At 38.7% G+C, this 288,358-nt stretch overlaps 1 protein-coding gene and 2 pseudogenes across 1 annotated transcript; 1 reads left to right on the plus strand and 2 right to left on the minus strand.

Moving 5' to 3' along the window:
• Nucleotides 1–663: 663 nt before the first annotated feature.
• On the minus strand, nt 664–176,243 carry ST8SIA6 (ST8 alpha-N-acetyl-neuraminide alpha-2,8-sialyltransferase 6). The gene is made up of 8 exons (XM_090268022.1): nt 176,146–176,243; nt 175,485–175,583; nt 74,368–74,457; nt 47,103–47,189; nt 16,402–16,546; nt 12,907–13,019; nt 2,327–2,419; nt 664–1,132 (listed from the first exon to the last, which is right to left on the minus strand). The coding sequence occupies exons 1-8, from the start codon at nt 176,241–176,243 to the stop codon at nt 664–666; spliced, it is 1,194 nt and encodes a 397-aa protein (XP_090124148.1).
• On the minus strand, nt 5,026–5,738 carry LOC150019654 (large ribosomal subunit protein uL22m pseudogene; annotated as a pseudogene).
• A 7,481-nt stretch (nt 176,244–183,724) lies between the features above and the next one.
• LOC150019655 (large ribosomal subunit protein eL8 pseudogene) lies at nt 183,725–184,148 on the plus strand (annotated as a pseudogene).
• The last annotated feature ends 104,210 nt before the right edge of the window (nt 184,149–288,358 follow it).

The following is a 288,358-nucleotide window of genomic DNA, read 5'->3' on the forward strand; positions in this document are numbered from 1 at the left end:
ATTCATATCCTTGAAGTAGATCCTGTCAGTGGGAGAGGAAAAGGCTTAAGAGTGAGGCAGAAAGTTAATATAAAAAGTGATTTTAAAATGTAAATAAAGGAGAAAAAGAATTGGCCTAAAATCCAACCAACACAACTCATCGCAGGGAATGACACAAGTGAATGTAATCAGAAGCAGGCACATTGCCATACAAAGAGAAGGATTTCGTTCCTGAATAATCAAGGGTTTTTTGTTTAAGTACATACTGTAATTTTCTTAAATGCACTCTGAGACGCCTGTCAGAAAAAGAACCCCAATGAGCACTGGCAATTCAGATGCTCTCTGAAGAAAGTTTCCAAGACAGAACACTTTTTGTTATCAGTCTGGTGAGGGTGGAAATTATTATGAACAAGGAGATAGACTTTGAGTCCACACCTCAGGCAAATATTTTGCCGAGAGTTTTCATTGATTTTCACATTTTCCTAATATGAGTTAAATATCCTGGTCCCCATTTTACAGGCAAAAAAATTGAAGATCAGAATGATCAAATGAGTTGCCAAGGTTGCACACTAAGTTTTGGGGCTCCTCCTATTACAATCTACAACTACCAATTTTTGTGTTTGAAAACCTTGTTACTCACCTATGATATTACATTAAAACTATTTTTATTTTAAGTCACTTGGCTTAAGCTATTTCACATTTGTTAAATTGTAACTTGAGGATTCCTTTCACGTGAAGTTGGAGAATCTGTCTGTATTCTTTGGGCATCTCATGGAAACCACGTTTAGGTAATTTGTTGTCATAGTAGTGATGGCTGACAGGTGTGTCCTGTACAGTTTTAGAGAAGGGCCAAAATCCATACAGTTTCACATTCTCACAGAGTTCCACAGCTACACTTGTGATCATCAAACCAGAGGACAGGCGATACTCTGTCACACCTTTAGTTCTCCAAAAGAGGGCAAGATTCCTCAGATACTTGGGGTGGAAATATATAACCTTTTGTCTTGCATTAGATTCCTTCAGTGTGTTGTACACTTTAAAGGAGGCACCAGTGTTGGCCCTGAAGGAAAATGCTGGTAGAAGAAGAAATGCGTCTCCATAGGTTGCAATGTCCTCCAGAAATACTGCTTTCTTTTCCTTTAAGTTCCCATATCTGCCAATTAAAAAAATAATAATAATAACAACAATAATCGAGCAGTGGTTTTGGAAACACAAGGCTAAATATACCACTGGCCAAAAAAACTGAATCATGCATATCACTGTATATAAAAAAAACAAGTCATAGACTCAGAGAAAACTCATAGTAAGATCTTCTAAATCTCAAGGGCTAGGCCTTCATTTCTCTTTCTTAGTATTTCTAGAACTTCATTTCTACTGTCTTGCCAGGTCATACTCTTACTGGATACACATTTCTTATATTTTTTGATCTTCAAACTCAGTAACTTTTTCCTAAGCTTGGTTTTTGATGCTGAAACACCTTCCAAGTTTATAGTGATGAAATGTTTTTTCAAATATAGGATATTCTTAAAATATCTGTACATTTAAAAAAAATCCATTCAGCTGTACAACTTGTGATTTGTGCACCTTTCATACATGTGATTATAAAATAAAAGTTTCCATTAGAAAACCTAAAATATATATACACATCCATACATGCACATGCTTTTAAATTTTCCTCCATATTATGATAGCTCTATATTTTTGATTTAAATAATAATTACACAATTATGTGAATTTTTCAAGTAAGCTTTTGAAAAGGCAGATACAATATCTTATATTCTCTTAACAAATACTAGGATTACTTGAGGTGTGTATTCTACTAATGACTTGATTAAAATAATACAGTAAAACTACGTAAGACTTTTCATTAACCAACAAACGTTTCATAGTGATTACATAATGTAATATGAAGCACGGGAATAACATACTATCCAATGTGAAAATCACATTTTGCTAGCTTCTTCTAAGGCTTGTCCTCTGAAGTTGCCAAATAGATTAAGGTTTATCAAGAAAACACTACCAAGAGAAAAGAATAACACTAAAATTCTGAAACAAAATTGAAAAAAGTAACTTCATTATTGCAAAAGGAGATAAAGAGGCAGTAAGTTCTCATTTGATGAGCAATACTCAGTTTATAAGATTAGAAGTACAACTGGTCATACCTCTTATGAGCCACAACCTTGACAGAAATTCAAAAATTACAGATATATTCTTATATATTTTCCCCAAAAGTCATTCCAACTGTGTTGTAAGTCAGTCTCAGCAATAAGATTGAGGGCTCAGACTAAGAAATATGATAAACAATGAACAAATGTTCTTGAACTGCTTGTAAGTTGGAGGTACTTACTTTAGTCTTATGATACTAGGATTTACAGTCACAAGATTGGTTTTACTGCCAACATCTTTACTAACATTTCCTGTTGTTGGGGGGAGGTTACACCTGAAATTTGGAAGGAAACTATTTTCAAAATACAACTTTAAAAAAAGAGTACATACACACAAATACATGCATACACATGTGATCAATGTCTCTTTTTTTTTTTGAGAAATCATTGCTGTTAAGAGTTCCTCAGAATTCATCTGATTTTCATTGAAACTATTAAGTACTGAACTCTTAGTTGGTTCAATACTGCATAAAGTGTACAAATTTGATAAGTGATTTCAACATTGATTAAGATTTTTATAAGTAACAAACTAGAAATGACAATTAAACTTTGCTTAGCTTTTGAAGAGTTCACATTCCTCTTATTAAAATTATTTATGCTAATTCTTATTTCCACAGTAGTGTGATCACCAATTTATAGATTCTAAAACATTGAGGCATTGTGATGAAGGTTATAGACTCTGCCAGAAACAGAGATTATATATAAAAAAAAATCTCCTGATTCCCATATGGATAGTTTTTTTTCACCAATTTATGTTATTAATAAATAAAATGCTTCTGTTCTTATAATGATGTTTTTATACTGATGTTTTCACCCTCTTTTGAGTACTGATTTGTTTTTAAATTGGAAAACAAGTTAACAATTGTTATATTGTAACAATATAATTGTAATTATATTCCTGTCACACACAAAAATGGAAAGTTGGTTATGACTCTGTAAGTTTCAATTACAGAATTTCAAGTAGACAAATTCTTTAAAACTATACACACAAAAGTAGTATCTGAGTATTTTCTTAAGGAAGGTTGCTTAACGTTCATGTGTTCTGAAGTACAAATGAAGTTGAAATGTTTTATTCCACACTCTACTAAACACACAAACAAATAAAACACACTTCCCACCTTGACAAAAAGGGTATATTTGAAAGTAATGAAATATAACACTTTGGGGAAAATACATATCATAGATAATAGACCAGAAATGACCTCATTAGTAGGCTTCCTACAAAAAATCTACATTCTGGGACAGTCCCATATTCTGTTGAAGAATAAAAGGTTATTTCCATGTACAGTAGCATCAAGGGAGAAGAAAATATTGGGTATTGTATACATACAGTACCATAGGAAAGCTGTTCATTGCCTATTTTTGCTCCCAACACTCATAACTGATAGCTCACAATCTTTTGAAATGAGAAAAAAAGCACTTTCCAGATTGTTTTATAAAATATGAACATGTACAGACAAAATAATAAGTACAGGCTTAAAAATTAAATAAAGTTTAATGATCCCAACCATGTCTAGTGCTCATTTTGCCTCTTACTTTGAAAGGCAAACTTCAAAGGGAACTCTATACGCAGAAAGATATCTGGCATCAGCAGATGCAGAATCTATAAATCTATGCATTTATTTTAAAGTTATAAATTAAGTAGCTAGTGATATTAAAAAAATTTTTTTAAACTAAACTTGTTGGCTTTTTTATATCTCATATTTGCATAAAGTAAAATGGCTGTTTAGGCATGATTCCAGTTGTTTGGGAATTTTAAGTTTATAAAAGGTCTATTACAAGAAAATTATTTATCTTAATGATGGCTTTTTAGTACTGAGTACTTCAATCAAATGGCTAAATCATTGAGGTATTGGCCACTCTAACATTCATCATGAGGAACACATTCAATAATTGTGGGTCTGTTGCTGTCATTACATTCAGCACAAACATTTTAAATGACATTAAAGTGAGGGGGAGACTACTGAGTCAAACAATATTTTTATTTTTTGATTTGTTTATTGTTTTTCAATTACAGTTGTCCCATTTTTCCCCCATTGCTCCTCCCACTTCCACCCCTCTCTCACAGTCAATCCCACCCCATTGTCCTTGTCCATAGGTCATTTATACTAGTCCTTGACTAGACCCTTCCCCTTCTTACCCTCCTTTTGCCCCTCCTCCCTCCCTTGGTCACTGTTAGTCTGCTCCTGTTTATGTGCCTGTGGTTCAATTTTATTCATTTGTTTGTGTTGTTCATTAGTTTCCTGTATTAAGTGAGATCATATAGTATTTGTCTTTTGTTGCCTGGCTTATTTCCCTAAGCATAATTCTCTCTAGTTCCATCCATGTTATCGCAAATGGTAGGAGTTCCTTCTTTCTTTCTGCTACATAGTATTCCATTGTGTAGATGTATCACGGTTTTTTGATCCATTCATCTACAGATGGGCATTTAGGCTGTTTGCAGCACTTAGCTATTGTAAATAGCGCTGCTGTAGACATAGGTGTGCATAGGTTCTTTTGAATTGGGGTTTCAGGATTTTTCGGGTATAAGCCTAGCAGTGGAATTGCTGGTTCAAAAGGTAGTTCCATTTTTAGTTTTTTGAGAAAATTCTATACTGTTCTGCATAGTGGTTGCACCAGTCTGCATTCCCACCAACAGTGCACTAGGGTTCCCGTTTCTCCACATCCTCGCCAGCACTTGTTGCTTGTTGATTTGTTGATGATGGCCATTCTGGTGTGTGAAGTGTTATCTCATTGTGGTTTTTATTTATATCTATCTGATGGCTAGTGATGTTGAGCATTCTTTCATATGTTTGTGGACCCTCTGTATGTCCTCCTTGGAGAAGTGTTTGTTCAGATCCTTTGCCCATTTTTATTTATTTATTTATTTTAAGCATTTGTCTTTAATTATTGTTTTTAGGAAATAAATGGCGAACTATATACACTGTGGAGTCTGAACTCCTCCATCACAGAGTGTGAATGATGGTCTGGTTCCGAAGCTCCTGAATATACTCTTTGGCGTGGGCGACTGCTGTCTTTGGTGCCTCTCGTGGAGGGGGAGGGCCTTCCACCAACTTCACAAAATAATGGCAATAAACCTTCTCCATGACCCCACAGCGACCTCTGCTGTGGTAGCGAATGCATTTCAGGTACTGGCTTCGCCCTGAGGTGGACTCAGCTATGTATAAATTGGATCTGAATTCCACATTGTGGTCTTTCACTGCCATCTCTTGTGCTTCTAAAGGAATCTCCTTAATTATTTGGGCTCCATTTTTGTCATTGAATTCCAGTTGAGCCAAAGCCTGGTCAATGGACATTCCTCGAATCAGCGTGGCCAAGTACCACATCTTGTCTCTGCTGTACTTTATGTGTCGTCGACAATGGTAGATTTCTGCTGGTCTCCGAGGTTCTCCAGACAGTTGTGGAGGATAAACAATTTTATTCTTCTTCTCCCATTTTCCAGAAATGGGAGCACTGGTGTGGAGGTGTGATTGCGGTAAAACATTCTGAGATGAAAGAAGCCCCAAGGCCAGCTTCCCCCTCAGATTCTGCGTCCATAACGCACCCAAACGAACTAGAATTGCCGCCGCCATCTTTCTCCCACCCTCTACGGAAGCCCCCTTTGCCCATTTTTAATTGGATTGTCTGTCTTCTTGGTATTGAGATATAGAAGTTCTTTATATATTCTGGAGATCAATCCCTTGTCTGAGGTATCATCGGCAAATATGTTTTCCCATATGGTTGGTTCCCTTTTCATCTTGCTGATGTTTTCTTTTGCTGAACAGAAACTCTTTAGTTTGATGTAGTCCCATTTGTTTATTCTTTCCTTTATTTCATTTGCCTTAATATATCAGTGAGCATATTGCTATGTGAAATGTCTGAAATTTTCCTGCCTACTTTTTCCTCTAGAACTTTTATGGTGTCATGGCTTACATTTAAGTCTTTTATCCATTTTGAGTTAATTCTGGTGTATGGAGTAAGTTGGTGGTCGTTTCATTTTTTGCATGTCCCTGTCTACTTCTCCCAGCATCATTTGTTGAAGAGGATCTTTTCATTCCATTTGATGTTTCTTCCCACTTCATCAAATATTAGTTGATCATATAAACCTGGGTTTATTTCTGGGCTCTCTATTCTGTTCTATTGGTCTATATGTCTGTTCTTATGCCAATACCAGACTGTTTTGATTACAGTGGCTTCATAACAAAGCTTGATACCAGGTATTGTGATTCTTCCTACTGTGTTCTTCTTCCTCAAGATTGCTGTGACTATTCAGGGTACTTTTGAGTTCCATATAAATTCTTGAAATATTTATTCTAGGTCTGTGAAATATGTCACTGGTATTTTATTAGGGATTGCGTTGAATCTATAAATTGCTTTGAGTAGTATGCACATTTTAATGAGGTTGATTCTTCCCATTCATGAACATGGTATATGTTTCCATTTATATGTATGTTACTTAATTTCTTTCTTCAGTGTTCTATAGTTTTCTGAGTACAGGTCTTTTACCTCCTTGGTTAATTTTATTCCTAGGTATTTTATTTTTCTTGTTACTATAGTAAATGAAATTTTTTTTTCTAGTTTCTATCTCTGATATATTATAGTTGGTGTACAGAAATGCCTTTGATTTCTGAATATTTATTTGTACTCTGCTATTTTGCCAAATCCACTTATTAGGTTGAGTAGTTTTTTCGTGGAGTCTATAGCATTTTCGATGTACACTATCATATCATTGCAAATAATGACAGTTTTACTTTCTCTTTTCCATTTTGGATCCCTTTTATTTCTTTTTCTCATCTGATTGCCATGACTGGAGCTTCTAAAACTATGTTGAATAGGAGTGGAGAGAGTGTGCATCATTGTCTTGTTCCTGACGTCAGGGGGAATGTTTTCAGTTTTTGCCCATTGTGTATAATGTTGGTTTCAGGTTTCTCACATATGGCCTTTATTATGTTGCAGTATGCTCCCTCTATTCCCATTTTGTTGAGTGTTTTCATCATAAATGGGCATTGTACTTCATCAAATGTTTTTCCAGCATCTATTGATATGATCATGTAATTTTTGTCTTTCATTTTGTTTATGTGGTGTCTTACATTTATTAATTTGAGAATATTAAACCATCATTGCATCCTTGGGATGAATCCCACTTGATCGTGGCATATGATATTTTTAATGTGTTGCTGGATCCAGTTTGCCAATATTTTGTTGAGGATTTTAGCATCTATGTTCATCAGCGATATTGGCCTATAGTTTTCCTTCTTTGTTGTGCCTTGACCTCATTCTGGAATTAGGGTAATAGGGGCTCATAGAAAGAGTTTAGGAGTCTTCCCTCTTCTTGAATTTTTTGGAATAGTTTGAGAGGATATGAGTTAGTTCTTCCCTAAATGTTTTATAAAACTTACCTGTGAAACCATCTGATCTAGGGCTTTTCTGTGTAAGGAGGTTTTTGATTATTGCTTCTATTTCACTAGTTGTTATTGATCTATTCAGGCTTTCTGCTTCTTCTAGATTCAGTTTGGGAAGATTATATGTTTCCAGAAATTTGTCCATTTCATCCAGGTTGTCAAATTTCTTCTCATACAGTCATTCGTAATAATTTCTTACAATCCTTTGCATTTCTGTGATATCAGTTGTGATTTCTCCTCTTTCATTTCTGATTTTGTTTATTTGGGTCCTCTCTCTTTTTTTCTTGATGAGGCTGGTTAAAGGCTCGTTGACTTTGTTTATCTTTTTGAAGAACCAACTCCTGGTTTTATTGAACTTTGAATTGTTTGTTTAGTCTCTATGTCATTTAATTCTGCTCTGATCTTAATGATTTCCTCCCTTCTACTCTCTCTGGGCTTTGTTTGTTGTTGTTACTCTAGTTCTTGAAGCGGTCATATTAGATTTTTTATTTGAGATTCTTCTATTTTTTTTTAGGTAGGCCTGTATTGTTATGAAGTTCCCTCTCAGGACTGCCTTCACTGTGTTCCATAGATTTTTGGCTGTTGTGTGTTCATTATCATTTGTTTCCAGAAAGGTTTTGATTTCTTCCTTAATGTCATTGTTAACTCATCCATTATTTAATTGTATGTTATTCATTCTCCACGAGTTTAAATGTTTTTGACTTTTTTTCTTGAAGTTGGTTTCTAGTTTCAAGTCATTGTGATCTGTCTGAGAAGATGCTTGATATAACTTCAATTTTTTTGAGTTTGTTGAGGCTTGTTTTGTGTCCTACCATGTGGTCTATCTTTGAACATATTCCATATGCACTTGAAAAGAATGTATATTTTACTTCTTTGGGTGAAAAGTTCTATATATATCAACTAAGTCCATTTGATCTAGAGTGTTGTTCAGTGCCTCAATATCTTTGGTGTTTCTTTACTTTGAAGAGCTATCCATTGTTGACAATGGGGTGTTAAAGTCCCCTACTATGATTGTGTTGCTGTCAATATCCTTCTTGTAGTCTCTCAAGATTTTCTTTATATATTTGGGTGCTTCTATGTTGGGTGCATATATGTTTACCAGGGTTATATCTTTTTGATAGATTGTTCCCTTAACTATTATGAAATGTCCTTCTTTGTTTTTTTATGGCCTTTGTTATGAAATCTATTTTGTATGATATAAATATTGCTAGTCCTGCTTTTTTCATGTCCATTAGCTTGAAATATTTTTTCATGCCTTCACTTTCAGTCTGTGTAGATGTTTTGTTTTGAGGTAGGTCCCCTGCAGACAACATATATGTGGATCATGTTTTCATATTCATTCCACTATCCTATGTCTTTTGATTGGTGCATTTAATCCATATACATTTCAGGTTATTATTGATAGGGACTTATTCATTGTGACTTTTTCACTTTGAACCTGTGTTCCTCTCCCTCTCTCTTTTTCTTCTTCTTAAAGCAGGCCCTTTAGCATCTCTTGCAATGCTGGTTTGATGGAGTTGTGAAATCTGTTTTGCCTGATATAAGTATTGCTACCCCAGCTTTTTTTTTTTCATGTCCATTTGCTTAGAATACTTTTTTCTATCCCTTCATTTTTAGTCTGTGTAGATCTTTTGTTTTGAGGTATGTCTCTTGTAGACAGCATATATGTGGGTCATGTTTTCATATCCATTTCACTACCCTATGTCTTTTGATTGGAGCATTTAATCCATTTACATTTAAGGTTATTATTGTTAGGCATTTATTCATTTCCCTTTGTATCTATGTTCCTCTCTCTCTCTTTTTTTCTTCTCTTAAAGCATTCCCTTTAGCATCTTTTGCAATGATGTTTGGTGGAGACTTATTCCTTTAGTCTTCCTTCATCTGAGAAACTTGTTATTTCACCTTCCATTTTGAAAGAGACCTTAATCAGTAGAGCTGTCTTGGTTGTAGGCCTTTGTTTTTCATTGCTTGAAATTATTTTTGCCATTCCCTTCTGGCTTGTAGTGTTTCTCTTGAGAAATCAGATGATAAGCTTATCAGAGCTCCTTTGTATGTCATTTGCTGTTTTTCTTTTGCAGCCTTTAGCTTCTCTCTTTGCCTTTAAATGTTGCCATTTTAATTATGGTTTGCCTTGGAGTGGGCCTCCTTGGGTTAATCTTCATTGGGACCCTCTGTGCTTCCTGTATTTGTGAGACTTTTTCTCTCCTCATGTTCAGGAAGTTTTCTGTCATTACTTTTTCAGTCACGTTTTCTATCCCATGCTCCTCTCTTCTCCTTCTTGTATCCCTATGATACAGATATTGTTTTGTTTCATGTTGTCCTGCAATTCTCTTAAGCCCTCTTCATTCTTCGTTAGTCTTTTTTTCATTTTGTTACACTGTCTGGGAATTTTTCTGTACATTGTCCTCTAACTCACTGATCTGATTCTCTGCTTCATTTAGCCTGTTTTTTATTCCTTCTACTGTGTTCTTCCATTCAGAAATTATATTCTTCATTTCTTACTCGCTCTTATTGATAGTTTTTATGTCTTTTTTAAAGCTGGTGTAGTGCTCAGTAAGTTCCTTGTAGCTTCCTGAAGTTTGTTGTAGTTTTCTCTGAGTTTGTTGAGTTCTTCGAGCTTCCTTATTACCATTGTTTTGAATTCCACTTCTGACAGTTTGCTTGCTTCTATTTCATATATCCCTCCTTCTTGAATTCCTCCTTTCCTTTCAATGGGGTGTTGTTTCTTCATCTTCCCATTTTATGTGACTGTTCTTGTTTGTTTCTGCTTCTTAGGTTGATCTGCTTTAACTTCCTGCTTTCATGTTGTGACTTTCTGTGATAGGAGTTCTCTGGGATTCAGTGGTGCAGACTTCTTGATCTCCTGAACTTGATGCTCTAGGGGTGCCCTTTATGCCTTTTATGCCTTTTATTTGGGCTGTCTGGTAGAATTTTGATTTTTTTTGCTGTTGTGTTGCTCTTCAGTGGGTCCTTCCCTCTAGCTAGATGACTGAGAGTCACTCTGCCCACTTCATTTTGTAAACAGTTATTTAGTTGCTGCTAAAACAAAGCCACCTGCCCAGGAAAGAATCCCACACCCACAAAGATATCTTCTACCCTCAATCACCATATAAATTGCTAATGATCCAGTATTAATAAAGATGTAATATATATGAGACTATTATAAGAAAAAAGGAATAAATAAGAGTTAACTAACTTAAAGAAAAATTATTTTTGAAAGGGAAGGGGAGGAGCAATAATAGTAAGTAGGAACAAGGCAATGAGAGAAAGAAAGTAAAATTTATATCATATATTAAAAAGGGAGAGATGAAGATGGAATGAATTAAGAGAGGAGAAATGTGTAGTATTAGGTTTAAACAGAAGTTGTAAAATATATATACATAATGTGTGAGATAACCAACATACACACACACATACACACACACACACACACACACACACACACACACAAAAGAAGAAAGATGAGTAAGAAAAAAGAAAAAAATAAGCCCCAAATTAGAGAAAACATTTCACCACAGCCCTAACAGTAACCTATGAGCTAAGATTAATGTAGGTGGGATGGGAGTAGGAGGTAAAAAAGAAGGAAAGAAAAGCTTAAGAGATGTCTGGAGGAAAGGGAAATGATTTTGAGATGATAGAGGGAGCAGGAATACTTAGAGTGAGGAATGAAAACCAGGCTAAGAAAGGGAAAATTTCAAATTTAAAGTGAAAGAAAGAAAGGCTAGAGGAAGGTACAGGTGGATTAGGAGAGGGGAATGATAAGATTTGAGATTTGAAATACCAGAAGAGTGAAGATCTTTGAATAAAGTTGCAGGAATGTCACAGATTGGTCAAGGTGGGGATAGAGGGAGTGTATTTTATGACTGAAAAAAGAAGAGGCTGGAGAGGTAAAAAATATATAAAAGAAGTGCCAATTGGAAATGAGTGATAGTAAGAGAAAATATAGAATTTAAAACAAAGGTAAGAGGAGGAAATCAAGTGGTAAAATTGATTGAGAAAAGGGAGGAGTGAAATGTGAGATTTAAAATAAACTATAACAAAGACTATTCACTTATAATTCATAGACTGGGAGGATAAAGAATAACTATTTAAAGGATATGTATGAGAAGGTCACTGGAATTATTGTTGCAGTTTTTGTATTTTTTTTTTCCACTTTCTTCTCTTTCTGGAACCACCCTGTTGACTTCAGCTTGTGTCCAAGTCTGGATCTAGGCATCCAAATATCAACTACCAGTGTTCTTCTGCCAGGATCTCTCTCTTTCAATGTTTTGTCACTCTGAATCCACAGTCAGGCTTAAGCACCATGGGTGGGGCCGAGTACTTTCTTCAGGTGGGGCTACTGCTTCCCCTCTGGCTAGTGCCAACAGGAGGGGAGCAATCTCCACAAAGTTTCTCCCAGAGCACTCAAGGTCTACAGTCCACCTCTCACCCCAGCTGGAGCCCGGGGCAAGTGGCGCACTAACTCCCCTTAAGAATCTCACTGCGCCTCAAGCTGTTCCACCCCAGTCGGAAAAAACAAACAAACAAACAAACAAACAAAAATTATTGCCTTATGCCCCTTAGAGCCAGACCCTTCTTTGCCTACTCTCAGCTCTGCTCAAAACAATATTTTTTATTTGCTAAAAAGTGCAACACTGAATCGATAAGGATCAAACGATCTCTTCTGATTTATAAAATCAATGTTCCTGAAATAGGGAGAGACAGATTTCAATTTACTTCTTTAAAAGGTGCATTTCAATTGAAATCCATCCTGCCAGGGATGAATCATCTTTCCTTCAAATTCTGAAAGTGGAGATGCTCTATAACATGTCTTAGGAGTACATGCACACATGGAAACCACTTTTGTTTCTATTTTCACAAGCTGGCTGGTATTGAGATAAACGTTTAAAAAGATCATAATTTAGAAGCTGCATAATTTTTCTTTTTAATTTCAATGATGCTGCATGGCTGTGCAGTAGCTCGTTCAGCGTTTTCCCAAATATTATCTGAAAACAAAACTTCCTGGAAATATTCTTTAAAAATAAAAAAAGGGTTTACAAGGACAGGTGAGCTGAGAAATGTTGGCTTGTAGAGCTCTCTCAGGGAACCATGCTATCCTTAGTGCACTGAAGGCTCTGACAAGTCTTGCATTGCACACCTTCTTTTGCCATGGTTTCACCCAAACTTCTGAAAAGTAAATGATCACAGCACATTTTTCTCCTTCTGGTGTCCACATTCAGAGGAACTGATGATCCTAAAACACTGCAGGGAAGCCTACCAAAATAATTTGTAGACTTACACAACACAGCTCAAAGGTCAAATTTTACTGAGTATCTTTCCACCAACCCTGTAAAATGCCCAACTGGTCTTTTGTTCAACGAAACCAGCTGAACAAGTCTTACCTAAAAACGAAGTCGGATTTGTCTATTTCAGCTCCGCAGAGAGACTTATTCAGAATCCCCCCATTTCCAACCACTGCACAATGATTGTAAGGGTGCTCCACAAAAGGTTGTGACTAGCAGGAAAAAGTGAAAAACTACCATGAACTATCTTTAGTTTTAGAACCATAAACATCATTAGCTTAATTCAAGTACCTTAATTTTTACACATGCTAAGGAAAGAAAAAGAGAAGTAGCAATATCATACAATGTTGGTCCATTTACAACTTATAATAAAAATATCTTTCAAACTTGTTATTCCCTGCAAATATACTACATATCATATACAATACAATATAATAATATAAAATATATTTGTGTATAAAATATAATGCAGTTTATATCACATAATTAAATAAAATGAGAATGGCAAAAATCGCACATTGTGCCTTACCCTCAGGAACATTTTCAGCAAAAAAAGAGGAAAAAATAAAGCAATTGGAAAGTAGGGTAAAATCCTCTATTCTGGGAACTAAAATTAATAGCTAATTTAGCAAAATTTCCCATGCTTCTGAAATAGTTAGACCTTCAGGCTCAATGACGATAGGAGATTTATGCCTGCCATCTCCACAAATGATCAGCCACGGCATTTCAGGGAGGCCTACTCGCTCATATTTCAAATTAATATCCCAGGCCTGAATCTTTTAAATTTTTTCCAAGGACCCAACTTGCCTAGCCTGAAAGATTCCCACTTCCCCCACTCCTCCCCGTTTGAAACATAACTCTTCAGTTCAAACCAACACTTTCCCTTTGCTGATGCCAGCTCATATTCTATAGTGACAGGGTCCTTGTTCACCCATTTTTTCCTTAGCAGTGGAGTGTAAGCCCTCAAGGCAGAGAGGTATTTATTATGTTTAATTGTTCCTCATCTTTCACTGCAGACTAGCACAGTGCCATGTATGCAGTGACTATTAAATAAGTGCTTGCTGGCTCAATGTCTCACCCTGGTGCAGTCCCGGCATTGTGCTGAAGCCCGCTTGCCAGGAGTTTGGGAAAGTCAGGAATTTTGTAAGGTGGTTGTTAAACCATTGGTAAATTAAAATCAGCTATGCTGGGGGGTATTTATACCACTAAACATGGCAAATGCTGGGGCACCCAACTCTCAAAGCCAGTTTGCCAGCACTACTAGCAACACCCAGGGCTAATGTGCTTGTGGGTAATCCAGCAGACCCCTGAATCACTATGATGCTAAATGCCCCTGATGGTGCACCTGGGAGATGTCTAACAAGCAAAGAGAACTCTATTTCAGCACTTCTAGATTTGTCTTTATAAATTAAAAATCATATAGTCCATATTATGCAAGGCAACCAAGTGCATACTAATTAAGGCATTTAGTCCACAGGAGAACCTTATAAGCATTTTACAGATGAGAAACTGGAGGCTAGAATGTGGCAGAGCTGGAACTCAAACCCAGGCAATCTGCACCAGAGTCCATGATCTTAATTTCTACACACTATGCAGCTCCTCACATTCAATACATAAAACGTTAAGTACATGCCTTATTTCTTTATATCTGCAATGCATAGGAGATTGCCGGCTCATAAAATGAATGGTTCCCAAATACCTTAGGGAATTTCTAGTCACTAAATGTCTAGTGTAAGATATCTTCAGACAGTGCTTACTAACTGGTACCACAATGAATTCTGAATTTTATAGATAGGGTAGAATGCAAATATAACCTTTATGGCATATTAGAAAAGATTACTGAGGGAAGCATATCTCCAATTAAGCAGTCAAAATAAGGTATATTTTTCTCTGGCTTTTGGTCAGCTAGGGGAAAACATCTGTATGCTCAGTGTTCAGTTAAGAGTTTCAATAAATTATAAACATCAAAATTCCCTAAAATAAACCTCCTAAGAAAATGTAAATTTGTGCAACTCAAATGTCTGTACATTGCCAGTCTGGTTGAAAACCAACTTTGTTGTTTTCCTTTCCAAGTTACTTAGCAAAGTTTTTGGAGAAAATGACTCCACCACATTTAATCAAAAACATCTACTGAGATGTCTTGCTGTGTTGCCCAGCCGTTCTGAGCTGAGTGCAGCTGAGTGGAACTGAGCAGGGTGGGCGTGTAGGAAGCAAGGTGGGAAAGAGGTCATCTCCCCCAGAAGCTGCACATCCATGGAACCAGGAATGATAAAGCAACACAGAAATGTTACCTAGCTTTGCATTGTTACTGTATTGACTTCATAATTTTCTCCCCCCAATTTAAAAAATCAGTATAAATTTGAGAGATGAATGCTGTTGCTTGCATACAGAATTACCCAGCCTCTGGTAAGTTATTCTTTTCAAGGTGCCAATTAGAAGAAAAAAAAAAAAAAACCCTGCTGCTCCTCTGTTCTGGTAAATCTGAAGCAAGAAAAACACTAGCAAAAATTGCATGAGTGAAAGGGTTGCTCATTGTGGAATGCTCCACAGCTGTCCTTGATCGGAAATATAAATATTCTTTAGTTATATTTCCAATTATTGGTATTTCAGTGCATCATAAGGATATTTTAGAATGCTTTGTGAGTTATTTTTGCCCTTCTTTTCTTCCAGAAAATGTGTAGTATTTTTTCTATTGTTTTCTTTTTATTTTAATTCCTTCCCAGCAAATTGTTCTTCCTTTGAATTGTAATTTCTTTTTAATTGGAGTAAACTTACATGACTAACAATAAACTGGTTGTAAAAAATGAAAGTTTAAAAAAAATTAATTGTAAGAATCTAATAGTCTACAGTTGGTAAATTACACATAGAAAGTGATCCTATTTGACCATATTGACTTGCCCTAATTGCTTTTAATCAAATCAATTACAAAATATTCCTGAGAGTGTGTGTTTCTATGCAATGAAATGTTCTTCATGACAAAAATTATTTTCCCTGACTTTGGACTTACGTTAAGGGACAAGTTTCCTCTAGTAATGATACTGTACCATTAGTAACCAGTTTATTTAACCAATCTGAGATGAGCACATATATGTACTAGGAAGTGTTCCAGGAGCTTGGGATATATCAGTAAACACATGAGGCAAAAATCCATCTATGGGGGTTATGTCTATTGACCAAAATTTCTTACATATTTACTTCCCAAAGATTAAGCACATAAACCTACAGTTCTTTGTGAAGGAATTGACTCAGTCACCCAAACTGATAATTAGAACAATTTTACTCCAGGTGAAAAATGATCATCTTCCCAAGCCCCAGTAATTACTATGCAGAAAGCCCAAGAACCTCATCTCATTCAAGAATGACTCATGGAGACTCAAGAAGAAAGCTTATCATTTAAGATATAAATACCATCCCCTGCAAAGCCACCATGCAATTCAAAATTAACTTTTAAAAATGGACTTCTCTACATATTTTATACAACAGAGTATGGTATTTTAATTAATTAACTCCACATTATTATAAGTTATAACTTGAAGTGAGAGAAAATTCACCTGGAAGGATGACACAAATAAACAACAATAAATCTTTACTCACCACTGGAAACATATTAAAAATGGTCTTTCTAATTAGGATTTCATTTTTACTTTCCACCTCATAACTCATGTTAGTTCCAACTGGAGTGTTATTTTGAGAAACAATGAAGTTTTGGACAGCATCACAACAGGAAGCAAGTTTTGCTCTGCAAAAAAGAAATAATAATAAAAATGAGTCATGAAATAAGATTAAGAGACAAAAAAATAGAGACTATATGGGAAATGCAAAAGAGGAGTTTGCCATATTGACTTTCAGAAGGAAGAGACATCATTCACAAAGATGACATTTTTATTTCATTTCATTCTAACTGACCCTGGATGGTGAAATGGTGACTTGGTAGGATAAAATAGCAAAGAAAGTCAAACAGACTTACACATGTGTAGGGACCCTCTCATCAATAGAAAATATTCATTAACATAATAATTTAAATATAAAAACTTCCTCCTGATGATGTTACAACATTAAAGAGAAAAATGACAAAACACATTATAATTATTTTATAACAATTATAAAGTATAGAAATAAATTAAGAACAGTGTTTCTAATAGTCACCAATATGCAATATGTAATCATTTACTCTGAGACAGATCCAATGAAAAGAATCATTGCAGTGACTTTTTTTTTAGCTCTAGAGGCCTAATTCACAAGTACAAATTATATTTAAAGCATATAACTTTATGTTTTGATATGTGCATACATTGTGAAATAAGCACCATAATAAAGCTTATTAATATATCCAGTACCTCACATAGTTATTCTTTATTTTTTTCATGAACACTTAAAATCTACCCTCTTAGCAAATTTTAAGTATACAACACAGTATTATTTATAGTCACATTGCTATACATTACTACAGTAAATTTATAAGTGATGCAAATTTGAAGTTGCCATTCCTTATATAAAGCTAAGAAAAAATGTCACTCATTACCAAGCTATCTCAAAATTATTACTGTGGAGTGAAACATTATCATTAGAATGAACAACAAGTGAACCTTGCAGGACTTGTCTGAGTTCACCCCTACCCTCTGGCAGGCGAAGTAGAACCACAGGGACTTTATATTATGTTTATATAATTCTGCAGGGATGTAGATACCATAGCATCTCTTGACAATTATTACAGACCCAAGATGGTAGAGGAGTAAGTGGAAGCTGCACTGATCTTCTCCCAGGGCCAACCTATAATTACAACTAAATTGCAGAGAAATCATCTAGAATAAGCAACTGAACACTAGCTGGAGAAAAGCCTTATAACCAAGAACTGACAGAAGAAACCATTTCACCACAACATGACTGGTAGGGAGTGTGGAGATGTGAAAGGGCTGGCTGCGCATCCATGGTGGCTGCTAAAGTGTTGGGGGGAAATTTCAGTCATCAGGGGTTTGTTCTTTCCAAGCAGAGCTCCCCAGCCTACAGCACCAGAGCTGAGAAGGAACCCTGATAACATCTGGCTATGAAAAACAGTGGGGGACTTCCGGCCAAGATGGAGGCTTAGACGGACACGCTCGGTCTCCCTCTACAACTAGAGAGGAATACAACTACTTCAAAACAAAAGATAACTAGAAATTCCAGAAAATAAAACTACACGGAAGCCCAACGTACAAAGTTATAAACCAGCGGCGCCCCTTGGGCAGGTAAGAGTGAAAGGGGGGCGGAGCTGTTTGCGGTGGCGCCAGGGACAGCGGCAGGGAGAGCAGTCTCAGCTGCAGTCGAACCCCGGCAGCTTGCGACCCCAACGCTGGGAAAAGCAGCCACCGCATCACCCCGAACAGTGAGGCTCAGAGGGCGGGAGGACGGATCCCAGTCTCCTAGCAGAATAACTACGGGAATCCATCTTGGACCCCCGCCCCCACACAAAGTGCCACAGCGCTGCAAAATAGGTTCCGGGTAGCCACTGGTTGCTGGGCAGTGACGACAAAGTGCGACAGCGCGGCGAGAAAGGTTGCTGGACCACCGCTGGTCGCTGGGTTGTGATGACAAAGGGCCACAGAGCAGCGAAAAAGGTTGCAGATCTGCACCGGTCGCTGGGTTGTGACGAGTACACAGGCACTGCCCCCTATAGCCGGCCCAAGAAAGCAAAACGCATCTGTCAAAATGAGGCAGACAACTGTAGAAATCCTGGTGGCGCAGCTCACCAGGCAACAGATGAAGAATCTGACAGATGAACAAATAAGAAACCTGTCAGAGGCTCAGTTCAGGGCCATTGTTATCAGGTGGCTTACAGAATTAACAAAAGATCTGGAAAAAGATGAGAAAGAATTGAAAAACACCCATACTGAAAGGAACAAAACCTCATACGAGACAGATGGTGAGGAAATAAAATCCAGAGTTCAAATCCACAAACCAGAACATAGAGAAGGAACAAACAGTCAATCAGTGCAGAGAGAGGAAACGGGAAGCAAGGATGAGAGGATCAGAAACCTCTGGGACAGCTATAAAAGGCCCAACATAAGAATAATTGGTGTGCCAGAAGGCGAAGAAGATGAACTAGAAATTGAAAAATTATGTGAAAATATTATAAAGCATAACTTCCCAAACTTGGGGAAGGAAATAGACTTACAGGTCCAGGAAGCACAGAGAGTTCCAAAACAACTGGACCCAGGGAGAACCACACCAAGACACATTATAATCAAAATGTCAAAAGTTAAAGATAAAGAGAGAATCTTAAAAGCAGCAAGAGAGAAGAAAAGAATCATGTACAAAGGGGTCCCAATTAGACTATCAGCTGACTTCTCAAGGGAGACCCTGCAGGCAAGAAGGGACTGGCAAGAAATATTCAAAGCAATGAAAATCCAAAACCTACAACCACGAATACTTTATCCAGCGAAGCTATCATTCAGAATAGAAGGGCAGAGAGAGTGTTTCCAGGACAAAATAAAACTGAAAGAGTTCATTAGATCCAAACCACTGTTATATGAGATGTTAAAAGGACTGGTTTAGAAAAAGGAGGATCAAAACTATGAACACTAAAATGAAAACTGCATCACAAGAAACAACAACAGAAGCTAGGGAATTGAAACAAAGGCAAACTAAATAGGCAATGAGAGTGGAAAAAGAACTATAGATATGGGAAACATATTGGGGGGGAGGTCAGCAGGGAAGGGGAAGGGGGAAAGGGAGGGAGATGGTATAGGAATTAAGAAACATCGTAGGAAGGAATGGAATAGACAGAGAGAGGTTGAGAAGAACTATATGTACAACCAATGGACATGGACTAAAAGGGGGGGACAAGGGGAGGGAGGGGGCCACCGGGTGGAGGGGAGCAGAGGGAAGGGAAATTGGAACAAATGTAACACTATAATCAATAAAACACATTAAAAAAGAAAAAAGAAAAAAGAAAAACAGTGGGGTTTCTGTCTGCCAGGGAGAGATGGTTGAGACTCAGAGAACCTGTTAAAGGGCCAATGCACGAAATTTCATTTGAAGCCACTTACTCTGGGCTCTGGCACTTACTCAGGGATGTCTGCTTTCACCTCTCTTATTCAACATAGTACCAAAGTCCTGGCCACAGCAATCAGGCAAAAGAAGAACTAAAAGCCATTCAAATTGGAAAGGCAGAAGTAAAACTGTCTTTTTTTGCAGACGACACGATAGTGTACATAAGGAACCCCAAAGATTCCACCAAGAAACTACTAGAACTGTTAAATGAATTCAACAAAGTAGCAAGATAAAAAATTAATACCCAGAAATCAGTTGCATTTTTATATGCCAACAGTGAACTAACAGAAAGGGAAATTAAGAAAACAATTCCAATCACATTTGCTTAAAAAGAATAAAATACTTAGGAATAAGCCTAACTAAGGATGTAAAAGACCTGTACTAGGAAAATTGTGAGACACTGAATTAAGAAATTGAAGGAGATACATACAAATAAGTGGAAGTACATACTATGTTCATGAATAGGAGGAATTAACATCATTAAAATGTCCATGATACCCAAAATAATCCATAGATTCAATGCAATTTCTATCAAGATTCTAATGACATATTTCACAGAACTAGAACAAATATTTCAAAATGTGTATGGAACTACAGAAGGCCATGCATAGCACAGTAACTCTGAGAAAGAAGAACAAAGTTAAAAGAATCATGTTACCTAATATCAAACTATACTAAAAAGCCATAGTAATCAAAACAACATGGAACTGGCTTAAAAACAGTCATAGATCAATGGAACAGAATAGAGAGCAGGATATAAGCCCAAACCTTTATAGTCAATATTTGAGAGAGGAAGCAAGCACATACAATGGGCTAAAGATCATTTATTTTATAAATGGTGTTGGGAAAATTGGATGGATATGTGCAAAAAAATGAAACTAGACCACCTTCTTTCACCACACACAAAAATAAATTCAAAATGGGCCAAAGACTTAAATGTTAGACCAGAATCCATAAAAACCCTAGAAGAAAACATAGGCAGCAAAATTTCAGAGATTGCTCATAGAAATTTTTTATTGGATATATATCCCCAGGCAAGGGAAACAAAAGAAAAAAATAGACAAATGGGACTACATAAAACTAAAATGTTTCTGCACAGCAAAGGAAATCATCAACAAAATAAAAAGCAACCCAAAGAATGGGAGAACATATTTGCTGATACATCTGATAAGGGGTTAATATCCAAAATTTATAAAAAATTTACAAAACTCAACACCAAATAAACAAACGACTCAATTTAAAAAATGAGCAAAGAACCTGAATAGACTCTTCTCCAAAGAAGATATACAAATGGCCAATAGACATATGAAAAGATGCTCGATGTCACTAATCATCAGAGAAGTGCAAATTAAAACCACAAAAAGATACCACCTCACAATGGTCAGAAAGGCCATCATCAACAAATCAACAAACAACAAGTGCTGGAAAGGATGTGAAAAAAAGGGAACCCTAGTGCACTGTTGGTGGGAATGCAGATTGATGCAGCCACTGTGGAAAACAGTATGAATGTACCTCAGAAAATTAAAAACTGGATCTGCCTTTTGACCCAGCAATCCCATTTCTGGGAGTATATCTGAAGGAACCCAAAACACTAATTTGAAAGAACCTAAGTAGCCCTGTGTTCATTGCAGCATTATTTAAAATGGAAGCAGCCCAAGTGTCTATCAGTAGATGAGAGGATAAAACAAAAAGGGGACATTTACACAATGGAATAGAACTCAGCTGCAAAAAAGAAGAAAAATTTATCCTTTATGACAGCATGGATGGCCCTGGAGAACATTATGCTAAGTGAAATAGGCTCAGTCAGAGAAAGATAAATAGCATATGGTTTCACACATATGTTGAATCTAATGAGCAAAATAAACAAACAAGCAAATTAGAGACAGACTCTTCGATAGAGTTGCAGGATGACAGCTAAGGTGGGGGGAGGTTTGGATATAGAGGGGTTTAGCAAAAAGGAAAAAGGACTCATAGACATGGGCAACAGTGAGATGACTGCAGGGGGGACAAGGGTATAAGGGGACTGTATGGTAATGGAAAAAGTACAATAAAAATTTTTACATAAATAACATCCACATGGCAAAAAAAAAAAAAGTAAATGGCATTATTCTTTCAGTATTTTGAAGGTCAATTTTGCAAATTTTATCAAAATTTTAGTAATATATTTTTGCAATATGATTTCATACCTATAAATTTATTATATTAAGATAGTTTTGATATGCCTAACTAGTTTATGTATAAACATAGATTTTACAAAATTTGTATAAAAATTTTTGTTTGGTATTACATATTTATGAGTATTTACTTATGTTTTGTATATGTTTTATAAAATAATGTATTTTTTAAAATTCTAAATATATATCAAACATGTATTGGTTAATTAACTATAATGCATAGTTTTAACACTATTAGCCATTTTAAAGTGTGTAGTAAATACTAATGTACTAACAAGGAAAGATGTATGATAATATATAGTTAAGAAAAAATTAGTGTAAACATTCCCTGGAAAATAAAAAGACTTAGAATAGTTCTATGCATTCACCCATAAATACTCTCTCTCCCTGTGTAGACAATTTTCCAAAATACATTTAACAGAGATTGCCTGTTGTAATGATGTGAAAAAAGAGAGATAATTTTTCCAGATTTTAATCCACCTTGAAGTTGAGATTCTTCCATTTGCACAACCAAACTAGTACTTAACTTAAATCTATTTCCTGTGTTAGCTTTTCAGAGAATCTCCTTGCAATTGAAAATGTAAGTAAGCAAAACTTGAACTTTTCAATCTTAAAGAGTTTTCAAGAAATTCCTCTTCCTTCATATTTTCCTCAAAGGAGCAGTTTTTCGTAATTTTAGTTATTTTGTTTCTCTTTAAAACTTTACTTATTTCTCCATATTATTTAAATATAAACCCTGGATCCAATCACAGCACAAGGGACAGTGACTATTCAGTAAGCTGAACTGACCACGGCAGTGCTTACACCTAGATTCATTCACTTTTTTATCACTTTTTGGTCCCAAAGGGTATACTTCTGTACATGTTCCTACTGAATTTTGTCCCTTTGAAAAAATACAATGCTCGAATCTGTCACAGTCATTTTGACTTATAATCCAGGCCTCCTGAATTCCATAATTCTCAAGGTAAGAAAGTCAGTGGTGCGTTATTACTTGTGCCTTAAAATCAGGATTTTCACAATACTTCTTATCAGTGAACTTAATAAAATAACACATTCTTCTTAATTGAATCCTATAACCTGCTTATTATCCTTCTTTGTATTTCAGAACCTAGAGATAAGCAAAAGAAAAACACTGAAAATAAAATGATACTAGGTAGTTTTTAATTATAAATTTAATTTCATAAGCATTCATGTGACATTGGTAAGCTCATAAGTCCTTACATGTTTTATGATTTCACTTACATGTGCAATCTCAAGAACAACACAAATGAACAAAATTAAGACAGGCTCAAAGATACAGAGAATGTTTTGACGGTTGCTAGAGGGGTAGGTGGTCCAGGGGACCGGGTGAAAAGAATGAAGGGATTAAGAAGTACAAACTGGAAGTCATAAAACAGTCATGGGAATGTAAAGCACAGCATAGAAAATATAGTCAATAATACTGTAATAACTATGTATGGTGCCAACTGGGTATTTGAAATATTGGGAGGTTCACCTTGTAAAGTATATGATTGTCTACCCACTATGCTGTACACCTGAAACTAATACAGAATAATATTAAATATAAACTGCAATTGAAAAAAAAGAAATCCTTATTTGTTTATAATTTTAAATGTCTCTTTTAGGCTGCATTCTGAGAAAAGGTAATGGAATAAATTCTCATTTAGCTTTGATAACTAATTTAATTTCTCTAAGGACAACAAGTGCTTAAAAGAATATATCACACACACACACACACAAAAAAAAACACTACCCAGAGTACCCTTTGCAGTTTTCAATATTAATAGGTTTTGCTCTGAAATTATATTTTTAACATTGCATTATAAAATTTTCAAATCTACAGGAAAGTTAAAAGGATTGGACAATGTGCACTTGAATAACCACCAGCTACCCTCTACAATTAACTTCTTACTCTATTTGTCTTATTGTGTATTTATCCATCAATCCATTGTTGTAGTTATTACAATTCAAAGTAAATTGCAGGTATCAGTACATTTTACTCCTAAACACTTCAGCATGAATATCATCATTTTGTTTATATTTTGGAGTAAAATTTACATACAATAAAATCATAAGTACATTCAATGAATTTTGAAAGATGAATATACCCCCGTTACCCAATTCCTTATATCAAGATATAGAATATTACTAACACCAGAAAATGCCCTCATACCTCTTCCCAGTCTATCTTCAGCCTTCCCTCATTTTGAGGCAACCACATTTGTGATTTTTTTTTTTTACCAAAGGTTAGTTTTGTCTGTTCTAGAATCTATAAAAACAGAATCATACAATATGCATGCTTTTGAGACACTTTTTTCTCTCACCATAAATGTGTTTGTAATTCATGTTGTTGTACGTATCAGCAGTTTGTTCCTGTTTATTGTTGTAGTAGTATTCTATTGCATGGGTGTGACAAAGTCTGGATTAGCCACCTCCCATGTACTTTTAAAGAAATCATTATCAAAAATCAAAGTTAAATGCCTAATCACTCATAATAACCTCCCAGAAAAAAAAGTAGCAGAGTAATTACCCAAAATGTTATTTCTGAAGCCTGCCTTGTTTCACTAACTAATGCGACTTTTTAAGCCTTTATATTCAGTGACAGAATTACAAATGTATGCTCTTTGTCACTTCCCAGTTCATCCATGTGGTAGAGACCCCTGTAAAAACCAGTGTTAGCATAACAAACAAAACAAAATGGAATTTTATCTGTTATCCCATTTCCCATCATCCCTGAAAACAGTCAATTCTGATCCATGGTGACTAGATCTGTTCACAATAATGGGCATGGAAATTGGCCCCCTCTTGTGTGAAAACAGCAAGAGACATTAAGAAATGAAAGACATACTATTAACTAGATGTAATAGTTAATTTTATGTCAACTTGACAGGGCCACGTTGATGCCCATATAGCTGATAAAACATTATTTGTGGGTGTGTTTGAGTGTGTTTCTGGGAGATTAGCATCTGAATGAGTAGACTGAGTAAAGAAGATTTCCCCTACCAATATGGGTGGGCATCATCTAATCCATTGAGGGAATGAATAGAACAAAGTGCAGAGAAGGGCAAACTTGTTCTTTGCTTGAGCTAGAACATGCATCTTCCTCTGTCCTTCTTGGTCATTGGTGCTCCTTGTTCTCAGGTCTTCAGACCCAGGCTGGGTCTTACACCATTGGCCCTCCAGTTCTCGGGCCTTCAAACTCAGACTGGAACTTACACCATCACCTTTGCTGCATCTCCAGCTTGCAGATGGGAGATAGTAGGACTTAGGATCCATAATTACATGAGCCAACCACTTATAATAAATCTCTTTCTGTATATCTATACATACTCAAGTAGTTCTGTTTCCCCATAAAACCCTAACTAAGAAATAATAGTACAGAGCAGTGTGGGTGCAGCTATAACAAATAACGAAAAATGTGGAAGTGGCTTAAGGACTGAGTAGTAAGTGGAAATTGGAAGTGTTTTATATGCATGCTAGAAAAGACCTAGATAATCATGAAAATAACTTTAAAGGTGATTCTGGTAACATCTCAGAAAGAAAAGAGGAGAGCTGTAGGCAAGGCTTCCATCTTCTTAGAGAAAACCTAAGTGATCCTGAGCAGAAGGAACATTGGTAGACATATGGATGGTGAAGGCCATTCTGATAAGTTCTCATACAAAAATGAGGAACACATTACTGAACGACAAAGAAAAGGTGATCCTTCTTATAAAGTGCTAAAGAAGTTGGCTGAATGGTGTTACAATTCTAGTGCTTTGTGGAAGCTGGACCTTGTGAGCAGTTAAATTGATTACTTAATTGAGGAGGATTCTAAGCAAAATGTTGAAGAAGAAGCTTGGTTCCTCCTGTCTGCTTGCAATAAAATGGAAGAAGAGCAAAATGACCTGAAGACAGACCTGTTAATAAAAAGAAAAGCAGTATTTAAAGATTTGGAAATCCTCAGCCTATCCATATGGCAAAAAGGAGAAAATATGCTCTGGAGAGAACACTAAAAGTGTGGCCAAGTTTACACTTGATAAGGAGATTCATATGGGTGTGAACCACAGATTTAATCAGCCACAGAAAAAAATGTCAATTTGAATTGAAGAGGAGTAAAATGGGAAGAAATGAAGAAAAGCTGTTTGACTTCTCGGATTTTATAAGGGTGGGATTCTAGAGCTATTTGACTACAAATATCCACTGCATTCTTCAAGACACGGGCAGAATACCACAAAGGTGATTCAGAGACCAACAGGGCTGCCTCCTCAATTACAAGAAGGGAGACCTACTTTCAACAGGCCACATAGCCTCTGCCCAAAGCCATGAGGGCAGGGCCACCCAAAACTATGGGGATGGGAATGCCCAGCAGAGCTGTAGAGGCAGGACCAACACCACAGTGGGCCAGGAGGGCAGAACTCACAGCCAAAGATTATCTTGAGTGTTTTGGACTTGCTTGGGACCTGTCACCACTTCCTTCTTTCCTATTTCTCCCTTTAAGTATAGGAATGTCTGTCCTGTGTCTGTCCCACCACCGTATTTTGCAAGCACATAAATTGTTTGCTTTCACAGGCTGATAGCTGGAGAGGACTTTGCCTCAGGATGAATGGTACCTGAAGTCTTACCCACATCTAATTTAGAAGATATTTAGGTGAGACTTTGGATTTTAGACTTTGGAATTGGTGCTGGAACAAACTTAAGACTTCTGGGGTTATTAAGATGGAATAAATGTATTTTTTTGTTTGAAAAGGAAATGAATTTGGGGGGGGGGGCAAAGGGCAGAATGTCATGAACTAAATATCTATGTCCTCCCCAAATTCATATGTTGACATTCTACAACCTATGTGATGGTATTTGAAAATGGGGCCTTTGGAAGGTGATCAGAATTAGATCAGGTCATGAAGTGGAGACCTCATGAATGGGATTAGTTCCCTTATAAGAGTCACAAGCGCTTGCTTCCTCTTTCTGCTGCTGCCACTGAGGACACAATGAGAAGACTGCCACTGTAACCAAGAAGAGAGCACTCACCAAAACCTAACCATGCTGCCACTCTGATCCCACACTTCCAGCCTCTAGAGCTATGAGAAATAAATTCTTATTGTTTATTAGCCATTCTGTCTATGGTACTTCACAACAGCTGCTAAAACTGATCCTAGAAGACATGCTGTGACCACAACACCTACATTGTCTGTAATGTGTAGTTTCACATTTCATAATAGTAAGTGTCCAACCAGACCAGCATGCACAAAGCTGACAATTGTGAAGCCCTGTGTACTTTCCAGAACATTTTCACACCAGTTACCTCATCTGGTTCCTACAACAACCAGGGAGATAGAAAATAGTATTATTCCCATTTTAGAGATGAGAAAACTGGTGTTGAGATGGGTGAAGTGACATGATCAAGGCACACAGGTTGTAAATGACTCAAACTTATGACTTTTGCCATATCATTCTCCGTAGTTTACACTAGAGTATGTTGTAGTTGGGGTGGAGAGTGTAATGCTCTTATTTGAACTTCTTCCTTGCAGGATGCTTTCCATAATGGCACCACAGCAACATAGCAGTTCCAAAGATAATGCAGGTAGGACCTTGCTGACAACTTGCCCAGACACAACTCAAAGGTTGAAAAAAAAAAACAAACTATATCTATATATGACATATAAATGCTTCAAACCCTACATATAACTGAGACACTCAAGGCTCTCATTCTACATGGAGGAGGTACAGGATTCCCCACAGGGTCAAGGATATCAAGTGGTCTGGCCAACGTGCCCCAGTATTAAACAGAAAAGAAGCACCTGGATTAGCGATGACCTAACCCTCCTGTGTCATACACTCATCAGCTTCCTCCACACAATCCAGTTTCAAAAGGTGAATACAGTATGCTCCCCTCTACCCCCAAGAAAGAACAGGAATCTTCTGTATTGTATGCATTGAATTCCAGAATTGAAAAGAGTTCACATATTTTCAAAAGTGCTTAACTCTCAGGAAGTAGGCTGGCCCTGGGAGAATCTGGCTTAATATGTTTAGCCTTGATCTATAAAGATGAAGTCTGAAAATGTGCAAAGTCATCTTTGCATCACAGTTGGTCTAATAAGTCTACTTTTGAAAAAGGGACTTTTGTTAATTGTGAAAGTTCCTTTTGCTTTTACCCTGTAGGTGCTATTTCCTTTGTTTTTAATTTTTGGTTTTGTTGTCTTGATTCATTTCAAGCCTCAGGTCAAAATCCTTCCTTAGTTCTAAATGGGATGCTTCCTGAAGTTCCATGAAATATTAATGACTGCATAAGGCTTACAGTGTGCAACACACTATAGGACATCTGAATATTAATAACCTAACTTCCCCAGTCTGGAGCTCAGACATCTCTCATATTTATCAAACTCTCTAAGACTCTCTGATGAGTTGTGGGGCAGTTAGCATGAGGCAGAGGTAACAGGCACTTTCCAAGTATTAAAGAGCTACATTTTCAGGGGAACCCACTCTCTAAGATTATAACAATGTTCCTAGGAAAAGGAGTTCTAAAACATAAGCACCTTCAGAAATTCAAGGGACTTATTTACCACCCAAATCATTTCCAAAACAGTCAAATTTCTTTTTCTTCAGCAAAACCACAATGCTTAGGCCAAGCAATATACCAACTATCTCTCTCCTATTGATTTCTCCCCTTTTTTCCCTTTCCTCTGCCTTATATATATAATTCATTGATTGACTAATAATAAAAATATCAAATATTTAGTGTGTTATCCCTATGTGCTAAATATTTTACATACATTATCTAAGTCCCACAACAACCCTACAAAATAGGCACAATTGACACTCATTTTATGGTTAAGAACTCAGACTTATAAAAGGTAAGTGGGTCTCATACATATCACATCATTCATCCATCCATTCACTCGTATTTATTTGGCACCTGGATAGATATTAAACACCGTGAGATGTGCTCTCTATACACTGGTGAATAAAATACAGTCTCTGCCTTTATGGTGCTTATGATCTAATAAAGAAGAAATTAGAAAGGTTTATAAGGATGAATTTTAAGGCTAGCAGAATATGCCACCCACACCCAAATATGCCACTTGGTATTGATTACTTGAAGCCTAAGCACTAAGAAAACAGCAAAAGCAAGAAAGAGCTTTTCTCTGACCTTGTACTGTCTGCCTAAATACTGGTCCTCCCAGAGGAACTCAGTTGTCATAAGTCCCCTGCCAAATAGTGTCATCAACCAGGGAAGACAGGCTCTGATCACAAGAGGGAGACCAGAAGTGGACACCACACTCAGGCAGACTTTGTCACAAACTATCGTACCTCCCATCTATCCCTCTAAGGACCCTGTGTTTGGGAAAGATCACTTGGATAATGGAGAATGGGTGGTAGCCAACGAGACCAGAGAGCAGTAGGATGACTGGTGGTGACCCAGCATCTATTGTAGAGTTCACCTAATTTAAGGTTGAAAGGGCCCATGCTAAGGAAGTGATTTTAGAGTAAAAAGGGCAGGAGAGTACTGGGGAGGGGAATATTTGAGATCTGTCTTGTAGGAAGTGAAAGAACAAGAATAAGGGCCAAAAAAAGCTGCCAAGACATAAGACAATGGCTCTGAGATGAGCTCTTCTTGGTTTCCTGCTAACCCTCAAGATTCCCAAGTAGGATTCATTAACTTCACCAGAGTCACCAAGCCATTCTGTGTTCCAGGCACTGTGCGAGAACCTACCCCAGACTACGTCAAGGGGTAAGGGACCCTGTCCCAGCTCTCACCATGTACCTGGGCAGCACAATTTAGAGAAGTAGAAAATGGAAAGAGGATTTTGAGTAAAGCAATAAAGGTGGTGAATGGTTTAACTGTGTTTGGAAAGGAAAGGTCAGCAACATAGAGGAAGCCTTTTTGTACAAGGGGTCACTGAACTGCATGTGAAGAAAATCAACACAAGGTTATATAAGCAAAGAACAATAGAATTTATTGTATTCACAAAGTTCTAAAATTTTGAAAAGAATAGAAACTGTTTAATGAATTTAGGCAATATTTTTAATTGTGAGTTTGCATATTATGAGTAACTGCAGATAAGAAGTGGAAAGGTGAAAGAGAAAGAACAAAATACTTGAAGAGAAACCCAGAAAAAAGAAAAAAACAGATGAATAACACAAAGAAGAAAAAGAAAAGAGATGGGCACAGAAAAGTAAAACCCAGAGGACAAAACCCTGAGAAAAGTGGAGAGAAAAACAGAAGGTAACAGATAGTCATGCACAAGCTACCAGGATGTAGAGACCCATGAAATATCCAGAGAGGAATGCAAACACTCCCACGATCACACAGAAACCCAAGTTTACAGAGACAGACATTTGACAGAAAGGGGCCAGAAAGACAGCCATGAAACAGAGGTCTGGACAGGAACATGAAAAGCAAAACATGACTTTGAAGTGCAAGTATATTAATGCATAAACAATAATGGCAAATATGCGCACAGCTCTCACAATATCCCAGACACTCTTCTGAGCACTTTGCACAGTAACTTACTTAATCTTCATCACAGCCCTATGAGTAAAATACTACTATCATCACTAATTTTTATTTGCATTTTGCAGATGTGGAAGCTGAGAAACAGAAAAGCTAAGTTACTTGTCCAAGGCCACACAGCTAGTAAATGACGTGACTGAGATTTGAACCTAAGTTTTAATGTCTGTGTGCTTTAATTACTGCCTATACTCCCTGTAAATGCCACCTTATTATAAATAAATAAACCATACAATAGCGATACAGAGAGGAACAAAGCCACTGATACAGTGCCCACAGTCACAGTCCCAAAACATGTAGATAAACTCCCTGACCTTCATGGAAAAATATCTACATCTGAGACATTTTATAAATTGTGATGAAATATTTTCAAACTGTGCTGAATTCTCACAACTATATGCATAAAAGAGCGGAAGAGTGTCCAAAACACTTCCTCGGGGAGTTGGGTGGGAGGCTAGGAACAAAGACAGCTCCTAAGAAAAAAGATGCTCTGTCACTAAGGAGAACAGACATGAACAGCAAACACCAAGAGGGTAGAATCAGAAATCAGGTTTCATGTTGAGGGTAAATTCATTCATGTGAACAATTATTCAGCAAGACAAGCTCTTACTACTTATTTTAAGTATTAGGGATATAACAACACAATGAGATACGTATTTTAAGATGTGCACCCTGGTTTCAGTAAAGAACACAGATTAGGAGGGATGATTAAAGATGGTGCAATCAATTAGAAGGTGAGAGCAGTGACCCAGTGCTGTAGATAGTCTCCAAAGATGACCACCATGAATTCCTTCTCTCCCTAGACACATATGTTACTCCTCATCAAAACAGAAACCAACTCATAGATACAGAGAACAAATGATGGCTGAGAGATGGGAGAAGGATTGGGAGGATGGGTGAAAAGGGGGAAGTGATTAAAAAGTACAAATTGGTAGTTACAAAAAAAAGGGGAAGGGATTAAAAAGTACAGATTGGTAGTCATGGGGATGTAAAGACAGCATAGGGAATATAGCAATAATGTTGTAATAACCATGTCTGGTGTCAGGTGGGCACTAAATTTATCAGTGGCATCATTTCATGAGTTATAGAAATGTCTAATCACTATGCTGTACACCTAAAACTAATATAATATTGCATGTCAACTGTAATTGAAAATAAAATTTCTTTTTTCAAAAAAAAAAGTTATTCCTCACATTAAGAAGTGAAATTTAAACTCCTCCCCTTGAATCTGTGCTGATCTTCATGACTACTGTAACTAACAGAATGGCACAGAAGTGGTGTTCTCAGACTTCCAAAGCTAGATCATAGATAGTCTTGTGGCTTCTGCCTGGGTCTCTTGAAATATTCACTCTTTAAACACTGCCTCGGGGAATCCAGTCACCATATTGTGTGAAGCTCAGGCCACATGCAGAGGCTTTTATGAGGGTTCTCTCTCAATGGTAGCCTTAGCTGAACTCCGACAAAAGTCAGTGTCAACTGCTAGCTACATGAGTGAGCCATCTTGGATGTCCAGCCCAGACCAAGCTCTTAGGTCACCTTTGAATTGCAACCATACGGAAGTCCCCAGTTAAGAGTTCCCCAGCTAAGCCCAGTCAGTCCACGAAACTGTGAGAGAATATTAAATCATTGCTTTAAGCCAAAAACTTTGGGGCAGTAGATAACCAGAACTCCAGTTAAGAGATATTTATAGACTCTGGCCAAGATGGAGGCCTAAACAGACATGCTGGGTCTCCCTCCACAGCTAAGAAGGAATACAACTACCTCAAAACTAGAGACAACCAGAAGTTCCAGAAAATCAAGCTGCATTGAAGTTCAACAAACAAAGATATAAAGAAGAAATACATCCAGACAGATAGGAGGGGCAGAGCCAGGGCAGAAAGGATGTGGTGTGCTGGCAGCAGCAGTGGTGGCAGGCAGCGGCAGGCCGGAATAAAGCACAGTCACACGTTTTAAAAAGTAAGGAGAGACATCTGGGGAGCATTCCCAGCTCCTCACCAGACCCTGCAGCTCACAGTCCCAATGCCAGGGAAAATCAAGCCTCATTGCTTCTGACTGTGCAAACCAGTGGGGGTTGGGGCAGAGGAAGAAATTGCTGGTCTCTAAGCAGAGTCTGTTTAAAGTGCCCCACAGTCCTAGAATGTCTGCGCAGACCCACGTACTCTGGGAACAACAGCCAGGGTAACAGCTAGAGAGGCACCAGTCCCATACAAAAGTGGGAGAAGTGCCTGGAAAAGGGGCAAGTGCTGAGCAAGTGGCATTTTTCCCTCTCAGACCCCTCCCCCCACATACAGTGCCACAATGTGGTGAAACGGGTCACCCTGTAGTGTTGAATTCCTAAGGCTCTGCCCCTTACAACATAACAGGAGCGACAGCTCTACCTAAGACACAGAGGCAAACAAATACAGGAGCCTGTCAAGATGAGGAGACAGAGAAGTATGGACCAAAGTGGGGAACGGATCAAGATTCCAGTGGGAGAACTAAGTGATGAAGAGATAGCCAACCTAACAAATGAGGAGATAGCCAACCTAACAGACACAGAATTCAAAACACTGGTGATAAAGATGCTCACAGGCTTGATAGATATGCTTGAGTATGGCAAACACATAAGGGCAGAAGTGAAGGCTATGCTAAATGATATGAAGGAAAATCCACACAAAACCAGTGGTGAAGAGAAGGAAACCAGGGTTCAAATCAATGATTTGGAACATAAGGAAGAAAACAATAGTCAAGCAGTATCGAATGAGAAAACAAGAATTGAAAAATATGAGGAGAGAGTTAGGAACCTCCAGGACAACTTTAAACGTGCCAACATCCAAATCATAGGGATGCCAGAAGGAGAAGAGGAAGAGCAACAAGTTGAAAGCTTATGTGAAAAAATAATGAAGGAAAACTTCCCAAATTTGGCAAAGGAAATAGAATACAAGTCCAGAAAGCACTGAGAGTTCCAAACAAGCAAGACCCCAAAAAACGATCACACCAAGACACATCATGATTAAAATGCCAAAGGTGAAAGATAAAGAGAGAATCTTAAAAGCAGCAAGAGTAAAGCAGAGTTGCCTACAAAAGGGTACCAATAAGACTCTCAGCTGATTCCTCAAAAGAAACTTTGCAGGCAAGAAGGGACTGGCAAGAAGTATTCAAGGTGATGAAAAGCAAGGACCTACAACCAAGACTACTCTATCCAGGAAAGCTATCATTTATAATGGAAGGGCAGATAAAGTGCTTCCCAGACAAGGTAAAGCTAAAGGAGTTCATCATTACCAAACTATTATATGAAATGTCAAAGAGATTTACTTAAGAAAAAGAAGATAAAAAATCATGAACATTAAAATGACAACAAACGCACATCTGTCAATAACTGAATTTAAAAAATAAGAACAAAATCCAACTAAGCAAACCAGAATAGGAACAGAATCATAGGTATGGGGATCATTCAGAGGATTATCTGCTGGGAGGAGGAAGAGGGTTAAATGGGCAAATGGTGCAGGGATTAAGAAGCATAATTGGTTGGTACAAAATAGTCAGGGGGAAGTTAAGAATAATATAGGAAAGGGTGAAGCCAAAGAACTTACATGCATGACCCGTGGATATGAACTAAGGAGGGTGGGATTGCTGGAGGGAATGGGCGTACTGGGCAGAGGGGAGCAAAGGGGAAGAAAATTGGGACAACTGTAACAATATAATAAAATATGCTTTAAAAAATAGAGAAATTTAGATAAGAGTTAAGAGATAATTAGAGCAGCTATATCATGTAGGGCTCTCCAGAGAAAAAGAACTAATAGTCTACCTACCTACCCATCTCTTATCTATCTTTCTATCAATATATCTATCTAATCTAAAGATACTTACTTTAAGTATCTTTAATTGGCCTACACACTTTTGGGGGCTGAAAAGTCTAAAATCTGTAGAACAGGCAGGAAGGCAGGCTGGACACTCAGGCAAAGTTGATGCTGCGGTCTTGAAGTATAATTTTTTCTCTTCTGGTAAACCTCAGTTTTGCTCCTAAAAAGATCTATCAGTTGATTGGATGAGGCTCACTCACATGATCAAGGGTAATCTCCTTTACTGAAAGTCAACTGTTAACCACATCTACAACAGGATCTTCACATCAACACCTAGATTAGCATTTGATTAAATAACAGAGTACTCCAGCCTAGTCAAGTAGACACATAAAATTAACCATCACAGAAACTTAGACTAGAATAGTGGTAGGAGATAGAGAAAGTAGATAGACTTGAAAGATGTTTAGAATGGAAAACTACTAAAGTTTGGTGACTGACTGGAATGGGCATTGAAGGGGAAAATGCCAAGGGTAATGCACAAATTTCTGATTCAGGACATGGGGAGAAGGTGGTGCCTTCCCTGTCACAGGAGGGTAATGGCCTTTTTGTAATGACATGGTGACCTATAATCATTTTAATTCATATGAAGACTCATAAAGGGAAAATGGGATCACATTGCAGCAGTAGAAATAATCTAGAAGTCAGATTGTGAAAAAACAGGGTTGTGAAGTCTCTGAAAACAGGAGAGTTATTCAACCACCTGGCTGGCTTAAGGTGCCATTTCAAATGAGCACAAAGCTATGATCAGGCTGACCTCTCAAGGTCCCTCCTAGTGTTCCAGTTGCATGATTTGGCCCTGCCTTTTTTACATTGTTAAGTTAGACTCAATTGTGCATTACATAAGTGTGGAAAACACATGTTCTAAAAATACAAAATCAACTGTTAAGATGACTGCTAAGATTTCTGAATATATTTTACTTTTCAGTCAAAAAAAAAAAAAAATCCAGGTCACTGCCATTATTGTTCAATGTGTGAAGAGAATGTAAAGAAATCATTTCTACCAAACTTTTGCTGACAAAGTTCAGTTAGATATTTTGAGGAGGGGAAAAAGAGGGGAATAAGAAATTTTCTTTTTCCAGATATTGTCTGGCAACATATTTAAGATCCTGAATTAACACTCTGAACTCCACAAAAACAAGAATTTTATCATCATAATGCTGAATCAATCTTACGTGTAATTGCACCAACATGACACTCTGTGAAGCATTTCCTAAGGAAAATGTTTCCAGTGTAGTTTGTGTTTACACCTCGTTCTTTTATAAAAGGCCTCAGCATTTCATGACCCTTAACTTACCAAACCAAAACTTAATTGTATTTTTCAGCAAACTGCAATGCATATGTATACAAAGGGCTCCTTCTGTCCTGCACAGATGGAAAGACAAATAGGAGGCCTGTTCTGCTCAAGGTCATTTAATGAGCCTGGTTCACCTGCACAAACAGGCCCTAAGTGTTCCTAGAAAGCCGCTCTGAGCAAGCTACATCTCAGGCACTTTTCCAGGACAGTTCTCACGGCTCATTGTGTAATTCATCTTCTGCTTTTTGGCTTCAGCCCCAAACTCAGCTTCTGTTTCTGCCTGGACTCTAGAAACTATGCAATTAGCTTTCTGCCTTTGACCTCTGGCTTCCCTCCACATCCTGACTTTTTATCTCTGGCCTCAGGCTTCACCCAACAGATCAGAATGATCCAGTTCTACCCTGAGCTGCCAGCCCTTAGTCACAATGTGGATACTAAATAATCTGGACAAAGGGTAGGATGTAAAACTCTTTGCTCTGTCTATAATCAAGCTGATTAATTTTCAGGCAACTCTGAGTCATTCCTCCTTGGACCTCAGAGCATGTTGCCAAACTCGATTTGATCAGCCATCTTGAAAAGGAGACAGGTAAGTCCTTTTCTACCGCAAATAATATACAGGAAAATTGCAACCTAGAAAGTTGAAGCTTAATATTTTTTGTTTTCTGCAACCTATTTTCCATCTTGAAAAGATCAATGAAAGTTCAAGTAGAACAAGCTCAATAGGAAGTACTGGTCCTTATCAAACACATGGGATAATCCACAGGAAATGCACCACAAAAGACAAACTGGGGCTTAGAGATGTTTACATGCCTCCTCAGGCACAGGATTAGAAACGAACTGATTACAGCTTCATTGCTACTCAGGAACTTGCTACGTTTATTGCACATGCCAAGAGTTTAAACTATTTTTGGTAACAAATTAATTGTAAGTCAGGAAAATGATATTGTACTGAACATAATAATAATAGCAATAGTTAATTGAGACTTTAAGATACAACAGACTCTGCACTGAATATTTTACATATTGAATATTCACTAAAAACTCACAAAGGAAATATCATCTCTATTCTACTGGTAAAGAGACTGGCTACGTGAAGCAGCTTAGCCTAATAATAGTGATGGCAATGCTACAAATAACCAACTTCCCAAATGCTTCCTGTCGAAGCTAAAATGGTGCCTTTAAGATGTTCTAGTGAGAACTCAGCCCCTCATGGGAAAGACTAAATTTAAAATCAAATCAAAGGCTATGAAAAGCAAACAAGAAAGTTCAATAAGATGCATGGAGCCAATCTGAGCTGAGCTTATGCTCCTGAGCCCAGAAACCTGACTATGCTTTCTACTCCTCATTCCTATACTGAGCCTTGACCCATTTTAGAACCATCTAGAAAGATTCTGAGTTCTTCCTGGTGAAAATATCTTCCCATCATTATTTTGCACTCTGTAAAATACATGGATCACAGATTATCTAGATCTATAAATTAATCACACATAAAAATGAAAATTCATCCTGTAATCGGTGTTATGAAGAAGAATCTCATTACAGAACAGCAACAATGACCTGACCAGGTTGTTCAGGGAAGTGCTTCCCGAAGAAGGGGTGACTGACTTGGGAACTGAAAGTTTAGTACCCATTAACTCGAGCAGATGGAGAGGCAGAAGCGACAGTGCTGTCAGTGCTCTGGGACCAAAGGTAGTATAATAGATTTGATGAAGTACAAGACCAACATAGGCAAAGTGAAAACAGCCAGAAGGAGTGTGGTGTCCCGTGAGGCCAGAGAATTAGGTAGTGGACAAGCAACACAAGGCCTTGAAGAAGTTTTGGTTTTGAATGCAATTAAAAAAATAGATTCTAAATTGGTTGGGGTAAGGGTTGCAACGGTGGAAATGAGTTGTGACTACACATCATAGTCCAATTTCCTTTAAAAGGAACCACTCTACCTGGCTGTTGTGTAGAGAATGGATGAAGATGATACCAATGCGGGGCATGATGACCAGGGTGCCAGCAACCACAACAGTCCAAAGGAGAGGTAATGATGAAGTAAATTCCAGCCATGGGGTGCCACCTATGTACCAGCAGAGAGTTCCGTGTTCTAGAGAGAGATTTCTACAATGCAAACAGGACTTAGGGGTGGAATGACATGGTCATAAGGAAAAAGGAGCTGAAAGGTCAAATGAAGTGATTCAGAAACCAAATACGAGAATCTTTCAAACAATGTGGAATGGCCAATACATTCAAAATACTGATAAGAGGTGAGAGGCTGAGAAAATTAGGAATGGAAAATGCCCTTTGGATTTAGTAATGTAGGGTCACTGCTCACCATAGGCGAAGTGTCAAAGTTAAAGAGGTGGGTGAGAGACAGAACAAATACAGACAACTCTTTCAGGGTTTGGCTTTGTAGTGGAGGAGGAAGAGTCATATAAGAAGTGAAATGAAAAATAAAATCAGACAGTATTATAAAATAATTAGATTTTATAATTAATTGGTTCACAAATGAATGTATGTTACAAACAAAAGGAATAGTTATTAAGACTACAATGATCAGCCCTGGCCGATGTGGCTCGGATGGTTGGAGCATCGTTTTGTACATTGAATGGTTGCTGATTTGATCCCTGGTCAGGGCACATGCTTAGGTTGAGGGTTCAATCCCCAGTCAGGGCACATGCTGGAGGAAGCCAATAAATGTTTCTCTCTCTTTCTCTCTCTCTCTCTCTCTCCCAATCAAATGAGAATAAAATAAACTTTTGTTGTTGTTGTTGTTTTAATAATGCAATGATCTGAGAATTTCAGTGATTTACAGGGATTCCAAAGGCACAAAAACATTGTGTCAGCCAAAAAAAGAACAGAAGAATTAAGGACTTCAAATGGACATTACATCTTTTTAGCAACATGTCTGTGACTAAATTAAAATACAGCCATCCAAATGATTGAACTAGCCACATAGAACAGTGGGAGAAATTCCAGCAACCCAGAGGGGATCTGTTACTTGTATGTGTGACTACTAGGATGGCATCAGAGTGAAATGTAGGATGGGATATTAATAGTTATCCCTGGTTTAGGTTAATTTATAATATTAATAATGCAGAAAACTTTTATCTTCAGCTTCCTGGCTCTCTCCCCAAATTAAGGAGGTAGGATGGCCTACATTCAGAATTTGGAAGTCAGACTTCAGTGATTGTCCTTAATGAATCCATTTAGAATGGAAGACATGACATTCAGAAAAGCCACAGATCATTCACATCTTAACATGAATTAGTACAATACATTACATGTCAATAGAAATCTGGCAAAAAGAAACTGGAGTTTTGAGAAAGGATGAGAGAGAAAACAATTGGGAACATAGAAACTTGACATGGTGCAGCATCCCTGGCCCCTGGAGGTATTGCATGGGAAAGAAAGAGAAGTGAAGAAGCTGGAACAATTTACAGAAAATCAAAAAAAAAGAAGCTCAGGGGAAACCCAGGTACCTGCATGTTGAAATATATGTAAAACATAAAATGAATGAATGTTCACATATGTTGCAAATTAGCTGAGGGCTTATCCTAGCTAAATCTCAACCCACTCAAAGTTCTGCTTCATAAGCTGGCAGCTATAGAAAAGTCTAGGAGTGTATGTGATTTGCTGCTCAATATGGAATCAGCACAAGTTTTAAGCTAAGGGAGAGAATGAATAAAGACCAAATTCATCCAGTAAGTCAGATGACTGAGTTTTCCCCTTGTTGGCCAATGTGTGCACTGATATTTTTAAGTTTATAAAAGATCAGCTCATGTATTTAAGTAGAATGTAATAGCTAAACCAAGGTAAAATAAAATACAAAAGAACACGATTGTCACGGCAAAGGGCAGGAAGGCAATTGAGAGTAAATTTAGAAGTAAAGGAGCAATGCTGAAACACTGGAGGGAGGCTCTGTGTGCTGAGACTTTGTACCAGTGTTTAAACCATGTAAGGTACCAATGAAGACATAGCCAGCAATGCAATAAGGAACAGAGGGCTTGAAAGGCATGGCTGTCTACAAAGATGCTTATCTGATGTGGGAACATAAAGCAATATAGCTTATATTGAGTACAACTCGGGAGATAAATTTTGAAATAAAATTTAGAAGATCAATGAATCCCATGTGGGTTTGATACATTTTTATGGCCAAGTTTACATTCTGAAAGCTATAAGGGAGGAACCAGTCCCTAAATGTGCAAGAGCCAGTTTCTATTATTAACCACGGCTGGCATAATGACATGGTGGGTTTCTGCTGCTTTTCTAAATGCATGCGCATGTTGTATGGCATGATAAATGTGTGATATGACGGGATATTAACAGTGAAAAATGGCCAGGATGCAGAGGAAACGAGGAAAAGAAGCTTTTTTAATCTGACAACTGACCCAAAACACCTATCATAAAGTGCACACATCTTCTTAAATTTTAAGAAAAATATATATTTCTTTGAGCCATCATCATAGTCACCCTGTATGAATCATAAACAACAAACGTTTAAAGGGCATGAGGAGGAGGGGAACTCTGCTCAGAAATATAAACATAGTCTTGTAAAAATCAAAAGAACCCCCTAATACAGATGATTTTTGCTTCTCTCCAAGAAACATGTGCTATATAAAATAAAATGCCTGAGATATAACAGTGTTCAATAAGTGTTGTATGAATGGAAAAAAAAGGTGTAATCTCACAAAATACTAACCAAAATCAAACCATAACTATTGCTTTTAGAGAAATAGATGAGAAAGTTGTTGGTTAAATGAAGTTTGGTTGCTCAGTCCTATATTTTCTCAAAAAGTATTTATTTGCAGAATTTATATCCTTTTCCATAGCTAAATCATTATATGTCACTTTTAATCATGCCAATGTCACGTAATAAAAATTAACATATGTGATAAAGTATGTAATATTTTGTTTATACTGTATTTTTCCAAGGACCTCAAATAAAAATGAAAGTAACACATTGGTTGTTACTTTAGAAATATCAGTGAATCTACTAATACAGCATTGGAATCTTTTCCAGTATATCCAACAGAAAGAAAAAAAAAAACATAGTCATAAGTTTCAATAAATTTTAATCTAATCTAACCTGAAGGGATAATTCAAGATTTAATAAAACCGCTGCCATAGGATAGTTATCTATTAAAAAGCAATCAGGCACAAAATACCTGTCTTACAAGTCATTTGAAAGGCATCTCATACATGAGTCTTAAAATACACAGGTGCATTTACATACTAGCATTGTTTTCTGCCACTAAGTTTTCAATAATTATGTGACTGGTAATATTCAGTCATTTTGGAGTTACACGCATGTGTATGAAACATGGGGACATCTAAAAAAAATCAGGTGGTATTGGAGGGTGCAAAATATAAAAATAAAAAACAAATTAATGGTGTATTTCTGAGAAAAGGTAAAAGTAAAATAAAAATTAAATTCTGTTGTTTGTGTACCTATTTGTTTTCAGTAATTAATTATACAAATAAACACGTTTCTTTTAATTTAGAAAAAAAAGTCATGAAAGCTAATGCATTAATTACTATGTAAGTTATCTAGGGAATCTAAGACTAATTATTGAAGCTCAAAGATATTCTGCTTGGATAAAACCTGCTTACAAAAAATTTCCAGAGCTTCACAAAGAGCTTTCAAGGTGAAATAGAAGTGAAGAAGAGGAATCAGGGACATTTTGTATTATATTTAATTTAAACTTAAGCATCTCTATGTAATTCCCCAAAATCTGAGTTCAAGTAAATGATTATCCATCAGTTTCTAAAAATGAGAGGAAGAGATTGTGAAGAGCAATAATTTCTTTAACTCATGGGGGTCAAGAGGTAAAAATTCATCATGTGATTCCCATGCTAGAAATATCTCTATTGGGTTCTGCATATCTTCAGAAAGCCTGTGGACTTCACTCTGATAATCAGAGCCCTGTGTTCCATCAGGAGCACCCCTACTGACCTACAAGTATCCCCTTTATCCCTAATACCCTCTAGTATAAATATGTTCATTGCTTTAGTGAAGCTGGTCCTGAAACCTATGCCTGTTCCTTTCTGGGCCTATCACTCCTGTATCACGCTCTCTCTTCCTTTCTACCCATCTTCAGAGGCACAGGGAAAGTCCTGCCCCTTTCCACAAAAGGTTTCAAGAAATTATATTTCACAGTGATCATGTACTGATAAATTGTGGTATTTTTACTTATTTTGACACTAAATTATATATATTCATAGTTTTATTTGTTCTCTCCAAACTGACTACTATTTCTTTGAGGTCAATTAGAAAACCTTGCATTTTTCTTGTTTACTTTTGTGCATTCATTCTTTTAATATATACTCACTGGGGTCTTATATTGTATCCTGCCCTGTACCAGGCTGAAGGGGTCTCCTGTGTTTTGACATGGTAAACTCTAAACAAATCTTCGTTGATAAGTAAAACTTATCCCTTCTATTAGCAAGTGAAATATTTATTTAAGAAAAATAATTTGTAAAAACTCTTATTTTTACATCATGTGACCACAGAAGTTGCATAATTTTCAAATAGCCCCTAAGAGTTTGAGCAATCAGATAACAGATGGATTTAGAAAATATTCACTTGCTCATACTCTTCAGAATTCAACAAAACTTTTGTAATCCACACTAAAAGAACATCACCCCCTTGTTTAAGGCTCACATTTTACTTTTATACAATTTGATATAAAATGCTGAACATAAATAAAATAGAAAATGATTTAGTTACTTCACATCTATAATAATAGGAGACACTTCTATAATACCAGCTTTATAAATAAGCCAGAACCTCCCTAGGTTTGGCCAGCTATATTAGTAAAACTTTAGGGAACTGGGCAGTTTATTAGGATTTACTTGCACAGGCTTCTGTTGAGGGTTTATATAATTTAGTTTACTAATATGCCCATAAAAATACATTACAATAAAATAAATATTCACATAAATAAATATCATCATGATCCTTTTCTTGAATAACAATAAGCAGTAAGTATTATAGTCCCAGATGTTTATTTTAATAGAGCCTGAAGGAATAGGAGGACCATTGGGTGATCATCTTGGTTACTGATGCACATTTTACATCAAAATTATGCTAAATGGAAAATGGCCATTCTGTCTACATGTCATCCATCATCTACATAGTTTCTAGCCATCATCATTTGTAGCAGTGACTCTTATGCAGTTCTGGATTTGAACAGACTCTTGACTTTTATTTTAAAGAAAAAGAAAGGAAGAAAAAAAAGAGAAAGCCTTTAAAGAGAATTTATTTTATTTTATTTTTTATTGAGCCAGACATTATGTGCACAAACCTGCAAAGGAAAAGCAGCTTCAGATGGTGGTCTCACCTTTCTCAGTTTCCCCTTCCGGATCTTCTGTAAATTCTCCTTGCTGTGGTAGTAGCTCACCAATGGCCACAAGAAGGCATTGAGTATATTTTGTTTTGTTTGTATGGTTCTCAGAAGCTTGGTCTGAATTAACTTTAGAGCCAGAAGTAGACACTCCTTTACCCTGACTTTGTTATGTCACTACTCATCTAGTCTTTCTGGCTAATCTTCTTGGATTGATTCTCGGTAGCTCAATACCTCAATATCTTCTTCCTTTTTGGCCTATTCTGCACATGTAGAATAGTCTCTCAGAAACAGACTCTTTTATCACTCTTTGACCCTGTAACCAACATTTAGGTTACAGTGCCTGTGCAACGTTCTATGTTGTCTCTCTGTTACTAAGATCTTTCAAATCTAGTCTCAAGTAGAACTGTCTTAGTCTATTTGACCTGCCATAATAGAATGCTATGACTGGGTGGCTTATAAACAACAGAAATTTATTTTCACAGTTCTGAAGGCTGGCAAGTCCAAGATCAAGGAGCTGGCAGATTTGGTATCTGGTGAATACCCACTTCCTGGTTCACAGGTGTCTATCTTCTTGCTGTGTCCTCACATGGTAGAAGGTTGGAGAGAGCAGTCAGGGGTCTCTTATAAAATCATTAATCTCATTCATGAGAGATCTATCCTAATAATCTAATCATCTCCGAAATGTCCCACCTCCAAATACTATTACATTAGGTATTGGGTATTCAACTTATGACATTTTTTTAAAGGATATTTTATTGATTATGTTGTTACAGTAGTTTCAATTTTTCCCCTTTGCTCTCCTCTGCCCAGTACCCCCATTCCCTCCAGCAATCGCACTCCCCTTAGTTCATGTCCATGGGTCATGCATATAAGTTCTTTGGCTTCACCCTTTCCTATATTATTCTTAACTTCCCCCTGTGTATTTTGTATTTACCAATTATGCTTTTTAATCCCTGCACCATTTGCCCATTTAACCCTCTTCCTCCTCCCAGCAGAGAACCCTCCGAATGATCCCCATACCTATGATTCTGTTCCTATTCTGGTTTGCTTAGTTGGATTTTGTTCTTATTTTTTAAATTCAGTTGTTGACAGTTGTGTGTTTGTTGTCATTTTAATGTTCATGATTTTTTATCTTCTTTTTCTTAAGTAAATCTCTTTGACATTTCATATAATAGTTTGGTAATGATGAACTCCTTTAGCTTTACCTTGTCTGGGAAGCACTTTATCTGCTCTTCCATTATAAATGATAGCTTTCCTGGATAGAGTAGTCTTGGTTGTAGGTCCTTGCTTTTCATCACCTTGAATACTTCTTGCCAGTCCCTTCTTGCCTGCAAAGTTTCTTTGAGAAGTTAGCTCATAGTCTTATAGGCACACCTTTGTAGGTAACTCTCTGCTTTTCTCTTGATGCTTTTAAGATTCTCTCGTTATCTTTCACCTTTCGCATTTTAATGATGATGTGTCTTGGTGTGGTCATCTTTAGGTATAGCTTGTTTGAGACTCTCTGTGCTTCCTGGATTTCTATGACTACTTCCTTCATCAAATATGGGGAGTTTTCCATCATTATTTTCTCACATAAATTTTCAATTTCTCCTCTTCCTCTTCTCCTTCCGGCAACCCTATGGTTTGGATGTTGGTATGTTTAAAGTTGTCCCAGAGGTTCCTAACTCTCTCCTAATTTTTTAAAATTTTTGTTTCCTCATTCAGTAATGGTTGACTGTTGTTTTCCTCCTTATGTTCCAAATCATTGATTTGAACCCCAGTTACCTTCCCTTCACCATTGGTTTTGTGTGGATTTTCCTTCATTTCATTTAGCATAGCCTTCACTTCTGCCCTTATGCATTTGCCACACTCAAGCATATCTGTCAAGCCTGTGAGCATCTTTATCACCAGTGTTTTGAACTCTGTATCTGTAAAGTTGGCTATCCCCTCATTTGTTAGGTTGGCTATCTCCTCATCAGTTAGTTCTCCCATGGGAACCTTGATCTGTTCCCCCTTTGGGGCCATACTTCTCTGTCTCCTCAACTTGACAGGCTCCTGTGTTTGTTTGCCTCTGTGTTTTAAGTAGAGCTATTGTTTCTGTTATACGTTGTAAGGGGAAAAGCCTTAGGTTTTCTCATCAGTAGAGGGTGACCTATTTCATCACATTGTGGTGCTGTATATGGGGGAGGGGCCTGAGCGGGAACAATGTCGCTTGCTCAGTACTCACTCTTTTTCCAGGCACTTCTCCTACTTTGTATGGTATTGGCGCCTCTCTAGTTGTTGCCCTGGCCATTGTTCCCAGAGTGGGTGAGTCTGTGGACATTCTAGGACTGTGGGAGCCCTTTAAACAAGTGGACTCTGCTGAGAGACCAGCTGTTTCTTCCTCCTCCCCAACTGGTCTGCACAGTCAGAAGAAATGAGGCTTTATTTTCCCTGGTGCTGGGACCATGAGCTGCATGGTCTGGTGCTGGGAGTGCTCTCTAGGTGTCACTCCCAACTTTTTAAAACGTGTGACTGCACTCTGGCCTGCTGCTGCCATCACTGCTGCTGCCACCACACCATGTCCTTTCCACCCCGGCTCCACCCCTCCTACCTTTCTGGATGAGTATTTCTTTTTTATATCTTTGTTTGTTGGACTTCCATGCAGCTTGATTTTCTGGAACTTCTGTTTGTCTCTAGTTTTCATGTAGTTGTGTTCCTTCTTAGTTGTGGAGGGAGATGCAGCATGTCTGTCTAGGCCTCCATCTTGGCTAGAAGTCCTCAATGGACACATCCAGAATACAGAGTGGGGCAAAAGTAGGTTTACAGTTGTGGGTATGTGAAACACAGAGTTTATTCTTCTATTATTATTTGTTATGAACAACTATAAACCTACCCCCCCCCACCCTGTATAACAGAATGTAGCATAAAGCATCCTGGAAATAAAATGGTTAAATAGTATTCTCCTTTCCTACCCCTCATCCTAACAGGAAAAAGGCTTACTGGTATCCAACAGGAAGTCACAATATTCACATGTCTACTCATTGGAGGGAAATATTCACTTTTAGCTTTGACCCAGTCAGGAATTTCCTTTTTCACCCAGTGAGAGCTGAGCAAAATCCCTCTCAATATGGCAGCAGAATCAAGGGCAGCTGGTCCAATGACTCCAGTGTGTACTGACTGAATGTGGGACAGGCAGATCCATGGCACTGTGCAAACAAGAAGAGATGCCTTACTACAGTAAAAAAAAGCCAAGCAGATACTTTTTGGAGACTCTTCAGGGAAAGAAAGATGTCCTTAATAAGATTTTTGAAAGACATGATGCTTAAAGTAAACTTTGAAAATACAAAGGACTAAAAATAAAAATATATTTCTGGATTGTAACAATAAAAAACTTGGCAGAAGACAAAAACCTGTGTTGGTGCACAGCAAAGAATCAGAATGTGGGCAAAGCCAAGCCAAAAAATGTGTACCAGGCAAGTACAGAGACTATAGTCTAGCTGTCTGATATGAGCAGAGATTGGTGAAATGAGCTCCACATATGTATCCATGGACACTCTGCAACATATTACTTTAACATAATTTATCTCTGTCTGTGTGGGCCCTAAGTTATCCAAGCACAGGATAGTTCTATGATTGACAACCTGGTCTTGTCAGATTGATGAGTCCTCCTCAAGTTATTACCTGGAGCAACTCACACTCCTGAATGTTCCTGGCATTAGAAAGGTAATGAAAAAAAAAAAAACTGTAAGATAATGTACAGAAAAAAAAAATTAGAGTTTTTATTCTAAAGTATGAGATTATAGATAAATTTTTCCCTTCAGTGTTTTACAAACTTTCCCAAGGTTTATTACATTTTATTTACAAAATAAATAAATAAATAAGCAAATGCCCAATACAAATAGTATGAAAAAGAAGCAATATTCTTTAAAACATAATGAAAAACATAACAGAAACCTTTTTAAACTTGGAAATTTTATAATTAACTCCAGTAACAAAATTACAAATGTCTACATATGTGATGGGGATGGGGTGTCATATGCCTGAGAGGGTCTTAGAATGAAATTATCATGATTGTCACTTGGTTCCTTCTAATTTTCTTTTTAACAACATGTTGCTTATTTTCCCTACAAAGCAGATGTACATTTTTTATTTCATATTATTTATGAAGAAAACTTTTACCTAAAATTCTCATATTCTTCTACTTGTCGTCTCCATGGACAGCTCTGTATATTTGTGATAATCTGAAGATAGTCATCCTCTGAATACCTAAGGGTCAAATGTTAATGTAGTTAGAAAATAAAGATCTCACACACTGGTAAACAAATACATACATGTTCTAAAGGATGCTTTTCAAATATATTTAAATCCTTTCTGAAATAAGGTAGAGTAAAAATAAGTAAAAATCTATCCACTTCAAAACTCTAGGAACATAAAATTCACAAAGAATTATGCTGATTTAAGAACGTGTAATTTGCACATAAGCCACATTTAGTATTACAAACAAACTATGACAGAAACTCAACTCTCATTCATATCTAATGGCCATTTCTTCTTAGCTTTAACTCACTGACAAATAAATATATTTTTATAGATGTTTACCATAAATATATAATTTATCACTTTTTCAGAATCTAAGTTGGTAAATTTGCCTTGTGATATATAGGTAAAATTTTCCTAAAATAATTATCTTAAATTTTAATTCTTAACAGTACATCAAAAACCAAGACTGAGCTCAATTAAGAGAGTAGTATATTGGCATAAAAATCTATAGGCACAGTGATACAGTTTCGCAGGATCTCAGTTCACAATAAATTTCATTCTACCTGAAATTCCATCATTAAATATTAATTCATTTAATCACAGAATAGCCTTTAGTCATTAAGGGTTATCATTTAAAACTCAAATATCCTTTTCAATAAAAAAAAACAAATTTTCTTTCAATTAATATCTTAGTTATTAGTTGTCAGCTACTCGAGAGCAAGGGTCTTCAAGAAGGAGATAGAGTATATGTTGGTGAGAGGATAGGGAAGGAAGAGGACAGTGAGGAAGCTTATCAGGAAAATCATTCACCCATCCCCATCCAGCAAAATGTAGATCCTCCAAAGTTATCTCAGAAAGGAGGTATTTATTATAGGTGGGGAAGGTAGTCAACTGAGCAACTCCATTGTTCCTGAAATTTACCTACCTTTGGGTTTTTCTCTTTCTTTATATTGCTACTAAGGTTAATCAAAAATATTTCCCTTGGTTCCCATTGGTCCATCTAAGAATAGCTAAAAAATATTTTTAAAATTATCTAAATGTTAAAGAAGAAGCAAGGCAAAGAGCTACCATAGGAAAGATTTACTTGCACACAAGTTCCCAACCTTAACAGATTTTGTTCACACCCATGGGCCATAAGACTGGTCCTAGTACACCAAGCATCTTGAAAGATATATACAGTAGCCCCAAAGCTTTGTCTAAGTATGAAACTTCCCAGCTGGAGCAAAGACTGCTGACATCCACAAGATGGTAGATGCTCATAAATCCTCTGAAATAATACTGAAAAATATATATACAGGAGATTGAAGACGGTGGAGAAGTAAGTGGAAGCTACACTAACTTCCTCCAAGAAACAATCTGAAATAACAACTTAATTATGGAGAAATCATTTGGAATAACCAACTGAACAAAAGCTGGAGAGAAGAAGTCTTATAACCATGGAGAGACAGAAAAGGACGCTTCATCACAGTATTACTGGTAGGAAGTGCGGAGACATGAAAGGGCTGGCTGGTTTCCCACAAGTGGCAGCTGAAGGGACTGATAAGAAGCTCAGAAGCTGGGTGTTCCCCCTGAGAAGGACAGGGCCTAAACCCCCAGCTGGGCTTCCCAGCCTAAAGCAACAAAGAAGACAGTAAAATAGCAACCAGCTGTGAAAAGCAAAAAGTCACAGGGTATTTCACTGGCCAGAAAGAAACAGCTGGAGACAAAGAGCTCTTAAATGGATCACATACGAAAATATTTTGGCAACCACTTACCTCTGGCTCAAGGAGAGGTAGGAGACAAAGAGGATTATAGATGCTTGGGGAGAACTTGGGGAGGTGGCTTTGAGGAGAGAACTGAAGCAGCAGCCAAATGGGTCCCAGTGCCGACTCATTCCCTATGCTACAGGCAGACAATTCCCCTCCAAGTAGCATCAGCCTGAGGGGAAGCAATAGCCCCACCTGCAGGAATTAATCTGCCCTATCCTCAGTGCTTAAGCCTGATGGCTGATCACAAATTGAATAGATTAACAACTAAAGGAGACAGGCAAAGGCAGAAGATCTCTGGTAGTCTCCAATAGGCTTCCTAGGCCCAGACTGGTACACGATCTGACGCTACCAGGGGCACATCCAGTAAGTGCAGATCAATCTAAGAAGCAGCAACAACAAGAAGAGACACAAAAATGGGGAGAGAGAGAAACGACCTCCCATCGAAAGGAAAGGAAGAATCCCCAGAAAGAGTGCTAAATGAAATAAAGAAAAGTAAACTATCAGACATGGAAATCAAAACATGGATTATAGGGAAGTTCAATGAGCTCAGCAAGCTCAAAAAAGACTACAAGAACTCTAGGGAAACTACAAGGAACTTACTGAGAATTACACCAGCATAAAAAAAAGACATAGAAGCTATCAATAAGAGCAAGGAGAAAATGAAGAATACAATTTCTAAACTGAATATCACAGCAGAAGAAATTAAACGCAGGCTAGAGGAGGCATAAAATCAGATCAGGGAGCTGGAGGACACCGTTAAAAAAAATTCCCAGATAGTGCAACAAAATGAAAAAAGACTGAAAAAGAATGAACAGGTTTTAAGAGTGCTGCAGGACAACATGAAACATAATAATATCTGTATCATAGAAATATCAGAAGGAGAAGAAGAGGAGCAAGGGATAGAAAACCTGTTTGAAAAAGTAATGACAGAAAACTTCCCTAACTTGATGAAAGAAAAAGTCACGCAGGTCCAGGAAGCACAGAGGGTCCCAATGAAGATGAACCCCAACAGGCCCATGTCAAGACACATCATAATTAAAATGGCAACATTCAAAGACAAAGAGAGAATCCTAAAAGCAGCAAGAGAGAAACAGCTAATAATATACAAGGGAGGTCCAAATAAGGCTATCATCAGATTTCTCAGCAGAAACACTACAAACTAGAAGGGAATGGCAAAAAAGATTCCAAGCAATGAAAAACAAAGGCCTAGAACCAAGACTACTTTACCCATCAAGGTTCTTATTCAAAATGGAAAGTGAAATAAGGAATTTCCCAGACAAAAAAAAAAGGCAAAAAGAATACATCTCCACCAAACCAGCAGTGCAAGAGATGCTAAAGGGTCTGCTTTAAGAAACAGAGAGAGAAAGACAGAGGGGAACACACATACAAAAGGGGAAAATGACAATGAATAAGTGCCTATCAATAATAACCTTAAATGTAAATGGATTAAATGCTTCAATCAAAAGACATAGGGTAGCTGAATAAATTAGAAAGCATGACCCATATATATGCTGTCTACAAGAGACCCACCTTTGAACAAACGATCTACACAGACTGAAAGTGAAGGGATGGAAAAAAGTATTTCAAGCAAATGGACATGTAAAAAAAGCTGGGGTAGCAGTACTTATATCAGACAAAACAGATTTCACAGCAAAGGCCATAAAAAGAGACAAAAAGGGGCATCTCATAATACTTAAGGAAAATATCCATCAAGAAGATATAACCCTTATAAACATATATGAACCCAACATAGGAGCACCCAAATATGTAAGGAAAATTTTAAAAGACTTCAGGAAGGATATAGACAGCAACACACTCATAATAGGGGACTTTAACACCCATTGTCAACAATGGACATATCTTCTAAGCAAAGAAACACAAAAGATATTGAGGCATTGAACACTTTAGATCAATGGATTTAATTGATATACATAGAACTTTTTACCCAAGAGGAGCAAAATATACATTCTTTTCAAGCGCACATAGAACATGCTCAAAGATAGACCACATGGTAGGACACAAAACAAGCCTCAAGAAATTCAAGAAAATTGAAATTATATCAAGCATCTTCTCAGATCACAATGGCTTGAAACTGGAAATCAACCTCAAGGAAAAAACTCAAAAACCTTCAAACTCATGGAGAATGAATAACATACTATTAAATAATAAATGGGTTAACAATGACATCAAGGAAGAAATCAAAAACTTTCTGGAAACAAATGATAATGAACACACAATAACTCAAAACCTATGGGATACAGCGAAAGTAGTCCTGAGAGGAAAGTTCATAGCAATACAGGCCTACCTGAAAAGGATAGAAGAATCTCTAATAAAAAAATCTAAACCTACAGCTACAAGAACTAGAGGAACAACAACAAACAAAGCAGAGTGAGTAGAAGAAAGGAAAGCATCAAGATCAGAGCAGACTTAAATGACATAGACACAGAACAAACAATTCAAAAGATCAATAAAACTACCAGCTGGTTCTTTGAAAAGATAAACAAAATTGATAAGCCTTTAACCAGGTTCATCAAGAAAAAAAGAGAGGACCCAAATAAACAAAATCAGAAATGAAAGAATAGAAGTCACAACTGATACTACAGAAATACAAAGGACTGTAAGGAATTACTACAAACAACTGTATCACAAGATATTTGACAACATAGATGAAATGGACAAATTTCTGGAAACATAAAATCTTCCAAAACTGGATCAAGAAGAATGAGAAAGCCTGAATGGACCAATAACAACTGGTGAAATTGAAACATTAATCAAAAAACTCCTGGCACACAAAAGCCTTGGACTGGATGGCATCACAGGTGAATTTTACAGAACATTTAGGAAAGAAGTACCCTTCTGAAACTATTCACAAACTCTTTTTATGAAGCCAGTATTAATCTAATTCCAAAACCCGGTCAAGACACAACAAAGAAAGAAAACTACAGGCCAATATTACTGATGAACATAGATGCTAAAATCCTCAACAAAATATTGGCAAGCTAAATCCAGCAACACATTAGAAAGATCATACACCATGATCAAGTGATATTCATCCCAGGAATGCAAGTATGGTTTAATATTGGCAAATCAATGAATGTAATACACCACAGAAACAAAATGAAAGACAAAAACCACATGATCATATCAATAGATGCTGGAAAAGCATATGATAAAGTACAACATCCATTTATGATGAAAACACTCAGCAGAATGGGAATAGAGGGACCATACCTCAATATAATAAAGGTCATATATGAGAAACCTGAAACCAACATCATACTCAATGGGCAAAAACTGAAAGCATTCCCCCTAAGACCAGGAACAAGCATGTCCACTCTCTCCACTCCTATTCAACTTAGTCTTAAAAGTTCTAGCCACAGCAATTAGACAAGAAAGAGAAATAAAAAGCATCCAAATTGGAAAAGAGGAAGTAAAATTTTTGCAGATGACATGATAGTGTACATAGAAAACCCTATTAACTCCATGAAGAAACTCAACCTAATAAGTAAACTTGGCAAATAACAGGGTACAAAGTCAATAGTCAGAAATTGAAAGCATTTCTGTATGCCAACAATAAAATATCAGAGATAGAAACTAAAAAATAATCCCATTTACTATAGCAACAAAAAAAAATAAAGTACCTAGGAAAAAACTTAACCACCTAGATAAAAGACCTGTACTCAGAAACTACAGAACATTGAAGAAAGAAATTATGGAAGATACAAATAAATGGAAACATATACCATGTTCATGAATGGGAAGAATCAACATCATTAAAATGTCCATACTACCCAAAGCAATTCATAGAGTTAATACAATCTCTATTAAAATACCAATGACATATTTTACAGACCTAGAACAAATACTTCAAAAATTTATATAGAACCATAAAAGACCCCAAATAGCCACAGCAATCTTGAGGAAGAAGAACACAGTAGGAGGAATCATAATACCTGATACCAAACTATACTTAAGGCCACAGTAATCAAAACAGTCTGGTACTGGCATAAGAACAGACATATAGATCAATGGAACAGAATAGAGATCCCAGAAATAAACCCAGGTCTATATGTTCAACTAATATTTGACAAAGGGGGAAGGAACATCAGATGGAGTGAAAATAGCCTCTTCAACAAATGGTGTTGGGAGAAGTAGACAGGGACATGCAAAAAAAACAAAACTAGACCTCCAACTTACACCATACACTAGAATAAACTCAAGACGGATCAAAGACTTTAATGTAAGCCATGATACCATAAAAGTTCTAGAGGAAAAGGTAGGCAGGAAAATGTCAGATATTCTACGTAGCAATGTTTTCACCGATATATCTCTTAATGCAAAGGAAATAAAGGAAAGAATAAACAAATGGGACTACATCAAACTAAAGAGTTTCCGCTCAGCAAAAGAAAACATCAGCGAGAGGAAAAGGGAATGAACCATATTTGAAAATATATTTGCTAATGATTATCTCAGACAAGAGATTAATTTCCAAAATATATAACTTACATGACTCAACACCAAGAAGAGAGACAACCCAATTAAAAAATGGGTAAAGGACCTGAATAAATACTTCTCCAAAGAGGAGAGACAGAGGGTCCATAGGCACATAAAAGAATGCTCAACAACACTAGCCATCAGAGATATGCAAATAAAAACCACATTGAGATACCACCTCACACCAGTCAGAATGGCCATCATCAACAAATCAACAAACAACATGTGCTGGTGAGGATACAGAGAAAAGGGAACTCTAGTGCACTGTTGGTGGGAATGCAGACTGCTGCAGCCACCATACAAAACAGTATGGAATTTCTTCAAAAAACTAAAAAGGGAACTGCCTTTTGAACAAACAATTCCATTGCTGGGATTATATCTGAAGAATCCTGAAACACCAATTCAAAAGAAGCTATGCACCCCTATGTTTATAGCAGCACTGTTTATAATAGCCAAGTGCTGGAAACAACCTAAGTGCCCATCTGTAGATGAGTGGACTAAAAAACTGTGGTACATTTACACAGTGGAGTACTATATAGCAGAAAGAAAGAAGGAACTTCTACCATTTACAACAACAAGGATGGAACTAGAGAGAATTATGCTTAGTGAAATAAGCCAGGTAATGAAAGAAAAATACCATATGCTATCACCTATTACAGGAGACTAATGAACAACAACAGCAACAACAACAAAAAAAAAAACAAGCAAAATTGAACCAGAGGCATGTAAACAAGGAGTAGACTAACAGTGACAAGGGGAGAGGGGGGGAGAGAACAGGGGCGCCTAGTTAAAGAACATGTATAAACGACCCATGGACATGGACAGCTGGGTAGCGATTTAGTGTAGGAGAATGGGTGGGCAGAGTGGGGGGAAGCAAAGGGAAAAAAGAGGGACAACTGTAATAGACAAAAAAACCAAAAAATTTTAGTGGAGGGGGGGGATGAAAGCAAAATAAATTAATAAGTGAGCCAGCAAACCGCTTGCCCCCTCAAAAGAATCCTCACATGTAGGAAAGTGAACAAAAGAAAATGTAAAGTATGGAAACGCAATTTTAGTGAATATTAGAAGGACAAGAATTTTCCTTCATACTGTATATTTTCTCCCTACCTGGTCCCTCCAAACTTTGGCATTCTGAAGAACTAAATAATGACATAAGGTTCTTTGCATAAAACTAATAAGGCCAGTTGTTAATAGAGGTTTTGTTGGACCATGACTTTGACTGGAATGTCGTGCCTAAAGGAGGCATGCTTGGGCTCTGGTTGTTACCAAAAAGCCCTGAAGATCTGGGATTGATTGACTCTCAAAGGTAATAAAAGCCGACGAGAAAAAAGGCTTGGTACCTTGGTTAGCTGTGCGATTCGTGGCAATCTTTCCAGGGAAGGAACAAAGGTTGCTTTCCTGAAAGATGGCTAGAAAGAACCTTAAGGCACAATGGAAAACCTGAAGGACTTGGAAAAGACAAGTGTTTACAGGCAAGGCTGAATGCCAGGTATGTGGTTCTGCTTCTGTGCCTTGAAGGGCAGACTGAAGGTCACCCTAAATGTTCCTTGTGTAAGTGCCAGCAAAGCAGAAATAAAGATCATAAGTGATCATTTTCTGCTCTTGTTGTGCTTATGCAAATGAACAGGATAAATTAAAAATGGACTTAATGCAGTCCCTTTAATGACAAGGAGGGTAATCTTAAGAAGAAAAATTGCAATTCAAGGAAAATCACAATGCTCAGTGGTAGACTATAAAGTAGTGCAGCAATGCTCTTTAAAGTTTATTTTCATTTAAAGTTTGTTTTTATTTAAAAGTTAAACTAAGCCTGTAACATCATCAAAAATGCTTAATTTACAGGCAAAAAGAATGTCAAATGCCTTGCGACTGGAGGTCTTTCCAATAAGATCATCTTGCAGATTTAGAGATTGGTTTGTGGGTTATGTGCATAAATTAACATGTGTTCTGTTTTCATAGGGCATAAGTCTAAGATATCATTACCTGAGTAATTGCCTGTACATATAGGCCTCACTTAATCCTGTCTGCATTGCTGCCTCCTAAGACTCAACAGTTTGGCTGAACTAAGTGGTTGGGTTGGTGAAGTATGTGGTGGTCTGTTGACTTCACTTTAAAGTCAGTTTCTCTTTCCTATCCTAATGGCTTGGACAGAAAGGGCCCAGAGGTCTGAGATGGCGAAAACCTAAAATTTCCTCTCAGCCCAAACTAAGTATGGTGGGCAAAAGGGTTTTGGACAGGTGTGACGTGCTTTGCACACCTTCCTCCAAAGAAGCCTTCTTTTTCCTAATGTGGGACATTGAAAAATTAATACCTGCCTTTTGTCATCTAGTGGTTATGGATTGAATGATGCCTTTTAATCCTGTTGTCAAATCTGTTGCCTCCAGAATACAACAAGGATGCCAGCCTGTTAAACCAAGCACGCCATTGTCCGGGGACAGCCAACTGACCTGGAGTCTGCAAGATCCTTCCCCATGTGGGAAGGCCACCCTCTCCTCCACACCCCTGACTCTTATTAGGGATTTCTGGACCCAAGGGTCGGTAGGACAAAAACCATGTCCAGCTTGAAGCAGCTAGAGGAGCGTGAGACCTTCTCCCATTGTCCTTTATAAGATTATAAAGGGTCTTAAGTCAGAGAGGGGGGAATTGTTACAAAGCGGGGGTCCCCCCCAAATAAATTATATATATATACACACACACACACACAGAGAGAGAATCATTCAGTTGTAAGACAGAGTAAATAAAAAATCACCTTAAGTGGCCTAATATATGTGAATTTACAGTTCTAGCAAAAAGAAGAAACAAAAAATATTTTTCTGAAAAAAATATGGTGGAAAATTTTCCAAATTTAATGGACTCTATTAACTCACAGATCCAAGAAGTTCAACACACTCAAAACACAAAAAACAGGTGTAAAAATACAGCAAGGCACGTAATAAAATCTGTTTTGTGATAAAGAGAAAATCTTAAAGATAATTAGAGGGAAAAAAAGGCACATTGTGGACATAGAAACAAACATAAAAACCAAGCCCTGACTGGTATGGCTGAGTGGGTTGGTCATTGTCCCACAAACCAAAAAGTCTTCAGTTCGATTCTCAGTCAGGGCACATGCCTGGGTTGTGGGCCATGTCCCCAGCTGGGGGCGAGTGAGGCAACCAATCAATGTTTCTTTCTCATATCAATGTTTCTCTTTCTCCCTCCCTTACCCTCTCTCTAAAAATAGATAAAATATTTTTTAAAATTACAGCAGACTTATGAGAAAGAATGCAAGTCAAAAGATAGTGAAACATATCATTAAAATACAGAACAAGATTTGAGGAAAATGTCGACCAAGAATTCTATATTAAGCAACCCTTCTAAAAAATGAATGTAATAAATATGAACTGTTTCAGACACGTGAAGCCTGAAAAACTGTCATGCCAACAAACCTTCAGTACAAGAAATGCTAAAAGAAGTCCTTCAGGCAAGAGAAAAATGAAACCAGATTGAAAACTGGATTGAAAAACAAAGTAGAGAAAATTGGATTGACATAAAGTAATGAACAGCACTGAGGATAGTGAATATGTAAATATATACAAAAGACTTTTTCTTATTTTTCTAGGTCTCTTTAATAGCTAATTGACTTTAAAGTAAATATCACAATAATATATTGGGGACTTTATAACACATATAGAAATAAATGCATAACAGCTATAAAGCAAAGGCCAGAAGTAGGTGGCAGGGGGTAGGAGGATAGAAGTGGTATAAATCACTTGAAAGTGAACTGTGATAAGAACGAAATGTATAGTGTTCACCTAAAGCAACCAGTATAAACAAACAAAACCAGAGGAAGTGTTAAAATGTAATTATAAAATTATTCTCTCCAAAAGAAAGCAGAAAAAGAGGAAAAGGGGACAAAGAGCAGGTAAATAGAAAACAAAGATGGTAGATTTAAACCCAACAATATAAATAATCACATTAAATGTAAATAATCTAAACACACCAATTAAAAGGTAGAGAATGTCAGACTGGATTTTTAAAAAACAGGAACCAATTATATATCATACACAAGAAATTCATTTCATATAAATAAATATTAAAAGTAAAATGATAGGAAAAGATGTACCACTTTAAAACTAATTAAAATAAAGCTGGAGTGGCTATACTCATATCAAAGTAGATTTCTGAGCAATGACTTTTACCATGAAAAAATAAGGTAGAAGTATAAATTCATAAAATAGAAAAATATCAATAAAATTAAAAGCTGATTTATTGAAAAATCAATAAAATTGATAAACTTCTTGCCACACCGATCAAGTAAAAGAGAATATACAAATGACCAATATGTGAGCAATGAGAGATTGCAGCACTAACAGTTCTACAGACATTAAAATATAACAACTTTATGCCAAAGCATACAACTTAGATGCAATAGACATATTCCTTGAAAAACAAAAACTACCAGAGTTCACTCAAGAAGAAATTGATAACCTGAATAGTCCTATAGTCATTAAAAAAATAGGAAATACATGTTTAAATATGAATATGAATTATAATGAGGTCATAAACTACACTGTATAAGTTCAAAGCAACATTTACTTATTCCATGAATTATGGCTTCTATCTAATAACTTTCCCCAGTGCTGACTCTTACTCAATCTTCCTATTCACAACTACAGTAAAGCCTCGCCTCCCTCCTTCAGTGAATTGGCTGAGAATGCTCAGATTAGAACTCTGTAGTTTAGTCAGTCACTTCAACCAGTCCACTACCCAATTCATCCTTCCTACTTTCCCAGTGTCTTAGCATAAAATAGAAGGTGTATGAACATGTTTGTATCCTGTTAAACTTTTACCCTTTTGTTAATGAGTAACCCATGTGCTAACTGCCCAATTTTGTCTTTGAGCTCCCTCAGTAGTGATCAATGTTGAATTTGCTGGAGACTTCACGCAGGAAAGGATTATGTTGCTAGGCAGTAGAGCTCTAACCTCTGCAACTTTTAGAAACAAAAAATATGATAATTCCTTATGTCATTTTGGCCAACTCATGAACTTGAGAGTAATCTCTTCTCTCAGCCCTCTTTGTTGACACAAGGAGAATATGGAATCCTCTCTTTCTCCCTCCATACATTCTGTCTCGTTATTGTGTTCAAGCTAGCTCATAGAAGCTGTGAGAGCTGCCTGTTAAAGTTTCAAGATGTTGTGAGCAGGTTGTGAAACTACCGGTAGCTTGAAATTGGCAAAGGTAAAAGTGTTTATGCTACAAGAATCAGCAAATGTGACAAATCAGGAATCCCTCTTCCCCGAGATAGTTGTTAGACACGAACCAAGGTGTTGCTGCTCTTACACTTCACCACAATTGGGCAACCTGTTGGCCTGGCTCAAATTTTTTCATTTTCCCCCTACTTTGAGACTTATGGAGGCCTGCCAAAAAGGCCACATGAGACTTCGCTGCCACCTTACTGATCAAGCAACACTGACCCAGACTAGCCCTGAGCTTCAAACAAAACTGCCATATTAGCTTCCAATAGCAACTACTGTCTCAGGAAATTAAGGGTGTCTTTCTTTCTACCAAGATTTCGAGAAAATGCTCTTGAGTATATTATACTTTTACTTTGGCTCCTCTGAAAAGCAGAGTTTGTGTCATTTTGAAATCACTCTTGCCTTTATATCAAGCTTAGTCTAGAACATTCAAACTACCATCCATTGCCAACTAGAATAAAAATGGACTCTAAAATATGGAGAGTCTTTAAAATATTTTTTTAGCAATATATATCCCCTTATAACTTATAGATGGTTCCAATTTTACTTAATATTGAAAGATGTCAATGATACTGTATCTAATTTTATTAGTAAGTTAGCTGCATAAAGGGGCTTATGACTTCACAGCCACTAATATTTAAAACCAACTCAATATGTCATAGTAAACATAGCTATTACAAAAGGAGAATTATTTCTGGCCAAACTACAATCAGAAGACAATACTCAAGCTACTTACTTCCTGGGGTTGCTGTGTTCAGAGAATCTTTTTAATGTCCAGTTAGAAATAAAGCATTATCCTCTGATATAATAAAAGGAACATCAAAGAAGAAGAAATAACAAAAATAATTTTTCTCTACATGCTTGCTTTTTTCTACTAAAAAATATAGATCACCAACCAGTTTTAGAAAATTGAGATTGCCACAATACCATCATGACTGGTAAGATGAGAGTATGGCTGGAGTGAAAACCTATCTGAGGGGGAAAAAAATCACACTTATGCTACAAGTGTGGGTTTATTTGTGGGACAAATGTGTCTCTATAATGCTCTAAATTACATCACACTTTCTGCAAATTTACACTTAGAGCTGAGTTTCAGTTATAAGGTATAGCACCCACCTCACAATCTTGAAGGGCAGCAATTCCTATATTAGCCCAGTTTTTATGGATGAAAAAAGTAGAGGTTCTGAGAAGGCAAACAGCTTCTCAATATTGTATTGTAAGTGGATAAGCTGAGAATTAAATTCATGTCTTTTGATCCAGAGTCTGGCTCTCTTGCCAGTATATCATGCTGCATCTCATCTATTTTCATAATGAAACTGAAAATTAATTCCATCACAAACATTTTCTGGTCCTAAGACATGCAATAAATCATACTAAATAATGCAGTTAGTTATCTCCAAAAGAATAAATAATCTCTATTTAAATCATTATTAATAATACTCAAAATGAGATACAAATTATAAATAATATACTAAATGACACTAAGTAAATATTATATTAAAATTTAAAACACTTTTCTAGAAAATTTCTTTGGAGATGAAGACTTACATGCTGTGACTAGTTTTATCTCAATTAAGATATAAACAGGAATTTTTAAAAACTATAATAGATAATTAAGTTAATCATTAATTATGTACTGAGTACTTTTTAGAAGCCTAGAAGTTATCTTGAGGATATTCATTCATTAGTCTCATTTAAGCAACTGACATACTGATTTAGTTTCCTATAACATCTCTTTATGGTAAAAGCCAACCTTTTTTGTCTACTGAATGGGTGGGGATACCCTAATATTCTTAAGTCAGCAGACTTCTAAGCGGTGTTCTGTGTAGATCAAATAATCCTTTTTAGCTAGTTTCTACAAAACCCCTGAAGAGCTTAGATCTACATGAAATTCTTCAAATTAATACAGTGCTATAAATTTTTCAATCAATATAGCCAATCATTTCCACTGGGCAATACTTTTTAAAGGAATGGTTCATGAATGTGTAAGAGCTAACAAAGAGAACTGTGTAGCAGATAGACTGTGTTGAACTACAAATAGTACTGAAATACTGACATTTCATCTACTAAAAGTAGAAGAATTCAATTTACATTGTTTTCAGCTCTGCATGATGGTAACTTCTAACTAGAATGCTGTGGTTACTGTTAATTGGCAAGGAGAAAGGAATCTCAAACTTTTACTCATTCCACATGTTTTAGTGTCCCTTTGACAAATTAGACATTCCAAAACTGCTTAAGGAATTAACTCCTACCTAAGATGCCAATGTTCTTCTTCGGAGCCCCAGTGAAATCTCTAAATTGCCATATTTGAAAAAGCCAGATAAAGATTTTTTTTAAAAGAACACTTTTTCTGTTTTACACTAACTTGTGGGGTTTTTATATTAATTATAGGTTTGAGACACGTGCTATGAAATACTGTAAGCGGAGACTAACCTCAGACCACGAGAGAATGGAGCGTCTATTTACAGAGGAGTGGGACATGGAAAAAGAAAGGCTACACATGCTGCTGAAGCACACTAGGACTAGCAACAGGGGCAGAGCAGGAAAGCTGTTACCACCCTAAGTCTGTAGGCTACCCCAAAGAAACTGTAGTTCTCAGGGTAGAAGAAGATGGCTGGAGAGGAGTGGTGTTCTTCTGAAAAGATGCAGTCTTCCCTAAACCAAGCCTGCAGAGACAGATTCAGGCATATAAATACCTTAAATTTTTTCCCTTCCTTTAGGCTGACCATAACCAGAAGCCAAAGGCTGGAAGAGACCAAATAATCAGCCCAAAAAGTCAGCCTACTGTAGCATGCAATAAAAACAAGAGAGTAGCAAGAAGATCTGAAACGTTAAAAAGGAATATATTGCACAAATGGATATCTATCTGGTCATGATTTATACTTGTCAGACTTATTCAGAGTAACTGAATTTACTTCACTGGACTAGTTTTGTAAAATCCAAAACCAAGCAGCGCCTCAGAGAAAAAAATATGATTTTAAGTATCTCCTTCACAAGAATCAACAACATGTAAATACATCACCATGACAGAAAGAATGACTAAACAAAGAATGAAGCTATTATTTAAGATTTTTATATTTCCTCTTCAACACAATCAAGATTTCTGAAGATAAAAAAATAATGACCCACTTTTCAAGATTATAGAAAGAAATCTCCAGACATAAGAGGATACCCAGAGATGACAATACTAATAATTTAGTAATCTTATACTACCAGTTTGGAGAAATAGGATCCTGTATATTAAAAGAAATCTGAAAGAAACAATAAATTTAGGGTTTCTCCATTTCTTTAAGAATAATATTTTATAGTTAAGATTAGTTACAATAGTAAAGGAGATGACTATAAAGAGTATACCTAGTAAGATTTCTAAGCCATATATGAGTGGCTATTAACTCTGCCTTTTAAATTCTTCTGACTCACATCATAAGCAGAGTTGTTCTCCCCCTCTTCTGTGTCCTTTGCATCCCCCTGTATCTACTACACATCTCTGGAGCACGTATCCTTTTGTTTTCATGTATTTGCTCGGTAACCACTTACTGGGCATCTGCTATGTGTGAGGTACCGTGCTAGTAAGCAATAATACAATAATGAACAAAATAGATTTTTTTAAACGTGTTCTCATAAAATTTGTATTGTACTAGGAAATGATGGACAATAAACAAAATGTATGGTCTTAACTGTGTTCTTCAAAATCCATATGTTGAGGACTCAGTACCTCAGAATGTGGCTGTATATGAAGACAGGGCTTTGAAAAGGGGATTAAGTTAAAATGAGGCCATTAAGGTGGCCTGAATTCAATCTGACTGATGTTCTTATAAAAAAAAGCAAATTTGTATGTACAGGAAGACAGGAGGAATGTGGCACACAAGAAGAGGACATGTGAGGACACAGTGAGAATGTCACTATCTACAAGTGAAGGAGAGAGGCCTTAGGAGAAAACAAACCTGCCATCACCTTGATCTTGGACTTTAGGCCTCCAGCACTGTGAAAAAGTTAATCTCTGTTGTTTAAGCCATCTAGTTTGTGGTAATTTGTTACAGAAGCCCTAGCAAATTAATATACCAAATAGTATGTAAATTAATAGCAGATGGAAATGCAATGTAGTTAGTCGTCGGCAGCCGTCCGTCTCGAGAGACGATGGTGTAGCTTCTTAAGAGTCTATCTGCACCGCCGAGAATGGCTGTGCAGTCCGACTCGGGAGTGACACGGTATCTGTCTCCTCCCGTGTTGAATCGACATCTTGCGATGACGCTGGAGTGTCCTCTCCAGTGGAGCTGAAGCTACAGAGCCTGGGCAGGGTGATATGGAGGGTCTGCTGTTGCCCATGCAGCAGACCCCCCCTCTCTTCGCAGCTGAAGGATCCAAGGGAAAGACGGAGTCAATACAGCTTGGCTTCAGGTGCACCGCAGGAGTTGCCGGTGTTGACTACAACGTCGAACCGCCTTAGGGACTCCGGCTCCGGATTTTCTGTCGGGGTTTACTCCCTTAGCCTTTCCCCTGAAGAGGTATGCCGCAAGGCAGCGGAGGTTTTTTGGAATCAGAGTTTTCCTTCTCTGATGTGCCCTGACTGGAAGATCGAACCAGCGACACTTAGCTCGCAGGCCGACGCTCAATCCACTGAGCCAAACCAGCCAGGGTAATGTAGTTAGTATTGTGAAGAAAATGCAAGAGAAGAGGGAAATAAGGTATGTGAAATAGAGTTAGGTAGGGTGATCCGGAAAGACCTCACTTGGAGTTAATAGTAAGACAAAGACTTGAACAAGGTGATCAACTAAGTTGTGCACACAAGGGTGAGGGAATGGGAAGAGCATTCTAAGCAAAGGGGATGACAAGCGCAAAGGTCTGAGGCAGAGGTAGGCATGGTATGTTTAAGGGAAAACTAGATGGTTAGGGTGGCTGGAAATCATTCACTATTACTAATGAACCCACTCATGAAGGTGACAGGAGATGAGGTCAGAAAGGTAATGAGATAGCTAATGGGATAGCCTTGCTATTTAAAATGTGGACCTCAGACTAGTAGTATTCGCATCATATGGTAAAGTAAGACTGTTAGCCTTGTCCCAGACCTATGGAATCAGAATCTGTATTAAAATAAAATCTCCAAGTGATCTGTAGGCACAATAAAGTATTTAACAGCTTTATTGAGGTGTAACTTGTATACCATACAATTCACCCATGTAAAGTGTATAAATCAGCTATTTTTAAGAGTATTCATAGGTGTGTACAACCATCACTACAGTCAATTTTGGAACATTTTTATCGTCTCAAAAAGAAAGCCTGTACACTGTAATCATTATAAAATCTCTTTCTTTATTCCTATAACATTTTTTTGTGGCTGCAGTTTGCATTATATACCTTTATCCATACTTTGACTTTCAATCTATTTTTATCTTTGAATATGAAGTATATCTTTTGCAAATAGTACATAGTTGGGTCATGTTTTTTAATCCATCTGACAATCTCTGACTTTTGATTGCATAATTTAATCCATTCATATTTAATTTTATTATTATATAGTTATTTACCTCTGACACTTTATGTTTTTACATGTACCACATATTTTTTGTTCCTCTAGTCTTTTGTTGCAACATTCTTTTACCTTAAGTGAATATTTTCTAATGTAGCATTTTAATACCTTTAATAATTTAACTACATTTTTAGTGGTTTGCTCTAAAATTTACCATATATGAGGTCTGTCCAGAAGGCATCCAGCCATGTAATATGAAAAATAGAGACATTTATTGAAGAAGAGTCAAAATACAAGAAACATTGTACATAGGACAATGATGTTTCAGTCCCCTTCAAAGTAGCACCTTGGGATCTCACTCAGTTCTCCCATTCACCATCAACTGCCCCATTGTATTTTCCTGAGTCTCATCAATAGTCTGAAATCCCTTCCCTTTCAAAGGTGATTTTAGTTATGGCAAAAGCCAGAAGTCACAGGGCACCAAATCTAGGCTGTATGGGTCTGAATCATCTGGGTGATTTGATGTTTTGCCAAAAAGCTCTGCACGAGATGTGATGCATGGAGAGGGCATGTTGTCGTGATGAGATACCAATCACCAGTTGCCCATAGCTGCGGCCTTCTGAATCATCCAAATAGTTTCCATGGAGGAATGTTCAAGCTTAACACAAAGTTTGATGCAGATTTGTTTTTCTACTCACTCAGTCACTTTGAATGCAATAGCCACACAGTACACATGCTCACTCAATGGCGTGAGTGACTCACTGACTAGTACAGTGAAGTCATCACTGTTCACACATCCTCCTTCCAGTCCACTCTCCTTGGCTGCCAGGCTACACTGATGGTGTGAAAACCATTCTCATTATATTAATAATGGCTGTACTTTTTCCAGACAGACTTCATATATAAACTCTTTAGAATCTGCTTCCAATGTATACAAGTTTAATTGTACTGTTATACAGAGATAATAATTTTATATAGCTCTATTCCCTTTTTTTCCTTTTTGTGAAATCTTTGTTACATAATGTTACATCTATTGTTATAAACTGAACTACACATTGTTACAATTATTACTTATCATCTGTAGTCAATTCCTTACCCCAATATAGCTTTGCTCCTCTGTTTTGTTACTGGCAAATATATTACATGTATGTTTGAGAAGTGCCTACAAGGACCTTGCAGGCTACTGAACAAATTTTGTCTTATATTTTGTGTGAACTAGGAAGACAAAAAGTGACCTGGTCTGACATATTTAAAAAGGCTCTCTGTGTACACTTTATTGAGAATAGTCTCTAAGAGAGTAGGGTTAGAAGCCAGGAGACCAAATAAGTGATGTTTGCCGCAATTCAGGCATGAAATAAAGATGGCTTGGACCAGGTTGGAAGTGGCAGAGTTAGTAAGAAACAATCAGCTTCTGGATATGATTTAATGACTGATATTGGGATGGATGAAGAAAGAAGCATCAAGGATAACTCGAATCATTTAGGCCTGAGCACTGGAAGAACAGGCTCACCATTAACTGATGTGGGAAAGACTACTGGAGCTTACAAGTTGAAGGGGAAGCCCAGGAGTTGCTGTGAGCTCTACTGGGTTTGAGATTCCTAATGGGTGTTGACTGGGCAGAGGTGCATACAGATCTAAAAAGTGCTTCAGGAGGGAACTATGAATTTTGGAGTCATCCATATGTAGGTGGTATTTAAATCCAGAATACTCAATGAGGTCCTTGAGGACAGAGAATGAAGAAAAGATTAAATGAGGCCTAACAGCTGAATTCTGGGACACTCTAGTGTCAAAAGTGAGGGGAGATGAAGAGAAATCTGCAAATAAGAATGAGAAGTGAATGTGTTGTAAATATTTGACTCTCTTTATACATTGTGAGCTGCTAAAAAGTAGAAATAATTTCTTTATTATTGTGTCCCTTACGCAAGAGTTGTCAATCTCCTGTTCTCAACCATGGGTACTTTGTTAAAGCTCCCAATGAGTCTGACGCACACCTCCAGGTTGAGAACAACTGTCCCTGTGTCTGTCATAGGGCTGCGCACATAGAAGTTGTGTGTTTCTGAAATTGTAATTTAATATGTGAATAGCACATAATTTGAAAATATATTACTTTTGAACTATAACAGTCATTAGCCATCAGCTATGATCTTACTAAAAGAAGCCACACTGACCCCCAAGTTGCAACTAGAGTAACTGCTATGCATGCTAATGCTACCTAAGTACATTACAGAAGCCTCAGTAAAATAAGTAAAAAAAGTAAGGAAAGTGGAGAGTGTTTTCAGAGATGGATCATTTTTAAGTAGCTTCACATTATAAAGTCAAATGCCTTCTCTTTGTATATTTGTGACATGTAATTCTGCTCCTGTTAAGAGTATTATCACTGAGTGAAAAGAGAGCAGTCAGAACCTCATCCAAATTCTGGTACTGCCATTTGTAACTGTTTGGTGTTCAGCAGGCCATTTAAACCCTCTGAGCTCATTTCTTTCACTTGTGGAATTAGAATAATGAAACCTATTCTGAAGAACTATTGAAAGATCATAGATGCATTTAAATTATCTGACATATAGTAGGCCCACACAAACAGTAGTTGTTACTATCACTGTAATATAATAATGTAAAGAATTATGAATTGAGTAGTCAATTAGTTATCCATAGATATGTACTAAATTTACTGCAAAACTTAATGGCTTAAACCAACAATAAACATTTACTATTTTGCACAGTTTCTGTAGGTCAGGAATTACCAGGCAGCTTAGCTGGTGGTTCTAGCCCAACAGCTCTCATTGGAATACAAAATCAAGATGGTGGTTGAGGCCAAAGGATCTACTGTCAAGGAGATTCATTCACATGGCTGAAGCTGGCACTGGCTGTTGGCAAGAGACCTTAGTTCCTGCCATGTAGACCTCTCCGTGTCCTCATGACATGGTAACTGACTTCTCTCTTAGCAAGCAATCCAAGAGACAACAGGCAGACTACTGAATTCTTTCATGACCTAGTATTAAAAGTCACACATCATTATTTCTGCAATGACATATTGGATACACAGAGCAATTCCCTTCAGTAAGGAAGGGGGAAAACATGTGAGTAACAAAAGAGAATTGTTGGGCACCATCTTGGAAGCTTGGCTACCACAAGTAGTAAATAAACTATACCTTTAACATTTACCTAGTCATATTATTTGAAAATATTGAACAAAAGTAAAGTTTGCTTTCTTTCTTTGTACCACTCATAAAATTGCAAATAATTCCAATTATTCCTTAATGATCTTAAATGTGTGATTATTTTTATTGTCATTTTCTTTGTATTAAAGGTTTCCTTCAAATGACTAGTTATTTGAACAAGCATGAGGAAAACTTCTGATGTGAATACATAATTGACATTTAGTATAACTAGACACTCAAGTGTTTCAATTTTCCTGAAGGAAAATGAAGCTTTATTTCCACTGACAAAGTTATAATAATATAATACACTATTTCAATCTTGCAGCATGGTAAAAAATAATACTAAGCAACTCATCTATTATTAAGAAATTCAGATTAGGATTATGCTGGTTATTTTCCAACATCAACAACCATAAAAAAGAATCATTTTCTACCCTCCCATTAATGAGTTGCCTGACATTGAGATTATGAGTCATAACCTCATTTTTTTATGTATAAATTGAGAAAAATGGAGTTTTTGGAAAAATTAAAGTTATACATTCTCATTTTAAAAACAAAAATATATGAATTAGAATAGTTTGAGAGACTATTACTTCAAGTTCTTAAATTGTATGATTGTTTGTTTCTTATGCATGCTTTGAAGTATAGAATGATGGTCCAACCACCTTTTAATAGATTTGGAATAATATTTATTTAGTATAATTGCAAAAAGTAGTTTCAGGGACTTATATCATAGCCCTGTTATTAGTTCATCTGCCCTTACTTAAAATTTTATATCAACAAACACAGCCACTGCTTTGGTTACCAAGAAAAAGTTCTCAAGATATTGTGAATATACCATGTTGGTATAAATGACTGTTTTATGTTAACATCTTTCTGACCTCTATACCAAGGAAGGAATGTTAGATTGTGAAGCTCTTAAAAGATGACCAGAAAAAGTAAGTGAAAGGGTCAGAGGGGAGAAGATAAAGTATTGATATTACTCTCAGAAGCAATAAAACTAACATAGGTTTAAAGCTGAATAGAAATAAGTCATATATCATTCCATGTCAAGAAAATCTTGTATATGACCAAACTTGTTTTTCCTAACAGACAAGCTGAAACTAGGAACACCTGTATTGTTAGCAGGCTGTCAAGTGATAAGCTCACATTTGGGATTTTTTAAGTTTTATCTGCCATAATTTATGCCTTTTCTCTTCAAGCTGCAATTCAGGTCATGTTTTACCCTCCAAGATAATAAATAGTGAAGAGCATTTAGGGCATGTATTCAATTCACTTTGCCATTCACCCTGCAAAAGGGTGACTTCTCACTAGCATCTTTATGGACCTCCTTTAAACATGTTAAGTGCCCAGCCTGTTTTGCCTTCCTTTCCAGAAAGTATAGTGATAGTCACCAGTAACTGATATGGCGCTTTATGTGTTAAGATGTTACTTTCAGAAAGTTCTATTGTTCTAGGTCATTTTAAATGATACTACATGAAATAGGTCATTAAGTATACACACACGCCAAGTAGTATACATTTTAAGACACACCTAGCCTATGCACGGGTGGTATTCCAAAATATGAGACTTTGAATCTTATCAAAAAACTATCTGAATGCAAGTCAATATTTCATGCCTTAGCAATTGCACAAGAAGCTATAGGACAGTGGCTTGCACTCAATTGCTGAGAAGATCTCAAAGTCTTTCCTTTTTCTACTCTAGTGTTTAAAATATGTAAGAGATTGCTGCCATTAAAAAAAAATGTTTTCTTCCACCTTGAAGAAATACCTTAGGTGCTGATAGTCAATAGAATGATGAGAATGGTGGAGATATTTAATATATACATGGAAGATGTACCAAGTTCACCACCACTGATTGGTGCTTCCTTTCATAGCATAGAGTTGTTGCTGCAAGCAGCTTCCCAGACAGGCACTACATTCCCCAATGCCAACCACACACCAACTCCACTCACATACTATTGGCCAAAACAGTCACATGACACCAAACATCTAGGTGGGCCAGTTGCAAACAATGGAAGTGATGTGTGTCTCTTCCAAGTTGTGTGTGCTCCTTCCATAGCATCTTCATCTTCAGCAGCAAGCCTGGGATCATCTGCTGAAGATGACTACACTCTACAATGGAAGGAGCCAGAATCCCTAAGACAATACTCACAGAGGAGTGGTTTACTCAAAAAAGAATATCTATATTAAATGCTTTATGAGAGAGAACAGAATTTTGCATTATAACATTGTGTTTAGGAGATTTTTCCAGAGCAGTTCATCTACCCTGACCAAATGGCAGACACTGAACAAATATAAATGTAAATTTTGTCAGGATCCAGGAAGCACAAGGAAGAAAAAGGCACAGATACAGCAGCAGAAACCCATAAAGGGAGCAATGAGTTTGTTTCCTGGGTCAACCCCTATGAAGTATCTGCTTTTAGAACAATCAGTTAATTGGTCTGAAGCAATGTGGACTGAGATGAACAGCTTAGTTATCCATGCAATTTTTTTTTTCTAAAAATATAGTCAGAAAAAAATTACAAATAATCTTGTCATGTTGAAAAAGAAGCAAACTACAAGTGCTAAGGTGGCTACGAAGCATTTTTAATACAGTATAATATTTTATTTGGGAGGTCACCTGGTGAAAGGATTGGGCTGAACAAACCCAGAGAAACATTCAAGAGGAAAGGATAAGGTAAGAAAACACTGAAAAAAACTGAAGATTCAAAGTAAGAGAAAGTTCAAATCAGAGAAGTTACAACGTAGTTTCAAAAAAGGAGTTGAAGTTTATGGATTTCAGGGTAATTTTTTAAGAGCTAGAAATTAGAGATGGTAGAGAATATTTAAGAAGTATACTTATTTATTCACTAGTCTATTCAACAAATTTACTGAGAAACTAGTGTGTGCTGAGTCTGTGATAGGCACCAGGGATAGAAGAACTGTGTGGAGTTTGGTCTTCTTAAATAGATAATTAAAAAATTGTGATACATAGTATTCCATCCCACTACTCCTCAGAATGGCAACTGTTTTTCTTTGACTCAAAAGCAGAGTAAAGGCCAGTGTAGAAAAAAGAGCACTGTTTCTCTCCCACTACAACTCCATCTTCCTAAATTCTATCTCAGCCACCTGAAAGGACAAATTGGCTGAAGAAAGAGAAAATTCTAAGACTTCAACAGACCATGACAAAAATAGAGCTAAATAATTATTTCTAAGAAAATAAAATTACTTTTTATCACTACACACTGAATAGCTTTACTGATTGTCCCCTGGAAACTTGTAATGGCACTGGTTACAGAACGCACAATTTCTGACAATAGACAATATGACTGAAAAAATTAGTCTCCTATGTGCAAAATAACACTTTCACCACAATGGGAAATTCATGCCTGCTCTCTCTGGACCTTTGCTGAACAGAATACCAGTGCAGGCTAATTACATGAGCTAGCTGAAAATTGCGTGCACATTGGAAAGTCATACCGCTAAAGAATAGCAGGAAAGGTCTCAGCACCAAATACAAAAGAACAGGGAAAAAAGCGAGAGAGCAAACATGAGAGCATATGCACAGGCATTCTCATTAGCGTGCTGCAGTTAACCATTTTTGTGGATGCACATAAAAGAGTTGTAAAATTCTCTGCCTTAAAAAAGAACGCTTTCAGCACAACTCACTGTGAGTCCACCCACATCCACTTGGACATGTGCTTTCACAGGGACTAGGAGAGAAGCAGGAGATGGCAACTTGTCCAGGACTCAAGCCCTTATCCCGTCTCCAGTGACCCGCATCCTAGCCTATTTTTCTCTACCTAAACAAAACTTTCTTTGGCTCTCAGAAAAAGAAAAAAAAGAAAAGGAAGGAAGGAAGGAAGGAAGGAAGGAAGGAAGGAAGGAAGGAAGGAAGGGAAAGGAAAGGAAGGAAGGAAGGAAGGAGGGAGGGAGGGAGGGAAGAAAGAAAGAAAGAAAGAAAGAAAGAAAGAAAGAAAGAAAGAAAGAAAGAAAGAAAGAAAGAAAGAAAGAAAGAAAGAAGAAAGAAAGAAAGAAAGAAAGAAAGAGAAAGAAAGAAAGAAAGAAAGAGAAAGAGAGAAAGAGAGAAAGAAAGGGGGAAAGAAAGAAAGAAAGAAAGAAAGAAAGAAAGAAAGAAAGAAAGAAAGAAAGAAAGAAAGAAAGAAAGAAAGAAAGAAAGAAAGAAAGAGAAAGAGAGAGAGAAAGAGAGAAAGAAAGGAAGAAAGAAAGAAAGAAAGAAAGAAAGAAAGAAAGAAAGAAAGAAAGAAAGAAAGAAAGAGAAAGAGAGAAAGAGAGAAAGAAAGGGGGAAAGAAAGAAAGAAAGAAAAAAAGAACACTTTCCAGGATGAAAGAATTTTCCCCCATGCTGACTTAAATGCTTTGCTCCGATGCACAGCTATGAATCAGCCTTAGGTTGAAGATTTTTGTAACTCTGTGGTATAAAAATAATTCATGTCAGAAGGAGAGTTGAAGAGTCAAAGGCAACCCTGGCTTGGTGCCTCAGTTGGAGCACTGTCCCATACACCAAAGGATTTTGGGTTCAATCCCTTCAAGGTACATAGTGGGGTTGTGAGGTTCAGGTTCGTGGTTGAGGCTCATATACACAGCAATCAATCAACATCTCAGTGTGTGTGTGTGTGTGTGTGTGTGCGCACGCACACGCGCACGCGCGCGCGCGTGCGTGTCCCTCTCCCCCACCCCCTTCCTCTCTTACTAAGTATATCCAGTGGTGAAGATTTTAAAAGAAAAAGAAAAAGATTCAAAGGCAACTTTCACACACTGCTTCACATCTTGGCAAGGAGTACAACTGGATGTTAGCATGGTAGAACAAGGACCAATTGTTTTGAGTCTGACTCTTCATGGGGCCTGATGCCATTGATCTGCAAGAGGTTTAGAATTTGAGTCTTTCAGAAAAAGTTTCAGAAAGAGCCCAAGAAACGACAAACAAATGGTTCCACGTGATCAAAACAAATTTGTTGGCATTATCTATAATGCATTAGCTACTTTAAGTCCACACCCAAATCCAGTGACTTTTATTGTTTGAGAAGAGAAGCATTGGCTAGTGTTCATTATAGCCAATCTACAGCAAGCAAGGGTTCTGGCAGGAATGATGACCCATTGTGTCATTTAAGGGACCTTTCCTAAAGGCCTAGGCTAAATGTAGGTACAATATTAGGGAATTATTTAGAGTTTACTCCTGAGCTGAAGATTCCAAGGGAGGGGGTGAAAGGGGAGGTGTGGAGGGGTGCTGATGGAAGTCAGGGCCTTCATTCAGGATGCAGCACTATCCTGTAGTCAAGGATGTAACTGACCTGGAACACCACCACCGTAAGAAAGCTTCTTTTCCTTCTTCCCTTTTTCTAATCAATTTCTAGTGCTACTGTCTGGGTCAAATCCAAAGAAAACCAGGTGACAAAGGAGGCTATGGATAAAGGCCTTGTAGGCTGGCCTCCCAGAGCAAAGAATGATCCAGAATAAACTGCAGTGAAGAGGGAAAAATGGGTCAGGTGTGGCACATGGAAGGTCCTCAGTCAATTTCTCTAGGAAACTTAGGGCCCATAAGTTGGCATTTAAGGAAAACAAAAGTTTTAGTAGGGCTATCCTTTTGTGATAAACTGAGCTAGCAATCATGATTGGACTGTCAAACCAGATCTCACCCATTATCAGGCTTTCCCGGTCATGTCAAGGATCCAGTCAGCCAAGGGTCTCAGGCAGACAAAGCACAGAGTTGCCTGGGACAGTAAGGGAGGCCTCCCTGGTCCTGTCTTCCTGTCCTGGACATGCACCTTGGCCCAGAATAGTAGGTGAAGCCTCGAGGTGCGGTCTGTGAGGTTCTTTGCACAGGAGGAATGCTTCAAGTATGAAACAGTTCCCTTTACACCCAGAGACTTGGATGACCCGGGCGCCACTCTCCAGGGAGACATGCTCATCAGTCCTGGGTTCCGTTCATGATAAGCAGTACTTTAGCCAGGAACAGTCCACTAGGAGCCTTCAAGAGGTAAGGTTTCTCTATCCTAGCAAATATCATTAGTCTATAACCAGAAGTGCCATTAAAAAGAAATTAGACAAAGTTGCCTACCTTGGTTTCTCCCCTGCCCTGCCTCCCACACACATACAACCTCCCACACCACCAGGGAAGGAAGTGAATGAATTTTAGGCAACCTTTTACATTCTCCTCCAACAAACACTATATAAGAGGAAGAAGTGGGGGTGGGGGGGAGAGACAGAGGAAAAAGGGAAAGGGAGAGAGAAGAAAAGAGAGGGGGAAGAGGCAAAGAGAGAGAGGGAGAGAAAGATTTTTAGGAAGAGAAAGAGAAAACATATTAAAGTATGGAGAAGGGAAGTTTACTGGAGTCTCTTGCATGAGACCGGCATGAGGAAATCTGCTATACCTCCTACCCTGAATAATTTTCCAACTTTGCAAGGCAAGCCCACAGCAAAATACAACTCCAGTTAGGTTTTTGTTGAGAGAGGTCCCAGGTGTGACCACATACCCCCACCCCACAGGCTCCTCCTGGCCAGCACTGGCAGCCCTGCTCCTTCCAGATATGGGCAAGGCAGTGCCTCCACCCTCTGGCTCTGAGGCCCCCAGCGCCTCCTCTGCGTCTGAAGCTTTATAGCTTTCAGATCTCCTTTTCCCAATTTGGAGAAGATGGTGTTGTGAACTCTTCAAATACAGGATTCTAAGTAAGTTTGGGAAAGTGGGGAGTGAGCCACAGCTGGGATGTGGGATAAACTGGTTAACCTTCTGGGATTGTAAGCAATTTAATACCAGTGTGTGCTTTTCTAGCATCAGGTCCAGAATGTTTATAGGACTCTCAGGAAGATTGAGGGCCTGTAAAAGTTTAGGCACTGAAACTACACAGAGTTTTTGTGAATGTGGACCCAGGGACAGATCAGCAGAGTCCCCCACCTCCAGGATCTGATCCTGGGCTGCACTGTTCAGCTGCTCCTCCATCCTTCATGGGAGCACCTCCAAGCTCAAGGTTAAGCCTGAGCAGGAACACAGTCTTAGGTTCCAGATGATTTCAAAGATGCTATAAAATATTCTGAATAAAAGAGAGTTATGTTTAAATTAAATCACATGGGAAAAATAGAACTCACCTTTTTGTTTTGTTAGATAGCGTCTCGAAGCCATTTTGCAGACTTGTGCATCTCTCTGCCAGCTGGAGTGACTTCTCATTCAGATAGGTGCTGTTCCATGAAAGAAATATTAAAGAAAGATTGATTGAAAATGAGAGCTTATAAGATATTGTTAACAAAAATCAGATTTAATTGCTAAAGTGTGCCCCAATAAAGTCTTGTTCTTATTCCATTATTAGATTTCTACATGGAAAAGGAAATTGATATTTTCACTTCTGACAGGCGTAAATTAAAAAAAAAAAAAAAAGCTCACACTATGAAGCCAAAAAGAAAAGAACTCCCTGTGGAAGACTATATTTTCATGTTTTTTCATGTTTTTATATTTTGAGGTTATTATGTATAATGAGCAAGTTATGGAATAGTTTTAATCATTGGGTGTGTAAGCAGACTTTATATTTAAAAGATATTGTCTCTTGTAGGAACATACAGACACAGGAGATCAATAGTTCTCTCCAAAAAGAACACAAGGTAAATCTGGCCTTAGATGATTATAGTAGCTGTGATACAGAACCTGTTTCTATTGCTTTATGAACTTGAAAAATTGGAGTTTGAACTAAACCAAATCAAAAAGCAAGAGCGTATGGAGTAGGGCTGCCTAAGGAGGCTTGTGGACGTATGCAAGCTAGTTAACAACTTCAGGCATCAGTTTCCACCTCTCTAGTCCTTCTCTCGCAGTGTTATTGTCATGATATATACAGTGACATAGAAAAGCATGTAAAATATTTGGTATTGTGCCTGATACATTACATACTCAAAAAGTTATACATATCAGTTCCCTTAGACTTCAAAATGGTGCATTCAACTCCGACTACTGTTAATACATTCAGTTAACCATCCTGAGGGTATTTGCTGAAGACAACCCAATATGGGCTGAGAGCCATGCACAGGATGCTTAGGGTATGGTGGTGGATAAAACAGACATGATCCCTTTCCCTAGAGGAGTTTGCCATCTGATTAGGGAGAAAGACATATCAAACCAAAAACCACAGAAATTAATATAGTGTAGGATTCTGAATGGTGATTAAGATCATTAAAGCAGCAGTGGGTGCCTTGGAGCAGTACAGGGGGAGATCCCTGCATACTGAGGGGCCTCTGAGCTAGTGTTATTTAGGTGGTGATCTCAAGGATAACCCAAATGAGCTAGATGAACTTTGGGGGTTTGGGGAAGAAGCATTCTGGTCAGAAGGAAAAGCATGTGCAAAGGCCCCAGAATGGGCAGTAACCCAGAATGTCTGAGGAACAGAAGGAAGGCAGGTGGGGCTCATGGTGAAGGCTAACAGGTGTCTGGAGCAGTAAGCAGGGGCCAGCACACACAGGACTGGTAAACCATGCTGTGAATTTATCCTAATAAGGAGAAGCAGTAGAAGGCTTGGGGCAGGAGAGTGATGTGACCTGGTGTATGTTTTAAGAGGTCCACTACACAGAGAAATGAAATGAGGGGAAATAGGACTACAGAAAATGTGGTAAAATTAGGAGGCTTTCGCAGGGCGTTAGGAGAGAGGTGATGGCAACTCAGATGGGACGTCATAAAAACAACACACAACTCAGTTGTTTCATCTGACAAAGTTCTGGGATTTGCTCATGAAATGCTCGCTTCATGACAGCGTGGCTTTCTAGGTCTGCCATGCTTTCTGAGGTTTAGGGATTCAGACTGGTGTTGGGGGCACCTTCACTACGGCAACCTGCTTCCATCATCACTGCTGCAGCAACAGAAGAACGTGCTGGGTGCACAATCTCACCCCGCACCCAAAAGCTCCAGCTCAGCCAGGAGGAGTCACATGCCCCACCTGACTGCAAAGTGGGAGTCAGAAAAGAGCACCCATCCCAAGGGCCCAGGAAGAGAGGAGACTCGAATACAGATTACATGATGGCACCACACTGTCCGTCAGCCTGATGAGAAGCTTAGAGATTTAAGGTCTGTTCTGGAGAGAAGTCTGACAGGACTTCAAAATAAGTTGGATATGGGAGGTGAGGGAACAGGAGGTGTACAGGTAAAGATACAAACAAGAAAGATTCCTAATTAATTCTCCAATATTTCTCAGAAATGCCTTCTAAAGACACTGTGCACAGAGTACACATGGGCTCATAAAATCCCTCCTTATCTTGATGATTTTTCTCCCCCTCCCCCACTGCCTTCCTCCTTTGCCCTCCTTCTATCTACATGCCTCGCCTTCTGTGCTTCCAGAATATATTATTATACTTTCCATGGATTTGTTTGTTTCTAATTGGCTGTGTATTTCATTCCAGCAGCACCATTAATGAAGTGAATTACCAAGCCAGCAGTGCTTTGAGTTATGATGGCTTTGCAATATTGAATTGGAAAACTGTGATGAGCAGGCACCCACAGGATTTGATGTCATATAACTTTCCTTAAATTGGAGAGTATATTTGTTAATAAAAAGTCAAAACAGTTTTTCCCAACTAAATCACAGAAGACCAATGGATGGCAAATGAGTGCCTGGGGTAAAGTTGCGATGAAAGCATGAAGTCATAGGAAAAAAAGGGTCTAAGGTGTCATCAGGACCAGGCTTTGAATCTGAACCCCTCTCTGACTGTGGTCTTTGAACAAAAGGGTTTCCTTTTTAAAATCCTTGCTTCATAAAGTAGTTATAGGGATGCTATAGATTGAATGTTTGTGTCCTGCTAAATTCATTTGTTGAAATTCCCCAAGATGATGGTATTAGGAGGTGGAGCCTTTGGGAGCTGAAAAGATCCTGAAGGGGGAGCTCTCATGAATGGGAATAGTGCTCTTACAATATCAGTCTGAGAGAGTCCTTAGCCGCCTTCTGCCTGTGAGGTTACAGTGAAAAGAAGGCTACCTATTGTAACAGTGGAAAATTGCATTGGTAGGAAAGTGTAACCCACCCAACCATTCTTTTGACATTGATTCTGTAAGTGCTGACTCTGTCTCATAGGTAATTGTAGATGAACAGCATATTTGTATAAGAATGCTAGGAACTCATTTCAAAAGATGCAGACTCCAGATTTCCAGTCAAGATGGAGTCATAGGTAAACATGGCTTGCCTACTCCCACAACCACATCAAAATTACAGTGAAAATATAGAACAACCATTACTCAGAACCATCAGAAATCAAGCTGAATAGAAATCTGACAATTACAAAACTAAGGAACCACATCCATCCAGACTGGTAGGAGAGGTGGAGACATGGAATGAGCTACTCCCACATCCACATGTAGTGGATAAAAATTTGGGAGGGATATCTTGGGAACAAGGAATCTAAGCCCAAGGTTGCAGTGCCAGGGATATAAGTCCCCACAACTTCTGGCTGCAAAAACCAGTGGTGATTGAGTTGGTGGAAGAAACTTCTGGAGTACCAAGCAATTCCTTTAAAAGAACACACACAGAGACTTACTCAGACTCACTCCCTTTGAGCTCCAGCACCAAGGTAGCAGCTTGAAAGGCACCAGTGGCATACAGGTAGACATTTAAGTGTCTGGCATCAAGGTGAGAGCTGGGTGACAGTTTTCTCCCAGACAGAAATGTGGGCAGAGACCATTGTCTCTTTTCTGAACCCTCTCCCCACAGATCCACAGTGCCAGCAGATGGGTGCCATATCAGAGACCCCATAAACCTGGCTAGCACTATTTGATCTGCCCTGGAGATCCCCAGAGACTCCAACCCACCCAACTTATGGGCCCACCCAAGCTGCTTTTCCATATGAATGGCTGGTCTTGAGTCCTCCTGACAACTTCCCAAATCCTCTCAAATAAGCAACAGCTGACCTCAGTGAGCCCCAGGCCATGCACTAGCTGCAGCCAGCCTAAATTCATAGCTTGGCTTCACCTGGGAATCTACAAGCCCAGCAAAAGTAGTGGTCATCTCAGATTGATTTATAGCTCAGGCAGGGAGGCTTCAGGCAAAACACAAATGGGGATTGATCTTACCCTGCACCACCCAGGTAACCCCAGAGCCTTCACACCCAGTGGGCAGTTACAGACCACATCAGAGTACCAGTACCTGGACCCTGTACAGCTGATCCTCCTTGGAGGGCAGAGGGTGGTGGTCAGTGGTCACAGCCAGTCCTTGCAGCTGACTGGCCTGGGTAAATCCCTCCTATTTACCTGCCAAAGGCAATCAAGGCTCAACTACAAAGGAGAGGATGTACTCAGCCCACATGAAGAGTGCACCTCAAGTATCCAGCTTGCATGATGGGAAGGTTGTGCCACTGGACCCTACAGGACACCTACTACATTCGGCCACAATATCAAGACATGGAGTCAAAGCAGCTCTACCTAATACATAGAAACAAACACAGGGAGGCTGCCAAAATGAGGAGACAAAGAAACATGGCCCAAATGAAAGAACGGATCAAAATTCCTGAAAAAGAACTAAACCAAATGGAAATAATAAGCAACCTACCAGATGCAGAATTCAAAACACTGGTTAAAAGGATGCTCAAGGAACTTAGTGAGGACCTCACCAGCATAAAATAGATCCAGTGAGAAATTAAGGATACACTAATTGAAATTAAGAACACTTTGCAGGGAAACAACAGCAGAGTGGGTGAAGCCAAGAATCAAACCACTGATTTAGAATATAGGGAAGCAAAAAATGACCAATCAAAACAACAAGAAGAAAAAAGAATCCAAAAAAATGAGAATAGTATAAACAGCCTTAAAGACAACTTCAAGGGTTCCAATATTTGTGTCATAGGGATGCCAGAAAGAGAAGAGAAAGAGCGAGAAATTGGAAATCTATTTGAAAATATAATGAAAGAAAACTTCCCTAATTTGGTGAAGGAAATAGACATGCAAGTCCAGGAAACACAGAGAGTCCCAAACAAGATGGATGCAAAGAGGCCCACTCCAAGACACATTATAATTAAAATGCCAAAGGTTAAAATTAAAGAAAGAATCTCAAAAGCAGCAAAAGAAAAGAAGTTAGTCACCTACAGGGGAGTTCCCATAAGAATGTCAGCTGATTTCTAAAAAGAAACCTTGCAAGCTAGAAGGGATTGGCTAGACATATTCAAAGCCATGAAAAGCAGAAACCTACAGCCAAGATTGCTCTAACCAGTAAAGCTATCATTTAGAATCAAAGGGCAGCCTCCCAGACAAAAAAAAAAAAAAAAAACTAAAGAAGTTCATCATCACAAAACCATTATTATATGAAATGTAAAGGGACTTATTTAAGAAAATTGATGGTTGCCAGGTGAAAGCGGGGGGCTTGAGAAGGGGTAAGGAGATTAAGAAGTACAAATAGGTAGTCACAGAATAGCCATGGAGAGGTAAAATACAGTATAGGAAATGAGGTAGCCAACGAACTTAAATGCATGACACGTGGACATGAACAATGTTGGGGGGACTGCCTAAGCATGTATGGGGTGCTGAGTGGAGCAGGGCAAAAGGGGAAAAATAAGGACAACTGTAATAGCATAATCAATAAAATATAATTAAAAATATATACAGACTCCAACCTTCTGGCATCCCAGTTCCAGATTTGCTGACCTTCAACCATGGATCCAGGATGATGTGAATCCAGGATGACATGAATCCATGATGACTAAACCAAGGTGATGCACACTGGACTATCACTGTCCTTCCTGGAATGGACTGTGCTTGTCTGCACATAAAGAACTTTTCAGCCCCCTCCCTTGATCTCTTTGCTCTGTTTGCCTCCCCCTTCTTATAAAACCCCTGCCTCCACTGAGATGTGGAGATGGGCTTTGAGACCAGAGTATCTCATCTTCCCAGGAGATGGTCTTTGATATGAGAGTCCCCCATCTTTCAAGTTGCTGGCGCCTGAAAATAAACCACTTTTCTTTATATCAGCACCTCCCTCTTGAGTACTGGCTTTTATAGCAGCAGGTAGCCAGCCCCACTTTCAGTTACACTTTTTGGTGATTCCAGATGAGACAACATGGACTCCACTAAGGCCCAGGGACCCAGGTTGGAGTCCCAGCTGCTTGTGGCAGGCTGACCCCATGGCAGGGGCTGCAGGAATTTCCCAGCAGCTGCAGAGATTTATTTATCTCTGGGTCTCTTCCTGCTCTCCCTCTCAAGGCATCAGCTGCCTTTAAACACTTCGCTGGTGAAAGGAAATAGGTTGTTGGTGGGCTGACAGGGGAAGTCCCTGGTGTGCACAGCCAGGAGCCCCTGCCCTGCCACTTGGCTGGTGAACCATTTGCGATTCTGTAGGAATCATTAGGATCCACGCAGCAGCAGCAGCACACAGTTCCCCAGTGTGGGATTTGATTGGAGCAATCTTGTGGTTTGGATTTGGTAATATTTGCTTTTCTTATTGCATACAACTTTTTAATTGTCTTTTAGTTTTGTTTCTTTGTTCCTCTGCCAGAGGAAGTCTGTTTCTGTTTGAGAGCTCTCGTCTGTCTCTCTCCTCTTTGCTTGCTTTCTTATCATTTGGGGAATTGGTTTGATCTTTGCTGTTTTCCATATACAGTAGTCCCTCTCTATATCATGGTTCACTTATCACAGGATTTTTTAAAATATTATATTTAATTATTTATCGCAGATTTTTCACTATATCGTGGAATTTTTTGTGGTACTGTATATGTATGTTGTTGAAGTTACGTAGGTTTGAGTTTAGAATATGTTTAAGAACATAGTGTTTATAAAAGTGTGAAAAAGGTTAATAAGGGAGTGGGAAAGGTTAATAAGGGACTGGGAACGGTTTATAAGTGTGTGGGAAGGGTTTATAAAGACTTAAAATATACATAAATCCTAAAATAAATGTAAGGTTCCTACTTCGCGGATTTTCACCTATCGTGGGGGGTGTCTAGAACGTAATACCCGCGATAAGTGAGGGAATACTTGTACCGGAAATCTGTCTCTGTTTGGGTTGTGCCATTTGGACCTTGTAAAGGTCATTTGCAGTACTGTTTGGTGTGAAATAATATCTCTGACGTTTGTGCTTTTGTGCCATTTGGACCTCATCAGGGTCTTTTGCAATAATGGTTGGTGTGAGATAAGATTCTAAGGCTAGTCTCAGCCCCTCCTTTTAGAGGATTTAGTTTGAGAATTATTTGTTTGGACTTTTTATTTGCTTTAGATTTTGTGTTTGATTCTCTTTTGAATGGAGTGGCCAGCAGCAAGTCCAGTAGACTGCATTTTAGACTAACTGGAATTGTTTGCTAAAGGTCTGGTAAATGAGATAAGATCTTTAATGTGCAAGGTTTCGTGTTGTTAATATCATGAGGATTCTACTCAGAAAGGATTAAAATTAATGGTTTAAAGAAGGGAAAAGATCTCACTCCCTTCTCAAACAGTAAAACTCGGAAAGAAAAAGAAAGGGGGGAAAAAAGCAGCATTTTTAAACTTAAGCGGCTCAAGTCGTGCCAAGCCTGATATCTTCCCTACCTCTTCTCCAGCCCTCTGAAGTTGTTAAGGTCACAAGATAATTAAACAGTTCACTCTTGAGCACACTAAAGGAATGCAATAATCACCAAGAATCCAAATAAACAATTTAAGTTAAATTGATGTCTTTTAAACTTATTAACATAAAATATATTTGTTTTTGCCTATACAGTATTTACAAAAAAGTTTATTATCTCTATTGTGCCTCTTAAAAAAACGTTTCTGAAAGTCATGATATGTATTTATAAATTTGTTAACTTAAGAGAATGTTAGTTACTTACTTTTAGTTGTCTAAAAATTGAGAATACTAATGAAATTGGGAAAAATATATGGTTTTGGTTTAAAAAAGGCAACCTATTTTGAAGAAAATAAAATAGAAAGTGGGTTTTTTTTAAGTTGGTTATTTCTGGATGAGTTTAAAAAGTAAACTAAAGGGACTAGGAAAGTTGCAGAAGGCTTGTGTAAGTTGTACAGGGTTTGTGTAAGTCAAAGGGGATCTCTGCAAGTTGAAGAAGGATTGTTGTGTAGGGGGAAGGAACAAAAAGAAGAAATTGAGGAAGTGAAAAACGGTGAGAAAGGATAAAGGAAAGAGACCTATAGGAAGGAAGGACATTGGAGAAGGAATTCTTAAGAAAGGAAATTGAAATGAGAAAAAAGAAATAAAGCATCAAAGATATTCAAGTTGCAGGCAAGTACAATGTCAAGTGCCTTGCAACTGGATGTCTCCCCAATAAGACAATCTTACAGATTTAGAGACTTGTTTGTGGGTTATATTACATAAATTAACATGTGTTTTCTGTTTTCAAAGGGCATAAGCCTATGACTGCATTGCCTGAGTGATTGTCTGTCCGCATAAGCCTCACTTAATCCTCTCTGCAGCGCTGCCTCCTGAGACTCAACGGTTTGGCTGAACTAAGTGGCTGGGTTGGTGAAGAATGGGATGGTCTGTGGGTTTCACTTTAAAACTGGTTTCTCTCTTCTATCCTAATGGCTTGGACAGAAAGGTCCCAGAGGTCTGAGAGGGGGGAAACATAAACTATTTCCCTCAGCCCAAACTAAGTATGGTGGGCAAAAGGGTTTTGGACAGGTGAGATGTGCTTGGCACACCTTCATCCAAAGAAGCCCTTCTCTTCCTTAATGTGGGACATTAAAAAATTAATCCCTGCCTTTTGTCACCTAGTGGTTATGGATTGAATGATGTCTTTTAACCCTTTTCGCCAAATCTGTTGCCCCCAGAACACAACAAGGATGCCAGCCTGTTAAACCAAGCACGCTGTTGTCTGGGGACAGCCAACTGACCTGGAGTCTGCACAATCCTTCCCCATGTGGGAAGGCCACCCTCCCCTCCACACCCCCACTATTATTAGGGTTTTCTGGACCCAAGGGTAGGTAGGACGACGACCATGTCCAGCTTGAAGCAGCTAGAGGAGCTTGAGACCTTCGCCCATTGTCCTTTACAAGATTACAAAGGGTCTTAATATCTGAGAGGGAGGGATACTTATTTTTTACGATCCAGGGGTATGGACTGGGGGGGGGGTTGCTGGGGCAGGGAGATGCTGGGTGGAGGGGAGTAAAGGGGAGAAAATTGGAACTATTGTAACAATATAATCAATAAAATACAAAAAAAGAGAAAAGAAATAAGAAAGCAAATGAAAGGCAGATATATAGACAATAAAGTAAAGTGATAATTTTAATGACAAATGAAAAAAACAAAAGCTTCCTTTGATTTTTCCAAAACCAAAATTGTTATTTCCCAACAGAAACACCAGGTAAAACTGAGAGTGGGGGGAAAATGAATTGATTTCTTAACCGGATGTACTTCTCTTTGTAGTTCTGATTGTTATCTTAAAATATTGTTACAAAAAAAGCAAATTCCTCTGTCAATTGCATTATAATCAGATCTATAACCATGTCATTTTAAGTATGTTTTTGTCATTTAGAGAACAGTCATTGTTTTACTCTGATGCACTTGCAAAAATGTTACATCTTCCAAAAGATCCATGGAAAGGACTTTGACTTATTATAAAATATAAGTTTCTCAGAATAAATGTTGAGATCATACCTCTGAAATAGATGGGAATTTGTGGGGCTCTGGGGAATGACTGAGTTATAAAGATGCTGGTGGGTAATCAGGATAAAAAGAGGATTGATTGTGGGACTGAATAAACTGAGGATAATTATTGTTCTTGTAACTTTGTTCAAACTCTTGTTGATTAAAAAAAAACTTGTTTGTTTTCATAAAGCAATTTGGTAAATTGCAGCAATATTGAAGTATTTATATTTTCCTCCCTACTTGATTCCTCCACAATTTGGAAACCCAATGAGTATTATTATTTTCATGGCAACATATTTATTTGCATGAATCCAATAGGCATCTGATTTCTTCCAGTTTCCAATTGTAGATTTATTAGTCTAAACTTTGACTGGAACATCATGTCTAAAAGAGACATGCCTAGACTCTGGATGTCACAAAAATCTTTATGGAACGAAGATTGATTTTGAAAGCCAATAAAAGCCCCTTGGAGAAAAGGCCTGGTATCTTGCTTATACATATGGTTCATGTCAGTCTTCCCAGGTAAGGAGCAAAAGTTGCTTTCCTGGGAGATGGCAAGGAAAGAACCTCAAGACATTCCCAGAACTTCGAGAACTCAAGGAGTTTACCCAAATCTGTAGGCATTGCATGCAAAACTGATGGCAACTAAATGGCTTGTCTTCTCCACCCTGCATGGCTAATTAAATTCCAATCTGAAAATTTCTTGTAACATTTCAACAAAGCAGATTTAAGAAAGCCTATATGAGTTCCTTCTTTCTGTTGTGTAGTACTCAGTTGTGTAAATGTACCATGGTTTTTTGATCCACTCGTTTACTGATGGGCACTTAGACTGTTTCCAGCACTTGGCTATTGTAAGTAATGCTGCTATGAACATAGGAGTGGATAGGTTCTTTTGAATTAATGATTTGGGATTCTTTTTTTAAAGTATATTTTATTGAATATGTTGTTACCATAGTCCCAATTTTTTCCCCTTTGCTCCCCTCTGCCCAGTACCCCCCTTAACCCAGCAATCCCACCCCTATTAGTTCATGTCCATGGGTCATGCAAATAAGTTCTTTGGCTTCACCCTTTCCTATATTATTCCTAACTTCCCGCTGTCTATTTTGTACCAACCAATTATGCTTAATCCCTGCACCATTTCCCCATTTCTACCCCCCCCAGCTGATAACCCTCCAAATGATCCCCATACCTATGATTCTGTTCTAATCTGATTTGCTTAGTTGGATTTTAATTCCATTTCTTAGATTTAGTTGTTGATAGTTGTGAGTTTGTTGTCATTTTAGTGTTCACAGTTTTGATCTTCTTTTTTTAAAGTAAGTCCCTTTAACATTTCTTATAATAATAGCCTGGTGATAATGAACTCCTTTAGCTTTATTTTGTCTGGGAAGCACTTTATCTGCCCTTCCATTCTAAATAATAGCTTTGCTGTATAGAGTAACCTTGGTTGTAGGTCCTTGCTTTTCATCACATTGAATACTTCTTGCCAATCCCTTCTTGCCTGCAAAGTTTCTTTTGAGAAATCAGCTGACAGTCTTATAGGCACCCTTTTGTAGGCAACTCTGCTTTTCTCTTGCTGCTTTTAAGATTCTCTCTTTATCTTTCACCTTTGGCATTTTAATCATGACGTGTCTTGGTGTGATCCTTTTTGGGTCTAGCTTGTTTGAGACTCTCTGTGCCTCCTGGACTTGTATGTCTATTTTCTTTGCCAATTTTGGGAAGTTTTCCTTCATTATTTTTTCACATAAGCTTTCAATGTCTTGCTCTTCCTCTTCTCCTTCTGGCACTCCTATGATTTGGATATTGGCATGTTTAAAGCCTCTCCTCATTTTTCTCAATTCTTGTTTTCTCATTCTGTACTGGTTAACTGATTTTTCTTCCTTATGTTCCAGATCATTGATTTGAACCCGTTTCCTTCCCTTCACCATTAGTTTTGTGTGGATTTCCCTTCATTTCATTTAGTATAGCCTTCACTTCTTCTCTTATGCGTTTGCCATACTCAAGCATATCTGTCAAGTCCATGAACATCTTTATCACCAGCGTTTTGAATTCTGTGTCTGTTAGGTTGGCTATCTCATCTATTAGGTTGGCTGTCTCCTCGCCACTTAGTTCTCCCACTGGAACCTTGATCTATTCCCCTTTTTGGGCCATTCTTCTCTGTCTCCTCATTTTGACAGGCTCCTGTGTTTGTTTGCCTCTGTGTCTTAGGTAGAGCTGTTGCTCCTGCTATGTTAAGGGGCAGAGCCTTAGGTATTCATCAGTATAGGGTGATCTGTTTCACCACTTTGTGGCACTATACATGGGGGAGGGGTCTGAGAGGGGATAATGCCACTTGATCAGCAGTTGCCCCTTTTCTAGGCACTTCTCTCACTTCCACATGAGACTGGTGCCTCTCTAGCTGTTGCTCTGGCCATCGTTCCCAGAGTGGGTGGGTCTGCAGATGTTCTAGGACTGTGGGGCCCTTTAAACAAGTGGATTCTGCTGAGAGACCAGCAGTTTCTTCCTCCACCCCAACCCCCATCTGTTTGCACAGTCAGAAGCAATGAGGTTTGATTTTCCCTCGCACTGGGACCTTGAGCTGTGCAGTCTGGTCAGGAGCTGGGAACACTCCCCAGGTGTTCCTCCCCACTTTTTAAGACCTGTGACTGTGCTTTCAACTGGCCTGCTGCTGTTGCTGCTGCTGCCACCACCACACTGTGTCCTCTCCACCCTTGTCCACCCTTCCTACCTTTCTGGATGAGTATTTCTTCTTTATATCTTTGTTTGTTGGACTTCCGTGCAGCTTGATTTTCTGGAACTTATGGTTGTCTCTAGTTTTGAGGTAGTTGTATTCCTTCTTAGTTGTGGAGGGAGACCCAGTGTGTCTGTATAGGCCTCCATCTTGGCCGGAAGTCCTGATTTGGGATTCTTAGGGTATGTTCCCATCAGTGGACTCACTGGGTCAAAAGACAGTTCCATTTTTAGTTTTTTGAGGAAATTCCATACTGTTTTCCACAGTGGCTGCACCAGTCTGCATTCTCACCAACAATGCAAAAGATTCCCTTTTCTCCACATCCTCACCAGCACTTGTTGTTTGTTGATTTATTAATGATGAGCATTCTGGCCAGTGTGAAGTGGTATCTCATTGTGGTTTTAATTTGCATCTCTCTGATGGCTGGTGGTGTTGAGCATCTTTTCATATGTCAATGGGCCATCTGTATGTCAACAGCATGGATGGAACTGTACAATATTATGCTAAGTGAAATAGGCCAGTTGGTGAAAGACAAATACCATATAATCTCACCTCTAAGAGGAATCTAATGAACAAAATAAACTAATGAGAAAAAAAAAAAAAAGACCAGAGGCATGGAAACATGGAACAGACTGAGAATGACCAGAGGGGAGAGGAGAGAGGGTAATGGTGGAAAGAAAGGGAAGGGACTAGACAAAGAACATGTATGAATGACCCATGGACATGGACAGCAGTGTGAGGTTTCACTGTGGGAGCAGAGGGTGGGCTGGGCAGAGGAGGGCAGAAGAGGGAAAAATTGGAACAATTGTAATGGAATAACAATTAAAATCTAAAACATATATATGTAAGTATTCATATTGAGTGTACATAGTAACAATAAAGCTTTACTATTGTTTTAAAAAGAAAGCCTGTATGCTCAATTGCTATTCCTGCTGTTTATGCAAATAATCAGGCCAAATTGAAACTGGACTTAATGCAGTAAATGAATTGGTCTTGATTTGGCTCTTTGATGAAAATAAGGGTGACTTTAGGAGAAAAATTATGTTTCAATAGAATCTATTATACACAGTTATGAACATTAAACTCTAACTCAGTAAATTATCTGTAATTTTTTTTTTTTTTTTTTGCCTATAAAGAAGACTGGGTCCTAAATTATTCTAGTTGTCTTAAGTATTTTGGCTAACATCTTGTAACTTCCATAGAAATGGAAGAACAATTGTCAGTGAGGATTCATAACAATGGAAAATTGTATCAGTGAAAAATTGTAACTCACCCTGCCATTCTTTTGACATTGTTTCTGTAAGTGCTGACTCTGACTAATATGTAGCTTGTAGATGAACAGCATGTTTGTATAAGAATGCTAGAAATTAATTTCAAAAGATACAGACTCTGACCTATAGGCATCCCAATTCTAGGAGATTTGTGGACCTTTCAACTGCGGAGCCAGAATGACCTGAATCCAGGATGACTAAACCAGGCGGATGCACACCAGACTTATCAGAATGGACTGCACTAGCCTGCACACAGAGAACTTTGCAACCCCCTCCCTTGGTCTCCTTGTTCTGTTCCCCTTTCCCTCATAAAAACCTCTGCCTCCACTGAGATGTGGAGATGGGCTTTGAGATAAGAGTAGTCTCCCATCTTCCAGGGGGCTGGCACCTGAATAGAAACCACTTTCCTTTACATCGCACCTGCCTCTCGACTGTTGGCTTTGGCAGGGAACCCGACCTGCATTTGGTCTCACTATGAGGAAATAGAACCTCACCAGACCCCAGATGTGCAGGTACCATGTTCTTGAATTTCTTAGCTTCCAGAACTGTGAGAAATAAATCTCTGTTGTTTATAATCCACCCAGTTTATGGCATTCTGTTACAGAACTCCTAAGACTAGGGATTATATGGGATGTGTTTAAAAATACCTGGCACAAAGAAGACACTTAATAAATGCTGTGTTCTTATTCTCCTAAAGACATCACTGTATTCTTTCTTCAAACCAGTCATTGTTGTTACCACAAGGCCAGAAACTCCTCCCATCCACAGAAAGTCACTTCCAGGTGAAAGGAATAGAAAGGGAAGCCCCTTGAGTTCCCTTTCCTTTCTGTTTCTCTCCTGTCCTCTTTTCAGTCAGAGTCTTCATAGTTTTCTTCCTTGTCACCAACTGTCATTAAAACATTCCTAGGAAAATGTTCAATTGCCTGCAGAATCCATAAACTTCAAACGTTTGTCTACATTAGGTGTCTGACCGATACAGCCCCTCTCACTGCCCCTGAGACAAACCTCCCAGTTCATGCTGTTTCAACGTTGTTTGTTATTTGGTGACATAAATACATATCAGTAGTATAACTGCCATGTTTTCAAATGCTTGAAGACCTGACATGGCAGAGATATCGGGAGTCTCTGGAGAAGGGAAAGCATTAGATCTCCCAGGGAGAGGACTAGATCACCCAGTGTGACTGGACAGTCACTGTTGTATGAATAAATGAGAACTAGATGTCTGAGTTGAGAATGGACATGACCTGTGGATAGATCCAATTTGAGAAGTTGGCATCCACCATGAATGAAGATATTAGATGGAATTCTCCTTCACTTCTAATTTGGGAACATCTCTCAGATAACTCAAAGAGGACAGAGAGAAAAGGATTGAGATGAAAATAGGAATTCCAAAGATATGGAGTTAGAGGCAACCTGGTTGAAGAAGAGATTGTATGAGAGGAGTGTGCGCTGACTTGTAACTTCAGGAAGGCTTGCTGGAAATCAGGTTGGAAAGGCCCATCCAAAAAGGCAGGGTGACAGGGAGAACTGGAAATGGTGAGGGAAGCTACAGAGATGAAGCTGTAGCCTGCTGTCGGGGGCTCACATCCAGGTAGAAGTAGTCCAGGATATAAGTGGAGAGGGACCCCCCGAAACTAACTAATGTTGGCAGTATGAGCAACTTGGGTCTTGGGAGAGAAAAAGCACAGGAGTCAGGATGGCAGCCAGAGAATTATGCTTAGTGAAATAAGCCAGGCAAAGAAAGCAAAATACCATATGATATCACCTAATACAGAAAACTAAAGAGCAACACAAACAAATGAACTAAATAGGCAAAGACTAGAATAGTGGTCAGTAGGGGGAAGTGGGGAGGGAGAGAAGGGGGATAAGTAAGGGAAGGGTCTAGTCAAGGAACGTGTATGAATGACTCATGGACATGGACAACGGGGAGGGATATAATTGTGGGAGAAGGGATGGGCTGGGAGGGGGGAGCAATGGGGGGAAAATGGGACAACTGTAATTGAATAACCAAAAAATAAAATTAAAAAAAAAAAAAAAAAAGAAAAGAACCAAAATCCCTGGGGCCAGACTTTTGTGGATTCCAAATAACAATTATGTTTCTATCAGCTCTGATGCTTTCTTAAAATTTCAGTCTTCTGATGAAAACCCCTTGTCACAACTTCTTACCAGAATTAGCTTAAAAGAGAAAGAATATCAGTCCATATGTGATCTGCCAAGCTACACAGTTGAAAGTGCTCCTGAAACAAGTCATGGAAGGGACAGTGGCCACCATCTCAGAGATATGCTAGAACTTGGTGGACCATTAGCACTGGGAAGCTCCCAGGCCAGGCTGCCAGTGAGAGACAGCTCTCACTGCCCTGCCAGTGTCTCTTTAATGGCTCCGTTATAAGATCACAATTCCTGCCCACTGGTTACTATGTAAGATTGCCTGTGTGCTGATTTGTAGCATTTGTAGCATGTTGCCAACACTCTCAATTCCCAGTTCCCTTGACATTTTATCACACTTACCTGGCAAATCTGTGGTAAGGGAGCAATAGAAGCACTGGAATATTACATTCCTATATCTAAGCCCTCAGGACTGCTGAGGTGGGTGTGGGGGAATCACATAGTAGGTGAGTTGGTGCCTTGAGAACTCAATTTGCCTGGCCTTGACAATTCCATTACATGGTACCAGCTACCTCGCTGCCATTTCCATTTCCTTCAATAGCTACTTTCCAAAACACTCACTGTCCTGCTATCTTCACTTCATGCTTCTTATTTCAAATAAAAACAACCCTGCCTGGAGTGAATTGACTTTTTGCTATAGGCCATCTTCACTTTCCGTTTCAGAGAAATGTGTCTCTCTTCTTACAAAAGGACTGGTCACCTGCCATCCCATCTCTCCATGTCTCTAGAGTCAGGATCATCCCTTCATTTTTCTCTTTTTGAATCTGCAACCTTTCCCTTCCACCTGCTCCTTCTCATGCTCAAATCTCTGTCCTCTCAAAGTCAAAAACAACTCATTCTGCTATTCTTTTCTACCTACTGCCTTGCTCCTCTTTAAGATTGCAACCCATTACGGTCCCTTTCCTTTACCTACACATCCACTAAACCATTCATGGAGAGCATCTCCAAATTCAGGCCATATTTCAGTCCTCTTCCTTCACTCCCCAAGAGTATTTGAACCACTCACTCTGCACCTGTTCCCCATCACAGTTCTCTCTGTTTTTCTACCTCTAGCTGCTGGTCAGGGTCCTTTTGCAGGGTCTTTCTTGGACCTATCCATAGCTGTTGGTGTCTCCATGGTTCTACTTTTTCTATCTGTTACTTTAAAGCAACTTGTTCATATTCAGTATTTCTAAGGACTCTCTTCACAGACTGCTTCTTTTCTCTAAACATCTCAAACAATCTATTCTCTCTTCTGCTCCATCCCCACTGCCCCAAAGCTAGGTGACTGTTGCATTTGATCATGTCATGTCCCTGCTCTGACCCCCATCAGCCTCAGGACATGCTCCATACTCCTTAGCTGGACATACAGAGACCCTAACCATGACTCATATTTTATTGACAGTTTGCTAAATATTAAACGGAGCGAATTTTTCTTTCTCCATTCCTTGCAAGTTATGTTACAGATTCTGACTGATTTCATTATTTAATTATAGAATTTATTTGTTTGGTACTGGCAACCAAGCCTTCAGGCACATTTTCATCACGTCAGCACACAAAACCAAGTATTTCTGCTATCATCATTATCTGCATGGCTGATCTGCTTTTTAGAAATTCTCTCTTTATAGGTCAATCTTGAGTCGAAAGTGGTCAGTTTAAAAAACCACCTGGCAAGATTTCACAGAATTGCAAGAAGTTAAGAGATTACAAGGCTTCTGAAAAACAATAAAAATCCAGACTGATAATGCAAAGAATATCTCAAAAAACAAAACAAAACAACAACAAAAAAAGACCAAGTGATTTGATCCCTACAAAACAATGTCATCAATACTTAGTGGGCAACCACAAGGATCTCTAAAACAGAGTTTACATCACCTTCTGAGCATGACTTGTAATTAGTGCAATCATGCAATCAGTCCCCTGAACAAGTAAAACATCCCCCCCAAATAATCAGCCTGCAGGTGACTAAGAAGTTTCAAGAACATCCAAATTCTATTTGTAGTAGCCATAAAGGGGGCAAAACTAGATTGTGAATCTCACTGAAAAGCTTAAAATCTAATCAATTATATCCTCTCTGAAGAAGGACTTTCTTAACAGGTCTGAGCTGCAGCCTAAAAATGGAAAGCCCAAAGAATAAGAATTCTTCCATACACTTCTCATGCTCCTTCCCCATGCTGACCCCCAGCAGAAATCCCCCTGTATACGGGTATAATGGGTTGGCCTGCCTCTAGCAGAGAACCATAGTGGCCACCTGTGCTCTGACTTCAAGCTCTTCAAGCAAATAGCTAACTATAATGTGCCCTTTCCCGTGTAGTTTTCCTGAGAGAGAAAGGCATGCATCCAGCTCACTGCAGTCTGATTGCACTCTTTAATGGACTTATATTTTGGTTTCTAAATCCCCTGCCTACGAGCTTAGTTAACACAAATCTGCCTTTGAAGGATCAATCGTACACAGGAACTAAGAAAACCAAGTCTTGGTGCCTATAGAGATGGGAAGACCCTGGCCTCTTTGTTCAGTCATTCACCAGGTCACAGTAGAGACCATACCATGTGCCACTGAGAATGGTAGCTGCTGGAAACTGGACACTGAACAAGACAAGGTCCCTGCTACCCTGGAATGAAGAGTCTAATGAGGAGGACAGACAGGTGAACACATGCTTACCATGCTGAGTTTGCAGAATAAATGCTGGCCATTTTCCATAGTCATATTAAAATTTTTTAAAAAGCATGAATCTGTGTTTTGGTAGATACCATTTTATTCAAAATATAGAAACTGTTCTTAAAATGACTACATAGGCCCTGGCCAGCATGGCTCAGTTGGTTACAGTATCACCCAGTAAGCCAAAAGGTTGCAGATATGATCCTGGTCAGGGCACATACCTAAGCTGTGGGTTCAGTCTGCGGTCAGGGCATGTGCAAGAGGGAACCAATCAATGTTTCTCTCTCCCCTCTCTCTGCCTCTCCCTCTTTTCCTCCCTCCATTCCCCTCTCTCTAAAATCATTAAGCATGTCCTTGGGTAAGGAATAAATAAATAAATAAATAAATAAAATGACTATATAAACTTCACCTTTTATACATGAACACTGCAGCCAACTGAACATGCCAAAAATCTGCAAATAACCTCTTAACTTGGCTTTCTCTTCATTTTTACCTGCTTTTCATTACCCTCGACAAAGGATAATTAGCTAGCTCTCTACTACTAAATTAGTTATCATAATGTATTTCAGCCCCCCTACCATTGTTGAATGATCATTTTCAAACATGTAAATTTATAAGCCTCCTACAGATATAAAATGAACACACATTAACTATTTTATTTTATTCATAGTGAGGGAACCAGGAGAAGCCAAACAAAGACACATTTATAGATCAGGAATACCGAGATGAATGTGCAAATGGAAGCAAAACTGGTTGTGAGGCAGGGAAGCCAATCAGACCTTTACTAGATAGAACGTAATTTGCATATTTGTAGACAAGAATTCTTTTGCATTACGCTGAGTTAACTATAACTTACAGAGTTTAAAATTGCTCCCAAAGGATTAGAACCAGATAACTCAAAGGTGTGTGATCTGAACAATGGAAACTTATCCCTTGAAGAACAAAATTTCCTTAAACCATTAATAGTATCACTGCTATCTGGATAATGTTAAAGGAAGAATCCGACACTGTGGACTTCTGGCCAAGATGGAGGCATCACTACACGCACTGCTTCTCTTCACAACTAAGAAGAAATTTACAACCAATCCAAAACTAAAACAAAACAAACAAACAAAAAAAAAAAACAGAAAATTCAAAAACTCAAAACTGCAGGGAAGTTCAGTAAGAAATAAAGAAGAATTAGTCAACCAGAAAAGTAGGAGGGGTGGAGCCGGGACCGAGAGAAAGTTGAGAGGAGCAACGGCTGCGGGGATGGTGCTTCTCTGCAGCAAGGCTAGAGGTGACATGTCCTCATGCGAGAGCGGCGGGCAGGCACAGCTAGCAGCAGCCCTGACAAAAAACACAGTCATACTGATTAAACCCAAGAAATGATTCAAGCCTCAAACTAGACCACATAGCTTGTAGTTCCAGAGCCTAGGAAAATAGAGCCACATTACTTCCGACTGTGAAAGCAAGTGGGGGCAGGGGCGCAGGAAGAAGCTGCCAGTCTTGAAAAGGAGGCAGCCTGCTTAGTACGGAAAGTTCAAGAAGTGCCTGGAAAAGTTGTGGCAACGGGCACTTTTCCCTCTCAGACCCCTCCCCTACATACAGCACCAAAACGTGGTGAACCGATTGTCAGCACTAATGATTACCTAAGGCTCTGCCCCCTATAATGTAAGAGGTGCCACAGCCCTCGCCCAAATAACAGAGGCAAACACAGAAAGACGAGGAGACAGAGAAGTACGACCCAGAAGCGGGGGGCAGATCAAGGTCCCAGTGGCACAACTAAGCACTGAGCAGATAGCACGCCTAAAGAATGAGGAGATAGATAACTTAACAAAAGCACAGTTTAAGGCATTGATAATTAGGATGCTCACAGCTCTGACAACAAAGATTAAACAGGTCGGGGCAAGAATGAAGGCTATCCTGGCTGAAATGAAGGAAAATCCATATGAAACAAGTGGTGAAGGAAAGGAAACCAGGGTTCAGATCAACAAATTGGAACATAATAAAGAAACGAATAGTCAACCAGTACAGAAGGAGGAAATGAGAATTTTAAAAAATGAGGAGAGGTTTAGAAACCTCTGGGACAGCAATAAATGTGCCAACATCTGAATCATAGGGTTGCCAGAAGGTGAAAAGGGAGAGCAAGAAATTGAAAAATTAAGTGAAAAAAAAAAATGAAGGAAAACTCCCCTAATTTGGGGAAGGAAATGGACATACGGGTCCAAGAAGCACAGAGAGTCCCAAACAAACTAGACCTAGGAAGGACTATACCAAGACACATCATAATCAAAATGGCAAAGGCTAAGGATAAAGAGAATCTTAAAAGCAGCAAGAGAGAAGAGGAGAATTACCTACAAAGGAGTACCTATAAGACTGTCAGCTGATTTCTCAAAAGAAACTTTGCAGGCAAGAAGGGGCTGGCAAGAAATATTCAAAGTGATGAAAAGCAAGGCCCTACAACCAAGATTACTCTTTCCAGACAAGATATCATTTAGAATGGAAGGACAGATAAAGTGCTTCTCAGACAAGGTAAAGCTGAAGGAATTAATCATCACCAAGCCATTATTATATGAAATGTTAAAGGGACTTATTTAAGAAAAAGCATAAAAAAACTATGAACATTAAAATGAAAACAGTATCACAACTACCAACAAGAGAAGATAGGGAATGGAACAAAGGTAAACTAAGCAGACAACTAGATTGGGAACAGAATCATAGGTATGGGGAGCATGTCGGGGGAGCACAGCTGGGAGAGGGAGGGTGGAGAGGGAGGGAAATGGTACAAGAATTAAGAAGCATGGTAGGAGGGTGGGGAATAGACAGGGGGATGTTGAGAAGAGCTTTATGCACAACCCATGAGCATGGACTAAGAGTAGGGGACTGCTGGAGGGAGGGGTGTTGCTGGGTGGAGGGGACCAAAGGGAAAAGAAATTGGAACAACTGTAAAAGCATAATCAGTAAAACTTGCAAAAAAAAAAAACTTACTATCTTCCTCCCTGGCCAGTGTGGCTTGGTTGGAGCATTGTCCCATAAACTGAAAGTTCAATTACCAGTCAGGGCACATGCCTGGGTTGCAGGTTTGGCCCCCTGTCAGCGTATGTGCAAGAGGCAACCAATCAATGTTTCTCTGTCACATAGATGTTAATCTCCCTCTCCTCTTCCCTCTCTAAAATCAGTAAGCATGTCCTCATATGAGGATTTTTTTAAAAATAGATAACTTATTATCTTCATAAATTGTTTAATTTCTAGCGATAACTCACTCCACAAAAGAAAAGAATAAAACTAAGAGTTTAAGCAAAAAGGAAAGCAATACAAAACCCAGTATTCTTCAATATGCCTCAAAATTATATATTCAATCACAAAAACAAGAGGTTCAGGATAATTAGGGTTATGAAAAGCAGCATGTAATCATGATGTTTATGTGTTAACTACCCAGAGCCCAAAGTAATTCAGAGGAAGCTTAGATTTTCAATGTGAATAATGCTGAGACCCCATCTTTTTAAAAAATTGATTTAAGAGACACAGAGAGATATACATTTTGAAGTTCCACATATTTATGCACTCATTGGTTGAGTCTTGTATGTGCCTTGACCGGGGATCAAACCCACAACCTTGGCTTATTAGGATGATGCTCTAACCAACTGAGCTACATGACCAGGGCCTGAGGCTCCATCTTTATTATGACTTAAAAAAAAGGAGGGGGGGGTGGTAGAACTAAATGAATAAATGTATGCTATTGAAAGTTAATAAAAAACGATGTTTATTTTCTTTCCCCTGAAAAATTGTTACTAAATAGATGGCTTGCTTTAGACTTAATGGCATCTCAGAATTGTGAAAATGCCAATTCAACTTCATCTTTTTAAATACCTATATATTAAATTACATCATGTGAATGTGCCATAATATATCTATTCCCTATTAATGGCCATTTAGGTTATTTCCAGTTTTTTGCTATTATAAATAATGTTTCAAACACTGATAACTTCAGTTGTATTGGTAACAGTCTAGTTCTGAGAATGGGTCGTGAATTCATGGATGTTCATTTTATTATGTTTCATAGCTTAATGGATATAATATATTCGTTGTACATATCAAAATTAGTTAATAAAAACTACTACACTTAAAAAAAGAAGAATAATCCATAGCTATGAACCTAATAGACTCACTGCCTCTGAATTCCAGTCCCCTCCACTCCACTACTTGCCCCAACAAGAACAGGTGGGCCTGGCTTCAGTGTGAGTCTTTGGAGCAGATAGGAAGCATTAACTCACGTGAGAAGGCTGAAGTGAGGGTTACCAAAAGGACAATTCTGATATAGAGATTTATTAAAATTTTAAATCCAGATTGGCAAGAATAGGATTCTAAATAGGAAAAGAGCCTTTAGCAAAAGAGAGATAAAATTTTAAAAGGAACTGACTGGGAAGAAAACAAGTAATAATCGTCGGGGCACTCATGCCTCATTTCACTGGTCCTTATGTGTGAGGCCCTTGGAGGCTAGAGCAAAGCTCAGTAGTGTAGAATCAGGGTAGAATTCCTCTACAGGGCAGTTTTCTAAGTGTTTTCTTTTTTTAACCCACCTCCAACAACACTTTCTTACTCTCCACAGCCAAGATTGTTTTGAATTTGAAAACCTTGGATAAACTGAGTATATTTTTAGTACTAAAATCCACATTCCTTAATGCAAAAATTCTGATATACCTCCTAGTTAAGGATGAAGATCACAATCACAGCATCTGTTGGATGGCCGTTAGATGTCTGGTACTATTTGAAACACCTTACGCAACTGTCATCTCATTTACACCCCATGATGAATAGACAAGGTAGGCATTGTGTCTGCTTTATAGATGAGGAAAATAAGACATTGTAAGATTAAAGAACATACCTAAAGTTACTCTGCTAGTTAGAACTGGAATGTAATTTTAAGCCCAGACACCCTGGTTCTCTGTTCTTCACCATTATGCTATTCTACCTCCCCTTAAAGGGAAAAATTCCTCCTTCAATGGAGAGCTATTCATTGTTTACAGCATTCCTCCCATGTCCCCCAATCAAGTTAACTGATTCTGAGTCTACATTTGCTAACAAAGATTCTCTCCTTGACCAAAGTCTAGTCAGAGTCCTCTGAACTCTTTTTCAACTAGGCCCAATCCTTGGGCATGGCCTTAAGAGCCCAATTTTAGCAAGAAACTTGCTAAGTCAGCTTAAGCATAATTCCTCATTCTCCACATGTGATCACCCTCAATATCTGATCAATTTCCTCATCTCTCACTATCCCCAGGTGATACATGATCACCCTGGCCTGCCTTCATTCAGCAAGAATCCTGTCAGTCCAGATCAGCTAGAATCTCTTCTTACCCTTGATGCTCTCTCTTAGTAATTTTCCATTGTTAAAAAGCAAGTAGCAGGCCCAAAATGGAGTCACTTGTGTTAAGCCCCACACCAGCAAACCAAGACTTAATACCTAACCTAACTGCAGTTTCAGCCTCTAACCTTTAACCAGTCAATCTGGAATTACCTGGTCAGCACTAGTAAGGTAATTGGCCTTAAGACCCCTTCCATCCCCCAGAGGAAAGTGACCTAAGCATAAAACAATCCACTTTTTGCACTCTTTACTAAAAAACTTCCTTGTCCCACTCTTTTTCTGCCTTTAAAAGGCTTTCCTTTTCCACAACTCTTTGAAGCATCTCTCTATGTGCTAGATAGGCTGCTGCCCAATTCCTGAGTCACTGAATAATTCAAAGCCAATAAGATCTTTAAAATTTACTCAGTTGAATCTTGATTAAGACCATCCACTGACCCCTGCCCTGCTTCTTCACTATACATTCCCACATTTCCTTGTTGTATTTAGAGTAGAGCTCAATCTCTGTGCCCCACTGCACCACTGTGATGATCCCTATACCTATCACAATAGAACAGAATAAAGTCTGCCTTACCATTTTAACGTGTCATGAATAATTTTTTTCTTTAACAGAGCTATTTTGCAATTCTATAAAGTGTAGCTAGCTACAGCAATGCAAAATAATTCTTGTCTATAGACATGCAAAAAAAATTATGTCCAGTGGGGAGACAACTCTCCCCCACAGTGGGAAAATTAATTTGCCTCCATTTGCACATTCATCCCAATATCCCTGATCTATAAATGTGTCTGTTCCTTTGATCTGGCTGTAACACCTTACCAGTTTTCTCACTGATGAGCTAAATAAAATCTTTAAAAAGTGTTCTTGTTCATATCAGTACGAGACACATGGTTTTCTTAAAATTATATTTTAACACTGAATGAGAGTGCTGAAAACATTTCCCAGTTGAATAAACAGATTACCCTGATCAAGAGGATGAACTTGGGTGGCAAACTGGCCAGAGTTCAGATCCCTGGTCTACTACACACTAGATGCTTCACTCCAAGGAAGTTATTTAAACTCTATGCATTTAGCTTTATTTGCAAAATAGAGATATGTAATACTATCTCTACAATAGATTTGGTGTGGTTTACGAGGAATAATGCATGAAAATGCTCAGCATAGGATTGGAATGGAAAGCCCACTTAAGCAGTTCTCAGCAGGAGTCCCCACAGTGTGGTCATTGTCTTGGTGGATCTCTTAGTCTCTGCTTCTCAAACTGCAATGTGCCCACCAATCACCTGGAAAATTTACCAGCATGCAGATTCTGGTTCAGCAGATCTGGATGGGGCCTGATACTCTGCATTTCTAACAAGCTTCCAGCTGATGCTGATCCTGCTGGATTAAGGATCACACTGAGTAAGAAAGTCTTAAAGACTTCATGGATCGAGTTCTGCTATGATCACTTTTCTATAACACTCTAGACTTTCAAGCAATGTGGGACTGTCTTATGGCCAGAAGCATCAGTGGGAAAAATAAAGAAAGTATTTGAAAAACTATAAGAGTAAAAAGAGCTAAGTTACCATGTTGCTAATAAGTGTTTGTTGTTCTTGTGTTTTTCTTAATTTTCAGTTGAAAAGCTCAACAAAGGAAATAATTTAAGAGACTTACGGGTATGAGGATGTTGAACATAATTGCTTTTCTGAGTCAGATGCAGGGGTCATCCTCCCTAGAGCTTCACTGCAGAAAACACACAAGGAGCCTCCATCATTGTTAATACCTCCGCTTGGCCTGCCAAACACAACCCTCCAGTGAGCATTGTTCAAGCAAACTGGATTAACAGGTGAAGGATGCCAGCCTTTTCTAGAAAAGGCCAATGGATATGAGTTGGAAATGTTTCTTAAATATCAGTTAAAATCCATGTTTAAGTATCCATATTAGCTATGTAATCCTAATCAAAAAGTTCCTCATTGCAATCAAAAACTGAATAAATTTCTCTGTCAAGTAAACAATATAAGAACTTTAATGAGAAAGTAACATACTTTTATTCCATGTTGACTCTATGGTAGTGCTTGAGATAGCCATATAGTCTGTGGATAGCATTTAAGAATTTTAAAATATTTAAATTTTTAACCATAACAATAGTTGTAAAATAAGTTTAGTTATCAAAGAGTGAAAAATCTTTTATAACCTGTAAGTCAATTATGTATTTTTCCACCTTCATATTTCACAATAATTTTCAAGAAAGCATTCATTTCAAAACTAGGAATGTCATATAGAAAATTTTATGACATATCCTCTTTAAAAAATAAACAAACAACATTTAATAGGGTAGTAAATCATTCTGATCACCAGAACAAGAAACAATTGAAGCGAAGAGAACCGGTGCCAATGCCTGGTGCCACATGGAGAAGCTCATTAATCGGAATGGAGGCTCTGAGGAAATTACATACTATGAAAACATAAACCCTGCAAAAGCTCGTCACTGACATATGTGGATAGTGAGCAAAATCCTCCTTTATCCCCTTAACATTCAAAACTGGTGGATGTCCTTATGTCTTATAAAGGCTATTTGGGTTTTCCTGTGGAGTTCAGATGAGTGGCATGAGAATGAAAATCAGTTCAAGAAAATCTGATAGAAATTATGTCCAAACATTTGGGGACAACTTAGGTATAAAATAACCAAAAAAAGTAATAATAGGATAAAAATAACAAGTGGACCATCTTATCTTACTGTGGCAATTTTATAAATTTGAAAAGAGGCAAAAGACCCTGTCACAGATAATGATGACTTTCCAAATTCATGGATAATAAGAATAAAATGACTTTATTCAGTTAACAGGAAGTACACCATAATCTCCTTATTAATCAAGATTTCCCCCTATGACAATGATGAAAAACTATGAAATAGAATTTGTTCAAAACCAACTTCTAGAACTTGCCCTTGACTCGCTGTCACATTGTATCCATGTTTGTCTTTGACATGACTGTATCTTTCTCATGTATTAGTAACCCCCTCACAAAAATTTTACAAGTGGATGAATGCATAATGATAAATGAACCTGAGGTACTTGAAGATTATACCTCATCCAGGGAAATATATAGATTCTGAAGCTGATCAGATTATAAAGAAATAAAATTCTAGAAAAAAAAATCAACAGGAAGAATTCAAACCAAAAGGGTCTTCCAATCAACCCCCAGCTAATTATAAGATTCAACTAACCAAAAGAACCAGTCTCTGTTCATTTTATTTAATTGATATTTTACCATATTTAAAATGCTGTTGTCCAAATGTTCTTACTGATATTGAATAAAAGTATAAGGAAATTGGCTAACCATAGCCATTCTGACCAGTGTGAAGTGGTATCTCATTGTGGTTTTAATTTGCATCTCCCTGACAGCTAGCAATGTTGAGCACCCTTACATATGTCTGTGGGCCCTCTGTATGTCCTCCTTGGAGAAGCATCTGTTCAGGATCCTTGCCAATTTTTTAATTGGATTGTTTGTCTTCCTTGTATTGAGTCAGATGAGTTCTTTATATATTTTGGAGATCAAACCCTTGTCTGAGATATCATTGGCAAATATGTTTTCCGATAGAGTTGGTTCCCTTTTCATTTTGCTGATGTTTTCTTCAGAAAACTAAAAATGGAACTGCCTTTTGATCCAATGATCCCACTGCTGGGATTATACCCAAAGTATCCTGAAACACCAATTTAAAAAAAACCCTGTGCACCCCAATGGTCATAGCAGCACTGTTTACAATAGCCAAGTGTTGGAAACAGCCCAAGTGCCCATCAGTAGATGAGTGGATCAAAAAACTATGGTACATTTACACAATGGAGTACTACACAGCAGAAAGAAAGAAGAAACTCCTACCCTTTGTGACAGGATGGATGGAAATGGAGAGTATTATGCTTACTGAAATAAGCCAAGTGGTGAAAGATAAAAACTATATGATCTCATCTAATACAGGAACCTAATGAACAAAACAAACAAGCAAAATAGAACCAGAGGCATGGAAACAAGGAACAGACTGACAGTGACCAGAGAGGAGGGGGGTAGCGAGAGAAGGGGGAAAGAAGGGAAGGGATTTAGTCAAGAAACAAGTATAAAGGACCCATGAACATGGACAACAGGTTGGGTATTGACTGTGGGAGAGGAGGTTGGGCAGGGCAGGGGAGAGCAACAGGGGAAAAGTTGAGACAACTGTAATTGAACAACCATATAAAAAAAAACAAACAAACAAAAAGAAATAAAATAAAAATAAAGAAAGTTGGCTAAGCAAATTTACTTTGTTTAGGTAAACTGTATATAGGAAGGGTTATGAGAGTGACCTAAGAGGCCTGTCCATCAAAAAATGGAACAACATAGTTACAGATGAAATTCAACAAGGAAACAGCATGACATAATAATCTTTGAAAATAAGAAATACAGTTACCTGCATGTGGTATTGGGTTCTGAACAGTGCAGCCACTCAATCAAGTCTCATTTCATGCAACTCAGGAGCAATAAACCTACTCAACAAAATTGAACTCTTGATTATGTTAAAGTGTATTAATCTCCTACCTAGATATCCACAATTTTCCAGCTGATAAAATTTCCTGCTGTTATTTCACTTAAAATTTTGAATAACCTGAAATTCATTAAATCAGAGCTACTTTGTCTGGTTATGAACTTTTTTTTGGGGGGGGGGGTGGATGTTTTCTTTTTGCTTTGCTGTCTTCCATTCATATTTGGCAAAGCCATTGTGCTCTGTCCATTTGCAACAGAACCTCTTTTCCAGGACATCCAGGTTCTTTAAAGCACCTTTCCCCTTGAAGGATATTCCTTTTTTCTCTTTAACTAATTCCTAGCCCATTTCCTATTCATCTGAAAAACTAATCTTTGTGAGTAGGATCACACATGGAAATGTGTTCTAATGAGTTTTTAATGTATCACAATTCACAATGAACATATTTCTATTTCAAAAATGCTTTTAAGGAATGTTTGTTCTGCCCTCACACCCAACCCTGTGGCCCTTAAGCAGAACCAAAGAGAGACTCCCCTCTGGTCTAGTGCAAGAATTGCAAACACTTTGAGCCTCTGGCCCTTTTGTCTCCCTAATCCATGCCTGTGCCTACCCAATTCTCAACTTCCAATCCCATCTCCACTGGATAGATTTGCCTTTGCTGGTTTTCACCGTGGGGATCTCTCCTGGCCGTGGTGATTATTGTGTCCATCCTCATATCCTCAATATTTGGCTCCTACTACCCTGGACAATACCTGCCTTGCCCCCACCCCTAGCTCTGGCCTTCCAGAGCCTCACCTGTCCCATCAACCCACCATTAGCCAAGCCATCCCCAGCACCTCTTGACTAGGACTCAGAAAAATTAGTAGTCTAATGAAAAGCTCTAAAGTAGAGATTCCAGCTCTGAAGTAGGCCCATATTTTGGATGGCCTCCTCAAGCTAACCCATGGGAGACATTATTCCTTCATTAAGTGACAGGCAACAGGCAGGGGCTAAAGTGTGACCTAACAATGCCAGCACAGGGAATAAGGACAACTTGCTGTGAATCCCTGATTTTAACCTAGGGGATCCAGCCACTGCTACATCAAATGGCTGAATCAGGGTGTCCCCCTTCAGTCTGAACCTACATTTTCCTGATAGACAGGCCTTTCAGGCACTTTGTTTACCCAAGTTTTATAGGAATTGGATCTGTCATCAATGGTAAGTACATATATATATGATGCAAGGAGAAGCTGAAATAAAGGCATACACAGTGCAAGCATTTTGTTATCTAACACACGTCTTTTTTCAAGTCTATCAAAAATTGAATGCATTTTTAATCCAAGAAATGTAATATTCAGAATGATTATTTTTTGTTACAGCTGTGCTTTTTCCTTAGGCGATAAATGCTTCCATCTAATTCAACTACTTATTATCTTTTTTCTTAACTCTTCTATTTCTTTCCCAGTAATAATATATATTATTCTCAGCTTTTTAAATTTCTTTATTAGATGCAATTTTATGTAATCTGGAATTTACAAGTATTATCTCATTCTCTTTCTGTCTGAGCAATTACAGATATAAAAAGTACAGACAATATATTTCTTCAAAGTTCCTCTAATGTTTTGTGTAATATTTCTGAAATAAAAATTATGGCCTTTGGACATCTTTTCCATCTAGTCATTACTGGCATCCAGAAAAAACAAACACACACACACAAACCTTATTTATCCAGTGTTACACTCTAAAACTTCCCACTTAAAGATTGTCTGACACAGAAGTACTGACCATTTTGCCAAGGGAGTTGGCACAGAGCTAAAAATAAGCAGAATCCACCATTTCTGATGCAATCATTCAGCCATTCATAAACCCAGTGTATGAGTGACAGCTATAGTGGAAGGAATGCTTTAAGGAAATCAAGATATATCTACTGCATGACTTTAGTTTACCAAACTGATAATTCACCTTATTGTTTATTAAGTATGTTCACGTGGTCCTTAGAATTATCCTGTGAAGTGAATATTCTTATAACCACTTTCATATAATAAATATAATTTATTAATTTTAATTTAATACATTCTATTTGTCCAGCTCACTTATTCTAGTATGCGCTCTGCAGAAATTCATTAATTTCATTGAGACTCCCCTCCAATACACATCTTGCATCTTTATTTCTCTTCTTCCCAATTCACTCCCTCAAAACCATTTTTAATTCTCTTGCTTCTCTCTCTGTTGCCCTTGCCTGGCAAATTCGGAGCCTCAAATACATCCAACTCTCTGCCATCTGGGCCTACCCATGAACAGCCAAATGCTGCTAGAGAAAAACCACATAACTCTGTTGAATATTTTCACTTTAAAAGTACCTCTACAAACTTCAGATGGGCATTTAATGATACCTGGAAATCCTGTGTTTCATTAAGGAAAACTATGTTTTGCTAATAAACTTCATTTTCTTCTCTCAAAATCATTACTTCATTTCTTCTCCTCTGCTCCAACCTTCCACCCTCCTCACCCGCTTGCTCACTTTCACCTCATACTTTATTGAGAAAACAGAGGCTCACAGAGGGGGACACTTTTATATGCCTCCTACTCTATTTAAAACCTGTCAGTTTCTGGGCCTCTTCTTTGCTCAGTCTTCCATGACAAAATACCACAGACAGGATGGCTTAAAGAATGAACATTCATCTTCTGGAGGCTAAAAGTCCATGATTGAAGTGCCATTGGGGTTAGTTTTAGATAAGATCTCTTGTCCTGGGTCTCTCACTGTGTCTTTACATGGCCTTTTTCCTGTGTGTGCGCACATGGAACAAGAGCTCTCTGGTGTCTCTTCCTTCTTTTTATATGGACCTTTTATATAAGGCAAATACTATTGGATTAGCCCCCAGCCCAAGATTTCATTTAACCTTAATTGTCTTCATAATGACCCTGTTCTTAAATACAGTCACATTGGGGTTAGGACTCCAGCATATGCATTTTGGTGAAGACATATATCAGTCCACAACAGTGCCCACCTTCTGCATCTTACCAAGTGTTACAACAGAAGAAATGTTCCTGCTCCCAACAGAAGACAATAGCCCCCAACATGCTCCAGATCCCAGCCCTTATTATCCTCTTCAGAACATCACTGACCGGCTTATTTCACTTAGCAAAACTCTCTCCACGCCCATCTATGCTCTTGTAAATGGTAAGATTTCATTCTTTTTTTACAGCCGAGTAGTATTTCATTGTGTAAATGTACCACCACTTTTTTTTTTATCCATTCATCTACTGATGGGCACTTGGGCTGCTTCCAAATTTTGGCTATTGTAAATAACACTGCAATGAACATAGGGCTGCATATATTCTTTCAAGTTAGTGTTTCATGTTTCTTTCTATAAATTCCCAGAAGTGGAATTGCTGGGTCATAAGACAGTTCTATTTTTAATATTTTGAGGAAACCCCATATTGTTTTCCACAGTGGCTGCACCAGTCTTCATTCCCACCAACAGTGCACTAGGGTTCTCTTTTCTCCACATCCTCACCAGTCCTTGTTGTTTGTTATTTATTGGTGATAGCCATTCTGACAGGTCTGAGGTGATATCTCCTTGTGACTTTAATTTGCATTTCTCTGATGATAGTAACATTGAGCATCTTTTCATATGTCTATTGGCCATCTGTATGTTCTTTTTGAAGAAGTATTTATTCATGTCTTTTGCCCATTTTTGAATTGAATTAGTTTTTTTTTTGGTGTTGAATTGTATAAATTCTTTATAAATCTTAGAGGTTAACCCCTTATCAGATATAACATTGGTGAATATGCTCTCCCATTCAGTGGATTGTCTTTTCATCTTGATGATGATTTCCTTTACTGTGCAAAAACTTTTTAGTTTGATGTAGTCCCACTTGATTATTTTTTGTTTATTTCCCTAGCCCAATGAGATATAGCAGAAAAAAAACATTGCTATGAGAAATGTCCAAGATTTTACTGCCTGTGTTTTCTTCTAGGATTTTTATGCTCTTGAGTCTCACATTTAAGTCTTTAGCCCATTTTGAGTTTATTTTTGTGTATGGTGTAAGTAGGTGGTCTAGTTTCATTTTCTTTTTTGCATGTACAGTATCTATCCAATTTGCCCAACACCATTTATTGAATAAACTGTCTTTACCTCATTGTATGTTCTCGACTCCTTTGTAAAATATTAATTAACCTTAAAGGTGTGGGTTTATTTCTGGGCTCTCTATTCTCTTCCATTGACCTATAGTCTGCTTTTTTTCCATCTTAGCTTCATTCTTTCTGCTTCTCAAACATGCCAAGCTCGGGGCCTATATAATCACTATTCCTTTTGCCTTAAACATTTTTTCTTTTCTCATCCTTCAGGTGTTAACTCAAGTGTCAAAGCAACATGTTTCTACTCTCTGTCTAACTAAAGCTGACCCACACCTGGCACCAACACTGACTTTCTATTTCTTTTCTACTACTTATCACCACTTAACCCACCCGAGAGGGCAGCGCTTTCATCTGTCATGCTCCAGCTGTATCTCCAGCACCAAACATATATCTGACACAAAATGAAAGCTCCCTGAAAGAATGAAATTGATCACAGACTCTATCCAACCTCCAGGCTAAGAAAAGAAGCCCATAATTGCCTTCCCCAAGTCTCCATTTGGGTCCACCCCATCTATCTCTTAAGGAGAGCTGTCTCAGCAACATATTGGTCCTGGGCTCCTCATACATCCATCAGAAAATTGACAGGGTAGTTATAGGAGAAGATAAAACCTAAAAAGCTTAGGAATGAAAATGCTTGGAGAAATCAGTTGTCAGTCAAAAATAATAAAGAGTAGAGGTCTGGGTGAGTAGAAGGGGGAAGGGAACACCAGGAAGAGAGAAAAATCCATCTGGTCTCAATGGAAGTGAGAGAGCTCTTTTAGCATTTGTCAAATCTGAGTCTCTTGAGTGGGTGGGAGAGAAAAAAACTGAGAGAGTAAGTGGGATACAAACAGCATAAGTGAAGATTTTGAATTGGCCTTTTTGTATGTATTTTAAGAGAAAGGAAAATAAGGATGCATATTGAGTTGTGCTGCCTTAAATCTCAGCCTGGAATTGAACTACATGGGTTCATAATTCCAACAGAGTTACATATATATGAAGAGATTGAAGTTCTGAGAGATCGTGTGACATGACCACAGTCATTCACTTACTAGTAGCAAAGTGAGTAGTCAATCCCCAGCCTTCTGCCTATAGTGCCTCAGTTTATATTCCTATACCACCTGCTTCCCTCCAGAACAAGATATGAGGTTAATTGGATGTGTCTTGTTTCTAATAAACAACATGGCCTCCTTACCATTTTCCCTTCTAATTGATCACAGCAATTTCAAACTCACCAATTTATGGTGTCCAGAATCTATCTTTATCCTTGCTCCAAATATCAAAATAACATGTGCTTCATTTTTAGTTTGCTATCACCTCTTCTTTTCTCTGTCATTCCCTTGAGATTACCATTAGTGAATACCCAATTACACCTGTAAAGAACACTTAGCTCCTGGTAGATAATTTATCTATATCTAGAGAAATGAATTCACTTCAAGTGACAAGGTGATCTCTGACTATCTCTTTGCCTGTCATAGGTTTCCATTCTCTCTCTACTGTGCAAGATGTTTTGTATTTAAAGACCATTCTTCTTAGAAGGGAAGTTGGAAACCAAAGAGGAATGGAGCAATTTTGATTTCTCCACTTAAGAAAGCAGTATCTGATCTTCCCCAAACAAAGAGCATATCCTTTTCCTGTTTTTTTTTCTTTAAAAAATCACTATTTAAAAACATCAGAAGTTCCTTGTATTCTTTAAGCCTTTTTCATAGCCTTCTTTTTTGCATACCTCTTTGTTATATGCTCTTACTTTACCTTTCCACATACCTTTTCTGAACCTGATATCATCCAGTTGTGTTTTTTTATAAAATGCTTGCCATTTTTTTAATTGTATTTATGTCATCACAATTTTATTTTTTAAGTGTTTTTCTGCCTAGTAAGGCTTAAATAGACACAGATATTTTCCAAGCAGATAAGAATGAGATTTTAAAATAAAAACTATGAGCCTTGACTGGTGTGGCTCAATTGGATAGAGCATTGTCCTGTGAACCAAAAGGTTGCAGGTTTGATTCCTGGTTAGGGCACAGGCTTGGGTTGTGGGTTCGGTCCAAGGTCGGGGAGCATGCAAGAGGCAACCAATTGATGTTTCTCTCTTACATCAATGTTTCTCTTCCTCTCTCTCTCTTTCCTTTCCCCTTTCTTTCTCTCTCTCTCTCCCAAAAAAAAAAAAAAAAAAAAAGATATAACTCTGATATAGAAAAAAATTATAATCTCAAAGACTGAGGACTTGGAAATGCCTTGTAGAAGAGATAGTACACTTTTCTATTATAGTGAAAGTCATGTGGACAGTCATGTGCACACTTGTATTACTTATGATCATCCCCCAAAATTTCTCCCTGAGGGTCATCCTGGGAACAGATACTGCTGAATATCTCTTGGAGTCAAATAAGGTCCTTAAATATTTAAAAGTTTATTTCCCCAGAAATCCAACTTCCAACAATCCTTAATTCAATAAAAGTTGTACAGTATGTAATTTAATTCATCTGCACTTTTGGTAAGAAAAATCATGTATATAAATTGTACAATTAACTAGAACTGAATGAATGAGACCTAAGAATCAAAAGAATGCATACAAAGTTAGAACAAGTATTAAATAAGTTTTATTTCCTTTTATGGGACATTCTCCATAGGTATATAGCTCCTAAAGTATAAAGAAAGCAAGTGGAAAAACATAAAGGCTCTGCAATGTTTTCTTTATATCTTCCTTTTCAGAATCTATCAGTATTATATATTATAGATTTATTACTCATAATATTATATAATTTATACTTTCATAAATATAGATCATTTCAATGTTAAATCTATTTATGTAAAGTAAGAACATCTAGGGGAGCAAAGTGTTCACCCCAAAATGTGTCTCTTTGGCAATGAGGATTATTTCAGGTTGGATATTTTTAAGAAACAGAAGACTCAGGAAGTTTTTAATTTTACTCCCCCACCCTTAACTGCCTAAAAAAATTTTAGTTAGGAAGCCTGTATCAGGAAGAGAGAGCTATGACCAATGATAACATCTTTTTACATCATAAAGATTTCTCTGTGTGGTATGGCCTATACTGCACCATGCGTACCAGACATTTGCTCTTCCCATCTCACTATGAATTGTCTTCCTTCCCTTTGAAATTCTAGACTCAGGATGGCATATAAACCTCAATAACCTGATTGTTCAGGAGCCACTCATATCCTTGTGCAGCTCCCTTATATACAAAATTAAATTTGGTTATCTCCTGTAATCTGTCTTATGTCAATTTAATTATTAGGCCAGACAAGAACATAGAAAGATAAGGAAAACTTTTCTTCTCCAACAAGCACCTAACAATAATATTAAATACCTTGTTCCACTTTTAATCAAGGGAACACAATCTTTAAACCAACAGGGACAGTCTCAAATCATGCCACAAGAAGAGAACCTTAGGATTTAAAAACAAAACTATTTTTCTCATGACCATTTATCCCGCTTATGTCCTCTTCCACCTTCAACACCCCCCCAAAAAAATTTAAAAACATGTAAAAATTTTAGGAGAAAGCTCATATCTGAAAGAACCATCTATTCTAAAACTTCCATGAAATATATATTTTTTATCTCCAATATATTAAATTTATGCTCTAAGTTTTCCCTAAATCAACTCCCCACAAGTAGAATTGTTTTATGGAACAGAATTTAACCAGTCAGAAGCAGTTACTGTGAATTAAAAAGACAAAATTTATATGTCTTTGTCTTCCCACACTACTGATTTTCTCTTTACCAAATGGTAGCCAGCAGCTACTTTCATCATTAACACTGGATAATGTACTACTCCAAGGCAAATGGAACCTTAAATAATTCTGCTCCTCTCTTCACGCATCTCAGTACTGAGCAAGGAAAATGCATTGACGTTGTTATGGCTCGCGACACATTGATTAATCAGGTAATACCCATTCTAAACATGAAATGGACTGTAGGAAAACTATTTCGCTGACTTGTAGGGAAACAATATATCTTTTCCTATTTTAATGACAGTGCTGTATCTAATCTTTATGGTCAAGAGTACTTAAAAATTAGCTGAAATGCCTGGGTTTGACAGATTCAACACCATTTAAAGTCCACTAAGTTTGGCTAAAATTTAAAAAACAAACAAACAATAAATAGTGAGCATGATAAGAGACAGAAAAGGAAATGACAGAAAATATAGAAGTTGTTTAACAATATGGACTAGACAGCATGATGGAGCATGGTAATTTCATTTTGAATAGAGCCGACTGGAAAATGATAAAATTCCCTTTCAACAGAGCAGGAAATAAATGTACATGGGAGCAATTCTTAATAGCATACTGTTGCCATTCATTTGGCAGTGCCAGAGACAACAGACTCAGAGAATGTTTGGTAACAGAATATGTGCCTCTGATATATCATGCAGCCAAATTATCAAGTAATTAGGTAGAAATATTGAAATTACCTCAGAAGCAGCAGCCATCCCACAAATTCCAGCCATGTAAAACAAAAAAGCAGAAGCCTGTGAAATTGCCTGTATTTACAACTGATCATTTCTGTTTTCCAAATCCTAATAATTTCTCAGGGTACCTTCTCAAATCCTCCAGGATGGACCCCCCATATGTTTTCTTAGAACCCTATTTTCTTTTCCTTCATAAGTGCATATTGCTGGGGTTCTGTGACTGTTTTCCTCCCACAACTGGACCATCAGCTCCACGAGGACAGAGACCCCATGACAGTGTGGTTTCCTACATGCCTAGTGCAGCATGCGATATATTACAGGTAAATAGACTTTTTAAATGAATGAATAATCTTCTCGGCACATTAAAGGTTTTCTCTCCATTTTCTGGTCTCTTTTTTGTTATTACTTGCATTGGTCTCTAAATACTCCTATTTTTTTTTTTTTCTGCTGAGAATATAACAGATAGCATCCCTAGAACAAACTGACACCTACCGGAAAGAGACACTTCCTCCCAGCCCTCTGTACTATGCATACCAAAATAGACTGCTTGTTCAAGAGTACTCAGGCCCCCATGATGGATCATGAAATATATAAGCAATAATCTTAAAAGGAATCTTACCTCTTCAGAATAACATGATATATATGCTACTAGGCCCTTCAGAAATAAGTAAAGTCATGCAGAAATCACAGGCATTAACTGAGCACCTACTCAGGGCCAGTTATTACAAGATTATCCAAAATCAATGAGAGATATAACAAACTTTCATTGGATGTTTTTGTCCAGTTATAGTCATTCTCACACCTCTCAACTTCCTGCTTTGAAGCAACAATCCCCCCCCCATCATCCCCACCTCAAGTTTTACACTGATATCTTACCCTTAACAACATTTACAGCATTATTTTCAAGTTCTGCTTTTGCTTGCCATTGTAACAGACACTGTATTTCAAGACTTCCTATACCCCCAAGTAATGTGTGTGTGTGATCTATTAAAGTATTCATTTTAAGATTTTGCCCTTACTGTCAATTATAAAAAAAGAAAAACTGGATTTTCATTATATAGACATTTTGACAGGTCTGACAGGAGATTTCTTTTAATTATATTTATTCACAATTATTTCAATTTCTCAATATTTTACTTGCAGCTTCTTTGTACTAAGTATTAATTTTCTTCTGTTTTTCTTTAAGAAAGATACAATCTATAACTCACCAGTGTTATCATAAATAAGTGGTGGCCTAAAGAACTACCTTATTTTGCCACCAGTTATTTAAGACTTAGAACTGGAGTAATAACTTAAGAATGTTTTATAAAATTAAATGACTTTCAGAAATTATGGAAATCACTGCCCTGACCGGTATGACTCACTTGGTTGAGTGTCATCCTGCAAAACAGAAGGTCTCTGATTCAATTCCTGGTCAGGACACATGCCTGAGTTGCAGGCTGGTACCTGGTTGGTGCACATGAGAGAGGCTACCAAGTGATATTTCTCTCTCACATCGATGTTTCTGTCTTTTTCTTTCTTTCTCCCTTCCCCTCTCTCTAAAAATAAATAAATAAAATCTTTAAAAGAAAAGAAATTAAGGAAATTACTGATCAGTATATAGGTGCTCTGGTGGCAGAATACACCTGATGTCTACCTATCATTGTCTTAGTTTGGGTTCAAGCAAAAATAGACCATGAGATGGGAATGAGATATAAATAGATTGTCTGGGAGATGAGCCCAGGTAAGATGGGAGGAGAGCGAGACTCTGCAGAATAAGGCCTTGTCGTATGTGAGCTGTGACATATAGGGAAAACTCAGGGGGGACCTCGAATGGCCTAACAGCAAGCTCCCCTCCTCATCCTGCTCCCAAAGGTGAGGTCCCCTCGCCAGAGCCTTCATTACAGGACCAGGCACATTTCTTGTCTATCTCTCAGTAGGAGCTTTAGTTCCCTGGCAGCCCACAAAATAATTCAAATAATTTTTTTTTTTTTGCATGTGAAGTCTTTAGTATATTTATTTGTATAAAGAGTAAACAAAGTGCATACAGGGTGGCCACAGGTTTGACACAGACAGACACATTGGTGATGTAGGGATACTGAACAAGTTTAAATGGCAAGTTTATTGTTGCCATTGAATCAATCCAGGACACTTTTTTAGGCTCCAAAGATGAAAAATAATAAAATCGAACAAATGCTAAAGAGCATTAACAATTTTTCAGACTCTTGGTCATAAAGATCTTATGGTTCACATTGAATCAGAGAGTAGACATTTTGATTACCCAGCTCCCTCCAAGCAAGCAGAAAACTGCCTAGTGGATCTGTAACTCCGTAGCGCTTCTAGCAGGACCTTTCAAATTTATACCATAGGCAGCGATTTTCAACCTGTGTGCTGCAAGAATTTTTAAAGCATGCTATTCCCTGACTAGTCAGGGGCACTCAGGGGCACTGACCTCTTTTCGTTAGATTGTCAAATACAAAAATGACAATAGCCAACACAGTAGAAGCTGTCTGGTGTGAATGAATCAAAATTACATATAATTTTTTTAGTCAGGCAAAAGTATATTTTTTGGTGTACCACAGGATTTTAATAATTAGTTTATGTGTGCCATGAGATGGAAATGTTTGAAAATCACTGCCATAGGGTGATGGTCGAAATAGTGATCAGCTCCGACTCTTGCAGGTGGATAGTGAGTATTGAAGCACTATGAACAGTGCAATGCGTATGGTATATATTCTGACTGATTGCATACTGCATCCAAAACCAATGCTGGAATAGCTTGCCCCAAAGTGGTAGAGTTATAAAAGGATATACATATTGACATTTCTTAAAAGCATGTATAATAGCCTCCAGGTTCTCGGGTCAAATCTGATTAAAGGTATACTGTTCAGGGAAGGCACAGAATTATTCAAATAAATTAATTGCATCCTCTTTGGAGAACCAGGGGCACCCCACCCTTTTGGCAGTATGAAGCATGCCCCCCAGAGCCCCTGCTCATTCACACTCTTCCCAAGTGCAATCTGTGCAGCCCAATGGGATACACAGCAGGCTGTCAGGATATGTGACAAATAAACTGCTGTCCATCTCATCTATACCATGTCAGGTATCATGTGTCTGCTCATCTCTATAGCCCCAGGGCAGAAATCTTCCCCTCACAGATGGGGTGAAGCAGAGAAAATTAAAACAGATACAGAGAACAAACTGATGGTTGCCAGATAGAGGGATGTAAAGTACAGCTTAGGGAATATAGTCAATAATAGTGTATAGTACTCCCTCTCTATATTATGGTTCACCTAGCACAGCCTCACTGTATCATGGGATTTTTTAAATATTATATTTAATTATTTATCGCTGGTTTTTTGCTATATTGTTGGATTTTGTGGTACTGTATACGTATTTATATGCACAGTATTTATGATTTTAATGATTTTTGCCTAAAGATTTTCAAAAAATATTTAAAAATATAAATGATTCTAACATTAAAAGAATATTAAATCGAAATGAAATTCTGTACACTGTTTACAGTATGTATTTTTTTGTGGATGAACACATACATTACACTAAAAACAAGATGTACGCTAGAGCTCGTTTGCCTACGTGAGATTGTACACGGCACACGATTGGCTGACTAATGGAAGGCGACCAACCAGAGCATTGTCTTATGTATCCTGGGCACTCATTGGCTCAGTAACCGTAGCATTGGTCTGTCTGCTATCCCACACTGTGCGCATACATTCAGCATCTCGCCTTGTCTACTTCACTCCTACCTCCGATCGCTGTGCGTAGTTTTGCTCTGCAGTGTTGTGTTTTGTGAAATTTTCCTCAAAGACTGAATTTATTGTAAGCCCTATGATGCCACCCAAATGTTCTGCATCTTCTAAAGATTCTGGCAGTGAACCCAAGCACCAGGGGAAGATGCCATAAAAGAGAAGGTGGAACTTCTCGACATGTTGAAGGAAGGGAGAAGCTATGAGTCTGTTGGCCACCATTACGGGATCAACGAGTCTATAGTTCGCTATATAAAGAAGGATGAGAAGAATATCAGGTCTACGGCATCAGTGACTTTCAACAAAACAGCAAAGAGGGTGGTTACTTCCTGCAATAAGATCATTGTGAAGATGGAGTCTGCATTAGCTGTGTGGATAAACGATTGCAGAAAAAAGAATATCTCGCTGGATACAAACACCATCCAAATGAAGGCCAAGCAATTGTATGATCGTTTAGTGGCAAAAAAGGATGATCATAATGGTGATGAGAATGAAGAAGAGGACAACAATGATGATGCTGAAGCAGGACCTTCAAGTGCTTCTCCAACCAGACCAACCCCATTCAGTGCCAGCAAGGGCTGGTCTGACAAATTTCAGAAACACTTTGGACTCAAGAGCATTTCTCTGCATGGAGAGGCTGCCTCTGCAGATAAAGCCAGAGCCGAGGAGTACATGAACAACATTTTCAAAGACATCAGCGAGGAAGGAGGCTATAAGCCTGAACAAATTTTCAACATGGACGAAACGGGTTTATTCTGGAAACGATGCTGTCTCGCACTTTCATTATGAAAGAAGAAGCAAAAGCCCCTGGTTTCAAGGCCCAAAAAGATAGGGTAACTTTAATCATGTGTGGGAATGCTGTGGGCTTTATGATAAAGCCAGGGCTTATTTATAAGTCCAAGAACCCAAGGGCCCTAGAAAACAAAAATAGAAATGTGTTGCCTATGTACTAGATGCACAACCATAAGTCTTGGATCATAAAACGCCTCATGACTGATTGGTTTCATCAATGTTTTATCCTAGAGGTTAAGGTTTATCTGGCAGAGAAAGGCCTTGATTTCAAAGTGCTTCTGATAGTGGACAATGCTGGAGGCCATGCTGTCGACATGACATATGATGGCATCTGGATAGACTTCTTCCTGCTGAACACCACATCGCTCATTCAGCCAATGGATCAAGGCATTATTCACACTTTTAAGGCACTCTACACCTGAAATGCCCTGCAAAACCTCATTGAAGCTATGGACTTGGATGAAGACTTCTCGGTTAAGAAGTACTGGCCTGAGTACACAATTGTACCATGTCTCCAAAATATTCAAAAGACCATAAAGGAGATGAAGAGTGAGACTTTGAATACCAGCTGGAAAATATTGTGGCCAGAAGTGGTCCATGATTACAAGGGATTCTCTCCTGATGAAATCCATCACTCTGTGGTGGATAAGGCTGTGAAGCTGGCAAAAATACTGGGAGGAGAGGGCTTCAGTGACATGACTACTGAATGTGTAAATACCCTGATCAATGTGCACTCTCAATTGTTGATGGACGAAAATCTGGAGGAGCTGACTAAGTCAGCAAGTGAAGAAGAGGATGAAGAACAAGATGAACAATGGGTTGAAGAAGAGGAGGAGGTTGGCCTAACACTTTATAGTCTTCCAACCATGGTCAGAATGGCCAAAGAACTTCAACAAATGGCTGAAGAATGGGACCCCTACATGGTTTGTTCGTTGCAGTTTGCAAATTCAATCAATAGTGCCATGTCAGTTTACAAAAACATTCTCAATCAGAAGAAGAAGCAGCACCAGCAACTCCCCATAACTATGTTCATCATTCGAATGAAGAGGTCAGTTACACCTATGCCTTTAGCAGAAGTAGAAGTTACAGACGAGGCTGAAGATACTACTGCACCACCTGAAGAAGCGCCTGATGAAGTGGTGCCTTTAGAAGAGCTGTAATGCACTTCTTTGTTGTGCAGTACATTCATCTCATCTTCATAATCTTCATTGGCATCAGTACTGCACAGCTAATTCATCATCTTCATCATTCAGGTTGTAGTATACGTCACTGGTGAGTACCCATATAAAACTTTACAGTACTGTATATGTATGTTGTTAAAGTTACATAGGTTTAAAAGTGTAGAATATGTTTAAGAACATAAGTAGTGTTTATAAAAGTGTGAAAAGGGTTAATAAGGGACTAGGAATGGTTTATAAGTGTATGGGAAGGGCTTATAAAGCCTTAAAATATATATAAATACTAAAATAAATGTAAGGTTCCTACTTCACGGATTTTCACCTATTGCAGGGGTTCTAGAAGGTAATACCCACGATAAGTGAGGGAATACTGTAATAACTATGTATGGTGCCAGGTGGATACTTGAAATATTAGGGGGGTCACTTTGTAAAGTATATAAATGTCTAATCACCAAGTTGCATACCTGGAGCTAATATAAAATAATATTGAATGTCAACTACATTGAAAATTTTTTTAAATAGATACAGAAGGAGAGGCAGCTAATAAAATGCACAGTAGCAGGCAAGTTACTACCATGGCTACTGGGTAACTGGAGCTAAAACCCTCTGGAGAGTCCTGGAAATCAGTGAAGCAGCCTCAGAGATCCCTTCCCTGTTTGGTAACAGAGCTGTGGTTTTTAAAGCCAACTCTTTTGTCAGTCACTGCTGATGCCTCCCCTAGGGCCATTCACTCTCCCACACCCTCCAGGCATGCTCTAAGTGGGCAAAGTGACTCAGCCAGCCAGAGAAGGCCTTCAGGCAAACTGCTGTGAAGCCTGGGGGTGGAAGCAAGACTGCAGCACTGCAGTTGTAAGGCCTGAGGGGCAATGCGCCAGCCCAGCTACCCTGAAAAAGACATGGCTGTTACACCAAAATTCTGTCAGTTCCCAATTTTTTCCACAGATTCACTAATCCTCACACAAAAGACTTCATCTTTTAAAACAGATAAAGTTCTACGTGTGAAAAGAGGATTTTTATTTTATTTTTTTAGTGATTGATTTTTAGAGAGAGAGGAAGGAAGAGAAAAGGAGAGGAAGAAAAAGAAACATCGATCTGTTGTACCACTTATTTATGCATTCATTGGTTGATTCTTATATGTGCCCTGACTGGGGATCAAACCTGCAACTTTGGCATATTGGGATGATGCTCTAACCAACTGAGCAAAAGGAAGATTTTTAAATGAGAAAAAAAGAAATGTTGAATGTGGTTTGATAAAGTGACCATTCATTTCTCTTTCTTCTAGAACTTAGAATGAGGTGCTCTAGCTGTCTGTTCTCAGATGTCAGCACATATCAGAATCATATGGAGGGTGTGGGTCTCAACTCCAGAGTTTCTCACTTAGTAGTCTGAGGTGAGGCCTGAGATCTGTATTTCTAACAAGCTCCCTGGTGATGCTGATGCTGCTACGCCAGATACCACGCCTGGCTCTAGGTCAATATTCTGCCACCAAGGTCTTCAAATGTGGAGCTATTGAGACCTGTGTTGGGGGATAAGGATGTGATACAGTTAAATGATGTCAGAACAGGCCTTTTCAACAGTGGGATGGCCCATCACAGCATGGGGTTAAATCATAGAAGGAAAACCAGTAGCTTTGTTTTGCTGTGTTATAATTAGAGGTGGTCATGAGATTTCCTTTATATAAATCAAGGTCAAGGAGATGGTCTGGGTAAAAGCATGTAAGGATGGCAGCTGAATCTGCATTCACACAAGGTCCTCTTTGTACATGGGCCTCTTCTCCATGGACAGAGTGACAAGGGGTTTCCAAAGGAGACGGTACTGAGAACTGAAGTCAGGTCACTCTTTCCAGGTAACATATGGACACCTATCTGTTGATAAGGAGATGTATTGCACTTGCCTTTATTCCTTTACCTCTTTAGTCCAACAAAATTCTCTTTTGCCTTTGGAAATATCTTGGTGTCTTGGTCCCATGGAAGTCCACTTCCTCACGAAAAGAAGACAACCCTAACTACTACTTTATCTTTCTGCTTCTGAATTCAAGTGCTCAAGAAGCTATTACCAGATCCATATTGCTTGAAAAAGAAAGAAGAAAAGCTGGAATCTCACCATGAGGGGACTTATCAAAGTCCATCATAGTGATCTCACTGGGGCATGAGAGAACATACTGATGCAAGACAGAAAGAAGGAAGTCATTCCTCCCCAAAATCTCTACTGAAACTCAGAATTCAATTCCCAAAGAAGTTTGACTTCAGAAGCTCCATCTTCCATACCGTTTATCAAAATCTCCAGCCTCATCATTCATACTGTTTTCATTTTTACAAATGCTTGTGCATGCCTCTTATGTGATAAGCAATGTGCCTTCTACAAGACAGTATTCAGCACACAGTCTAATAATATTCAGAGGCTCTTGCAAGGGCCTGTATATTCTAATAGGTCCATCCACACCATTTGAAACTATTATTTCAGATTCATTGCTTCCCAGGGAGGGACAGGATCCTGAAGGGATTCTTGATGAGCTGTAATACAGCTGGCAAGGACCCCAACACTGAGCTAGAATCCTGCAGAAACATCTCAGTGGAAATAGATATCTGATATTATTTGCCAAGAGATAGATAGCTCAGCACAGAACCATACAGGTATGTTATGGAAAAGGAAGTGTTGATGGGGAAGAACATAGGGCACAAAATACAAGGAAAGCAGTGAGAAATCAGGAAAAGGTGAGGTGTTTTAATGCTGAAGCTGGAAAACTAGTGAGAAACAATAACATGTCACAGTGGTGGGTGGCCCAAGGAGCACAGGGTGCTTGCGGTGAGCAAGGAAGGCTCTGGATGATCTATTTCACAATTTTGCCTACAAATCAAAGGTGAGGGTGAAGTTGCACATGTGTGGGGGCCTCTTCCTCTGCTGCCCCCATGGAGACAAAGCCAGACACTTGTAGGAGGTCAGTCTGAAGGCAGGCCAAGGAGAAATGGGATCAGTAGGAAGAATTTCTCTATGCCTGTGAAACAGTCTTTCCTTGTACAAAGGAAAGAAACAAATTCATTTTACTTATGATCAACATGTTATTTTATTGTTGTTCGATTAGTTTTCCAAATTTTTCCCCTGTTGCTCTCCACTGCCTCACCACTCCATTCCCACAGTCAATCCCCACCCTGTTGTCCATGCCCATGGGTCATTTATACTAGTTCCTTGACTAGATACTTCCCCTTCTTCCCCTCCTTCTCCCTCTCCCCACTCCCCTCTGGTCACTGTCAGTCTGTTCCTTGTTTCCATGCCTCTGGTTCTGTTTTTCCCATTTGTTTGTTTTGTTCATTAGGTTCCTATATTAGGTGAAATCATATGGTATTAGTCTTTCACTGGCTGGCTTATTTCACTTAGCATAATACTCTCCATTTCCATCCATGCTGACGTGAAGTGTAGAGGTTCCTTCTCTCTTTCTGCTGCATAGTATTCCATTGTGTAACTGTACCACAATTTTTTTATCCACTCATTTACTGATGGGCATTTAGGCTGTTTCCAGCACTCGGCTATTGTAAATAATGCTGTTGTGAACATAGGGGTGCATGGATTCTTTTGATTTAATGTTTCAGGATTCTTTGGGTATAATCCCAGCAGTGGAATTATTGGATCAAAAGGCAGTTCCATTTTTAGTTTTTTGAGGAAATTCCATGCTGTTTCCACAGTGGCTGCACCAGTCTGCATTCCCACCAACAGTGCACTAGGGTTCCCTTTTCTCCACATCCTCGCCAGCACTTGTTTGTTGATTTATTAATGATGGTCATTCTGACCCGTGTGAGGTGGTATCTCATTGTGATTTTAATTTGCATCTCTCTGATGGCTAGTGACATTGAGCATTCTTTCATATGCCTATGGGCCCTCTGTATGTCCTCCTTGGAGAAGTGTCTACTCATGTCCTTTGCCCATTTTTTAATTGGATTGTTTGTCTTCCTAGTGTTGAGTCATATGAGTTCTTCATATATTTTAGAAATCAATCTCTTATCCGAGGTATCATTGGTAAATATGTTTTCCCATACAGTTGGTTCCTTTTACATTTTGCTAATGTTTTCTTTAGCTGAGCAGAAACTCTTTAGTTTGATGTAGTCCCATTTGTTTATTCTTTTCTTTATTTCCCTTACCCTAGGAGATATATTGGTAAAAATATTGCTGTGTGGGATATCTGAAATTTTCCTATGTTTTCCTCTAGGACTTTTATGGTGTCAGAGCTTACATTTAGGTCTTCTATCCATCTTGAGTTTATTCTGGTGTATGGTGTAAGTTGGTGGTCTAGTTTCATTTTTTTGCACGTCCCTGTCCAGTTCTCCCAGCACCATTTGTTGAAGAGACTGTTTTTACTCGATTTTATGCTTCTGCATAATTGACCATAGAGACCTGGCAGTATCAAAGTGTTTCACAGTATTGTTTTGACTTCCTTTTAAGATCTACTAACTTTACAATTACCCCTACAAGTTCTCACAGTGACTAAATCTCTCTGAATGCCCATTTCTTGAAGTTCTATAACACAGATACTCTGACATGCATTCCATAGGCTGTTGTGAGAATAAAGCAAATGATGCGTGTGAAGGGTCTAGCTGGGCCTATCTCACTGTAGCTGAGTGTGAGCTTCCATCACTCCTGCCCCTCCCCTCCCACACCCTGTCCCTCACACCAGTTGACTTGATGGTTGTTTTCTCTCTGTAGAGCTGGAGTGCATTATAAATCCTGATTCACTCACTCATTCATTCAATGAATATTTGTTCTTATTTGTAATGTGACATACAGTAAATGCTGGTGATACAAAAATGATGGGCAACCACTGCTGTGCATAGATCTCAGTCTCCCCAGGAGATGGGTAAATAAAAAAGTCAATTTACTTGATTACCATAATGAACCATGACAGAGAAACATGGTGTGGGGGGTGGTTAGAAAGAAGGAGCAAAGACAGTTGGGAGGGTTTCCCAAGGGAAAGGGCAGCTATGGTAGGTCTCCAGGGAAGGAAGAGCTGAGGAATCAGCCATGGAGACAAGAAGCAGAAAGAACATCAAGTATGAAGGTACCGAAGACAGAAAGCAAGACACATCTGACCGCTAGGAAAGTAACAGTGCAGAATGGGGTGGGGGACAGCAGTGAATGAGAGAAGCAGGACAGCCACAGTGCTGGCACCATGGGAGTTAAGGGAAGAAACCATTGGGAGGAGAAAGGAGTGGTCAGCTCTGAGGAAGCAAGCAATAAATGATTAAAGTAGTGTTCCCTGTGTTGCTGATGATCTCAGCAAAAAGAGCGTCAGCGAGTGGCCTGGGCAGAAGTCTGTCTGCCAGAACTTGGGAAGTCAACTGAGTTGCCCTTGCAACTTATGATCGCTTACACATTTATGCAGCTAGTTTTTCCTTTTAGAGACACAGGACCACCATTAACCCCACTACTGATACCCCGCATACTCCTGTGGGCTTGTTACACATTGACCTAGATTTCACTTTTCACAGTCTGGGTCTTTATCTAGCATCTTGTACTTGGTTCTACAGCACCCCACCTCCCTGGGTGTCTGTATTCTTACAAATAAGGTTATGCAAAATACTTGCTCCATGTAACCAGGGGCTCCTCCTTGTGACAGACAGTGGATCAACAACCTCAAAGCCCTCTCCATGGCCTTCCTCTAACATGTAGGCAGGAAAGCTAGAACATTTATCTTTCTAGACATCCTTGCAGCCCAGCTGGACATGTGACAATTGTGGCCCAATAGATTTCAGGAGAAATCTTTAGGTAGAGATTTCCTTTCCAACTATAAAGGCAAATCCTCATTCAGAAAAAGCCCTTTGCCCTCAGCCTCTTCTCCCAACTGCAGTGCCGGAAGTCCAGGGGGCAGCCACTATTTGCAGATGTGAGAATGAGGAGCACACGCTGAGGTTGGTGGAGATGAGGGATGAAGGAACCAGGGATTCTGACAACACTGGGGAGCTGCTGCATCAGTCTGGACAGCTACTTAAGGACTCCTTGCTAAGAGAGAAGCATAAACCCTGTTGGTACTTGCTCTGTCACTTATTGCTGAAGATGATCTACCCCTAGAAGCATCCAAAGCAGACACTTGGTTGGTGCTCATTGTTCTGTGAGGCCCCTTGAGCCCTTAAAGCTCTCCTGCCACCACTATACTCTCGAATGATCCATCACTTGGCAGCTCCAAGTACATACAAATGAGATGGCCCCCTGCTGCATTGCTGCCTCTAGTGCACCCATGGCTCCTGCTGAGAAGACCTACCATCAGAAAACCCTGAAGTCTGATTCACACGTTTCTGGATGTTCCTGAGTCCTGGACAAAAACCACAGAAGAACCCAGAAACTTGTCTTGGTAAGAAAGTATACAGATGCATGAGTCACACCTACAACAGTGGGGGCATCCCCTGCCTAGAGTTGCTGAAGGCAGGGAGAAGTGGAGGAGGAGGAGGGGAAGAGGAAGGGGAAAGGAAGGAAAAGAAGGGCCAAAAGTGGCCAGTGAAGAGCAGGCAGGGTCCTGAGGCTCTGCTAATGAGGAAGCAGCCTGTGAGTGTGGTGAGGGGAGTATATGTTGAAAGAAAGTGCCAGGACATAAAAGGGTAGATGAAGTGCTACATAATTCATTTAGAAATGCAGGTTCCTGGGACCCAGCCCAGAGACTCTGATGCCATAGATTTGAAGTGGGGTCCAGGAATTTTTATTTCTAATGAGCACTGGGTTTGTAATGATGCATGTCTTAAAGCTTTGCTAAAGGCTATAAAAACCATGAATTAGTGAAGGGAAGACTGGACTAAGAGTTACAGAAACTTGAATAAGCAGCTCCCTGGGCCTCAGCTATAAAATGATTCAACAAATGACTCCCAAACTCTTTTGTTGTGAAACCCTTTTTTTTTTTTCTTTACTAATAAGGTTTAATCCAAATATTTAATCTATCATATTGATGCAAAAGATGCATCTCTGACTGAAGCAGGGAGGGAAACTGGAAGGGTCACCTGATTCCCACCCTCCCCTCCTCACATCACCTTCCTCTGAAGAACCCCGAAGCTCCTGGCACCTGGCACCAGCAGGCTAAGTGGCCTCCTGAGTCCATTCCAGGCAAGACACGTGACTTTAACAGAATGACATGTAAATTAGAGGACATCTTTGTCCTTCTTGTTCTATGGCCAGTAGATTCCCTCCTGAGGTGGAGGATAAAGAAAAGAAAGTCAACTTCCGGCCAAGATGGAGGCTTAGACGGACGTGCTAGGTCTCCCTCTACAACTAGAGAGGAATACAACTACTTCAAAACAAAGGATAACTAGAAATTCCAGAAAATAAAACTACACGGAAGCCCAACATATGAAGTTATAAACCAGCGGCGCTCTTTGGGCAGGTAGGACGAGAGAAAGGGGGCGGAGCTGTTTGCGGTCGCACCTGGGACAGCGGCGGGGAGAACAACCCCAGCTGCAGTTGAACCCCCGGCAGTTCGCGACCCCAACGCTGGGGAAAGCAGCCACCACATCGCCTTGAACAGTGAGGCCCAGGGGGGCGGGAGGACGGATCCCGGTCTCCTAGCGGAATAACTGTGTGAATCCATCTTGGACCCCCGCCCCCAAAGAAAGCGCCACAGGGCTGCGAAATAGGTCGCGGACAGGCGCCGGTCGCTGGATTGTGACGCGTACACAGGCACTGCCCCCGACAGCCGGCCCAAGAAAACAAAACGCATCTGTCAAAATGAGGCAGACAACTATAGAAATCCCGGTGGCACAGCTCACCAGGCAACAGATGAGGAATCTGACAGATGAACAAATAAGAAACCTGTCAGATGATCAGTTCTGGGCCATTGTTATCAGGTGGCTTACAGAATTCACAAAAGATTTGGAAAAAGATGAGAAAGAAGCGAAAAACACTCATAACAAAAGGAACAAAACCACATACGAGACAGATGGTGAGGAAATAAAATCCAGAGTTCATTTCAACAAACCGGAATATGGAGAAGGAACAAGCAGTCAACCAATGCAGCGAGAGGAAATGGGAAGCAACGATGAGAGGATCAGAAACCTCTGGGACAGCTATAAAAGGCCCAACATAAGAATCATTGGTTTGCCAGAGAGCGAGGAAGATGAACTAGAACTTGAAAAATTGAGTGAAAATATAATAAAGGAGAACTTCCCAGACTTGGGGAGGGAAATGGACTTGCAGGTCCAGGGGGCACAGAGAGTTCCAAAGAAGCTGGACCCAGGGAGAACCACTCCAAGACACATTATAATCAAAATGTCGAGGATTAAAGATAAGGAGAGAATCTTAAAAGCAGCAAGAGAGAAGAAAAGAATTACGTACAAAGGGGTCCCAATTAGACTATCAGCTGACTTCTCAAGGGAGACCCTGCAGGCAAGAAGGGACTGGCAAGAAATATTCAAAGTAATGAAAATCCAAAACCTACAACCACGAATACTCTATCCAGCGAAATTGTCATTCAGAGTAGAGGGACAGAGAAAGTGTTTCCAGGACAAAATAAAACTGAAAGAGTTCGTTAGATCCAAACCACTGTTGTATGAGATGTTAAAGGGACTGGTTTAGAAAAAGGAGGATCAAGACAATGAAATCTAAAATGAAAACTGCATCACAAGAAACAACAGAAACTAGGGAATTGAAACAAAGGCAAACTAAACAGGCAACGAGACTGGAAAGAGAGCTATGGGTATGGGGAACATGTTGGGGGGAGGTCAATGGGGAGGGGGAATGGGGAGAGGGAGGGAGATGATATAGGCATTAAGGATCATGGTAGGAGGGAATGGAATAGAGAGAGGTTGAGAAGAACTGTATGCACAACTAATGGACATGATCTAAAAGGGGGGGACAACTGGAGGGAGGGGGGCCACCGGGTGGAGGGGAGCAGAGGGAAGGGAAATTGACACAAATGTAATATTATAATCAATAAAACACATTTAAAAAAAAAAAGAAAAGAAAAGAAAGTCAAGGAATATATGTTAAATATTATTTGTAACCTTCATATAAAAGACATTTCTTCACAGTGATGTTTTAAAGGTATTTTAAGCACATCACTTCAAGGTGTGACCAGAATAATCACACACTGATTTGAAAGTGACATTTTAGTAAACAAACATTTAGTTTAATAGGTGGATGGGGGGTTGTAGCTTAGATTATTTGGATTTTTGAAATATATAGGCTATCCTGCTACGATGAAGAAAGTACAAACTATAATAACAGCAGAGACCACTGTAAAAACAATGGAGAAATTCAGAAAACAAGTGTTGAGATCCTTGCTGTCATAAAAATGTCCCTAGAAAAAGGAGTCCTGGCCCAGGTCCTAAATATTACACCTGCTACCTGTGTGATATTGGGAAAATACTTTCAACTCTTTCTGCCACTTTTTCTTCACTTGTAAGACAGGAATTTGCTCAAAGAATATTTATTCAGGTTCTTTGCTGTGCCAGGAATTATTCCAGGCAGCTATAAATGCAGCAGGCAGAGATCTTGGCCCTCATGGTGCTTACTTCCTAGCAAGAGGAGACAGACAAAATGACTGAAGTCAAACCAGCTTAGGTCATACGGTGGGAAGTGGTGTAAGAGGATTAAGGTAGGGAAAGTGGGGCTGCAGGGCCAGTGAGTGAAGAGGGACATCTCAGTGAGCTGACAGCTTGGAAAAAGGCCTAAATGAGGGGAAGGGACAGGCTAGGCGGACATTAAGGGATGAGGGTCGGGGAACAGACATCCAGGCAGAGGATACTGTCTGCGAAAAGGCACCAGAGAAGGACATGCTCTAGAAATAGCTAAGTGCTCTGTGTAGCTGGAGCACAGCTAGTGAGAAGGAAACTTGAAAGAGATGAAGTCAGAGAGGCCAGATTTTATCATGACTCAAAACCACTGAAAAGACTTTTGCTCTTGCTCTGAGAGAGATGAGGAGTTATTAAGACAGCAATACAATGGGGTTTACATTTAAAAGGACTGCTCAGCTTGTTGTTTTAAGAATCTGAGAATCCACTCTGGGAAGCCTCTAGTTAGTTCAGAGGCAATTACAACCATTCACTCAGGCAGGTGCACAAGTGCCTTTTTCTGCCCAGCAATTCTTTATGACATAATGCATATGAATTTAAGTTTCAAAACAATGCTTGCATTTAAGGCTTATTATTATTGTCACATTTTGACCTTTATATTAAAAACATGCTAGCAGGAAAAAATATAGCCAACAACTACAGTTTTGTATTATGAGCTCAAAGTTGATGATAAGTTGCACTTTTCTGCTTGTCAAAGAATTGACACCAAATTGATGTCTATTTCAAGCCCGCTGAAGGTCCAAGAGAACAGGTATCTGAGACTATGGACAGGTCACATCACTTTCTAGCTTCTTCTTATGACTGAAGAAATGAACAAACAATCCATATCTGGAAAAACAAATAGTAACTTCTTCTACCTTTCCTCAACAGGACAACAATACATTTCTGCAACAACAAAAAATCTTGCTTTATTAATTGTGAAAACACCAACAGCAAAAAAGTCACAGAGCATCATTAATTTATTTGTAAGGTCAAAGCACTAAAATATAGCTTTATGCTTCAACTATTAATAATCAAAGAAATTTAAGTTAAAACAAAGAGATGCCATTTTCACCCATCAAACTATCAAAAACAAAACAATAATAATACCTAATGTGTGAAGAGGTATGATGGAAAACAAGAATTCTTAGGTTATAGTAGTAGGAGTCTAAATTGACATAATCTTTCCAGAGTTGACAAAATATCAATATATACCAAGCTTTAAAATTGTTAATATCTGTCAATAGGGATTATCCTTCTAAAATCAACCCTTAAAAAAAGGATCTGTAAAATAAAAAAGGTATGGGAGCAAATATGTTCATTTATTCATTCATTTATTTATTCAACAAACATTTACTGAGTATCTACCACGTAGCAGTACAGTTCTGGGAGCTGATTACAGAACAGCCCCTTTGGAGCTCATATGTAGAGTAAAATAGACAACCAATTATCCAATCAACAAATTATAATGTATCTTATGTTAATAAGTGTTATGGAAGTGGAGTGGGGAAGGTAGAGGTCTATGTATATTATAATAATGAAAAACAGAAATTGAAGAGAATGAATCAGTTATGGAAGTCTCAGACAAAAGAAGAATAGTAATTTAGAACAAATTTATGAAAATGTTCAAATTCCTAATATTAAATGAAAAAGGAAGATAGAAAATTGTGTTTATATATGTATATATATAAAATATACATATATGTTTTATATATGTATATATAAAATATACATATATGTATTATATATGTATATATAATATACATATATGTATTATATATGTATATAATAATATATAATCTCACCTATATTAAGTGTATGTACACACACTTTCTTGAAAATACACTCACATAACATAAATAATTATCTTTCAATGGTGGGAAATAGGTAACTTTAATTTCTTGTTAGTTTTTATTATCTAAGTTTTTACAATAAATTCATAAGATACTATAATCAGAAAAACACAGAATTTTTTTAAAAATACAACTTTAAAAATCACTTTAGAGTGGCTTATAGTAGCATGTTAAAGAGAAAATAATGCCACGGAAATTTTGACCAGAGAATATAGTACCCTTTTTGACATTACCTGAGGCAAGAGATTAGCAGTATATGTCATCAATGTGGTAAAAATGTGATTTTAATCTTAGGTGTTAAATTAATATAAAAGCATCCATTGTACTGCAGCAAGAATGTTAACTTGAATAAGAAATTTTGAGAGTATTTTTGTGTGTAAAAATATTTTTTAAAATTAATATAAAAACATGTAATGAGATAAAAGAGAAGACTTTACCTTGAGCACAAGTTCTAAAATAATACATATTTCTCTGTATTTTGGACTGTCCCTTTAGAATGGGTAAAGTAAGCCTTAGGCTGAAACTATATACCTTATCTTATCCCCATTAGGAAAACTATAATAATGAAATGAGAGGCACTGTTTTGAGACACTGTTTTGTTATTTAATATATAAAGTGCTACCCTTTTTTAAAAACTTGAAATGGCCTAACAATCTGTTTTGAAATTAAAATTGTGTATATGTTTACATAAAAAGTGCATATCCATTTAGTTTAAAATTTTGAAAAGATATGGTACAATTTCTCACTAAACATGGTAGAATAAATGCAAATAATGATCTCTGTTTCCTTCTAAATTCCCATAAAAATGATTTTTTAATGAATAACAATGATACAAATCCATAAGAGCAAAGAGTTAAAGAGGAATAACAGAAAATGAGAGATTTAAATAATTTTTTAGAAGATGAAGAGTAGATGGATGAATCACAACTGACTTCACAAAACAAAGAAAACTCAAACCTATGTGCTTACAGCAGGGAGTGCCAATAAAAAACATGCTGGCTTTCTGAATCTCAGAAAGGCACAGGAACTGGTAAGCATGAGGAACCCCAGAAAACAAGGGGCTGGATACCAGAGGGTCACTTAACACAGACAGACTCCAGCTCCTCTCCAGTTTCCCCTTCAGCACACCAGCAAAAGACACATCATCTCTAGAGAAACTGAACAAGAGAAACCATAAACTTAAAGACATCAGTGACAAAGGAAGGAGGAATGAGGTATTCTAGTAAAAATAGGGATGATTAAGTGAAAGTGTATATATATATATATACCTTTTGGGACACCCTAAGCTCTCCTCCCACTGGACTCTCAGAATGCCGACATCCAGGATTGTACCCCCAGGTGGGGGGTTGGAGTATCATCTAAAGATTTTTTTTAAAAATAGGTAGCATACAAAAGATCAAAAGATAAGCTCTATGAATGAAGTCAGAACTTTTATCTCTTTTGTTCTGGATACCCATAACCTATATGAGCACCTAGCACATAGCAGGTGAAGAAAATACTTCCATAGATATTTGTTCAGTGAGAAAATAAATGTGTGAATCAATGTATAAATCAGCAATCAGAATGGCACCAGACTTTCCAACAACATTGGAAGCTGGAAGATGTTGAGCAATGCCTTTAAAATTCTAAGTGGAAGTTATTTCTAACCTAGAATTCTAGTCTTAGATTAACTTTCATGAAGTAGGAAGGTAGAATTAAAATGTTTTCACACATGCAAAGTCTCGAAGAGTTTATCTTTCTTGAACTCTTTCTGGGGAAGCTACTGGAGGATGTGTCCACCAAAACAAGGGGAGTATACAAAAAAAAAAATGGTTTGAGATTCAAGAAACAGGGCCCACAGTTTAAGGGAGAGACTAGAATTCCCAGGATGATCCTGAAATGAAATTCTAGGATGACATTGAGGCAGCATGCTGAGAGAGGGGTCGGTCCTGACTGCAGGCTCTGAGAAGGGTATTTCCTAGAAAAATAAATTGAACTGAGAGATTAACTAACTGTTGGACTCTATTGAGAGGGATTTTATAGCTCCTTTGGAAAACTTGGAGTAAAATGTATGAAAGTTATCCATAAAACTAAGCTAATGATAATGATGATAATATAATAATAATAATAATAATAATAATAATAGCAGGAAAAAGACCAATGAGACCACACAAAAACTTTCACATGATGTTGACAGCAGCTTTTATTTATAATTGCCAAAACCTGGAAGTAACCAAGATGATTTTTAATAGGTGAATGGATTAATAAACTGTGGTACACTCAACATTAGAATATTATTCAGTGCTGAAAAAATGAGCTATCAAGCCATGAAAAGGCATGAGAAACCTTAAATGCATGTTACTAAGTGAAAGAAGACAATCTGAAAAGGCTACATACTGTGATTCCAACTATATGACATACAGGAAAAGGTGAACTATGGAGACAGTCCAAGGATTAGTGGTTACCAGGGGTTGGGGAGAGGGAAGTACAAACAGCCAGAGTAAGGAGAATTCTCAGGGCAGTGAAAATACTCTGTATGAAACCATAATGACAAATACATGTCATTTTACATTTGTCCAGATCCATGGAATGTACACCACCACAAGTGAACCCTGATGTAACCTATGGATTTGGGTTATTACGATGTGTCAATGTCGGTTCATCTATTGTAACCAATGTACCACTCAGGTGTGGGATGTTAACAGCGGGAGAGCTGCATGTCTGGGCTGGGGTAGGAAGTACTGTATATAGAAAATCTCTGTACGTTCCTATCGATTTTGCTGAGAATCTAAAACTGCTGTTAAAAAATAATAACAAAGACAGAAAAAAACACAAGAACAAAAAAAGAAGATGTAATCACAGTCCAGTATAAAGCTTGGCTGTGAACAATACATACAAGCTCAAATTAAATATAGAATTAGTTTAAAAATTAATGAAAAACTATATTAGAAAAGTGAAAGAAATGAGGTGAGAAGAGATGTGTTTGTCATTTGGTGAGGGGGATAGAGATTAAGAGGACTAGATCTATTTCTGCCATAAATAGACTTCAATATATAATTAAATTTAAAAATTCAAAAAAAATTCAATTACAAAATAAAATTAAATAAACTTCATCAATTATTAAATTAAAAAATCAAGAAACAGACATAGAAGTACATAGTTAAGAAACATGAAGGTAAATAACAGAAAAATAGCTAATGGGGTTGGAATTTATTGCCACAGAAGTGGAGAAAAAGAGCAGAGAATTGCTATGTTTTGTATGTGTTTTAGTACTGAGAAGTGACACATGGAAGTTACTAGGTGACAGGTACTAACACTAATCTAAGACACATAAAGATGTTTTAGAAAAAATTATTTAATACAGACATGCTGCATTTGATTGAGCTTCACTTTATTGCGCTTCACAGATACTGCATTTTTACAGATTGAAGGCTTGTGGCAACCATGTGTTGAGCAAGTCTACTAGGGCCATCTTTCCCACCATTTTGCCCACTTCATGTCTCTATGTCATATTTTGGTAATTCTTATAATATTTCACGTTGTTGTGGTGATCTGTGATCAGTCATCTTTGATGTTACTTTGTAATTATTTAGGTCACTACAAACTGCGCTCATACAAGGCAATAAACTTAATCTATAAAGATCAAGTCTTCTGACTGCTCCACCACCTAGTCATTCCCCCAATCGCTCTCCCTGTCCTCAGGTCTCCCTATTCCCTGAGACACAACAACATTGAAATTAGGTCAGTTGATAACTATAATGGTCTCTAAGTGTTCAAGTGACAGGAAGAGTCACACATCTCTTATTTTAAAGCCAAAGCTAGACAGAATTAAGCTCAGTGAAGAAAGCATGTTGAAAACTCATAAAGGCCAAAAGCTGTGTTTCTTGTGCCAAACTGTTAGCCAACTTGTGAATGCAAAGGAAAAATTCTTGAGGAAAATCAGAAGTGCTACTTCAGTGAACACATGAATGATAAGAAAGCAAAACAGCCTATTGCCGATATACAGAAAGTTTCAGTGGTCTGGATAGAAAATCAAACCAGCCACAACATTCCATTAAGCCAAAGCCTAATCCAGAGAAAAGCCCTAATGCTCTTCAGTTCAATGAAGGCCAAGAGATATGAGGAAGCTGCAAAAGAAGAGTTTGAAGCTAGCAGATGTTGGTTCATGAAGTTTAAGGAAATAAGCCATTTCTGTACACAAAAGTACAATGTGAAGCAGCAAATGCTGATGTAGAAGCTTCAGCAAGCTATCCGAAGATCTAGCTAAGATAAAAAATGAAGGTGGCTAGGCGATCCAAGATGGCGGAGGAGTAAATGGAAGCTACACTAACCTCTTCCCAGGACCAGTCTGGATTTACAACTTAATTTTGGAGAAATCATCTGGAATAACCAACGGAACACTAGCTGGAAAGAAGTCTTATAACCACGGAGAGACAGAAAAGGCCGCTATGTTACAGAAACAGGGGAGTCCAAAAATCCCCAGAGTTTGCTGCTGGGGGATGGCGAGAAGTAAGCAGCTTTTCAAATGCTTCCACATGCCTGAGGCTGGTGGCTACTGTCTTTCTTATGCAAATGGCTTTAATGCATCCAAAGCCTCAGGCAGATGGGAGGAGTCTTGAACCAGGGGACAGTATGGAAAGCACACAGAGCCTACGTAAGGTTCTGTGAATGGTCAGAACTGTTTGCAATGCCCACTGCGTCAGATGACGCAGTCAGGGATATATAAGCAGCTGCAGACATTTTAGCTCAGACTCTCTCAAGCTCTCGTTCGGGCTCTGGCGCTCTGGCTCTCGCTCTGGCACTCTGGGACTCTCTCTGGCATGCTCGTGCTCTCACTCTGACACTCTCGCTCTCTGACTCGGGTTCTCACTCACGCTCTGGCGCTCTGACTCTCTCTCTGGCGCGCTCGCTCTCGCTCTCTCGTGTGCTCCCTCCACATGGCTTGGAGAAGGGGTCTCCAGGCTGCTTTAAGAGGCTCTCGCCATGCAGCTTTGAGAAGGAGAGAAGATCCACGCGGTTTTGCAGGAAGAAGGCAGTTTGCAAGGAGGCTGAGAATCCAGGTGGTTCTGCATTGAGAGCTGGAGGGCACCACAGCACAGAAAGGACCTCCCCAATCAGATTGAATGATTGGCAGCTGGTGGTAAAGCTGAACTGTGTTTGGAAAGTAGGGAAACGGTTTCTGTGACTTTCCTAAAACTAGCCTGGTTTGGAAGGGGAGGAGGCAAGGATATGTGTTTGTGGGTATTTTAAAGAGCATAAGACTTAACAACAGAAATCTGCAAATAACTAAATCTATATAACTGTTAAATAAACAATTCTTTTTCTTTTCACCAAACTCTGGTATTGAGAGTTATAATTTTGGCGGCGGGCAATCAGGCCCCTAACTAACGAGCCCGTGGTTTTGTTTTCAACTGGAGCAGACCAGGGGTTCTGTAACAATTTGGCACCCCAGGTGGGACGTTAATAATTGCCCGTGGCAGGTCGACCCCCTTGGGAAACACCTTCTGAGGGCGCCGACCGCCTAAGTACGCCTGTGTGGTGAAAAGAAAACAGAACTGGGAAGAGATTAGAGAAGTAAGATTGTTTGCTAAAACTCATTTCTGAAATAATGGCATCGTGGATACTATATTTGTTTGTCCGGTTAGGAGAATTCCTGGACGTAAAAGAATTATGGATGCCGGAGTGGTATATATGTTTTCTAGTCCTTGGGATTGTTTTGGTTATAGCCATTAGCGTGTATGTCTGGGTTAATAAAAGCAGTTCTGGGCAAGTCCCTGATGGCAGCCCACTGGAGAGAATTTTGGAAAATTGGGATATGTACTGTCGTTATCCTATGACTAAGAAAATATTAATTTATTATTGTAATACTGTTTGGCCTGAGTATGTTCTGGGTGGTAAGAAAAGGTGGCCTGTGAATGGTACCCTGAATTATCATGTCATTAAGCAATTGAAAAGGTACTGCCTGCAATCAGGAAATTGGGAAGATGTTTATTATCTAAATGCATTTGCAGAGTTGCATAATAAGACCTTAGCAGAAATGGAGGCCCAAATAATGGTGCAGAGGAAAAAAGAGGTCTCAAAGCCTTTTCCTGAGAGTCAAACGCGGGAAGAAAGGGAGAATGAGGAAGTAGCCCTCTTTAATTCTCTAAATCCGGGAGACAAAGGCCCTAATTTGGCACCAAGCCAGGCACAGGTGGGGGAGGTTCAGGAGGCCATAGCTTCCGCAGCAGTGGCTCCACCTCCTCTGCAGGAGGCCCAGCCTTCCGAGGTGGCGGTTCCTGTGGCGCAGCGCCCTCTGCAGGCGGCCGCAGCTCCTGCAACGCCAGTGGCAACGACACAGCACCCTCTGCAGGTCGAGGTTGCTTCCACCATGCCACCTCCAGAGATGGAAGTGGCTTCCGTGGTGCCCGCCCTTTTGCAAACTCAAGGGACTTCTCTCGCGCCACCCTTTTTGGAGCCAGCCTCTGAAGTGACTACAAAGTCAATGACTCCACCCTTACAGGAGGAGGAGAGGGTCTCCCCCGCCAGAACCCGCCAAGGAACTCAGTATAGTCAGGGGGCCTCCCAATTCGGAGCAAGCCAATTCCCTCTACGGCAGTACCCAATAGGTGGAATAAATCAGCAAGGCCAGCCCTCTGGCTACTATTGGGCCCATACTCCGTTTTCCACTTCAGATTTGCTAAATTGGAAAAATTCTAACCCCTCATATAGGGAAGATCCTCAGAAAATGGCAGAGCTTGTTGCCTCCATTTTTGCCACTCATAACCCAAACTGGGCAGATGTACAGGCTCTCCTAAATATTCTTCTAACTGGGGATGAGAGGCGACTGGTTACAAGTAAGGCTAATGAAGAGGCTCAGCGTCTCCATGGAGAGGATCCCCATGGGACCCCTGACCCAACTGTGGCAATTCCTTGGACAGAGCCTAACTGGGACCCAAATGGTGGAGGCCTAGTTCCTTTGAAACACTACAGGAAGTGTATATTGGAAGGACTTAGAAAAGGGGTACCCAAGCCAAAAACCCTGAATATGGTACAGACTATTCAGCAAAAACCAGATGAGGATCCTTCTGAGTTCTTAGAGAGGATCTATCAAGCCTATAGAAAGTACACTGATGTTGATCCACAGGCACCAGAGAACATAAGAATGGTGAACATGACATTTATTGGGCAGAGCGCCCCAGATATTAGACGGAAACTCCAGCGTATAGATGGGGTATTAGGAATGAGCCCCTCTCAGTTAGTGGACATCGCATTTAAAGTTTACCATGCAAGGGGAGTAGAAAAGAGAAGACAGGACTTGATGTTCTTTAAAACAGGCTGGAGAGGCCAAAGGAAGAAACAGGACCCTAAAGAGAGGAGGAAAGAGCCATTGGGCAAGGACCAGTGTGCCTATTGCAGAAAGAAGGGCCATTGGAAAAATGAGTGTCCAAATCGTAAGACGGGAAGTAGAAATGAAAACCCTTGCACCCATTCGGACCTGGGGACAGAGTCTTACTGAAGACCTGGAAGATGCAAGGTCCTGAACAGCAGCTGGCTGAACAATGGACTGGTCCCTATGATGTTTTGCTAACAACACATGCTTCGCTGAAGCTGGTAGGAATCAAGTCCTGGATACACCACACACGGGTAAAACGAGCACCGCCTGAGGAGGACACAGACCCTGCTGCTGTGACTGACACCGAAAGGGAAAGTTGAACCTGCACTCCGGAAGAAGATTTGAAATTACTCTTTCGAAAAAAAGGACAGTGAACTGAAACACAGATTAAAAGTGTTTCTTTTGCTTTAGGCATGTGCTTGCAAATCTAGGGAATTTTAGCTGCCAAATACTGAGTTTGGGTAGAGTCCTTTACAGTGTGGAAAAGAATTGGAAATGGGTTATGGTTAAATCTGAATGGGTAAACATATAGAAAGGTTGTGAAAGTTTTTAAACCTGGGAAAAGGGAAACCTCAACTACTTGTGGTCTAATTGTATGGTTACTGTACCTCTGTATTGGCATTTAGCCATTGGGGACCTATGAAAGGTCATTTGGAATTCTCTGTGTTGGCATTCAGCCTTGGGACCTATGAAAGGTCATTTGGAATTCCCTGTATTGGTTTGGCATTAGCCACTGGAGACCTATGTAAGGCCTAGAATTCTCTTAGACCTTGGAAGTGTCTGGAATTCTTTGGTTTGGCATTAGCCATTGGTGACCTAGGAAAGGTCATCTGGAATTCCCTGGATTGGCATTTAGCCTTGGGACCTAGGAAAGGTCATTTGGATTTCCCTGTATTGGCATTAGCCATTAGAGACCTATGTAAGGTCTAGAATTCCCTGAGGCCTAGGAAGGGTCTGGAATTCTCTGTATTGGTACTGGCCATATAATCTGAAAGGAAAATTGAGGTTTCCCAGAGAAAGTTAAAAAAAACTTCACATGTAGGAAAGTGAACAAAAGAAAGTATAAGGCATGGAAATGCAATTTTGGGAATATTAGAAGGACAAGGATTTTCCTTCACACTGTGTATTTTTCTCCTTACCTGATCCCTCCAGAATTTGGCAATTTAAAGGAGTAAGTAATTACATTAGGTTTCTTTGCATAAAACTAAAAAGACCAGTTGTTAATAAAGGTATTGTTAACCAAGACTTTGACTGGAATGACATGCCTGAAGGAGGCATGCTTAGGCTCTGGCTGTTACCAGAAAGCCCTGAGGAACTGGACTTGACTTTTGAAGCTAAGGAAAGCCCAGAAGGAAAAAGGCCTGACACCTTGGTTGGTTGTGAGGTTCATGGCAGTCTTTCCAGGGAAGGAACGAAGGTTGCTTTCCTGAAGGATGGCTAAAAGGAACCTCAAGGCACAATGGAAAACCCAAAGGTTTTGGGAAAGCAGGTGTTTGCAGGCAAGGCTGAATGGCAGGTATGTGGCCCAGCTTCTGTGCCCTAATGGGCAAACTAAAAGTCAACATGAAGGTTCCTTGCGTAAGTTCCAGCAAAGTAGACTTAAAGATCATATGTGATCAATCACTGCTCTTGTTGTGTTTATGCAAATGAACAGGCTAAATTTAAAAACTGGACTTAATGCAGTCCCTTTACTGGCAAGGAGGGTAATCTTAAGGAGAAAAATCGTGACTCAAGGAAAATTGCAATGCTCAGTGCAGCTAACTGTCTATAAAGTTTGTTTTCCATTTGAAAGTTAAACCAAGTCTGTGACATTATAAAGGATGCTTTATTTACAGGCAAGAAGAATGTCAAATGCCTTGCAACTGGAGGTCTTCCCAATAAGACAGTCTCTCAGATTAAGAGACTGGTTTGTGAACTGTGTTGTGTAAATTAACATGCATGTTCTTTCTGTTTTCATAGGGCATAAGCCTATGATCTCTACCTGAGTAATTATCTGTACATATAGGCCTCACTTAAGAAGCCCATCTGCATTGCCACCTCCTGAGACTCAACGGTTTGGCTGAACTAAGTGGCTGAGTTGGTGAAGTATGGGGTGGTCTGCAGGCTTCACTTTAAAACTGGTTTCTTTTCTGTCCTAATGGCTTGGACAGGAAGGGCCCAGAGGTCTGAGAGGGGGGAAAATCCAAAATTTATACCCCTCAGCCCAAGCTAAGTATAGTGGGCAAAAGGGCTTTGAACAGGTGTGACGTGCCCTGCACACCTTCCTCCAAAGAAGCCATTTCTTTTCCTAACGTGGGACATTGAAAAATTAATCCCTGCCTTTTGTATATAGTGGTTATAGGTTGAATTGTGTTTTTTTAACCCTGTTGCCAAATCTGTTGCCCTCAGAATACGACAAGGATGCCAACTTGTCCAGCAGTACCAGCCCTTGGAAACCAAGCATGCTGCTACCCAGGAATAGCCAACTGACCTGGACTCTGCAAGATTCTTCCCCATGTGGGAAGGGCACCCTCCCCTACATCCCCACTCTTATTAGGGATTTCTAGACCCAAGGGTAGGTAGGACGACGACCACGTTCAGCAGGAAGCAGTTAGAGGAGCATGAGACCTTCGCCCATTGTCCTTTATAAGATTATAAAGGGTCTTAGTCTGAAAGGGGGGAAACTGTTACAGAAACAGGGGAGTCCAAAAATCCCCAGAGTTTGCTGCTGGGGGATGGCGAGAAGTAAGCAGCTTTTCAAATGCTTCCACATGCCTGAGGCTGGTGGCTACTGTCTTTCTTATGCAAATGGCTTTAATGCATCCAAAGCCTCAGGCAGATGGGAGGAGTCTTGAACCAGGGGACGGTATGGAAAGCACACAGAGCCTACGTAAGGTTCTGTGAATGGTCAGAACTGTTTGCAACGCCCACTGCGTCAGATGACGCAGTCAGGGATATATAAGCAGCTGCAGACATTTTAGCTCAGACTCTCTCAAGCTCTCATTCGGGCTCTCGCGCTCTGGCTCTCACTCTGGCACTCTGGGACTCTCTCTGGCATGCTCGTGCTCTCACTCTGACACTCTCGCTCTCTGACTCGGGTTCTCACTCACGCTCTGGCGCTCTGACTCTCTCTCTGGCGCGCTCGCTCTCGCTCTCTCGTGTGCTCCCTCCACATGGCTTGGAGAAGGGGTCTCCAGGCTGCTTTAAGAGGCTCTCGCCATGCGGCTTTGAGAAGGAGAGAAGATCCACGCGGTTTTGCAGGAAGAAGGCAGTTTGCAAGGAGGCTGAGAATCCAGGTGGTTCTGCATTGAGAGCTGGAGGGCACCACAGCACAGAAAGGACCTCCCCAATCAGATTGAATGATTGGCAGCTGCTGGTAAAGCTGAACTGTGTTTGGAAAGTAGGGAAACGGTTTCTGTGACTTTCCTAAAACTAGCCTGGTTTGGAAGGGGAGGAGGCAAGGATATGTGTTTGTGGGTATTTTAAAGAGCATAAGACTTAACAACAGAAATCTGCAAATAACTAAATCTATATAACTGTTAAATAAACAATTCTTTTTCTTTTCACCAAACTCTGGTATTGAGAGTTATAATTTTGGCGGCGGGCAATCGGGCCCCTAACTAACGAGCCCATGGTTTTGTTTTCAACTGGAGCAGACCAGGGGTTCTGTAACAGCTACATCACAACTTGACCGGTAGGGAGTGCGGAGACGCGGAAGGGCTGGCTGGGCTCACACGGGTGGCAGCTGAAGGGACTGAGAAACAGCTCAGCAGCCGGGGATTCCCCCTGAGAAGGGCAGGGTCTAAACCCCCAGCTGGGTTTCCCAGCCTACAGCAACAGAGTGGAAAGTAAAACAGTATCAGCTGTGAAAAGCGAAAAGCCACAGGGTTTCTTGCTAGCTGGAGAGAAACAGCAGGAGAAAAAGAGCTCTTAAGTAGATCACATACGAAAATATTTTGGCCACCACTTACCCTGGGCTCAAGCAGAGGGAAGGCAGAGAGGACTGGAGACACTTGGAGAGAGTTTGGCATGGTGGCTTTGAGGGGAGAACTGGAGGAGCAGCCGACTGGGTCCCAGTGCTGACTCATCCCCAGTACTGCGGGTAGACCATTCCCCTCCAAGTGGCGTCAGCCTGAGGGGAAGCAAAAGCCCAGACTACAGGAATTAAGCTGCCACACCCACAGTCCTTAAGCCTGACAGCTAATCACAGATTGAATATATTAACAACTAAAGAAGTCAGACAAAGGCAGTAGATTCCTGGAAGTCTCCAACAGGCTGCCTAGGGCCAGACTGGTACATGATCTGACGCCACCAGAGGCAGATCCAGGAAGTACAGATCATTCTAAGAAGCACCAACAAACAATAGGAGTCACAAAAATGGGGAGACAGAGAAACAACCTCCCATCAAAAGGAAAGGTAGAATCCCCAGAAAGAGTGCTAAATGAAATAGAGGGGAGCGAACTATCAGATATGGAATTCAAAACATGGATTATGGAGAAGCTGAATGAGCTCAGCGGAAACTACAAAGAACTCCAGAAAAACTACAAGGAACTCACAGAAAATTACGTGAGCATGAAAAAGGACATAGAAGCTATCAATAAGAGCCAGGAGGAAATGAAGAATATGATCTCTGAATTGAAGAACACAGTAGAAGGAATTAAAAGTAGGCTAGAGGAAGCAGAAGATCGGATCAGTGAGCTGGAGGACAACCTACACAAAAACTCCCAGACAATGCAACAAAATGAAAAAAGACTGAACAAGACTGAAGAGGTTCTAAGACAGCTGCAGGATAACATGAAACGTAAAAATATCCGTATCATAGGAATTCCAGAAGGAGAAGAAGAAGAGCAAGGGATAGAAAACCTCTTTGAAAAACTAATGACAGAAAACTTCCCTGACATGACGAGAGAAAGAGTCACGCAAGTCCAGGAAGCACAGGGGGTCCCAATGAAGATGAACCCCAACAGGCCCACCTCAAGACACATCATAATTAAAATGGCAACATTCAAAGACAAAGAGAGGATCCTAAAAGCAGCAAGAGAAAAACAACTAATAACATACAAGGGTACTCCAATAAGGCTATCATCAGATTTCTCAGCAGAAACACTACAAGCCAGAAGGGAATGGCAAAAAATATTCCAAGCAATGAAAAACAAAGGCCTACAACCTAGAATACTATACCCAGCAAAGCTCTCATTCAAAATCGAGGGTGAAATAAGGAGCTTCCAAGACAAAAGAAGGCTAAAAGAATACACCTCCACCAAACCAGCAATGCAAGAGATGCTAAAGGGTCTGCTCTAAGAAGATAAAAAAACAGAGAGAGACAGAGAAGAACACGAGTACAAAGGGGAAAAATGACAATGAATAAGTACTTATCGGTAATAACCTTAAATGTAAATGGATTAAACGCTCCAATTAAAAGACATAGGGTAGCTGAATGGATTAGAAAGCATGACCCACATATATGCTGTCTACAAGAGACCCACCTCAGAACAAAAGATCTACACAGACTGAAAGTAAAGGGATGGAAAAAAGTATTTCAAGCAAATGGGCATGAAAAAAAGCCGGGGTAGCAATACTTATATCAGACAAAACAGATTTCACAGCAAAGTCCATAAAAAGAGATAAAGAAGGGCATTTCATAATACTTAAGGGAAAAATCCATCAAGAAGATATAACCCTTATAAATATATATGCACCCAACTTAGGAGCACCCAAATATATAAGGAAACTTTTGAAAGACTCCAAGAAAGATATAGACAACAACACACTCATAGTAGGGGACTTTAACACGCCATTGTCAACAATGGACAGATCTTCGAAGCAAAGAAACACCAAAGATATTGAGGCACTGAACAACACTCTAGATCAAATGGACTTAGTCGATATATATAGAAGTTTTCACCCCAAAGAAGCAAAATATACATACTTCTCAAGTGCACATGGAACATTTTCAAAGATAGACCACATGGTAGGACACAAAACAAGCCTTAACAAATTCAAGAAAATTGAAATTATATCAAGCATCTTCTCAGATCACAATGGCTTAAAATTGGAAATCAACCTCAAGGAAAAAACTCAAAAACATTCAAACTCATGGAGAATGAATAACATGCTATTAAATAATGAATGGGTTAACAATGACATCAAGGAAGAAATCAAAAAGTTTCTGGAAACTAATGATAATGAACACACAACAACCCAAAACCTATGGGATACAGCGAAAGCAGTCCTAAGAGGAAAGTTCATAGCAATACAGGCCTACCTAAAAAAGCTAGAGGAATATCTAATAAAAAATTTAACCCTACAGCTACAAGATCTAGAGGAAGAACAACAAGCAAAGCCCAGATCAAGTAGAAGGAAGGAAATCATCAAGATCAGAGCAGAATTAAATGACATAGAGTCTAAACTAACAATTCAAAAGATCAACAAAAGTAGGAGCTGGTTCTTTGAAAAAATAAACAAAATTGACAAGCCTTTAACCAGGCTCATCAAGAAAAAAAGAGAGAGGACCCAAATAAATAAAATCAGAAACGAAAGAGGAGAAATCACAACTGATACCACAGAAATACAAAGGATTATAAGAAATTATTACGAACAACTGTATGGCAAGAAATTTGACAACCTAGAGGAAATGGACAAATTCCTGGAAACCTATAGTCTTCCCAAACTGAATCAAGAAGAAGCAGAAAGTCTGAATAGACCAATAACAGCTAGTGAAATTGAAGCAGTAATCAAAAAACTCCCAGCACACAAAAGCCCTGGACCGGATGGCTTCACAAGTGAATTCTACAAAACATTTAGGAAAGAACTAACTCCTATCCTTCTCAGACTATTCCAAAAGATACAAGAAGAGGGAAGACTGCCAAACTCATTCTATGAAGCCAGTATAACCCTAATTCCAAAACCAGGTCAAGACACAACAAAGAAAGAAAACTACAGGCCAATATCGCTGATGAACATAGATGCTAAAATCCTCAACAAAATATTGGCAAACCGGATCCAGCAACACATTAGAAAGATCATACACCACGATCAAGTAGGATTCACCCCAGGGATGCAAGGATGGTTTAACATTCGCAAATCAATAAACGTAATACACCACATAAAATGAAAGACAAAAACCACACGATAATATCAATAGATGCAGAAAAAGCATTTGATAAAGTACAACACCCATTTATGATAAAAACTCTCAGCAAAATGGGAATAGAGGGAGCATACCTCAACATAATAAAGGCCATATATGAGAAACCTGAAGCCAACATCATACTCAATGGGCAAAAACTGAGAGCATTCCCCCTGAGATCAGGAACAAGATAAGGATGTCTGCTCTCCCCACTCCTATTCAACATAGTCTTGGAAGTTCTAGCCACTGCAATCAGACAAGAAAGAGAAATAAAAGGCATCCAAATTGGAAAAGAGGAAGTAAAACTGTCATTATTTGCAGATGACATGATAGTGTACATAGAAAACCCTATAGACTCCACAAAAATACTACTCGACCTAATAAGTGAATTCGGCAAAATAGCAGGATACAAAGTCAATATTAAGAAATCAAAGGCATTTTTATACACCAACAATAAAAACTCAGAGATAGAAACTGAAAGAAAAATTCAATTTACCATAGCAACAAGAAAAATAAAATACCTAGGAATAAACTTAACCAAGGAGGTAAAAGACCTGTACTCAGAAAACTACATAACACTGAAGAAAGAAATTAAAGAAGATACAAATAAATGGAAGCATATACCATGCTCATGGATGGGAAGAATCAACATCATTAAAATGTCCATACTACCCAAAGCAATTTATAGATTCAATGCAATCCCTATTAAAATACCAGCAACATATTTCACAGACCTAGAACAAATACTTCAAAAATTTATATGGAACCAAAAAAGAGCCCGAATAGCCACAGCAATTTTGAGGAAGAACACAGTAGGAGGAATCACAATACCTGATATCAAACTATACTACAAGGCCACGGTAATCAAAACAGTCTGGTACTGGCATAAAAACAGACATATAGATCAATGGAACAGAATAGAGAGCCCAGAAATAAACCCAGGTTCATATAGTCAACTAATATTTGACAAAGGGGGAAAGAACATCAAATGGAGTGAAAAGAGCCTCTTTAACAAATGGTGTTGGGAGAACTGGACAGGGACATGCAAAAAAATGAAACTAGACCACCAACTTACACCATACACCAGAATAAACTCAAAATGGATCAAAGATTTAAATGTAAGCCGTGATACCATAAAAGTCCTAGAGGAAAAAATAGGCAGGAAAATTTCAGATATCCCACATAGCAACATTTTCACTGATATATCTCCTAAGGCAAGGGAAATAAAGGAAAGAATAAACAAATGGGACTACATCAAACTAAAAAGTTTCTGCTCAGCTAAAGAAAACATCAGCAAGATGAAAAGGAAACCAACCATATGGGAAAATATATTTGCCAATGACATCTCAGACAAGGGATTGATCTCAAAATATATAAAGAACTCATACGACGCAACAGCAAGAAGACAGACAACCCAATTAAAAAATGGGCAAAGGACCTGAACAAACACTTCTCCAAAGAAGACATACAGAGGGCCCATAGACATATGAAAATATGCTCAACATCACTAGCCATCAGAGAGATGCAAATAAAAACCACAATGAGATACCACCTCACACCAGTCAGAATGGCCATAATCAACAAATCAACAAACAACTTGTGCTGGAGAGGATGCAGAGAAACGGGAACCCTGGTGGGAATGCAGACTGGTGCAGCCACTATGGAAAACAGTTTGGAATTTCCTCAAAAAACTAAAAATGGAACTGCCTTTTGAACCAGCAATTCCATTACTGGGATTATATCCGAAAAATCCTGAAACACCAATTCAAAAGAACCTATGCACTCCAATGTTCATAGCAGCACTATTTACAATAGCCAAGAGCTGGAAACAACCTAAATGCCCATCTGTAGATGAGTGGATCAAAAAAATGTGGTACATTTACACAATGGAGTTCTATGTAGCAGAAAGAAAGAAGGAACTTCTACCATTTGCAACAACATGGATGGAACTAGAGAGAATTATGCTTAGCGAAATAAGCCAGGCAACGAAAGAAAAATACGTTATGCTGTCACCTATTACAGGAAACTAATGAACAACACAAACAAATGAGCAAAATTGAACCAGAGGTATGTAAACAAGGAGTAGACTAACAGTAACAAGGGGGGGGTGGGAGGGAGAAAAGGGGGTAAGAAGGAGAAGTGTCAAATCAAAGAACATGTATAAATGACCCACAGACATGGGCAACTGAGTGGGGACTGAATGTGGGGGAAGGGAGGGGCAGGATACAGGGAAGCAAGAGGGGAAAAGAAAAGTGAGAAAACTGTAATGGAAAAGCAAACAAAAAAATTTTTTTAGTGGGGGAAAATGAAAATATGAAGAATGGAAATGCCAGTTCAGTGAATATTAGGACAAAGATTTTCCTTCACGTTGTATATTTTTCTCCCTATTTGATCTCTCCAGAGTTTGACATTCTAAACAAGTAAGTAATGACTTAAGTTTCTTTGCATAGAACTAATAAGACCAGTTGTTAATAGAGGTTCCTTTTTCTGACCAAGCCTTTGACTGGAATGTCAGGCCTAAAGGAGACATGCTTGGGCTCAGGTTGTTACCAAAAAGCCCTAAGGAACTGGGAATGACTTTCAAAGGTAATAAAAACCCGCGAAATAAAAGGCCTGCTGCCATGGTTGGTTGTGCGGTCCACAGCAATCTCTCCAGGGAAGGAACGAAGGTTGTTTTCCTGAAAGATGGCTAGAAGGGACCTTAAGGCACAATGGAAAACCAGAAAGACTTGAAAAGGACAGGTGTGTACAGGCAAGGATGAATGCCAGGTATGTGGCCCAGCTTCTGTGCCCTGAAGAGCAGACTGAGGGCCACCCTAAATGTTCCTTGGGTAAGTTCCAGCAAAACAGAACTAAAGATCATAAGTGATCATTTGCTGCTCTTGTTATGTTTATGCAAACGAACAGGATAAATTAAAAATAGACTTAATGTAGTCCCTTTAAAGACAAGGAGAGTAATCTTAGGGAGAAAAATCATTATTCAAGGAAAATCACAATGATCAGTGGCAGACTGTAAAGTAGGGCAGCTAACCGTCTTAAAAGTTTCTTCTCATTTAAAAAATGGTTTCACTTGAAAATTAAACCATATCTGTGATATCACCAAAGAGATTCAAGTTGCAGGCAAGTAGAATGTCAAGTGCCTTGCAACTGTATGTCTTCCCAATAAGACAGTCTTACAGATTTAGAGACTTTTTTGTTGGTTATGTTACATAAATTAACATGTGTTTTCTGTTTTCAAAGGGCATAAGCCTATGACCGCATTACCTGAGTGATTGTCTGTACACATAAGCCTCACTTAATCCTCTCTGCAGCGCTGCCTCCGGAGACTCAACAGTTTGGCTGAACTAAATGGCTGAGTTGGTGAAGAATGGGGTGGTCTGTGGGCTTCACTTTAAAACTGAATTCTCTTTTCTATCCTAATGGCTTGGACAGAAAAGGCCCAGAGGTCTGAGAGGTGGGAAACATAAACTATTTCCCTCAGCCCAAACTAAATAAAATGGGCAAAAGGGTTTTGGACAGGAGAGATGTGCCTAGCACACCTTCCTCCAAAGAAGCCCTTTTTTTTTTTTTTTTCTCCTAATGTGGAACATTGAAAAATTAATCCCTGCCTTTTGCCACCTAGTAGTTATGGATTGAATGATGCTTTTTAACCCTTTTTGCCAAATCTGTTGCCCCCAGAACACAACAAGGATGCCAGCCTGCTAAACCAAGCACGCCGTTGTCCGGAGACAGCCAACTGACCTGGAGTCTGCATGATCCTTCCCCATGTGGGAAGGCCACCCTCCCCTCCACACCCCCACTCTTATTAGGGATTTCTGGACCCAAGGGTAGGTAGGACGACGACCATGTCCAGCTTGAAGCAGCTAGAGGAGCTTGAGACCTTCGCCCATTGTCCTTTACAAGATTACAAAGGGTCTTAATATCTGAGAGGGAGGGATAGTTATTTTTTACGAACCATGGGTATGGACTTGGGGGGGGATGCTGGGGGAGGGAGATACTGGGTGGAGGGGAGTAAAGGGGAAAAAATTGGAACTACTGTAACAGCATAATCAATAAAATATACTTTAAAAAAAAAAAAGTTTCTTCTCACTTAAAAAATGGTTTCACTTGAAAATTAAACCATATCTGTGATATCACCAAAGAGATTCAAGTTGCAGGCAAGTAGAATGTCAAGTGCCTTGCAACTGGATGTCTTCCCAATAAGACAGTCTTACAGATTTAGAGACTTGTTTGTTGGTTATGTTACATAAATTAACATGTGTTTTCTGTTTTCAAAGGGCATAAGCCTATGACCACATTACCTCAGTGATTGTCTGTACGCGTAAGCCTCACTTAACCCTCTCTGCAGCGCTGCCTCCTGAGACTCAACAGTTTGGCTGAACTAAATGGCTGGGTTGGTGAAGAATGGGGTGGTCTGTGGGCTTCACTTTAAAACTGAATTCTCTTTTCTATCCTAATGGCTTGGACAGAAAGGGCCCAGAGGTCTGAGAGGGGGGAAACATAAACTATTTCCCTCAGCCCAAACTAAATATAATGGGCAAAAGGGTTTTGGACAGGCGAGATGTGCCTAGCACACCTTCCTCCAAAGAAGCCCTTTTTTTTTTTTTTTTTTTTTTTTTTTCTCCTAATGTGGAACATTGAAAAATTAATCCCTGCCTTTTGTCACCTAGTAGTTATGGATTGAATGATGCTTTTTAACCCTTTTTGCCAAATCTGTTGCCCCCAGAACACAACAAGGATGCCAGCCTGTTAAACCAAGCACGCCGTTGTCCGGAGACAGCCAACTGACCTGGAGTCTGCACAATCCTTCCCCATGTGGGAAGGCCACCCTCCCCTCCACACCCCCACTATTATTAGGGATTTCTCGACCCAAGGGTAGGTAGGACGACGACCATGTCCAGCTTGAAGCAGCTAGAGGAGCTTGAGACCTTCACCCATTGTCCTTTACAAGATTACAAAGGGTCTTAATATCTGAGAGGGAGGGATAGTTATTTTTTACGAACCATGGGTATGGACTTGGGGGGGGGGATGCTGGGGGAGGGAGGTACTGGGTGGAGGGGAGTAAAGGGGAAAAAATTGGAACTACTGTAACAACATAATCAATAAAATATACTTTAAAAAAGGAGGAAAAAAAAATGAAGGTGGCTAGACTAAGCACTGATTTTCCATGTAGACTGAACAGTCTTATACTAGAAGAAGATGCCACCTAGAACTTTCAGGGCTAGAAAGATGTCAATACATGGCTTCAAAGCTTCAAAAGACAGGCTGACTCTCTTGGTAGTGGCTAATGCAGTTGGTGATTTTTACATTGAAGCCAATGCTCATTTACCATTTCAGAAACCCTAGGACCATTAAGAATTATGCTAAATTTAACCTGCTTATGTTCTATAAACAGAACAACAAAGCATGAATAACAGCATATCAGTTTACCACATGGCTTACTGAATTTTTTAAGCCTACAATACTCAGAAAAAAAGATTCCTTTCAAAATAGTACTGTCCATTGACAATGCACCTGGTCACATAAAAGCTCTGATGGAGATTAGTGCTGTTTTCATATCTACTAACACAGCATCTATTCTTCAGCCCATAGATCGAGGAATAATTTCAAATTTCAAGTCTTATTACTTAAGAAAGTTATTTCATAATACTATAGCTGCCATAGATAGTAATTATTCTGATGGATCTGGGCAAAGTAAATTGAAAACCTTCTGGAAATGATTCACTATTCCAGATGCTATTAAGAATATTCATTATTCATGGGAAGAGGTCAACTTATCAACACTAATAGGAGTTTGGAAGAAGTTGATTTCAACCCTCATGGATGACTTTGAGGGGTTCTAGTCTTCAGTGGAGAAAGTAATGGCAGCTCTGGTAGAAATAGAAAAGAACTAGAATTAAAAGTGGAGCTTGGAGATTTGACTGAATTGCTGCAATCATATGATAAAACTAACCAATGAAGAGTTGCATCTTAGACATGAGCAAAGAAAGTGGTTTCTTTAAATGGAATCTCTTTCTGGTGAAGATGCTGTAAAGATTGTGAAATGAAAACAAAGGATTTAGAATATCACACAAACTTAGTTGAAAAAGCAGCAGAAAGATTTGAAAGACTTGACTCCAATTTTCAAAGAAGTTCTGTGGGTATAATGCTATCAAACACTGTTGCATGCTACAGAGAAATCATTTATGAAAGGAAAAGTCAATCAATGGAGCAAACTTAATTGTCGCCTCATTTTAAAAAATAGCCACCTCAACATTCAGCAACCACCATCCTGATCAGTCAGCAGCCATCAACAATGAGGTAAGAAACCTCCACCAGCAAAAAAATTACAACACGCTAAAGGGTCAGATGATGGTTAGCATTTTTTAGCAATAAAATATTTTCAGATTAGGGTATGTACATTTTTTTAGACATGATGCTGTTTCATGCTACAGTATATTGTAAACACAAGTTTTATACGCACTGAGAAACCAAAAAATTCAAGTGACTCATCTTAGTGTGAGATATTCACTTTCCTACAGTGGCCTGAAGCTGAACCCACAATAGCTCCAAGGTATGCCTGTAGTACTCTTTGGCTTTTTAATAATTTAATACACTACTTAGCAAAAAATAAAAACTGACTTAAAAATAAAGCACAGCAGTTCTCAAACTATGTAATTTAATTATACACAGGATTTAGGTGTTTATAAATTATAATATAAAGTTCAATTCTTACTAGAGCACACATTGTTAATAATCTCGAACACCGTGGATAGACAGTAATGAGGCTTTAAAGTTCTACTGAGATGCGAACTAAAACTCATTGATTAAATATGTTCTCTATGCTGGACTTCGAGCATATTACATTTTCTCATTTAACCCACCTTCAGAGATAGACATAGGATGTTATTTTGAAGGTAGGTAAATGTTCCAAGGTCACACAGTCAGGATGGTGTTGTGGCTGAATGTTTGTGTACCCCTCAAAAAACATTTACACCCTCACTGGAATGGTCTTTAAAGATGAGGTCATGGGAGATAATAAAGGTTAGATGAGGTATAAGGGTGGGGCTCTGATCCAACAGGATTAGTGCCCTTATAAGAAGACATACAAGAGAGCTTCTTTTCTTTCTTTCTCTCCTTCTATCTCTCTCTCTGTACCTCTCTCTCTCTCTCTCTCCCCTTCTCTCTTTGTCTCTCTCCCTGCCAACTGCAGTGAACAGGCTACCATGTGCAAACCAAGAAGAATGTCCTTGCCAGACACCAACCATGCTGGTACCCTGATCCTGGACTTCCAGCTTCCAGAACTATGAAAAATAAATATCCATTGTTTTAGCCACCCAGTCTGTGGTATTCCATTATGGCAGTCTCAATTGACTAATGGGCTGAGCTCCATCCACTAGACCATGACCACTCCAGAAATATCCTACATAAACCCACTGACACTTTAGATAGTTTCCCCAGACATCAGCTATGAGAAGCCAAAGAAGTTGCATTCATCTTAAGAAAACATGAATTTCCAAAACTGTGTTAAGATCTTCCATCTTGACTTAGGTCACAGGATTCTTTCCATGCAAGTCGCTCTCCCACCTTGTAAATCACACACATTGTTTCAGGTCATAGGAAGTACAGGCCAACCCCATTATATGATTCCTCAGCACGAACAAAGTTAGATCTGTTTGTGTTTCAGCATTACATGCTGAATTGTGTCCTCCTACCTCAAAATTCACATGCTGAAGTCCCTAGTACCTCAGAATGTTGCCTTATTTGGAGAAAAGGCCTTTAAAGGGGTACTTCAGTTACAATGAGGTCATAACAGTGAGCCCTAATCCAACATGACTAGTATTCTAATAAGAAGAGGAAATGGGGACACAGATAAGCACAGAGGGAAAACCTCGTGAAGACACGGGGAGACAATGATCATTTGCAAACCAAGGATAAAGGCCTGGAACACACCCCACAGAAGGAACCAACTCTGCCAACATTCTGATGTCACATTTTAGCCTCTGGAAATAAATTAAATAAAAATTGATGAGAAAATAAATTGCTCTTGTAAAGCCACCCAGTCTATGGTACTTTGTTACAGCTGCCATAGCAGACTAACACAGTCCATAATTTCACATACCCAAGACCTTGATTGGGCTCCTCTCACTATCCCCCAATTCCATTCAATCGCCAAGACAAGGATTCAAACGCCTCATGTTTCTCCTTAAATTACCATATGCTCCTATCATGTGGGTTTCAATTCAGGCCTGATCATGACCTTCTCCTGTTTGGTTTCTCAGTTCCTTCCCTCTTCAATCCATCATTTGCACGGGGAAATGTTCACAACAGATCGCAACCACACAGAAACAGATGCTGGGCCCGTGGTGCAGGCACCTTGCCGCAACCAGGTAGCCACCTCTGGTGACCGGGGGAGGGGTGCAGGGGACCAGAGCTGCAGCTCAGCCACTACTTGAAAGACTGGCATGGCTGTCCCAGCTAAACCTCAGCCTGCCTTACACTAGCCCCAGAGCCTGCACTCCACATGTCATAGCTTATCATGCCACCCCTCCCAAAAAGCCCTTCAGTGGGCTCCCCCAACCTGTGAGCTAACACCAGAATATTTAGCTGGGAGCACCCTTTGTTTTCTAGCACCAGTCTGCTTTCACAGTCACATGTCCAAAGTTTCTTTGTTCCTGGAATTCCTACTTATACTTTGAGACTCAACACTAGAACCCTCACCTGTCGGCCTCCACTGGCTTCCCTCCCGTGGACTGCCACACTGCCCTCTATACATCTCTATGATGGCACTTGCACTGGATGGTCATCATAGGTGCCTGTCACTCTCTAGGCTGGGGGCTCCTTAAAAGCAGTGACTGACTGATGCTTATTCAGAGCTGTCACAGATCTAGGACCTCTGGCTGACCAGAGCAGGGCCTCAGAAAACGTCTGGAGTTTAGAGGATTGGTGTGCTTTGTCACAGAATTCAGTAACTTCCTCCCTAAAGAAGGCTGTTTTTACCCAAATCAAATTAGGTACCACCTGCCTCTCTACCCTCCTGGCCCCCAGTTCTTAGATAAGAGCACATGTTTCCTGTAGCGTAAATATCCACTGACTGGATGAATGAAGCCATTAATAACCTTTGTGCCTGAATGGGAATCAGTACCACTGGGAAGAATGTATTCAAAAGAAAAGAAAATCACTTTTTTAAATGAGTCAGGATAAAATCGTTTGGATACAAATTGATTCTTTTCTTCAGAAACTTGGTCTTAATGAAATTGATGATGAGTGTGGTGGATGTGTGGGTTCCATGGGCCTCCCTCAAAGGAAGTGCAACCTCGGGAACATGACCTAGGGGCAGGAATAGCAGAGAACCCTCACCTCTGACAGCAGGGGGACACACATGGTGATTCACTTGGACTGTGGAGAGGTAAGCTGTCTGAATTGGTTACATCCAGCCTGGGGAAAGTAAATAATGGGGTCCCAGTGCACTTTCTCTGACACCATTTGTGGTTTCTCTAGTGATCTGAGGGGGCTTCTATCTGGAGGTGGCCCTAGAAGATGGCTTCGACCCTGGAGGCTGGGCACAGACTCTGCCCACTTACACAGTCTGGGGTGCCTCTAATGTCCCAGCCAGCCAGAAAGTAGACTTCATGCTGAGGAGAGTTCTCAGGGGCTTCTTTCCAAGAATGGGCTGGAGCCTGGACCAGCCCCTGACAGCAGGGCCATGGCACTTGGTCTATGCTGTGTCCTGTGGCTGCTGCACATTGACTGCACTAAGTCTGACCCTGTATCTGAAGGGAGTCAAAGATCTCTTCTGGGCTGGCCCACTGCCTCCCACAACAGTATATGGCTCCCAGGGTGTCACACCTATACATCCTTGAGGCTCACCATCCCTATAAGTCTCAGTCATTCATGACCACTCCCTGCCATTCTCTCCAACAGCTCCCTAAATAGCTGCAAAGATCACCTGCATTTCACATGGGGTAAAATGACTTACCCCTGTTTCTCCACCTGGAGCACAGCCTGGGAAGTCAGTCAGCTGTCCCTTTTAGCTATGGGGCCTGGGACAGTGACTAAACCCTCTGGGTCTTAGTTTCTCCTTCTGTGAAGTGGGAATATTAATAGTCCTACAGAACAGTTTGTTTTTAAGAATTAAACAGAGTCATACATATCAAGCTGCTAAATCTAGTACATGCTAACAGCTAAGTAATTGCTAAACCTTTCCAATTTTGTTGAGCTTGGCACAATGCCCTACGCATTTTAGGTACTCATATCTGAGAGACTGTTCTCTATCTCAAATAAACAGCATGTCAAACCTGACTGAACTGCTTAGAGAACATTTTTTTTAATTTAGGAAATCTGAATGCTAATGGGGAACTTTGCCTATTTTGTCTATTTCTCACCTCAGGATATTGTTGATGGCTATGTAGATTACCTAAGGAGACTTTTTAAATTTAGTGTTCCTCAAAACTACTTAAATCCTCTACATATCCCAACAACACAACATTACTTCTATTCATCAGCTTCTTACATTTGAAACCTACCTACACACACACACACACACACAGCACAGCACAAAAATTATACAGAGCAAAACCATGGATGCCAACCTGCATTTCCTGCATATAAAAAGTTCAAGTATTTAATTTAAAGATATTTAATAACTCTACAGATTTACATAGCCATTAAGATAATTCAATTTTAGACTTCCATCACCCCCAGTTTCTACTGCACCTTCACCCACAGCCTCAGGCAACCACTGATCTACTTTTAATGTCTGTTTCACAAAGTATTTAGTGTCTGTCTTCTTTCACTTAGCATAATGTCTTTGAGGTTCATCCGTGGTGTAGCATGTATTCATATTTCATTCCTTTCTATTGCTGAATAGCATTTCATGTCTAGATATACCACATTTTGTTTGTGGATCCACAATTGATGGACTATTTCCATTTTTTGATGATTATAAATAATGTTGCTATAAATGTTCACATACAATGTTTATATTTATGCAAACATGTTTTTACTTATCTTGAGTAGATTACTAGGAGTGGGATTCCTGGATCATATGACAAGTTTATATTTAACTTTCCAAGAAATTATCAAACTGTTTCCAAAATAGTTGCACTTAGACTTTCACTAATCTGGTTTAGTGCCAGCAACCTCTAAATCTCAGCTCCCACCTGTGTCTGTCACCTTCTGCACAATCCTAATGAGATTTACTCCAGCAGCAGCACCAACCCAGTGTGTCAGCAGGGGAGCTGTGAATGAAGCAGAACTAGCACTATCACTATGTGGCCTGCTGAGGCTCATCCATTTGGGGAAATGGTTAATTAGAACACCAAGAGCACCAAAAATCTTTGCAGCTGTTCCTGCCCTTGATTCTGCTAAAAAGATCTGGATATTCTCAGGAGCTAAAACTCAAGTGTTAACCAGCCCTAAATGTTTTGCCCCTTCACCTCCAAAGGATCCCAAGGAAACTAATGCAGTCTTGAGCCAATGTAAAGGTCACTGACAAAGATTATGGGTTCTCCTTAGTGCTCCCACATTTCAACAAATGACCAAGAGTAATAATTCAAACCCCAACAATTGAGATTAAGAATCCTTAGACAAGAAAACAAACACAGATTTTTTTTATTTATAATGGGGTTATGTCTTAATGAACCCATTGTAAATTTAAAATATTGTTAAGTCAAAATGCATTTAATACACCCTACCTACTAAACATCATAGCTTAGCCTATCACCAGTTTTTACTAAATGTGTATTGCTTTCAAATCATCATAAGTCAAAAAAACATTAAGTCAAATCATTGTAGGGTTGGGGGCCATCTGTATCATTACAGGAATAATAAATTCCCTGAGGTAGATCCTCCAAATTACTGATCTAGCTAATATGTTTTCTTCTGCCCCATTTCTCCAGCATCACAGCCCCAATTTGCAATCACCTATAAGGTATCCCAATATATCTTCACCCAACCACCTGTAGGGTATATCTACATCCCCAACACTCATGCAGACAGGGCCTTCGTAGGTTTATCCTGTTCTTAAGCATCCTTCTATGAACTTATACTGATAAACGGGGGAGGGGGCAAAAGTAGGTTTATGGTTGCTCATATAGAGAATAATACAATAATTAGTAAATAGTAATACAAGTAAATAAGCTCTGTGTTTGTGTGCTCACAAGTGTAAACCTACTTTTACCCACAAGTGTGTTCTACTGAGGGGAGAAACATGAAGCTGCTTCATAAGACATTTATACTGTGGTCCAGACTTTGACTACTTGTAGTTGGGTCATTGCAAACCCAAAAGATCTACCACCTGAGTTAGATCTGGAGGCCTCATTGGATCCCCAGAAGGCTGCTCCATACTATCTCCATACTACATCCCGATTCCTAGCACTCTCAAACAAGCCCAACAACTACTTGCTTATTTGGCTTCTGGAAGCAACATATTCCCCATCTATACATCTCATTAAAACCTATTTAGGAGGAGATCCAAGGTGGTGGAGCAGTAAGTGGAAGCTACACTAACCTCCTCCCAGGACCAGTCTGGACTTAAAACTTATGTGGAGAAATCATCTGGAATAACCAACTGAACACTAGCTGGAGAGAAGTCCTATAACCACAGAGACAGAAGAGGTTGCTTCATCACAACATGATCAGCGGGAAGTGCAGAGATGCGAAAGGGCTGGTTGGGCTCCCATGAGTAGCAGGGAAGCGACAGAGAAACAGCTCAGCAGCTGGGGGTTCCCCCTGAGAAGGGCAAAGTTTAAACCCCAATCTGGGCTTCCCTACAGCAACAGAGTGGAAAGTAAAATAGCATCCAGCTGTGAAAAGTGAAAAGCCGCAGAGTTTTTTGCTAGCCTGAGAGAAACACTGGAGAAAAAGGGCTCTTAATTGGCTAATATAGAAAAATATTTTGGCACCCACTGTACCCTGGGCTCAAGCAGAGGGAGGACAGAGAGGACTAGAGATATTTGGGGAGAATTTGGGGCAATGACTTTGAGGAGAGAACTAAGGGAGCAGCCGAATGGGTCCCAGTGCTGACTCATTCCCCATACTGCAGGCAGACCATTCACTCTAAGTGATATCAGCCTGAGGGGAAGCAAAAGCTGCACCTGCAAGAATTAATCTGCCCCACCCTTGGTGCTTAAACCTGATAGCTGATCACAGGTTGAATAGATTAACAACTAAAGGAGATAGACAAAGGCAGTAGATCTCTGGTCATCTCCAACAGACTGCCTAGGCCCAGACTGATACACGATCTGATGCCACCAGGGGCAGATCCAGCAAGTGCAGAACAATCTAAGAAGCAGCAACAAACAAAAAGAGTCACAAAAATGGGGAGACAGAGAAACAACTCCCCATCAAAAGGAAAGGAGGAATCCCCAGAAAGAGTGCAAAATGAAATAGATGAAAACAAACTATCAGACATAGAATTCAAAACATGGATTATAGGGAAGCTCAATGAGCTCAGCAAGCTCAAATAAAACTAAAAAGAACTCCAGGGAAACTATAAGAAACTCCAGGGAAACTACAAGGAACTTACTGAGAATTACACCAGCATGAAAAAGGACATAGAAGCTATGAATAAGAGCCAGGAGGAAATGAAGAATACAATTTCTGAATTGAAGAACACAGTAGAAGGAATTACAAGCAGGCTAGAAGAAGCAGAATATCAGATCAGTGAGCTGGAGTACAATGGAGGAGAAAGAATCCCAGACAGTGCAACAAAATGAAAAAATACTGAAAAAGAATGAACAGGTTTTAAGAGAGCTGCAGGACAACATGAAAGGTAATAATATCCATATCATAGGAATACCAGAAAGAGAAGGAGAAGAACAACGGATAGGAAACCTGCTTATAAAACTAATGACAGAAAACTTCCCTAATTTGATGAGAGAAAAAGTCACACAAGTCTCAGAAGCACAGAGGGTCCAAATGAATATAAACCCCAACAGGACCACTACAAGATACACCATAATTAAAATGGCAACATTCAAAGACAAAGAGAGAATTTTAAAAGCAGCAAGAGAGAAACAGCTAATAACATGCAAGAGAGCTCCAATAAGGCTATCATCAGATTTTCAACAGAAACACTATAAGCCAGAAGGGAATGGCAAAAATATTCCAGGGAATGAAAAAGAAAGGCCTACAACCAAGGATACTCTACCCAGCAAGGCTCTCATTCAAAATGGAAAGTGAAATAAGGAGTTTCCAAGACAAAAGAAAGCTAAAAGAATACCTCCACCAAACCAGCATTGCAAGAGATGCTAAAGGGTCTGCTTTAAGAAGATGAAGAAACAGAGAGAGACAGAGAAGAAAACAAGTACAAAGGGGGAAAATGACAATGAATAGGTACCTATCAGTAATAACCTTAAATGTAAATGGTTTAAATGCACCAATCAAAAGACATAGGGTAGCTGAATGGATTAGAAAACATGACCCAAATATATGCTGTCTACAAAAGACCCACCTTTGAACAAAAGATCTACACTGACTGAAAATGAAGGGATGAAAAAAAATATTTCAAGCCAAAAGACATGAAAAAAAAGCTGGGGTAGCAATACTTATATCAGAAAAAAAAAGGTTTCACAGCAAAGGTCATAAAAAGAGACAAAGAAGGACATTTCACAAACTTAAGGGAACAATCCATCAAGAAGATATAACCCTTGTAAACATATATGCACCCAACATAGGAGCACCCAAATATGTAAGGAAAATTTTGAAAACTTCAAGAAGGAAATAGACAGCAACATGCTCAATGGACAGATCTTCTAAGCAAAGAAAAACAAAAGATATTGAGTCATTGAACAACACTCTAAATCAAATGGACTTAGTTGATGTTTATAGAACTTTTCACCCCAGAGAAGCAAAATAGACATTCTTTTCAAGTGCACATGGAAAATTCACAAAGATAGACTACATGACAGGACACAAAACAAGCCTCAACAAATTCAAGAAAATTGAAATTATATCAAGCATCCTCTCAGATCACAATGGCTTGTAACTGAAAATCAACCTCAAGGAAAAAGTTCAAAAACATTCCAACTCATGAAGAATGAATAACATGATATTAAATAATGAATGAGTAACAATGACATCAAGGAAGAAATCAAAAACTTTCTGGAAACAAATGATAATGAACACACAACAATCCAAAACCTATAGGATACAGCAAAAGCAGTCCTGAAAGCGAAGTTCATAGCAATAAAGGCCTACCTAGAAAACATAGAAGAATCTCTTATAAAATATGTAACCCTACAGCTGCAAGAACTAGAGAAAGAACAACAAAGTCCAGAGCAAGTAGAAGGAAAGAAATTATTAAGATTAGAGAAGAATTAAATGACAAAGAGACTAAACAAACAATTCAAAAGATCAATAAAACCAGCAGCTGATTCTTTGAAAAGAAAAACAAAATTGACAAGCCTTTACCAAGGCTCATCAAGAAAAAGAGAGAGAGGACCCAAATAAATAAAATCAGAAATGAAAGAGGAGAAATCACAACAATACCACAGAAATAAAAAAATTGTAAGAAATTATTACAAGTAACTGTATCACAAGAGATTTGACAACCTACATGAAATGGACAAATTTCTGGAAACATATAATCTTCCAAAACTGAATCAAGAAGAAGCAGAAAGCCTGAACAGACTAGTGAAATTTAAGCAGTATACAAAAAACTCCCGGCACACAAAAGCCTTGGACCTGATGGCTTCACAGGTGAATTTTACAAAACATTTAGGAAAGACTAACTCCTATCCTTCTCAAACTATTCCAAAAAATCCAAGAAGAGGGAAGACTCACAAACTCTTTTTATGAAGTCAGTATTACTCTAATTCCAAAACCAGGTCAAGACACAACAAAGAAAGAAAACTACAGCTAATATCTCTGATGAACATAGATGTTAAAATTCTCAATTAAATATTGGCAAACTGGATCCAGCAACACATTAGAGAGATCATACACCACGATCAAGTGGGATTCATCCCAGTGATGCAAGTATGGTTTAATATTCGCTAATCAATAAACATAATACAACACATAAATAAAATGAAAGACCAAAATCACATGATCATATCAATAGATGCTGAAAAAGCATTCGGTAAAGTACAACACCCATTTATGATAAAAACACTCAGCAAAATGGGAATAAAGGGAGCATACCTCAACATAATAAAGGCCATAAAGGAGAAACCTGAAGCCAACATCATACACAATGGGTAAAAACTGAAAGCATTCCCCCTGACGTCAGGAACAAGACAAAGATGTCTACTCTCTCCACTCCGACTCAACATAGTCTTGGAAGTTCTAGCTACAGCAATCAGACAAGAGAAATAAAAGGCATCCAAATTGGAAAAGAGGAAGTAAAATTGTCATTATTTGCAGATGAAATGATAGGGTACATAGAAAACCCTGTAAACTCCATGAGAAAACTACTCAACCTAATAAGTGAATTTGGCAAAATAGTAGGATACAAAGTCAATATTCAGAAATTGAAGGCATTTCTGTACACCAACAATAAATATCAGAGATAGAAACTGGAAAAAAAATCCCATTTACTATAGCAACAAGAAAAATAAAGTACCTAGAAAGAAACTTAACCAAGGAGGTAAAAGACCTATATTCAGAAAACTACAGAACACTGAAGAAAGAAATTAAGGTACATACAAGTAAATGGAAGCAAATACCATGTTCATGTATAGGAAGAATCAATATCATTAAAATGTCCATACTACCCAAAGCAATTTACAGATTCAACACAATCCCCATTAAAATACCAGTGACATATTTCACAGACCTAGAACAAATACTTCAAAAAATTATATGGAACCATAAAGACCCTGAATAGCCACAGCAATCTTGAGGAAGAGGAACACAGTAAAAGGAATCATAATACCTGATACCAGACTATACTGCAAAGCCATGGTAATCAAAACAGTCTGATACTGGCTTAAGAATAGACATGTAGATCAATGGAACAGAATAGAGAGCCCAGAAAATAAACTCAGGTCTCTATGGTCAATTAGTATTTGACAAAGGGGGAAGGAACATAAAATAGAGTGAAAATAGCCTCTTCAACCAATGGTGTTGGGAGAACTGGACAGGGACATGCAAAGAAATGAAACTAGACCACCAACTTACACCACACATGAGAATAAATTCAAGATGGATCAAAGACTTAAATGTAAGCTCTGACACCATAAAAGTCCTAGAGAAAAACATAGGCAGGAAAATTTCAGATATCCCACATAGCAATATTTTCACCAATATATCTCCTAAAGCACGGGAAATAAACGAAAGAATAAACAAATGGAACTACATCAAACTAAAGAGTTTCTGCTCAGCAAAAGCAAACATCAGCAAGATGAAAGGGGAACCAACCATATAGGAAAACATATTTGCCAATGATACCTCAGACAAGAGATTGATATCTAATATATATAAAAAACTTATACAACTCAACACCAAGGAGACAGACAACCCAATTCAAAAATGGGCAAAGGACCTGATCAAACACTTCTCCAAAGAGGACAGGTAGAGAGCCCATAGGTATATGAAAGAATGCTCAACTACACTAGCCATCAGAGAGATGCAAATAAAAACCCCACTGGTCAGAATGGACATCATCAACAAATCAACAAACAACATGTGCTGGCGAGGATGCAGAAAAAAGGGAACCCTAGTGCACTGTTGGTGCAAATGAAGACTGGTGCAGCCACTATGGAAAACAATATGGAATTTCCTCAAAAAACTAAAAATGGAAATGCCTTTTGAACCATTGCTAGAATTATATCCGAAGAATCATGAAACACCAATTCAAAAGAACCTATGCACCCCTATGTTCATAGCAGCACTATTTATAATAGCCAACTGCTGGAAACAACCTAAATACCCATATGTAGATGAATGGATCAAAAACTGTGGTACATTTACACAAGAGAGTACTACGTAGCAGAAAGAAGTAAGGATCTTTCACCATTTACAACAACATGTTTGGAACTAGAGAGAATTATGCTTAGAGAAATAAGCCAGGAAACGAAAGAAAAATACCATATGATATCACCTAATACAGGAGACTAATAAACAACACAAACAAATGAGCAAAATGAACCAGAGGTATGTAAATAAAGATTAGACTAACAGTGGCAAGGGGGGAGGGGGAGGGAAAGAAGAGGGTAGGAAAGGGAAGGGTCTAGTCAAGGAACATGTATAAATGACCCATGGACATGGACAACTGAGTGGGGACTGACTGTGGGAGAAAGGGTGGGCAAGCTGCAGGGAAGCAATAGGGGAAAAAGTGGGACGACTGTAAGAGAAAAACAAACATTTTGGGAGGGGGGATGAAAGCAAAATAAATTAATAAATGAGCCAGCAAATCTGCCCTCCACCCCCTCCCCAAAAAAAACTCTTACATGTAGAAAAGTGAACAAAACAAAATTTAAAGTATGGAAATGCAATTTTAGTGAATATTAGAAGGACAAGAATTTTCCTTCACACTGTATATATTTTTTTCCCCTACCTGATCCCTCCAGATTTTGGCATTCTGAAGAAGTAAGTAATGACATAAGTTTCTTTGCATAAAATTAATAAGACCAGTTGTTATTAGAGGTTTTGTTGACTATGACTTTGTCTGGAATGTCATGCCTAAAGGAGACATATTTGGGCTCTGGTTGTTACTAGAAAGCCCTGAGGAACTGGGATTGACTTTCGAAGGTAATAAAGGCCCACAAGAAAAAGGCCTGGTACCTTGGTTGGTTGTGTGGTCCATGGCAGTCTTTCCAGGGAAGAAACGACGGTTGCTTTCCTGAAAGATGGCTAGAAGGGACCTTAAGGCACAATGGAAAACCCGAAGAACTTGGAAAAGACAGGTGTTTACAGGCAAGGCTGAATGCCAGGTATGTGGCTAGCTTCTGTGCCCTGAAGGGCAAACTGAAAGTCACCCTAAATGTTCCTTATGTGAGGTCCAGCAAAGCAGACATAAAGATCAAATGTGATCATTTGCTGTTCTTGTTGTGTTTATGCAAATGAACAGGATAAATTAAAACTGGACTTAATGCATTCCCTTTAATGACATGGAGGGTTATCTTAAGGAGAAAAATTGCAGTTCAAGGAAAATCACAATGCTCAGTGGTAGACTATAAAGTAGTGCAGCTAACGCTCCTTAAAGTTTATTTTCATTTAACGTTTGTTTTCACTTGAAAATTAAACTAGGTCTGTGACATCATCAAAGATGCTTAATTTACAGGCAAAAAGAATGCCAAATGCCATGCAACTGGATGTCTTTCCAATAAGACCGTCTTGCAGATTTAGAGACTGGTTTGTGGTTTATGTTGCGTAAATTAATATGTGTGTTCTGTTTTCATAGGGCATAAGCCTAATCTCATTACCTGAGTGACTGTCTGTACATATAAACCTCACTTAATTCTGTCTGCATCACTGCCTCCTGAGACTCAACGGTTTGGCTGAACTAAGTGGCTGGGTTGGTGAAGAATGGGGTGGTCTGTGGGCTTCACTTTAAAACTGGTTTCTCTTTTCTGTCCTAATGAGTTGGACAGAAAGGGCCCAGAGGTCTGAGAGGGGGAAAATATAAAATATTCCCCTCAGCCCAAACTAAGTATAATGGGCAAAAGGCTTCTGGATAGGTGCGATGTGCTTTGCATACCTTCCTCCAAAGAAGCCTTTTTTTTCCTAATGTGGGACACTGAAAAATTAATCTCTGCCTTTTGTCATCTAGTGGTTATGGATTGAATGATGCCTTTTAACCCTATTTCCAAATCTGTTGCCTCCAGAATACAACAAGGATGCCAACCTGTTAAACCAAGTACGCTGTTGTCCAGGGACAGCCAACTGACCTGGAGTCTGCAAGATCCATCCCCCTGTGGGAACGCCACCCTCTCCTCCACACCCTCACTCTTATTAGGGATTTCTGGACCCAAGGGTAGGTAGGATGATGATCATGTCCAGCTTCAAGCAGCTAGAGGAGCACGAGACCTTCGCCCATTGTCCTTTATAAGATTATAAAGGGTCTTAAGTCTGTGAGGGGGGGGTGTTATTTTTTATTGTTATAAAAAATTAATTACTTAATTTTTTAAAAAAGAATAATATAGAAAAGGGATTGCTGGGGGAAGGGAGTACCGTAGTCCCTCTTTATATTGCAGTTCACTTATCGCCACCTCACTGTATTGTGGAATTTTAAAAAATATTATATTTAATTACTTATCGCATATTTTTTGCTACATCGCAGGATTTTGTGGTACTGTATATGTATGTTGTTAAAGTTACGCAGGTTTAAGAGTGTAGAATATGTTTAAGAACATAAGTAGTGTTTATAAAAGTGTGGAAAAGGTTAATAAGGGAGTGGGAAAGGTTAAGGAGGGACTGGGAATGGTTTATAAGTGTGTTTTAAGGGTTTATAAAGCCTTAATATATATATGTATATATAAATACTAAAATAAATGTAAGGTTCCTACTTCGCGGATTTTCACCTATCGCAGAGGGGTCTAGAATGTAATACCCGTGATATGTGAGGGAATACCGTACTTGGCAGAGAGAAGCAAAGAGAAAAAAAATTGGAACTATTGTAACAACATAATCAATAAAATATACTTAAAAAACTATTTAGGCAATCACAAGAAAATTGGCCCAATGTGAACAGAGGTTACCCCAACAACAAGTACTTGAGGACACCAAGGAAACCATCCAGGAAAGAATGTCATTAGTCCTATCCAGTGATTCCTTTACTGTGGAAGCCCTAGCCGCTCTTCTCATGCATTCTGGAGTCTCCTTGCCCAAATTCATAAATCCAAGAAAGAGCACCCTAGCCTGGGCCTGTAGACCACTTGCAGGGTCCCATAAGTCCAGGAGAAGGAGAACCAATTTATTTTATAGACAACAGCATCACCACAATATCTGATGGGACACACTGGAGAACTTCTCCTTTCCTTTCTATTATCATTTCAACACTGGAGGATACCCTCCTAAAGGATACGTCCATTGTTCATATTTTACAGACTCTTGGGTGGTAGCTAATGTTTCTGCTCTATGGTGTGATTTATGGATCAAACACAAAATAGATTTCACATTCAGGATTGTTCACTATGGGACCTTCCACATTGGGAATATATTTCTGCTCAGCCCTCATGCATTATAATTAAAGTGTCTCAGGCCATAACTCCTACTACAGATCCCCATGGAGGAGGTTCATTTTAATGCCATAGCCAACCAAATGGTTCACATTTCATAAGTAAACTCAGGTAGCACCCCCATTCCTCTGGCTTTAAGGGCCTGGCCATTGTGGCCTCAGGACCCTTAAACATGAGGTCGAGCATGATGACATCCCACTGCCATTGGCTCTAGCCCAACCCATAGCTTCCTGATATGGTTTTGTGCCCTGCTCCACCCCAACATCATGACCAATAAGAATCATATCATGGAGAAAATGCCCTTTTTCTCACCTACCAAATTGACTTTATTGACTGCTGCCCCAATCTGCAGGCACAAAACATTATGCCCTCATAATGATTAATACTTATGTGGGCCTACTTTGGGTTTATCCTCTCCTACTGACCATACCTGTAAGTCTCAGCAAAACTTTGTTACTTTCTTTGGGCTCCTAGGTATTATCTACTCTGATCCGGGTACTCATTCAGTGTAGACATAGCTCTTACAACAAGGCATCATTTGGAATTCTATTTTTTCTATTGTCTACAGGAAGCCATCCTAATAAACATACATAATATCCTACTCAAAAACACCCTCTTAAAATTGCAAAATAAACAATGGTCTCCCAAATGGATCTTTGTTTTGCTCTCTGCTTTAGTTACCTTGAACTATTGACTTTCAGGTCTTATGAGATTCTACCAAAATATAAGTAGGGTCTGTCTTCTCCTCATTCTAGCCATAAAAGGGACTACTACTCACCTATGGATCTATAAAACCCAAAATGAATTCCCCTTCCCACAAATAACACCCCCCCCATTCTGTTATCCCTTCTCAAACCAGGAGTCCAGGTAATACAGTGAAATCCACAAAAATTGAGGGCCCTACCTCCCAAACAGGCTACTCTATATGCCAAAAGAAATCTGTCTGTTAAAGCCTGCTGTCTTTCCCTGATCTGACAGTTTTTAAGGTTGACTAAAGGAAGGTCTCTGTTTGTAGGAAGCAGAAGTCTTAGTGCCTTCTTGAAACTATAACAGTGGGTTTCATCATAGTCTTTATTATAACAGACACATGTTTGGTATTTTTACTTGTGTTACACAGACTCAATGCTCCCTGTAACTGGGTCTTTCAATCAGGAATGAAAAGTCTTGAATTAATTTCCAATATCAACATCCTTAAATAGGATGCCAGCTCCACTCCATTATGGTGATTTGAATGGGGGATTGCTTCAGATTCAGGATGCAATGTTCATGGCTATCACTAATAAGAAATAAAAACTTACTCAACAACTCCTGAAACCAAAGGAATACTGATTTTTAGTCACTCTTGTAATAATTTCTCAAATGTTAAACTTTGCTCCTAAGTCTTAGAGCTTCTCACAGACTCATAAGACATCTACAAAACCTCTGTGCACTCACTACTCTCTCTCCATGTTTCAGGTCTTTTCCTGGAGAACCATCCTCCCTTATTCCCACCTCAGTATTTCTTTGCTTGTGTGAGTAACAAACCTTTCTTTGGTTATACCAAAGCACCACTTTCATGACCTTCATAGGAAAATCTAACCTTAGGAGGGAGCTGCCCCATGATATGGTGGAGTTGTTAGAAAAGCCATCATAGAAGGTGTGAAGTGTTTATCTCATTGTGATTTTCTCCTAATGACTAATGATGTTAAACATTTCTTTCAAATGCTTATTAGCCATCTGTATGTCTTCTCTGGTGAAATGTCTCTTCAAATATTCTGCCCATTTTTAAATTAGGTTTTCTTATTATTATTGAGTTCATTGTAAGAGTTCATATATATCCTGTATACAACTATTTTACTGTTATATGTTTTTCAAATATTTTCTCCCAAGCTATGGTTTATATTTTTATATTCTTAGGTATGTATGCAGTAGCACAAAAGTTTTTAATTTTAATAAAATATTAATTTATCATTTTTTCCTGTGTTGATTATATTTTTAGTGTTGTTTCTTTTTACCTAATCCAAATCCATGAAAATTTCTGTTTTCTTCCATAGGGTTTATGGAATATTACAGTTTAAAATGATATATTGGAGAGTTCTAGTATTTTTATAATAACTAAAAAGGTAATGAAAATTATTTTATAATAATTTAAAAAGCACCAGTTATGACTATAAAATTACCTTTAGAAATAATTATGCCCATAGATATGAATGTCCCTAATGACTGATTATCTACAGCATGTACGACGTATTCTTAGTACTTCATGAAACAAAATTAATTTTTGAACTATGAAAGTATAGACAAGATAGATGTAACTTCTTAAATGTGTACACATAAAGATACTACAGTGAAGAAACAAGATGGCGGAGGAGTAAGTGGAAGCTACACTAACCTCCTCCCAGAACTAGTCTGGATTTACAACTTAATTTTGGAGAAATCATCTGGAATAACCAACGGAACACTAGCTGGAGAGAAGTCTTATAACCACGGAGAGACAGAAAAGGCCACTACATCACAACTTGACCGGTAGGGAGTGCGGAGACGTGGAAGGGCTGGCTGGGCTCACACGGGTGGCAGCTGAAGAGACTGAGAAACAGCTCAGCAGCTGGGGGTTCCCCTTGAGAAGGACAGGGTCTAAACCCCCAGCTGGGCTTCCCGACCTAAAGCGACAGAGTGGAAAGTAAAATAGTAGCCAGCTGAGAAAAGCGAAAAGCCACAGGGTTTCTTGCTAGCCAGAGAGAAACAGCTGGAGAAAAAGAGCTCTTAAGTGGATCACATACAAAAATATTTTACCCCCATTTACCCTGGGCTCAAGCAGAGGGAAGGCAGAGAGGACTGGAGATGCTTGGGGAGAGTTTGGTGTGGTGGCTTTGAGGGGAGAGCTGGGGAAGTGGCCGGCCGGGTCCCAGTGCTGACTCATCCCCAGTACTGCAGGCAGACCATTCCCCTCCAAGTGGCGTCAGCCTGAGGTGAAGCAAAAGCCCTGCCTACAGGAATTAAGCTGCCACACCCACAGTCCTTAAACCTCACGGCTAATCACAGATTGAATAGATTAACTTGGCTGCCTAGGCCCAGACTGGTACAGGATCTGATGCCACCAGGGGCAGAGCCAGGAAGTGCAGATCATTCTAAGAAGCACCAACAAACAATAGCAGTCACAAAAATGGGGAGACAGAGAAACAACCCCCCATCAAAAGGAAAGGTAGAATCCCCAGAAAGAGTGCTAAATGAAATAGAGAGGAGCAAACTATCAGATATGGAATTCAAAACATGGATTATGGAGAAACTCAATGAGCTCAGTGGAAACTACAAAGAACTCCAGAAAAACTACAGGGAACTCCAGAAAACCTAAAAGGAACTTACTGAGAATTACACCAGCATGAAAAAAGATATGAAAGCTATCAATAAGAGCCAGGAGGAAATGAAGAATACGATCTCTGAATTAAAGAACACAATAGAAAGAATTAAAAGCAGGCTAGAGGAAGCAGAAGATCGGATCGGCGAGCTGGAGGACAACTTAGACAAAAACTCCCAGACAGTGCAACAAAATGAAAAAAGACTGAACAAGACTGAAGAGGTTCTAAGACAGCTGCAGGATAACATGAAACGTAATAATATCCGTATCATAGGAATTCCAGAAGGAGAAGAAGAGCAAGGGATAGAAAACCTCTTTGAAAAACTAATGACAGAAAACTTCCCTAACATGAGGAGAGAAAGAGTCACGCAAGTCCAGGAAGCACAGAGGGTCCCAATGAAGATGAACCCCAACAGGCCCACTTCAAGACACACCATAATTAAAATGGCAACATTCAAAGACAAAGAGAGAATCCTAAAAGCAGCAAGAGAGAAACAACTAATAACATACAAGGGAGCTCCAATAAGGCTATCATCAGATTTCTCAGCAGAAACACTACAAGCCAGAAGGGAATGGCAAACAATATTCCAAGGAATGAAAAAGAAAGGCCTACAACCAAGGATACTCTACCCAGCAAGGCTCTCATTCAAAATGGAAGGTGAAATAAGGAGTTTCCAAGACAAAAGAAGGCTAAAAGAATACATCTCCACCAAACCAGTATTGCAAGAGATGCTAAAGGGTCTGCTTTAAGAAGATGAAGAAACAGAGAGAGACAGAGAGGAACACGAGTACAAAGGGGGAAAAAGACAATGAATAAGTGCTGAAAGAAAGAAGGAACTTCTACCACTTGCAACAACATGGTTGGAAGTAGAGAGAATTATGCTTAGTGAAATAAGCCAGGCAACGAAAGAAAAATACCTTATGCTGTCACCTAATACAGGAAACTAATGAACAACACAAACAAATGAGCAAAATTGAACCAGAGGTATGTAAACAAGGAATAAACTAACAGTAACAAAGGGGGAGATGGGAGGGAGAGAAGGGGGTAAGAAGAGGAAGGGTCTAGTCAAAGAAAATGTATAAATGACCCATGGACATGGACAACTGGGTGGGGACTGAATGTGGGAGAAGGGGGGCAGGGTTCAGGGAAGCAAGAGGGGGGAAAAGTGCAACAACTGTAATGGAAAAACAAACAAAAAAATTTTTAGTGGGGGAAAAAAATGAAAATATAAAGAATAGAAATGCAAGTTCAGTGAATATTAGAAGGACAAGGATTTTCCTTCACACTGTATATTTTTCTCCCTATCTGATCCCTCCAGAGTTTGGCATTCTAAAGAAGTAAGTAATGACATAAGTTTCTTTGCGTAAAATTAATAAGACCAGTTGTTAATAGAGGTTGTTTTTTTTTTAACTAAGACTTTGACTGGAATGTCATGCCTAAAAGAGACATGCTTGGGCTTTGGTTGTTACCAAAAAGCTCTGAGGAACTGGGATTGACTTTCAAAGGTAATAGAAGTCCACGAGATAAAAGGCCTGGTACCTTGGATGGATGTGTGGTCCATGGCAATCTTTCCAGGGAAGGAATAAAAATTGTTTTCCTGAAAGATGGCTAGATGGGACCTTAAGGCACAATGAAAAACCAGAAGGACTTGGAAAAGATAGATGTTTACAGGCAAGGCTGAATGCCAGTTATGTGGTTCTGCTTCTGTGCCTTGAAGGGCAGACTGAAGGTCACCCTAAATGTTCCTTGTGTAAGTGCCAGCAAAGCAGAAATAAAGATCATAAGTGATCATTTTCTGCTCTTGTGTTTATGCAAATGAACAGGATAAATTAAAAATGGACTTAATGCAGTCCCTTTAATGACAAGGAGGGTAATCTTAGGGAGAAAAATCGCGATTCAAGGAGAATCACAATGCTCAGTGGTAGACTATAAAGTAGTGCAGCTAACCGCCTTTAAAGTTTCTTTTCATTTAAAATTTGTTTTCATTTGAAAGTTAAACTATGTCTGTGGCATTATTAAAGATGTTTAATTTACAGGCAAGAAGAATGTCAGATGCCTTGCAACTGGATGTCTTTCCAATAACACAGTCCTACAGATTTAGAGACTTGTTTGTGGGTTATGTTACATAAATTAACGTGTGTTTTCTGTTTTCAAAGGGCATAAGTCTATGATATCATTACCTGAGTGATTGTCTGTATGTATAGGCCTCACTTAATCCTGTCTGCATTGCTGCCTCCTGAGACTCAATGGTTTGGCTGAACTAAGTGGCTGGGTTGGTGAAGAATGGGGTGGTCTGTGGGCTTCACTTTAAAACTGGTTTCTCTTTTCTGTCCTAAAGGCTTGGACAGAAAGAGCCCAGAGGCCTGAGAGGGGGGAAACCTAAATATTTCCCTCAGCCCAAACTAAGTATAATGGGCAAAAGGGTTTTGGACAGGTGAGATGTACCTGGCACACTTTCCTCCAAAGAAGTCCTTCTTTTCCCTAATGTGGGACATTGAAAAATTAATCCCTGCCTTTTGTCATCTAGTGGTTATGGATTGAATGATGTCCTTTAACCCTGTTGCCAAATCTGTTGCCTCCAGAATACAACAAGGATGCCAGCCTGTTAAATCAAGCATGCAGTTGTCCGGAGACAGCCAACCAACATGGAGTCTGCACAATCCTTCCCCATGTGGGAAGACCACCCTCCCCTCCACACCCCTACTCTTATTAGGGATTTCTGGACCCAAGGGTAGGTAGGATGACATCCATGTCCAGCTTGAAGCAGCTAGAGGAGCTCGAGACCTTCGCCCGTTGTCCTTTATAAGATTATAAAGGGTCTTAAGTCTGAGAGGGAGGGATTATTATTTTTTATTGTTAAAATAATTAATTAATTAATTAATTTTTAAAAAGAAGAAGAAGAATATATGAAAGGGTGAGGCAGGAGAGCTTGTATGTACGACCCACGGGCATGGACTTGGGGGTGGGGATTGTTGGGGAAGGGGGGTGCTGGGCAGAGGGGAGCAAAGGGAAAAAAATTGGAACTATTGTAACAATATAATAAATAAAATATACTTAAAAAAAAGATACTACAGCAATTACCATCTTCTTAATGGCAAAAAAAAAGTTATAAAATAAGTCATCAGCGTGCAAGAACATTTTCCTCAAGTTTGTCATTGGCCTCAGTGGTTCTATAAAGAGCTTCCGTTTCTGCCCAAATGAGAGGCTGTAGAACATCTGCAATCCTAAACCACAGAGCAGCTAAGCCTAGTGGCTCTAAAAAGAATTGCTGTACCTGGCAGATGGAAACAATTTTTTTTCTTCTCTTCATATACTTCCCACTGTGCCCAAGCCTCTTTCTCACTATTTCCTGTTAGGACATAATCTCACAAAATGTTCATGATTCTCTATAACTGCCCCCCAAAATCTTATTCCTCCCACCAGGCAAGCAGGCTTTTCTTTGTTTCAAATTCATCCCAATGCCTGTTGGCTCAAGGAAAATGTCTACTAAGGGCACAGTAAATTAATACACAAGGCCAGACCTCATTAAGGCAAACTAGATTTATGTTTCAATGGACCCACCTTCAAGTTTGTATGGGTGTGTGAATGGTACTGTCTGTCTGCTAACTGTTGCCTCTCAAGTCATAAAAAGAAACACCCAGCCTCTTTGTGAAGAGAGGCCCTATAATGAAAGTAGTGGAGTCATATGAGCGTAACAGAAAAGAAAATTCCACCTCAGACAGAGTGAGTCGTGCTAATCAGACACCATTTTTTCATGAACTCCTATCTCTTCACCCACTTACCCCACAAAGCAAAGGAAAGAGCAGAACATTTCTTCCTGTTCATCCTGGCTTTTCTGTCCATTTGGCAACTGGTCCACAGAAGCCCGGCAGTGACTGCAGTCCCCATCCTGAAGCCCTGACCCAGGGTCAGGTGGCCGCAGCTCTCACCACAGCAGACCAGCTAGAGATGGGACATTGGCACCACAGAACAAAGGGATGGAACATGACAGTCTGGAAAGCGCCAGTGAAGCCCATTTCCCAGCAGGGAACATGAGGAGACTGAGCCCAGAGCAGAAACGAACTCCCTCTAAACGTTGAAAGAGAGGGGCGGCAATTAAGGCACAGGTAGGAAGTAGGAAAAGAGGCAGAATGCAAGATTTAAAGCCTCATTTCAAATTATTTCAGGAACCAGATGTGAGTCAACTTTCAAGCAGTTGAATTTTTAACATCAGGATGTGTATAGTATCAATATTTCTAAAAGCAAGAAGTAAAAATACCAGAGTGAATTCTATCATCATCAAAAGTAAAATTCAATAGCCTTCATCAATCTGGAGGGTGGGGGGAGAAGAAAGGGAAAAGATGGTAAAAGTCAGCTGTTCCAGAGTTCTGTTCAAGCTCAGTTCACACTCATCTTGAATGTTCTGAAGTTCATAGTTATGATCCCAATGTGAACATAGACAGCAGAAAAATGTCATATAAAACATTACAACCTCTACTATAAGATAGCAGAGAGTAATCAGTGCCCAATTCTCTCTTTTCCAGGCTACATTCTTACAAAAGTACACAAATCTACACAAAATAACAACCTCACATAGCTGCTTCTGGAGTCAGTTAGATTTGGGGAAGAAATACTGTTAACAAGAAGGCATTTGGAACCACATGGAGCTGATGTCAACTTTTACCTCTGATACACAGCAGGTCAAGGGAGAAAAAAATAGAGAGGCTTTGATCTTCCTCCCACTGTCTACCTTCCTCTAAGTAGAGAGCCTGCCCAACCAGAAAATCAGGTGGCTACTCCCACACAGGAAGGACTTGCATCCTGAGGCTGTGTGGGTGCCCCTGGCTCACTCACTGTGTTCTGTCTATACCCTCGTGGGATTAGACCCCTATTATATATAAAGCAACCCTAAAGGAATAGAAGGGAAATAAGTCATTGCCCCCTGGGACATGAAAGGCATAGGCAGATATGGGGAAAACCGCAGGACCCCAGTCCTCTCTGGATTTCAGGTGACATTGGTCATACACCATTCCTGGCAGCAGAGAAATCCAGGTTTATTAGCATCACCCATGAATAGATGTGGTTTCTGACAGTCGTGAGATCAAGACATGGGAGCAGGAGATAGCTTTGAGGTCTAAGTATTGAAAAGCTCAAATGCCATAGACACAGAAAACAGTATGGTGATTACCAGAGGGAAAGAGGGATGGAGGGAGATAAAAGAGGGTAAAGGGGGGATAAATGGTGACAGAAGGAGACTTGACTTCAGGTGGTGAACACATAATACAATATACAGATGATGGATTATAGAATTATACACCTGAAACCTATATAATTTTATTAACCAATATTACCACAATAAATTCAATACAAATAAATAAATAAATGAAAACTCAAATGAGTAAATTTTGTTACCTGTATTTACCACATTTTTTAAAACTCTAGTAAGTTTTATGTTATATGTATTTTACCACAGTGTTTTTAATTCAAATTTTTAAAAAACAGACACCTGTTTAAGGGCTATATGGTTCAGCCTCTCATGTGGTTTATTCTCCAAGAAGGGAAATTGCTTCCTAGTAGCAACCACAAGAAGTGCTAAAATGTCCTATCTGAAAGCAGGAGGCCAGAGCTGAGGCCTCCTCATCTGGGGAACTCTAGATTAAAAATAAGCCAAAAAAGCTCTAAAAAAAGTCTTGGCCAGTGTGGCTCAGTTGGTCAAGGCACTTACCTAGGTCTCAGGGTCAGTCCCTGTTTGGGGCTTGTAAGGTAGGCAACCAATCAACGTTCTTTCTGTCTCTCCCTTCCTCTCCTCACCCCCTCTCATATCATAAACATATCCTTGGGTGAGGATTAAAAATAATAATAATAAAAGCAAGCCCCCCAAAATTATAAAACTTAATTTTAAAGATTTTATAACTTAAGGGGAGAATATTGTTCTTCAGCTATGGAGAAAAATGCTACTTTTGAAAAGTATGTACTATAACAAACAGAAAAAAAACCTTCAGAAAGCATTTGCTTCACATTCTCAAGAAAATATCAAGAAATGGAAGGTGAGATTTAAAAGATTGCTTAGGTGCTAAGATGTAAACTGATGTGATGGGGTACAGGCTAAAAACTGGAAAAAAAACTGTAAAAGATAAAAATGTAATAGATTTACTGTTTTAGATAGGGCAAAACAGAGAGTTGATACTACAGGAAAATAATTCAGTAATGTGGAGAACAAATTTGAGAGGCCATTCCAGAGGGCAAAAGGAAAAGAACAAATTAAGAAATTATCAGCAGATGAGCAGAAAAAACAACTATGGGGCATTTACACAATGGAATACTACTAAGCTGTTAAAAAAAAGAAAATTTTACCCTTTGCAGCAGTATGGATGGACCTGAAGAGCATTACGATCAGTGAATAAGTCAGTCAGAGAAAGACAAATACCATATGACTTCACTCATATGTGGAATCTAATGAACAAACTGAACTAACAAGCAAAATAGAGACAGACTCATAGATAAAATGTGATGACAGCTATTGGGGTCAGGGTTTAGGGGGTGGAGAAGTCAAGCATAAAGGACAAAAGACTCATGGACATAGACAACAGTTTGGTGATTGAGGTGGGAGGGGAGTATAAGGGGGTTAAATGGTAATGAAAAAATACAATAAAAATTTTTTTAAGAAATTATAATTTCTTTATATAACCAAGTAGTATAGATTACATAAATAACTAAAATCATATTTGATAAAAGAGAGGTAAAATAGGTCAAAAGATAGGTTTTAAAAAACACAACAGAATAATATAAATTTTAAAATCTTAATTAAAATGGACCATATTCAGGAAAAATAACAAAAATTACCTATACTAGCTCAAGAAGTATCCAACTAGAAGAGAAGTACGACAAAAGAAGCTGAAAAATTCATCAAAGAATTACCTCCAGAAAGGCCTAGGACCATATAATTTAGTTAGTATATTCTTCAGAGTTTCCCCAGGGGGCAACCCCAGAAAGTGCGACAAACAGTACCAAGACTTGGAAAAAGATGGAACGCTCCCTGTTAATTGGAAAGTTAGGGTACCTATAGTACACAACCCTGCATAAAATAAAAGTATAGGCCAACATTTTTCTCAAAAGCTTTGTTACTCCAGGATTTCTTAGTGCTTCTAATATGCTGTGCAATTCCAATGGGAGGGTTGTGGGAGGCAGTGTTGTTCCAGCACTTTAAGGTTTCTTTCAGGCTTCCCAGACTCTTCTTATGACCAAGCAGGAGCCACGCAGGACCCTTGAATCTTTCAGTCAGAAGATTAAGATGACCCCAGAGCCAAGAATATATAGAAGAATACATAGAAGAAAACAGATTCACAAGAGACAAATAGAGGAAAAGAAAAGGAAAAGAAAAATATATTGCAATATACAAACTTGCAATAATAATAACAATACTGAGGCACGAAGCACATTCTGATGGTAAAATGTAATTTGATTCACCTCTTCTAGGAAGCAATTGGCCATATGTATTTAGAACCTAAAATACACTCACTCTTTGACCTAATAATCCAACTTCTAATAGTTCATCCTGGAGAACTGATTTAATATGAATATTTATATACAAGAATGTACTTAATAGAATTATTAATAGCAAACAAAGCAACACAGAAACAAATCAGGAAACAACACAAATATCTCAAACTGGACAGTTCAATGGATTATGGCACATTTATATGACAAATTATGCAACAATCAAAAGCAATGTTTTTGGAAAAAAATTAATGATATATATGAGTGTGTGTTTAATTGTTTAGGATAAAAGGCAGAACATAAACTGCAAAGTATAGTCTTAAGTATATATTTAAAGTATATGTATACAGGAAAAACTACTGTAAGAATATAGACCAAAAACTTAATATGATCTCTGGGTGGTGGGACTCTGAGTGAATATTATTTTTATACATTTCTCATATTATCTAACTTTCTGCACCAAGCATGTATTACTTTTATAATTAGAAAATTATAAAAACCAAATAATCATTGCAAATGGATAAAATACTCATGTGAGTGAAAGAGAACAGTTTTAAGTCTCCATTCACTAAGGACAAAAACATTCTCATCTAGATGTGACTCTTACATAGGTGCACTTTAAAGCATAAAGACAGACAGCAAACCAACCAAATCCCTCAGTAAAGACAAGCTGATCTGCTTCTCCCAAGGGTTTTCATGAGCTAGAGGGGGACTGAGCACCCATTTTTTAAAGTGCAGCTGCTTTCGGATATCCCTTGGTTCCAAGCACCACAAGAACAGCCTTTACAGTGAAGATTGAGAAAGTGAAGAGTTACACTCTCAAGTGTGCACACATCTCTCTTTCTCTCTCTCTCTCTCTCTCTCTCTCTCTCTCTCTCTCTCTCTCTCTCTCTCTCTCTCTCTCTCTCTCTCTCTCTCTCTCTCTCTCTCTCTCTCTCTCGCTCACACACACACACACACACACACACACACAAAGATTCACTCAATCGTGTCATCCTAGCCAGGCAACTCAAAGCGAGTCCTGCTGATGCAGCCACGCCCCATCCTCCCGCACAGCACCGCAGGTACCTGTTTGTGGCGTGAGGAAGCTGGGTCTCCGAGCTCCTGGGAGTCCTCAGTGCTGCGGGGGTGCTGTGGGTGGCCTCCCTGCTTTCCTCCACCATAAGCCTGCACAGCCAGAAAAAAAAACTAAGTTGTTACACCTCGTGGGGAACAGTTCACGGGCAGGCTGCGCACCGCACTCGCTGCCTGGCCGGGACCTCCCTGCGCGCCCTGGCTCCCAGGGGGGCGGCTCCCGAACCCCGGCTTCTAAAGAGGCTCAGTGCAGGAAGAAAGGGAAAGCACACACTGGCGTGGAAAGCCCAGAACACTGATGTGGAGCCCGACGGCAGGGTTTTCCCTCGCCCAGACCGATGCACGCTGGGGTCCTCACAACACACACCGGCCCCTTTCCGCTCCAGTCAGTGCCCACGTGGTCCAAGTGTCGCCCCTCTGGTACCACCCCCCAACCCGCCCGCCTCATTCAGCCCAGCCTCCTGGACTCCCGCACCCACCTCACCCTCAGGCCACCGCTGGCCCTCGGCTTGTCCTCACAGCCACCAAAAGTGTGCGCTGCCCAAGTCAAGCGGATCGGCGGCTGGGGCCCCGAGAGCGCACAGCAGGGCGCATGGTTGGGTGCTCGGTGGGGTGCGCGGAACCCGCGGTCCCCAGAGCACGGCGGGTGGGTTACCTTGGGCGAGCGGGCGAGTCGGTCGAGCCCCAGAGCAGGCGCAGCAGCAGCAGCAGCAGACTGGCGAACAGGGCGAGCAGCGCGCCCCCCGGCCGCATCCTGAGCCACCGGTGCGGCCGCCGCCGCCGCTGCCCCGGCGACACATAGCTCGGGCGGCCCCGACTCGCGGCTCCTGCCGCGGCCGCCGCAGCCACGCACACCTCCAGTGTTCACGGGCTCGGGGAGAGGAGACAACAGTGCTCAGCGCAGCGGCACTCTAGGGCGCCCCTGGCCCAGCCGGCACTGTCTTTGGGGGCCAACGGAGACGCCGCGTCCCGGCTCTCCCACTTCTTCCCCCACGGCCCAGGACCGCCAAGCTCAGCGCTCGGGTGGCAGTGACGATTCGCCAAGCTCGTTTCCTCGCCTCCCAGAGGCGCTCGGAGCTGCTGCGGGCTCTGGTCGCTGCTGCTGCCGCCACCGCCGCCGCCGCCGCGCGGGGTCACCTGAAGGTTGGGGCGCAGGAGCTCGACTCCGTGCTGATTTGGCTTCAACTTTTCTGTGCCCTCACCTGCTCCTGAGTGACCGCTTGCTTTTCCCCAAAGCCCACGCAGCCCACCCAAGCGCACCACGACTCCGCCTTCGTCCCTGTGGTTTACAGTCAGTGCTTAGAGGGGCAGAAAAGGAGAAAAAAGGGGACTACTTAAAAAACTTCGAAAACTGTGTAGTCCCTCTGCTGGATCGTCCCACGCGTGAAGGCTGCCAAGAACTTGGCATTTGTTGGATAGATTCCGGCGCCAAATAGAAGAAGTATCCTCCCCTGGCTTAAACGCAGAATCAAAGGCACAGAGAGTCCATTTCTAGGGCAAGGCAGTCTAGCGGACCGCAAACTACTACTGCCCGAGGCCGGAATTTGGCCCCTGCCTGTTTTTGTGCTTTTATTGGAACATCTCCAAATCCATTCATTTATATTATCAATGCCTATATTACCTATGGCAGTGACAAAGTTATAGCCCACAAAGTTAAAAAAATTTTACTAGCTGTCCCTTTTCAGAAAAAGTTGCCAGACCCTTGATCTCCTCTGTTATTAGCATCTCATCTCTTAATTATCTAATTTATTGCAAGAGAGTGATCCGATGACAATGATATAGCCTGGCTCCCCAATTATTTATTGGGAAGTGTACTTCTCTTTCAGCCCTAAGCCATCCTGTCTAGTGTGTAGGCCACGGACTTCCCAAGCTCCCCCTTTGCAACCTCCCCAAGTTTTGCCCCTAACTCTGAACTCTTGAGGAACATCAATAAATCCCAAACCCCATAATATTTACATGGGGGCTTATTAGACTATTCAATCTACTTTTGTATAGATTTGAGATTTTTCTGAAACAACGTTGGACTCTACCATTTTGTCAGTGCCTTGATAAAGATACTTTGAAAGGCTTTAATGAGTTAACTTATCCAACGAACAAAAATATTCATATTTCAACTGGAGTCTCCTAGGGGCATACCTGAAAGACCTATGTGAGAGTGTCTGGGGGAGCAAGTAGGCCAGACAGCTCAATAAAGCTGTTACCAGCAATTTCATCACCATCATTCTCTTTTTACTAATTCTGAATTTGTTCTTATTAAAAATATTTATTTGAAAATATGCCAGAATTTTGCACATAGTAGTTGATCAATAAAGGTATGGTCAATGAATAAAACACCTCAGAACGAATGCTATTCTTAAAGAGAAAGGAGTAAAAAAATAAAAATAAATGTGACTGGGAAAAGCTCATTATTGCTGTTAAAATATATACAAATCACTAAAGAAAATGTTGCTATTTTTATGTAAAACTGATGTTTTTAGGGATCCAACTACTTATGTGAATATGGTATAATAAAGCAATGCTATGTTCAGTGCTAAAATAATAACATAATCCAACTCTACATGTTTAAAACTTTAAGCATTCTGTTAGATAAGTATGATACAGCACAATTATCTTAAAAATGAACAGTCTGGATTTGGAAGATAGTCTGAATGAAAAAGTTGTCTGGATTTGGAAGATAGTCTCAATTTTATTTCTCTTGGAGCAGAAAAAAATTGTGTAGAAAACTCACACTGAAGATGGTTTGCAGAAAAAGAAAAGGGAATTGTTATATTGCCCAGGAAGCAGCAATTTTATCTAATTTACTAAAGTTTAATATTTCAGCGCAGCTGGGATCAAGGCAACAACAGAAGAGTTGGCCTTGCACTGGGCTCCCTAAACACCCTTGCTGAAAATGAAGTAACTTTTTATCAAGCCAATGGCTATCAGTAGGGGACTCACAAAAGCCCATTTTAATTGGAAAACCAAGTGTAAATTTGCGATGGGAATTCTGAACTGAGTACTAAAATTTGACAGTAGGGAACTTTACCACAAGCTTTGAAATTAAAGACTTGGGTTGGTAAAATATGAATTATCTTGCTTATCCTTGAGAGATCAAAGAACTTGACAAAAGCATATTTCTTAAATATTATCAGCCATTGAACCAATACTGGAAAGCTGTACATTTGGTAACTTAGCATTTGCAGCTTTGACCAGCACCATAAAAATCTATGCCATGTAATAGATACTACTGAGGCTTAGAATGGACCCAGAGACTCACGCTGATGTGCAGAAGTCCAAATTGGTGCATAAACCTGCCTTACTCACCTACTCTGCCCAGCATTTGCCTCTCATTTTTTCTATATTATCAAGAATGCCCTCAGTTTTATAAAATAACTTTTAAAAATGATTGGGAGGTCCTGACATATAAAAATGTCCAAGTAATTAAAAATCTTCCTGGAAGTTGGGTTTCTCATTTTTAGTGTAAGATTTTAAATATCTCCATATGCATGGATTTGGGAATTCATGGAAAAGAATCAAGTGTCTACTATGTCTACTATATCTACTGGTATTCACCAGTGGGAATTCTCAGTGCAGGGAAAGAAGAAGTGCTGCCCCCCTCCCAAAAAAAAATTGATGCACATAAGAATCTTCCTTCATTTTGGGTGACATTTTTATCTTCCTATCTAGAAAGAATGGTTTCTGGTGTCTTCAGCTGCTTGATTGGTTTTAGTAATATTAGAGATTTGTGATGCCTGCAGGACAAAAGCACATTTATAAATATTAATTATTCCTGGGGGAGGAAATTCATGAGGATAGTATAACCAAGGCTACATATTTTTAATAAGTCATGGGATATAACTAAAAGTAAAAATAACTTCAAGAAATCAATAACCTTCTATGGGGGTATGTTTTCAAATATGTTTTATTCAAATTAGATTTTGCCCACTGCCAACTAAATATAAAAAATGGAAACAATTTTGTGTATAAAGTAGTTTTAATTTTAAAGATAGAATATCTAGGATGATATATAAATTCCAGATAGGACTTTATATATATATATATATATATATATATATATATATATATATATATATATATATATATGAAATCTAATTTGTAGTATAACTAAAATTACAAAACGAAAATAAGAATCATTGTTCACATAATAAAATAGATTTTTAATGTATAAAACATTCAAACTTCTAAAATTCCTTTCCCTGAAGTCTACTTAAAAGATCATAACAGGCCTTGGCCAGTGTGGCTCAGATGGTTGAGTATTGTTGGTAAACTGAAAGGTCACAGGTTCAGTTCCTGATCAGGATACATGCCGAGGTTGCAGGTTCAGTCCCAGCTGGGGCACTTACCAGGGACTACCAATCAATGTTTTTCTCCCTCTCTCTCTCCCTCTCTACCCCCTCTCTAAAATCAATAAACATGTCCTTGGATAAGGATTTTTTAAAAATCATAAAGGACCAAAGGCAAGAATGGAAACTATCCTGAAACTACAGAATGGCCAAGATCCCATGACACAAACTGCAAGAATGCCTGCTAAAGGAGAAGAATGCCAAGTTCAAGACACATCTCCCCAATTTGTGACCTTAGATTGGGGGAGGGGGGTGAAAAAGTTTGTGAAGACCTTACTAATAGGCAATTTGGAAGAGCAAAGTTTGGAAGTAGGCCAAAACAAAAAATGAGTAGTAAAAAATGTGTGTGGTCAGTGCTATAGAGGTAAAGGAGAGAGTGACCAATATTTCTATTTTCAGTGAATCCAGCTTTCTAGCCAGAGAAATAATGACCTAGAGATAGTACTAATCTTGAAGAGAGATGCTACAAAAGAAGTTTTTAGCCACTGATTAAAGACAATTTACCAAAGAAAAATGAACACCTACTCTATATATTTAATAAGCAAAAGACCCATGGACCATTGGTGTTTATACTGAATTGGCCCTCTCCTAGCATCTTCTGCCAAATTCCAGATTTTGCAAGACTGGACAGAGCTCCAATTGTTCAACAGATTGGAAGTTGGGGATTGTGTGTGCAGAGGTAATATACCCAAACCTGCCATATTTCTCTCCTCAGTTTTTCTTCCCCACCCTTTCTTTTCATATAATCTAAATGATAAGCAGATAAATAACTAAACAAAAAATAGCCAATAACAAGCCCTTAATGAAAAACTAAGTTTCAACAAGTAGGCAACTAAAAAGGAAGGATTGCCAAAGGTTTCATTCAACAACACTCCTGGCAAGTAATAGAAAGAAATAAGCATGACTGCTTTCAAAGGTGAGTAAACAGAAAAAAATACACAAACATTAAACAAAATATAAAATAAAAGTAAAGAAACATAACCAGTAAAAAGGCAAATGAAGAATATATGTTGGAACAAGAATTACTCCAGGAAACAGTAGAAAATTTAAGCAAGAATCACATCCTATTCCCCAGGAAATTAAATATAATATTGTATAATCATATGACAGAAGAACCCAAAGGAGAAATCAGAACTGTAAGAAGAGGTAGCAAAGCAATATGATGAAGTATGCTCACAACAGTAAAAAAAAAAAAAAAAGAAAGAAAGAAAAAACAAACAACAAAAATAACAAAAAAAAATTGCAGAACTTGGAACTACCTAAGAAGCCTGGGAATCAGAATTTAGAGGGCTAAAATTTAAATCAGTGTCATAGAGATTAGGATCATGAAAATTGCAGAAGACACAAAGGAAAATGACAAGGAAAATGTGTTGATTAGGAAAACAATTATATGTACCAAAGACAGATATTAAATATACATCATGTAAGTATTAGGTCTCTTTTTTAAAAAGCATAAATATAAAATATTAAAAACATTTAAGGATATAATGGAAGAAAACTTTCCTGAAATAAAGAAATATGTGCATCTGTGTATCTTTGTCTTCTCATTGTCTGAACTCATTAGATGAACTCATGGTTTTCCAGAGAAATTTAGTAGGAAACAGCTAACTTCAAGATTTATCTTCTTGCAGAGGTCATTCAAAGACAAAGAACCTGAAAGCATCCAGACAGAAGAAATAGGTAATAATTAACTTTGCTTCTAAATTCACCTCAGCAACATTAGGCTAAAAACAAAACAAAAACACATATTTACAGAGTTTTAAGCAGAAAAGATGTGACCCCAAAATTCTATACCCAGCTAAGATAGTTTTTGTAAATAAAAGCAAATGTTTTACATATAAAGTTGGTATTCAATGACTAGAATATATAATACTTATATGTGTGTCCTATAAAGAAAACCTTGAGTCATAACCCAACCATAAAACATGAATCAAAATAAAGAATTCACAATGAATAAGTCTTGACCATAAAGAAGTCAGGTGAGAAAATAAATTATTTTAAAAACAGAATTGAGTCTAAGTAATAGGATTCCACAATATGTTACATTTTCTTTTTAAATCACTACATAAATATAAAATCATATATTGATGCAATAAATCTGGGAAGGAAAATTCCAATTCATGCTAAATAGTGGAAAATATGAAATAAGTAGAATAAAGGATGTAGTAAAAGTCATCATTTTCCTGGTTTAGGCTGAATATATATTTAAATCAAAAGATTGTTAGTTAAAAAAGTAGTAATTGTTTTACAAAAGTTTTTTTAATGTATAAATATCTTTCAAAGAACAAGAAAGAAGAAAAGTCAGATTTTTAGTTAAAAACAGAAAGAATACCTATTCAAGAAATATGTGAATCTGCTACAAACACTTAAAATGTTTTATAAAATAAAACAATAAAAAAGGAATGCATAGATGAACTCTCAATAAAGAAAGGAAATGCCCCCAGGTGCCCTCTTATTTTCCAGGGAAGAACTGGAAAAAAGAGCAGTGTGTGCTCTGATGCAGCAATCATTTCGAATACATTATCATCCTGGTTACCTAGAAGTTTGCTTTCAACATCAACACAGGGATTGAAAGAGAAGGACAGGCCTCCCAGTGAGACAGAACTAGAGTTAAAATTCCTGCATAAAGCTTTTTTGTTGTTGTTAAAAATATATATATATGTGAACTAAAAATACAAAGATCAACACACCTGCACAATGACAATTGTTTGTCTCTGCCTGAACTCTGGGTGAAAGAATTTTACTCAAATATTTTCTTCCTTTGGGTTTGAGGTCCAATGTTACCCTGACTAAGTAGTCCTAAAATTAACAAGAAGCTTGGTCCCTGGCTAATGATAGCCTGAGGTGTATGGCAAAAAAGTGATAACAATTCTGGTTCCATAAAAATCTCAAAGAAAAGAATTATCAATAAAAATGAGCATAAAATTAAAAATTGCAAAACGCGTAAGGAATTCACCATGAATATGTGTCAGTAGGTACAACTAATGGAAGGATTATTAAGCAATAATTAAGAAGAAAACATAAATTTAAAATCATTAATGATGTGAAAAGTTGAATCAACACACTGGGAAAAGAACTATGATAAAAGGGGCAGATTTTTTATTCTGAAGAACCAATACAACTATGAAAAAAAATAGTCATACGTGTAAAAGTAATCAGTGGATGGGATAAGTGACAAGATTACATATTGGTAAAGAGATCATCAAAATGTGAAAAAACAACCTGAGAAAATTACACACTGAAAAATAAAGATATGGGAAGGGTGACAGAGAGGCTAAAGGACCTATAGAAAAGTGGTTTAAAACAATAATATTTTATTATACCTAAAGATTTTATGGGTCAAGAATTCAGACAGTACTCAGCTGGGTGATACTGATGTTTCACTTTGTGTAAAATGTGGAGGCTTCAACGTGGTTTTACTCATATGTCTTTGCCCTTTGACGGGGATCATTAAAAGATGAGTTCACTCTCCGCCCGTCGCTCAAGATGCCGAAGGGGACGAAGGCCGAGGGGAAGAAGGTGGCCCTGGCCCCTGCTGTCGTGAAGAAGCAGGAGGCCAAGAAAGTGGTGAATCCCCTGTTCGAAAAGAGACCCAAGAACTTTGGCATCGGCCAGGACATTTAGCCCAAGAGGGACCTCAGGCGCTTTGTCAAGTGGCCGCGCTACATCTGGCTGCAGCGGCAGAGGGCCATTCTCTACAAGTGCCTCAAAGTGCCCCCCGCCATCAACCAGTTCACCCAGGCCCTGGACCGCCAGACAGCCACGCAGCTGCTCAAGCTGGCCCACAAGTGCCGGCCCGAGACCAAGCAGCGGCTGCTGGCCCGGGCGGAGAAGAAAGCCGCCGGCAAAGGTGATGTCCCCACCAAGAGGCCGCCTGTCCTGCGAGCAGGGGTCAACACGGTCACCACCCTGGAGAAAAAGAAGGCGCAGCTGGTGGTGATGGCGCACGACGTGGACCCCATCGAGCTGGTGGTCTCCCTGCCCGCCCTGTGCCGCAAGATGGGGGTTCCCTACTGCATCATCAAGGGCGAGGCCAGGCTGGGGCGCCTGGTCCACAGGAAGACCTGCACCACCATCGCCTTCACCCAGGTCAACTCAGAAGACAAAGGAGCCCTGGCCAAGCTGGTGGAGGCCGTGCAGACCAATTATAATGACAGATACGACGAGATCCGCCGCCACTGGGGAGGCAACGTCCTGGGTCCCAAGTCGGTGGCTCGCATCGCCAAGCTGGAGAAGGCCAAGGCCAAGGAACTGGCCACCAAGCTGGGCTGAGTGCACTGGGGAGTGTTCTGTACATAAAAGTAATAAAAATCCTCCTACAAGAAAAAAAAAAAAAAGATGAGTTCAGCTAAGACTGTTAACTTAAGCATCAACACATAAACTCTCCATCATAGTGATCTCAGGGTAGCCAGACTTCTCACTTAGAGGTTCACAGTTCCTATTAAAGATATCTTAAGAGCCCCTGGCAGAAACTACAAGTTTCTCATAATCTAGTTTCTGAAGTGCCAGAACATTACTTCTGCAGTGTTCTGTTGGTCATTTAAGTTCCTAAGTCTATCATACACTCAAAAAGACAGGGTTTAGACTATCAGGCTCCAACACCAGCTGTACTGTGTGGGTGTTGTCTTCCATACAACCAAGCAATTAACTCAGTTCTGACACTACTTGGAGAGAGCATCAGATCCCAAAGCTTAAGGGCTCAGTCCTACAAGACTGTACCAAACACACACATACAGACACTCACACACTTCAGACACCAATCACAAGTCTATGTTGTACCTGTGCTTTGACCAACAGGCTGTACATTGGAGGCTCTAACAACCCCCTTCTGGGTTTCATTAATTTGCTACCACAGGTCATAGAACTGAGAAACATTTTATTTACTTGATTACCAGTTTATTATAAAAGAATTAACTGAGGAACAGCTAGATGGAAGAGATGCAGAGCAGGTATGTGAAAAGGGACACAGAGCTTGCCATACACTGTATGCCACTCTCTACATGTTCACTAATCTGGAAGCTCTCTGAACCTCATCCTTGTGGATTTTTATGGAGGCTCATTACATATGCATAATTGGTTAAGTTTCCATTGGTGATTGATTCAACCTCTAGGCACTCTACCCTCCCCCAAGGTGGGGAGGCTAAAAGTTCCAGCCCTCCAATCACATGACTGGGGCCTCTGGCAACCAACCCCATCTATAGGTGAATTCCAAAAGTCACCTAAACTCAGGTGTGGTTCACAGGGATTTTTAATAAATAACAAGATAACTTTATTGCTCTTATCACTCAGGAAATTTCAAGGCTTTTCAGAGCTCTTTGCTAGGAAATGGGAATGAAGACCAAATACATATTTCTTATTATAAATCACAATATCACAATCCACCTGCAAGAGAAATAACAAGTAATTTCTCCTGGCTATCTTAATCTACCACAATCCATAATCTGGCTAATAAAAATTCCAGAAGGAGAGACGAGAGAGAACAGGGAAGAGGTAATATTTGAAGAAGTAATGTCTGCAAACTTTCCAGAATTAATTAATGATTTGAAAGTTTTATTTAGAAGTGACAGCAACTCCTGACCAGGATGAATAAAAACACATCCAAATGTAGATACACTATAATAAAACTTCAGGACCCCTAAAACAAAGAGGACATCTTAGGAGCAATCAGAGAAAAGAAATGTAATTTATAAAGAAATAGTAATTTCATTATGTTACCAAGCAAAAGGGGGTTCATTCACGTGGCACCTTGGTGTAAGACCCAACAATTAGTGTTGAGAAAAACAGGTCTTTATTTACAAATTTCAATGGGGGGAGGGGTCTGGAAGCACTTCAGCTGAGAGTCCTGTTCTCCCACAAGATCCAGCACTTCCCTTGCTCCCCAAAAGACTATAAACCAAAATCAAACCCAATAGTTCCCCATTCTTTATCTGTCAGCTCTCTCCTCCAGGATTTGAGGTACATTTTCTTGAACCTCCATATAATAGTTCAGGAAAGCATGTGCTGTCTTGCACTGGATCATGGTGAAGTCAAGGAAAGGCACTAGTCCCTAAGAGAGTGTCCTCTCCAAGTTCCAAGGGTCCAGCTAGAGTCTGGGTCTGCAAAGCAGAATCCTTGGTGGCTTCTGAGTCAGCTGGAGTGAACACAATCAAAGCAGCAGCATGCTAGCTTTCTTACTAGCCCAGGCCATGTGGCGCTCTCCCATGGTGGACCAGCTCTCCTAGAAAGCTGCCTAGTTGCTACATTGTGGCTCTCTTCCTTATACACCAGACCTTGTGTTGGGCTGATGCGGTCCCTCTGCAGTCTTTTCAAACTGCATGGCTGAGCGTGCCAAATGGCTACCGCCATTCATTCTGCCTGGCTCCTTTCCTTCTTTCAGACCACATGGCTCTCTCCTCCCCACATGGCTGCCCTCTTATTTTTAAATCCTGACCATGGCCTGTGATGCAGTCAGTGTGGTGACCAGTCCTGGCCACTCACAGAATCTCACACAGGCCCCATAAGCTCTTTTGTCACCATTCTGTGGTCAAAGCCCCTCCCATCTTGGTGCCGCCATAGCCATTCGCATAACTAGCAACCAGCCATAGATCTGCAGAGGCATCTCGGGGAAAATGACTGTGCTCCACTGAGTCCCATCCCCCAACTTCTGAGGCTTACGTCCACTCCCTTACAATTATACCATATTTCTCAGCAGCAAAAATAGATATTAACTGAATCTTCAAAGTTCCAGATAAAATACTGTCATTCTTAAATTTTATATCTGGCTGAACTATCATGCAAAGGTTAAGATAAACCGAAAAGTGATTACAAAGGCTGAAAAAGTTCACCATCCACAGACTCTTGTTGAAAAGAGAAACTATAAATAGTATATTCTAAGAGAGAATAAATTGACCCCAGAAGAAAGGAGTGAGATGTAGGAATAAAGGCGAATAAGGAAAGTGGCCAATCAACATCAACTATATAAAACAAAATAATGATGACTGGTCTCTGAAGGGAACTACAGAACAAGATTTAACTAAAATAATAGATAATAATAACATGAAAGACAATAGGAACTATAAGGGTTAAAGCTCAGAAAGGTCCTTTTTTTATTCAAGAGTTCAGTAGAAAATAGTAAGTACCTTTATACCTTAAGTCAAAAAATTGTTTTTTCAAATATGTGTTTTTAAATGTTAAGACATCCACTATATTTTGTGAGGTGATGAATGTGTTAATTTACTCAATGGTGAAAATCCTTTCACAATGTATACATATATCAAATCATCATGTTGTACACTTTAAATATATCACAATTTAATTTATCAATTGTAATCTCAATAAAGCTGAAAGAAAGACATCCACTATAAAGTAAAAACATGATAACTTTTAAAGCAGTGAAGGAGAAAAGTGGTCTTAAAAATCAATCCATTCATTACATGACAGAAAAGGAGAGGAGAGAAAAGTAAGCCGAAGTCAAAAATAAAGAATAAAATAAGATGGTATAAATAAATTCAAATATAGTAGCTACCATAGTGAGTATAAATAAACTAAACTTACCAATTAAAACACAGAAACTCACAGATCAGATTAAACAAATAAACAAAATGACAGAAAATATTAAAATAACAATATGTAAAATGATATACAAAGGAAATAGTAACCAAAAGAAAGTTAAAACAATATCAGATAAAACAGACATGGAGGTGGAAACCATTATTAGAAATAAAGAAGGTCATTTAATAATAATAAAAGGCACAACTTGCTAGGTAAAGATAAAAATCCTGGATCTATATAGAACAACCAACAACATAATCTCAAATTATACAAAACAAATTTGATAGATTCAACACAACTTTCTTTCAAGGAAACAGAAAAAAACATGGATTGAACAACAGAATTCAAAAAAGGACATTTTTCCCAAGCTAAACTGGAACATCTCTTTTTTAAAAATTTCACCAGGATTTAAAAAAAATTTTTTTTTGATAGATTATGCTACTACAGTGGTCCCAATTTTCCCTCTTTGCCCCACTCCAACCAGCACCCCCCAGTCCCTCAGGCAATCCCACACCATTGTTCCTGCCCATGGGTCATGTGTATAAGTTCTTTGGCTACTCCATTTCCTATACTGTACTTTACATCCCCGTGGCTATTCTGTGACTAGCTAGTTATACTTCTTAGTCCCCTCAGCACTTCACCCATTCCCCAACACCCTCTCCCATCTGGCAACCATCAAAACACTCTGTGAATTCATATTCTGTCTCTGTTCTTCTTGTTTGCTTAGTTTGTTTTTTAGATTCAATTGTTGATAGATATGTATTTATTGCCATTTTATTTTTCATAGTTTTTATCTTTTCTTTCTTAAACAAGGCCCTTTAATATTTGAGATAATAATGGTGTGGCAATGATGAACTCCTTTAGTTTTTTTCTTGTCTGGGAAGCACTTTATCTTCCCTTTGATTCTAAATGATAGCTTTGCTGGGGAGAGCAATATTGGCTGTAGGTTCCTGCTTTTCGTGACTTTGAATATTTCTTGCTAATCCCTTCTAGCCTGCAAAGTTTCTTTTGATAAATCAGCTGACAGTCTTACAGGGATGCCCCTGTAGGTAATTAACTGCTTTTCTCTTGCTGCATTTAAGATTCTCTGTTTATCTTTAACCTTTGGCATTTTAATTATGATGTGTCTTGGCATGGGCCTCTTTGCATCCATCTTGTTTGGGTTCTCTGTCCTTCCTGGACTTGCTTGTCTATTCCCTTCACCAAATTAGGGAGGTTTTCTTTCATTATTTTTTCAGATAGATTTCCAATTTCTTGCTCTTGCTCTTCTTGTTCTGGCACCCCCATGATGCAAATATTGGCATGCTTGAAGTTGTCCCACAGACTGCTTACACTAGCCTTGGTTTTTTGTATTCTTTTTCCTTCTTATTATTTTTGATTGGTTGTTTTATGCTTTTTTATATTCCAAATTAGTGACCTGATCGTCAGCTTCACCCACTCTACTATTGTCTCCCTGTAAATTATTCTTTATTTTGATTAGTGTATCCTTTATTTCTGACTGGATATTTTTAATGCTGTTGGGGTCCTCACTAAGTTCCTTGAGCATCCTTACAACCAATGTTTTGAACCCTGCATTTGATAGGCTGCTTATCTCCATTTGGTTTAGTTCTTTTTTAGGAGTTTGATCTGTTCATTCATTTGGGCCATATTTCTTTGTCTCCTCATTTTGGCAGCCTCCCTGTGTTTTTTTTTTTTTTTTTCTCTATGTATTAGGTAGATTCTCTGTGTTACCTGTGCTTCCATCTTGACTGGAAGTCCTGGAATGCCTTTTAAAACTAGCAGTATTCTACTCCACAAAGCAATCCCCAAGAAATCCTGAGATTGTATTTTCTAATCACAAAGCAGGAAAATTAGAAACAAATAAAAATATTAATACAATTACAGTATTCCCTCACTTATTGTGGGTATTACATTCTAGACCCCCCTGAGAAGTAGGATCCTTACATTTATTCTACACTCTTAAATCTACGTAACTTTAACAACATATGCATACAGTACCACAAAATCCCATGATATAGCAAAAAATCCGCAATAAATAATTAAATATAATATTTTTTTTAAATCCCATGATACAGTGAGGCCACGGTAAGTGAACCGCGATATAGCGAGGGACTATTGTAGTCCTATACTTAAACATGCTTTTAAATAACTGATAGTTCAAAGAGGTCCTCTTCATTAAATTTAGATAACATTTTGTCCAACTCTGGTCAGATAGTTCAGTTGGTTAGAGCATCAGCCCAATACACCAACGTTGTGGGTTCGATACTTGGTCAGGGCACATACAATGAATGAACAAATGAATGAGCAAATAAGTGAAACAACAAATGGGTGTCTCTCTCCCTCTCTCCCTTTCCCAATAATGAAAAGACAATATTTCAAATTGTGGGCTATAATGAAAGCAGGAAAAATTTTAGCCTTAAATGTAGATATTAAAAATAAAAAACTGAAAATCAATGAATTAAAGATCCTTCTAAGATACTGGGAAAATATAGCAGAGGAAACCCAAAACTATAAAATATACCAAACAATGACATTACAAAGGTAAAAAAACTGAGAGATCAATTCAAGCACCTCTTACTCAAGTAACAGGCTATCTTAGCCCAGATACTCTCGCTTAATCTCTAAAAGCAAAACAGAGACAGAGGCTTTTGTGCAGGTAGTTTGTTTGAAAATAAATCTGGGGGTACAGGAGTTATGAACTGAATAAAGCAAAGCAGAAGAGAGAAAGCCAGTGCACAAGTACATCATTAAACTAGACACACCTGTAGATATTTGGCTTCCTCATGCCAAGGACTCTCTGATGCACCTCACAGAATATGCCTCCATATTGTCTGCCTGAGGGAAGCCTGATATTTCTGCATCAGTACATTTTTAGGTTGCACACAAATGAGTGGCAAGTGTCTTACAGTGGTACCATGACCCTACATCAGACATCAGCTCACAGAGCAGTGCTCCCTTCTGAATAAAAATTTCCCTCTCCAATTGCATATTGTGCCTTGTCTGCTCCGGCACCATCATAGTCCACCACCAGATGTGTTTCTTGGTTTCTGCCAATAGGTACTATTGTACCATTTGTTTGATATCTATGCTTTCCTCTGCAGTCGTCGGCAGCCGTCCATCTCGAGAGACGATGGTGTAGCTTCTTAAGAGTCTATCTGCACCGCCGAGAATGGCTGTGCAGTCCGACTCGGGAGTGACACGGTATCTGTCTCCTCCCATGTTGAATCGACATCTTGCGATGACACTGGAGTGTCCTCTCCAGTGAAGCTGAAGCTACAGAGCCTGGGCAGGGTGATATGGAGGGTCTGCTGTTGCCCATGCAGCAGACCCCCCCTCTCTTCGCAGCTGAGGGATCCAAGGGAAAGACGGAGTCAATACAGCTTGGCTTCAGGTGCGCCGCAGGAGTTGCCGGTGTTGACTACAACGTCAAACCGCCTTAGGGACTCCGGCTCCGGATTTTCTGTCGGGGTTTACTCCCTTAGCCTTCCCCCTGAAGAGGTATGCCGCAAGGCAGCGGAGGTTTTTTGGAATCAGAGTTTTCCTTCTCTGATATGCTCTGACTGGAAGATCGAACCAGCGACACTTAGCTCGCAGGCCGACGCTCAATCCACTGAGCCAAACCAGCCAGGGCATTCCTCTGCAGTACTGACTGTATTTTCTTGCTTAAGCCATGCCGTGACCTGGACCACAGGTCTGGAAGCAGTGAGGCAGATGAGGGTAGATCTTAAAGGAAACTCTCAATAAGAGGCATCTGCCTCCTTTGAGGTTTTTGGTTGTATCTAAGCAAGTTAAAGATGCTCTTTCTTATCAAGGGGGTCAGAGGCTGCTTCTGCCAGCCCAGAGAGCTTTAGGAACCTGGGGGTTCAAGATTCTCAGGCTTATCTATGACAGGTCTCAAAGTTCTCCTTTTCTATCACAACCTTGGCATTCCCATAGGTGACCTATTGAGGCTGTAGATTCCATCTTCTTTGTAGCTCTGCCACCCATAAAATTCAACCCTGGGCCAAAAATGGTCCACACCCACAAGTGATGATGTCTTCCTTAAATGCTACTATGGAGGTTCTCTAGCTTTCAAAGCCTGCTTTGAGGCGATAGTTAACTGAACTAAGTCTGGCAATTTTCTAAATTTAAAGCTTATAAAGCATTAACTAAAACAAGCAAATCTGCGATCTTTTCCTTACTATTGCCCCATACTATTCAAAGGTCTTATCTACCTCTTAACTGAACACTTCATCTTCACCTGCACTTCACCCCAATTTACTGCAGTGTGAGCTCGGAAATTGTGATGTCAGGGATTCTCACCACTCCACCACCACCAGCAATGGGGTCCTTGCTGCTGTCTGAGTGGTAAGTGATTCAGTTTCAGAACCCTATCCTGAGGCTCTGCTTTCTAGGGCCACTTTGGATACCAACTCTTGACCTGCCCACCACTTACTCATGCCCAACCAAAACTTGAGGCAAAATCTTGCAAATAGAAAGCTTACTTAAGATAAATTCCCCATAAGCAGTACTGAGGAATGTGGAAAGAGAAATCAGGATTTGCTTGGTCCCTTCTATGGGAAGCTGGAGCTCTGTCCCACTCATCAGTCCCTAAGGAACCATATGTAATGCATCTCAGAATTGTTCATGTGAAGGCCAGGCAGGAACATTTATCCATCATTTTGTGTCCCTCTCTGTCAAGGGCTGTTAGTTATCTCCTTAGCTGCAAACTCTCTTACATTTTCAGGTTGCACATGAGTGAGGACCAGGATGGGTTTTTTCAGGAATAAGACCATCACACCATGAGATCAAAGAAGCCCCAGGAAGAAAGCAGGGATAGACATGGCAACTGAAGCTTACACCTGCAATTATATGGGAATCTCATCAATGGAAACCAGATTAAAAAACAGGTCATGTGCAAAGTATCAGTAATTAAATTGTCATTAGAGGAGGTATAATCTAATGGTTGAGACGGAACTTACAGGGTAGACTATCTGCACTCATATGCAGGCCTTCCCATTTACCTGCTATAGAATTTTTGGTAAGATATTTAGCCATTCTGTGCCCCAATTTCAATAACAGTATCTGCCTTCATAATGCCTTTATAAATATTAAATGAGCTATTTTATATAAAAAGATTAAGACAGTACTAGACACATGATAAATATTATGAGGGAGGACCCAAAACCCCAGAATTTATTTGTTAAAAATTATAATTTTTTTATACGTTTAAACTTTAGTCACCTTCAAAGTACTCTTCATCTGATGCAGTACACCTATCAAAACGTTTTTTTCCACTGCTCAAAACAGTTTTTGAACTCAGCAATTTTGATGCCTTTTAGTGCTTCTGCCATTTTTTGTTTCATCTCTTCCACATCAGCAAAATGTTTCTTTCTGAGTACTGTTTTCATCTGGGGAAACAAAAGAAAGTTGCCCAGGGTAAGATCAGATGAATAGGGAGGGTGGGACATGGGGGTCATGCTGTTTTTGGTTCAACAGTGCTGAACACTCAGCAAGGTGTGTGTGGGCAGGTGTGCTTATAAATCATCCATCATGAAATGGGCAAATGTGCTGAAAGAGTCTCCAAAAACAATTCACTGAAGTCGAATGCAGCCTCTCACAATGGCAGCTGGTACACCGATACAGATGGGTTCCTAGAACACTCACCTAGCAGGGGAAGCCTGTATTACAAGGGGCCCACCCTCCAGAAGATAATTTCATTTTTAGGGGGCCCCTCCTTGTATATGTGTCTCTCACTACATTCTCCATAACAGCAATGGAATCTAGAAGACGATGGAACAACAGCTTCAAAATTTAAAGGCAACAGTATTTCCAACCTAGAATTTTATACAAAGAAAGCAGAAAACTACCTAAATTCTCTCCATTAGAATGATATTTTATCACTCATTCAGCAATTAAAATGAATGAACAAGGCTACATACCACCAATCTCAAAAACTACATTAAAAGAGCCATTAGCACTATATGATTCCAACTATGTGACATTCTGGAAAATGCAAAACTATGGAGATATCAGTGGTTTCCAGGCCTTGAGAGTGGGGAATGAATAGACAGATACAAAGTTATCTTTAGAGCAGTGAAAATACTCTGTATGATACCACAATGATAAACACATGTCATCATACTTTTATCCAAATCTACGGGATATAGAACACTAAGGGAACCCTAGTGCAAACTATGGACACGAAATGATTTTGATGTATAAGTGCACGTTTATCAGTAGCAAATGTCATACTTGGTATGGGATGTTGATAATGAGGGAAACTATGTATGTTTTGGTGGCAGAGGTATATAGGAAATTCCTGTATGTTCTGCTCAATATTGCTGTGAACCTAAAACTGCTCTAAAAATTAGGTTTTTAGAAAATAAAAAAGTATTTTTTAAAAGACAAATAGCATTTATTCTCATGCTGCAAAGATGGTTCAACATGAGAAAAAATCTAATTTTATTTATCATATTACTTGATCTTTGCAGGAAAGCCATGATCATCCTAGCAAAGAAGAATTTAAGAAAATTTAGCAATATTTCTTAGATTTGCAAAAATCTTTAGTAAAAGAGGACTTAACAACAGCTCCTAAATAAATAATGAAAAAAATAAATAGGCATCTTAAATGAAAAGGAAACCTCATACATAATTAATCATTTAATAAAAACAATTTTCTTCTATCAGGAATGAGACAAGCTCTCAATAAATATCTGTTGAGTAAGTGTATCCATGGTCCTGAGCAGGTTCTTGACATGCCATTTGACTATTCAATAGGCTAAAAATATGTTTAAAAACTTTAAACTCAAATGGAACCATGTAAAAATACTCAATACTTTCATCCACAGTTTAAGAACCAGTATAATGCAAGTTATCAATTGTTCTATTTTTATTTTTAGCACTGAAAATTAGGATTGAACTTATAGCTATCTCTAAAACTGGAGAAGAGAAAATTAGAAAATAAACCTGATTTTGCAATTAATAACAATTAAACTGAATGATATTTCTCACTACTCATTTATATGACAAATTTAATCTCTAAATACATGTAGATTTTGGAGTTAGTCTAAAGTTTCTACCTTTATTGACAGAAGGATTCAATTTTTGTTGCCACTGGCAATTCAGAATCTTTTAAGGTATCTTTCTCCCAGACATGTCTCTTGAACATGATCTTACAATTCAAAATTGAATAAAAATATTTAGAAATATTTTGGGCCCTGGCCAGGTGACTCAGTTGGTTAAACATCATCCTGATACCTCCAAGGTTGCAGGTTCAATCCCCTGTCAGGGCATATACAAGAATCAACCAATGAACACATCAAGAAGTGGAACAACAACAAAAAAATCACACACACACACACACACACACACACACATATGAATCAGGCATAAACCTTAGATAATTTTCTTCTTGGCTTTTCTCTAGAATTCTTCTCCTACACTACTAGGAAGGGAATATATTATGCACTTGTGAACATGAAGTCAAATGACTTTTTGGATTGAGGCTGACATTCCACTGTATATTTCTTTGTCATTTTTAATTAAATAGTAGGTACAAGTTTTAACTATTCTCATTAATTAATTGCATAAAAATATCTATCTCACAGAGTCATTGCAGAAAAACTCATCATATAATATGTTTCCAATAAATACTAATCAAAGGTGCTCCCTTCCTCTTTGCTAGCGGACAGAAATCACTCATCTGGACCATCATATAAAAGCTAGAGACCTTCTAGTGCAAACCCCACTCATCTATGTTGGGGAGCCCATGTGTGTATGCATGTGCATGTAAATCATTCATACCTATAGTAAATAGGAATTGAACAGCTTGAACCTATATCCTGTCAAGTTGAAACTGCTATACCACTAAATCATCTTCAAGAAAAAGTTATGAAATATGAAGGTGCTTAGGTTCATACTCCAATCTATAACAGTTTAATTTTTAATAAGTACAAAAAATAAACATTAAACATTGAACAAGTGACTTTGACCCTTTCCATTTCTGAACATTGATATACACTGACTTTGACCCCTTCTATTTCTGAACATTGATATACACGTTGCAGGTGCTCCAACCTGAGCTAATCATTCTGAAAATGGGAAGAAATTTCTAGTGCATTTAGAATAACTCCTCATTTTTACACATTAAGAAACAGCTGCCTTTGACAGGTTCTCTAATTCAATAACCATCACCTGCTTAAGGTCTGCTATTTGTTATGCACACTTAGTTCCCATGAGCCATTTCACCAACCCAATCTCCAAATCAATAGCATGTCTGTTTACCTGTTCATTTTTCCAAGAAGAAACTGTACATGGGGTGGATATCAAGAGTTTTTTGGAAAGAAAAGTCTACTAAACTAGAATAGCTAGTAAAATACAGAAACTACATACAAACTGCTCTGGGTTGAATATTCATTAGAAGCAAACACATGAAATATACTGTGGATCTAAATGTATAACTTGTGAAAAGGTATTCCAAAGTAACAGAGGCCCAGGAACCTATCAAGTATTTATGTTGTTTTTCAAAATACATGTTTTATTTACCATAAAATATATAAAATATTTACTTTTTTTTCTAAAAAGATACTTTAAATTATTCAAAGTCCAGTACATTTCAGCATTTCTTTCCACAGGTAAAATAGATTTTTTTTAGATCAGTAGAAACATTTTTAAAAAGTAATCCTGAGATTCAGAACAGTACAATTCAGTAAGATCAAACACCCACATAAAAGACTTAATTGTTTCCAAAGCTAAATATGAAAAAGTTGGATGCCCATATAGGAAATCTAAGGTAATCGTTTGGAGACTAACAGATAGCACTAGTATGATTAGAACAATACCACAGAAAATAAATATCTATTCTGTACCCTACTAGAGCAGGAGATAAAAAGTTAAGATTTTAGAGGCATTTTTTTATCTAGAGTCAATGCACAGCACTGAGTTTCTATCTAAATCAAAACCATTTTGATAAGTAAGAAAGTCCTCGATAAATGCGTACTTCACTTCAGACCTCTTATCTTTTAGTCATTGTCTTTTCCATTCTATTATATTCAGATGAGTAAATGATAGTCCCCAGAACTATTGGTAAGGAAATACTCTTGTTTAGTGTTTCACCTCTGAGTCACCATTCTTTAAGAGAATATTTCCTTATACTCTTTCATTCATTGAATTACTTAGTATGGCTACATACCAAACACATTGATCACTGCACCACTTCAACTCACATATGTAATAAACTGGAATTCTTACTCTCTTAGAGTCTACATAATGTGTCAAGGGTAATTTCACTTTTTAGTTAGGAGATAACCATATGTTTACCCATCTTAATTAATTTTCCCTTGGAAAATGTTCCTTTAATTATGTATTGCATATTTGAATGTGTCCCATTTTCCACCTGTGTTCAAAAGCACCTGACTCGAATGAATTGATACCTACGTTAGAGAAAAGATGCCTTTATATTTCATGTATTTTGATAATGGACCTTATATGTTTGTAACTCATTTCATCACCTTGTGAACTCTATTAAGACTTTCTAATGATATTCAACATGTTATGGATACACAATTAAAATATAAACCTAATTAAATCTATATTATAACTAAAATTATAGGGTCAAGATGACTCCGCCTTCTCTTTGTGGTTTCTCTGAGAAGTTTGTATTACTGATACTGACCCTCTCACAGCCAGTTATCTTTTTTTTATCCTCACCTGAAGGCATTCTTATTGATTTTAGAGAAAGTGGAAGGGAGGGAGAGGGAGAGAAACATCCATGTGAGAGAGAAACATGAATTGATTGCCTCTCATACTTACCCAGACGGGGGACCAGACCCGCAACCTAGGTATGTGCCCTGACCAGAATTGAACCCTCAACCTTCCGGTTGACAGGATGACACTCCAAATTACTGAGCCACACCGGCCAGGGCTCACAGCCAATTACTGTATCTTCACTTTTTCTTCCACAGGCACTTTGTCAGCTTCAATTTAGTTTCCAATATGCACATAAAATAAAAGTTTGAAGGACCATTTGAGCCAATATCATAATTTGATTATTGATTCAGATGATTTGAGCCAATATCATGTTTTATGTTTGGATTATTAAAGTAAAACCAGCAGAGCAAAAATTTTCCTACCTTATCTAAACAATAGCCTAATTACCCTTTATACGCCAGCTGTGAAGGCACAGACAGTGGGAAGTAAAATGATTTTTCCCTAATCCTAAAGCAAGTTATTAGCAGCTGTGGACTCACGAATCTCTCCTGTCTCTCTGGGTACCCACCAAATATTACTCTATGTGGCAGTGAGTTGAAAGAAGATATTTTTCCTTGCACCTTTCTGAGAACAGCTGCATGCTGTTGTGATAACGGATCACATTACACCTTAGAATGGCTGGTTTTGTCCTAATTATTTTAAATCTGTTCCAGAAAATAATTTAAATACATACAATTACATTAGCACTGTGAATGGGGCTTACATTTCTTCAGAGAAAATAGCTTAAAATTAAACAATTTTTACCTGGAGGTTTTTTTTTTAATAGGCATAAATTATAGAATTTGTCAGTGATACAGGATTAGAGATGTAGAAACAGACTAGTGTCTCCAAAACAATAAAAAATATCTAGATATTTAATCAAAAGCAAGGACAGCTAGAGAATTAAAATGTAATACAAGAGATCGCAAACCTAAAATTACAGACTAAGGACAAATTGCCATTTTTGGAACAGATCTTTTTTTAAAGTCAGTCATCAAGATTAAACAGAGCTGAACAGATGGATATCATTCCCAGGTAAGACAGATTCCTCTGCTGTGAAACACCACCACACAATAGACACCTGACGGAAGCAAAATTTCTCATGCCTCTTTCTCATCAGCTAATTCTATTAAGGCACATTTTCAGATTGTATAATGTTTCAGTACAGTCACTGGCATAGTCTGACTCAGTCTGAGTCCCACAGATGGTTCTCCCAGACATTTTTTTCCCCTTTTGGAATGACCAGTTAACCTTATTGACCTGGTTTTTACCTTTTAAGGTAATTAAGAAATTTAAATTTTCTCAGTTTTAAAATTTCCTCTTCAATAGTTCTTTTCTTTTTAGGAAAATACAAAAAACTCGGTGTTCTCATTTGTAAGTCCAAGCACCCTGAGAACAGGAGTGCTGCCAGCCATGTTCACGCTCTGTCCTGGCTCTCTGAGCCACACTGTTATGTAAGTAGGTGACAGCAAACACACAGAACAAATGAATGACACACAATGACATGTAAGATTCAGAGTTCACTTACAAAATATGTGTTATAATTTCTTTTACATATAAATTTCATGCCTTCTTGAGCTTCTAAAAAATGTAAGTGACTTACTGAATTTGAAAATGGTGCATCTGTGGAATTCACTGGAGTGACAAATACATGGAGCAAGATATTTTCTTTTGAGACCACTGGCAAGCCAGAATAAAATGTCATTTTTACTGGGGAAAAAGAGACAAGGTCTATTTTAGAAGTGGTGGAGCCAATACCAGCAGCATTTTCTCAGGGACAGGAAAGCCAGAAGATATGAAATAAAAACTTGTTGATAAAGACCCATAGCTGTAAGAAGTGGACCCATCATTGAATCCACACCTTATATAGAAACAAGAGGACTTCATTATCAACATCTGACGGTGGCCTTCACAATAGCTCTGGTTATGCTACCTTATTCTAAAACCCAAACAAGTCATGTTATAATCAGTTAAAGGCTCTGTTAGTCTCATGAGTATGGTTATATGTCTTAGGTTTTGGAGATGGAAGAAAGGTTGAAAACCATTGAAAAAAAAAAACATGTGGGCATTTTTTTACTATAGTTCAATCCTCAGTTCTTTCCCCTCTACTTGATCCTCTGGGAACACACCAGAATATATGGGTGAGCTCCACTGTTCCTTAATTGGGTGACTCTTAAGTTTGACCTCCAGCTTCATCCTTGTTCTCTAATAAAAATAAACTTGTATTCTGGAAATCTGCTAGATATCTCCACCTTGACTTCCCACCAGTTTTATCTGTCCCTCCTTCCAAACCACATCTTCCTCATGATCTCTTTATTTCCTGTAAGGTCACTATCAAACCATTGTCAAGCCACTCGGGCTAGATTTCCCAGATGCATCTCTAATTTCTCCTCCTAGCTTCTCACCTCTTCAATGTACTCCCTATCACCTCTGTCATAAATATAGATATTAGATACAGAGAATCAGAATTGGTCCTTTCACTTCATTTATTTTCTATCCTTATCTATCCTACAAAATATTTTTCCTTAAAGTTATCATTCATAAGTCATGCTATGCTCCCTTTCCAGAATCTAATCTTCAGTCTTTCTCAGTTGCCTTTCAGTTGAGATGAAACTCCATGATTGACACCCAGACTACATTCCCTGTTATTATCAGGACCTAGACACCAGGGTTCAATATCCTGGGCTTGCCACCTATGACTTGTGCAACCTCAGACCTCATCTCTCTATGCCTCAGTTTCTTCACCTGAAAAGTTTCCTCTTAGGGTTGCATAATGATTAAGTATACATTAGTACATTAAGCCTTTAAGAACAGCACCAAGCACTTAGTATGTATTTTATTGGTGTTTCTTGTCATAAATGATCTTACAACCTTACAAATGAGACTGCTCACCATTTCCCAGAAATGTCTTCTCTTTTTAATTCCTGATCTTCTGTTCAAATTGTCCCCTCTGCCTTACCTGACCTTCGCTCCAACAAAAATCTACCCATTTTTCAAAATCTAACTCTTCCCTTGAAACTTTCACTTAAAAGATTTGTCTTTTTCTGATTCAAGATAATGTACCTACCCTAACTAGCTCTACTCATAATAAATAAAATAGATTTTAGTATTTTTAAATCTCTATAAAAGATCTATCCTATAGAGCCATTATGTTCTTTAACTGATCTTCTTATTGCAGCCATACTAAAAATATTTTATTATGTTTTTTATTCCATATCTTTGTAAGTGGCTTTGATTTTGAAATCATTTTCAATAGTAAAATCCAAAACAAAAACATATCTTTAGAAAGAAAGAAATTGAATCTTTCTAAAAACACAACATTTTAGGCTTTAGGAAGACTTTTAAGAGATGAGATTTGAAATATTTTTGAAGTATAAACACAAAGCATTTCTGCGGAATTTGAAAAAACAGATAAAGCATTATGCCAGTATTGTACCATTTACCATTATTTTACAGATGACTTTAAAAGTGGGATGACTTTTTTTTATCCCTTCAACTTCACTATTTGCTGCTGTATTTAATGCATTGTGGGATTTTAAAGGAGACAAATTACACAAGAGGAAATTAGTCCAGGTGCAGCCAATTAATTGTGGAGACAGAAACTCCCTGGTGAAGTGAAACTGTGTCTCCACTGTGCACCCGAGACTTCTTCTGACATGATGGGGCTTCACTTTCAATGAGGGATAAGTGCCCCCATGTGGCTTGTACTGGGCCTTGGATTTTTTTAAATCTAAAGATTATGTGCTTCCCTATGGGAAAGCAGGCAGAACTAAAAAGACAGTGGTCTCCCTGGCCTCCAGCTCTCTTATTTTTGGATCATATCAGTAGCAGATCTCCCTTCAAGTCGTCCCTATTCTTTATGTTTTAGGTTTTAGTCTCTTGTCAATATCAGGCATCGTCAAGTAATTTCTTCATATTTGTCACTTCTAACCTTGTCCATGGTATCTTTCATTGAATGAAAATCCTTAGTTTTGCTTAATGATATATGCTTGTGAATGTGCCAGAGCCCTTTCAACCCTCATATGAGAAGATATTCTCTACATTATTTTCTATTAATTTTTAATGCACATTCAAGTGTTTAATCCATCTGGAGTTCACATTTGCATATGGTATTGGATAGGTAGCACTTTTTCTTTATATGGGAAGTCAGTTTTCCCAAGATCAGCTACTGTAGTGTCATCTCTATCATATATAAATTCACTTAATTGTTTATTCTATTTCAGTGGTCCATTTTCTTTTTCTTATCCCAACATCGCCTTTTAAAAATTACTGTGGCTTTGTAGTATGCCTTAATGGTAGGGCAAGAACCTTCTCTTTTCTCTTTTTCCGAAAGACTGACTTAGCCACCTTTATTCTTTCACATAAACTTTATAGTAAACTCAACCAGGAATTTGATTGAGATTTTCCTTGAATATATAGATGAACTTGAGAAGAGCTGACATTTTTATAAATATTAACATCCATCCAGAGACACTGAAAATGTATTTATTCAGATTTATTTCTGCATCCTTTATTTGGTTTCAAATTTTTCTCAAAAAAGTTTTGTGTTCTTTGTTAGTTCCTGAATACCTTTCAATTTTATTAGATTTATGAATCACATCTCATTTTTCATTGTGTTTTCTAGACAAGTACTACAATCATTTTTAAATCAGTATTTATAGCAAATTAACCTATCCAGCAACCTTCCTAAAATTCATTAATTATTCAAGTAGCTTTTTTCTTTCTAGGTACAGTGTATCATCTATAATATTGAGAGTTCCATCTCTTTCTTGACCAAGCCATTATACACACCATTTCCTTTCCTTTTAATGTAGCATTCACTAGAATTATGTTAAGCAGTAATAGTGCTAATGGACATTCTTGTCTTTTCCCTATCTTTAAGGAAATATTTTGGAATAATAATGACAATAACATCCTCTCTTTCCTCTCTTCCATTTTATTATAGAACCTCTAAACTTTGGGCCAGATTCGCATTCACCTAAAATTAAGACTATGTTTCCCAGCCTCCATCGCAGCTAGATAAAGCCTCATGACTAAGTTCTGCTCAATGGAATATACATAAAAAGTGATGTGTTTATCTCTTGGTTACAACTATAAAAAAGGAAAGGACATGGCTGCCCCTTTCTCATTTTTGATGGCTGAAATGTAGAGATAGCGGTGATGGCTAGAATATTCACCATAGATCATACAGATAAGACCAGCATAGTAAGGATGTCACATTAACATGATAGAAGGAGCTTGGGCCACACAAACCATTAAATTGTCCTATCAACCCTGAACTGCTATTATACCACCAACATACTTGGAAGAGGTAATTAAAATTCTGTGCATACCTTCATGTTAAAATTGTCACTATAGCTGGATATAAAAGTCATGGCTTAAACTTTATTTCATTTCAACGCTTTAACAATGTTAAGCCATTGTTTACTTATATCTAATATTGCTGTTGAAATGTTTGGTTTTTATTTCTTTGTAGGTGATCTGTTTATCTCTAGAAACTTTTATAATTCTCTTTGTCTTTGGTGTTCTTAAATTTCACTAAGATATCTGGGTTGAGAGGTTTTGTTTTTACTCTACTTTTTATATATATATATATATATATCTTACTTGACACTTTATGAGGCATCTGTTTGGGTCCTCATAAAGGTGATTCGTCTTTAATCCCCTTAAGAGAATAGGCATTGTGGTTAGGTAGTCTCTCTCCCTCATGGCAATCTATCAGGAAGTTGACTGGTTCTGATGGTGAACAGGACTCATGTAAGAGGAAAGGTTAAATAAAGCTTTATTTCCCATCACCCTTCAGTATAGCTCAAAAGCACATTGCACATTAAATACAAATGAAAAAAGACTGCCCTGGGTATACTCTGTTTCTTTTTTTCCTTCATAGTTTTGTCTTGAAATCGACATGAATTGTTTGTTATCTAAATAGGGACTTATGTTAGGGATTTTTAGGAATGTCATCATTTAGGCTGCTTTTAACATGTAAGAGTACAGGGTAAAATAGTCAAAGGACTACTTATACCTGCATAGCTCAGTATTGCTGAGTCCACATTACTTTGATTGAGCCCAAGGACCATTTAGAAATCACAGCCTCTAGGCATATTCTTAGACAGTGCCCAAAAGAAACCGTTTGGGACTACAATTAAACTGAAGGATGTCAGAAATGAGAGTAGAAATTCTAAAATCTCGCATGAGAAATTTGATGAGTCTGAGTTTGTGCTCCTACCTTTTCTAAAGAAAAAGTAGAAATGCCTAGCCTTTTAAAATAATCATAAGAGAATCCAGATTCCAAACCACAAAGAGCCATTCTAAAGAGCAAAATATAGAAAATATTAACAGAGAATAATACTGTTGGCAATCAAACTGGATTGATCCAGAAATGATAACATTCACAAACTACCTTTATTATCTGCTTCTCAGACTTCATTCCCTATGGCATCATCTACCCCTAGAGACAGCTTTGCTCATTAGTATTAATTAAATGTGAATGTTAACATGTAGAGAGATTAATAACTTCCTTGGCCTGACAGCTGTGCTGTAGCTAAAGTGCATCAAAGAGGAGGAATGACCCAGTCTATCACACATGAATTATGATCCACTTCTCTAAATTGACCAGAGCATTTTAAAAGCATTTTGGGAATTTGCCAAGCAAACCTTTATTCATCCATCCTCCTCACCTCCATTCTAACCACTGCCACCATCACAAAAGGGCCACATTTATATAAAGCAGTGTATAAAATTGGGGGCCAGATTTCAAAAGGGGAAAAGGTGAGATGTGAAGATCTAGTGATCAAGTGCTAAATTACAATGTTGAAAGAAAAATAGTTTGCCCAAGAATTTCCCCTATTTGAACTATAACAAATAGAAATACATATTTTCATATAACAGAGCAATATATTTTCATGTAATCTGAATGTACAAATTTAAGATGGGTCAGAAAAATATTCTTATCCTATTTTAGACTGTGGGGCAAGATGTAGAAAAGAATGGATGTAAAACACCTCTGAAATTTCACACTAGCCAGGTAACTCAGTTGGTTGGAACATCATCCTGTACACCAAAAGGCTGCCGGTTTGATTCCCCAGTCAGGGCACATACCTAGGTTATGGGTTCAATCCCCAGAGGCAACCAATCGATGTTTCTCTTTCTCTCTCTATCTCACTCTCTCTCCCCCCATCTCTCTAAAATAAATAAACATATTCTCCTCAGGTGAAGATTAAAAAAAAAAACACACACATCTGAAATTTCAGAACAGAAAATATAGAAAACAAAATTGAAACTGATATTTATTTCTAAATCATATTTCATAGTTTTCAAATCCAACCTTTCAAAAATTACAAAATTTATCCATATTATAGTTTGTGAGAATCACCTGAAGACTTTAAACTCTGATTTTATGTATTCAATTTATGTAATCAAAGTATCTACATTAGCATGACTTTATTATCCCATTGTCTGTGTCAATTTTTTTTAAATAATTTATTTATTTGTTTGCTTATTTTTAGAGAGAGGGGAAAGGAGAAAGAGAGGGAGAGAAACATCATTGTGTGGTTGTCTCTCACTCATGCCCCCAACTGGGCACCTGACATGCAACCTAGTCATGTGCCCTGACTGGGAATTGAACCAGTGACACTTGGTTCTCAGGCCAATGCTCAATCCACTGAGCTACAGCAGCCAGGGTTGTCTGTGTAACTTTATTAGCATAACTCTACCTTCCAGGACTGATCATCATAGGAAATTCCTAAAAGACCCATCAAGCCTTCACAGGTAGTTCCTACTTCCCTGAGACTTCTTGAATGTTTTACCTCAAATATCTTACTTCACTCTTTCCATCAATCCTAACCTGTTATATCATGATCTTTACCCAGCCCTAATCAGGCCTCTGCTTTTAAAGACTCACCTTTAAAAAAATAGCTACAAATTTCCCCAAAAATCTGACTTGTCTTCTGCCTCAAGATGTGTAAAACTCTTTTGAGGTAGTGTTCCCTTTGCTATGGAGTAGACAGTAAACTTTGTGTTATCAACAGATTGCACTGGTGATATTTGAGGAGCATTTGACAGAAGATACTATAATATTGTTACATATTCATTAAAAACACTTAGAACTCCCAGTAAAAGGAATGATATAAATGACAATTTATTTTTTACTTTAGTAAAGATTTATCTGGAGAAGAAATTGGTAGAATAAACTTTAAATTGTTGTAAGTAGCAAACGTGTGAGTCTTGTGCTATGAATAGTTATGTGTACTCTGTACAGAGTAGCAACCTTCTTCTGCCTCAGCACTTTCCATTCACCACATTCTGCTGCCTTTCTTTTTGGGGGGGAGGTGAAGGTCAGCACTTATAATCATCTAACATACCAAAATTGGGCTTTGAAATGAATGCTGCTTACTACTTCATCGCTTTCTTCCCTACTTCCCTTTCTTTAAACCTTGGACACTATTTACTCAGTTATCCGGTAGAGTTTCAAGATGGTCTTTCTGAAAAGTTAGTGTGGTGTAACACTAAAGTAGGTGGTGTGTGTGTGTGTTATGTGTGTTCTGATTACCTGGTTATAATAGATATACACATCAAAGCCTTTACAACATCTTCCTGTATTCCTTACAAGATTGCAAAGATGGAATGTTACTATTTATCAGCAAGGTGTTAAAATGCATTTATAAATTCTTCTTGGCTTCAATGTTGAATAAACATTTGCTGTTAGCAATTTAAAAGAACAACGTTCTTATGCCTTTCTTTTTGGGGGGGAGGTGGCAGTCAGTACTTATAATCATCTAGCATACTAAACACATACAGACATACAAATTTGCTTATTTGTCTATTTCCTGTCTCTACACACAATCCTAACTCAAATGTAAGCTTTATGAGGGCATTGTCTAATTACCTGTTGCATTCCCAGCACCTAGAATGTGCCAGACTCAGAGTAAATATTTGTGGAAGGAAGGGAAGGCGGGAAAAAGCAGAGGGAGAAAGGGAGGGAGGGGTGGAGGGAGAAAGGAAAAGAAGGAAGAATGGAAAGAAGGGAGGGGATTAAAAAAAGGGGGAGGAGAAAAGGCTAAATTAAATGAGGTAACTTAGTCCAAATGTCAAATGCCCAGATTTGGAGTTAGAACTGAATTAGTTATATAACTTCAAACAAAATACTACAATTCTTTGAGCCTCAAGTTTTACATCTATAAAATGGAGATAATATATTCTACAGTTGCAAGAATAGAAAATAGATCAAAATAAATATGAAATGTGTCCAGTATAGTGCCTTGCAAGCAGCAAAGTATTAGTTAGTATAAGATCCAAGGACTTCCGGCCAAGATGGAGGTGTAGACAGACACGCTGCATCTCCCTTCACAACTAAGAAGGAATACAACTACCTCAAAACTAGAAACAACCAGAAGTTCCAGAAAATCAAACTACATGGAAGTCCAGCAAACAAAGATGTAAAGAAGAAATACTCATCCAGACAGGTAGGAGGGGTGGAGCCAGGGCAGAAAGGACGCGGTGTGGTGGCAGCAGCAGCAGTGACAGCAGCGGCAGGCTGGCAGAAAGGGCAGTCACACATTTTTAAAAGTCAGGAGGGACACCTGGGGAGCGTTCCCAGCTCCTCACCAGACCTTGCAACTCATGGTCCCAGCACTGGGGAAAATCAAGCCTCGTTGCTTCTGACTGTACAGACCAGTGGGGGTTGGGGTGAGGGCAAAAACTACCAGTCTCTCAGCAGAGTCCACTTGTTTAAAGGGCCCCCACAGTCCTAGAACATCCACAGGCCCACCCACTCTGAGAACGACAGCCAGGGCAGCAGCTAGAGGGGCGCCAGTCTGGTGCGGATATTGGAGAGATGCCTAGAAAAGGGGTAAGTGCTGGGCAGGCAGCGTTGTTCCCTCTAGGACCCCTCCCCCACATACGGCGCCACAACATGGTGAAACAGGTCACCCTGTACTGAGGAATCCCTAAGGCTTCGCCCCTTACAACATAACAGGAGCAACAGCTCTACCTGGGATGCAGAGGCAAACAAACACAGGAACCTCTCAGAATGAGGAGACAGAGATGTATGGCCCAAAATGGGGAACAAATCAAGGTTCCAGTGGGAGAACTAAATGACGAGGAGACAGCCAACCTCACAGACGAGGAGATAGACAACCTAACAGATTCAAAATTCAAAACAATGGTGATGAAGATGCTTACAGGCTTGACAGATATGCTTGACTATGGCAAACACATAAGAGAAGAAGTGAAATATGCTAAGTGAAATGAAGGAAAATCCACACAAAACCAATGGTGAGGGAAGGAAACCGAGGTTCAAATCAATGATTTGGAACATAAGGAAGATAAAAACAGTCAACCAGTGCAGAATGAGGAAGCAAAAATTGAAAAAACTGAGGAAAACTTCCCAATTTTTGCAAAGGAGATGGACATACAGGTCCAGGAAGCACAGAGGGTCCCAGGTGAGCTGGACCCAGAGGGATCCACACCAGGATGCATCATCATTGAGATGCCAAAGGTGAAAGATAAAGAGAGAGTCCTTGGGGCAGCAAGAGAGAGGTGGAGAGTTGCCTACAGGGGGGTGCCTATTAGACTATCAGCTGATTTCTCAGAGGACACTTTGCAGGCAGGAAGGAACTGGCAAGCAGTATTCAATGTGATGAAAGGCAACCTGCAACCAAGATTATGCTATCCAGCAAAGCTATCATTTGGAATGGAAAGGCAGATGAAGTGCTTCCCAGACAAGGTAAAGCTAAAGGAGTTCATCATCTCTGAGCCATTATTACATAAAATGTCAAAGAGACTTAAGAAAAAGAAGATCAAAACTATGAACACTAAAATGACAACAAACTCACAACTCTCAACAACTGAATCTAAAAAATAAAAACAAAATCCAACTAAGCAAACCAGAATAGGAACAGAATCATAGGTATGGGATCATTTGGATGGTTATCAGCTGGGAGCGGGAGAGGGGAGCAATGGGGATATGGTGCAGGGATTAAAAAGCATAATCAGTTGGTACAAAATAGAAAGGGAGAAGTTAAGAATAGTACAGGAAAGAGTGAAGCCAAAGAACTTAAGTGCACAACCCATGGACATGAACTAAGGGCGGTGGGATTGCTGGAGGGAAGGGGGGTAATGGGTGGAGGGGAGCAAAGGGGAAAATAATTGGAACTACTGTAATAACATAATCAATAAAATATACTTTAAAAATAAATCCATATATGAAGAGAAAATATGAGTAGTTTATTTTAGGAAAGAATGATGGCCAAACTTTGCATTCTAAGGGAAGGAGAACATTTGCCCATTTATTTTAGTGGGGTATAGGATTTTAGTTGGAAAAAAAAAACACCTTGATGTGCCCTTTAGATTTGGAAATTTTGGCAAGTCAAAGAGTGCAGAATTTAAAACAAAAGTGCTCACTTGTTTTGTGTAATAAAGTGCCAGGAATGGAAACTGTGCTTTCCAGTGGGAACTCAGCAGAGGGGAGTGCAGTGCCTAAATGCAAAGCTGAGGGAGAGAAAAGGAGAGCACAGTTTAGAATAAGGAAGTGAGGCAGGGCCTTGCCCAGACAGGCAGACAGTAGGTATTCCCCGGGGCAGGGGAGGCCAGAGCACTGTAGAACCATGATATCTATTATGCAAATTTCTGTTTTTCTGTGCTCTGTGCTGTCCTTGTCCATTACTTTAAACCTTCTTTAAAAATCAGCAGCAAACATTTGTCTTGTGTCAGGTACCCTGGGCAATTCAGGTATGAATTTTGGGGGGATGGGGTTCAGCACTTATCACCATCTAACACACTAAACATACATACCAGCTTCAGATGCTAGTGTGGCTGTGGTTGTGCATCACATGGAGTGTGAGCTTCAGTGACTACTGACTCGGGGGCTGGTGGGAGCACACCCCCATGCCCCAGGTGATCCTCAAAGCGTCAGCTGAAGAGAACCTGCAACTCTGTAGACCTAGCTGTGGGGAAGGCAGATGTACTGAGAGGGCAAGAGAGGCCTAAGTGACTGAGTGAGTAGAGCAACAAGTCTGCATCAAATTTTGCATTAAGCTTGAACATTCCTCTGAGGAAACTATTCAGATGATTCAGAAGGCTGCAGTTATGAGCACCTGGTGATTGGCAGCTTTGTCACAATGATGCACCTGCTCATGCATCATGTCTCCTGAATAGTTTTTTGGCGAAACATAAGATAACCCAGGTGACTCAGCACACCCTACAGCCCAGATTTGGTGCCTTGTGACTTCTGGCTTTTTCCAAAACTAAAATCACCTTTGAAAGGGAAGAGATTTCAGACTATTGATGAGATTTAGGAAAATGTGGAAGGGCAGCTGATGGTGACTGGGAAAACTGTGTGAGGTCCCAAGGTGCCTACTTTGAAGGGGACTGAATACAATGTTTCTTGTATCTTGTATCTTCCTCAATAAATGTCTCTATTTTTCATAGTATATGGCTGAATACTTTCTGGACAGATCTCATATATTAGAATAAGATTTTATATTAAGTATCAGTTCACAGGATTATGGAGGCTGAGATGTCCATGATCTGCCATCTGCAAGCTGGAGACAGAGAAAAGCCAGGGCTCTAGTTCCAAAGCCTGAGAGCAAAAGAGCCACTGGTGGAGATTCCAGTCTGAGTCTGAGGGCTTGAGAACCAGAAGCAACAAGATCAGGTAAAGATCAATATCTCAGTTCAAACACTCAGGCAGAGAGGGCAAATGCAACCTTCCTCCACCTTTTTGTTCTATTCAGACCCTCACTGGATTCGATGATGCCAACCCACACTGGGGAAGGACATCTTCTCTCCTCAGTCCACCAACTCCAATGTGGACCTCTTCAAGACACACCCTCCTAAACACACCAGAAATAGCAATCAGGTATCTGGTCAGCTTGACATAGAAAATTAATCATCACAAATATTAGTTATCTTAATTACTGAGTTTTCTGGCATCTCATTAAGTTTTGCACAGGAGGTAAATGAGGCCCTGGATCACCCTACTCACATCTTGGACCCCAGGTACTGCATTATCACATATGTGGATCTTATTGCAGTTCAAAAATTTTGTGAAAATTGTTTTTATCCTCACCCAGGGACACGCTCATTGTTTTTTGAGAGGGGAAGGAAAAGAAAGAGAGAGAGAGGGAGAGAAACATCGATGTGAGAGACAAAAATCAATTGGTTGCTTTCCATATGCACCCCAACCAGGGACTAAACCCACAACCTAGTCATGTGCTCTGAACAGGAATAAAACCTGTGACCTTTAGGTTTATAGGATGATGCCCAACCCACTAAGCCACATGAGCCAGGGCAAGAAATATTTATTGAATACCTACTAAACAGCTTTAATTCTAGTATTAAATGATAAACAAGACAGTCAGGCCAAGCCCTCATGAAGCTTGCTCTTCAGTGAGAGAAACATACATCGAACAATCAAGGTGATGAGTGTTATGGCGAAAGGATAAAAAACACTGGGAAATTATAGCAAGAGTCCCTGACCAAGGCAAAGGGTCTGGAAAGACCTCTCTGCATAAAGAATTTGTTTCCTCAGCCCTATATATTACACAGGAATTGTCTAGATTAATGAGGAGCTAAAGAGCAGATGAGTGTTCTAGGAAGAGAGAGAATAGCATAGAGAAAGGCCTAGAACCAAGGAAGCTTATCTTTGTACAGGCAATGAAAGAAAGTAAGTATATGTGAGCTATAAAATAATGTTAGGCAAGCTATAAAATAAAGAAGTCCTGGGGATATAATATATAGCACAGTGACTAGAGTTCAGAACTATTCAATATTTGAAAGTTGCTAAGAGAACAGCTCTTTAAAGTTCTCATCACAAGAAAAAAATAACTATGTGAGGTGATGGATATTAATCAGACTTATTGTGATGATCATTTTCCAACACATATGCCTATTGTGTTGTACACCTCAAATTAATGTTATATGTCAATTATATCTCAATTTAAAAAGTTAGACAAAAGCTATAAAGAGAGAAGGTAGAGGGTGAAGAACTTCAAAAGTCACATTAAGTGTTCTTTTAAGACTTTTAAGCAATAAGACTATTAAAGAGTTTTAAGGTAAGAAAAGACATAGTAAGAATTGTGCTTTGAAAAGTCAAAATTGGGTGATGGTTCTAGAGGAGAAAGAACATGTATATTATCATATCATATTGGCCAAGGCAAGATAGAGAACAGCCAGCACTAAGGTAGTGGCAAGGGTTATCAAGAGCTTAATAAAAAAACTTCTAGAGACAATTATAGATGGAATAATCAGGATTTGATAACTCACTCAAAGGTGTAGTACTACAGAAGAAGGAACTAAATAGGAGACCTCGTTTTCTAGCTTAAGCAACTAAGTGGTTGATGGAGTCATTTTCTGGAGACTGGGCATGTTAATTAAGGTGGCACTTACTGTATACACAATAGAAGTTGTTAACTGAAATGATTTCATATTCTGCTTCTTGTACTTATTCACTCCCTAAAATGAATCAAATCCTTTTTAGAAAATTAAGTTGAAAAAAAAAGAAATCATTTACATAAGTTGATTGTTATACCATGTGATAAGAAATTATAAGTTGTCTATAATCATTCTGAATAGAAAAGAAGTGATGTAAGATTTGGGCAGTCACACATTATATAGTAACAGAATAACAATTGGCAGATCATGAAAATGTGGAAGTTCCTTTTATTTCATCTAGTTTATGTTTCTGGGCTTATTACACATGCATTATGTAAACTAGAGTTTCTGAGAAGCTTATCATAGGAAAAAGGTCATAGTTCTCTGTGTTTATTTTGAAGGGGATTGGAATGATTTATTCCATAATATTGCAAACATAGACAAAGCAGCACTCTCTCACAAGACCCTTGACATTTTCCAAATCCTGTTCAATGTTTTTCATTGTATTTTCAAACAGTATCATGTTTGTCATCTGATATGTTTAAGCAGGAATAAAGGACAAAGCCATAACAAAGAAAAACAAAGAAAATCTCACCTCAGATTTTACATGTTTAAAAATATTGACAGCAGCACATCTGCTCCCAAATTACCTATAGGCAGAAAGATGGAAGCAGTGGCAATAACTCAGTTTTTAAATCTCCCTGAGTCACCCTGCACAAACATAGAACAATTGAGATAGCAAAACAAGAACCCAGGGACAACATCTAGGACAAGATATCTTCACAAGCAGGAGAGGTTGGAGCAAGGGCAGCAACAAGACATGTGATGACAATTATAGGGGGAAGAAAAAGGCAAGGGACTTCTAAGGAACAGCCTAGAAATTGCCAACAGGTTCCCATTCCCAAAGGGAAGAGTCCACTCTCAGTATGGAAGGCTCCTCAGGCCAATCCAACAAGAGCAGCCAAAACTGGAAAGTGACACCCTGGCTGGTGTGGCTCATTTGATTGTAGCATTGACGCATAAACAGAAAGGATGCTGGTTCAATTCCTGATTGGGACACATGCTTAGGTTGCGGGTTCTCAAATCAATGTTTCTTTCCCCCTGTCTCTCTCCCTCCTTTCCCCTCTCTCTAAAATAAATAAGCATATCCAGGTGAGGATTTTTTTAAAAATAGAAAAGGGCTTTGCAAGCTCCAGAGGCCCTGCAAACTCTCAGATTGGTTGTATCACAATGCATTTAAAAAGATAAGTTTTTCAGTTCTGTAAGCTACTATTCACACAAAAATACTACAGGTACTTCCCTGGCTGGTTTGGCTCAGTGGATTGAGCGTCAGCCTGCAAGCTAAGTGTCGCTGGTTCGATCTTCCAGTCAGGGCACATCAGAGAAGGAAAACTCTGACTCCAAAAAACCTCTGCTGCCTTGCGGCATACCTCTTCAGGGGAAAGGCTAAGGGAGTAAACCCCGACAGAAAATCCGGAGCCGGAGTCCCTAAGGCGGTTTGACATTGTAGTCAACACCGGCAACTCCTGCAGCGCACCTGAAGCCAAGCTGTATTGACTCCGTCTTTCCCTTGGACCCTTCAGCTGCGAAGAGAGGGGGGGTCTGCTGCATGGGCAACAGCAGACCCTCCATATCACCCTGCCCAGGCTCTGTAGCTTCAGCTTCACTGGAGAGGACTCTCCAGCATCATCGCAAGATGTCGATTTAACACGGAAGGAGACAGATACCGTGTCACTCCCGAGTTGGACTGCACAGCCATTCTCGGCGGTGCAGATAGACTCTTAAGAAGCTACACCATCGTCTCTCGAGACGGACGGCTGCCAACGACGACTACAGGTACAATATTTCTGCACTCAAGAACTCAACAGCACTTTCATAAAGCAGAGGCCACAGGAGAAATCCCTAGGCTAAAGAGAAACTCCTGGGCCCTGGACACAAAAGACACAAAGGCAAAGTAAGAGAAGAGCAAGACCAAGGTGAGAGGGGAGCAAAGGCAATATATTTTCAGACAGCAAAGGTCCATAGAACCAAACACCACAGTAACAATAGAAAATGGAGCCCTGGAATATTGAAGCTATTGTAAAAGAAGGATTATGAATCAGACAAATTTGAACACTTATTAAATAGCTGATAATACTAAGAAAATATTGTTAATGTTTTAAGGTTTAATAATGACATTCTGGTTGTATTTTAAAATGGTCCTTATATTTTAGTAATGCATACTAACAAAAGAATATCATAAGATTTGCTTCAACAAAAAATAAATTTGCCTTGAAATAAGTTAGCAAGGGAGAAAAGTATAAATGGGTTAGGTTTGGCCTTGAGTTGATAATTGTTCAAACTGAGTGGTGAAGCTTGAGGTTTCCTGTATTATTTGCTATACTTCAATATATGTTTGAAATTTTCCATCATGAAAAGTTAAAAAACACACAGGGTCATATTTTGTTTTGTTTTTTATTCCAACTTTATCTTAACCAGTTCATCTACAATGATTAATTTTCCAGGTTATCAAACCGTTAGAAAATCGGCCCTGAGTTGAAATAAGTCAGAATCTTAAGTGTGATACATTTACCTTGATGTTGGTATGTATCATTTGTCAAAGAATTTTAATAAACACTAGGTGGCACAGTGATTGCTTTATACTAAATAGGCAAAAGAAAATGAATTATCTCACTGAAATGAATAATGCCATCTATCAGTGCTATTTCATGGTGATGACACTTTTTGAAATTGTGCTATTTCTTAATAGATGAAAATGTCTTTTCATTTTAAAATCATAATTCTGCCTCTGCATTACAAGTTCACCTAAACATAATTTATTAGGACTTCTATTTGTGTAGTAATTTTCTTTCTTGCTCTTTTCCCCATTTTTCAGTTTATTTTAACATGGCTGTGCCCTGCCAGGAAGGAGATGAAATTGAACTTTGCATGGTGAAATAGGTGGAAGAATTTTATATTCTTCAAACTGGATTGACACAAAGTATTCCATATGCTGCAAAAATTAATATGAAGTATCCTCAAGCCTTTTCTCTAATATCTGCCTATTGCTTCTAACTTTTCATTCTCATGTCATTAATTGGTCCCAAATCTTGTTTCAGCTATCTCAATGTTCATGTTGGCTGATTTTTTCTTAAGTCAAATCATATATCATTCTATTTTCTCAGTTCATGACTAACTTAAGGAATCACTGAGATTTTAATTGATGGATTGTGATTCAAGTATTCAACTTCGAAGTCCATTATTTTGAATGAGAAATAAACTTCACACCCAGTGGGACAGTAGAAAGAACAGTGAATTTGAATGTCTGGCAATGGTCCACTCAGTTCATCTCTCTGCATCTCAGTTTCCTTCATTCAATCTTTTATTGAATGAATATCTATAACTGGCTTTGTGCTAAAGCAAGAAGTACAGTGGTAAATGCAATGTATCACATCCTCTAAGACTTATTAGAGTGAAGAGTGGGGAACAGAAGTGTTTGGGCAAAGACAACAAATTCAATGGTGCTGAATAAAGGAACCAGTATAAAATGGATAAGTATGATTTAGAATGAAAAGGAAGATGAGAAAATAGGTGCACCTGCTAACTGGTGGGATTGAACAAAATAACCCATTAGAGCCTTCTCGTTTTAAGCACTTATAAAATTGGGTAGCAGCTGAATCAGAGAATCTTGGTTTTAACCATTTCTTAGTGCCATGATCATTTGCAAATTCTTTACGTCTCTAAACCTCAATGTCCTAATCTATGGAATAGTGAGTATTCCTACCTCAAGATTGTCTGGAGCTTAAATAATATATTTAAGGCCTGTGTCTGATATACTTGAGGCAGTCTGTGTATAAGTGGTAATGATATTATTAGCTTATACTTTGTCTTTCTTGAAGAAGCTCCTGCATCTTCTATCTGATTTTATTCCAACAAAAGTCCCAGGAGAGATTTATGAGGGTATATAATTTCTGTTTTCAAATGAGAAAACTTGAACTCAAGAGGTAGCATAGGAAATGAATGGGCAAACTTGGTCATCTGGCTTCTTCTTCAGCCTTCTTTTTCCATCAGACAATAATCCTTTTCTGACTATTTTAACTTCCCTTTGAACAAATAAAGAATGATAACAAAGACTTCGGCCTTGTACAGTTTTGTTTCTCTCAGTGCTCAAAATTTCAGGTTTTCTTTTGGGTTTTTTCTATTATTCCAACAGATCGATTTTACACAAAAGCTATTCCTCTCATGCTAAGCCTTCTTTTTGGAGTGTTAAGGTTATGAAAGTATTGTCAGTCAATGACCTGTTAGAATGAAGACCAGCAAGTGTTTTTAATGATTTTTATGTGCACCACAGTCTCATCTCTGTCATTCTCTATTACTTTAGATTTGTGAGCTAAAGCTTTCTTTACAAGCTCTTTCTTGAGAAATCAGTAAAGCTTCCACTAGAAATTGCCTCAACAGGATGACATATTTCAAAGAAAAAGTCACACTATCTTGGGCTATGATCTCATATTCCCTTGGAAATTCAGTAGAAGTAGGGTCATTTCTAGCCTGGTTTTTACTTGAATTGCCAATGATCAAAAAATGTATCATTACTGTATGTTTTGGGGGAGTGAAGGGAAGCAGGAAGATGGGCACTAAGGGACATATTGCAACAGTGTTCCCATCCAAGCTGACCTCTATTGTTTAAAAATTATTACATGGAAGTTCCTCTTACTACCTGCTGTGCAATTTGTTATGCAGGTACAGTGGCTCCAACTTGATTTCCTTTCACGCAAAGTTTGCTGTTGATCCAGAAAGAGGAACAAAACATTTTCACCCTGACAACAACTCAAAAGGGATATTCAACTTACTGGTTTTAATAACTCTATTAAGAAAGTATTTCTTCTGCTATTCACCTAAATTTTGCTTGGGTGTTAAATCTGTAGTATAGCTGAAGATGTTCCCCAAATATTAGATATCCATTTTGAGTGTATTAACAAGTATGACAAGATCATTTTACGGACATTGTCGCTCCTGTTTCCATATATCAAACTTCTTACCACCTTTACAAAACCTTTCCTGATTCTGCCCATCCCAATCAGACGAGATCTTTCCTAGAACTCAAGCCACTACTCCCCCTCACCCCACAACCCATGGCCAGCTTTACCTCCCTAGAGTTACGGTTGTTTGTGCTCTTGCCACAGCCCTTACTAGACTATACACTTCCTGAGCTAAGCCTTTGTTATCTCACCTACCTATAGCACTTACCCTGGCTTCCTATACATGGTAGGTAGAAATCTAGGAAATGCACATAGAATGGAATCCTCCTAGCTCAAACCAAAAGTACCTTATGCACCAAAAAGATAAAGCTTTGGGGGAAAATGCATGCCTTTGAAGCCTTTGAAAGGAAAGGATATTCACAATGATACAGTATACTTCAAATTATCTCAGACTACTAAGCTTTTAACATAAGCCACAAATTTAGGCTTCAAATTGTTCTTGATACAAAAGAAAAGAGTAAAAGAAGTTTTAGGTTGCATGCTGATGATCTGGGTTATCTTTATGATGGGAGAATCTGTCTATCAAAAGACTTTGAGTACTGCATGAGGCATAATCATCATCACTTGGTACAAAAGTGTCAAAGGTCTTATTTGAAGCATGTTTCCCTGAAAATTATCCCTGGCCATTTGTCTTGAAGTAATATACTTAAAAAATAAAATCTTCCTTGAAAAAAGGGGAAGACAAAAGTGAGAAGGAATGAATACTGATGAATGATATCTCACTAGTAAAGATTATCAGAATAGGCATGGTAACACATAAGATATTATAGGAATTTTCTCTTTCTATGGACCTTGGAATTACTTTTACTATGAAGTTAAATTCATACTCAGGATACAATCATCAGTAGGGTTAAATGCTCTGAGTCAATTGATAAATCAGCATGTCCTTTAATTTTTTAACCTTATAAATTAAATGCTTAAAATTAAATATGTATATAATAAAAGAATCACATGAAATACTAAATGTTTAAAAACTGCTGGTTCTCATATTACATATATAGTTTTTCTGCGAGGTACAGAATGAGAATGAGACAACTTATTGTCTCTCATGACCTCTCAATATACCCTGAAAAGGACCAGCAATGACACATAGATTTATTCTCTCTTTTCTCCCTGACTCTGAACTTCATTTGTTTCATTGTACTTGCACTGGTTAAAGCACATTGCCATCTTCACTAGTCTCAGTAGAGCATCTCTCACCAAAATCTATACAAATGTGTTCCTTCTGCTATTAAAACCAAAATACAAATAACTCATTTCATTTGACTTGTGTGTGATAACTGCATTCAAATTCATAGTTGCCATGTTTCTCTTTAGGAAGTTACATGGGTAATAGAGATCATATCTTATGGATGATACAAATTTTGTAGCATGTTGTGTTTTCCTTTTGCTTTGGCTTTCTGGATACTCAAAGTCAAACTTACAGCCCAATTTGGTTCTCTCCAAGGGCCTATGCCTTCAATTGCTTAATAATATTTTCTATCTTGTCTTATCTTGCTAATGTACTTGTATGTTCTCTGGCTTTGATCTTTTTTGATCATGTTCTAATTTTGAATTGCTTTTAAGCCATAAAAGATTTCATAGAATAAGTAAGGATATAAACATATAAATAATTATCTCTTTAATGTATTTTTTATTTATTTTTATAATTTATTTATTTGTTTGTTTGTTTATTTATTTATTTTTATAGAGAGGGGAAAGGAGAAAGAGAGGGAGGGAAGCATCACTGTGTGGTTGCCTCTCACTCACACCCCCAGCTGGGGACCTGACCTGCAACCTAGTAATGTGCCCTGACTGGGAATCGAACCAGCGACACTTGGCTCACAGGCCAATGCTCAATCCACTGAGCCACAGCAGCCAGGGCTATAAATAATTATCTTAGTTATAAAATGCAGTTCAGAAAGTCAATCTATTCTTAGGAGATATAAAGACAAAAGATTAATGTCTCTTTAGGAATTTGTATCTGAGGTAAAATAACATCATGTCTAATAATTATCTCCTAGTAATTTATCTCCAATCTCATCATACTCTAATCCATCTGTCATCTTAAACTTAAACACAGATCAGATTGTATTACTTTTCTGGTCAGACACCATAGATTGCACTATTCAGAAAATAAAGTACAAGTCTCTCACAAGATGCCACCATCTGACTTGTGCAGCCTTATCCCCCTGACCACGCCAATGTATCCTGAATTCAAACAAATCCATACAATGTATTTCTGAAGAAGCCCTGTCCTTCTATCCTGACCCTCAACACATTCTCCCTCCCTTTTTTCCAAAGCACACAGAAAAATCTCTTGTTGCACTTCTTTCTCATCTAACATACTTCTTAGGCTGGATTAGTTTTAAGAAAGTCAGCCTGGCAGATGACATGATACTGTATATAGGAAACCCTAAAGGTTCCACCAAAAAAAACTATTAGAACTGATCAATGAATTCAGTAAAGTAGCAGAATACAAAATAAATATTCTGAAATTGGTTGCATTTTTATATGCCAATAGTGAACTATCAGAAAGGGAAACTACGAAAACAATCTTATTTAGAGTTGCATAAAAAAAAAGATAAAATACCTCGGAATAAATTTAACTAGGAATGTAAAAGACCTATACTCAGAAAATTATGACACTGAAGAAAGAACTTCAAGAAGATTCAAATAAGTGGAAGCATATACTGTGTTTATGGATGGGAAGAATTGACATCATTAAAATGTCCATACTACCCAAAGCAATCTATAATTTCAACACATTTCCTATCAAGATTCCCATGGTGCATTTCGCAAAACCAGAACAAATTTATATAGAAGCACAAAAGACCCTGAATAGCATCAGCAATCTTCAGAAAGAAGACCAAACTGGGAGAAATCATGCTACCTAATATCAAACTATACTACAAGGCCATAGTAATCAACAGCATGGTACTGGCATAAAAACAGACATACAGATCAATGGAACAGAATAGAGAGCCCAGAAATAAATGCATGCCTATATGGTCAATTAATATTTGAAAAAGGAAATAAGGATGTACAATGTGGTAAAGACAGTCTATTTAATAAACGGTGTTGGGAAAATTGGGCAGATACTTGCAAAAAATAAAACTAGACCACCTTCCTATGCCATACACAAGAATAAACTCAAAATTGATTAAAGACTTAAATATTAGACTCACAGACATAAAAATCCTAGAAGAAATCATAGTCAGTAAGTCTTGGACATTTCTCATAGCAATATTTTTTTCTGAAATATCTCCCTGGGCAAGGGAAACAAATGAAAAAGTAAACAAATGGGATTACCTGAAAAGACAAAAGTTTTTTCACAGCGAAAGAACACACCAACAAAGTGAAAAGACAATCTACTGAATGGAAATATTCACCAATGATACAGCTGATAAAAGGTTAATATCCAAAATTTATAAAAAACTTATACAATTCAACACCCCCCCCAAAAAAAAAACCAATTCAGTGGGCAAAGGATCTGAATAAACACTTCTCCAAAGAGGACATACAGATGGTCAACAGACATATGGAAAGATGTTCAATGTCACTAACCATCAAGAAATGCACATTAAAACCACAGTGAGATACCATCTCACACCTGTCAGAATGGGTATCATCAATAGATCAACACACAACAAGTACTGGTGAGGATGTGGAGAAAAGGGAATCCTAGTGTACTGTTGGTGGGAATGAAGACTGGTGCAGCCACTGTAGAAAGCAGAATAGAGATACCCCAAAAAATTTAAAATGGATCTGCCTTTTGACCCAGAAATCCCACTTCTGGGAATATCTCTGAAGGAAACCAAAACACTAATTGAAAGAATATATGCACCCTTATATTCGTTGCAGCATTATTTACAATAGCCAAGGTTTGGAAGCAGCCCAAGTGCCCATCATTAAATGAGTGGATTTTTTAAAAAGTAGTGGTACAGCCCTGAATGGTGTGGCTCAGTGGATTGAATACCAGCCTGTGAACTAAATGGTCACAGGTTCGATTCCCAGTCAGGGCACATGCCTAGGTTGCAGGCCAGGTCCCCAGTTAGGGGTGTGTGAGAGACAACCAGTCAATGTGTCTCTCACACATCAATATTTCTCTCCCTCTTTTCCTCCCTTCCTTCTCCTCTCTCTAAAAAATAAGTAAATAAAATCTTAGAAAAAAAATAACAGTGGTACATATACACAATGGACTACTACTCAGCCATAAAAAAGGAGGAAATCTTACCTTTCACAACAGCATGGATAAAACTTGAGGGTACTATGCTAAGTGAAACAAGACCTTCAGGGAAAGACAAATAGCATATGATTTCACTTATATGTGGAATCCAATGAACAAAATAAACAAATAAAATAGCAACAGATTCATAGATACAGAAAACAGACTGATGCCTGTCAGAGGGGAGGTGTGTTGAGGGGTGAAAAAGATGAAGGGATTAAGCAAAAATAAACTCATAGACACAGTATGGTGATTACAACAGGGAAAGGGGGTGTGGTAATTAGGAAAGGGTAAAAGGGGACAAATGGTGATGGAAAGACACTTGAATTTAGATGGTGAACACACGATACACTATACAGATGATGTATTATATAATTGGACACTTGGAACCTATATAATTTTATTAACCAATGTTACCTTAATAAATTCAATAAAAATTTAAAAGTAAATATAAAAACCAAGTTTTTATAGGGCAGTTGGTTTTTCCTTTAGGCATAGTGGTTTGCAATTGAGATGTAATGGTTAAAAAAAAGTCAACTTGTTGTAACAACATGAATGTATCTAGAGGGTATTATGGTGAGTGAAATAAGTCAGCAGAGAAAGATAAATACCATATGATTTCCCCTATATATGAACTCTCAAAAACAAAATGAACAAACAAAACAAAAATACATTCATAAATACAGAGAACATAGTGATGGTTGCCAGGTGGGAAGGGGTTAAAGGACTGTGTGAAACAGTGAAAAGATCAAGAACAAATTGGCAGTTAAAAAATAGTCACAGGTCTGGCTGGTGTGGCTCAGTGGATTGAGCGTCAGCCTGAGAACCAAGTGTCGCTGGTTCAATTCCCAGTCAGGGCACATAACAAGGTTGCACGTCAGGTCCCCAGTTGGGGGCATGAGTGAGAGGCAACCACACAGTGATGTTTTTCTCCCTCTCTTTCTCCTTTCCCCTCTCTCTAAAAATAAATAAATAAACAAATAAATAAATTATTTTTAAAAAATAGTCACAGGGATGTGGAGTACAGCATAGGGAGTATAATCAGTAGCATTATAATAGCTATGTATGGTTCCAGGTGAGTACTAGATTTATCAGTGACATCACCTCATAAGTTATATAAATGTCTAACCACTATGCTGTACACCTGAAACTAAAACAATATTGAATGTCAACTGTAATTGAAAAATAAAAATTATAATTAAGAAAAAACCCACTTGTTATTGATCATCTTTATGAACATTTTCTTTTATAACAAAAAACTATTTTCTTACTTTTAATTAACATTGAAAATTCTTGTTTTACTATTTTTTTCCCAAGTTCAGTTCAAGAACTGTGGTTTTTAGCCCAAAATTATCTTCCATCTATGGTTAATGTTTACTCTCTAGCATATTTAGAAGCAATATACCTTAATAATGGAGAGGTTTGACTTTGGAGTAAACTAAATTTGAGTTCACTTACTTAACCCTATCTGTAAAATAAAATAATACTACTCATTGTTGTTTTAAAATATGTTCATAAATTCTTTGACAACACTCCAATGAAGAGGGAAAGTTTGTGAGCTCTCTTCTTGAAAATGAGTGCATGTGTAACTTGTTTGTAATCAGTAGAATACAGCAGAAATGATACTGGGTAGCTTCTAAGATTAGGTCAATACAAGTTCTACAGCTTCTGCCTTGTTCAGAGATACTCACTGTTGGTCTTAAGCTATCATTTAAGAGGTCCAAGTACTCTGAAGCCAATCTGCTGTGAGGAAGCGCAGATCACTTGAAGAGGCCATATGGCAGGTTTCAGTAGGGAGCCCCAGCTGAGGTCCCAGCCAACAGCCAGTATCAGTAGCTAGACATATGAGTTAAGATACCTCCAGATGATTCCAGCCTTCAACTGTGAAGTCATTGCTGGCTCATTGAGTTTTCCCAATTGTTGACCCAGCCATCGTGGAGCAGAGACAAACCATTCCTGTGCTGTAGAATACATGAGCATAATAAAATGATTGTTTTAAGCTGTACATTTAGGAGCAATTTACTATGCAGAAATAATAACTAGAACAGAAATTTGGTCCTAGAAGTAGAGTGATAATATATCAAAGACCTATAGCATGTGGCATTGGCTTTGAGACCACTGTCTGACAGCAGCTGAATAAATCTTAAGGAGACAGTTAATGGAAGCTTGACAAGGCTTAAGGATGTTATTGGTGAGGACTTGAAGAAAAACAAGGAAAAATGTTATAGGATGCTAGAGGAAAGTGAAATCTTATTACCTAGTACTGCAAAGTTTGCCCAAACTGTCATATGTGGAAATATTAAAAGCTGGAAATACACTGAAGTCATTTGATGATCTAGCTATGTAGATTTCCCTGAAAATATTTTAAAAGCCACCTGACTTCTTACAGCTGTCTATGATAAAATGCAAGGAAAGAGATGAGCTGAACAGCAAACTGTTTAGTTTTCAAGCAAAATTTTGAGGAAACATACCAAAGCTAAAAGTTGCTGGACTGAAAACTGTTTCACATATCTGACATTTTAACATGACAAATGGAAGAGAATCAGGAAAGGCAGGAGAGAACCATGTGGCGTTGAAAGGCAGGAAAGAACCCTATGACGGTTCTGAAAGGGTGTGGAGCCCTGCAATCTGAAAGAAGGAGAGGGAAGCCATGCTGCCTGGGCTAGTAAGAAAGCCAGCCTGCTGCTGCTGCTTTCATCGTGCTGACTTCAGCGGACTCCAAAGCCTGGACTTTTGGACTCTTGGAACTCAGCACAGGCAGAAAGGACTCTGTTAAAACTTAGACCTCACCGTAATCCCGTGCAACATGGCACATGTATTGCTGGACTATTAGACAGAGGCTGATGATATTGTACCCCAGATCCTGAGGGACAGAGCTGACAGATAAGGGATGGGGAACTTCTGGGCATGGTTTTGGTTTATAGCTTTTTGGGGAGCAAGGAAGTGTTGGGTCCCATGAGAGAACGGGGCTCTGAGCAGGAATGCTCACAGCCCTCTCCAGGTTGAAATATTGTAAATAAAGACCTGTTTTCCTCATCAATAATTAATTAACAAAACAATTTCCAAATTAAGAAGTGTTTTTAGGGCACAGATCAAATCTACATGGGGAGCTATAGGCCGTTTGTTAAGGCCTTAGTGTAACAGTGGAAAATTGAAACAGAGGGAAATTATAACCCACCCCACCATTCTTTTGACATTGTTTCTGTAAGTGCTGACTCTGACTAATATGTAGCTTGTATATAAAGAGCATATTTGTATAAAAATCCTAGCAACTAACTTCAAAAGATACAGACTCTGACCTTCAGGCATCCCAGTTTTGAGAGATCTGCTCACCTTCAACTGTGGAGTAAGGATGATGTGAAGCCAGGATGACTAAACCGGGATGATGCACTCCAGGCCATCACTTGCCTCATTGGAATGAACCTATGCTAGTCTGTATGTGGAGAATTTTTCAACTCCCTCCCTTGATCTCTTTCTTCTGTTCCCCTCTCTCTCCTTATAAAAACCTTGGTCTCCACTGAGATGGGGAGATGGGCTTTGAGACATGATTTCCCCATCTTCCAGGTTGCCCACACCTGAAAATAAACCACTTTCCTTTGCATCAGCACCTGCCTCTTGAGTATTGACTTGGGTAGCAGCAGGCAGCTGGACCTGTGGTTCAGTTACATTAGGAAGACCTAAGGCTATGTCTCATAGAATCTTTCAGGCATGCAGAAGAACCTCTCAGGGTATGCACATCTCATAAATCCTCCCTTTAAAGCGCTTTAGTCATCTTAAAGGCCTTGTCATTCAGCAACCTCTCAGGGACCCCAAGATAAAGAAGAGCTTGTTTTAAAGACATCTGTGGTTGTGGATTTTGTTTAACGGAGTAAACCTCAATAAGATTCAGAGAAAACCCACAAAGTTTTAAGAAAATTGTATTGATGTAAAAATGTCAGTTTATACTAAGAGGAACAGAAACAGTAAAAATGAAGGGATGCCTTTTTATTGAACCCCCAAGCTACCATGAGCAGGGAGCAGTATGAGTTTACTCAGTTACAAACATGGGCCAGATTTATGAACAAAGGAAGGATCACTCAAAAGGTGAAACTAAACAGTCAGAGGAAAGAGTCAAGAACCACAGAGGAAAACTCCTAATAAATAAAACTGAACACTAAACAAAGGTCTGGCAGCCCACACCTGACTGGATTTCAGAATTGCTATGGACCAGTGACAGATGTGTGCTTCCCAGTCTCCACTCTTTTGAACCAGAGCATATTAGCAGTTATTATATGCTTGTTCCACCTTTGAATGGTGGTATGTTGATTGGGGACGGTGGTGAGTAAATAATTTGATGTTTTAGTTTTCAGTGCTTCAAATAAACAGAAACCGTATTTGAATGACCATGCCTGAGAAATTATACCCAAGGAGTCTTATGCACATACAGACTTGATTTTGATAATATACTGAACCTCAAGCCCAAGCCTGATGACATTATACATGTCACTTTCAGAGGGTCTTGAGAGGAAACTAGTGTGTTGTGTATGAAAATAGACTGTGGCTGTTATAAAACATGTCTGCTAATTATTTGATCTCCGTTCTTCAAGAGATGGAGGTCTATGTACCCTTTCTCTGAATATAGGGCAGACTTGCAATTCAGTTATAATTAAGAGAATGCATTGGAAATAGTGTTAAATGACATCCAAGTCCATTAATAAAAGTCAATGCAGCTTCCTCCTTGTTAGCTCAGATACTCATTTTTGAAGGGCCTGAGACTACCACGCTATGAGGAAATTCAGGCTACATGGAGAGGCTAAGTGTAGGTGCCCTAATCTACAACCCCAGCTGACAGCTATCAACTGCCAGATAAGTTAGGACATTTCCAGATTATTCCATCTCCAGCTCTTGACTTGTCATTGCTGAGATCTGAGACTTTATAAATTATAGACAAACCATTTTCAATGTGCTTTATCTAACTCTTCACTCAGAATGTCAGTATAATAAAATGGTAATTTCAAGTGACCAAGTTTTCGGATTGCTTATTGTATGCAAACAGTGCTGGATCAGAACCTCAAAGAATTATTATAATGATTAAATTAAATTTACTAGATGTACATTAAGCGGCAAGCATGGTATTTGCCAAAATAAACACTCAGTGAATGGGACTTATCAAGAGCCAACTCTTCTACTTATTTGGTTTTGCTCAAAATATTTAGCATGGTACTGGGGTATACAAGAGATACCTAATATATACCTATTGATTTGAAGTGATTACAAATTTGAGGACATAAAAGATAACACAGCAGAGAAATCACATCCTCATTTTTCTGACCCGAGAGGGATTTTTAAAATACTATTAAAAGAAACTGAATTTTCTCCTGTTGCAGTTTATCAAATCCTAAAATTTATCTCAGTGAAAAATCAGTTAATAAAATTTATTTAATTCCTGATTCTCAGCTAAGTCTAGGGTAGTAAAATTTTAAGTACTTGATTCAGCAAATAATAGTTAATTTGGGAAATGAGGGATCTTGACTAGCAAAAATGGAATATGGATATATCTATTCTAACCTTCACTGTAATTCTGAAGTAAATCAGGTTATTCCCACCCTCATCTATTCCGTACCGCAACCTGGCCTTGTCACTGTCACCCTCTATTTATAACAGAACCTCTGGGCTGCTCCGATTGAAACAGAACCCACAGGCCATTTAGTTAGGGCCCAATTGCCCACCACCAGAGTTACAACCCTCAGTACTAGAGTTTAGTGAAAAGAAAAAGAACTGCTTATTTAACAGTTAAATAGATTTAGATTATTTGCGGATTTCTGCTGTTGAGTCTTATGTTCTTTAAAATACCCGCAAACACATGGTCTGCCTCCCCCTACCAAACCAGGCCAGCCTTAGAAAAGTCGGAAACACTGTTTCCCCACTTCTTAGGCACATTTCAGCTTTACCAGTAGCTGCCAATCATTCAAATCTGATTGGGGAGGTCCTTTCTGTGCTGTGGTGCCCTCCAGCTCTCAATGCAGAACCACCTGGATTCTCAGCCTCCTTGTAAATTGCCTTCTTCCTGAAAACCGCATGGATCTCCTCTCCTTCTCAAAACTGCATGGCGAGAGCCTCTTAAAGCAGCCTGGAGAGCCCTCTCAAAACCGCATGGAGAACTCAGCTTCTTTAATCCGCATGGAGAAGGCCTCTTCACCAAGCCGCATGGAGGGGGCGTGAAAGAGAGAGCAAGCGAGAGGGAGAGGGGAGAGGGGAGAGGGGATAGGGGAGAGGGGAGAGGGAGAGGGAGAGGGCGAGACTGAGCAAGAGAGAGCGTGAGACCCAGCTAAAATGTCCGCAGCTGCTTATATGTCCCTGACTGTGCCCTCTGATGCAGTGGGTGTTGCAACCAGTTCTGACTATTCACAGAACCCTACACAGACTCTGTAGGCTCCTTCCGTACCATCCCACAGTTCAAGATTCCTCCCATCTTCTTGGGCCTTGGAAGTATCAAAGTATCAAAGCCATTTTGCATAACAAAGACACTAGCAACTAGCCCCAGGCATGCAAAGGCGTCTTAAAAGCCGCTTCCTTTTCCCCATCCCCCAGCTGCAAACTCTGGGGTTTGTTTTTGGACACCCCTGTTTCTGTAACATATTCACTACTATAACTTACTACATCTTATGGTGTAGAGTCAAAATCTAGAAGGAATTTTTATGACTAGAGTATTTAAAAATTTTTCCAGAGACAAAATCCCACCTAGAATTTTGGGCTATGTGGATTACAACTAAGAACTTTAAATTGTAAAATCACGTTGAATTCAAACAACCCCTAATTTCTCCCATACTTTGCCACTGTTGGTATAAGAGACAATACAAAATGACTGGTAAATTTTGCTTGGTTCTTAATCTGTGGAGTCTTAAACTTTCCTTGTATGAGACCAAGTGACTACTGCAGGCACCTTCTTTGGAAAGAATCTAAAGTGTTCAGCTCAACCAGTGACAACATTCTAATGTCTGTGTTCCAGTCTGATAACTGATCTTTACCTTACCTCTCAATTAGAAAAGCTGGCTGGAATTTTAGCTCTTTTTGGACTATGGCCCTGTCTTGTTGTTAATCAACTGCTTCAAATATTCTAATCTCCCTCTTAACCAAGTGAGTAGTAGCTGGAGGCCATGCCAGCTATGACAGACTTCCCTAACTCTAAGTGTCCACAATTAGGGCTCCAAAAATAATTTGTGGAAGTGATCCCCCTCACCAAGCCAGGCTAGTCTTTTGGAGCACTCTAACACTTTTTCCAAACTACCCCCCACCAAACAACTAGCTTGCCTGATGCATAGCTGATATGCCATCAGATACTGACTGTATTCTGCCTCTATGTGGAATTTCCCCAGGCTCTGTCCAATCAGGTAGATGAAACTAGTTTTGCTCTAGTTAAGCAAGTCATGTGGAATGAAATGACAGTAATATGAGAATGAGAGCCTTCTCAGTTTTTAAAATGGCTCTGTTTTACAGTTATAGCATGATAAATTAAATATGCAAATTCTTTTGTTCCTTGAACTGCTCCTTAGAGAAGCAGTAGAGGTTTCAAAATATCTGTAAAATAAGGTGAAAAGACATAGCTTCCAGTCATCTGAATAATGAGTTCCCTGCTAAGAAAGGGCAAACAGTAAATAATTTCATTTTGTTCAATAGTAAAGATACAGAAAGTGTGTCTTTTTAATTGATCTCTAACCCCATCGAAAAAAAAATTTTGGCTCTAGGGCAAATCTTTCAATAGAATCAAAACATAACAGAAAAGGAGAATAGGAGAGAGGAAAATATGTTTCACCCGAAGACTAATCTCATGATTGTTTTTAATTCAAGGAGTACTCTCTGAGAAGAGGAGACAGGTAAGAAGGGTAGACTGTTAAAGTCTGTAGTCCTTTTTCATTGGGAGAAACTCTGGGAGATAATGAGACAGAAATAGTCGACAGATCTCCCCAAGGACAAGGTTCTTCAAGTGCCAGCTTCTAAAGTACAACTATAAATTTCTTAGATTTCTGATGCATTAAAATTCTAGGAAAAGGAATCTACTTTTGCAAGTAGCCACCTCTAGCATCCTGGTATGTTTGCTTCTTATAAAATGACAAGAAGAGGATTTTATGACAAAAATACTTGAATAGCCATGGCATTTTCTCCAGGTACTCATAGAGATTTGGTAGATAAGTTAGGATGAGACATATGGGTAAGAGGGGCAGACAACGCTTTTCAAATATCAACTACCTGAATTAGTCATCATTTGGGATAATGAGATCATGGTTCCTCTCTTATAAGAGGCTGTATTAGCCAGGGCTCTCCTGAGAAGCAGAACCAAATAGGCTCTGTGTGTGTGTGTGAGTGTGTGTGTGTGTGTGTGTGTGTGTGTGTAGATAGATAGATATCAATTTTAAGGAATGGTTCACATAGTTGTTGAGGCTGTTAACCAAGTTCTGCAGATAGGTCAACATACTAGAGACCCAGGAAAGACATGATTTTTCAGCTTCTTCCAAAGACAGTCTGAAGGCAGAATTTCCTTTTCCCCAAGGGACTTCAGTCTTTTTCTCTTAAATCCTTCAACTGATTGGATGAGGCCCACCCACATTATGAGGGTAATCTGCTTTATTCAAAGTCTTTTGATTTAATGTTAATTACATCTAAAAAATACCTTCACAGCAACAGCTAGACTGGTATTTAACCAAATATCTGGGTACCATGACCTAGCCAAGTTGAAACACAAAATTAATAATCACAGAGGCATAATCACAGTTGATTATTTGATCTTTGGAATACAATCACCAACAAATGCTACACTTTGCAAATCTCCACCTATAACTAGACACAGAGGAGAACAAAGCAATCTACTCTGCAGATCATCAATTCTGATAATACAAAATTGCCACAGAGAGTGCACTGAAATCTCTGAGAGCCATGTTTCAACAGCCAACTCAAGGCCATGTAAGGCCTTGAACCTTGAACTTAAAACTGTTTAAATTCTGCCTTCTCCTCTCTCTCCCTCCCTCCCTCCCTCCCTCCCTCTCTCTCTCTCTCTCTCTCTCTGTCTCTGTCTCTCTGTCTCTCTCTCTCTGTAGGCAGTTACCAAGAACAGGAATCATGCATGTAACCATAAACGATGGAACTATGACAGTGCTGCTGCCCCTGTAACACAGCACACCGGTGCTAATATAAATTAATCTGAAGAAGGATTGCATCTAGTATGATGGTGGAATTTTCCCCACTTACTCACAAATGTATTTCTCTTGATGAACTGCGTTGTTTGGGAGTAATCTGGCAGACCTTCCACTGTATGCCCACTTGGGATAGAAGTCTTTCAATAGCTAGGGGATTTTCCAATTATAAAGAAATATTACCCTCTTCTACTAGACTCTGGGGACCTAGGCCAATATCCAATTTCCAGAGCCAAACGATAGGACAAATAATTATAATAGTAATCCAGTAAATAATATTTAATTTTTTACAAGAGCTTCTCAGATCTCCTTCAAAAGAACCCACTGCAGAGAGCCTCTAGTTGTCACCCCTTGGAATCCAGCAAGATACTCATGCTGGAGCCAAGCTTCCCACATGTGGTTCCCACAGCAAAGGTGCCAGTGCTAGCACATTCCCATCCCATGCAGGACTTCTTCAGCATACAGCCTTTGCCTGGGGATCACATCAGCCTGGTGAAGTCTTTCTTAGAATTACAACCTGAGGTTTTTCTTATCCAATCCTCCTCCCCCATCTCTTCTCTCCTTACCCAGGTATCAGGCCTACTTCTCAGGCTGAAGCTCGCTCACCTCCTCCTGTTCCCTCACCCTTCATCCTCCATAGAAGAGTCACCCAATAAGCAAACAAAACAAACAAAAAACAAACTCAGAAAGAGTGGTGGTTACCAGAGGGGAAGCAGAGGGTGGTTACCAGAGGGGGGACAAACTGGGTAAAGTGGGTATACGGTGATGGAAGACTAGGCATCAGGTGGTAAACACACAATGGAGTATACAGATGTCATATTAAAAAGTCGTACACCTGAAATTTATATAATGTTATTAACCTATGTTACCTCCAATACATTTAATCAAAATAATGAATAAATAAATAAAATAAAATTTTAAAAATATCTGGCATAGCTAAGCTCACATTAAGACCTACTTCTCAAAAGACTTGAACTAACCCAATCTATTTATGTCCTGTTACTTTTATGATGTCCAGAGGATAATGATTGTTGTAACATCCTTTATTACCTGTAACAAGAAGGAATCATATATTTTTGTTTGACCAAGACAGTCCCAGTATAATTGTTGTGAAGCATAATTATTAATAGGTCTCTGTATATTCTCAAAAACTCCCACTTTGAATAATAAATTATATGGTTACCCCACTGTAGCTTATATTTGGGCGTTAGTCTAATAAAATGGTACCCAAAGCACATTTTGTGGAACACAACACTTAGAAGATTCTCTAGGAAAAAGGGTTTACTGGGTGAATAAACTTGGAATATACTCTTGTAAGTTCACAATTCATATTAACGTGTTAAAGCCTTAAAGAGGCCCTATAGTAAAAATCCCTGTTTAATTTTGTTTTGCTCAGCTTATCTGACCATACCATGTTTCTACCTGGAATACAGAATACCATGGAGTGAACCACAGCAAAGAATAAATTCTCTCCTCTCACAGCTACTCTTGAAAACAGCTCAAATTGTTAGGAAGTTCCAAGTGCAGCAGCTGGATCACTTAGAGGTATTGGCTCCACTCAGATATCAACTGGGCACCAGTCTGTGCTGGCTCCTGACTCACCTCTGAGTACAATTTACCTTAGCAACTGTGATTCACAAAGACATTTGGCCTTCAGTTAAGTGAAGTCATTTGGATCTAAATGTTGCTTTTAATGGCTTCTAATTTTACTCAGAAAATTTTTCAATCACAAAACTCCTCATTTTTAGTACCAAATTGGGAATTTTGTTAGCAAATTACTTGATCCAGCCACTTAGGTGATTTCAAAGAGCCCTTTCCATCTGGCCAGCTCTCCTGCTCCCAGCATTGTGAAAACTGGGTCATAAACTCAGTTTTTTAATTTGGAATACAGGGGATGGCTTCTTCCATATTTAGGATACATTCTGCTCTCTCCATTTCTTCCTTTATCTTCTGCGTTATATACTTACATATGGAACATCTACATATTTTGGCAAAATGCTTTGAGCCTGGTGTTTAGAAGGAAGGAGGGAAGGAAGGAAGGAAAGAAGGATGGAAGGAAGGAACGAAGAGGGAGGGAGAGAGGAGAGAAGGAAAGGAGAAAGGAATGACTTCACCAACACCAATGAGAACTATAAAAGATGGCTTTGTGTTTGTGCTAAAAGATTAAGTTGGTCAAAATAGTGCTTATGATCTGTTAATGCCTCAAAATATTTTACATATTCTAATTAAAATTTATTTTTTCAAGATTTCATAAAACAAAGGCTGTTGGAAAATATGGGAAATTAATGAATTACAAGGGTCTGCTATGTTTTTGTTAAAGAAATTCTGATTCAATTCATTTTAGCTTTAGGTTATCCTTTGCAATCATCTAAAAAACTGAATTACTAACTAAATATGAATTAGACTGAAAGCTATATCAAGTACTCTTGATATGCATAAATAAAAAGAGCCTAAATAATAATTAGTCAATCCTCAGTCAGGGCATGTACAGGAATCAACCAATAAATGCATGAATGGGTGGAAAAACAAGTGAATGTTTTACTCTCTTGTGCGCTCTTCCTTCTCCTCTTTCTCCAAAGTCAATAAGTGAAAAAAATTTTAGAGGACCTCCAGTCCAAATGGAGGTATAGGTAGACATACTTCACTTCCTTGCATAACCATAGAAAGAATTACAACTAGATCTCAAAACAAATAACAACCAGAACCATCAGAAAATTGAGCTGTATGAAAGTCTGACAACCAAGAATTTTAAAAAGGCACATTTATCCAAGCAGGAAGGAGGGGAAGAATAATGGAGAAATGGTGTGGCATGAAGACGCAGTGGTGGTGGTGACAGCAGAGTGGATGATGATCCAATATATAGTGGATAAAAATTGAGGGGAATACCTTGGGAGCCAGTGATTGCAGTCCCCAGCCAGACCACACAGCCCAGTGCTGGGAAGATAAATCCCCATAACTTCTACCTGTAAAAACTAGTGGGGGTTGGGGCAGCAAAAGAAACTTCCAGATTTTCAGGAGACTCAGCTTAAAGAGCACACATAGACTTAGAACATAGGCAAACCCACCCACTCTGGGAATTACCACAGAGGCAATAGCTGGAAGGGCACCAGTCACATACAGGAAGTGGGTGATGTGACTGGAAAAGGGAGGTGTGCCAGGCAAACCTCCAGAAGCCAGGCAGCAACCATTATCCCATTTCCAAATCTTCCCCCAGCGTAGAGCCACAAAGCAGTAAAGCAGGTTGCCCCACCCTGGTGATTACCTAAGGCTCTGACCCACACGATTTACAGGTGCCTTTTCTATAATAGGCCATGCTACTAAGAAAGAGAGTCAAAACAGCTCTACCTAATACACAGAAACAAAACACAGGGAGCATGCCAGATGGAGGAGACAAATAAATATGGCCCAAATGAAAGAACAGAACAAAACCTCATAAAAAGAACTAAATGAAAGAGATAACCAACCTATCAGATGAAGAGTCAAAACAATGGTGATCAGAATGCTCAAAGAACTCACTGAGTATGGCAAAAACATAAAAAAGAAATGAAGGTTGCATTAAGTGAAATAAAGAAAAATCTACAGGGAATGATCAGTGGAGGGGAGGAAGCAGTGATTCAAATCAACAATTTGGAACATAAGAAAGAAACAAGCATTCAACCAGGACAGCTAGAAGAAAAAATAATTCAAAAAAATGAGGAGCATATAGGAACCTTCTGGGGTATCTCCGAATGTACCAACATCTGAATCATAGGAGTAACAGAAGGAGAAGAGGAAGAGCAAAAAATTTAAACTGATGTGAAAATAAAATGAAAGAAAACTTCCCCAATTTGGGGAAGAAAATAGACATACAAGTCCAGGAAACACAGAGAGTCCCAACCAAGTTGGACTCAAAGAGGACCATATCAAGACACATCATAATTAAAATGCCAAAGGCTAAAGATAAAGAGAGAATCTTAAAAGCAGAAAGAAAAAAGCAGAGAGTTACCTACAAAAGAGTTGTCATAAGACTATCAGTTGGTTTCTCAAAAGAAACTTTGCAGGCAAGAAGGGACTGGCAAGAAGTATTCAAAGTGATGAAAAGCAAGGACTTACAACCTTGATTACTCTATCCAGCATTCAGAATGAAAGGCAGATAAAGTGCTTCCCAGACAAAGTAAAGCTAAAGGAGTTCATCATCACCAAGCCATTATTATATGAAATGTTAAAGGGACTTATTTAAGAAAAAGATCAAAACTATGAACATTAAAATGGCAACAAGTTCAGAACTATCAACAATTGAATCTAAAAACAACAACAACAAACTAAGCAAACAACCAGAACAGGAACAGAATCATAGGTATAGGGGTCAGTTGGAGGATTATCAGTTGGGAGGGGGGAGGGAGAGAATGGGGGGGAAGTGCAGGGATTAAGAAGCATAATTGGTAGGTACCAAATAGACAGGATATGTTAAGAATAGTATAAGAAATGAAGAAGCCAAAGAACTTATATGCATGACCCATGGACATGAACTGAGGTGGGGGGATTGCTGGAGGGAAGGGCAGTACATGGAGGAGGGAGGCAAAGGGGGGAAATTAGGACAACTGTAATAGCATAATCAATAAAATATTTTTTAAATATTAATCCTTAGATAAAGATGTAGTTCTATTGTTGCTATAAATAACAAAACCCTTGTTTTTAAATTATGATACCAAATTCCCTGATTGGTTTTTTTCCTTTTTTTCTTTTTATTAAATTTATTGGTGTGACATTGGTTAACAAAATTACACAGGTTTCAGGTGTACAATTCCACAATGCATCACCTGTACACACTGTATTGTGTGTTCACCTCCCCAAGTCAAGTCTGTGTCTATTTAGTCAAGTCTCCATCTACTCCCACACCCTTCCCTTTGACAATCAATAGGTTCTTAAAATACATTATTGACTTAACCCAATAAAAACTCTATCAGTACCAAAAACACACAACTTACTCTGAAAATAGTGAAATTATCTGCCTTAATTAACTGTATTTCTCAACTAATTGACTATATATACACCAAAACATACAAAATAGTACAATACTTCAATAGGTCACTTTTAAAATTTTTGCTAGCTAATATGATTGTGGGTGTCTATGACTTTTGGAATATTCTTTTTCCTCTCCATATAAGTAGATTTAAATCACAAATGCTATACGTAGAGACTTATTTTTCTTTTACCTCAAGAGGTAAACTCAAGTAATGTTTCTCAAACTTTAACATGCATATAAATCACCTGGGGATTTTTTATAAAGCAGGTTGTGATTCAGCAGGTCTGGATGGAGTCTAAGAATCTGTCTCTAAGGAGCTCCACTGCAATGCTGATACAGCTAGCCAAAGACAACCCTTTATTTATTTGTAATTTTTTAAATTGTTGTTCTATTACAGTTGTCCCAATTTTTCCCCTCCCATTGCTCTCCAGTTTTCACCCAACCCCACTCCCACAGTTAATCCCCACCCTGTTGTCCATGTCAATGGGTCACTTATATTAGTTCCTTGACTAGACCCTTCCCCTTCTTTTCCCAGTTCTCCCCCTACCACCTCCCCTCTGGTCATTGTAAGTCTTTTCCTTGTTTCCATGCCTCTGGTTCTATTTTGTTCATTCATTTGTCTTGTTCATTAGGTTCTTGTATTAGGTGAGATCATATAATATTTGTCTTTCGCAGTCTGGCTTATTTCACTAAGCATAATACTCTCCAGTTCCATCCATGTTGTTATGAAAGGTAGAAGATCCTTCTTTCTTTCTGCTGTGTGGTATTCCATTGAGTAAAGGTACCATAGTTCTTTGTTCCACTCATCTTCAGATGGGCACTTAGGCTGTTACCAGCACTTAGATATTATAAATAGCGCTGCTCTGAACATAGCGCTGCAGAGGTTCTTCTGAATTGGTGTTTTGGGATTCTTGGGTTAAAATCCCAGCAGTGGAATTGCTGAGTCAAAAGGCAGTTTCATTTTTAGTTGTTTGAGGAAATCCCATACTGTTTCCACAGTGGCTGCACCAGTCTGCATTCCCACCAACAGTGCACTAGGGTTCCCTTTTCTCCACATCCTCACCAGCACTTGTTTATTTGTTGATGATGGCCATTCTGACCAGTGTGAGGTGGTATCTCATTGTGGTTTTAATTTGCATCTCTCTGATGACTAGAGATGGTGAGCATCCTTTCATATGCCTATGGGCCCTCTGTATGTCCTCCTCAGAGAAGTGTCTGTTCAGGTCCTTTGCCTATTTTTAATTGGATTGTCTTCCTGGTTTTGTTCATATAAGTTCTTATTTGAAAAAATATGTATAATAGTCTGTTATATTGCAATTAAATTTTTTTATTTTGGGTTCTGAGTTATCTAATGGGATGTAAGAGAAGTCCCATTCATGCTAAATATTGATCAATTGAAATATAAATTTCAAAGACTAAAGAGCTTGCTGAGTTCATTATGTTGTTGTTGTTGACTTCTTAAATTTTTTTCTTTAAAATTTTGGATAAATTATTTAAAATATAGTATTACTTTTCATATATTTCTGATTAGACTTAAAAGCAAATGCTCTAAACAAGATAGTGGTGATAATACAAATTTATGCAGAATCAATAAAATTAAAAACTTTTTAATCAGAAAGTAAGAAATTTCACTACTGTTTTTGATTACTATCTTCAAAGCACTGACTCAGCTTTCTGAACTTCCATTAAAATGTTATGCAACAACAGAAGATAACAAAAACCAATAACACCATGAAACATAGTATTGGGGATCACTTCAATTTAATGAAAATTCAATGGAACTGCAAACAAAATGACCTCAACTATAGAATAGAATACATAAAGATTATTCTGCCTCAGGATCATTTCCTAGATTTATTATATAGGATCTGAATGATCTGGAAGAGTGGTCAGTGGCTACTATTCTGTTTGAATGTACATTTGAGACACAGAATGCTTTTGGTCTTTCCTCACCTCTTTTCCAAAATCCACTTGGAGACTGAAATCACCACAAACTGACCTGGGAGGAAAAGCAGGTGGAATTCCAGAAGTGATACTTTTCATTCTAAAATATGAGTCTGCCCAGATTGAGTCAAAACCCAAGCATCTAAACACCAATAGCTCAGACCTCTCCCCTCCCTACAAGTTATGTAATTGATATTACCTATAGCATTTGGAGATCCTGCTAATATCCTGAGTCCAGAATGAACTCAAAATATTCTCCCTCAAGTTGGCTAATTCTCCAGTGTATCCTCTCCCAATAAAGGCAACAGCATTCATCTTGTTAATTATCATAGAAAATTGGCAGTGATTTTTGATTCTACTCTCTCTTTCTCTCTCACACTCTCATCCACATCCAAGTCTGTCAGTTCTGTCTCTTTAATGTCTTGAATGTATCCACTGCTCCCCATCACCACCGCCACCCTATGTCTGCCCTCTCTTCCCTTTGCAATAGCCTCAGAACCATCTCCTCACTGTCACACCCACCCCTACCTATTCTAAATTCCATAGCATCCAGAGTGAGCTTCTCAACAACACATCCAATCACAGCACCTCTCTTCCTAAAACCCTTTAGAAGATTTCTATTTATTTTAGGAAAACATCACAGATCGTCAACAAAGGCTGCATGATCTGAATGGGTCCCCGCACTGGGTTTTAGCCACTAAGACTTCTTTCAGTCCAAATGCTTTGAGCTCTTTCTTGCTACAGAAGCTTTGTACATTCCGTTTCCTCTGCCTGGAATAGTTTTATTTCTACCAATACAAAGCTAACTCTAAATAATCATTTATTGCCTCTTTGTGAGAAAATTTCCACAACTTCCCAAATCCTCAATTCTTGGACAGAGGTCCTATAACACACCAGTCCTACATTTTTCTTTCAAACCACAAGTGTTACCAGAAGTTACTTATGTCATGATTTGCTTAACATCAATTCCACAACCAACCTGCAACTCCATGCCTGTCATAGGAGAATTTCCAGTGCTTACAGTGACTACATATAGAAAGCCCTCTGTAAATATTTAACAAAAATGAATGAATATGCTATCTTAAAGAAGCCTATATAAATGGCAGGTAAATGATTTAAAAAAAATAGGCAAAGACAGTATTTTGTGTTAAAGAATGAAAGGAAAATTGTTTAAGTACCAGAACATACTCCCACTGCAATGTCTCTCCCTTCGTCTTAGATTTAATTATTAAATTTAAATTTAGCTTGGAAAGTGTAATGTTCTATTTTAAAAATATGAAATACCATTTGAATACATGATAATATATGATCTCTAATAATTAGGTTGTAATATAAAAATATTTCATTTATTCATTTATGCCACCTGGATTGAATAAGGGATATGCAGAGCAATGGTTAATGCTATGTATCAATGTGACTGGGTCACAGGATGCACAAATATTTGGTCAAAAATTTTTTCTGGCAGCCCGGCACCTCTGCTGCGCCACACCAAAAAGGGGCAGCTGCCGACCAGCTCATTAGCTAGGATCTGCTTAGAAACTTCCCTCTGCTCTAAGCGCCCTGACCAGCAAACTACCAAAGGGAGTCAGTAAGAAGGTTTGGTTGAAACAGCTGGAGGTGTGGGAAGACAGTGAACAGCCTGGGCTGTGAGAAACTGTATGAACTGAGTGTAAGTGGGGACTCCCTGGGCTGGCAACCCTGAACCCCGGGCACTCGCATCAAGCCTCCACCAAACAAAAATGCAGAAAGCCATGGAGAGGGGCCCATACTGGAAAGCTGCAGTGGAACACCAGACTTTGTAGGGACCCCAGGCAGGCAATGTATTACATGCAGGTATACAACAAGACTCTGCCAGGCAGAGACACAGGCCAGTACTGCAGCTTCGAGACAACACAGAGACTTTTTTGGAGGAGGAGCAGAGACAGGACCCGAGGCTGGGCAGGAACTATGGGCATGCACACTGGCTCACCAGCAGAACAGCATTGCTAGACAAGCCTGAGGAGTGCTGGAGGGTGCTGCAGGACCAGTGAAGGGGACTCAACTAAATGTGGCTCACATCAGAGAGCTGTGGCAGGCCCACAAGTGAGAGAATAGCAGCCTCTGAATCCAGCTACATCTCCTTACAGACAGACAGCCAGAAAAGAAGACTTGAAACCCATGGAAGTTTGACCAGGGGCAGATCCAGAAAAAGAAGACAGCGCCCAAAGGTTGTACTGGGTAAAAACTCTTTCTTTAATCTGTTTCCTACCTTCTCTCCCTCCTAGTCTTCTTCTTTAATTTTTTTTTGTTTGATGTTTTGTTTATCCTCCCTCTTGTACTAAATATATAACATACAACTGCTATATAAACCTAATACTATACACTTCCACTTTCTCACTTCATTCTGAATTCTTCCCTCCCTTTTTCAACATACAATGTAAATATTACTTACTGTCTCACATAGCCTTGATGCTACTTGCTACTATTATTATTCTATCATCTTCCCTCTCAGAAAATCATCTTACTTTCAGTTAAAACAATTCTTATCTGTTTTTCATATAGTATAATAGCCTTAACCTCTTTACTTCTATATTAATACTGGCTCATTTGCTGCTGATAGTGTGATTGTGGGTGGGGAATATTTTTGATGGTGTGGGTTTCTTGCCTGGGTTGTGTGTTCATGTTTTAACAGCATCTCCATAAAATAACTCAAGATATAGTGGGCAGAGTGACTCTCAATCAACTACCCAGAGGGAAGTTTCCACCAAAGAGTAACTGAAATACAACCAGAAAGCTTAAACAAACAGCATAAAGGGCATCCCAAGAGCATCAAGCTCAGGAGATAAAAGAGACTGCATCACTGAATCCCCCAGGTCTCCTATACAGAATCTCATACCATGAAGGCAGGAAATCAAAGCAGACAAATCTAAGAAACAAAAACAAACAAGAAGCATCCAACATGGAGAGACACAGAAACAACCCCCAAATGAAAGGAAAAGAGGAATCCCTAGAAAGAGTGCTAGATGAAACAGAGGTAACCAAACTATCACACGTGGAATTAAAAAGAACCTTATAAGAAAGCTCAATGAACTTGACAAACTCAGAGAAAACTACAACGAACTCCAGGGAAATTACAAAGAACTCCAGGGAAGCTACAAGGAACTTACAGAGAACTACACCAACATAAAAAAGGACATAGAAACTATCAATAAGAACCAGGAAGAAATGAAGGATACAATTTCTGAACTGAAGAACACAGTAGAATCAATCAAAAGCAGGCTAAACGAAGCAGAGAATTGGATCAGTGAGTTAGAGGATAATATAGAAAAAATTCCCAGACAATACAACAAAATGAAAAAAGAATGAAGAGGTTTTAAAAGAACTGCAGGACCATAGGAAATGAAACAATATCTGTATCATAGGGATACAAGAAGAAGAGGAGGAGGAACATGGGATAGAAAATCTGATTGAAAAAGTAATGACGGAAAATTTTTCTAACTTGACAAGAAAAAAAGTCATGCAAGTCCAGGAAGCACAGAAGGCCCATGTAAAGGTGAACCAAAAAACACCCACTCCAAGACACATCATAATTAAAATGGCAACATTCAAAGACAAAGAGAGAATCCTAAAGGCAGCAAGAGAGAAACAGCTAATAACACACAAGGGAGCTCTGACAAGGCTATCATCAGATATCTCAACAGAAACACTACAAGCCAGAAAGGAATAGAAAAATAAATTCAAGCAATGAAAAACAAAGGCTTACAACCAAAACTACTCTACCAAACAATTCAAAATGGAAGGCGAAATAAGGAGTTTCCCAGACAAAGGAAGATTAAAAGAATACATCTCCACCAAACCAGCATTGCAAAAGATGCTAAAGGAAATGCTTTAAAAAAAAAAAAAAGAAGAAGAAAAAGAGAGAGGGAGAGGAACACAGGGACAAAGAGAAATGAATAAATAGCTGTCAATAATAACCTTAAATAAATGGATTAAATGCTCAATCAAAAGACATAGGTAGCAGAATAGATACAAAAACATGACCCACATATATGCTGTCTACAAGAGACACACTTCAAAACAAAAGAATTACAAAGACTGTAAGTGAAGGGATGAAAAAAAGTATTCCAAGAAAATGAACATGAAAAAAAAGCTGGGGTAGCAATACTTATATCAGACAAAACAGATTTCACAGCAAAGGCCATAAAAAGAGACAAAGAAGGGAACAATCCATCAAGAAGATATAACCCTGGTAAACATATATGCACCTAACAAAGGAGCACCCAAATATATAAGGAAAATATTAGAAGGCTACAAGAAGGATATCAGCACCAACACACTCATAGTAGGGGACTTTAACACCCCATTATCAACAATAGACAGATCTTTGAAGCAAAGAAACATCAAGTATTTGAGGCATTGAACAACACACTAGGTCAAATGGACTTAATTAATATATATATAGTACTTTCCACCCCAAAGAAGCAAAATAGACATTCTTTTCAAAGGCTCATGGGACATTTTCAAAGACAAATAACATGGTAGGACACAAAACAAGCCTCAACAAATTCAAGAAAATTAAAATTATATCAATCATCTTCTCAGATCACAATGGCTTGAAACTGGAAATCAACCTCAAGGAAAAAACTTAAAAACATTCAAACTCATGGAGAATGAATAACATGATATTAAATAATTAATGACTTAACAATGACATCAAGGAAGAAATCGAGAAGATTCTGGAAACTAATGAGAATGAACACACAACAGCCCAAAACCTATGGGACACAGCAAAAGCAGTCCTGAGAGTGAAGTTCATAGCCATAGAGACCTACCTGAAAAGGATAAAAGAATCTCTAATAAAAAATCTAACCCTACAGCTATAAGAACTAAGGAACAACAACAAACAAAGCCCACAGTGAGTAGAAGGAAGTAAATTATCAAGATCAGAGCAGAATTAAATGACATAGAGACTAAACAAACAATTCACAAGATCAACAAAAGTAGGAGCTCGTTCTTTGAAAGATAAAAAAAGTGACAGGCCTTTAACCAGCCTCATCAAGAAAAAAAAAAATAGAGGACCCAATTAAACAAAATCAGAAATGAAAGAGGAGAAATCACAACCGACACCACAGAAATACAAAGAATTGTAAGAAATAACTACAAACAACTATATCACAAGAAATTTGACAACCTAGATGAAATGGACAAATTTCTACAAACATATAATCTTCCAAAACTGAATCAAAAGGAAAGTAGAAAGTCTGACTAGACTCATAACAAAAGCGAAATTGAAACAGTAATCAAAAAACTCCCGACACACAAAAGCCCTGGACCAGAAGGCTTTACAGGCAAATTTTACAAAACATTTAGGGAAGAACTAATACCTTCCCTTCTCAAACTATTCCAAAAAATACAGAAAGAGGGAAAACTCGCAAACTCTGTCTATGAAGCCAGTATTACCCTAATTCCAAAATCACATCAAGACACAATAAAGAAAGAAAACTACAGGCCAATATTGCTGATGGACGTAGATCCCAAAATCCTCAACAAAATATTGGCAAACCACATCCAGCAACACATTAAAAAGATCATACACCACGATCAAGTGGGATTCATCCCAGGGATGCAAGGATGGTTCATTATTCGCAAATCAATAAATACAATACACCACCTAAACAAAATGAAAGACCAAAATCACATGATCATATCAATAGATGCTGAAAAAGCATTTGATAAAGTACAAAACCCATTTATGATGAATACACTCAGCAAAATGGGAATAAAGGGAGCATACCTCAACATAATAAAAGTTATATATGAGAAACCTGAAGCCAACATCATACTCAATGGACAAAAACTGAAAGCATTCCCCCTGAGATCAGGAATAAGACAAGGATGTCCACTCTCTCCACTCTTATTCAACATAATGTTGGAAGTTCTAGCCATAGCAATCAGACAAGAAAAAGAAATAAAAGGCATCCAAATTGGAAAAGAGGAAGTAAAACTGTCATTATTTGCAGCTGACATGATAGTGTACATAGAAAGCCCTATACATACCACAAAAATACTACGCAACCTATTTAATGAATTTGGCAAAATAGCAGGATACAAAGTCAATATTCAGAAATCAAAGGCATTTCTGTAAACCAACAATACAATATCAGAGATAGAAACTCAAAAAAAAAATTCCATTTACTATAGCAACAACAACAACAACAAAAGTACCTAGGAATAAACTTAGCCAAAGAGATAAAAGACCTGTACTTGGAAAACTACATAACACTGAAGAAAGAAATTAAGGAAGATACAACTAAATGGAAGCAAATACCATGTTCATATTTGGGATGAATTAACATCATTAAAATGTCCATACTACCCAAAGCAGTTTACAGATTTAACACAATCCCTATTAAAATACCAGTGACATATTTCACAGACCTAGAACAAATACTTCAGACATGCATATGGAACCAAAAAAGACCACGAATAGCCACAGTAATCTTGAGAGAGAAGAACATAGCAGGAGGAATCACAGTACCTGACATCAAATATACTACAAAGCCACTGTGATCAAGATAATCTGGTACTGGCATAAGAATAGACATATATATCAATGGAACAGAATAGAGAGCCCAGAAATAATCTCAGGGCTATATGGTCACCTAATATTTGACAAAGGGGAAAGGAACATAAAATGGAATGAGAAGAGCCTCTTCAACAAATGGTGCTGGGAGAACTGGACAGGGGTGCACAAAAAAAAAAATGGAACTAGACCACCAACTTACACCATACACGAGAATAAACTCAAGATGGATCAAAGACTTAAATGTAAGCCGTGACACCATAAAAGTCCTGGAGGAAAACATAGACAGGAAATTTCAGATATCTCGTGTAGCAATATTTTTACCGATCCATCTCCTAAGGCCAGGGAAATAAAGGAAAGAATAAACAAACGGGATTACATCAAACTAAAGAGTTTCTGCTCAGCAAAAGAAAACATCAGCAAGACGAAAAGGGAACCAACCATATGGGAAAACATATTTGCCAATGATATCTCAGACAAGGGATTGATCTCCAAAATATATAAAGAACTCACACATCTCAACACCAAGAAGACAGGCAACCCAATTAAAAAATGGGCAAAGGACCTAAGCAAACACTTCTCCAAGGAGGATATACAGAGGGTCCATAGGCATATGAAAGAATACTCAACATCACTAGTCATCAGAGAGATGCAAATAAAAACCACAATGAGATACCACTTTACACCTGTCAGAATGGCCATCATCAACAAATCAACAAACAACAAGTGCTGGTGGGGATGTGGAGAAATGGGAACCCTAGTGCACTGTTGGTGGGAATGCAGACTGGTGCAATCACTGTGGAAAACAGTATGGAATTTCCTCAAAAACCTAAAAATGGAACTTCCCTTTGAACCAGCGATTCCACTGCTAGGATTATACCTGAAGAATCCTGAAACCCCGATTTAAAAGAACTTATGCATCCCTATGTTCATAGCAGTGCTGTTTACAATAGCCAAGTGCTGGTAACAGCCTAAGTGCCCATCTGTAGATGAGTGGATTGAAAAACTGTGGTACATTTACACAATGGAATACTACAGCAGAAAGAAAGAAGGAACTCCTGTCATTTGTAACAACATAGATGGAACTAGAAAGAATTATGCTTAGCGAAATAAGCCAGGCAAAGAAAGAAAAATACCATATCATATCACCTGATACAGGAGACTAATGAACAACACAAACAAATGATCAAAATTGAACAAGGAACAGAGTAACAGTTATCAGGGGTAGGGGAGAGGGAGAGAAGTCAGGTGAGTAGGGGAAGGGTTTAGTAAAGGAGCTAGTATAAATAACCCATGGACATGGACAATGGGATGGGAAATGACTGTGGGAGAAGGGGTGGGCTGGGTTGGGGGGAGCAATGGGGGAAAAAATGGGACAACTGTAATAGAAAAACAAACAAGAAAATTATTCTAGATGTTTCTAAGAGGGTGTTTTTTATTAGATTAACATTTAAATTGATAGTGAGTAAATCAAATTGCCCTCCTTTATGTGGGCTGATGCTCCCCCAAGTAGAAACTTCCTCCTTCCTGACAGTTTTCAAACTAGAATATCTGCTTTTTTACTGCCTTCAGATCAAACTGAAACATGGGTTTTTCCTGGGTCTCAAGGCTGCCAGCCTTCAGACTAGAAGTACACCATCAGTTCTCCTGGTCCTCAGGCTTTGGACTCACACTGGAACTACACCATCAGCTCTCCTGAGTCTCCAGCTTGCTGACTCACCCTGCAAAATTTGGGACTTGCCAGTCTCCATAATCCACATGAGCCAATTCCTCATAATAAAGCTCTTCTATGTACATATTATAGGTTCTGTTTTTCTGGAGAATCTTTATACAGGTACCAGTGAAATTACAAACACAAGAAAAATAGTAAATAAGGGATATATTAGTAAAACTAGAAAAGGGCCATCCACAAGTGCTGGATGAGCACGGAGAAGACACCAGCACAGGGGAGGTTTGAAGGGGCCAGACTGCATTATGCCAGTGAGGTATACAAATTTGTGAAATGTGATATTGAATATGACTTAATTTTACTCTGAGTCCTGGGGAAATCTGGGCTGCATATTAAACCAGCTGGCACATCATAGCTTAATAAGTTTTAGTTTTCTCACTTTTGAAGGTAACCTCAGTGGTTCAGTTATTTTAATTGGTAAAAGATAATAAACCAGATATCTGTACCTAAGTTCCTCTTTCTACTGTTTTCCACCTAGATCATATTTTGAAACTTTTCTGTAAGAAACAGCTGAGGAGAATATAAAATGCTAACTCCTGGGCCCACCCTCTAGAGATTCTAATCCAATGGCCCTGGAGGGCCTAAGAATCAGCATTTCAATGGGCTCACTGGGCCCACTGACCAGTGTGAGAAACACTGATGTAAAACATGTCAACAGACCAGTGAAAGCTATGCTTTAAAATTATAGAGGGCAGGTTGACAGCTCTGGGAGGAGAGGGTTTTGGGAGAGGGACCAAGCAAAAAGAAAAAAGGACTCATAGACATGGACAACAGTGTGGTGATTGCAGGTGGGAAGGTGCTTAAGGGGGATAAATGGTAATGGAAAAAAATAAAATAAAATAACTGAAAAAAAAACTATTGCACATAAGATATTGTGATATTCAACTATAAATAAAATAACCTTCCAGAAAATATAAAAAAACTCAGTGATACAATCCATAGTACTCTTAATTTTCTTTTATACTTTTCTATACCTCCTGACTTTTATGTTGAGATACAAGTTTTAAAATCAGAAAACATATTTTAAAAATTATGAGAATATGAGGACTGTCCAGAAAAAGTCCAGCCATTGTTAATATACCAAGAACAGATTGAGCAACATCAGTGTAACTGGCAGCCAAGAAGAGTGGACTGGAATGTGCATGTGTGAAAAATAATGACTTCACTGTACTAGTCAGTGGGGGTGGTAGAGGTCATTGAGTGAGCACATGTATGTACTATGTGACCATCACATTCAAAATGACTGAAAGAGTAGAGCAACAACAAATCAGCATCAAATTTTGTGTTGAGCTTGAACATCCCTCCACAGAAACTATTCAGATGATGCAGAAGGCCACAGCTATGGGCAACCGGTGATTGGCAGCTCCATCATGACAACATGCCCACTCATGCATCACATCTTGTGCAGTTTTTTGGTGAAACATGAAATCTTCCAGGTGACTCAGCCGCCCTAAATCCCAGAATTGGCTCCCTGCAACTTCTGGCTTTTCCCTAACGAAAATCACCTTTGAAAAGGAAGAGATTTAAGACCATCCGTGAGATTCAGGAAAATGCAATGGGGCATCTGATGGCAATTGGGAGAACTGTGTGAGGTCCCAAGGTGCCTCCTTTGAAGGGAACTGAGGTGTCACTGTCCTATGTACAGGTCTTTTACCCATTTATAAAATTGAATTGTTTTTCTGTTTTTTGTTCGTTTGTTTGTTTTTGGTGTTAAGTCATATGAGTTCTTTCTAAATTTTAGATATTAACTTCTTATCAAATATATCATTGGTGAATATGTTTTCCATTCAGTGGGTTGTCTTTTCATTTTGTTGATGGTTTCTTTTGCTGTGCAAAAACTTTTAGTTTGGTGTAATCCCATTTGTTTATTTTATTTCTTTTGTTTCTTTTGCCTGAGGAAATATATCAGAAAAAATATTACTCTATCATTAAAAAAAAAACAAAATCTTACAATCTGCAACAACGTAGATGGACCTAGAGAGTATTATGCTAAGTGAAATAAGTCAGTCAGAGAAAGACAAATATCATATGATTTCACTTACATGTGAAATGTAAAGAATAATATAAATAAACAAACAAAACAGAAACAGGTTCACAGATACACAAAACAGACTGAAGGTTGCCAGAGTAGAGGGGGGTTGGGAGAGTGGATGAAAAAGGTGAAAGGATTGAGAAGTCCAATTTGGTAACTACAAAACAGCCATGGGGATGTAAAGTACAGCACAGGGAATATAGTCAATAATATTATAAAACTATGTATGGTGCCATTGGGTACTGAGAATATTAGAGGGAACACTTTGCAAAGTATATGATTGTCTAACCACTATGCTGTACACCTGAAACTAATACAAAACAATATTAAATGTAAACTGTAATTGAAAAAAAAATGTTTTCACATTGCTAACCACAGATTCCCAACCTCCAATAGAAAACAGTGTTTTCATATTCCCAACTGCCTATTCTTGACCTCAGATAGAACAGTATTTTCATATTACCAACTATGGATTGAAAATACTGATTTTGAACCATAATTGTTTCAATCCATGAATGTGAAGAAGGACTGTAGAGTCAAAAGTTACATTCAGGTTTTTGACTAACTGGGTCCTAACCCATTACCTCATTCTCCAGAGTTCTACTGGATACTTTAACACAGCTATTGTAACAATTGATAGAACAGACTTTTTTAAAAAACAGGTAACAATACAGAAGAATTGAACATGCTATTACCTAACACAACTTAGTCAATATTCATAAATCACCACATGCAACAACTAGAGAATATATGTTTTGCAAGTGCATGAGGAACAGTTACCAAAGTATACTGAATACTTTCTATAAAGAAATTTCTTGATAAATTCAAAAGATTAAAATTTTAGTAAGTATGCTTTCTGATCACAAAAAATTAAACCAGAATTCAATAATAATAATAATAAACTAGAAAATCTCCCAAATATTTGAAAATGATGCAACACAATTTTTAATAAGCCACGGATCAAAGGAAAAATAATCACAGCAGAAATTAGAAAAGGTTTTGAACAAAATGATAATAAAAATAACATATCTGTATCAAAATCCTAGGTGTTTCTCCCTAATTTTCTTAGGGAGAAAATTATATACCTTAAAATGAAATATTCAGTCAATGACCTTAACTGTCAATTCAAGAAGCTAGAATCAGAGCAGCAAAATAAGCTCACAGACATTATAGAAAGAAAATAACAGGTAAGAGAAGAAACTCATGAAATTGAAAAATAAGTACATGATAGAGAAAAAACAAAGCAAAATTTGGTCTTTTGAAAGATTAGTAAAAATTATTAATCTTAAAAACGTAAAACAAGGAGGAAAAAGAACATCACTGTATCCTACGACAACAACTTTCCTTAATAAATTTGAGGAATTCCATAGAAGTGACACATTCCCTAAAAAATAAAACTGTGTAAAGATGGCACCAAAAGGAATAGACACTCTCAAGAGTAATATCTGCGGAAGAATTTGGAATGCCTAATTAAAAACCTTCCTGCAAAGAAAATTCTAGGCCCCAAAACCACTGATAAATTCTACTAAACTTTTAGGAAGAAATTCCAATAATACACAAATTCATTCAGTGTATAAAGGAAGAGAAACATTTCTCAGCTCATTTTATATGGCCAATATAACATTGATACTAAAACCTAACAAAGACACTACCAGAAAAGAAAACCACACATTAAATTATTCATAAATATAAACACAAAAATCTTTAATGAAATATAAGCAAATCAAATTCAGCAATATATGAAAAGAATAATACTTCACTAAAACGTGAAGTTTACTTCTGGAATGCAAAATAGTTTTAACATTCAAAAAACAAACAATTCGGCAATTCTCCACATTCACAGAAAAAAATGAACAAAATACATGATTAACTCAGTAGATGAATCAAAAGTTCTTGATAAAAGTCAGTACTGAATCATATATAAAAACTACCAGAAAACCAGGAATAGAAGGGAATTTTTTTAATTTGATAAAATGTCTATACAAAACTTGCAGCTACTATAATTCTGAATGATAGACTATCATCTGTTCTCTTCCTAAGTTGGTAACACAAGAATGATGTCTACTCTTATGACTACTATTCAGTGCTGTACTATTCAATGCAGTTCTAGCCAGTGCAATAAGGAACAAAAGAAAAGATAAAAGGCATAACAATTTAGAAAAAAAGAATTAAAACTGTTATTTAGAAATAACATGGTTATATACATAAAAATTCAAAGGAATCAATAAATTTCTAGGAGTAATTGAGTTTAACATGATTGTGGGATACAAGGTCAACACAAAAAAATCAATTGTATCTCTGTATACAAGCAACAAACAATTGAAAATTAAATTTTTAAAAGTTACCATTTACAATAGCATGAAATAACATTAAGTACTTTTGAATAAACTTAATAAAAGATGTGTTAGACCTCAAAACTAAAAGCTACAAATTATTGCCAAAATAAGTTAAATGAGACAATAAATAAAACAATATACAATTCTCATGGAATGGAAGCCTAAATATCACTAAGATGTCAGTTCTCCCTAAATTAAATCTTCAGGTTCAATGTGATCCCAGCAGGTTTTGGGAAAAAGGTGGGATTACATTACTAATGAAAGTTTAAAAGGGCATGATGTCTTTGAAAAATCAGCTTGGCAATTTCTAACAAAGTTAAATATAGTTACTTCATGACCCAGGAATTCAACTCCAAGGTACACCTAGCAGCTCTCAGATGTGCTTGCAGTCAAGAAATTTTAAACAAAATTAAATCTCTCAACTGGTCAAGTAGAATGGCAGACTGAAGCAATTCAATTTCTTGCCTTTGTCCTTACAATCAGTGTACTAGCTTTTTATTTTTTATTTACTGTTTAAACATTAGAATATGTAGTATCACAGGGTTTGGACACAGAAACTCCATCTGAAATGTGATCCAGTAGTTCTAAAGGATGACAAACTTAGTCTCAAAACAAGCACGTGCCCTGGCTGCTGTGGCTCAGTGGATTGAGCGTTGGCCTGCGAGCCAAGTGTCACTGGTTCAATTCCCAGTCAGGGCATATTACTAGGTTGCAGGTCAGGTCCTCAGTTGGGGGCGCGAGTGAGAGGCAACCACACAGTGATGTTTCTCTCCCTCTCTCCTTTCCCCTCTCTCTAAAATAAATAAATAAACAAACAAACTAATTAATTAATTAATTTAAAAAAAAAAAACAAGCATGTATAGCTGATTCCATGTGTGCATGGGGCAGTTATAAACTGGGTATTCTCAAATTAACTTTTTTTTTTTTTTAGTAGAATACACAGCATATTTTAAAATATGAAGTTAAATTTTTATTATGTAAAGCATATCTATATAGAATTAAAACTCAACAGTAAACCAAAGCAATTGTTTAGAACCTAGACCAATAAAAGATTTTGGGGAGGAGGAATATTTTACCACTGACTCAATGACATTGTTGAATTGCTCTTCCAAATAGAAAATGGCGGCTGAGTACATGGAAGCTGAGCCCACTTGCCTTTGCCCTATGTAATCACTTCTACCACAGACCCTGGGATCAAAACATACACAGCTAGCTAAAGTTCCCCACTCATGCCATCAGGTGGCACAGTGGATTGGAGCATCATTCCTTACACCAAAAACGTTGAGGGTTTGATTCCTTTCAGGGCATATACCTGAGTTGCCAGTTCGATCCCCAGTCAAGGCACATATTGGAGGCAGCCAATTGATGTTTCTCTCACACATCAATGTTCCTCTCTCTCTCCCTTCCTTCCAATAAAAGCATATCCTCAGGTGAGGATTAAAAATAAAGTTTCCCACTCACATCCACTTACTTCCTTGTTAAGAACTTTATTCCTCCAACAACTACTGGTGCCTCAGCACCGATTTTCAACTGATCTTCCAACAAGTGACCTGAACAATCTACAGAATCTCAGCTGATATGAAATTGTGAAGCCAAGGAATACAGAGGATGCTTTGCACCGTCTGGTAAGAGATTTTGTAAATTGAGGGGGTAATGCCCTGTGTGCGGTGCCTGCAGCAGAGGAGAGAAGAGACAGAAACGCAGCTTAGTGGCCCCCTCACCTCCCGGAGTGGGGGCCCTGGTCCCACACAAGGGAAAACCCCAACCCTAATCAGGAGAGACTTAGAAGGGTAGGCAAAGTCTGGGGGACTTAGGCTACACACACACAGCAAGCAGCATGTCCAATGCTTTACCAACCAGGAGAGTTCCAGGGAGAATCTCTATCTCTTAAAACTGTTGGAGGCACTGGCAGGCTGTGGCCAGCCCTGACTGAGAAAGACGTTCTGCTTTTCAGGAGGTGGAGCTCCTGGAGCGCGGGCCCCTGGCTCAGGGCTGCAGTGTGGGAGCCACATAGAGACTTCCTTAAAAGGGGAGCTGAGGAGAGATTCGGCCGGGCCCCTGTGCTCGACTGCGCAGCAGCTCTGCCAACGAAGAAACCAGAGAGAAAATGCAGTTCATTCTCACTGAGATCAGCTGCACAGGAAGAACAGAAAGTGGCATGCCAAAAGGACTGTGGTACCTGACCCAGTGCGGCTGAGCATGGGGCTGCACAGAGAGGCGAGTTTGGGTCTAAGTCTCCTGTAAGAGCAGGAGACCAGGGACTGGATAGCCAGGAGCTAAGCTCCTGAGATTCATTGCAGCCAGGCAGGTGCCTTCACATGGAGGCGTGCCCAGCCCCACCTGAGGGATTGCAGGCTCTGCAGATCAATGAGGCCAGGCTCAGGAGCCCCCCTGCTCAGTGCATATCCACAGGGGAAAGAAGTAGAAGCTCAGAAAGGGCCCTTTCGGAACTTCTATCAGACACTAAGAGCTACGCTGGTTCCTCAGGCCCTGATCCACTGAAACCAGCAGAGCAGTGAGATTAGAGACAGGAGTAACAGGGGTGTTCAGGGCCCCACCCTGCCTCAGCTCTCACACAGAGCTGCCATCAGCACCAAGTAGGGAAGAGCTGACCCTTTTACACAGATTGGCCCTTCACAGGAAATGGACAGCTAATTCATCAGAAACTATACATAACTGGAAATAACTGGACAAGTAGGACAGACAAAGACATGTGCTGGAGGGGCCATGGAAACACTCCCACCATCTTCCCTGAAGATTGAACAGTGCCCATCCACCCTGGGGGGTTACCTAGGGATTCTCCACCCCCACCCCTTGATTGCAGCAGAGCCCCCCTCTGGAGGCAGGTGGAAGTGGTACTTGCAGTGCTCTCAGACATTACATGAACCACTCCCAGGACTTGTGCTAATGGAAAGCCAGCAGGAAAGACCAGCCAGGCCTGAAAGAGACAGACAGACTAGATTGCTTGTAGCCTCAAACTGGCTGCCAAGGGCTGGAATAGGACACCATCTGACATTACCAGGGGTGAATCCAGGAAAATAAGACAGTAACAAACACTAGGCTCCGCTGAGATGAATTCCACCTCAGTCTTCTTCATTGTTTGCATTATTTTTCTCTGGCATAGCTTTTTAAACATTTTTTTTCTTTTTCTTCAAGTTTGTTCCTATTATTTCACTATTTTTTACTTTAGTTTTATTTCATATCTCTTATTTTATTCCTCTTTTCTTACTCCAAATTGCCTTCTTCCCCACCTCCTATCTTTGTTTTACATTCTATTTTTCTATCTTAAATTTTATTTTTCCCCTCTTAGCTTGTTTTTTATTCCTTACTCTTACTATTTCTTCTCCTTCTCTCCTCTCAAAATTACTATTCTTTCCTGTATACATCCAATAATCTTTTTTCATTCTTTTTTCCTCCTTATTCTCATTCCACCTTTATTAATCTTTGCTAATTTGTTATTGATGTTGCTGTGGTGGTTGTTTTTCTTCAATTTTGTTCCTATTTTTCACTATTTTTACATTTCTTTTAAACCTCACAATATAATCTTCCCTTTTTTTACTCGCTTTTGCCTTCTTCTCTCCCTTTTTTATTTATGATGTAAATTTTCTTTTCTTTCTTTCTTTGCCTTATGTCTATTCCCTACTCCTAGACTTTTTCTACCCTCTCAAAATCAATTTTATTTCTATTACTCACCTAATATTCATTTTTCCTTTATTATAATAGTCTTAATCTCTTTACACCTTTATTAATATTAGCTCATTTGTTTTTGAATAGTGTGGTTGTGGGTGGTGGGTATTTTTTCGGCGTAGGTTTTGTTTCCTGGGTTGTTTTGTTTTGTTCTTGCAGCACCTGTACAACAGCATACAAGACATAGCATGTGGTGTGACTCTCAGTCAACCAGCAAGAGGAAAAACCTACTAACAAACAACCCAATAACAACCAAAACCCAACTATAATAAGAGAACCCCTACAAATGGCATAAAGGGCATCCCAAGAGCATCCAGCTCAGGATTCAAGTAGACTGCACCACTAAGTCCCTTAGGTCTCCTACCACAGAAGGCCATCCCACAAAGACAGAGAGTCAAAGGAGATCAATCCAATATGTAGAAAGAAACAAAAAGAGTCACCTAAAATGGGGAGAAAAAGTAACAACCTCCATTTGAAAGAAAAGGAGACTCCCCAGAAACAGTGTTAAATGAAATTGAGGCAAGAAATCTATCAGACATAGAGTTCAAAATAATGGTTATAAAGATGCTAAAGGAACTCAGTGAGAACTACAAGAAGCTCTATGAGAGCTACAAGGAACTTAGTTAGAACTACACTATAAGGAATTAAAAGCTGGTAGATAAAGCAGAGGATTGAATCGGTGAGTTGGAAGACAAAGGTAGAAAAAAATCACCCAGTCGGTGCAACAACAACAAAAAAAAAAAAAAAAAAAAAAAAAAAAAATTCAAAAAGAATGAAGCTTGTTTAAGAGAACTGCAGGACAAAATAAAATGTAATAACATTCACATCACAGAGATACCAGAAGAGAAAGAAAAGGAGCAAGGAACAGAAAATCTGTTTGAAAAACTAATGACAGAAAATTTCCTAACTTGGTGAGGGAAAAGTCACACAAGTTCAGGAAACACAGAGGGTTCCAATCAAGATGAACCCAAAGAGGCCCAATCCAAGACACATCATAATTAAAGTGGCAAAATTTAAAGACAAAGAAAGAATCTTAAAGGCAGCAAGGGACTAATAGCTAGTAGCATACAAGGGAGCTCCAATAAGGCTATCAGCTGATTTCTTAACAGAAACACTATAAGCCAGAAGGAAATAGCAAAAAATATTCCAAGTAATGAAAAGCAAAGGCCTGCAACCAAGACTACTCTACCCAGCAAGGCTCTCATTTAAAATGGAAGGCAAAATAAGGAGCTACCCAGACCAAAAAAGAAAAAAAAGGCTAAAAGAATACATCTCCACCAAACTATCATTGCAAGAGATGCTAACAAGGCTGCTTTTAGATTAAGAAAGACAGAGAAAGGAACACAGACACAAAGGGGGAAAATTGCAACGAATAAATACCTATCAATAATAGCCTTAAATGTTATTAAATACTCCAATCAAAACACATAAGTTAGCTTAATAGATAAGAAAATATGACCCACATATATGCTGTTGACAAGAGATCCATCTTAGAATAAAAGATCAACATGGGCTAAAAGTGAAGGGATGGAAAAAATATTCCAAGCAAACAGACATGAAAAACATAGCAATACTTATATCAGACAAAACAGACTTCATAACAAAGGACATAATAGAAGACAAAGAAGGTCACTACATAATACTTAAGGAAGTGGTCCAACGAGAGGATATAACCCTTGTAAATATATATGTAACCAACATAGAATCATCTAAATATATAAGAAAAATCTTGGAGGACTTCAATAATTAGATCAACAACAGTACAGTCTTCATAGTGGATTTTCACACCACCAACAACAATGTATAGGTCTTCCAAACAAAGAATAAATGAAGATATTGTGGCATTGAATGGCACTCTAGAGCAAATGGATTTAATTGATATTTACAGAACATTTTACCCCAAGAAGCGAAATATACATTGTTTTTAAAGGCACATAAAACATTTTCAAAGATATACCACATGGTAGGATACAAAACAAGCCTCAACAAATTCAAGAAAATTGAAATCATATCATGAATCTTCTTGGATCACAATAGCTTTAAACTAGACACAAACCACAAAGAAAAAACTCAAAAACATGTAAATACATGGAGATAAATAACATATTATTAAATAGGAATAGGTTAACAATGAGATTATGGAAGAAATCAAAAAGTATCTATAAAATAATGAAAATGAACACACAATGACCCAAAACCTATGGGAAACAGCAAAGGCAGTCCAGAGAAAGAAAGTCAGAGCAATACAGGCCTACCCGAAGAAGATAGAAAAACCTCAAATAAACAACCTAACCCTACATCCACAAGAACTAGAGGAACAACAAACAAAGATCAGAGAAAGTTGGAGGAAGGAATTAATCAAGATCAGAGCAAAATTAAATGTCAAAGAGAATAAAAAGAACAATTCAAAGGAACAATGACTCCAGGAGCTGGTTCTTTGAAAAGATAAACAAAAGTGATGACCCTTTAACCAGACTACTCAAGAAGAAAAGAGGGAGAACCCAAATAAGTAAAATCAGAAATGAAAGAGAAGTTACAACTGATACCACAGAAATACAAAGGATTGTAAGAAATTACTATGAACAACTATACGCCAAGAAATCGGACTACCTAGGTGAAAGGGACAGATTTCTAGAAACACACAATCTTCTAAAACTGAATCAAGTAGAAGCAGAAAGCCTGAATAGACTGATAACAACTAGTGAAACTAGCAGTAATAAAAAAACTCCTGGCACCAGTGGCTTCACAGACAAATTTTACCAAACATTCAAAGAACTAACTACTCTTCTTCTCAAACTATTCCAAAAAATTCAAGAGAAGGAAGACTCCCAAACTTTTTATGTGGCCCGTATTATCCTGATTCCAAAACTAGGTGAAGACACAACAAAGAAAGATCATTACAGGAAAGTATCTCTGATGAACATAGATGCTAAACTCCTCAACAAAATATTGGCAATCCAGATCCAGAAATACATAAAATGATCATAAACCATGATCCAGTGGGATTTATCCCAGGGATGCAGGATGGTACAATATTGACAAATCAATAAGTGTAATATACCACACAAGCAAAATGAAGGACAAAAGTCACATGATCATATCAAAAGATGTTGAAAAAGCATTGATAAAATCAACCACCCATTTATGATAAATAGCAAAGTGAAAATAGAGACAGCATATCTCAACATAATAAAGCCATGTATGAGAAACCTACTGCCAACATCATGCTCAATGGGCAAAAACTATGATCTTTCCCCTTAAGATCAGGAACAAAACACGGGTGTCTGCTTTAACCATTCTTATTTAACATAGTAGTGGAAGTTCTAGTCACAGCAATCAGGCATGAAAAGAAATACTTCCAAATTGGAAAGGAAGAAGTAAAACTCTCATTATTCACAGATGACATGATAGTCTACATAAAAAACCCTATAGTCTCCACCAAAAAACTACTTGACCTAATAAGTGAATTTGGCAAATAAGGGATACAAAGTCAATGTTCAGAAATCAATGGCAATTTTGTACACCAACAATAAACTATCAAAAAGAGAAACTAAGAAAAAGTACAATTTACTATAGCAACAAGAAAAATAAAGTACCTAGTTATAAATTTAACCAAGGAAGTAAAAGAGCTGTACTCAGAAAACTATAGAGCACTGAAGAAAGAAACTGAGGAAGATACAAATAAATGGAATCATATATCCTGTTCAAGGACTGGAAAAATTAACATTATTAAAATGCCCATACTACCCAAAGTAATCTATATATTCAATGCAATTCCTATTAAGATACCAATGGCATATTTCACAGACTTAGAACAAATATTTCAAAAATTTATATAGAACCAAAAATGACCCCAAACAGCCTTAACAGTCTTAAAAAATAAGAACAAAGTATGAGGAATCACAATACCTGATATCAAACTATACTACAAGGCCACCATAATCAACACAGTCTGGTACTGGCATAGGAACTGACATATAGATCAGTAGAACAGGACAGAGAACCCAGAAATAAACCCATGTATCTATGGTCAATTAATATTTGACAAAGAGGGCAGGAACATACAATCGAATAAAAATAGCCTCTTCAATAAATGATGTTGGGAGAACTGGACTGATGCATGCAAAAAAGAAAAGAAAAGAAACTAGGTCTCCATCTTATACCATAAACCAGAATAAACTCAAGATAGATAAGACTTAAATATAAGTCATGATACCATAAAAGTTTTAGAGGAAAAGATAGAAACATAGGCAGTAAAATTTCAGATATCCCATATAGTGATATTTTTCCCACATATATCATTGGGTAAGAAAAATTAAGAAAAAAATAAACAAATGTAACTATATCAAATTCAAAAGCTTCTGCTCAGCTGAAGAAACCATCATCAAAATGAAAAGGAAACCGACTCTATGACAGAACCTATTTGCCAATGATACATCAAACAAGGGTTTAATCTCCAAAATATATAAAGACTTCATATGACTCAACACCAGGATGGCATACAATCCAATTAAAAAATGGGCAAAGGACCTGAATAAGACTCTTCTCCAAGGAGGACATACAGATGACCCACAGACATATGAAAAGATACTTAACATCATCAGCCACCAGGGAAATGCAAATTAAAACCACAATGAGATATCACCTCACACCAGTCCAAATGGCCATCATTAATAAATCAACAAAGAAGTGCTGCTGAGGATGTGAAGAAGAGGGAACCCTAGTGCACTGTTGGGAATGCAGACTGGTGCAGCCATTGTGGAAACAGTATGGAATTTCCTCAAAAAACTAAATATGGAACTGTCTTTTGATCCAACAATTCCACTGCTGGGATTATACCCTAAGAATCCTGAAACACCAATTCAAAGGAAATTATGCACCCGTGTTCACAGCAGTGCTATTTACAATAGCCAAGTGCTGGAAACAGTCTAAGTGTCCATCCCTATATGAGGGGATCAAAAAACTGGTGCATTTACACAATGGTATACTAAGCATCAAAAAGAAAGGAGGAACTTTTACCTTTTGCGACAGCATGGATGGAACTGTACAATATTATGCCAAGTGAAATAAGCCAGGTGGTGAAAGACGATTACCATATGATCTCATGTATAAGAGGAATCTAATGAACAAAATAAACTAATGAGCAAAGAAAAAAAAAAAGACTAGAGGCATGGAAACAGGTAACAGACTGACAGCAGGCAGAGAAGAGAGGGTACAGGGGAGAGAGATAATGGTGGAAAGAAGGGGAAGGGACTAGTCAAAGAATGTGTATGAATGACCCATGGACATGGACAATGGTGTGGCCATTGACAGTGAGAGCAGGGCTGAGCTCGATAATGGAGGGCAAAGGGGGAACATTGAGGACAACTGTAATAGAATAACAATAAAAAAATTTTTTTAAAAAGAATTGCTCTTCCATGGTGAAAATAAAAAGCCAAATATTTTTTAGTCCATTTTATTTTTGTTTTTCATCTCTCTACAGACAATGCACCCTCTTATTGCCCAGAGTGGTTACTACCACAGCCCTGCCCTGAGCATGCTACTGAACTTTGGAGAACATTTTCACAGGACCCTCACCTGTCCTTTAGCCTGTTTCCCCTGACATTCCCAAACACATGAGCATGTGGAGAGTAAATCTAAGCCTCTCAGCACCAATTTTCACTGCTCAGAACATTTGGTGCATGGAGTGGAATGCTGAGGAGAGAAGAGAATCACAAAGATGAAGTGTCAGGAACATTGGGTGACAGACAGTGCAGAATAAGTGCTGGAGAAATTGAGACCTCTGCCCTACAGAGTGATACAGATGATCATTTGGACAGAAAACAGCATGGAATGGGAGTAAACAGTGATTCAGATTTTGATTTCAAATACTGGAGAATTCAAAATGAAAAGAGGAAAACAAGTGTTTAAAAATGGCTCTTTGTACAAATGATACTAATTACATTCATGTGAACGAATTGCCATGTTCCCTAATCACCATGCAGCATATTGACAATAGTCTATCCCACCCATATGTGTCAGATTAACCAAGTGTAATGGGACAATGTGTACCCTATCATCACAGTTTGTAGCTCATGTAGCCTAACCTAGCCTATCTTCCCACTGGGTTATATATTTTAATAAAACATTTGTCCCATAACTTTTCCCCCCATAAAAGCTTAATTCTAGGAAGCTCTGGGGCTTCCACAGCTGGGGACGTAATCTCTGCTCCCTGCTATTGTTAATGTCTCTCTGCGTGGCCATCCACTGCAACTATTGCTCTGCTTCCATCTGTTGGGACTCAGGCGAACTTCAAAGGACACAATGGAAACTTCCAGTCTTTCAACAGGAGAGCATTTGGCATTGATTCATGGTAATTAATCAAAAAGGCAAAAACAAGGAGCAACACTGTCTGCAATGCAAAAATTATTATCCACCAAGTAAGGAGATTAAAAATTACCACTCACTGAGCCATATGTACAACAACCTTAGATTCCAGATTACCCAGAAGTCCAGATTTCAAATATCCTGTCCCCCAATTTTGGTTCAAAAAATATCATCTCCATTCTCAGGGCCCATGACTAGCTATCTGAACATTACCTGATACAGCATTGATGGGTTTTAGTGTGGAGTGGAGATAAGGGCTCCATAGTGCTGCTCAATGTTCAGCCTCCCTTGGAGAGTAGAAGGGAATGATACTGACAGTGGGCACACTGCCAGGTCCTCTTGAAAGTCAACATCATGGAAGTTGGTCACATTTTGCAACCATGGACCAAATCCCAACATGCAGATCTGACAAAAATGATTCAGTTGCTGTTTCAGAATGTTTGCTATCTCAAAACAAGAAAATTATTTGGGAAACTATGGTCCATTTTGACAACAAACAGGCAATAATTTAAAATGAGTAATTAGTTCCCTATCACTACTATAACAAATTACCACAAATTGAATGGCTTAAAGCAAAATCTATTTTGTTTTATCTTTAATTCTGAAAGTCAGAGGTCCAACATGGATTGGTAGAGGCCCTAGAAAAGAATCTGTTTCTTTGCATTTTCCAGCTTTTAGAAGCCACCCCTGTTCCTCATTCCTTGGTCCTTGTCTTACTCTGACCTCTTCTTCTGTGGTCACATTTCCTTCTCAGATTCTACCACACCCTTACCCTTATAAGGACCATTGCAATTATAACAGACCCACCCAGATAATCTAGGAGAGGGGTCCTTAAACCCTGGGCCTTTTAGGAACTGGGCTGCACAGCAGGAGGTGAGTGGTGAGCCAGAGAGCAAAGCTTCATCTGTATTTACAGCTGTTTCTTATCACGCACATTACCACATGAGCTCCACCTCTTGTCAGATCAGTGGCAGCATTAGATTCTCACAGGAGTACAAATCCTATTGTGAATTGAGCATGTGAGGGATCTAGGTTGTGTTCTCCTTATGAGAATCTAATGCCTGATGTTCTGAAGTGGAGCTGAGGTGGTGATGCTAGGCACTGAGGAGTGGCTGCAAATATAGATTACCATTAGCAGAGAGATTTGACTGCACAGAGACCATATAAATCAATTGCTTGCAGACTCATATCAAAAGCCTATCATGGAGAACAGGTGCAACAGCTCTACCTGAGACACAGAGGTAAACAAACACAGGAGCCTCTCAAGATGAAGAGACAGAGAAGTGTGGCCTAAAAGGGGGAATGGATCAAGGCTCCAGTGGGAGAACTAAGTAACGAGGAGATAGCCAACTTAACAAATGAGGAGATAGCCAATCTGACAGATGTGGAGTTCAAAACACTGGTGACAAAGATGCTCACAGGCTTGACAGATATGCTTAAGTATGGAAAACACATAAGGGAAGAAGTGAAGGCTATGCTAAATGAAACGAAGAAAAATCCACAAAAAAAACAATAGTGAAGGCAAGGAAACCAGCATTCAAATCAATAATTTGGAATATAAGGAAAAAAAAAAAAAAAAACAGTCAACTAGTACAAAATGAGGAAACAAGAATTGAGAAAAATGAGGAGGGGCTTAGGAACCTCTGGGACAACTCTAAACGTGCCAACATTTGAATCATAGGTGTGCAAGAAGGAGAAGAGGAAGAGCAAGAAATGAAAAGCTTATGTAAAAAAAATAATGAAGGAAAACTTCCCAAATTTGGTGAAGGAAATAGACATACAAGTCCAGGAAGCACAGGGAGTCCCAAACAAGCTAGGCACAAAAAGGGCACACCAAGACACATCATAATTAAAATGCCAAAGGTGAAAGATAAAGAGAGAATCTTAAAAGCAGCAAGAGAGAAGCATAAGAGTTACCTACAAAGGTGTGCCTATAAGACTATGAGCTAACTTCTCAAAAGAAACTTTGCAGGCAAGAAGGGACTGGCAAAAAGTATTCAATGTGATGAAAAGCAAGGACCTACAACCAAGACTACTCTATTCAGCAAAGCTATCATTTAGAATGGAAGAGCAGATAAAGTGCTTCCCAAATAAGGTAATGCTAAAAGAGCTCATCATCATCAAGCCATTATTATATGAAATGTTAAAAGGACTTGTTTAAGAAAAAGAAGATCAAAACTATGAACATTGAAATGACAACAAATTTATAACTATCAACAATTGAATCTAAAAATCAAAAACAAAAACAATCTAAGCAAACAACTACACAGGAACAGAATCATAGGTATGGGGATCATTTGGAGGGTTATCAGCTGGGAGGGGGAAGGGGAGAAATGGGGAAATAGTGCAGGGATCAAAAAGCATAATTGATTGGTACAAAATAGACAGGGGGAGGTTAATAATAATATAGGAAAGGGTGAAGCCAAAGAACTTATATGCATGACCTATGGACATGAACTAAAAGAGTGGGATTGCTGGAGGGAAAGGGGGTACTGGGAAGAGGGGAAGAAAGGGAAAAATAATTGGGGCTACTGTAATAACATGATCAAAATATACTTAAAAAAACAAACAAAACCAAGGACCTACAACAACAACGACAACAAAAAACCTATATGTAAGTGGCAAGTGGTGATTAAGTTGCATCTGGTAGCAGGCTTTAAATCAGATTCCAACACTTATTTTAGTCTGCGTGAGCCTGCCAATTATTTTATTTACCACTTCTGTCCTCACCTCTTTCCTGCACTGTGCACTTGTCTTAGTCACAGTTTTGATAACCCCACAGGCTAATCTTAGCATGTGGTGAGTTGTATAATTATTTTGTTATATATCACAGTGTAATAATAATAGCAATGAAGTGCACAATAATAAATGTAATGTGCTTGAATCATCCAAAACCATCTCCCTACCCTATCCGTGGAAAAATTATTTTTCATGAAACTGGTCCCTGATGCCAAAAAGGTTGGGGACCACTGATCAAGGATATTGCAGGATAGTTTCCCCATTTCAAAATGCCTAACCTAACCACATTTGCAAATTGCCATTTGTTACATAAAGTAACACAGTTATGAGTGAGAGAGGTGATGTTCCGCCTACAGTAATCACCAGGAAATTGATGCCAAAGTAAGGCAAGCATTTCTGATACAATGTCAATTGAAGCAAAATTCACAACTAAAATTCTGTGGCAAAAAAAAAAAAAAAAAAAGTATACATGGAATAGAAAACCAGAGTTAAATGTGAAAAAAAGTTATATAAAAAATAGCAGGATTATGAATGATTTTCTTCCCCCACCTCTTCACCCCAGCCAATGATTTTCTTCAATGGTGTATAGTATTCCCTCACTTATCGTGGGTATTAACATTCTAGACTCCCCCGCGATAGGTGAAAATCCGCGAAGTAGGAATCTTACATTTGTTTTAGTATGTATATACATTATAAGACTTTATAAACCCTTCCCACCCACACACTTATAAACTGTTCCCAGTCCCTTATTAACCTTTCCCACTCCCTTATTAACCTTTTCCACACTTTTATAAACATATTCTACACTCTTAAACCTATGTAACTTTAACATACATACACAGTACCGCAAAATCCTGTGTAGTGAAAAATCCACGATAAATAATTAAATATAATATTTTTTAAAATCCCGTGATGCAGTGAGGCCATGAAAAATGAACCGCGATATAGAGAGGGACTAGTGTGTTATGGGGGTGGGGGATGATTTGACATTTATCAGAACAAAGAAAGACAGTAATTAAAAGTAAAAAATAGTATGTATATTATAGTATATATATTATCTCAACAAATAACTAGAAGTCTCATTTTCCTCTAATTTGTAATGAAATTACGAGCGGGGGGCGGGTGGGAATGAATGGAAGGAAAACCAAAATTAACTTCCTTACATGAAAGAGTAATCATCTTCACTTTCATGACATTGATTTCACATTGATGATTCAGTCAAGTCATCGTCGTTGGCAGCCGTCCGTCTCGAGAGACGATGGTGTAGCTTCTTAAGAGTCTATCTGCACCGCCGAGAATGGCTGTGCAGTCCGACTCGGGAGTGACACGGTATCTGTCTCCTCCCGTGTTGAATCGACATCTTGCGATGACGCTGGAGTGTCCTCTCCAGTGAAGCTGAAGCTACAGAGCCTGGGCAGGGTGATATGGAGGGTCTGCTGTTGCCCATGCAGCAGACCCCCCCTCTCTTCGCAGCTGAAGGGTCCAAGGGAAAGACGGAGTCAATACAGCTTGGTTTCAGGTGCGCCGCAGGAGTTGCCGGTGTTGACTACAACGTCAAACCGCCTTAGGGACTCCGGCTCCGGATTTTCTGTCGGGGTTTACTCCCTTAGCCTTTCCCCTGAAGAGGTATGCCGCAAAGCAGCGGAGGTTTTTTGGAGTCAGAGTTTTCCTTCTCTGATGTGCCCTGACTGGAAGATCGAACCAGCGACACTTAGCTCGCAGGCCGACGCTCAATCCACTGAGCTAAACCAGCCAAGGGCCATTCAGTCAAGTAAACAAAGGTAAATGAAGGAATAAACAAAAGCTACACTAACCTTCTCCCAGAAGCAATCTGGAATTACAATTTAATTGTGTGTTGTATTAAATGTGATTGAGGGTGCGGAAGTAATTCCAGCAAGGCAAATGAGTTGGTTGGAGGGCTGCCGCACACTCTGGCAGGTCAGCAGTGAACAGCGTAAAGACCTCTCCTTTTATTGAGTTTTACAAGTATAGAAATCAATAGGGAGGGTAAGGAATGAGCTGACAGGCACATTCAAATATTGATTACAATATACAATTACTTACTTGGGATTACAACAAAAGGAGGTTAATATATAAACTATAAAGAATGATTCCTATCTAAAACAAAAAACAGGAATTCAATCATCTATTCCTTTAAGACTGTGGGAACGGCCCCACTGTTCCTTAAACATTAACAGAGAGCACGCAAGGTTAAGCACTACCAGCACTACCTGTGCTCTGCTTTGTTTGATTTCCTTGTCAATATCAGGGAAGATCAGCAAGATTCCTTTTAAGTCACAGGATGTCTTGAAACCCTGAGGCCTGATTAGTCAAAGACTGTCGGCGCTAGCGAGTCCAGCTCGCCAGCTCGGGTCATAGGACACCTGGACCGAGAGGCATGAGAACGTGCCTCAGTTTAGGAATCCAGCATCAATTGTGGATAAATCATCTGTAATAACCAACTGGACACTAGCTGGAGAGAAGCCTTATAACCACAGACAGACAGAAAAGGCCGCTTCATCACAACGTGACTGGTAGGAAGTGTGGAGACATCAAAGGGCTACCTGGGCTCCAACAAGTGGCAGCTGAAGGGACTGAGAAAAAGCTTAAAAGCTGGGGGTTCCCCCTAAGAAGGGAAGGGTCTAAACCCTCAGTTGGGCTTCCCAGCCTACAACAACAGAACAGAAAGTAAGATAGCATGCAGCTTTAAAAAGTGAAAAGATGCCAGGTTATTTTTATTTATTTATTTTTGCTGGCCTGAAAAAAACAGCTGGAGACAAGGAGCTCTTCAAGGGATCACGTATGAAATTATATTGGCACTCACTGACCCTGGGCTCAGGCAGAGGGAGGGCAGAGAGGACTAGAGACACTTAAGGAGAGTCTGGGGCAGTGACTTTGAGAAGAGAACTGAGGGAGCAGCCAGCCAGGTCCCAGTCCTGACTTATGTCCCATATTGCAGGCAGACCACTCCTTTCCAGGTAGCATCAGCCTGAGGGGAAGCAATAGCTCCACCCACAGGAATTAATCTGCCCCACCCTTGGTGCTTAAACCTGATGGCTGTTCACAGGTTGAATAGATTAACAACTAAAGGAGAAAAACAGAGGTAGAAGATGTCTGGTAGACTCCAACAGGCTGCCTAGGCCCAGACTGGGACACAAATTGATGCCACCAGGGGCAGATCCAGGAAGCGCAGATCAATCTAAGAAGCAGTAACAAACAAGAAGAGTGACAAAATGGGGAGACAGAGAAACAACCCCCCTTCAAAAGGAAAAGAGAAATCCCCAGAAAGAGTGCAAAATGAAATAGAGGAAATCAAACTATCAGATATGGAATTCAAAACATGGATTACAGGCAAGCTCAATGAGCTCAGCAAACTCAAAGAAAACTACAAAGAACTCCAGGGGACTACAAAGAACTTACTGAGAAATACACCAGCATGAAAAACGATATAAAAGCTATCAATAAGAGCCAGGAGGAAATGAAGAATATAATTTCTGAATTGAAGAACATAGTAGAAGGAATTAAAAGCAGGCTAGAAGAAGCAGAAGATTGGATCAGTGAACTGTAGGACAATGGAGAAAAAAAATCCCAGACAGTGCAACAAAATGAAAAAAGACATTAAAAGAATGAAGAGGTTTTAAGAGAGCTGCAGGACAACATGAAACATAATAATATCCATATCATAGGAATACCAGAAGGAGAAGAAGAGGAACAAGGGATAGAAAACCTGTTTGAAAAAGTAAAGACAGAAAACTTCCCTAACTTGATGAGAGAAAAAGTCACCCAAGTCCAGGAAGTGCAAAGGGTCCCAATGAAGATGAACCCCAACAAGCCCACTCCAAGACACATCATAATTAAAATGGCAAAACTCAAAGACAGACAGAGAATCCTAAAAGCAGAAAGAGAGAAACAGCTAATAACATACAAAGGAGCTCCAATAAGGCTATCAGATTTTTCAACAGAAACACTACAAGACAGAAATGAATGGCAAAAAATATTCCAAGCGATTAAAAACAAAGGTCTACAACAAAGCCTATTCTACCCAGCAAGGTTCTCATTCAAAATGGAAGGCAAAATAAGTTTTCCAGATACAAGAAGGCTAAAAGAATACATTTCCATCAAACCAGCATTGCAAGAGATGCTAAAGAGTCTGCTTTAAGAAGATGAAAAAACAAAGAGAAAGAGGAACACAGATACAAAGGGGAAAATGACAATGCCTAAGTATCTCTCAACAATAATCTTAAATGTAAATGGATTAAATGCACCAATCAAAAGACATAGGATACCTGAACAATTAGAAAGCATGACCCACATATATGCTGTGTACAAGAGAAATAAAAATATCTACACAAACTGAAAGTGAAAGAATGGAAAAAATATTTGAAGAAAATAAACATGTTAAACAAAGCTGGGGTAGCAGTACTTATATCAGACAAAATAGATTTCATAACAAAGGGCATAAAAAGAGACAAAGAAGGACATTTCATAATACTTAAGGGAACAATCGATCAAGAAGATATAACCCTTGTAAACATATATGCACCCAATATAGGAGCATCCAAATATTTAAGGAAATCTTGAAGGACTTCAAGAAGGACATTGACAGCAACACACTTATAGTAGGGGACTTTAACACCCCATTGTCAACAATGGACAGATCTTCAAAGCAAAGAAACACCAAGAATATTGAGGTATTGAATAACACTCTAGATTAAATGGACTTAGTTGATATATATAGAAGTTTTCACCTCTAAGAAGCAAAATGTACATTCTTTTCAAGTGCACATGGAACATTTTCAAGGATAGACCACATGGTAGGACACAAAACAAGCCTCAACAAATTCAAGAAAATTGAAATTATATCAAGCATCCTCTCAGATCACAATGGCTTGAAACTGGAAATCAACATCAAGGAAAAAACTCAAAGACATTCGAACTCATGGAGAATGAATAACATGCTATTAAATAATGAATGGGTTAATAATGACATCAAGGAAGAAATAAAAATAGTTTCTGGAAACAAATGATAATGAACACACAACAACCCCAAACCTATGGGATACAGTGAAAGCAGTCCTGAGAGGAAAGTCCATAGCAATATAGGCCTATATAAAAAGGATAGAAGAATCTCAAATAAAAAATCTAACCCTAAAGCTACAAGAACGAGAAGAACAACAATAAACAAAGCGCACAGTGAGTAGAAGGAAGAAAATTATCAAGATCAGAACATAATTAAATGACATAGAGACTAAACAAATATTTCAAAAGATCTATTAAACCAGAAGCTGGTTCTTTGAAAAGATAAACAAAATGACAAACCTTTAACCAGGCTCATCAAGAAAAAGAGAGAAAGGACTCAATTAAACAAAATCAGAAATGAAAGAGGAGAAATCACAACTGAAACCACAGAAATACAAAGGATTGAAAGAAATTACTACCAACAACTGTATCACAAGAAATTTGACAACCTAGGTGAAATGGAAAAATTTCTGGAAACATAATCTTCCAAAACTGAATCAAGAAGAAGTAGAAAGCCCGAATAGACCAATAACAACTAGTGAAATTGAAGCAGTAATCAAAAAACTCATGGCACACAAAAGCCTTGGACCAGATGGCTTCGGAGGTGATTTTACAAAACATTTAGGAAAGAACTAACTCCTATCCTTCTCAAAATATTCCAAAAAAACAAGAAGAGGGAAGAGTCCCAACTCTTTCTATAAAGCCAGTATTACCCTAATTCCAAAACCAGGTCAAGACACAACAAAGAAAGAAAACTACAGGCCAATCTTGCAGATGAACATAGATGATAAAGTCTTCAACAAAATATTGACAAACCACATCCAGCAACACATTAAAAAGATCATACACCACGATCAAAGGGATTCATCCAGGAATGCAAGGATGGTTCATTATTCACAAATCAATAAATACAATACATCACTTAAACAAAATGAAAGACCAAAATCACATGATCATATCAATAGATGCTGGAAAAGCATTTGATAAAGTACAACACCCATTTATGATGAAAACACTCAACAAACTGCAAATAGAGGGAGCATACGTCAACATAATAAAGGCCATATATGAAAAATCTAGCACCAGCATCATACTCAATGTGCAAAAACTTAAAGCATTCCCCATAAGATCAGGAACAAGACAAGTATGTCTACTCTTTCCACTCTATTCAACGTAGTCTTGGAAGTTCTAGCCACAGCAAATAGGCATCCAAATTGGAAAAGAGGAAGTAAAACTGTCCTTATTTGCAGCTGACATGATACTGTACATAGAAAACCCTATACATGCCACAAAAAAACTACACAACCTAATAAGTGAATTTGGCAAAATACCAGAGTACAAAGTCAATATTTTGAAATCAAAGGCATTTCTGTACACCAACAATAAAATATCAAAGATAGAAACTACAAAAAAAATTCTATTTACTATAGTAACAAGAAAAGTAAAGTACCTAGGAATAAACTTAACCAGGGAAGTAAAAGATGTGTACTTGGAAAACTACATAACACTGAAAAAAGAAATTAAGGAAGATACAAATAAATGGAAGCATATACCATGTTCATGTATGGGAAGAATCAACATCATTAAAATATCCATACTACCCAAAGCAATTTATAGTTTCAATGCAATCCCTATTAAAATACCAGTGACATAATTCACTGACCTAGAACAAATACTTTGAACATGTATATGGAACCAAAAAAAGACCCTGAAAGGGCCACAATAATCAGGACAGTCTGGTACTGGCATTAGAATAGACATATAGATCAATGGAATAGAATAGAGCACCCAGAAATAATCCCAGGGCTATATGGTCAGCTAATATTTGACAAAGGGGAAAGGAACATAAAATGGGGTGAAAAGAGCTTCTTCAACAAGTGGTGCTGGGAGAATTATAAAGAGACATGCAAAAAAATTAAACTAGACCACCAATGTACAGTATACACCAGAATAAACTCAAGATAGATAAAAGACTTTAATGTAAGCCACAACACTGTAAAAGTCTTAAAGGAAAACATAGTCAGGAAAATTTCATATACCCCACATAGCAATATTTTCACCAATATATCTCCTAAGGCAAGGGAAATTAAAAATATTGTAAACAAATGGGACTACATCAAACTAAAGAGTTTCTGCTCAGGAAAAGAAAATAGCAGCAAAACGAAAAGGGAACCAATCATATGCGAAAATATATTTGCCAATGATACCTCAGACAAGAAATTGATCTCTCAGCAGAGTTTGTTTGTTTAAAGGGCCCCCATGGTCCTAGAACATCCACAGACCCACCCCCGCTGAGAACAATGACCAGGGCAGCAGCTAGAGGGGCGCCAGTCCAGTGCAGAAGTGGAAGAGGTGCCTGGAAGAAGGGAGAATGCTGGACAGGCGGCATTGTTCCCTCTTGGACCCCTCCCCCACATACAGCACCAAAACGTGGTGAAACAGGTCACCCTATACTGATGAATCACTAAGGCTCCGCTCCTTACAACGTAACAGGAGAGACAACTCTACCTGGGACATGGAGGCAAACAAACACAGGAGCCTGTCAGAATGAGGAGACAGAGAAGTATGGCCCAAAAGGGGGAACGGATCAAGGTTCCAGTGGGAGAACTAAGCAACGAGGAGATAGTCAACCTAACAGATGAGGAGATAGACAACCTAATGGATGAAGAGTTCAAAACACTGGTGATAAAGATGCTCACAGGCTTGACAGATATGCTTGAGTATGGCAAATGCATAAGAGAAGAAGTGAAGGCTATGCTAAGTGAAACGAAGGAAAATCCACACAAAACCAATGGTGAAGGGAAGGAAATTGGGGTTCAAATCAATGATTTGGAACATAAGGAAGAAAACAACAGTCAACCAGTGCAGAATGAGGAAGCAAGAATTGAAAAAAATGAGGAAAACTTTCCAAATTTTTGAAGGAGATGGACATACAGGTCTGGGAAGCAGATAGGGTCCCGGGCGAGCTGGACCCAGAGGGGACCACACCAGGACGCTTCATGATAGAGATGCCAAAGGGAAAAGATAAAGAGAGTCCTGGGGGCAGCAAGAGAGAGGCGGAGGGTTGCCTACAGGGGGGCACCTGTTGGACTATCAGCTGATTTCTCAGAGGATACTCTGTAGGCAGGAAGAGACTGGTAAGCAGTATTCAAAGTGATGAAAGGCAACCTGCAACCAGGACTACTCTATCCAGCAAAGTTATCATTTGGAATGGAAGCACAGATGAAGTGCTTCCCAGACAAGATAAAGCTAAAGGAGTTCATCATCACCAAGCCATTATTTTCTACACTCTTAAACCTATATAACTTTAACAACATATGTATACAGTACCGCAAAATCCTGCGAAAAATAATTAAATATAATATTTTTAAAAATCCCGCGATACAGTGAGGCTGAGATATGTGAACCGCGATATAGAGAGCGACTCCTGTATATGAAATGTCAAAGGGACTTACTTAAGAAAAAGAAGATCAAAACTATGAACACTAAAATGACAACAAACTCACAGCTATCAACAACTGAATCTAAAAAATAAAAACAAAATCCAACTAAGTAAACCAGAATAGGAACAGATTCATAGATATGGGGATCATTTGGAGGGTTATCAGCTGGGGGGGGTGGGAATATGGTGCAGGGATTAAGAAGCATAATTGATTGGTACAAAATAGGCAGAGGGAAGTTAAGAATAATATAGGAAAGGGTGAAGCCAAAGAACTTACATGCATGACCCATGGACATGAACTAAGGGGAGTAGGATTGCTGGAGGAAAGGGGGTACTGGACAGAGGGTAGCAAAGGGGAAAAAATTGGAACTACTGTAACAACATAATCAATAAAATATACTTTAAAAAAATCAACAAACAACAAGTGCTGGTGAGGATGTGGAGAAAATGGAATCTTAGTGCATTGTTGGTGGGAATGCAGACTGGTGCAGCCACTATGGAAAACAGTACGAAATTTCCTCAAAAAACTAAAAATGAAACTGTCTTTTGATCCAGTAATTCCATTGCTAGGTTTACACCCGAAGAATCCTGAAACACCAGTTCAAAAGAACCTATGCAACCCTATGTTCATAGCAGCACTATTTACAATAGCCAAATGCTAGAAACAACCTAAGTGCCCATCTGTAGATGAGTGGATCAAAAACCTGTGGTACGTTTACACAATGGAATACTATGCAGCAGAGAGAAAGAAGGAACTCCTACTATTTGCAACAACATGGATGGAACTAGAGAGAATTATGCTTAGTGAAATAAGCCAGGCAACAAAAGACAAAAACCTATGATCTCACCTAATACGGGAAACTAATGAACAACACAAACAAGCAAGCAAAATTGAATCAGAGTCATGTAAACAAGGAGCAGACTAACAGTGACAAGGGTGGAGGGTGGATGGAAATAAGGCTGGTAAGAAGGGGAAGGGTTGAGTCACGGAACATTTATAAATGATCTATGAACATGGACAACGTGGTGTGGATTGACTGTGGGAGAGGGGTGGGTAGGGTGGGAAAAAGCAATGGAAAAAAGTGGAACAACTGTAATAGAAAAACTATTTAAAAATAAATAAAATATATAAATAAATTAAGAGAAGGAACAAGTATTAAGTGAATCTAGAAACTTTGCTGCAATTCTTTAGATATTCCATTTATAATTAAATTTCATTTTTATCAATTTTTATAACAGCTTTCTAGAGACATATTTCACACACATTCACAAAGTTGTGCGAGCATCACCACTATCTAATATCAGAACATTTTCCTAACCATCAAAAGAATCCTCATACTCATTAGCAGTTGCTTTCATTCCCCCTTCCACAGCCCCCTAACAAAAATTAACCTATGTTCTGTCTCTATGAATTTTCCTATTCTGGACATTTCACATAATTGGAATCATACAATATGTGGCCTTCTGTGAGTGGAATCAGTTAACGTAATGTTTTCAGGTTTCATCCATGTTGTAACATGGATTAGTATTTCATTCTATTTTTCATCTCAATAACTTCATTGTATAAATATATCTCATTTTATTTTTCCATTCATCAGCTGATAGACATTTGGGGTGTTCTCATTTTGGGGCTATTATGTATAAATATGATCATGTTATGAATATTTGTATACCAGTATTAGTGTAGAGATAGATTTCATTTCATTTCTATGTAGGAGTGAAATTGCTGGGTTGTATGATAATTTTATGTTTAACATTTTGAGGAACTGTTAACCTGTTTTCCAAAGTGGCTTCACAATTTTACAACCCCACCAGCAATGCATGAGGAGTTAAATTTCTAGACATCCTCATCAACACTTGTTATCATCCATTTAAAAAATTTTAGCAATCCTAGTGAGTACGAACTGCTATCTCATTGTAGTTTCGATTTTCATTTTCTTAATCATAATAATGCTGAAACATCTCCACTTTTAGCTTTTGGCCATTTGTCTATCTGCCCTGGAGAAATGTCTATTCAAATCCTTTTTTAAATGAGTTATTAATCTTTTTACTGTTAAATTGTCAAAGTACTTCATATGTTCTTGACACAAGTCCTTTTTCAGATATATGATTTGCAAATATTTTTCCCATTCTGTCAGTGTGTTATTAATTTTTCAAAACCAAACACTCTCTAGGCACATTGATTCAAGATTAAAACAATACCAGAAAACAAACTGGATATTATTCCTTTCATATTTATATTTTTCTCTCCATTTCTTTATTTTCTGTTTAAAGTCTAGTGTTATCATTATAAAATTATTTAACACATTATTATCAAAGATACATATTACCTTGACACTGAATACATAGTGGAACTCCTTTCTGTAAAACACTTCTTTTTACTCAGCGCTGCAGATCTCTTTTCTTCATATCTATAACCAAAATATGAGAGAGAGAGAAAGAGCAAGAGAGCAATTTTTTAAAATAAATTCTCTCATCTCTTGTCTCTTACTCATAAACCGAAGATAACATTTAATCTCATAGCTCTAGGTAGTCCCCATGAGTTACTTCTGTCAAAATTCCAAACAGTAAGGATGAACTTTCTGCTCCGTTAGGGCTGCTTTTTTCTTTCCTGCTGTCAGTACTTGCTGCTGTGCTTTTTAAACCTGAAAATCTTTTAGGGAGTCATAATCCTTAATTGCACAAAAGATAATCTTTACCTAGGCTGTCTCCAAATTTTAATAACCTAGGAGTTTATATTAAAAAAAGGAACATCAACCAAATAATTGTCCTGGAATAGAAGGATTTCAGGTACTACAATTATTTCTCTCTTTTTGGCTTTGCCCATTATTCTATTCTTTATCTTTAGAAAACTATTGACATGCTATCAAATCATGTCACTTATTTCATTCACTAGCTTCTCCTGTGACAAGATTGCTATAATCTGACCTGAAATCTTCATTTTGCTTCTAATGCTTTTTCACCCTTTGGACCTTTTTAAAGACTTTAACATTAGCATTTAAGTTTCTCTCTCAATACTTTTAGGAGGAATTTTGATAAAATGGTACCCATACCAAAATTACATTCTCACTATGAAAATGGGAGTTATGTGCAGCCTTTGGTGATAGAGCAGCACGAGGGAGTAATATTTGATAAGGCCAAGTAAGACACTTCTCTGTTGTAAAGTTATTGTGAATAGCTGAAGTTAATTTTCTCAACTGTTATTAGGGGTTTCAAGATGTTTTTTAAGGAAAAAGAAGTACAGTGAAAGTCTAATAGTTAATTCCATTATCACTTCTGTATACTTGACTCTCATCCATTTAAAATTCTCAGGAAGTCCCATTGTGACTTGTTAATTTATTTAGCTAAGTTATCAATGAAATAACAACATGGATTATTTGTTGTAACATAATGGAATATTACATATTAAGTAAATATTTATAAAAGCTAATAATAACATCTGGGTGAAAAAAGGTAACAGGATTAAGAAGTACAAAGTTGTAGTTACAAAATAGTCAAGGAGATGTAAAGTACAGCATAGAAAATGCAGACTTCCGGCCAAGATGGAGGCTTAGACGGACACGCACGGTCTCCCTCTACAGCTAGAGAGGAATACAACTACTTCAAAACAAAAGATAACTAGAAACTCCAGAAAATAAAACTACATGGAAGCCCAACGTATGAAGTTATAAACCAGCGGCGCCCTTTGGGCAGGTAAGAAGAGCGAAAGGGGGCGGTGCTGTTTGCGGTCGCACCAGGGACAGCGGCAGGGAGAGCAATCCCAGCGGCAGGGAGGACAATCCCGGCTGCAGTCTAACCCCGGCAGCTTGCGACCCCAACTCTGGGAAAAGCAGCCACCACATTGTCCCGAACAGTGAGGCCCAGAGGGCGGGAGGACTGATCCCAGTCTCCTAGCAGAATAACTGCTGGAATCCATCTTGGCCCCCCGCCCCCACACAAAGTGCCACAGCTCTGCGAAATAGGTTGCAGATCGCCACTGGTCGCTGGGCAGTGACGACAAAGCACCACAGCACGGCGAGAAAGGTTGCTGGACCACCGCCGGTCACTGGGTAGTGACGACAAAGCACCACAGCGCGGCAAGAAAGGTTGCGGATTGCCTCCGGTCGCTGGGTTGTGACGAGTACATAGGCACTGCCCCCTATAACCGGCCCAAGAAAGCAAAACGCATCTGTCAAAATGAGGCAGACAACTATAGAAATCCCGGTGGCGCAGCTCACCAGGCAACAGATGAAGAACCTGACAGATGAACAAATAAGAAACCTGTCAGAGGCTCAGTTCAGGGCCATTGTTATCAGGTGGCTTACAGAATTAACAAAAGATCTGGAAAAAGATGAGAAAGAATTGAAAAACACTCATACTGAAAGGAACAAAACCACATACGAGACAGATGGTGAGGAAATAAAATCCAGAGTTCAAATCAACAAACCAGAACATAGAGAAGGAACAAACAGTCAACCAGTGCAGAGAGAGGAAACAGGAAGCAAGGAAAATGATGAGAGGATCAGAAACCTCTGGGACAGCTATAAGAGATCGAATGTACGGATTATTGGATTGCCAGAGGGCGAAGAAGAAGAACTAGAAATTGAAAAATTAAGTGAAAATATAATAAAGCAGAACTTCCCAGACTTGGGGAAGGAAATAGACTTACAGGTCCAGGAAGCACAGAGAGTTCCAAAAAAACTGGACCCAGGGAGAACCACTCCAAGACACATTATAATCAAAATGTCAAAAGTTAAAGATAAAGAGAGAATCTTAAAAGCAGCAAGAGAGAAGAAAAGAATCATGTACAAAGGGGTCCCAATTAGACTATCAGCTGACTTCTCAAGGGAGACCCTGCAGGCAAGAAGGGACTGGCAAGAAATATTCAAAGTAATGAAAAGCAAAAACCTACAACCACGAATACTTTATCCAGCGAAGCTGTCATTCAGAATAGAAGGGCAGAGAAAGTGTTTCCAGGACAAAATAAAACTGAAAGAGTTCATTAGATCCTAACCACTGTTATATGAGATGTTAAAAGGTCTGGTTTAGAAAAAGGAGGATCAGAACTATGAACACTAAAATGAAAACTGCATCACAAGAAACAACAGAAGCTAGGGAATTGAAACAAAGGCAAACTAAATAGGCAATGAGAGTGGAAAAAGAACTATAGGTATGGGGAGCATATTGGGGGGAGGTCAGCAGGGAAGGGGAAGAGGAGAGGGAGGGAGATGGTATAGGAATTAAGAAACATCATAGGTGTGAATGGAATAGACAGAGAGAGGTTGAGAAGAACTATATGCACAACCAATGAACATGGACTAAAAGGGGGGGACAAGGGGAGGGAGGGGGCCACCGGGTGGAGGGGAGCAGAGGGAAGGGAAATTGGAACAAATGTAACACTGTAATCAATAAAACACACTTAAAAAAAAAAAAAGAAAATGCAGTCAACAATATTTAATAACTACATATGGTGTCAGGGGGCTACTAGAGCTAACACTCATGTTATATTAATGTCTAACAACTATACCATACACCTGAAACTAATATAATATTAAATGTCAATTGTAATTGAAACGAAAAATAAAAAAATAATAACATGAAATTATGCTCATATTAAGTGAGAAAGTGGGATAAACAATGGTAGGTCCAGTGTAATTGCAACTATATGCATAAAAATGCCTTTAAAGATCTAAAGGAAATACAACAAAGTATTACTGTAATTCTCCTACCTTGGACATCAGACCTCCTGGTGCTCAGGCCTTCAGACTTGGACTGAATTATACCATCAGCTTCCCTGGTTCTTTAGTTTGCAGACGGCACATGTGAGACGTCTCAGCCTTCATAATCATCTGAGCCAATTCCTCTAATAAATGTCCTCTTACATATATCTATACATATCCAATTGGCTCTGCTTCTCTGCAGAGCCCTGAATAATATATGCTTACAAATGTAAAACCATTCTTAACTTGCAGGCTCTACGAAAACAGACAAAAGGCTATATTTGGACCATAGACCATAGTTTGCCAGCTCCTGTTCTAGATAATCATGTATATAGCTACAAATCTAGAGTTCCAATACCATGGAGGATTGGGGGTTGGGGCAAGGGTTAGAAAAGTAGTGAGGAACAAATAGTTCTCTCTGTTATAGTATATAGTCATGTTATGATGTTTTAAAAATTTAAGACTATCAGTTACTTGAAATAATAAGAAAATGCTCATGTCATAAATTTAAAAGGAAAATACAAAGTTTATTGTATATTTTTAAAGACACAAATAAATAAGACATGAAAAGAAACTTGTAAGAACATTTTCTAAAACATTATATTGACTCTGGTCTATTTCCTTCTAGGCTATTTCATATAACTTATCTTCCTACTTGTCTGAATTGTAACAATTTTATTATAATGACTACATATTCCATTTAAATACATATTTTTAAGAGTAAAAAAAGTTATCAATTTATGTTATCACTTACAAATATAAGAAAAAAACTGTATTTCTCATCTACTGTGAATTATGGCATAGTGATATATCAAAAGTGAAATACCTGTTAAAATTTCAGAGCTTAAAAGCACCTTGTAATCATCAACTTTAAACTCTATATAAAATTTTTACATATACAACAGTTTACTACTAGAAGAAGATGACTTGTTTTTTATTTATTATGTTATGAAATTAGATGTCATTTCTCATCACAAGTTTGAAAACAAAGAGTTCAACAATGAAGAAAATAATTTTCTAATCACTGGTTTTCAATAACAAACACACTCTAAGCTTCATGGGGAAAATCAAAGTGGGAGAGATTAAATTGTCTCAGCAGTTGAGAGACACTACTGACACTTGGTGGGCAGGGATCAGGAATGCCAGAGCTCACCAATGCAGGGAGATCTTGCCTAACCAAGAGCAGTCCTTTCTCTCACATGGCTTTCTTTGCTTTCCTTTTTTTTTTTTTAAGTATATTTTATTGATTATGCTATTACAGTTGTCCCTATTTCTTTTCCCTTTGCTCCCCTCTGCCCATTTACCCACCTACTCTCCAGCGATCCTTAGTTCATGTCCATGGGTTGCACATATAAGTTTTTTGGCTTCACCCTTTCCTATACTATTCTTAACTTCCCCCTATTTTGAGCCTACTGATTATGCTTCTTAATCCCCGCACCATTTCCCCATTTTCCCCCTCCCCCCTCTCAGCTAATATCCCTATGAATGATCCTCATACCTATGTTTCTGTTCCTCTTCTGGTTGTTTGCTGAGTTTGTTTTTGTTTTTATTTTTTTAGTTTCTGTCGTTGATAGTTGTGAGTTTGTTGTCATTTTAATGTTCATAGTTTTGATCCTCTTTTTCTGAAATAAGTTCCTATAACATTGCATATAATAAGGGCTTGGTGATGATGAACTCCTTTAGCTTTACCTTATCGGGGAAGCACTGTATCTGTGATTCTGTTCTAACTGATAGCTTTGCTGGATAGAGTAATCTAGGTTGAAGGTCCTTACTTTTCATCACTTTGAAGACTTCTTGCCAGTCCCTTCTTGCCTGCAAAGTTTCTTTTGAGAAATCAGCTGATAGTATTACAGGAACCTCTTTGTGGGAAATGCTCTTCTTTTCTCTTGCTTCTTTTAAGATTCTCTCTTTATCTTTAAACTTTGGCACTTTCATTATGGTGTGTCTTGGTGTATTCCTCCTTGGGTCTACCTTGTTTGGGATTCTCTGTGCATTCTAGACATGTATATATATTTCCTTTGCCAAATTTGGGAAGTTTTCCTTCATTATTTTTTCACATAAGTTTTCAATTTCTTGTTCTTCCTCTTCTCCTTCTGGCACCCCTATGATTCAGGTGCTGGCACATTTAAAGTTGTCCCAGAAGTTCCTAAGCCTCTTCTCATTTTTTAAAAATTCTTATTTCCTTCTGTACTGATAGACTTTATTTTTTCCTTATGTTCCACCCTGGTTTCATTGATTTCACCACTGATTTCATGTGGATTTTTCTTTGTTTCACTTAGTATAGCCTTTACTTCTTCACTGTTGTACTAAATGTTGTCTGTCAAGCCTGTGAGCATTATTATAACCAGCATTTTGAACTCTGAGTCTATTAGGTTGGCTATCTCCTTGTCATTCAGTTCTCCCACTAGAACTTCGATCTGCTTCCTCCTTTGGGCCATACTTCTCTGTCTCCTCAACTTTACAGCCTCCCATGTTTGTCTCTATGTCTTGGATAGGACTGTCACACCTGTTACATTGTCAGGGGTGGAGCCTTAGGTATTTGTCAGTGCAAGAGCAACCTGTTTCCCCACATGCTGTATGTCGGGGAGGGGTCTGAGAGGGAACAATGCCACCTGATCGGCACTTGCACTTTTTCCACTAAACAGACTCTGCTGAGGGACTGGTAGCTGCCTCTACCACTCAATCTCCAATGTTTTTCACAGTCAGAAGCAATGTGGCTTTATTTTCCCCTGGTGGCAGCACTGTGAGCTGGGACAGTTCCTCGGGATTCTTTCCTGACTTTTTAAATGTATGACTGCAATTTCCACTGGCAGGACCCAGCCACTGTGCTGCCACCACCACTGGTGTGGGTGCTGCTGCTACAAGTACCATCGATGCCACTTCAGATATCACCACCCCAGTTCCACCAGTGCAACTGCCAGTGTTGCTGCCCTGGTGCCTCAGGTGCTGCCGCCACCATTGGTGAATCACACCATTTCCTCTCCATCTAGCTCTGCCCCTCCTACATGTGTGAATGGGTAGTTCTTTGTTTCTTTGTTGGACTTCCTTTCAGTTCAGTTTTCTGAAACTTCTGATTTTTTAAATTGTCTTTGAGGTAGATGTGAAGGGAGATGCAACGTGACTATCTCCACCTCTGTCTTGGCTGGAAGTTCTCACATGACTTCATATAGATAAAAATTCATTGGTAATTATATGAGCTTAGAACTTCACTCGGATTTACATAAAAGCCAAATTATTTTTTCCTTGCTTTTATACATTGATGCTTGAAATGTGTGGGTCTTCTTATACATGGATATTTTTTTCAATAAATATGTCCTGTACTGGAAATGTATTTTCTCTTACGATTTTCTTTTCTCTAGCTTACTTTATTCTAAGAATACAGCACACAATACATATAACATACAAAATCTGTGTTAACTGTTTATTATATTGGTAAGGCATCTGGTAAAGAGTAGGCTATTAGTCATTAAGTCTTAGAGTAGTCAAAAGTTATATTTGGATTTCCAACTGTGTGGAGGGTTGGCATCCCTAACCACTGTATTTGTTCAAGGATCAGCTTGTACATTAAATTTTCTAGAAAAGCAGTGACAGTACTTTAAGAAAATTTAAAATTGTTTTGAAACATTGCCAACAGTTGTTCACTATTTTAGAAAATCATATCACTGATAGCAACACTGGCAATTATTTGAGTCACAAGTGCAACACAGATGAATCCAGCTATACTTGTAGCTGTTGTATCTACAGTGAGCTTGGGTAGAGGGTAATGCATCTCATTATTTCTTCTAAAATAGTCGTGCCCAAACATTTACATATAAAATACATATTATTTGGTTGTCTTTCAGAACACTAATTCAAAATAATGTAAGCACCTCTATGTTCATTGCAGCGTTATTTACAATCTCCAAGGTTTGGAAGCAGGCCAAGTGTCCATCACTATATGAGTGGATAAAGCAAGCATTGTACATATACACAATGTAATACTACTTGGCCATAAAAAAAGAAGAAAAATTTACCTTTTGTGATAGCATGGATGGACCTGAAAACACTATGCTAAGTGATATAAGGCAGCCAGGAGAAGGCAAATACCTCATCATTTCACTCATATGTGGAATCTAATGAACAAACTGGACTAATAAGGAAGATAGAGACAGACTCATAGAGTGCATGATGACAGCTACTTGGTGGGGGCAGTTAGGAAATGGAGGGATCAAGCAGAAAGGAAAAAGAACTCATAGACATGGACAACAGTGTTAAGATTGTGGGAAGGAGGGGGTGCAAGGTGGATAAAAGATAATGAAAAAAATTTAAGAACCTTTAAAATGTTTAGAAAGCAGTACATATTATTTAAATTATTTTCTATTTGTTTTGATCTTCTGACCTAATGTAGAAAAACTATGTATAAACTGGGAGTAGTTTTAGATAGAAAATATTTAATTATTGATCCCTAACTGAAACACAAAAAATTAGGAGATAAATAGGGAAGAGGAGTCCAAAACTAACTAATTTTTTTCCTGTGGAATTTTACTTTTACCAGTTTTCCCTGGGCTCAATTTTGTTACTGATTTCAAATGAAGAATTGTATGAGCTGGAAAACCCAAGATTCACTGTGGTGCTGCCTGTGGCTATATGGCTTTGATTCTCTACCATGTGCTTCCCATTCTCCTCCACATTAAACTAATTTCATTACATGTCTCAGGGTAATGTTCAAAAGAATAAAGCCAGAAACTTCAGGGCCTCTCGAGACCTAGAATCCAGAACTAATACAGCATCGCTTCTGCCAGTTTTTTTTTGTTTGTTTGTTTGTTTTTGTTGTTGTTGTTGTTGTTAAAGCTAACAGGCTAGTCCAAATGCAAAAGGGGAAGAAAAAGACTCCACTTCTGAAAAGGGGGAATGGCAATGTCACATTGCACAAGAACACATAGTATAATAGGATGTCTGAAATGCATACATGTTCAACAATCTATTCAAAGAAATTTTTTCTGTTTCTACCTCTTCCTTGGTCTGTGGCCTTCAATCAAAATCATGTAAAATAAGGTAAATCCTTTTTTCAAATAACATATTTTGAATTGTTTGAAAAGAGCTATAATGTGACTCATAGGTATTCTCTTTGTTCTTTTTGTCATTTCTCTGTTTATTGACTTTACTCTAGATTTATAAAATAAAACATAGCAAATACTTCCAATTTTCAATGAAGTATGAATACATTCACTAAAGTAAAAATGGTAAGTGTACACCTCAATGAAGTCTTACATCTATTTACATTTACTTCATTGTGACCTAGATCAAGATATAAAATATTTCCAGGAGACTTCCGGCCAAGATGGAGACATAGACAGACATGTGCATCTCCCTCCACAACTAAGAAGAAATACTGTAACAGAACCTCTGGGCTGCTTCGATTGAAACAGAACCCACAGGCCATTTAGTTAGGGGCCTGACTGCCCGCTGCCAGAATTACAACTCTCAGTACTAGAGTTTAGTGAAAAGAAAAAGAATTGCTTATTTAACAGTTAAATAGATTTAGATTATTTGCAGATTTCTGCTGTTGAGTCTTATGTTCTTCAAAATGCCCACAAACACATAGTTCTGTCTCCCCCTACCAAACCAGGCCAGCCTTAGCAAAGTTGGAAACACCGTTTCCCCATTTCCAAGGCACACTTCAGCTTTACCAGTAGCTGCCAATCACTCAATTCTTATTGGGAGGGTCCTTTCTGCACCGTGGTGCCTTCCAGCTTTTGATGCAGTACTGCATGGATTCTCAGCCTCCTTGTAAACTGCCTTCTTCCTTCAAACCGCGTGGATCTCCTCTCCTTCTCAAAACCTCATGGCAAGAGCCTCTTAAAGCAGCCTGGAGAGCCCTCTCAAAACCGCATGGAGAACTCAGCTTCTTTAATCCGCATGGAAAACCTAGCCTCTCAAAACCGCATGGAAAAGGTCCCTTCACCAAGCCTCATGGAGGGAGCACGTGAGAGAGAGCAACCTGGAGAGCCCCCTCTTCCAAACCACATGGAGGGAGAGCGCGAGAGTGAGCAAGAGAGCGAGAGAGAGCGAGAAAGTGAGAGAGAGCGAGAAAGTGAGAGAGAGAGAGAGAGCACGCGCGAGAGAGAGCGCGAGCTAAAATGTCCGCAGCTGCTTATATATCCCTGACTGCATCCTTTGACACAGTGGGTGTTGCAACCAGTTCTGACCATTCACAGAACCCTACACAGGCTCTGTAGGCTCCTTCCACACCATCCCACAGTTCAAGACTCCTCCCATCTTCTTGGGCCTTGGAAGTATCAAAGCCATTTTGCATAACAAAGACACTAGCAACTAGCTCCAGGCATGCAAAAGCATCTTAAAAGCTGCTTCCTTTTCCCCATCCCCCAGCCACACACTCTGGGGTTTGTTTTTGGACACCCCTGCTTCTGTAACAACTACCTCAAAACTAGAAACAACCAGAAGTTCCAGAAAAATCAAACTACATGGAAGTCCAGCGAACAAAGATATAAAGAAAAAATACTCATCCAGACAGGTAAGAGGGGCGGACCAGGGGCAGAGAGGACTCAGTGTGGTGGTGGCAGCAGCGGCAACAGCAGCAGGCCAAAGGAAAGCTCAGTTACACATTTTAAAAAGTCAGGAGGGACACGTGAGGAGCATTCCCAGTCCCTCACCAGACCATGCAGCTCACTGTCCCAGCACCAGAGAAAATCAAGCCTCATTGCTTTTGACTGTGCAAACCAGTGGGGGTTGGAATGGAGGCAGGAACTGCCAGTCTCTCAGCAGAGCCCGCTTGTTTAAAGGGCCCCCACAGACCTACAACATCCGCAGACCCACCCACTCTGGAAACGATGGCCAGGGCAGCAGCTAGAGGGGTGCCAGTCTGGTGCAAAAGTGGGAGAAGTGCCTGGAAAGGGGGCGAGTGCTGGGCAAGTGGCATTGTTCCTTCTCAGACCCCTCCCCCACATACAGCACCACAATGTGGTGAAACAGGTAGCCCGTTACTGATGAATCCCTAAGGCTCTGCCCCTTACAACGTAGTAGGAGTGACAGCTCTCCCTGGGACATGGAAGCAAACAAACACAGGAGACTTCCAACCAAAATGGAGGCCTAGACTGACACACTCTATTTCCCTCCACAACTAAGAAGGAATACAAATATCGCAAAACCAGAAATAACCAGAAGTTCCAGAAAATAAATGGAAGTCCAACATATGAAGTTATAAAGAAGTGGTGCTCGTCTGGACAGGTAGGAGAGGCGAAGCTGGGAAGAAGAGTTCAAGCTGTGCTGTCCATGGCAGCAGCTGCAACAGAGGCAGGACAGCAGTAAGCACAGACACCCATATTTAGGGGGAGGTGAGAAGTGCCTGGGGAGCACCCCTGGCTTCAGACCAAACCTGTCAGCTTGCAATTCCAAAGCCAGGGAAGGCAGACATCCATTGCCTTGGATTGTGAGGCCCAGAGGGGGTGGGGATGGAAGAGGAGGCTCCTGGTGTCTCAGCGGAGAGTGAATGGCAGGAAATCATCTTGGACCCCTACCCCCACAGAAAACACCACAGCATGGGGAGGCGGGTCGCCCAGCTATGACAAGTGCACTGGGCTCTCTCCCCTGTAGCATAGGAGGTGTGACAGCCCTGCCCAGGAAGCAAAGGTAAACACAAAACAGTCAGGATGGCACAGATCATGATAGAGATCCTGGTGATGCAGCTGACCAGACAGCAAATATCTAATCTAACAAAGCAGCAGATAGGAAATCTTCTGAGGCTCAGTTCAGAGTTTTGCTTATAAAAATACTTACAGACCTAATAGAAGATCTTAAACAAGGTGGAAAAGGAATGAAGGCTAGTCCTGCTGAAATGAACAAAAACACATACGAAACTAGTGGTGAGGGCAAGAAAACCAGGGATCAAATCAACAAATCGGAACATAGGGAAGGAACAAACAGTCAACCAGTGCAGAAAGAGGAAATGAGAAGTGAGGAAAATGAGGAGAGGCTCAGAAACTTATCAGACAGCTATAAGTGGGCCAACATCCGAATCATAGGGTTGCCAGAAGGTGAAGAAGAAGAACTAGAAACTGAAAAATTATGTGAAAAGATAATGAAGCAGAACTTCCCTAACTTGGGGAAGGAAATAGACTTACAGGTCCAGGGAGCACAGAGAGTTCCAAAGAAACTGGACCCAGGGAGAACCACATCAAGACACATTATAATCAAAATATGAAAAATTAAGGATAAAGAGAGAATCTTAAAAGCAGAAGACAGAAGAAGAGAATTACATATAAAGGGGTCCCTGTAAGATTATCTGCTGATTTCTCAAATGAAACTCTGCAGGCAAGAAGGGACTGGCAAAAAAATATTCAAAGAAATGAAAAGCAAAAACCTACAACCATGATTACTCTATCCTGTGAAGCTGTCATTCAGAATAGAAGGGCAGAGAAAATGCTTCCAGGACAAAGTAAAACTGAAGGAGTTCATCAGATCCAAACTACTATTACATGAAATGTTAAAGGGACTTGTTTAGGAGAAGGAGGATCAAAACTATGAACATTATAATGAAAACTGTATCACAACAACCACCAACAGAAGCTAGGGAATTGAAACAAAGGCAGACTAAGTAGGCAATGAGAGTGGGAAAAGAATTATAGGTATGGGGAACATTTTCAGGGGAGGTCAGTGGAGAGGGGGCAGGGGGGAAAGGGAGGGAGATGGTACAGGAATTAAGAAGCATAGTAGGAGGGAGTGGAGTAGACAGGAAGATGTTGAGAAGAACTATATGCACAACCAATGGACATGGACTAAGGGGCGGGACAACTTGAGGGAGGGGGGTCACTGTGGAGAGGAACAAAGGGAAAAGAAATTGGGACAACTGTAATAGCATAAACAATAAAGCATATTAAAAAAAGATATAAAATATTTTCAGAATACCAGTCTCTTTTATGCTCTTCTCAGTCAATTCTCCACTCTCAGCAATAGCAATCATTATTCTGATGACTTTGTCATTGAATGTTTTTTCCTTTTTATTGAATTTATTGAGGTGATAGTGGTTAACAAAATCATACAGGTTTCAGGTGCAAAATTCCACAACACATCATCTGTACACTGTATTGTGTGTTCATCATCACAAGTCTCTGTCCATCAGCATTTGTTACCCTATACTGTCTTCTACCTCTGCCCCCACCCTTCCCCTGGCAATCACCACACTGTTTTATGTGTCCATTAGTTTTTTCTCTTTTTTCTTTTTCACTCAATCCCTCCACCTCACCTTCTCCAGCTCCCAACCACCCTCTGACAACTGTGAACCTGCTCTCAGTGAGTCTCTATTTTGTGTGTTAGTTCATTTTGTTCATTAGATTTCACATATGAGTGATATCATATGGCACTTTTCTTTCTCTGACTGGCTTATTTCACTTAGCATAATGCTTGCAGATCCATCCATGCTGTCTCAAAGGGTCAGATTTCCTTCTTCTTTATGGCCGAGTAGCATTCCATTGTGTAAATGCACATTTCACAGAAGTAGAACAAATGTTCCAAAAAAATTATATGGAACCACAAAAGACCCCTAATAGCCACAGCAATCTTGAAAAAGAACAAAGTTGAAGGACTCACACTACCTGATAATAAATTATACTGTAAGGCCACTGTAATCAAAACAGCATGGTACTGGCATAAAAACATACATATAGATCAATGGAACAGGATAGACAGCCCCCCCCAAAAAACCACACCTTTATAGTCAATTAATATTTGACAAAAAAGGTAAAATCATTGAATATTTTGTCTGTTCTTGAACTTCATGTAAATGGAACAAGACTGTATTTACTCTTTCGTGTCTGACTCATTTAATCTTTGATATTGCTGGGTATAAATTTTATGTGGTGCTTTCTTTGGGGTCGGGGGTCCAAGATGGATTCACACAGTTATTCAGCTAGGAGACCGGGATCCGTCCTCCCACCCCCCTGGGCCTCACTGTTCAAGGCGATGCGGCGGCCGCTCTCCCCAGCGCCGGGGTCGCGCACCGCCAGGGGCTTGACCGCAGCCGGGATTCCTCGCCGCCCCGCCGCTCCAGGTGCGACGGCAAACAGCGCTGCCCTCTTTAACTCTTACCTGCCCAAATGGCACCGCTGGATTATAAATTCATATGTTGGGCTTCCGTGTAGTTTTATTTTCTAGAATTTCTAGTTATCCTTTGTTTTGAAGTAGTTGTATTCCTCTCTAGTTGTAGAGGGAGACCTAGCGTGCCCGTCTAAGCCTCCATCTTGGCCGGAAGTCCACACTGATTAATTTTCAAATATCAAGTCAACCTTGTATTCCTGAGATGAATTTCATTTTGTCATAGTTTATTATGCAAATTTGGCCTCCTAGATTTATTTAGGATTTTTCTCTATGTGTTCATTAAAATAATTAACTCATGACTTTGTTTTATCAAAATGTCCTTGTCAAGTTTAGGAGATAAAAGTTGTGCTGGTAAATGTCACCAAGATGGCAGGATAGGAGTCTTCTGACTTTGGTTGTCAACAATTTGACTATTGTGTGTCTTCAGATGTTTTTTGTTGTGGTTGTTTGGTTTGGTTTTATTCTCTTTGGATTTGCTACACTTCTTGAATCTGTGGGTTGATATTAATCTCTAATTTTAAAATAATCTTTGACCATTATCTCTTCATATATTACTTTTGATCCATTCTCTCTCTCTTCTTTCTTAACTACCTGTTTTACTTTTTTTTTATTTTTTGTTTCCTTTTTATCTACATTTTTGAATGTTCTGTTCTCTAATTTTTTTTTTTTTACTCTCTTTAATTTAGATATTTTCTATTCATCTGCCTCCAGGGAACTAATTTTGTCTTCTGTTGTGTCAAGTCTTCTCTTATACCTATGCAAAGAGTTCTTAATTTCACATATTTTTTAAATTCTCGGAATATAGATTTGACTCATTTTTTTATTCTATATTATTTCCTTGTTGTAATTCTTCTACTTTTATTCCATTTTTGCCAACTTTGTCTCTAATTTCATTGAATCGTTATTCTGTTTTCTTAAAATTCCTGAGAACCAGTTCCAACATCTGTATAATCCATGGGTCTCCTTTTGTCGACTGCTTTTTCTCTTGATTACTGATAATTTTTTCCACCTCTTTGAATGGCTTTTGTAAACATTATGCTACACCTTGTGTATAAAATAACAACAGAAAATAAAATTAATATTATCCATTAGGGGTTTTCCTTATTTGCACTTTCCTCTGTTAGGCAAATAGTAAAAGGAGCTGATCACCTTAATTTAATTAAAAAATGAGCTGATTTAGGGTTTAGTTAAACCTTTATTTTGAGTTAGTTCACTCCGGTTTTCAATGTATTCAATTTTTTTTTTTTTTTGCATGCTCCTCTTTCTACCAGGACTCTATTCTAAGCATTGTGAGAATGAAGGAGATTTCACTCTATCTTTCCAACCCAGTTTTTTGATCTCCCATGCAAATATTCTCCAGGTAAAAATGGCTATGTGTTTGGGGTGCCTCTATAGTGCACTCGTCATGCAAACCTATGCAACACTCAAAATTTCACTGGTTTTTCTTTCAACTAGTAGCATTTCTCTGCTAGGGCAAGCCTTTAGTCTATGGCCAGACTCAGCAAATGTCCTTCAGAATGACAGACCAGCAATCTCTGCTTATTAGGGAGGAATCTTCCTCTCTAAAATTTTATTTCCTCTAGTCTAGTGTGATACCCAGATCAGCAGCTACAGTAGCATCTGGGAACTGGTTAGAAATGAAAGTTCCTTGGACCCAACTCATGCCAACTACATCAAAAACTGTGGAGTGGAAGCCAGCAGTCTGTTTTGACAAGACTTCCAGGTGATTCTGATACATGTTAAAGTTTAAGAACCACTGATCTAGTCCTGTTTGTTTGAACAGCTTTCCAAAGTCTTTAAAAATATTACTTTTGTAATTCATCTCCCTAATTGTTAATGGCCAGAGCCATGA

Source organism: Furipterus horrens, unplaced genomic scaffold (genome assembly GCF_987537825.1).
Source record: "Furipterus horrens unplaced genomic scaffold, mFurHor1.1.pri manual_scaffold_2, whole genome shotgun sequence".
NCBI lineage: Eukaryota > Metazoa > Chordata > Mammalia > Chiroptera > Furipteridae > Furipterus > Furipterus horrens.

What these genes read in the sequence shown, in the direction of transcription:
- ST8SIA6 (XM_090268022.1), bottom strand. Translation starts at nt 176,243, where the DNA reads ATGCGGCCGGGGGGCGCGCTGCTCGCCCTGTTCGCCAGTCTGCTGCTG. An exon ending in CTTCCTCACGCCACAAACAG is followed by an intron (nt 74,458 to 175,484) that starts GTACCTGCGGTG and finishes TTCATGGAACAG; the next exon opens with CACCTATCTGAATGAGAAGT. An exon ending in AAATCCGACTTCGTTTTTAG is followed by an intron (nt 2,420 to 12,906) that starts GTAAGACTTGTT and finishes TCCAAATTTCAG; the next exon opens with GTGTAACCTCCCCCCAACAA.